Here is a 215,081-nt window from a genome sequence, read left to right on the forward strand (position 1 = left end):
AGCTGGCAGTCAGCCCTGGGTCACCATCAGATTGGGTCACCATCAGCAGCTCTCGCTGCCTAATGGGGCCAGATCACCGCACAAAGATGTTCCGTGGATCACAAACGGGCAGGAAGGCAGGAATAAATTAACGCCTGGAACGGGAGTGTGCTGAAATCCTTTTTTTTTTTTTTTTTTAAAGTACACAGAAAAGCCCCTTCCATATTTTAATTAAAAGCCTTTCAGGAGAGGAGGCAAGGGGCTGCCATTTACAACGGGCTATTGTCAGGCGCACAAAGCAAACGGGGCTGGAGACAAACTGATTTATTAACCTGCGCCTCGCAGCGCTCCCCGGGGCGGGTGAGCCCTCGCTGGAGGGGGGGGTGGCAGCACCGGGGTCCCCCTGCTCTTCCCGGGGTGCTCCAGGGCTATGGGGCAGCCCCCGAGGGGACACAGGGCTGGATTGTGCCACCCCACAGCTCTCCGTCCCTCCAGGTGGCACAGGGTGCAGTCCCTCTCCTGTTCCTTGCGGGTCCCATTGATTTATGGATGATTTGGCCAAACAGAAACATTCCTCCGAAGCCCACAATTTAATTTGCTCACCAAAGACGCCAAGTTAGTTTTATTCCTGATTTATGAGCAGGGCTCCCGTGTTCCCTGGGCATCAGAGCAGGGCGGTGATTTATGGGGGCGCAGGGAGAAGATCCCTGCCTGGGACCTGTCCTGGTGCTGTCCAACAGCAGCTCCCAGGGGCACCTTGGTGACAAACACGGCATGGAGAGAAACCAGCTCTCCCCACGGCAAAGACCACCCATCCCACCCGGGTTTGCTGACCCATCTATGAGCAAACCTCCCCTTGGCCATGAGGGAGGAATGGAAATGAATTCCCGGGTGGGATCTCCCCTTGCACAGCCTCTGCTCCAACCCCCGGCTAATTACAGCCTCATTAAGCCAGAGGTGAAGCAGCTTCCTGGCACCACCAGCAGCCCCAATCTCATTACAAATCTCACTGACTCCCAGCAATTTCCACTCCCTGATTTTTATGATTTGGGGGATAAGGGGATCTATTTATAGCGCTTGGGTTGCCAGAGCAAGGTTGGAGGCTTTGAGCTGTGTGCCCCCAAGCAGGAGCAGCACCTGGGCACTCATGGCTGGGGTCTCAGAGCATCCATGGAATTTGCTCTTGATGCCACCAGGGTTGGGAATTCAGCTCAGCGTTTTCATCTGGAGTTCCCTGGTTCCAGGCAATGCGTTTGTTGCAGGATCATAAGAAGGTTTTTCCATGGGAAGGATTTGCCCCTTTTCCAGCCAGCTCTGAAGGTGGGGAAGATGCTGGTGCAGGGCTCACAGGAGCATCCAGGCTCTCTCTGACACAAACTGCCTCGACTCCTGCAAATCTTTCTTTGAACTTTGATTTTCTGTTCACTTGCTCTTCTGCCTGAGGCGTTTTGCAATTGTGGGATTGTGAGCGGCTCTGAGCTTCTCTGAGTGGAAGAGATGAGAAGAGCAAGATGATTTCCTGGCTGTTTGTGCTACAGTGTGGGGCCAAGGTCACTTTGGGTGTCTGCCTCACCCTTTAGGACAATTTTCCAGGCCCAGGAGCAGACCTATCCCTGAGACAATTGGAAGCAGCCACAGGGCAGGGTGCAATTTGAAGGGTGTCCCTTTTCTTCGGTGTCTTCTGAACTCAAACTGTGCTTTTTGGTGGAATCCCAAGAGCCCTGCAAAACGCCAGGACCAGCAGCAGGGTGACCCCTGGGGAGTGAGGGGCTGCTTCCTCCCCAGCCTCGTGCAGAGAGAGAGGCTCCAGCACTGCAAGATTTGCTGCAGCAAGGAGAGTTTAAGAGCAGTGAAGGACCACCAGTGAGCACTGCAGGAGCACTCCTGGTTTGCTGTGTCCCTGCTGCCCTCCAGCCCTTCCGAGCACAGGGATTCAGAGGGGACAGGTAAGACAAAGAGAGCAGGGTAGCAATGAACACCCTGCCCTCATCATCTCTGCAGTTTTGGAGGCAAAGCAGCTTGTGACCCCCTGGGAACACTTTGTGACTCCCCTCCATGGGAAGGGGGAGTGTTTGTCCATGTTGGGGTGTGGGGTTGTCACAGCCTGGCAGGAGCCCCCAGTTTCCAGGAGCAGAGATGTGCACATGCCTGCAGGACAGCCCGGGGTATTCCCTGCTCCTCGGCAGGGATATTAAACCTCTGCACTTGCCTGGTCTGCAAATCCCTGCCTGCAAAACGCACCCGAGGGGCAGCTCCGTCCTTCTCTGCTCAAAATTGAGTCGCAGCCAGTGGGGCTGGGGGTCCCTCCAGCACAAACACGGCTCTGCTGGGAGGTACCGCTTCCCCAGGGGTTTGGGAATGAATTCTCCCAGCCCCTTGGATGTTGGCGTGGCCAGCCCAACAGGCTGTGGGGTAACATGGAGTAGAAAATGTGAAGTTTTATTTGTTATTGGTGGGGAAGCAGAGAGGGAATTTCTGGGACAGGTGTCAGTGCCCAGACGCTGCTGAGTGGGCTCCGTTCCTCTGCTGAAGTTGGCTGGATTCTTCAGAGCCATTGAGAAATTTAAAAATACAGCCCTAAACCAGCCTGAGCTCGGGGTATTTGTGAATTTGCGGGGGTTTCTGGCTGTGGAGCGCTGGAACCGTGTTTGCTGTAGCCATTCCCAGCAGGTCAAAGGTGCAGGAAGGGTCAGATTAGGCGGAAAAAAACCCCGAACAAACCTGCAAAAGTTTAACCGGCGGCTTCCCGCGGGCGATTCTTCCAGCTAAAAACCTTAATTTGGCCAGGAAAAAAAAAAAACCCATCACCAGGGGGACTGAAACCCGGGAGGTTGTGTGGGGGGGGCGGTTTGTCCAGGAGCGGCGGGGAGCGATGCTCGGGGGTGGTCCGGGAGGGTTCCCCGTGGCGGGGAGCGGCGGGGCCGGCCCCGCTGGAGGCGGGCGGGGCGGGCGGGCTCCCCCCGCTCCCCCCGATCCCCCCGAGCCCCTCCGCGGCACCGGGCTCCCCCAAGATGGCCGCCGAGGTGGGATCGATGTGTCGATACCGGACACGGTTTGATGCCCGCCGGCTCCAGGTCGGTGGCGGCGGAGGGAGGGAGGGAGGGAGAGAGGGAGGGATGGGGGCGGCCGCCCGGATCACTCCCCCCCCCCCTTCTTCTCCCCGTCCCTCCCTCCCTCCCTCTCCCCCCGCGCCCGCCCCCCTCCCTCCGCCCGCCCTTCCCCATCGATAGGTATCAGAAATTGATCCCCGCCGCCGCCGCCGCTCTTTGTTCGGCGCCGCCCGCCCGGGAGCCTGGAGCAGAGAGCATGGAGCAGCGCTAGCGGCGATGGAGCCGCGATGGAGCCCCGGCCCCCGCCCCGCCGCCCCCGAGGTGACAGCGGGGCCGGGGGGCGGCCGCCGCTCCGCCCCGGCGGGAGGGAGGGAGGGAGGAAGAGGAGGGAGGGAAGTTGCGCGGGATGAAGTTGCGGGGAGCGCGGCCCCGCCAAGTTTCTGGCTGTCCCCGCCCGCCGAGAGGAGCCGCAGGTGCCCGTGGGCTGCCGAGTGTCCCCGGCGCCGCCCGCAGCGGGGGCCGCTCGGTGCCCGCATCCCCCGGCGCTCTCGGGGCGGGCAGAGCAGCGCGGCTGCGGTGATGGATGCGGGGATGGCGGAGCGGGGCTGCCCCGAGCCCCGCCGCCCTCCCATTGTTATCCAGGGCCGGTGTGCGGGGCCGGTGCGGGGGCTCGGCCAGCCCTGAGCCCGGCGGTACCGGGCGGTGCTGCTCGGACCGGGGATGGATGCGGCGGGGGGGCGGCAGCTCCTTTGTGGCTCCGGGCAGGTCACGGCCGCCGTATCCCACCGTGGTACCCTCGGTCTGTGAAATTCCCGGTAAGTCCTTTGTTACCGTGTGCGGGGGAAGGTTGCCAGGGGCTGCTGACAGTTTGTGACCTTAAATACGCACCTTAAATGGGAGGTGGATAATTAACACAATGGCTCTCCCAACATAATGGGATGAAACCCAACCTGGAGCCGCTACAACAACCGAAACGCGCATTTCCATGGATATTAAATGGGTTTATCCCCGTAGGATATTCCGGAGTTTAAAATGCAGCGTGCTTCGGAGGGGAGTAAACAAATTGAAATGCGATTTATGGGGCTCCGGTACTGGATCAACAGTTCCAGCATTTAATACATTTTGGCTTTTAAGCAGATTACGTGCTGCATCTGCGCTACGCGACCCGAAAAGTACCGCAGGTACCGCGGCCGGTGGGTTTGCCATGACTGCTCAGTCCTGGCATTGTGGCCGGGAAGGGATTACGGCTCTAAGCGCTTCGGATACAAAAGCGTTCCTCGCTAAATCGCTCTAATGACTTTTCCTGGGTGCGCGCAGAACCTTTATTTAAAGATAAATATTGGCAGCTACTTTGCCGTGGGTCTGTCGGGGGCGAACTTTGCCGGAGGGAGCGGTGGGCTGGGAGGTGGCGGCTCTCCCTCCTTCCCTCCCCGGCCGCTGCCCGTGCCTGGGTGCGGAGCTGGACCGGGAGCAGCGGGGATTGACTTCTGTCCAGGCAGCAGTTCTGCCGCCTCGCCGGGATCACGTTGGGAAAGGTGACCTTGTGCCAGCTTGGCCTAATGCCCTCCATTAAAAAAAAAACCAAACAAACCCAAAAAATAAAAAAAAAAAAAAAACAAGAGGAGGAAAAAAACCCCCTCCAACCAACCACTAAGGAAGGCAAGCTATCCGTTTATTATTCATCCAAGAGCTTTCTCCCTTTTTATTTTTTTTTTTTAATTATTTATTTATTTTTTCCTTTTTAATGGATGTGTCTGAGCAGCTCTGCTGGCCTGGGGCTGGCCGGGAATGGCAGAGTTTGAGCCTCCCTGATGAATGGTGGGCATATGGAAAACACAGGGATAAATGTGCGACTCGGCAGCGCTCGGATCGAAACGGCGCTGAGCCCTTTTACGGCAGAGAGTGGCGGAAATGAGGAGAGATAAAATTCTATCAAAGATAACACCAGGCGTATTTCACCGGGTTATGAGATTGGTTTATTGTGTACATTAGTAATGCAGTATTTTATTTTTTTTATTTTTTTTTTTACAGCTTTCTTGTGGGTGATAGAGTGGGATTCATACCTTGGTGGGATTTTTTGGGGGGGGGGGTTTAATTTGCTTGGGGTTTATTGCATTCTGCTTGGCACTGTGTGGATTTATGGGATGCTCCTTGCGCTGGATGCTGCTCTAATCCAACCCGTTCTGCGTTAAAACGGCAAAAAAATGGGCGAGAGTTGTGAGCTGCTGATTTGGGGTAATAAATACAACGGCGAGCGAGAGCGATTAGAGCCATCTTTTATAAATGTCTTCACATCTCATTATGCAGATGAGCTCTGGCTACACGGCTCCAAGCCTTTGGTTCTCGTCAAATAAAATGTTCTTGGGTTTATTTCTCGGAATGCAAATGCTCTCTCCGCGTGCCGGAGTTGGGCAGAAACTTCGGCGGCTCCGCCGGATGGTGGAGAGCCGGGAGCCTCGGAGCGTGGTCTGGTTGATGAAATGTTTTTGCTGTTTAAAGTTTAGGGGAGAAGGAAGGGAAAAAAAAAAACAACAACCCAACCAAAAAACCACAACTGTGGATGTGATTAAAATATTATAACCTTATGATATTCTGAAGTGCATAAATTTTACATATCAGCTACAGCGGGAGTTTAGACATCCATTAAATGATATGACAGCTTGACTTATCTAAATGTGCATCATTTAACAATGTGTCAAAATTCTGCTTTATATAGACGACAGCAGTAAATAAGCTATCAGTCCTCTTGGCTGGAGCTTAATTCCTGGAGCTTGGACTAATAAACTTAACTGCATTCTTGTGGAGCAGCAGGATAAACCTGGGGGGAGGCCGAGGTGCTCCTGGGGCTTGGGGGGAGCTTCATCTCAAATGTCCCGGGTGCTCTGCGTTTTTAGGGCTCTTATGGGGAGACTGGTGGGACATTCCTGTTTCCTCCAGCACCCACCACCTTCCATCCCCCTCCCTGCTGGAGGGAGGAGGGATGGTGGCTGTGCTCACTGTGCCCGAGGGAAAGCGGTGGGGGAGGCCAAGGAGGCTCTGGGTGCCCCCATCCCAGAGGGATTTTTGTCTTTCCGAGCTGAAATCTCCGGGTTTGTGTGAGTGCAGCCTGTGCCTGGGGCTGGCTGAGAAGCCCTGTGAGGTTGGGAATGCGGTTTGTGCTTTCCAGTGGCTCCAGCTGCTCCTGGTGCAGCGGGGCGTGGGGAGCAGTGGCTGCGGAATCATCTGGTTCCAACGATTAATCTGAATTTGGGCGCAGCGGCACCGCCGGAGCCGGGCCCTGGGCAGATATTCTGTCTCATGGTTGGCTTGGCTGTTGTCTGATGGTTGTGTGCTCCTCCTGGGAGCTGCCCAGTGACCAGAACTCTTCAGGTGGATTCCCTGCTGTGTCCTGCAGGGCCGTGCTCTGGTGGTGGGGACACAAGCGGCGCTTCTGTGCTTGGCCCAGGAGCTCTGTGTCCTCAGGGATTGAGGGTTGTGGCAGCTGGAAATGCCCCAGGGAGGTCCAGCTGATCTGGTCACCGAAATGTGGCTCCAGCATCAAGTTCAAACCTCGGTCTTGGGAGGACTCGGGTGTCTTGGAATGTCACTGTCATTGAGCACCTGGTGGTGTCCCCTTCCTCTGTGCCCCCACTGCAGCTCCCTGCTTGGGACAGCCTGAGGTGACGATCAAATCCTGCCCCCCAAATCCTGCATTAACACCTGATAGTTCTACTGCTTCCAATTTCTATGTGAAGAGAGGAGGAGACAGGCCGTGTTTCTGGTCCCACCTGCTCTGGGGTCAGTACTGAGCATCAGTAAAGTCAGACTGTGAAGTTCCTGAAGTGAAATCTGATTTTTTTATTTTTTACTTTTTTTTTCCTGTTAATTTTTTTTTTCTGGCTGAATAATTGAGATGCTGCCAGACAAGAAGAGCTGTAGAAAATGAGAGTTTATCTTTAGCACCACAGTTCTCACTTTAGAAACTGGTGACCCCAATTCCAGCCTGGAGAGTGACTTCTTCCCTAATTAATAAATCCATTAATTAATTGTGTGCGTGCTGCAGCCCATTAGAGATGTACACGCTGGCCTCCTGATCCAGTTTAGTGGATTGTCTCTGTGGCCTTGGAAGCAGAGGGAGAGAAAAAGGGATTGTGACCATGAGGCAGAGAGGGGACGAGGATGAAAATATAATTTGATTTTTGTGGGACTTCAGGGATGAGCACAAGCCCCGCCACCTCCTGCTGGGTGTTCCAGCTTGGAGAGGGGTGTGGGGACCGAGCGGGGGGCTCAGGAATGCTGTGCCTGGTGAAATGGGGGTCAGCAGGGAGGGGTGGGTGCCTCTTGTGCCGATGCCCCGCGGGATGGGGAGCAGAGAGCCGCTCCCAGGGCTGCGGCACCGCCTGGAGGGTTTGGCAGGGCTGGGCACGGCTCCTGCGCCGCGGGTGGAGCGGAATGTTAAAGCCTTGGGTGATCTGAATTATTATTTATGACCAGATTAGGAAGCAGTCCTTCAGGAGGCACTTGCTGAACTCAAAAACCTCAGCAGAGCCTGCGGAACTCGCGATGCATCTCCCTCCATATGTTGGCACAGGAGCTGCTCCCTTCAGTTAATTTTTCTTGCTGTCTGCAGAGACCTGGAATAAAAATACAGGCAAATTGTTGTGCGTGCTGGTCCCAGGGCTCCCGTTTTCTCTGCTGAATGGGAAACTGGCTGTTGGCGGAAGAAACATCATCTTTAAATGCAGGAGGCTTTGCTTGCCTATGGGTTTTAGGGGCTCCAGGGGCCCCTCTGCTCCCCCATTTTCCACTCCTGGTTTTGCTGGCTGGAGAAAATGGGTGTATTTGGGTTCCCAGAGGTGGCTGCATGTCCCAGGGGACAGCAGTGGTGCTCCTCCCCTCCTCCCTGGAGGGCTGGCGTAATCGTGGCGCTACATCCCTGGCTGCAGGAATTCCCACATCCCAAATTTCAGGGAATTATCCTGGGAGCTGCCAACAAAACACAGCAAACTGAAATTACAGAGCCATTGTTCGCAGGGAGGGAAGGTGAACAGCAGCATCCTGCTCCTCAGCATGCCTTGGAATGGGATTTATTTAGGATTTGCAAGCCATGGGTGTGTGCTCTCCCCACACCAGACCTCCAGACAAAGCCCACGCTGCAGCTCATGGTGTAGCACATTCCCTCTGGGATTGGAAAAGGCACAGTAGAAACATCCATTCCCCCCCAAAAAAAAGCCTGGGTGAAGTTTCTCAGAACATTTTGTACCATCCTGCTCCTATTACCGAAAGATGTAATTCCCCAACTTGGGAGATAATAAGCAGGTATTGACTTCTGCTGGGGTCATTATCAAGATTTATTCAGTCAATATGGCTCCTTGGGTCAATAAATCTTGAGGCTGATAAAGGAGGAATATATACTTGCAGACTTTATTAAAAAGTTTTCCCCTTTTGTAACACTTTTTTTCCTGTGTTGCAACAGGATCTGTGACTGAGTTTTCTTTAATTACTTTTTTTTTTTTTTTTTTTTTTTTTTTTTTTTTGTGGTGCACATCTTCCTGCAGCTTTTGGTCTGTCTTTCCAAGACAGCACAATTTGGGAAGCAGGATTTGGCCCTGTGCTGGCTCTGGTTTCCTGGAGATCCCTTTTGTGCTGTGATTCCCCCTCTCCTGGCCTGGCTGTGGTGCAGGGTGAGGATCTGGGGGAATGGGACCAATATTCAATATTCCCACCCTTGGTGGCTTTTTAAAGTTGGACACGCCAACACCTCCTCCCACAATGGATTTGGTACCTTTTATTCCTTAACATGGCCTTGCTGTTTAATTATTTTCTTGTCTGTTTTGGTGCAGCACTAAGTGATTTCCCCAAAGCTGCCCCAGCACCCCTGAGCATTGACTTTGCTGTGGTTTAAGCGAGCGTGGAGCCGATTTAATATTTAACTCTCGGCGTGTGCCTGTGCCAGCCGGTCCTCCTGCAACACAGCTTCCCAAAAAAAAGTAAATAACCAATTTGAACCCCGGGTAAATATTCCTCTGGTGGGAGCTGTGCCGTGCGTCAGCCGCTCCGAGCACGCTGCCGTTGCCTTTGGTAACGCTCCTGTGGTTTTACACCAAAGTCAGGACCTCGAGCATCCTTTGTTTTCTTCCGTCGGGATAACATAATAAAGTATTACCTGGCGCTGGCAGCAGGGCTTGTAATGTGTGCTGTAAGCACGGAGCAGAGCCGGGGTTATTGCTCAGCCTGGCTGCAGAGGACATTTATTCCTTATTAATCACGCTGACGGGGAGAGCTGCCTCCGTCTGCGGCTCTGGGAGCGCTGCACAAACATTGCTGCATCCCTGGGAGCTGGGTCATCATTAGCCCTCTTGTCCCCGCAGTTTTTTGGCTGAGGGAGGAGCTGTGGGGGCATGGTTTGGGCTGAAATCCCCCCGTGATGCCCGGCATGGTGGCCGGGATGGGTGAATGGAGGATGGTGCCCGGCAGGAGAAAGGCTGGTGGGGACCCCCGTGCTGTTGCTGTCCCTCGGGATGGTGGGGCTGGACTCCATCCAGGGGGGTTTAGGTTGGAGATCAGGGAAAGGTTCAGCCCCCAGAGGGTGCAGGCACTGCCCAGGCTCCCCAGGGAATGGGCACAGCCCCGAGGCTGCCAGAGCTGCAGGGTGGGATTGTTGGGATTGCCTGTGCAGGGCCAGGGGTTGCACTGGGAGATCCTTTTGGGTCCTTTACAACTCAGGACACTCCACGGTTCTGTGGGGTCACTCTGTCTGAGCGGCTGCTGATGGCACATGGGATGGGATGGGATGGGATGGGATGGGATGGGATGGGGATGGGATGGGATGGGGATGGGGATGGGATGGGGATGGGATGGGATGGGATGGGATGGGATGGGATGGGGATGGGGATGGGATGGGATGGGATGGGATGGGGATGGGATGGGATGGGATGGAGCAGGATGGGATGGGATGGGATGGGATGGAGCGGGATGGGATGGGATGGGATGGGATGGGATGGGATGGGATGGGATGGGATGGAGCGGGATGGGATGGAGCGGGATGGGATGGAGCGGGATGGGATGGGATGGGATGGGATGGGATGGGATGGGATGGGATGGGATGGGATGGGATGGGATGGGATGGGATGGGACGGGATGGGATGGGATGGAGTGGGATGGGATGGAGCGGGATGGGATGGAGCGGGATGGGATGGGACGGGAGGGGATGCTGCAGCCGCGCTGCTCCGGTTCCCCTCCTCTGGCACCAGAGATGGGCTGTGCTGTGTTGATGCCAACCCCTCCAAACTCCTCCTGGCCCCATTCCTGGCAGAGCTGAGGGCTGGCAGGTGCCAGGACTGGCAGGGCTGTGCCCTGGGCACGTGTCCGGGCATCCCGGGCCAGCGGCTCCGCTCGGCACACGCCGCTGAGGCAGCGCCTCCCGCCACCGCACTTTCCTTTCAAATAAAAGCAGCTAATTAACATTATTCTTTAATTATTGCCTTTATCAACAAGGGGTCTGGTTTATACCAGCAGGATAGTTGCTTTCCTTTCCACTACCCAAGCGAATGCTTCAATTCCTGTTGCTTTTGAAATGAATTTGATGTCATCTGCCCATTGTCACTTAATGGGGACACTTGGGTAATGATTGCGCGCTCCAGCCCTGTTAGCAGCACTGCGAGCGCGTAATTTAGCCCCTTAGGCAACGGTACTTTTGAAATCTCTGGATAGTTTTGAACTCTCTGTTCTTAATTAAATATGCAATTTTTCACGGTAACCAGGTTAATTCTTTTGTGTTGTGTTGTAATACTGTTAGGAATTTTCATAGTTCTTATTAAACATTATTCAGGCATTGTGAATTCCATAATTAAAAAAAATGAAAAGAACAAAGCTTGATTCACTTCTTTCTTTTCCCTGGTTAATTTATCAAATGAATTTTGCAAATTTTTCTTTTTCTCCCCAGACAGCGTGCCAAGTGTTTTAAAGGGGAAGGATTTAATTGCTCTGTAGGGATTGGTTGGTTATGAAGGATTTGGCTGTTTGATTAGTAAACCCTATTGGGAATGGTTTAATGCTCCATGATCTTAAAAATTGTCTGATTGTGAGGCTCTCCAAGGATGTTTTCTCTCTTCCTTATGTACGGGAGAGGCTTTGCACAAGTGTGATTATGAGATGGGGAGGAGGGAGCCGAGGTCGGAGCTGGGTTTGCTGGGCTGCCCCGGCCAGGAGGAGGAGGAGGAGGATGGTGAGGCAAACCAGCAGTTGTTCCCATGTTTCCCTGCAGATTGTGGGAATGGATCCCTGGCTGGGGCAGGATGGGGCTGCTCCAGGCTGGATCCATCACTCAGTTCCTCCTCCAAGGCTCGCTGCCTGCTTTACCTTGTAATATAACGGGATTTTATGGAATGTGTGGTTTATTAAGAGGCAAAGCCCTGCTGTGCTGTCTGTGCCTGGATCACTGTGGTATCCCTGGGCACATCCCTGAGTGGGATCCAGGCTGGATATGCACGAGGAGGGATGTGGGGATGCAGCTGCCGGGGGTTTGATCCGGGTACCCCAAAGCAGGGAGATCCCAACTACTCTGACTGTGGAGCCTGGAGATGTCCAGCCAGGAGTCTTTATCCAGCCAGGCTTTTAAAAACGATAAAACCTCTCAGTTTCTACTGGTTTTCTGGTCTTTTTTGGGTCCAGAATTGATGGAGGTGATGTCTGTGCACTGATATTGGGGCTGCAGGGATGGGCTGTGACTCCAGTGTGCCAGGAAGGGCACAGTGCTCCAAAATCCCTGCTGGGGAAGAGCCTGGCCTTCCCTTCCAGAGCATCCAGGACCATCCCTGTGGGCACTGCCAGCCGTGTTCTGTGTTGGTTTTAAAGCCCTTTTCGATTTAATACAGAGAAATAAAGGTCAATATTTAGTGTTTTTAGCCATATGGTGCCATCTGGGCTCCCACTGATGCTGTGGGGTGAAGGATGGTGGGGCCTCACTATTAAATAACAGAACAGCGTGGTGCTGGCACCCAGTGGGATTTTGGGGGGAGCAGGAGGGGTTTTGCCTCCTGCCTGGAGCATCCCCAGGAGGTGCCTCTGTCTGGGAGCTTCAGCCCAGCCAGGATCGATTGTGGCCAGTCTGAGGGGGCTCCCCAGGGGTTATTTGGGCTTTAAGGAGAGGTCAGAGAGTCATTACACTTATAAATATATTACGATTTAAGAGAAGAGCTGTCATTATCTTTGAACTTGGTTTATGTGGCGCCAATTTTTCCCCCGCTCTGATTCCAGCCAGGAGGATCAGGCGGGCTGGGGCAGCACCTGGACAGCCTGGGGGAGGAAAAAAAGGATTCAGCAGTGCCTCAAAAAGCTTTAGAATCTATGCTTAAAACTGCTGCTTTCCCAAAAATTGGAGGGGGATGTCAGCTTGAGGTTTGGGGAACCAAGTGATGCTGTGGTGATGCAGCTGGCAGCGATCCTGGCTTGGAATCTGTGTCGGAGCCGGGGTTTCCCTGCATCATCATCTTTTGGGTGTTTTTGGGGAGGGACAAGTCAGCAGCACAAGTGCCCTGGTGTGACCAGGTGGGAACAAAGAGAAATCCGAGATGCCACCAAGCAGTGGCATCACCCCACGGCGACGCCTCCGTCGCTGCCCTGAGCAGAGCGGGCAGGGATGGCAATGGGGCTTAAAAAGAAGGATTTAAATCAAAATAAATCCCAGTTGCTCCCCCAGTTTTCCTGTTCCTCGTGACTGAGTGGGGCACTGAACAAGCTGGGTTGTGGCTGAAGCAGGGACACAAACATTTTGCTCTGGTGGTCAGACAGGATTGGAGCAGAGACCAGTAGGACTGCAGGGTTCCACTCCCCACAGGGCTGTGCTGATGCCAGAAAGTGACTTAAAAACCAAGAAAAAAACGACAAAAAAAGAAAGAAAGCAAGAAAAAAAGCTAGACATTTGCAAGGAGAAGGCGAGCAGATGCCAGTAATGTATTCCCAGGCATGACACAGAGTGGCAGCGTGTCATGAACCGTGTCCCCAGGGACCCCTGGGTCTGTGATATTGGCTTTAACCCCCACCAGCTCTGGTCGGGGCGTAAATTCATCAGGCTTACGGGTATTGCTCTTGGACTACTGAATAATTTACAGTTGCAGAGCCCAGCCAGGTTCAGGTCATCGGGGTTCATGGGTTAATAACAGGTTTGGTTTTTGTTGTCAGCATCTGCCTTGATAACATATGAAAGAATCCTATTCTGTTGATTAGATTTTGAAATGGATCAATTTTTAATCAGCAGAACATCTGACTCACTCAATAAGAGGAGCGTGGTGGAGACAGGACGAGGGGCTCGTTATTTACAGGATTGTTTGTTTTTACTAATACGCAAATCCTCGCTGGGGCTGGAGCCTCCCCCCGCCTCCCCTCGCCCCGGCTCCCCCAAAATAAATCGCTGGGATTATCTGCAGCCTCGTGCCAGGTATTTGATCCATCCACTGATTGGGTGGGAAATCCATGCTGCTGCTCAGGGCACGCAGAAGCTTTGATTTAACTATCTTGTTATCGATGGAAAACACTCGCCAGTCACCAAATCTTAGAAAATTTTATGTTTTGGGGGTGTTTTGTTCTTCCTGAGCATCCTGCACCCCTAGGACCACCAGGATGAGCTGGGACAGAAGGGAACAAACCCTGGTGGGATGCAGGAATATCCTGGTGAAATTCCTGCCTGTGAATTATTCCGGGGGAATAACTTTTGATTTCATTATTTGAAAGGATCCCCATGTAAAGTTAAATACCAAGTGGGGAACCTGGGAAAAAGCTTTACTTATTTATTTTCTAAATTATTTGGTTTTGATTCTTGGGCACAAAAATCAGAAGTTGATTAATTTAATAACAAAGTTGACTTATTTCATTGCATCTTGATAAACTGCCCGTGTTTCTTTTGGTAAAGACATGTATGAAATAAATATTCATTTTTTAATAATAAATCAGTGGGATTTTAATGGAATCCACCGGGTCAGAATTTTGTCTTGAAGCCAATCAAGCCATCACAGAACTCCCTGAAAATCAGATTCTGTTTTTTTAATAATGGAAAAGGTAGAATAAATGTAATTTTGGGAAGTGTCAGTGGGGTATGATGGCTCTGTGGGGGCTGGCTGGGGACTCTGTCACTGCAGATATCAATGTAGATAAGAACTCATTGGGATGATAATTTCCATGGGTTTTCCCTGGGCCCTTTGGGATTTTAATTTTAAAACTTGTGCCTTCTGGCAGCCTCCTTAACCTAAATAAATATTCTCCCTCGGATCAATTAAGCTCATGGCTGGCGGTGAGGAATTGCTCCTGGCAGATTTTTTGGTTTTCTTCGTATCTTTCTTGAAAGTGTGGCCCCTTCTGAAAAACTCGGTGCATTCCTGAATTTTCAGCTACAGGTTTGTTGTTGATTCCATGAGGTGATGATTTAATCCTTGGGGGAAGCGCGCTGAGACCTCTGGCTGGCGCTGGAGGTGGGGATGTGAACCTGGGGATGGATTTCCTGATCCCTTTGGGTTCTATTCCAGCTCCCAGCTGAGCACCCTCGTGCTCTGTGTTTGCTGACCTTTGGTCCCAGGCGAGGTTTCCTCCGGAGCTTTGCGGTGCCTGGTGTTGTTACACCTCAATAATCCCAAGGGCTCATTCCTACAACCTGGAAATAACTCTGCAGGTAATGGGTGTTTGCTCTCGGCAGCCACAGGTGATGTATCAGCCTCTCCTAAGACCATTAGCACTGTGAGAAGGTTAAATATGCAGATTATATCATCCCTGGCAGGTTTATTTGCAGGAGAGCGATGGGTGTCACAAGTTCAGGACTTCCAAATTAAGTTTATTTTAGCGATGGAAAATGTGCTTCTTCTCTTGAGCATCTGCTGGTTATTTTCTGACAACAGTTGGAAGAAAAACAGCTTTGCAAAGAGTAGAGGGACTCCTGGGCTGGAATTTATAATAAAATTATTTTTATTAAATAATGGGTGCTTAGAAGGTGTTGATGGGGACAATGGGGTTTAGTGCCTGATTTGGGCAGTAGGAGTTGCTCTGGGGACTTGCCCAGTTCTTGGCTCCTCTGGTAACTTATTAACTCCAAAAACTGTCCTTGTGTTTAGCAGCTGAGTAAATGTATTGCTGATGGGTGCCTGGGTTTTAATGTCATTACTCTGGACAGGGTTGACCCAGAACAGCTCCAGGGCTGGTTCTGCTGCCCTGTGGGAGCTGGGTCTGGCACAGTGGGAGCAAAGAGCACAGGAGGGGCTGGAAATGGTTCTTTGCTGCTTCCTTTGCACCTTGAGGCCATGCAAGGGGGTTGCTGCTCTGCAGCTCAGGGCTTTTTCCAGGGTTCCCATCCCTGGAAGTTTTCAAGACCAGATTACAGAGAGCTTGGAGCAAGCTGGGAGAGCAGAAGGTCCCTGTGCTCATGGCAGGGGGAGGAAAGAGATGATGTTCAAGATCCCTCTCAACCCAAACCATTTTTTATTCTATGATTCATTTTGGGTCTCTGGATTTGTACCCCAGCCAGTCCCAGGTGCAGCCCTGTGTGTCTCTCCAAAGCTGCATGGATTTGATTCAGAGTTACCAAGACCTGCAAATCATCCTCTCCTCTTCCCTCCCTGATTTTTTGAGCCATTTAGCCAAGTATGATGCTGCAATAATTTTGGGCACCACAGGCAATTTGGGTTCATTAGGTCTCGCTGTGGGGACCATACAAATTTACCTTTTGCCAGCAGTGGTCTCCTCTGCCCATCCCTTCCCTTCTTGAAGAATCCCCTTCCCAGCAGGATGCACAACCTGAGCCTGGAAGGGTTTCTGCGTTTCGCTCTTTTTTTAGGCTAATAATTAAACCATAATGACAGAGCCCAGCATCTCTTTATTTAAAGAGCAGATGGAGTGTTCTGGATATTAGCAGGGCCCTGGCTCCCACAGTGCCAGCAGCTCCTGGAGCTCGGGGTTGGGATGAGCCCCCCAAGGACTGTGTTATTGGGCGGGCAGCGGGTGGCAGCGCCGTGGGACGCCAAAATTACAAGGGTATCGTTAGGTAGGGGTGAGCTGAGACACTTTTCCCGTCCCTCTTTCCTATCCCATGGCTGAATCCCAGGAAGCTGCTCCAAAAAGCACTTTTGGACCGCTGAGTTGGCACACCTGGCACTCCATGGGCTCAGCTCTCCCTCCACCCCGCCCCGCCAGCGATCCGGGACGCCGCGGATGTTCCGGTTACAAACGGAGCGGGGCATTTCTGGTCACACACATTTGGATGGGTTATCCCAGGCTGCCACTTCCAAAAGCCATGAAAGAAGGGAGTGCAGGCTTTGGCTGCTGAGCTGGCCCAGAGCTCGTTGCTCCCTCCTCACCATCATCGTGTGGAGCCGCAGTGATGATTTCAGAGCTGCCAATGCCATCCTAGAGGGTCCAGACCCATCCCCAGCAAATCCCTGTCTTTCCTCATTTTGTCTTTACCCAGCATCACCATCTAGCCATGGTGCTGTGTATTCCCCACCCCAACTTCTCATTGAAACACTTCCTTTCTTTTTTTTTTTTTTCTTCTCCTAAGCAGCCACAATTGATAATTTAGCTCTGGATAAAGCAACCTTCCAGCTTTTTCTTTCTCAGAGGCCAAAACATTGATGTTGTGTGAAATGGGAGCTTTGAGGAGGCTTTGTATGGAACTTAGCTTCCTGAAAAATTTATTTACTGCGACTGTGATCCGCAGGAGCGAATTGATGTTTATCTATAGTAGTTCTTGCCAGAAAAAAAATGCATAACTGCACTTTCTTGGGAAGCCCTGAAAGGCCTTTTAAATAAGTGTCTAATAGTAGGCTCTCAATAGCAAACAGCCAGCTTGATAGACAGTGTACAGTATATTATTAACTATAAGCAGGCTTAATCTTTTCCTCATGTTTTAGAGAATGCTTTATAACCTTGTGGCCAAAGAATTCATGATCGCCAGGTATTTGAAGCTAAGCAAAAATTATACCGGCTGTAACTGCCGGGAGATCGATAGCGCTGGGAAAGGCGGGAGGCAGCGAGCTCCTGCTGGAGCTGCTGTTCCTGCCCGCTCCTGGCTGTCTCCGTGGGGTTTAGGTGGCACATGTGTGGTGTGGAAGGTTCTTTGGGGAGGGATGCTGGTGAGGAGGGTGTTGTTTGTTTGTTTTCCTCTCAATTGTTGTGTGGGATGGGGGTCTGGGTGTTGCTGGGTGGGATGAAGTTGTGGGATCATTAAGGTTGGGAAAGGTCTCTGAGATCATCAAATCCAGCCAGCACTGTCATGTTCACCACTGAACCATGTCCCCAGGTGCCACCACCTTTCGAATGGCACCAAGGGAGGTGGCTCCACCCCTGCCCTGGGCAGCCTGTTCCAATATCTGACCACCAATATCTGTTCCTGAATACCCAATCTGAACCTCCCCTGGCACAGCTTGAGGCTGTTCCCTCTGGTCCCTTGTTCTCTGGGAGCAGAGCCTGACCTCCCCCAGCTGCAGCCTCCTGTCAGGGAGTTGTGGGGAGCCAAAAGGTCTCCCTGAGCCTCCTTTTTTGGCCCCGTGTTGTGGTGCCCTCCTTGGCTGCCGTGTTCCTCAGCTCCTCCTGCCCACGCTGTTGGATCCTGGGAGCTCTGGCCAGGAGTCAGGGAATCAATAGATGGTTAAGGTGATAAGTGGCTTTGCTAAAAACCAATTTTGCAAGAGGAGTTTGCAAAGAGGTCAGCGGAGAGGATCTGCATCTGCACTCACTCCAGCCTGGAGCTTGACCTGAATTAACCTGGAAAATACCCTCAGTGTGGGACGAGGCTGCTCTCCTCTTGCTTCTGTGAATCCACATGGATCCTATGGGAGGGTGAGCCTGAGGAAAGTCTCCTTCCTCCAGGCAGAGCATTTGGGTGAGGTGAATGTGCCTGAAGGCAACAGAAAATTAAACAAGCAGAGTTTGCTCAGCTGATAACTTCTCGGAGCCGGAGCTGTGCTGGAATTCTGGTGGCAGTATTTACATATGGATGAAGTGCTCCTGCACAGTTCCTCTAAGCAGGCTTTCCTCTAATCTCCACCATGGCTGGATGCTGCTTCCAGCTCTGTTTTCCCTTGAACAAACTCATTTATTGCACCCACTGCTAAGAAGATCCCGTTTTCAGGGCTGCTTTTGGCACGGCTCGGTGACACTGCTGGGACCGTGCTACCTCCTGGCACCAAGCACGAGTGTCACAGCTCTACGTGTCACCGTGTGGACCCCAACTCTTGTGTTAATGGAAGAGCTGGATTTGGGGAGGAATGAGCAAAAATAGGGAGGAACAGATCTTTCGGGATGTTTCAAATCAAAGTGTTTCCAACCACCAACAGGATTTTCTGTGGGCAGAGTATTGGGTTGTTTTTAGACTTTCTGACATTTCTCAGGCTTGACTCATCTTTTCCCACCTGTAAAACCAGGAATATCCCCCAAACTCCATCCTCAAACATTGGACACTTGGGCTGATGGCTGAATAATCCAGCACCGGCATCCCCTCTCCCCTTGGGCAGCAATTCTTTATTTTCCCTGCTTTTTCCCATTTATCAGGTGGAATTCCCCCTTGGCTGGTGACCCCAGAAGGAGCAATGGGGGGCTGCTCATGCCTTGCAGTTGAGCTTTGCTTTCAGCCCATTATTTATTACTCCATCTCTTCCCTGCACAGCTGAAACCACCTTGTTATTTTATTATATTTTATTTTTTTTTAATCATCATGTGGAGGCTGTTTCTGGATGCTGATTGACGGAAACATCTTATCTCCTCTAGTCAAAGTGTCTCCTCTTTGCGTGGTAATGAAAGAGTTTGACACTTTGACACGAGTGTCAAACACTTTCCCGAAGATGCAAACAGTGCAGGCTTTGATCTAGGTGCAAACTGGTTTTATTACAACAAACAGATCCCCCCTTTCATCCAGAAAGGGAGATAAGGGGTTTCAATTGGTGCTAAGTAGCAGCTGCTCTTAAGGGTTTTAAAAATAAAAATAAGAAAGAAATACAATAATGGAATTGTGGAGTTGTTGTGTCATGTTATAAACTAGTCCTGGTGCTGTGCAGTGAAGTAAGGTGGGTGTAAAGTGGGAATGATAAATGGGAGAGAATCCTCCTAAAATAAAACCACAGAAATTTCCTCTTTTGGGAGATGTTTAGATTTGTTTTTCCCCCAGTATTTCCATCTTCAGAAATGCCTTTTCTGGAGAAAATTCATTCTGATTTTCATAAAAGCGATGGGGTTTTGTGAAAAAGAACCACTTCTGCTACTGGTTTGGGGTTTTTTTTTAGGGAAGAATGAGGCAGGCAGCCCTTTTGGGTGCCTTGGGGTTTTGGGCTCTTCACTGGGATGCTGGGTCCTGTCCCATGGTCTCATCCAGGACAGCTCCAGTGGGATCTGCACGTTTCCCCACTTTCCCATGGGATGGGATGTGCCTCTGCCTTCCTCCCCCTCCAGTTTCCACCTGTAATTCATTATAGGTTGATATTTATTATATTATCCCCTGGCCAAGCCTGGAGGTATTTTAAGCCCTGGTGGGAGGCCTGGAGGGAGGAATCCCAAACACACCCCCAGGCTGACAAAATTCTCAGTCATGAGCTTTTCTTTTTCAGTAGATAACTTTAAGTTAGAAATGGATAAAATTCTTTCCTGCCATCACTCCGCAGGCGTGAGGCTGGACCATGCCTGGATTTGGCCCAAGTTTGTCTTAATTAAATGCAGCAGCACCTTCTCTCTATTTTGAGTCTTGAGCTTGGGCACAAATGCCCTGTGAGCAGCTGAAGAGAATTGATGTGATGTATGGAAATTGTTAAGTTACAGCAAATCCTGAGGTTTACGTGGGGATTTTCCCTTCCCTCCCTCCTGTATGGACACGAGTGAGGTCAGCCTGGGAACTGCCTTCAGCCTTCTGGATTGAACTATTTTCTTAGAAAATCTTTTCCCATTGAACATCTTGGGTTAGATGATTGTTGTAGGCCAATTCCAGCTGAGCCATCCCTGTCTCCCATGCCCATCTCCCGTTGTTGCCCCACTCCAGGCACTGGTGCAGCAAGCACAGCCTGGCACTAGGGGTGGGATGTCCCTTATGTCACCATGGGTCCATGTCCCCTGTCCTAAAGGGATTGGGAAGCTCATCCTGGGATCAGGTGCCCTCTGTGTCCATCCCACCCCATCCCTGGAGTGGGTCTACCCTGTCTCCATCGGCTGTCCCTGCGGAATTCCCTCCCTGGGTCGATTTCTGGTGACCCCAGTGAGGAGCTGTCCCTGCTCTGCCCTGCCCTGAGATGTCTCAGCCCAAATCCAAGGGGTGAGGAAACATTGGGGCCATCACGTGTGGGCAGAAGTGCTTCAATTAATGCCTCCTTAATTAGATCAGCAATTCCTGCTCCTTGCCCTCCTCTCTGGCTGCTCCATGCCAAGGGGGCTGGAGCACAGTGAAATCCTCCCCAGAAGATGCTGGATTGGGAACTGACAGAGGATTTGGGGTTTAATTTTAGCCAGGACATGTGGCTCCTTTTTAGATGCTCCTCAAGCCAAGTCGTGGTGTCTTTGTTGTAGTCGAGGAAAGGAAGGAAAAACAAACCCCAAAACTGGAAAGGCAACGCAGTTTAGAGGGAATCTCTCCTTTAATAGGAGGGAGCTATTCCGCATTGCCAGAGATTAAAACTCACATTTCATTTTTATACACTGTGGTTAATCCAATAATGATTCCGTGTTCCAAACGGCAATAATATCTTTCAGCATAGTTAATCAGAAGAGACTTAATGCTGTCACTATTTATTAACCTTTGTTGAAAAGCAAGAAGTTTTCCTACTAATCTGTGATTGTTGCTCTTGTCAGGCTCTGTCAAGTGCAAACCAGATTTGGCATTTGTTCCGGCGGGGAGGATGCTGCCGCCTTCCCTGCTGCATCCAACCCCTGCACAGGGACCTGATCCCTGTGGGGATGCTCTGGGTGTTGGAATCTTTGGATCCAGCCAGCTTGTTCCCCTCTCTGACTCCCTGCAGCTTCCTGAGGGTTTCCAGCCTCATCCTGGTGTTTGGGGTGAAGGGGCAGCTTGTCCCCTCCTCGGAGTTAGGTTTTTGTTTCTGCGTCCAGGCTTCCCCAGCTTGGGGGTGTTTGGGTTAAAAAGGCAGCTGAACCCCTCCTCAGGGTTGTATTTTATCTGCCTGAGCCATGTTTTTACATCCAGGACACCCTATGCCAGGGCATGTGGGGAGATGCTCTCCTGGCCAGCTGGCACTGGAGCAGCCACCTCCATCTCTGATGGTTTGTAGGGGTTAAGTGACATCCAGCAGCTTCCCAAAACCTCTGGGAATGATGGGCAGACCAAGGGGTTGAGGGGGATTTTGTGAGGATCCTGTGGCAGGAGCTGAGGCAGTGGAATTGTCCCTCCCTGTCCTAGTCCCTGGCAGAGGCAGGCGGGATGATGCCCTTGGAATCAGAGCCCTGGGCTGGCATTCCTCAGTGGCTCTGCAGCACCAGGAACTGACGTGATTTTGGGAAGAATGTGGTGTTTGAAGCTCAGTGCTGATAAAAGATCGGAGCATGAAGGAATCTCAGCCCTCGATGTTCTCCTGTTTGGCTCCTGTTGCTGGAATTGGCTTGTAGGAGCACCTGGGATTAATGAGCCAGCTTGGTGCCGCGCAGGAATCGATGCTTCCTGCATTAATTGCGCCGTGTTCGAGCTTCGGCTTTTTATTCTGAGTTATGGAGTTACAGGGAGAGATGTCTCTCTTCAGCACAGCCCTGAATCCCACGGGAAAGGCTCCTTTTCCCAACACCCATCCTGCCAGAGTGAGGGTGGCACTGGCTGGGGAGGGAAAGACAAAAACCAGGACAAAAATAAATTTCAATTCTCTATTTCCTGCCCTTGTAATCAGCCAAATGAGGAGATGGATGGTGATGGTCAGGCTGGAGTGGAAAAGCCACCAGCAGCCACCTGTGGGTGCAGCTCTGGTCTGCACTGGGTGATGGATGGGCAGGAGAGGTCACATCTCCAAAAAAGGCTGGCCTCTCCTTGCAAGTGGGTTTGCAGCAGCTTTCACATTTATTTATGCATTAATTGCCATTTAATTGCAAATTATTTTTATTTACTTGCAATTATTTCTGATTTCTTTAAATGAGCATTCATGTGGATGGAGAGGGAAGTCTCCCAGCCCCTTGGGGCTTTGGGAGCTGTTCTGGAAGAGCAGTTGTTGCTGGTATTTCTTATTTTTAGGGTGGACTGGTATCGAGCACTATTCTGATCCTCTTGATCACTCCAACAGGTGCATTTATTTTACATACAGCCCCAAACAATCCCACTTTGCTAATATCACTGAAGCCTAAACATGGTATTTGTATTTTTAGCAAATAGTTCATTCTGGTATTGATTTACGTGTAATGTGGTCCTTGCATGAATAACTACCATAAATCTGGAAGCATTTATTAACCCAAATAGCTGCAAACTCAGTCAAATCCTGTGTGTGTTGGACACAATTACAGAGCTGAAACTGCAAAGTAAAAGAGCAAAACATAAACCTTATTTTTCTGTGACCAACCCAGAATTTCTGCCAGCTGGTCCATTGATCTGTGATAAGAGGCAAGGGTTAAGATAATTTGCCAAAATTAAAAAGTGGGGAATAAATAACAAATAAACAGGTTTTCTGATGTGGCCTGTCGATATTTGGGATGGTGCCTGGCTCTGCCTTCCCTGCCTAGCTGGAGAAATTAACTTTTGAACTCAGTGGCTCCAATCTTTTTCTCCTGACTCCATCCCTTGTGCTGATGGGCAGCAGGGACAGGCACTTGCTCTTTATCCGATTGATACCGAGCTCAGCAAAGCTGGGCTTTGTGGAGCCAGGGCTTACAAAAAATAGTGGAAATCTTGTTTGGTATTTGTGAAACAGGGATCATATTAAAAAAGCCTCCGAGCCCTGGCTGGTGCCGTGTGCCAGACGTGGAGGGCTGGAGTTTGGAGGGCTGGAGGGTTTCTGGTTCTAAATTTAGCCATTTAAAAGAAGATTACGGACTATGCACTTGGGACTTTTAAAAAGGCTTTCACAATAACTCTTGAAAGCCTGATGCCTTTAATCCTAAACTTTAATTTAAAATAAAGAAATCTTTTCAACTTGCCTCTCTCCCCCCTCCTCCATCCCGCTCTTCCAGGCTGAGGTTCTTCCCAGCTTGCTTATGGAGCAAAGATGTGCTCAGCTCTTTTAATTTCTTATGAAGATATTTATTTTTTAATAGAAAGGAAATCAAGTCAACACTCAAGAGTATACACAGCAGTTTACCACGATAGGAGGAATTAATCAGTCTATAAAGTTCAAAATGTACAAAGAGGGAAGGAAAAAAAAACACCCCGACTGATCAAACACCAGGCTCTTCTCTGAGATGTGGAGATAAAAGACTTTTCCTCCGCCAGCTCCTCCACTATTGGCAGCCAGTGGGATCAAGATTATTTTTTTTTTGTTATGGAAAGCTCGAGATAATTAATGTTGTTGAAAGAGGACCGTTGGGTTGGCGTCTCGCAGGCTGGCCCCCAGTCTGGCATCTCGGGAAGCAGCAGCGAGTGGAGGGAGGGGTGGAAATGTCCCCCACTGAGGGAGCTGCCAGTTTAACGGAGCAATAAATTATATCGAGAGATTAAAAAGAACATTTAGAAGGGGCTGCGGTGCTGCCGTTGCTGTCGAGCCTCTTCCCTGCCCGCGAGGGCCGTGTGCGATCCGGGGCATCCTCGTGGTGTAACTCCTCTGGATCTTCTTCCAGGGCCGAATCCCTGCGGCCTCCCGGGCGCTGGCAGCTGTTGGCAGAGCCGTGAGGAGCTGCTGGGTCTCTCCCGTCTCCCAGAGCTCGTTTGGCCGCGTCCTGTTACGGCGCCGGTGTTAAATGTGCCTGCCCCGAGGGTCGATAGACGGATGGACACCCCGGCCGTGCGAGCAGCTCCTCCGTCACAGCCCTGACAGCGCCAGATCAAGATGCGAGCGGGCAGCTCATACATCGAGCGCTCCTTAAAAAGCGGGATGAATTAATTACCGCCATTAATGACCGGGGAGAGGCTTGAGGAAGGTTCAGCTGGCGGTTTGGAGGCTTGAGCAGGGAGAGAAACTGAGTAAGTGGCACCTCACGGTGCTTCAGTGTTGGTGTTTCTGTTCTAAGTCCGTGGTGATGTGGCCCATGGTCTCCAACCACGTGAGACCAGCCCAGATTTGTAGGGTTGGATGAGTCCCTGCAGATCTGGCAGAGGAAATTCCGACCTAGCAATGAGGGCATTTAGAGACACCTTTTCCCTGATCCTTTGGTCCTGCATCCCCAAACCTCCCTCCAATACCCCAGACCGAGTATCCTCCTGGGATGGTGCACCCATGGGCCGGGATGGTCTGGTCCATGTTCCCCATCCGCATGAGAGCAACCAAAATTTGTAGGATGTGAAAGATCCCTGCAGACCTGCCAGGAACGGACCTGGGGAAAAGATATTTAATTACCCTCACTCCTAATGAATGCAATGCCTGGATCCTGCATCAGCAGACCTTCCTCCAACACCAAGTGTCCTCATGGAATGATGCATGATCCATGGGCTGGGATGATCCTCAAACATCCCAAGTGCACCAGGGCTGCATCAATATCGTTACAACGCCGTGGTCACAGCTGGATTTGCCCCATCCAGATGTTTGCTCAAGGTTGTGGTAATTATGATGATGTTTTAATTGCTCTGAGGGTCTTTTTGCTCTTTACCAGTCCCCTTTTAAGGACCTGAGATGGCACAGCTGATCATTGCATCCTCCTCCACCTTCCCTACCCCAGTTATTTATTATGCAGCATCACCAGGATTGCTCTCAGACAAGACTTGTCAGCTATAAAAGACACTGGCAAATTTTATTAGTTGACAGAAGGGTGGTGGTTTTTTTGTTTTTTTTTCCTCCTGAAAATATTAAGAAGTCATTTTAGTTTAGAAACCTAATTTTAATTTAGTTAGGTTTTAATTTAATTTAGTTTTTAAATTCATTTTCTGGCAGAACTCAATTTTTCAAGCGTAATTTGATGCCGTCAGTGGCCATAATGTTTAATGTCCTCCCTATAAATTGCGAGGATGGCTTTGAGATGATTTACAGGATTCAGGGGGATAAAGCCGTCTCCTGGCCCTGCACGTGGGAGAGGCTGGAGAGAAAATGCTTTTATTGTGGCAGCTGCAGCAGCCAGGGTGTTACCTACAGAAAAATGGGGAAAAGCTCAGTTTTCCTCTCTGCTCAGCACTGCCTGGGGATGGATAGGAAGAGAGATGGCCCTGTGCTGGGTGGGGATGCTCCAGGGATACTCCTGGATCTGTGCTGAGGGGGAATCCTGACTGAGGTGAAGAGTTTGGGATGGCGACATTACCCCCCAAATCCATCTGCTTTCCCAAAAGTGAGCAGAACCATTGCTAGGCATGGATGGAGGGAACTGGGAGGTTGAAATCAGGGCAAACCCTTGGAAAATACAGCATAATTGAGTGAAATTCCCTCCCAATTTCATCCCTCGAAGCGTTGCATTTAATTACTGGATTAGAGAAGTCTTCAGACCATGTATTGAACATTATAAATGGGGATGAGATGATTCTGGGAATGGCTTAATGAAGCAGGGGAGATGGGTGAGGATGTCTGTGTGCACCTTTGGGTCAGGGCCACGTCGATTTGGCAGAGGAGGAGAAACCCTTCGGTGCTTTGGGGAGCATGGCCATGGGGAAGGTTTGATTTTTGCTCCTGGTTTTGGCTCCTGTGTGGCAGCAGTTGGCTCTGGGGGATGTGCTGGCACCTGGGAATTTTTGCCTGGGTGGAATTTGTCTTCATTCATGAAGTGGCCAAGCTGTGTGTTCACAGATCAGGGGAGAGCACTGAGGAATGTCCCAGTGTGGATTTGGGAAGCCAGGGATGCGTCTGCTGAGGGACAGCTGGTTCTGGCCAGGGCTTGGTGCCGCTGTATCTTGTCTCATGATGAACTTTGGGGTTTGCCCTGGTAGGACCTGAGACATGTGGCTACTCCAAACTCGGTGGGAACAGACATGATCCTGGTTCACGCTGGAGGTGCTGCTGTGGGAAATCATGGAAGTTCCGGTCTTCTCCTAAAAAACATCAGTGGGAAGAAGAGGAGGGCTCTGTATTGGCTGTTCAGGCCCCAAATCCATCAGCTCGTGCCAAGCATGTGTTTCACTAAAGACCTGTGCTCCCAGGTCTCTGTGCCGAGCATGGGCCTCCATCCTGCAGGATGCAGATGGAAGGGAAAAGCTCAACCGCATGGAGAGAGGGACCAGAGAGATGCAGGCACCTCCATCCTTGGAGGTTTTCAGAGCTGACAGGCGTGTGGCCTCAGGCAGAGGGTTGTGCAGGAGCCCTCGGGCACTCCCTGACCAGAGCTTGTGCTGAGAGGGATCATTTCCATTGCTGGCTGAGCTCCGGTCCTGTGTCCAACCATGGTGAGCTCCATGGTGGCCATGCCACTGTCCCATTCCACCTGCCAGCCCTGTCCCCCTGTGCCTGGCTCCCTGCAGGGCTGAGGCTTGTGCTCTGTGTCCATTGGATGGATCCAACGTTGGATTCCTCTGGTGAATTTTAACTCAGTCACTGCTGGTGTGTTTTAAGAGATGCCCCAAATATTTCCATGGAAATGGGCTGGAGAAAAGCACCTTAAACAATTGTCCTTGATGGGGACAGGGGATGTGAGCACAGTCATCGTATGAGACACCGGACAATCCCCATGGGAGCTCTCTGCCGTGTCCTGGGCTGTGCCACCACCCTCCTGTGCCACCATCTGCCCGTGCCACCACCCACCACAGCTTCTCCAGGTGTCCCCACGCTGACTTTGAGCTCCTGCCTGGTCCTGGTTCCCCTCACAGAGGGGTCTCACCTGCAAATGCCTCCCCCATGTCCCGTCCTAAGGCTGCTGTGCCAGCACCAAAGGTGAAATCCCAGTGCCCTGCTGAGGTGCCAGTGGCTCCCAGTCCCTCTCAGCGAGATGCCATCGCCGCCCGGCGTCCCCCGGGTTGTCATGGTTACTGAGGCATGGGACCCCTGAGACCCGGCTGGGAATTAATGGCAGCCCAGGATAAAGGATTCCTGTCTGGGCCGAGTTGATGGATTGCATTGATGTGCCATTTGTCATAGCGTAATTGTTCTGGCAAATGTAATACCCACTCGTATAAACATTGTGCTGCTTTGCTAATAAAACTGAAAATAGGAAGAGAAAGGATGATGCAGTGTTATGGTCAGGCAAAGAGACACCGCCTCCGCTCTGCGCTGGCACCGGGGGCTTCTGCTGGACACCTGCCCCGGCCTGCCCTCTCCATCCATGGAAAATGGGCAAAAGTCACTGTGAGATCTTCGTGGGATGGGGGTGTGGCATCGTTTTTCCCATCACTGCTTTTGTTTGGGGGGTCAGACACGTTCTGCACTCCCAAATGGGCAGTGGGGACCCCGAGGGTGCTGAGTCCATCCCTCCCCAGGTGAGAGGTAAATGAAGCTGTGGCACTTTTGGCATCTGAGGGGCTGCTTTCACCTTGAGGGGGTTTATAAATGGAGGGTTTATGGCATGATGGGCACCTGTCCCCAGATGCCACCCCCTGCCCTTGCTTCAGGAGCACCAGGGTCTGACACTGCCAGGAGCAGCTGGTGCCCAAATCCCCAGGTAGTTTTGCTTTCTGATTAATCAACCCCTGGATTAGGAGCCCAGCAGGGATATCAGCTGGAGATGAATTGCTCATCCTCCTGTGAGCAGTTCCTGGTGCTGGAGTCGATGGAGAGGGCTTGGAAAGCCCTTCCTGCCACCCCTGCTCCTCACCCAGGACCCTCGGTCACTGTGAGGATCGTCATCCCTGAGCTTGGCTGGCAGTCAGGTCACAACACTGTGCCCATGTTTTGGAGTTCAGCACCGTCTCACCCATCTTCTCCCATTTTTCTGCCATGACAAGTGATGAGGATGAGGAAGAAGAATAACCCCTTTTCTTGCAGCTCCACAAACCCCACCTAAATCCTGAGGTAGTTCACCGGCATCGTGCTTTATACGCTCATCTCTCCAAATGTTTTGGAAGTTTCTGGTTGACCTGATTCATAGGGAAAAAAAAAAAAAAAAAAAAAGATAAACACCCTTTCTGTGTTTGCAGTCATATGTAATTTTTATCTCTTGACCTTTAAACGTAAGCAGCAGTAAAATGAAGAACTATGGCAGTCATTTAACACCCTGCCTGTACTAACTGGTTTCTGCCTGTGAGCCGTGGTTTTAAATTGGCTAATGCAGAATACTTGCAGAGCTAATAATAATTCAGATTACTTCTGTCAGCTATTCCGGTTTCATGGGTAATTTAGTAGTTGAATAAATTTTTAAAAAAATTCATTCGTTCACATGCACTGTTATGAATCAGTAGATGGTTTACCATTGGCAGCAGTAACTGTAAGAAGATTTAAATTGCTACTGAAAAGGATTTGAGTGAAGGTAATGTTTTATAATGTTCTAAGCCATATGCACTACTTTCAGGCCTCATCAGTTTTACATTGATTCCTAGTGAAGTGTTTAATTGCATCATGAATGCAATATAATTCAGTTCTTTTTGCTAATATGGTATATATCTCAAAGTGATATACAGCACTGACAGTGAAGACTCAGGGTTTTCTTAGGATTTTAAAAGATGCCTCTGTGTGTGTTTGCACGCGTGTGTGCACATCTGTGCTCAGCTGGGAGCGTTTTCCTTGGAATCCTCGGGGCTCTTGGTTGGGTGCTCGGTGCCGGGAGCTGCCAGCTCTCCAGGGGTGTCTGAGTGGGCATCAGCAGGTAGGGATTTCTACATTTGAATCTATTTACCTCATAGAAAGATAAATTTTAAAGTATAGAAGACGCACCTTGGAAGTTCAGCTCTTACAACCTGGCTGCTCTGACGGTGACCGGTGTTCACTGGGCAGCTCAGCTCCGGCCCTGGCACTGGTTTGGTTTTTGGCTCCGGCAGAGCGAGCATCCCCCATCCCTGCTGTAACCCTCATCCACCTGTCTGCATCCTGACTCAGTTTTAATTCCCGAATTTCCATGGCTTTGTGAGGTTAGGAACACCCAGTGCTACCAGGGACATGTCCCTGGGGATGGCTGCTGTTGGCTGCTGCTTTTTCCTTAGGGAATCCTGGATTTTAGACGGAGTTGTCAGGGATGCAGCATCCTTTCACAAGCAGGGATATGCTGCCCTCAGCAGAGACCTCAGCTTGGCCCCATGGGGCTGGGGGAGGTTGGTGAGAGCAGGATCCAGCCCCACATTTGTAATATTCCCACAGAAGGCTCCTCCTTGGCCGTGGTGCTCCCCGTGCGCTGCGGGGGCCGGGATGTGCTCCTGCTTTGCAGCCTAATGCGATATCAAAGTCACTAACATGATTATGCTTATATATCATATTAGGGAAAATGAATACTAATTCAATACAAACTACTAATTCAGTAGAACAGAAAATTGCTGAGAGAATAGAAAATTGCTGAGCGTGCCGAAGCTGGGCATGGCTGGGAGGAGAGGCACTGCCTCGCTCCGTGCTGGAGAGCTTTTCCACAGCGGCTGTGGCACAGTTGGCCAGGGTGACACGGAGCATCCTGGGATGTGTCTGGGCTGGAGAGTGGCTCTGGAGGTGGCTTTGCCATGGAGCTGGGGAGAGAAACCCCCCCTTTGCTTTCTATCTGGGAACTTGTGGCCAGGGATTGGGAGATGTTGGCTGGGATCTGTGTGAGAGCTGATGCAGGAGAGCAGGAAAATGGCTCCAGGTGCTGGTGGGAAAAGGGGGAGTGGAGCTGGCATGGGAGGGTGAACTCCTGATGGAGCTGGTGTTTTGTTTGCTTTTCCTAATGCATAGATCATGATTCATTCCTGGTCTGGTGTTCAGCATGAACTCCCCAAGCTCCAGCGGAACACTCTTGTCTTGGGGACGCTGACTGAGGCTTCCCATGGTCCAGCTTTTCCCCTTGGTGTCAGCTTCGTATTCCCACATCCTCCTCATGACATTTTTGCCCCACATTTGGTATCTCAGATGTGCTCCCCATTCCAGTTTCTGCTGCAAACTGTCCACGGAGTCTCCTGCTCCTCAGGACAGTTCCCAGCACTGTGGGACAATTCCTCCCACTGGCACTGCCATGAGCTGGGGGCTCGGGGGTGTCAGGAGAGTGAGAGGCAGCTGCTGAAGCTGGAACTAATATCAGGCTCTTGGTTTAATTGGCTTCTCCTTCAAATTATTAGTGCCTGTCCAGGTTTTCAGGCCATGATGTTTCCCAGAGCCACGCGGCATTCCCAGGTTGTGGCAGCTGCCTTGGATCTCCATCCCTGGCCAGGACACTCAGTCCTATGGTGAGGGCACCCAAATGTCTCTGATTTACTTCTAAATCAGGAATTTCATTGCAATTTAATGCATCTCCTGTGGGTCCTCTGCACCAAGGGGACAGAGCAGGGTCCTCAGTGCCCAACCCTTCACATCCCACACTGGCACTTTTGGACAGGAGTGCGGCTGGTTCTGGAAATTCCAGGTATTTACCCAGTTCAGAGGGAGCTGTAAGTGGGACACACAATGTCTCTGTACTAATATGGTAGGAGAGTCTTATTGTATTAGCAATTTCCCATCAGATCATGTCATATTAGTATTGTATTGTATTAGTATTTGTTTTCACTAATGTGATGTGAAAGTTGCTAATATGATAAGACTCCTGCATTGTATAGTGAAAACAAATATTAATATGATAGGATGGAAAATAGCTAATAAGAAACCAAGTTGCTAATCTGACGTGATGGATCTCCTAAAGGAATTGGTTGTAGCTTTCCTGTACTTTTCCAGGATCACCTTCAACCCTGCTCGGGGTGGGGGGCGGGAAGGCAGCGGCGCTGCTGTGTGGCCCTGGTGGGTTTCAAAAGGGTGAATCCACCTGGAAAGCAAGAAGGTCTCCTTTGGCCTTCAATCCAGGCTTTCATTAGGCAGAAGAAAAAAAGAATGGCTTGTTTATGGGCAAGCCCCTGTCTGCTGGAAACCCAAGGGTCCTGGGGCAGGTTGATCCCTGGGAAACACAGCAAATATGAATTTAGGGAGCACAGAGCCTCTGACTACCCAGGAGACCACCCCAAGCTGCTCTTAAACCACAGCCTAACTATGACAAGACATAACCACCAGTTTCCTAATTTTATTTTATTTTTTTCCCCCCAGTCACCAGAGCAAAATATCAATTTCTGACACAGAGAACCCAGGGTAGGTGAACCACAGCTAAATAAAAATAAACATTAAACAATTATTGGAATTTAGCTTTATTTAAAAAATCAGCAGGGTTGAGGGAACGAGCCACCTATTAGCGGGGAAAAAAAAAAAAAGCTATTGGGCTTTTTAACAACATGCTGTTTCTTGGCGGAGGCTGGGATTTGGGCTGTGCACAATCATGTTATTGATTAAAGATGATGTAGCAGCAGCACAATTATATCACAGTTTGTGCTCGCCGCGGTGCTACCGTTGGCCTCTCATTTGTCTGTTGGAGATTGGTTTGTTCACCTTGCCCTTCCTGGGTGTTGCTCCTCACTCTCTTGGGTCCCCTGGCGCCAGCGGAGGAGGCTCAGGGCGCTCGGGGACTCGGCGTTGTCTCGGTGGTGAAATTGCTTTTAATTGTTTTTTGTCCCCCGTTAATGGTAATTCCGCTTTCTGTTGACCGTGGCGACGCAAAAATAGGGGAATGTTGGGGTTTTGCAGGAATTGAACAGCCTGGGATGGCTCAAGAGCAGCAACAGGGAAGGTGACCATGCTCATGGCAGTGGGGTTGGAACAAGATGATCTTTAAGGTCCCTCCCAAGCCAAACCATTCCATGATTCCAAGACTTTCACCCTGCACCACAGGGTCTGGTGTTTCCCTGAAATCAGGCCAGATCCAGCCCAGCTGATGCTTGGGGTGCCATAGCAAGCAAAGCCACAGGGAAAGGCTGTTTTCAAGCATTTCCAGAAAGTTCTGTGCTGGAATTAAGAAGCCAGCACAAGAGGACGGAAAGGGGCTGCGTGGAGCGAGCGGGTGGCTGGCGGGGAACGCGCGCCTTCCAATCGGTCTATAATGCAATCAATTCTGTATATCCCCAGTGAAACAGCAACATTTATTTAACGTCTTTTATAGAGCAGCTGAGTTTTATCACAAATCACATTCCATTTCTATTCTTTGGGGACCCCTTGAAGGCTAAAACGCACTTACTTTCCTCCAAGGAAGTTTACCAATTCTTCAATAAAGCCCCATTTGCGTCCGTATGTAAAATTGACACATTTATTGAATATTAAACATTTGCCTGTTGCCTGTGCACTTCTTTCGACTTTATCTGGTGCCCTTAAAAGTCGTTAAGGGAAGGATATATCAAAGTCATAATAAAGGCATATTTATGGCTGGGAAGAGGATGCTGGAATCTGCTGGAGGGGTTGGTGTATCCCGTTCTGTGGCTCCATCCTTGGAGCAGCCCTTTTTTCTCCACTGTTTCTTGGCAGTAATGGCTTGGCTGTGTATTTGCTCTGATTCTCCTAAAGGAATTTCTGTGCTCAGAAGCTGTTGGGTGATGGTCAGGGTCGTGCCAGGTTGCAGGAATACACTTTTCCAGCCCAGAGTCAGTCCAGCTAATTAGCAGGAGGTCCAATAAAACAAGTTTTTTTCTTTTATCACTGTTACTAAGTGCTGCTGTAAATCAATTAAAATGTATTCTAGTAATTCTATTTTTCCTTGGCGACTCTGTTTAAAGAAATACCGAGCCATTAACAGCATTTTCCACGTTTGTTTGTGTGTTTATGGGAGAATATTGAGCTGTTGCTGTTGAGTTTGGTGCTCAGTGATGAGCTCAGGAGCCTGTCCTGTCCCGTGCTCTTCCCACAAGCCATGCCAGGTCTCTGCATCCATTTATTTGGAGAAAGGTACAGGTTTTTTGAAGGTAGTAAGGAGGCAGTTTTCTTTTCCTTGAAGCATGGATATTCATGCCAATGGTTGCTCTAATTATTAATTGGTGAAGACTCAGCCGGGTCCTTTGAGGGCATTCCCTGAGGTGTATATGGGGAGTATTAACTCAGGAGGGTGTGGGAGCAGTGTGTGGTGATCCCACCTAAACAGACCTCTCAGCCCAATCCCTAAAAACATGTCAGCCTTTGTGCAATGGGAAAAACCTGAGTGGCTGGAGGAGAAAATTCGCCAGGAGCAAAAAAATGGGGGATTCACCACTTTATCTGAGCTATCCATTCTCTCTCTCTCTCTCTCTCTCTCACTCCCTGCCTTTTCTCTTCTTAAATCACATTATTTTAAGTACCATGTAGGAATCTGGGCTGCTCTAGGGATAATTTCTCCCGGGCCACTGGCTAATTGAGGATGCCTCGTTAGACCAGGAGGTGGCTGCTGGGTGGTTTCATTGACTCTGGAATGTCAGCAGAGCACAAACGGCCACTTGTTGGTGGCAGCTCAAACACCCACCCTGTCCCATCGGCCTGGAGAGGTGAAGGTGCTCCTAAATCCCATCTGGAGACAAATCCCTGCCATGGGGGATTCACTGTTCAGCTCCATATTTTGGAGAGTCATCCCCAACCCGTCCTTATGGTTGTCGATCAGTCGTGCTCATCAAAAATGAATTTAATAAATTAATATTTTGGTGAGCACCAGGGTGGGACTAAACTATCAGGTTTTTGGGGTTTTTTTTGGAGGGGTTAGATTTACCAGCAGGAATAGGGAACATTAAATAGGAGATTTAGGAGTTGCTCAGTTGTTTTGAAGGATTTCATTTTGTCCCTCCTTTGGAGCAAGGTGACTTGGAATGCAGCTGGCTGCAGGATGGGGTTTGGCTCTCACTTTGCCTTCAGCATCCTCGGATGCTGAATTATAACATTGGGTTAGAAAATTAAGTTCTTAGGGCTGAGACACCTCAAATTATCCCAGATGGAAGAGCAAACCTTCAGAGGAGCCAGCCCATCCTTGCAGTGGAGGCAGATTTTTGGTGCACTTGTCCATATTAATTTATAAGAGAAATAAATAATGAATGTCACCTGAATGGAGCTCCAGTAAACGCAGCTCATCTGGAGTGCACCATAAAAATAATATACAGCTGCCTCTCGGCGGCTGCATGGGAGGAGAAGCCCCTCTGCCAGGATCCTGCTGCTGGCACGGCCCTCATCCCCCTCAGAAACCCCCAAAAGCACCTCCTGGCACAAATAACCTTCCCTGTGCACCGAGAGGCTCTTCTTTATGGGTGAGGGAAAGTGCTTAAAATGCTTAGAGGGAATAAACAGCTTTTAATGAAGTTACATTGCCACATAATGGGTATCATAAAATTGCCTTCATAGTACAGGGTCCCAGGATGGCTTTTATTATCGACTGAGCAGGAATCCTGTCTGTAAAGCTCCGGCAGCTGCAGAGAGGAGAATGCAAAGTCTTCTTAAATTACCTGATTGAAATAACCGGCAAATATTCTGCTTTGCTGCTTTGTTGAAGGCAAAGCTGCCTTTGGGGTGGTCTGTCAGACCTGGTTTGCAGCTTCTGAAGAACACAGGAGTTTCATTGCAGCAAAACAGATGTTCATCTTGTTTCTCTATCGGCTGTTTGATGAGAGATTTATTGCTCTTCTGCTGGGCTGGAGCTCCTCTGCTGTGGAGTCTATTAGGCAGCCCGGGAGCTGGCGGGGAGCCAGGGAAGCCGCGTTTTGATGAAACCCATGAAAAAGGCTCGGCTTGGAAGGCGCCAGTAATAATGCATCGGCTAGACTTGGATCGGGCGATTGATTGCCGTGATTTGATTTATTGATCAATACCCTCAAATTTGGCGTCTGAGAAGCTGAACTAATCTTTAACTGCTGTGAACATCTCTGCCTGGTGGAGAATTAGAGCTGATAAGGAATGTATGAAAGGAATCTGAGCTTATCTTAATCACACAGTGCCCCGGCGCTGCCTGCGCCGAGCGGGAGGGGATGTGTGCAGAACACAATCACCAGGCAGAACAGAGCAGATCTATAAATTGATGGAATTCAAAGCCTCCAGCATCGATTACCATTATAACAAACAGTGGTGCGCTGAATGTCTGATTATTTTTAGACAAAGATTCTGTGCTCTCAGCAGCAATTTTGCTGATGCTGTCACTGTGTCAGATGTCTGTTGTTGATTGCAATTAGATGCGATACAAAAAAAAAAGAAAAATTTAAAACTATCTCTGCCTATAGTTTTATTTCCACTTATTAAATCTCCTCCTTTGTTTGCCTCCTCCTAATGTCTGCAGCTGGATGAAATATTGCATTACCAGAAGAGATCTCGTATATTCAGTTGGGTATAATCACTTTACAGATCATTGGATTATATCTGATATGGTTCAGATAATCCTGGGGAAATGTGGGACATTTACTCTGCCTTGGTTAAATAAATGCGCCCTGGTTTAGGGTTTTCAATGTGAATCTGCATAACATTTGGGTTTCTGAAACAGGGTCTGCAGCCCTCCCAATGATCCAATTCTATTAAAGCACTAATCAATTCCCTGTGACGTCAGTCTGCTTTCCTGCTGGTCCAGCGTGGATTTATCCTGTCCTTTTTAAATGGCTTTTGGAGCTGCCACAGCACGGGCTTTAATGGTTTGAGGAATGGTCACTGGCAGCAGTGGTGGTGGGGAGTGGGCAACGGGGACCAGGCCACATCAGGTGCCATAGTTGGGTGTTCCAGGGTTCTGTGTGCAGGGATCCCAGGAGCATCCATTGCTTTGGTGCTTTCCAGTTTCCCTCCAGTCCTGGTGTGTGGCTGAGTGGCCACATTTGGGACTGATCAGTGTTGTGGGACTGTCTCTACAGGGAAATGTGGCTGGGAAAGAGCAGTTTCCAAATGGCTCTTCCCCATGGGTAAAGCTCTTGGGGAGCCCTTGTGAATCACAAATAAGGGCTGTGAGTCCATACAGGCATCAGGGACTGGCAGTTCCCTGTTGGGCCAGGCTGGGTTTGTCCTGCTGGGAGCTGGGCTCTCTCCCCGCATCCCACACTTGATGCTGGCGCAAGATATTTGGGGAATCTCACATTTTAACTTCAACCCCAGGCAGGGGCCGTGGGCTTTGACACATGGCTGTGCAGTGGCCGTGGCCCTGGCTCTGACCTGGTGGCCAGAGGAGCAGAAGGTCTCCTCTTGAACGTGACCTCATCTTGCGCAGCCACGCGCGGCTCCGGGGCTTGATGGAAAAATGCGGCGCGGCGGCGTAGGAGTTATGTGCTGCTGGCAGCTGGTGTTTTCTTTCTTTGGGAAATCTAATATATTGATTAGCTTTCTTCAGAACAGCATCAATAAAGCGTATAATGGCATGGCTGGTGCCTGCGGCGTCTCCTCCCTTGGTCTGAGCCCCTCTGGAGCCGGGAAGGACCTCGGCTGCTCCGTGCCAGGCTCCGCGTCCCGTCTGCTGCTCCTCCCTTTCCTGGCATCCGGGGGCCCTGCTCTGTCTGGAGAACGTGCTTGGCTGGACACCCTGATCCTCTTATTCTGGGCAGCCTTCCTCCACCTCCTCCTCCTCCTCCTCCTATCCTGCATCTCCCTGTTGCCTCTGCCTCCGGCAGCTTTGGCTCAGTCAGCTCCAGCATGGAGGCACTTGGCCAAACCCTGGGAAATATCTCCAGGATGCACCATGGAGGACGGTTGGGATGTGCCTGTCCTGATCATCCCCCGGCAGCGAATGTCACCAGTGGAGCCACCATCACCCAAAGGGGGGTTGTGTGACTGGTGCTTTTGGGGGATATTGGGTGTCAGGGGAGCTCGTTGCATCCAGGAGCACACGGCTGCTCTGCCTCTGCCATCGTGCTCCTCTTCCCAGCTGTATCCTGGCCCATGGATGGTGGCTCCAGCCCTGTGGTCATGGCTGGGGAAGATGGAAGGACCCATTAAAGTGCCTGAGAGAGTTTAGAGGGTGGTTTATTGTTGTTTTTGCAGTTGTTTTTCTTTAAGCTGATTGACTGCAATAATGAATGGGGCCCAGAAATCAGCCAGAGCGGCAGCTCGAGGCCACCGCTGGATTTAAAGTCCTGGCTGGCTTCAAACATTCTCCACTATTTTAGCCTTCGTTAGTAAAATACATAGAAAACCAGCAGGATTTTATTTAGGGCCCTCCCAAGCCCAGATCTGCCCTGGGATGCTGGTGCTGGAAGGAGCTGGTGCTTGCCAAGAGCTGCTTTATGAACTGTTGGCTTATTTATCGTTCCATGGTTTGCTGGAGAGCGAATCCATCTGGAGCCACCATGCGGTTCCTTGGCATCGTGCTCCAGGTAAAGGCAGCACCTTCACCCTGGATTGATCCCACTTAGGGATCAACTTTTATTTCATTTTCAAGTCTGATCCACTTGTGAAGGGATGGAGCAACATCCTGGCCCCCCAATGCCCCAGGGTGGAGGTGTCCAGGCTGTATCCCTCCAGCCTGGAAGGGTTTTCTCTGCTTCCCAAGCATCTTGCACTGAGCTCATTTCAGAGAGAGATTTTCAGGGCAAATTGACAGCTGATGACTATGGGAAGATGTTTTCCAAAGGAGAAACAATTTACGATAATTAGAAATTTATAAAATGTCTTTAAACATGGTGGTAATGGGGATAAGAAAACACTTGCTGCAGTGTAATCAGTTATTAGCAGCTGATCATTTATCTCGATGGATAGTTGCTGCTGGTACAGGAGACACGTGATAAAAGGACTCTTGATTAACTAATTTGAATATCTTTTGAGAACAAATTCTGAGTTCTCTTTTTTCTCCATTGTAACGGATCCGTACATCTGCGAGATAAACAGGGAATGAATATGGAAATGAATATTATTGTGGGAGTGTAGCCCTCGAACGCTGCTGCCACCGTCCCAGCCCTGGCCTTGGGAAGCTGCCTGGGATGGATCTAATAGGGAAGGCGCCTTAAAGAAGCTGGCTGGGAGGAGCTGAGGCTGTGGGATGCAGGAGAAGCCTGGTGGGGGATTTACCAGGATGTGGGGTCTGGAGGGACAGGACCACGCTTGGCCCTTCCATCAGCCCCTCTTTGGCCTCTGGGAGGAGCAGGATGGCAAAACTCTGGAGCTGCCTGTGAGCACCAGCACAACACCAGAGCATGTGATAGCATCCCTTGATAGATGGGTGTTTTAAACACACAGCCTGTTCCTGCCTCCCCGGGAATGGGAATCTGATGCAGGTGTCAAATCTCTGCCCTCTGCAGGGATCCCATTACGGCTCCTCTGATAACACTCTGTAAACCCCGATTCCATTTTAGATGCTGAAACCTCGCTCTCAGCATCTGTGTCCTGGACCACTGGTGGCCCTGGGATGGGCCCTGGGGTGACCAGTGGCACTGGTGGGGACCGATCTCTGCTCCTTCTGCTGCTCTGCTGTTTGCTGCGTGCCCACGAGTGCCAGGGCACACAGATGTGGCTGGAGCAGTTGGGAAAGCACAACAAGCTTGTATTCCTCTTTTCTGGCACAGCAGGCAAAGGGAGGAGGTGGCTGCTGGTGGGGGTTCAGTGGGATCTGGTCCCAGTCCCTCTTGCTTTCCCGGGCAGCTCCCAGCCCTCCCTGCCAGCCGTCCATGACCTCGCTGCGTTCTGGAGCGGCTCCTGCTGCCTGCGAGTTATTCATCGTCCTCAGCCACTAATGGACTCCATTCAACTGCTTCTCCCTCGTCCTCCCCCCTCTGTGATTCATGTGGTGGCTGGAAGCAGATTCCTTTTGGCAGCGAGAGTCCCAGATATTTTATATTTACGCATCATTTTCTTCCCGGGATCTCAATTTTCCCCTTCTCTCATCTCCCTCTTTCTCCTTTCAGCTCCAACCATGCTCAGATGGGGTCGTGGCTCTGGCTCCATCACCCACCATCCCCTCCCCACATGCTGCTGAGGCTGGGGAGTGCTGGACACATCCCCTCCTGTGGGAATGGGATGCTCAGAGGTGTTGGCATTGCTCCTTCTCAGCTGTATTTACTGCGGCGAGGAGCAAAGTCCACGTAGCTGTGGATGCAGTTTACAGGTAATTAAACTCAGCTTGGTGAGGATTTAAACATTAATATTGATGCTAAAGTTTTTAATAAAATATAGGGAAAGAGAGAAAGAGGTATTGATTCCTATAGGCTTTTTATTTTTTCTTTCCTCTGGCTTCGCTGTCACAGGGAATGTGCTGATGTGTTGGTGAGCATGAAATGAGGGTGTCCTGTGCTGGCACGGGGCTGCAGATGGGGACAGATATGATTCCAGAAGGACAAATTGGGGAAGAACTTAGGAAAATGCATTTGGGATTGATCCATGTGGCGAGACTGACCCAACCTTCCTGGGCATCCTCTGTTGTAGGCACAGGCTTGGGGACAGTGTCCATTCCTTGGGAGCCTCCAAGGTTTCCATGTCTGCTTCTTCATCCTGGGTGTTGCTCCCCGTTGTGGCTGGCTCAGGACACACCCCCTGTGACCAGGCCACTGTCTGTGTGTCTGGGCTCATTCCAGCATCATTCCCATTCCCACCGTAGCCTTTGGGATCCCCAAAATCCCCCAGTCCCGTGGTGCCACCGTGGTCACCCGACCCCTCCGCAGCCGTTCCTGTGCTGCACCAGAGGCCGTTAAAAAGATGCTGACGGCCGTTTTTCACTCCCTGCTTCTCTGTATACACACAGGACCCGGCTTTATCTGCTTTCTCGCCAATATTTTTTTATATAACAGTGAAATATTTATATTGTCCAATAAAAGGCAGTAACTTGCAATCTCGCTCAAATTCATCGGAGACCGGGAGCTTCGTTGTCTGAATTTTCCACCCGGCAGTGACCCCTGGTAATTGGCTCCATACATCTTTGGCATCAGGGATTTACATACAGGGAAGGGGGTGATGGATGGCCGGGGTCACCCCCCTGCCCTGTGGCCTGGCTGGCAGGGGAGGCTGCTGGCTCCCTGTCCCTGGTGTCCTGCCCCACATCCCGTCACGGCACAGCCGGGCGGGTTTTGGTGATGCCAGGGAGGAAAGAGACGAATCCCTCATGATTCAGGCAGCCACTGCTTAAATCCCCACGGTGCTGGGGTGCAAGGCTGGTTTCGTGGGAGTTTGAGGTTTTGCTGGGGCATGAAAATGGAGCAAACTGCAGGTCCTGCAGGCCAGGACCGGCTGCTGATCCTGGGGGAGGCAGCTCCTTCCATCGTAAACCAAATTTGCCCCAAAAGTGCCCATTTTGGGAGCGGGACAGGAGGGTTGGGGACAGGACTGAATCTCCAGCAGCCGGAGCTTGGGGCACAGCTGAGCCCCAGGCAGACACCTCCTGACCTCAGCCAGCAGCACCTCGGCCCCCAATTTATCAAAAAGCAATTAATGGCCACCCCCTGCCCAGGTTTTACAGTGTCTGTCTCTTCTCCCGACTGCAGGGCAGTAATTAGTGTCTGTCTAATGAGGTTTCCATAGTGGGAATACGTCCTCTCACCATATCTCCCCACCAGACAAAGCCTTTGCCACAGTTTATGGTGCCAATCTAATTTTTTTCTCAGCTATTTTCACCATGGAAGAAGCTGGATAAGAACCAGGACATCCCCTGGGCTGTGGAATTTACCAGGCAGCACCCAAGAGGTCTCTTCCCACCGCATCCACCCCATCATTTTTATTCTATTTTATTTTTTTCCCCTGCATTCCACCAAAATTAAAAAGCCATCTATATCTTAAAAACCTTATTTATGAACACTTAAGTGTAAGTAAGTCATCGTTGGACGGCTTCCCTCCCCGCTGATGGATGGAATCTGGCACCGGGGTGGACCGGGAGGGAAATCTGGCAATACAATATGCTGTGCTTGACTATTTTGACACTCGGAGTGCGATGTTTTTTTTACAGTTACTGATGAGCTTATGGCACTGCTCCTTTTGGAGGAGCGAGGAGGAGGCTGGGGCTGAGAATATTGATTAGCCAGCTCCTGATTATCTCAACAACCCTCTCGGCTTGCCTTTTCTTTTGCGGGGAATACAGAATTCTTTCAATTATTCATGCGAACCCCCTCGTCGATACTGCCAGCGCGACACCGAGCAAAGCTGGTCCGGGGGAATTGTATTCCTCAAATTCAAACTCCAGCCCTTCTAAACCCCCTTTTATTTTATTTCCCCCTCCTATTTTTCTTGTTTTTGTCCACCTTTTGTTTTTGTTTTGTTCCAGAAGGAGCTTTGTGTCGTTGCTTCGGCGCTGGCGGGGTGGCGGGGAAAGTGCGGAGTCTCATAAACATTTAATCAAATTCAGTTGGGAATTTAGGAAAAAATGTACCTGAGGTTCAGGAGATTTGCTGTTAGGGAATTAACTCGGCAGGACGGTGGATTTCCCTCCCCAGCAATGAGATTTTTGGGTGCAGTAGATGTGAGTGACTAACAAAAGGGAAGCTAATTGGCCACAAAGGCAAATTTTAGCCCCCTAACCTTGAGGTTTGGGGATTTCTGGCTCTCACCACCTCTACTGGGTGGGCAGAGCTGGGGGAAAAGGTTTTCTCGGGGGGGTGCAGCATCCTGCTGGATGCAGGATCCACCTGGATGCATCCCAGCAGCGCGGGAGGGAATTTTGGGTTTCGAGGCGTTTATAAAAAGCAAACGTTGAGCGTTGGGCGCGGAGCTGCTGGCACCCAGCTCGCAGCCCAGATGGGGGGAGATGGGTTGTTTGTTAGAAAAAAATGAATTAAAAAAAGACGAGAAAGGCGGGGAGGGGAGGGAGAGGAAAAAAAAAGAGCAACTCTAAAATAGCTTTTCTTGGAGGCTGTGTGGGGAGGGGTGTTTCTACCAGCCTGGCTGGGTGGGAGGGAAAACTGGCAGCGTTATAGGGGATGCTCAGAGGAGAGCTGGGCAAAGGGGGCAGGACCTGCCCTCGCCACCCACGGTCCTGGGGATGATCCCAGGCCTTTCTCACCCTCTTGGCTCTTGGAGGGTTGGAATAGGGAGAGCCTGAGAGGGACAGACTGGACAGAGCTTCCAGGCAGGGCAAGGAGCCACCAGTGCTGGGAGGTGCCAGAAGAGGGGTCAAGATGTGTCTGGGTGTGGCCAGGAGATGCCATGGCCAGGAAATGTCTGGATGTGAGCGGGAAGTGCCGTGGTGTGATCAGGAGGGGCTGTGGCACAGCCAGGATCCCTTGAATGAGGTTTCAGTGGGGGATCTGAGGAGGAGCAGAGCCACTGGGATGGGACAACACGGTCCCAGCCCATCATTCTGCCGGGGAGAACTTCTCCATCCTACCCCAGGTGCTCCACATCCACGTGAACCTCGGCTTGGGTCCCCCAGCGCCAGCAAGAGTCTCATGGCACTTTAGGACACCTCTTTTCTCCTTGGTAATTCAGTGTTTTCTTCAGGGGCTGCTTCCCCCGCTCCTCTAATGTGCTTGGATGGAAACCCCTGGAGAGCTGCTGGTATTCCGAGCTCGCCAGCAGCGATGCATTAGGATCTGTCATCTGCTGAGCATTACCTGGTTTTAAATCTGTCTCTTTGGAGCTACGGAGCTGCATAGGAAAATATTAAAGTAAACAATAAGTGGATTTACACAAATGTGACTGATTTCCATATTTTTCATCACTTCATTTTATTACCGGGTTTACAGATATGCTCATTTATTTATAGGGCAATCCAGTATTGATTCATTCCGATGCACTGTGCATAAACACATAAAAGAGAGTGATAACAATAGGAATACATTTTCAGTCTTTTAAATACTGCATTTTTTCCAATAGTCTTCATTAGATCCGCTCCAGGAGTATGAGCAATGTCCTTCGGGAAGCCCAGCCGGCCCCTCCGCCCAAGTGGCTCCGGATTTATGGGGGTGTCAGGGAGAACAGGATGCGATTCCCAGGGCAGCAGCTGCTGCTTCCCCAGCCCTGCCACCTTCCTCCCACCAGGTAGTTTTTCCACAGGAGGTCTGGGGGGATTTTATCCCAAAAGGTGGATTCTGCTCTCCTGAGGTTGGGTTTCTGGGCTGCTTTTTTGCCAGGAGGTGCAGGGTGGGCAACAGTGAGGTGCTGCTGGTCCTGGAGCCAGGCTTAAGCGGGGTTAGAACTCTGTTCTTCCCCCTTTTCCCCTTTTCTCCCTCTTTTTCCTTCCCTCTTTTCCTTCCCTTTTCCCACTTCTTTTTTCCTTTTCATTTTCTCCCTTCATTTTAATCATTCTCTATTTTCCTTCTCTTTTCAATTACTTTTCCTTTTTCTTCATCTTTTTCTTATCTTCTCTCTTTCATCTTTCTGCTTTTTCCTATTTTCTCTTCTCTCTTTTACTTTTCACCCCTCTGTCCCTTGTTTCTTCTTTTTTCACTTTTCCCCCTTTTCCCTTTTTCTCCCTTTCCTCCTTTTTTCCCTTTCCCCCCTCTTTTTTTCCCTCTTTTTTCCTCCTTTTTCTTCCTCTTTTTCAAATTTTTTGAAAACCTGCACCACTCCCATCCCATTATTTCCCCCTCAAACCCCACTTTTCCTCTCTTCCCATGAATATTAACCAGGAAGAGCCTAGTGCTCCATCACCTGCCTCACGGGAAGGAGCCCGTAAACTCAGAGTGATAGATGACAAACATTCCCCCTCTGCTCCTTCCTCTAAATGGGAAGGAAAATAGGGGGAAAAAGATAATTTTTAAATATTAACCCAGAGGGATATGGATAGGCTTGTTGGGCCCTTTCTCTCTCCTATTCCTGAATACATCTCCTGAATATTTAGGCTCTTACATCATTTTTTTTCCCTCGAGGAAGGAGTAGCAGGACCAGGAGAAGAAATTATAACCTCAGAGGATAAACCCTGCTTTTATTTTTTCCCCCCTCTTCAACTAAAGGGCAGCTCCTTTCTCTCCCCAAAAGCAGTTTAATGGCAACAGCTTGAGAGGGACAAAGTTTGAATATCCTTGTGCCGGAGAAAAGAGCAGAGCGAAAGCCCTGCTAATTACAAAAGTTGCTTTATGAAAGATAATTCAAAGCAATAATTTAGCAAACATAATCAAGTAGCGCAGATGGGGATTTTGATGAATAGTTTGCAACATGCAATTAGCAGCTCTTGCAGTTACATATCATTAACCCTCAGAGCACAAAAATTATTTTCTCATTATTAGATGAAAAGGTAAAATTAAGCTGACTAGACAGTAAAGGAACAAACTACAATTAATTACCTTCATTTATTACAGTCATTATTTTAAACTTATTTTTTTTTTACTCTGATAGATAGATGAAAACATCTAAATTAAAAGTTTTGTTCTGCTAAGTGGGAGGTGAAACTTTGTGATGCTCAGGGTACGGGGCCAGCCTGGCTCCATCCCAGCTCCATCCCAAATCCAGGGATCGGTGGGAACCCCCTCATCCCTCCCCATCATCCAAGGATGCAGAGCCTGAGCATCCCTGCCTGTATCCCACACCAACCTGGACCACTGCTCTCAGCCACGCGGGGAATTTTGCCTATTTTTGCAGGAAAATACTTTTCCACGAGGATAATTTTCCAGGAAAATATTTTTCATGGGGAAATAATTATGGGGGGCTTGCAAGAAATCCAGCCTTGCTGAGAATTAACCTGCTCAGGCAGCACCTTCTCCTGGTGATGGTCAGGAATCAAGCTGCTCCTCATTGGGTTGGATGCTGAAAACTTTGATTTCGGGATTTGTGTTGGTGGCAGATGGTTCGGAGCTGCCAACTGTCAGCAAACGCACTAAAAAAATAAATTCAGGGAAAAAAAGAATGGAGGGGGGAAAAAAAAAAAAAAAGATGAAGGAAAGAACCAGCTCGAACAGTCAGTGAAAAAAAAACATGGATTAAGTTATGGTGGGGAGGGTGGATAAGCTTGAAATATTTTCCCTGTTGTTGATGTGGGGGCTCAGCCCAAAAAATCTTGTGGTGCACGGGCAGGAAAGAGCTTGGGCACCTTCTCCCCGAGCCAGCAGGGTCAGGATGATGGGGAAAAAAAGAGGGGAAAAAATAACCTAATGAACTGAATATTCTCTGTCTTTGCTCTCAAGAACTTTGCCGAAACATGGTTGAACTTGTCAGGCAATATTACAACAAAATTAAGAACCAGCAGCAATTTTCTCTCATTCGGGATCCCGCTCTTTATAAAGTAAATTATTAATGCATTTTTTTCCTCCGTTAAGCAGTTATTTGCAGCAGTCTTGGTGTATTTCTCATTAGAAATAACATCATCTAAAGAACTTATATTGATTCTTCTTTCCCCCCCCCTTTTCTTTTTTTTAATCTCCGAATCATGGACGTGAACAACATATTTCTGTGATGTTCCCTTTAACTAGAATTCTCAGGCTTTATTTTTATATTATTGATCTTTTTGACACGAATTGCTTTTTGGCCTTGTGAAAATCTTGGGAGCTGCTCCTGCCTTTGGAGGAGTTTGGGGGGAGGGGGTTGTGCTGTGGGGTCGGGGTGGGAGTGATGGGTTTGGGGGGACGTGCAGTGGGTTTTTGGGGGGGTTGTGATGGGTCTGTGGATGAGTGTGAGGGGTTTGTGTGTGTCTGGGATGGGTCTGTGGGGGTGTGGGATGGAGCTGGGGGTGCACAACGGCTCTGTGCACGCGTGTGGTGGATTTAAGGAGGCACCAAAGGACCCCAATATGTGTCTGGTTCCTCGTGGTGGTCCAACCCCATCACCCAGAGCTCTCCCAGGACAGCGCCTCCTTCCCAATCTCCCCCTCCTTCACCACCCTCTCTCTCCCCCACAACTTCTTTACACATCAGCACAAAAAAAAAATAAAAAACCCACACCCAAGGAAAATAGCGAAGGCTTGAATTAATTTTTTCCATCACTTTTCTTCAACATTTGGGGTCTCTGCTGCCGCTTTCTCCCCCCAACAGCTGTTCCTCCAGGCTGAAAAAAGAGCTCATTTTGTGGTTTACTGCCACCAGTATTTAGATGGAAATAACCCACTACTTATCCTGCACTTGATCTCGTGGATGTAAGAATAAACTCTCCGCCGGTGCGATGCAAATCCCGCGCCTCTGGAGCGGGGATGCTCAGACGCTCCGACCGCGCCGGGAGGAGAACCGGCTGCGCCGGGGGAGTTTTACCATTTTGTCAGTCAATTATAATAATATTTCTGCTTCCAAATGTTTAAAAAGTTGGCTTCGGAAGGTATAATCATGGCACAGAGGCCAGCCTGACAATAGTAATTAATTAGGCTATTACGCATTCTGCAGTGATAATTGCTTTGCTGGAAAGTCACCAGCCATGAAAAGGACCCGGCGCGTAAATGTAATTTATCAGACGGCGGCGATCCTGTGCCGCTGCCGCGGCTCACCTTGAGCCCACGGGTGCTGGGGAGGGAGATGGAAGGGGAAAAAATGGGAATTAGGAGTACCTGGATGTTTAATGCAGAGGCAGAACTCGCTCAGAGCCGGCGCTGAGAGCTCTGCAGGTGGGCAGTGGATTTGTGTCGCTGATGGGCATCGTGGTGATGGGGAGAATGGGGATGATGCCATCCTGATCCCACTGAACCAGGGACACTCAGCTCCTCCATTTTTAGCCACTTTCTCCTCTTTTTAGCGTATTTTCTGATGTTGTCTTCTTGGACGTGGATGCAGGGTTTGGTTCTGCCTCAAGAAAGTGAGGATTTATGTGTTTTAATTATAAGATCTTGATTTTAGGGCTGGTGTGGGCTTTTCCCAGGTATTTATTCAGCTCGGTGTGAGGAATTACAGCAGTTTCAGTGTTGGGTGAGCCATCCCCTCAGAGCTGCTCCAGCAGGAATCTCCCCTGGCATTTGAGTAAATTATCCCCCATCCGGAAAAGATCACTGAAAATGTTAAATATCTTTTTTCTACTGACATTTCCTAGAAGTTTAGTGGGACTCTGGAAGAGCCAAGTAGGTCACCTGGCTCACCATCCTGCCAGTTGCCCACACTGGTGGTGCCCCGGCACCAACATGAGCTGGAATGTGCTGGAGCCCAGCATGGGAGATGCCAGAGGCTCCTTCCCACCCCACAGCAGGGGTGCTCAGACCTCCACAGGGATCGCTGAGGAGAGGGAAAGGTTCCCATTGGAAAATGCTTTGTCTCTACAATGTGACTCGAGGAATGAAATGCAATGAAAACCAGCTTGATTTGGAGTCTGGGCCAGATCTTTGCCCCTGAGGTGGGTTAGGGATGCACAGAGCCCGGCACGGGTGATGGAGAGGGAATGGAGAACATTTGGGCTGCTGGATCCTTGCTCTGCACCCTTTGGTTGAAGCCAGCTCAGGGGAGATGAAGCTCTGGGGCAGGTCCAGGCATCCCCATGGCCCCGTGTCTGCTCCTGCTCCCTTCCTGTGCATTCCAAAGGGTTTGGGAATGGGGACAATGCCACGAGCAGCCCAGCACTGCTGTGTCCCCACATCCCTGAGGATCAGGGCTCACCCCACCGGCAGATTCAGCGGGCACAGCACTGTCCTGCTCCAGCACACGGGCAGTGCCAGCTCCTGGCTGCCTCCTCCCTCCTTTCCCCTCTTCACTATTATTATTTTAAAGCACCCTGAAGCCAAGCATTTTCGCAGAACGCTGAAGAAAAGCCCCCAAATTCCTCCTCTGCTGGAACCGCAGTGCTGAGAAAGTAGGTTTGTGTACGAGCCGCTATAAAAAGCCTGGCTTATACAATTTTAACAATAGAAAAATGATCTTTGTGCTCCAGTGCCTGCGAGCTCCGGAGGAGAAGGCGGCTTGCTCAGGTGGCTGCTGGATTACAAATGAGCCGTTTGCTTTGGGTTGGAATGACAAGCGACGGCAATCCGGGCTGCCGGGGTGAGCCAGGAGCTCTGCTGGCACAGAGGAGGGAAAAACGCTCCTGTGTGGGAACTGCCACCGGACTGAGGCCCAAAGTTCAGGCCTGGTCACATAATTAGCCCATCGGTGGCTTAAGAGTAATTTAATTGATTATTTCCCTGTCACAACAGCGTGTCTGCTGGGTGGGCACCTTTTCCTCCGTCACTGGCTGGTGTGAGTGCCCAGTTTGGCTCTAGCTGGAGGTTTTCCAGCTGGGAATGGGTCACTTCCATCCCTGATGCCTGTGTCCTCATGTCCCTCTGGTGCCCCATCCAGGTGGGGCTGGATGGGAGGGGTTACCAAGGGGACCTGGTGGGCAGCAGCCCCTGCCCCGAGGTGTCACTGTGTCTTGAAAAATAAAAGGGATTAAATGATTAATGCTCATGAATGTTGGATGGGAACACGCAGCAGATGAATGTTGGCTTATTGGGATGGGGCTGGTGTGTCACCAGCACTCCAGTACCCCAACAGCCAAGGGGGACAGGGACAGGAGGACATGTCCCAGTCCTGGTGTGATCATCGCTTCCACCCCCAGCACCATCCTGGGAGGGCGGCTGGGGAAGGCCGTGCGCCCGATCCGGCCCGGCAGGCACAACAACGGGCAGGCTTCTTTATTTCTTATTTAAGCGCCGACATTAAATTATAATTTTCATTTACTCAGAGCACATCAATGATTTAGGGCGATGTGACATGGCAGCGGCGTGAGGAGTTTAGCCAAAGGCAGCGAGCAGCTACGCGGGGCACGGAGCCGTGCCGGGGGGACCCGTGTGCCGGCTTTGGTGGCACCGATCCCGCTAGCTCGGCCTGTTCCTCCCTCCCAAGCCCATCCCTGACCCCTTTATCCCTCTCCCTGCAGGTGATTGCACTTAGTAAGAGAAGCAAGGAGGCTGAGACGGCTTTCCTGAGTGTTTACAAGCAATTGCTCGAAGCTCCAGGTAAGCAGAGCGGTGGCGACCTGGCTGCCTAACGAGTCGTGTGCCAGTGCCCAGAGGAGCCAGCGAGGACCGCGGCGCCATCCCCGGCACGGCTGGCACCGTCCCTGGCACGGCTGGCACCGTCCCCAGCACGGCTGGCGTCGCCGACCGCGGCCGGCGCATGGTGCTCTGGAGATCCCAGCCGAAGAGAGGAGAGGAAGCAGCTTTTGCCATCGCTGTGCTTCAGCCCCTGAGCCAAATGCATCTTGACATTAGGAAAGGAATACATTTGCTCAGCCCGTGTAGTAACACTGCGGCTATTCCCACTTGTCTGTTTGACGGTAAGTTGACCGAAACGGCCGAGCGCCGGCTCACAGCACGAGCCGTGGGGACATCCTTCCTCTGTCACCCACGCCATCCTGGGAGGGGGAAACTGAGGCACGGGGCAGCCCGGAGGTTTGTGTTGGCAGAGCTGGTCCTAGTGAGGGGCTCAGAGCCCCCTCCCGCTGCTCCCCACTTCTGGGGGTTCATGTGCGCCAGGCACGGAGCGGCCCCCGGCACGTCGGGGACTGGGAGCTGCAAACGGCTGAAGATGCGCGGAAAGGCTCCTGCAGGGCCACTAATTCATTTTCCAGACATTTAGGAATAACAAAATGTTTTAATGATTTCTTAGGGGAATTAGGGAGGCATATTTTTGTCCTCATTAAATTTTCTCCTGTGCTACGAGAACCAAATGTCAGCTCGGTTTCCAGAACCCAGTTATCTTCCCTCCCCACCTCCCCACGCTCACCCGCCGGCTCCTCCCGCCTGCACATGGATGCACACACATGCACGCCCCAAAACTGCTTCCCTGTCCTCTCTGCACTCCTCCTTCTCTTCTCCTCTCTCTGTTTTTCCACAGCATCATCTCTTGCTCCCCTCCTGCTCCCCAAATCCTCCCTCCCGCGGTTCGTCCCCGTCTGTTCCGTGTCCACATGTCTCTCGACAGGCGAACTCTTTGTGGAATACTTTCCAAGCACCACATAAGTCCTGATTCGACATTTTTTGCTTTGAATGGCTGCTGTCAACACAAATCTCTGGCAGAGACTGTAACGGAGCCTGATTGCTCAGCAAGTATTTTGATAAGTGAGCTGGCTGTGTGTCTGTAATTACGGGAGAAAACCGTAAATCTTTTGGATATTGTTCACACAGATGTGGCGTGAAGGGAAGGGGGGGAAGCAGTAAAATGTGTTAAAAGCATAATTAATGTCATTGTTGTTGGGGATGATTTGATTTAAGGCTGACTTTGACTCGTGGAGGGATTGGTAGGGTGCTGGTGGATGTGTTTGAGCAGGTTGGGATGGGGTGGCAGAGGAGAGGCCGTGGAGAGGTGACAACGCTAGGAGGTACTGTGGGTGTCCCGTGGGTGCCCCACAGGTGACCTGTGCTCCTCCTGGAGCCAGGCAGCAGCGGCACTGAACGTGGGCTGGGTAGAATGGCCCTCCCACCGGGATTAGCTGGTGATCCCCAGGGATACAGGTGCTCCCTGGAGCTGTGTCTGCTCAGGAGAAGCTGAGGAGCACTCAGAACTGCCCCAATCCCTGTTGGTGAGCACCCAAAGGAGGGCCATGGAGATGGTGAAGGCTCTGGAGGAGGAGGAGGAGCCATGTGAGGAGCAGCTGGGGGTGCTTGGTTTGTTCAGCCTGGAGGAGACTGAGCGGAGCCCTCATCCCAATCCACAGCATCCTCGCGAGGGGCAGTGCAGGGGCAGCTCCGATCTGTGCTCTCTGTGACAGGGACAGGGACCAGGGAATGCCTGGAGCTGTGTCAGGAGGGTTTAGGTTGGAGATCAGGGAAAGGTGCAGCCCCCAGAGGGTGCTGGCATTGCCCAGGCTCCCCAGGGAATGGGCACAGCCCCGAGGCTGCCAGAGCTGCAGGAGCTTTTGGACACCCACGTTGGGACTGCCTGTGCAGGGCCAGGGGTTGGACTCCTGGATCCTTTTGGAGGATATCCGGATATCCTTCCAGCTCAGGATAGTTCAAGATTCTGTGCTCCTGCTGCAGCACAGCCGGTGCCACTAAAGGATGGCCAATGACGCCAGCTAGTGGTGGCACTTATACATGTATTTATTTATAATTAATATATATTTAAAGTGTCCCTCTAGTGGGTGATGGAGTGATAGATCAGGGTGCCAGGGCAGGGACACCCTGTTCCCCAGGGGAGCTGGGGGTGTGGGTGATGCTGCACCACGGCCCCAGAGCGTGCAGTGCCCTCGGGTCCCAGTCAGGCACACGCGTCCCTCACGTCACCGTCACCCGCCTGTTGTCAGGTCTGACCTGTCCCAGTGCAGGATGTGATCCATGGAGCGAGGGACTGCACCCCAATATCCCACATGTAGTGCCAGAGCCGGCCCCACAGCCAGGGATGGCGTTGCCCATGGATGGGCAGTGTGGAATCAGCTCAGTGTAGTTATTCCAGCTGGGAATTTGGCATCTGCTGCCCTGGCTGTCGCAAAGATTTGCTCTTCCCTTCCCAAAGCTCTGCTCCCACCATTCCATCCCAGGCTGGCAGCTCCAAACAGGGAACAGCACACGAGGGCATCACCCCCAGCTGTATCTCACCAGCAGGGCTGCAGCTCAGGGGAAGGAAAATGCTGACCTGTGGAAAATCCTTGGTGCTTTATCGCTCAGACCCATTTTTCCCATATTATTGCTCATCTTGGAGGCAGGAGGAGTTGCTGGTGTGGATCAAACAGGGCCTGGCCCAGCGTTTATCTCTATGGAGACAGCTCACAGGCCAGCACGGAGCCTCCCGCCAGCACCCCCGGGGCTGGGGAGCACAGGGGGGACCCCGGCAGCTCCCGGAGTGCAGGGTTTAATTATCCATGTCCTTATCTGGGTGTTTTTAATGGCTGTGGGAGCATCCGGGCTGGTTGAGGCCGTGCTGCATCGCTGCCATCCCGCACCCTTGGGTGGGGAACCAGCCCGTGGGATGCTGAGCTGAGACACAGCAGGAGCTGAAGGATGCTGTGAGCATCCCAGGAGGGTCCCAGCTGGAGCTGAGTCCCTGTGCCAGTGCCAAAGCTGACAGCGCTCAGCCTCTGGATCCTCATGGCCAGAATCCCGGCACAAACCCCTTGTTCCCTCGTTCACGGGGTTTTGGGGATGTTCAGCAGAATTAAGGGATAAGGTTTCCTGTGCAGGAGGCTGCTCCAGGGGCTTTTGGTCTGGCAGTCACTAATCCCACGGGGATGCTGTGGGGTGGCAGGGCAGCAGTGGGGCAGACAGACCCCAAATCCCGTTTGGAGGAGCACGTGTCTTGGCATTTCTCATTTGCAAGGAGCATCCCTGTGGGCATGGACCAAATCTTCCATCTTTTGGGCAGGTTCACCCCAAAGTTATCTAGTGCTGTGTTTCACCCCCAAATCCCATGACATGGCCTCCTTCATCCCACACCGTTCCATCTCAGCCAGGGAATTGCCCAGCAGCAGAGCTCTCTGTGTCCCGTTCTGAGTGGAGGCAGCCGGTTGCTGGAATTTTTTTCCATGGCTGTTATTATCTTTCACCCTTGGATGCCTGCCACATGTCCCTGCCGTACGGTAGCATGCCCAACTCCATCCCACTTCCCTGTTTGCCTAACTTCTTGACCCTGGAGAATTCAAATCTATTTTCTTTCCTCTTCTTTTCTACCAAAAAAACCCACCCCAACAACAAAAAAAACCCCAAACCCATATTAACCTGGCTCAATAGGAGGCATTTTCTTGAACTTATTAAAAAATCCAGACTTGTAAATTAATTTGTTCATGTTGTACAATGGCAGTGCAGATGGACTCATTAGCATGCACACAACAAATAATTATAGATGAATTTTTAGCTGGCCTGCTTAATGGGCTTGCTGGGTTAATTATGTCAATGTATAATTACATCAGCCCTGGGAGACATAATGGCACACCCCGCTGAGCAGACACTAGCTAATGATGGTGTAATGCTGACAGAGGGAAGACGGACGGCTCCGGATGCACCTGCTTACCTCGGCACAAACCTCCATTGTCTGTGCCCAAACCGGCCCTGCCGGAGCCGCCGGTGCCGCCGGTGCCACCGGCTCGTGCCGGGAGGTGATGGCCCCCAGCCCCCTGCCCGTCCCTCCGTGCCTCGGGGCTGGCAGGGAAAGGCAGGAGGCCAGGGATGTCCCCATGGCTCCTGGGATGGCAGGACTCCAGATATCTCCATGGCTTTGGGAAAGGCAGGATCCCAGGGATGTCCCCATGGCTCCTGGAATGGCAGGACTTGGTGTGTCCCCATGGCTTCTGGAATGGCAGGACTCCAGATATCTCCATGGCTTTGGGAAAGGCAGGACTCAGGGATGTCCCCACAGCTCCAAGAAAGGCAGGACTTGGTGTGTCCCCATGGCTTTGGGAAAGGCAGGACTCTGGATATTCCCATGGCTCCTGGAATGGCAGGACCCAGGATGTCCCCATGGCTGCTAGAAAAGCAGAACTTGGTGTGTCCCCATGGCTCCTAGAAAGGCAGGATTCCGGATATCCCTATGGTTCCTGGAATTGCAGGACTCAGGATATTCCCATGGCTCCTGGAATTGCAGGAGTCAGGGATGTCCCCATGGCTCCTGGAATTGCAGGACTCCAGATATCCCCATGGCTCCTGGAATTGCAGGAGTCAGGGGTGTCCCCATGGCTTTGGGAAAGGCAGGACTCAGGGATGTCCCCATGGCATGGGGAGGTGGGAGAGGGCCTGTGAGGGCCATTCCTGCTGCTCACCGCCCATCCCACGCCCCCAGACGCCGCTCCTGTGCTGGAGGCTGCCCGGAGCCTGGAGGATCGGCTGCAGCAGCTCCAGCGCCTCGAGCCCGAGCCGCCGCCCCTGAAGGATCTCAGCCGGCCCTGGAAGAAGCACCCGGAGCTCGGCAGCACCAAAGGTACGAAAGGGAGGGTGGTGGCAGCGGGGCTGCCCCCTCTGAGCATCCCTGGGATGCGGGGTGTGCCCAGGGCCAGGAGCCGCCCCCTGGCCACCGCTGCTGTCCCCTCCGCAGCCGTGTGACTGTGTCCCCCCGCAGAGCGCAGGGAGGGGAAGCCGCCGGCAGCCGAGCCCCCGCTCCCCGGCCTCGACGGCAAAGCGCCGAGCACAGAAACCTCGCTGCAGAGAAATGAGGCAGACAAGCAAAAGTACGTGAGTGCCGGGAATGGGCTCGTTCTGGGGCGCTGTGGGGACAGGTGGCTCTGTCCCCGCTCCCGCACGGGGGTGTCTGTCCATCCTCCTTCTCCATCCCTTTGCATCCTGCTCAGAAACCTGACAGCGCCTCAGACACTCCCGGTGTCCGTCTGTCTGTCCATCCCCAGTCCCAGGCGGTTCTGGGGAAGCAGCAGGCAAGGGCAGAGCCGGCACAGGCCCCTGCTGTTGTCCCCTTGCGCTGTCTCCCTGGCACGTGGCTTTGCCTGGACAAATGGATTGAATCCAGGGCGCTGGATGAGCCTCATTAGATGACCTTTTAATTTGGAGGCTCCCGGCCTTCTCGGTGCCTTCATTGTTATTCCTTAACACGCTGCACCGGGAAACAAATGAAGAATCTTTAAACCCTAAATTGCAGATCTCTGCGAGTAAGTTCCTGGCAAGTGCAGGTTATAAATAATGCAGAATAACTTTTCCCTGATTGCTTCCCCCTCCTCCAGTTAATTACAGGTGGGGGTGGGCTGCCATAACCCCCTCAGAGGGGTTTCAGCCTCAGGGATCAGGGACCCTTCTCAACACAAAAAGTGAATTTTTTTACACTTTGGGCAATAAACCCCTTAACACTGGGGGGCATCCATAGCATCCTGCTGTCCACTGGTGGGTGTCACTTCAGTGAGTGATGGGGCAGAGGAGGGGATGCTGTCAGGGGTGATTTTGGGGGGCTGTGGGGTTGGCACACGGTGCTCCCGGTACATCCCTGGTGCCCGTCTCTCGCAGGGGCCTGCAGGAAGCTCAGGTCACCTTGGCCGCTCGGCTGGGGGAGGCAGAGGAGAAGATCAAAGTGCTCCACGCAGGTAGTGGGGCTGGGACAGGGGCTGCTGAGCATGGAGGGCCAAGCCCCCACCCCACAGCTCACCCTCCTCTTCCTCTTGCCAGCGCTGAAGGCCACCCAGACAGAGCTGCTGGAGCTGCGCTGTAAATACGACGAGGAAGCGGCGTCCAAGTAAGTTCCCAGCAGGGCTGGGCTGTGCTCAGAGCTGAGCTGAGCCACTTTTGGCAGCACTGGGACATCTCTGTGCTGCTACTTGAGGAACTGAGACACTTCAAGCCACTGCAGGAACATCCTGGGCCGTGGTGTCACGGAAACTGAGGGAAAAACAGAAACTCCCCAACAGCATCTTTTAAGCGTTGGAGAGCCAAGGCATTATTTTATTCTGGCTGGGATGTACAACAGAAATTATTTCATCCATGCTTGCCCGGGTTGTGCAGTGAAAATCATTCAGTCTCACACATGGTTCTTTACCAGACTTTTTATACATAAAAACCCCACAGAAATTCACGTTCTTTGGTCTCAAGTGACACAGTCCTTAGTATTTGATCCCCTATTGGTTATAAATCAATTAGCCTTCGATGTTAATTGGGTGCTCATCCTTTGGTTCTCTTATCAATCTATTCCCAGACCGGGTGTCTCCGACCCACCAGGGGGGAAATGTTTGTTAATATTTGCTTATCCCCTCTTTATCTCCTGGCTACTCCCAATTCTTCCCCACTTCTCTTTTGAAGAAATACTTCAATTCCCCTCCCCCTGGGCAGAGGCAAACAAGACTAAAGTTACAACAAAATTTTGAAAGCTGTATCATTTCCAGCAGCAGGGTCCTTATCCCTAAGCCTCATTCCCACATTCTGGGCTGTGTCTGTGCCTCCACCCCCGCTGACACCTCTCATTTTCTGTCACAGGGCAGACGAAGTCGCCATGATCATGACCAACCTTGAAAAAGCCAACCAGGTGAGCCAGGAGCTGATTTTGCAGGAGCTGGTGGGGTTGGCCCTGCAGAACCCTGGGGTGCTGCATGCACCCCAAGCATCTGTGTGGTCTGGATGTCTGTCCCCAAAACTGAGAAGGGGTTGACAGGCACCAGGATTGGGAATCCCTACGAAGGAGAGCTCAGGTTTCCTCCCACTGGTGGGAGCCCCTGCCCCATGTGTGGGGTCAAGGGTGTGTTTGGGATTCTGCCAGGCTCCATTTGGCTCCTGGAGCTGGCATTTGTCACCTCCAGCCTCTCACGGGTGTTTTAAGGCACAACCCACACTGTTCCTGTGTTAGATTCCAGTGTAATCGCTCTTGGTCCTGTCCATTCCTCTTAATTAGTTTTATTTAATTCTGAAAATGTAGGTACAAATAAATGCATGTGGATAATAAAAGAGGTCTAAAGAACAATTTGTATAAATAAAACCTTCCTTTTGGGTGGAAAAAAAACCCGGTGTCCTGGAGATGGTCTGCAGCCAGTGCCCAAGGACTGGGATCAGGAACCGTGTTAGGACATGGGGACCTTAAATACACGGGGGGAACTTGAATATCTGGGCTGGGCTTATGATGCTGGAGATGAGAGTGGGATGCTCAGGAGAGGCACAGGCTGGGGCAGACCCTGGACCCTGTGTGGGGTGGGATGAGCCGCAGTACCTGCTCTGATTCCTGTTCTGTTCTCCGGCAGCGGGCGGAGGCGGCGCAGAGGGAAGTGGAGAGTTTGCGGGAGCAGCTGGCAGCCGTCAACAGCTCCCTGCGCCTGGCCTGCTGCTCCCCGACGGGCACCACGGGGGTGAGAGCATCCCCGGGGCCAGGAGCACCCCTCGGGGCCAGGAGCATCCTTTGGGGCCAGGAACATCCCTGGGGCCAGGAGCATCCTTTGGGGCCAGGGACATCCCTGGGGCCAGGAGCATCCTTTGGGGCCAGGAACATCCCTGGGGCCAGGAGCATCCTTTGGGGCCAGGGACATCCCTGGGGCCAGGAGCATCCTTTGGGGCCAGGAGCATCCCTCGGGGCCAGGAGCATCCTTTGGGGCCAGGAACATCCCTGGGGCCAGCAGCACCCCACTGCAGCTGGCAGCATCTGCCACAGCCAGGAGCATCCCATTGCACTTGGGAGCACCCCACTGATGCAGGAGCAGCTTGCTGTGTTTGGAAGCACCCACTGTGTTGGGGAGCAAGCCCAAAATGCCCAAGGAGTGTTCCCACGCTGAGGTGGAGGTGGTGGCTGTGCCATTCAGCCTCCCATGGAGAAGGGGACATGCACCCCCACAGCACCGAAATGCACCTGGGAGACCTTTAAGGGCAGAAGGAAGGTCTTGTCCCTCCCCAGGGCTCTGTCACCAGGATCCCTTGGGCTCATCTATGCTATGGGGACATGTCCCATGGGGAGGGTGGCCCTTGTCCCCACGTGGGGCAGGCGGGAGCTGACAGTGTCCCCTCTCCCAGCAGGACAAAGTGAACTATTCCATGTGCTCAGGGTCGAGGTTGGAGGCAGCTCTGGCTGCCAAGGACCGGGAGATCCTGCGGCTCCTGAAGGACGTCCAGCACCTCCAGAGCTCGCTGCAGGAGCTGGAGGAGTCCTCTGCCAACCAGATAGCCGAGCTGGAGGGGCAGCTGGCCGCCAAGAACGAGGCCATCGAGGTGCGCCCGCGGGGGCTTGGGGCGTGCCGGGGGCGGGGGCCGGGTGTCCACCAGGACCCGGCTGCAAAACCTCCCCTCCTTTGCTCCACAGAAGCTGGAGGAGAAGCTGCAGGCTCAGGCAGACTACGAGGAGATCAAAACGGAGCTGAGGTATGGCTTGAGCGGCGCCCATGGCCGCACTGCCGGTATCCCCGCTGGCCAGGTGCCACCGTGACACTCGCCTTGTCTCCCTGCCAGCATCCTGAAGGCGATGAAGGTGGCCTCTGCCGGCTGCAGCCTCCCCCAGGCAAGTGCCACGGCGCGTCCCGAGGCGCTGGCTGGGCTGTGCCAGCCCTGCCGACGGTGCCTCCGCCGCCTGTCCCCATCTCGGCTTGGCTCCTTGCAGAGCATCTCGAAGGCGGAGGAGGCCCTGCTGCTGGGGAAGGAGGCTTTTTACCCCTCCCAGAAGTACCTGCTGGAGAAGCCCAGCCTGCTGGCCAGCACTGGTAGGGACCCTGGATTCTGCAGCATCCCCCACTGGGAATATCCATGGGAATGTGGGTGGCGGGGATGGATCCTGCCCTAGCTGTGGTGGGGTGAGGGAAGGACAGGGATGTCGCCTGGGGAAACTGAGGCAGGAGCTGTTTGGCTGCAGGGCTGTGCCGGAGCCGTGGCCAGGGGGACTCTAGTGTGTCTCCCTCTCTCTCCTTCATCTCTAGAGGAGGATCACTCCGAAGACGAGTCGGGGAAGGATCCACTGGGCATGGAGCAACCGTACCCATCCCCTCACCACGCCCCTGCCGATGACCCCTCGTCCCCCACGCCCCTCCCGCCGCTGCCTGGCCCCGGCATGGCCCCTGACGGTCCCCGGACTTTCTCTCTGTCCCCCTTCCCGGGGGGCGAGCGGCTTTCAGGGGACCCCAAGGCCCCCCACCTCCCGCTGCCCAGCTACAAGAGCGAGAGCAGTGGCGGGGGACCGCCCTTCCCCTCCTCCTTCTTCGGGGCCAAAAGCAGCACCGTGCACCCCGTGCCGGCCGCCAGTGCCACCAGCCCGCCCGGAGAGCCCTCCGAGGGCAGCGCCGGCAGCTCCGCCGAGGAGGAGCAGCTGGACACGGCCGAAATCGCCTTCCAGGTGAAGGAGCAGCTGCTGAAGCACAACATCGGGCAGAGGGTCTTCGGGCACTACGTGCTGGGGCTGTCGCAGGGCTCCGTCAGCGAGATCCTGGCGCGGCCCAAGCCCTGGCACAAGCTGACGGTGAAGGGCAAGGAGCCGTTCATCAAGATGAAGCAGTTCCTCTCCGATGAGCAGAACGTGCTGGCCCTGAGGACTATCCAGGTGCGCCAGAGAGGTGAGTGGTTGGGGTGGCCCTGGTCCTGCCCCGGGGTGCTGCAAGCGATGCCCCTCCCAGTGCACCCCAGTTCACCCTGGCAGCACCCTGGGGTGCTCCATGCCATGGCAGGGGGGCTCACCAGGCCGTGATGTGCTGGCGAGATGGGCTGGGATGCTGGTCCCACCAGGACTTTTTCCCTGGTGGGATGAGCCCTGGAAAACGGCAGCAATTAACAACAACCCATGGCTGTGGAAGCTGCATCCCCTGATGTGCTTTACTCATTTATTCTGACAAGTGCCATTTAATTATTCATTAGGCTGTTCCGTGCCGTATGAATCAATGTGCTCAGGAATATTTCGTTAAAATAATGAAGTTTTAGTGCTGCAGAATCTCGGTGCAGTGCTGGCACCACCGTGGGATGGTGACTCCCATCTCTGGGGACAGCAGCTGCATCTCAGCAGCAGCAGCTGGTCACTGGAGTCCCTGTGGTGGCACCAGGACTGGACAGTGCACACCCATGGTCCATGCACCTGCTGGTTTCAGCCTGGAGGGCTCTGATTTATCCCCTGGATCTGATCCATCACTGACACTTCTCCTGCACAGCCAGGAGGGCGCAGTACCAGGGATGGGGACATGGTCCCTGTGCCCGTGCCTCCGCTCTTGGTGGGGAGAGGGTGCCCTTGGTTGGTTTGAGCAGGTTGGTGGGAGAAGCTGTGCCAGAGGCAGGAGCTGGCAGCCAGGGCTACCAGGGCTCCCTGTGCTCCGGTAGCGACTAATCGGGAGTGACATTTGTCTTCAAACCGGCATCCCTAAAAATAACCGAACATGAGGAGCAGTAAATACTTCCTGACATACAAGTGGAGCTTGTAAAACCAGCGCCGGTGACAAAGCTGTTATCCTGCCTCTTTGATCAGGTAGCATCACGCCGCGGATCAGGACACCGGAGACTGGCTCCGACGACGCCATCAAAAGCATCCTGGAGCAGGCAAAAAAGGAGATTGAGTCACAGAAGGGAGGTAGGTGCTGCCATGGGGGTGGCTGAGTCCCTGTCCTGCCCGATGGCAGCAGCACCCAAAGTGGTGCCAGTGGCTGGGTGCTCTGTGGCTGCAGGTCTTGTCCCAAAAATGGGCTTTTTTAATGATGTTTCACCCATTAACATCCATGGGGAATTTTAGGGCTCACTGGAAAGAAATACCATGTGGGATGGGAGAGTCCCTGGGCAGCAGAGTTCAGATCTGGGCTCTCAGAAACTTTGGATGCACTCTTTTCCTCCCCCCTGCCCCAAACCAGATGATTAAATGAGTATTCAGGATCCATCTGGCATGAGGAATCATTAAAGCAGCTGCTCTCGCAGTCAATTACAAGAAATGAAATACATTAAAACAGGTAGTCTGCTGAGAAAGCAGAATCCCGGAGAATTAAATTAGATGGGAACGGTGGAAAAACAGACAGGGAAAACAAACATGTTTGTCTATCGCATTGTTGGTAATGGGATTTATTTTGCAATCATCAAAAAAGAAGTTGGCTTTGAGTTGGGCTGTTGAAGCTTTTGCTTTGTGGGTGCTGCTGGTCCAAACCAGATGGGGATAAACCCCTCTTCTCCCACACTTTGAATTGCAGCCACACAATAAACCATGTGTTCCGCTCCTCGGGGCTGCCCTCACCCCTTTTCTCCACAGGGGAGCCCAAAACACCGTCAGCATCGCAGGCAGCGGCCAACGGGGCGGGCGGCAGCAGCTCGGAGGACGCCATCAAGAGCATCCTGGAGCAGGCACGGCGGGAGATGCAGGCGCAGCAGCAGGCGCTGCTGGACATGGAGTCGGGGGCCAGCGGGCGCAGCGGGGACGCGGCACCCGCCGAGCGCTCCACACTGGCCACCGTCAGCCAGAACATCGCCCCGGCCCACGTCAAGCAGGAGGAGGGCAGCGGGGCCAGCCCCGGCCTGCCGCAGACGCCCCTGGCCGTGCTGTCCCCCGCCGCCTTTGTCCAGAGCATCATCCGGAAGGTGAAGTCGGAGATCGGCGACGCCGGCTCCTACTTTGACCAGCACTGGGCGTCGGAGCGGAGCCTGCTCAGCCGGCCCTACACCTCTGTGTCGCCTTCTCTGTCCTCCTCCTCCTCGAGCTACTCCAGCATGGCCAACGGCCGGGGCTGGCAGCGGGGTGAGCCCGGCGAGGGCAGCACCAACGAGGACGAGCTGCAGCCGGCGGACGAGGAGCCCCACCGGCTGTCGGAGATGAAGGCGGAGGGAGCCGGAGCAGAGCCGGCGGCTGGTGGGCGTCTGTCCTACTACCCCACGTACGTGCCACGGACCCTGAAGCCAACGGTGCCACCACTGACGCCGGAGCAGTACGAGATGTACATGTACAGGGAGGTGGACACGCTGGAGCTGACCCGGCAGGTCAAGGAGAAGTTGGCCAAGAATGGCATCTGCCAGAGGATCTTCGGAGAGAAGGTACCAGCCTGGAGAAGGGGGGTCTGGTGTCCTCTCTGCTCCGTGACTCAGAGCCTGGGCCTCATTGATGGTCTTCAGCAGCTCCTTCCAGAGTCTTTCCTGGTCTGTTCCCCCTGGGAGGATTCTGAGGCCTCAGGGTCTGACCCAACCCCAGTCTCCCAGTGGCCACCACTCATCCCACCAGGAATGCCCTGTGCCCTGAGTGGAGCCCTTTGGGGGCCGGCCTCCCACCCCACTGGGTATCCCAGGGGGACCCACCATCAGCACCCATGGCAGGGGACAGAGGGTCCAGACATGCTGTGGGGCAGTGGGTGGCAGTGGGTGGCATCCTGCTCCCCCTCCCCTGACACGGGGGTGGAGGGCAGGCAGCTTCCCAGCTCCGGGGGGAGTGCAGCCCACCTTCGGCAGGTGACACCTGCGTGGTGCCCAGGTGCTGGGACTGTCCCAGGGCAGTGTGAGTGACATGCTGTCGAGACCCAAACCGTGGAGCAAGCTGACGCAGAAGGGTCGGGAGCCTTTCATCCGCATGCAGCTCTGGCTGACGGACCAGCTGGGCCAGGGGATCAGCCAGCAGCCCACACCCTCCCAGGGTAAGTGACATCACTGTCCCCATGGTCCCCATGTGCCATGACTGTCCCCACCACGTCTGTGTTCATTCCCTGCATCCCAGTGAGTTTGTCCTGCTCCCACCCCAGCACTGGGAAGAGATGTCTCTGCCAACTCTAACACCAGCACCCAGACCCTGGGAAGCCCCTTTCATCCCCAACCCACTTCATTTAAAACAAAAATAAAAAGAAAGCCACATCAAAAATCTTGGGCTTTGCACCTGGCATAAAGCAGTAACTGGATTTTTTTTATCATATTGGAGGAATTTTCTCACTTTAATTATTCTTCCACCGACCTCCCGCTTTCCCGTAGCCACTGGAGAAGCTTGGCTTCTCTCTTGGGGTTCCTCTTCTCTAGCATAGGCATCCCCCAAATTCCCCTCCTGCTCCAGCTGGCTCCCTGCACTGTCCCCTCCCGCTGACCCCTCTGTCCTGGTGTCACACAGCCAGCCCTGCGGAACCCCAGCCGTCCCCCTCGCCGCCCCCCAGCCCCGCCGAGCACGAGAAGGGCTGCCAGGAGCCCCTCACCCTGGCCTTGGAGAGCAGCAAGGAAAACCAGCAGCCCGAGAGCCGCTCGGCGCCTGCGCTGGGCGGGAAGACGTATCCCAACAGCCAGGGGCCTGTGGGCATCCAGGAGATCGTGGCCATGTCCCCCGAGCTGGACACCTACTCCATCACCAAGAAGGTCAAGGAGGTCTTGACGGACAACAACTTAGGTGCGGACCCTCTCTCTGCCCAGGATTTTTGGGAGCTGCTGGTGAGACTGCATGGATCCAGCACCCCAATTCCTGTAGATGTGGCCCCCTCCCAGATGTTTTTCTGTGGGTGCTCATGGGAATCCCAGGAGGATGCTGGCTGGGAAACGGGGTGCACCTGCTTTGCAGGGCGACTGCGGCGCCCGTCCCGCTGCTCCACCCCCTCAAACCACCTCTGCTTCTCCTCCCCCAGGCCAGCGGCTGTTTGGGGAGAGCATCCTGGGCCTGACGCAGGGCTCGGTGTCCGATCTCCTCTCCAGGCCCAAGCCGTGGCACAAGCTGAGCCTGAAGGGGAGGGAGCCCTTCGTCCGGATGCAGCTCTGGCTCAACGACCCCCACAACGTGGAGAAGCTGCGCGACATGAAGAAGCTGGAGAAGAAGGGTGAGGGATGGGGTGGCACGGCCCTGCTGGGTGTGGGCTGCTGGCTGAGGGAGGGTCCCGGGCCGGGGGGGTGAGCGGTGCCAGCTGGGTGTCCTCTCCTGCAGCCTACCTGAAGCGCCGCTACGGGCTGATGAGCACTGGCTCGGACAGCGAGTCCCCCAGCGCCCGCTCCGAGTGCGCCAGCCCCAGCGCGCCGCCGCAGGACCTCAGCCTGCTCCAGATCAAGAAGCCGCGGGTGGTGCTGGCACCAGAGGAGAAGGAAGCCCTAAAGAAAGCCTACCAGCTGGAGCCATACCCCTCCCAGCAGACCATCGAGCTGCTCTCCTTCCAGCTCAACCTCAAGACCAACACCGTCATCAACTGGTTCCACAACTACAGGTACGGGCGCTACCGGGCTTTGGGGGTCTGATGGTGCTGAGACACAGAGGGGGTGGCACTGTTCCCCTTCCAGCCTTCCCTGTCACTCTTCCCTAGATGGGAGGTGCAGACCCATTGGAGGTCCCCAGGTGCACCCCAGGCCAGTGGGTGGCCTTGGCTACCTTGCCCAAGTTGTGTTGAGCATCTAAAGAGGTTTCCATGCTCACATCCACCTGCTCACGCCAAAGCAGGAGCTCTGTCAAGTGGGAGGGAATGCCTTACAGAGGCTCCTGGAGCACAGGATCCATCCCCACAGCAGCCCAGCCCTGGGGAGCAGCACAGGTTTCATCCCTAGGTGGGATCGTAGCGGACAATTTTTCCACTGGCTGGAGATGCGTGGTGGCCATGGCACGGTGGTTGTTGCCACCTCTCCACGGTCGTGTCCCGCAGGTCACGGATGCGCCGAGAGATGCTGGTGGAGGGCGCGCAGGACAATGACACGGACCCGGAGCAGAGTGGGGGGACAGCCATCCCCGGGCGCCGGGCCCCCCACAGCCCCGATTCGGACACCGAGGATCACAAACCCGTGTTCGTGGGGGGCGAGCCCCCCTGTGCCGCCGTGCCCGTGAAGGTGAAGGAGGAGCAGGGGGATCCGGGCGGCTGGAGCCGCCGGCGGGACTCTCGCAGCCCGGCCGGAGCGGCCGAAGGGACCAGACCTCCCCAGGAGGAGCGGGGGGCAGCCCCCCACGCCGCCGCCCCCGCCGCCAGCATCCTCCCACGGCGGGGAGGCCGAGCCGGTGCCACCGCCGGGGGACCCCCACCGCCGCCACCGCCGCATCCCGACAGCTCCCAGTCCTCCGCGGGGTCATCCCGTTGCAGCTTGGTGGTCTCCCCGACATCGCCCTCGGCAGCTTCCTCGCCCGGCCTCACCGGCTCAGCCTCACCAGGACCATCCTCCGCCGGGCCGGTCTCGCCGGCGCTTCCGCCAGCTCCTGGCCCCCGGCTCAGCACCAGCGTCCAGCGGCGCCACGAGAAGATGGCCAACCTCAACAACATCATCCACCGCCTGGAGCGGGCTGCCAACCGCGAGGAGGCCCTCGAGTGGGAGTTCTGAGCCCCCCCAACACCCTAAATATATATATACACCCCCACACATATATATATATTTTGATAAATGCAGTGTGCACCGAGAGGTGACGAGTGGCCGGTGCCGCAGAAGAGGAGCGCCCGTGGAAAAGAGGGAACACCCCCTCTATGAAGCCGCCCCCACCCCTCTGGCTTTGTTTTAAATGTGAAAAACTGGGAACAATTTTAGAAAAGAAAAACAAAAAAAACAAAAAATATTTATAGACCTCTTTTAGATATTTTAATAAAAGGATACTTTGGAATTTATTAACAGCTTAAGCTGCTTTGATATTAAAGATAGCTATAAAATCAAGATGATGTAGCAGTCGTGTCATTAAATGTACACTGAAGTCTTGTAGTTTGCCACTGGATGAGATTAAAAACAAATAAACAAAAAAAAAACCCCAACCAAACAAAAAAAAAAAAACCCACAGAAAAGACTTTTTTGAGCAAAGCCATCAAGAAGCACTATGAGACTGACCAAATTTAAGAAACTTTTGCAGTTTCCACCCCTGTCTGTAAGACACTGCATCGCTTCTGCCCCAGCCAGAGACTGCGTCCTAGTCCCTGAAGACTCTAAAGCCCCTGACACCATCGAGTATGTATTTAGTTCTGGTGTTTTATGTTTTTGGAAGCCTTTGTAACACAGAATGTCCCGTGCGGTTGTATATGTTGTAGAAATGTCTGCAATAGCCTTCTGGAACAAGATGTAGCATGGTCCCAGCACCGTCCCTCGCGCTTCCTCCAGCCGGTGGCTCATGCCAGCTCCCAAAGGAAGAGAGAAAATGAGGCAAAAGCAAAGAAAGCAACCTGAGCTTGGGATTTTGGGAGTGGGATGGGAAAATGTACCTGGGTGTGGTGCTTGAGGATGGTGACAGCTCGCTGGGGATGGACATCCGAGGCATCCCGGTTCCCCGTCCATTCAGGAGAGAAAAAGATGAAGCCTCTGAGCTTTGGCCCTGGGGCAGCAGTGCTTAAGGTGAGTGCCCAAAAATCGTGAGCCACACACTCGCAGGCTGAGCCCTGCTCAGGTCTTCTCCAGCATCACAGCCAGCTCTTGGGGCTGAAGCACTTTTTTAGGGAGAGCGCCTGGGCAGGAGGAGAATCCCACTTCCCCAGGTGGTGGATGTCAGTGATGGCAGGATGAGCTTTGGGATGTCACATCACCCTGAACTGGGCACCACTGAGCTTTGGCTTCCCAGGGCTGACCCTGTGCAGACACAGGAGCTCGGCGGTGGCCCCATCCCGGTGTGCTCCTTGTCACCTCCCTGACCCCACCACCTCCAGCCAGCCTCTGCTAACAAAATGCCTTTAAACCGTGTGGAGTGTCCCACGCTGGGCTGCTCTGCCCTGTCCCCTGCCCACACAGCATCAGCCATCGCCCACCAAGGCCCTGCCAGGCTCCCAGGCGATGCAATGACTGATTTTCCACTGTAGACGTTTTTATCAGAATAGAAGGTATTTTTATACTCGGGTGGTAGTGGGTGAGCATTGGGTGAGGGCACGGCTCTCCCTGCCCTGCCCTGACGAGCCCCAGGGTGCCCAGGGCTGCTCTGCCACCGTGCTGTGGAAAGAGGAGGTGTGACCACTGACTGCCTTCTCTGTTGTGTGCTAGAGGGAGCTTTAGTGGAACGGGATTTGAGGAAGCACTTAGGATAATCCTGAGCGCGGCAATCCTGTTGTGTGAAAGCCAGCGGGACACACCGGTCACGTTTTTGTTAGGCTCATGTTCTGTACTTCAAAAGTTTCTATGAGATCGATGAACTTTGTTTAACAATTTTGAAAGGAACAAGTTCTGTAAAGAGCCACTAAATACAGAAGTTGGATACGACTCTGGCCTTGGGGTGTGTTTTATCCAGAGGTGATGGAATGGGAATTCCTCTCACACTTGCCCAGTGCCTGGTGTTGGAAGTCACAACTTTGCTTTGGGATTGTGGCAAGAGCTCTCATTATTCCAGTGACCGGGGGAAAAAAAGAGAGGGTGTTAAATGGGATCAGCCCAGCTCAGAGTGTGATCCTGCCCCATGAAATTCCTGTGCTCATCCCTGCTGCAGGTTCGCTCCCGCCCCTGGGGTAGCTCAGCACCCTCCAGCGCGACTTTCAGCTTGGTTTATCATAAAATCATCGTTTCCTGGAATGGTTTGGGTTAGAAGAGACCTTAAGGATCATCTTATTCCATTGCCCTGCCACGGGCAGGGACACCTCCCACTAGAGCAGGCTGCCCAAAGCCCTGTCCAACCTGGCACCACTCCCCAGCACAGCTCCTGCTCGGAGCCGACCGTCGCTGGGCGAGTCGGCAGCTCCTGACACGAGGCAGGGCTGTTAGTGTCTGATGAATTAATAAATCCATATGTTGCATATCTGTTTAAGCTTGTTTGTCAGCTAACACGTTGAGGAGGACTTATTTCTGATGGGTATCTGAACGTCTGGAGAAGCTGGGCCAGCTGCCATGGAAACCGGAATCTTCCCCTGCGGCGAAGGACGGAGCCGTGTGAACCATCTGGGTGCTCCGGGTGCAGCTGCACCCCGGCTGCCCTCGGCACTGCTCCAAATGCCAAATTCCACAGGGGGACACCGTGCCTGGCCTGGAGCAGGCTCCACGCTCCGCAGGGCTCTCGGCGAGTGGGTGAGCCTGGCTGGCTTCGTGCCTCGGTTTCCCCAAGAAGTGATTGCACAGCCTCTGCCGTGTTGAAGAGAAGCTGGAGACATCCATGCAGGTGGGGATGTGTGGGCAGGACATGGGGATGTGCTGGCCACTTTCACAAGGGCAGAGTCCCCGGTCCCTGCCAAGGAGGGACAGGTGTTTTGTCCTGGTTAAGAGCTGCCCCTGCCAAGGAACCACTCTGGCATGAGGTGTCCTGATGTTTCCAGGGTGGCTCCATCCCATCTCACCCCATCCCTGCAGGCAGATATGGGGCTCCAGGGCACTGCAAGACCCTGGCATTGGCCGTGTCCCCTTCAGGTGACACAGCCCCACAGACATGGTGGGGACAGGAGGAGGACTAAAATAAAGCATTAATTCCCACCTGGACCCTGCTCCTCAGGGGCACAAAAAAGGACAATGGATGGGAGGGAAATTCTGAAACAACTTTTATTGTAGGAAAATCTTGTGCCTGTCCTAAGGGAGCAAAGGGAGCTGGAGCCACCCAGCCCTAAGCCAGGGCACCCTGACTGCTCCCCCCTGCTCCAGGGTGGGTCACCCCACCTCTGGGCCAGCAGCTTGACTGTCCATGGTGGAAATAAGAGAGAAACACAGGCATGAGGCAGCAGCTTGGCACATGAATCATTCCTCACGCTCTGCTGCTGACACACACATTCCCATTTGCCACCACGAGCGATGCTTCCCCTTAGTGAGCTGGCATGGGGATGATGTGCTGTCCCAAAATACCCACCAGCAAGGCAGTGCCCGCAGCTGCTGCATTCCCCCAGGGTCTGACCACCCCCACATTGACCATCCAGGCTGTGAGCAGCAATTGCTCCCAGTGTAACGCCCCGGGCTGGGTGTCACCAGCTCCCCAGAGCGCACAGAGCTGCTGCTGCCGTTAAGGAAGGGCTGCACTCACTGATATTTTAGTTTCAAACCACATCCTGCTGGAGCAGAGGGATCTGGCAGAGCTCGGCCAACCTCAGTGTTGTGCTGGGCCAGGAAGGGAAGTCAGCAGCAGGCTCTCCATTGTGGAACACCCACACGGGCACTCAGGCGGGCGAGGTCCCACCAAAATCCTCCTCCAAACGCTGTCAAGGCGTGATCCCACTTCAAGAGCATCAAGAGGCCCCAGCAGAGCCAGAGCAGTGGTGGATTCCCAGGAGGTCTCAGTCAGTGAGCAGTCTGTAGTTTGCTTGTGCTGACTGTGGCACCCCACCCGCACATGGGGGCACGGCTGGAGGGCACCCTTGTGCTGTCCATTTCACCGTCACAGAGCAGCACTGCTGTCCCTCGGTGCCGAGCCCTCGATGGCAGCACGTGTCCATCACCGCCACCACAGCCAGCTCCGCACATCCCGAGGCGAGGAGGGGACGGGGCCAGCACCAAGGGCGACCACCCTGCCCTGGTTCCCAGCAGCTTCCCAGGGCTCAGCCACCGCTCAGAGCCGGGGGCCACGCTGCCTCTGCTGCCAGTCCTGCCGCAGCCGGGCCACCTCCCGGCCGTACTGCTGGTGGAGCCGGCAGAAGGTGGACGGGCTCTGTGACCCGGTGCTCGCCGCCTCGCCGTTCCCCACCCGCCTGCGCGGCGGCAGCGGCGGCGGCCGCGGGGTCCCCTCCTCACCGTGCCCCCCGCAGCCAGAGCTCTCGGGCAGCCGGGCCGCCCCCAGCACGTTGTTCCACACCGCACAGCCGTTCTCCTTGGGCAGGATGGCGGGCAGAGCCGGCAGCCGCTCCCGGGACTGCTCCAGCCCCGACGGCTTCGGCTTCCAGGGGCCGGGAGGCTCCCGAGAGCCCCCACATCCCCCGGCCAGCCCCCCGCCCATCTCCTGCAGCTGCTTCTCCAGCTCCCGCACCACCAGCCTCATGTAGTCAAAGCTGGCTCGGGACAGCGACTTCACCCACGACTCCATGGCCGCCTGGCTCTCCGCCGCCAGCACGTAGGTGCGGGACTTGGTGCCGCCAAAGCGGATGGCGAAGGCAAAACCTTCGGCTGAATCGCAGAGCTCCACGTTGCAGCCCTCCAGCACGATGACGCCCACGGGCTCCCGGCTGTCCCGCTCCTCGAAGTAGAAGAGCATGTTGCCCTTGAGCACGAACCAGCGGCGGTGATAGGCCGTGTGCCGCTCGCCTCGCTTGTAGAGGAAGCCGGAGTTGTCGGCCGGGGAGTCGCAGGTGGCGTAGAAGGCCAAACTCCGCTCGTTCAGCTTCATGGCTCCGCGCCCTGCGGGGACAGAGGGTGCTCAGAAACCAGCACGGAAATTGCCGTCGGCTTTTTGTTCCTGCCGGCAGCAGCCCCGGGGCCCAGCAAATGGAGATGGTGAATAAACAACCCCGGGATGGTTGGGATAAACCCGCTCCCAGTCGAGGGGCTGGGATGCCGGGTGGGCTGTGGATCCCCCCAGGGACCGCCACCCCCCAGGAGAGTGTTTTGGCACGGAGGAGCCCCAGGCAGGGCTTGTCGCGGTGCCTCGCGTCACCTGGCACAGGTGACCTTCGCGCCGGCGCGCAGGGAGGGTTCTGGCCGGCGCCGTGGATGTGGCTGCCGCTCCAGGGAGCCGTGGCCATGAACCCTGACACCCGGGCAAGGCCACCGCTCCTCCTGTCCCCTAATCGCTGGTGGCCTCGCCGGGCCAGGCTCTCCACCCACCTGGGCTCTACCTGCGGTCTGCGGCGGTCACCGGCATCAACGACACGCGGGTGGCCGCGGTGGCCGTGAGAGCGCTGGATCCGGGCTCGGACGGTGCCAGGGGGCTTTGGGCCACCGCTCCTGCACGGTCACCTTTGTCCTCGGCTCCCACCGGCCCGGCCCCGCGGGCGGAGCGCTGCTCCCCCCCGCCTCCGCCACCGCCCATCCCCGCGGCCGGGAGGGAGGGAGGGAGGAGCTGGAAAAGCGCTCCGGAGCTCGGCCCCGGGGCAGGGAGCTCCTGGCTCGACCCCAAAACCCGCTGCGAGTCACTGCTTCGGGCACCGGGACTGAGAGCCAGGCAGCGGCGGGGAGAGCGAGGGGGGAATGGGGGAGCATTGGAGGGTGCAGGGGATGTGCTCATCCCGGGATGAATGTCTGGGTGTACGCAGGGATGTGCACACGTGTGGGAAACGCAGGAGTTTAGTCCTGAAGGTGGCTGCACAGTGCTGAATTTTCGGTCACATTTTGGAGGCAAAGAATTGGGATTCTGGGAGCATCTGGCAGGGAACGGCAGAGGTTGGTGGATGAGGTGGGAGACACGAGCCCCGCAAGGAGGGTTGGTGGCAGGACGGGGACTGGTCCTGTGTGGGTGGGAGATGCTGCAGGGGGCCAGGCTGCAAGTCCTGGCTGCTCTCCTGACCTTCCAGCCATATCCTTGGGTCACAGCCAAGTGTGGGGTGGTCCCAGTGCAGAGGAACAGAAGAATCTGAGTGGGGACAAGCCTCCAGTCTGATTTCTACTCTTGGTTGGCCTTCCAGGCTCACAGGACCACCTTGGCAGCGTTACTGTCCTCACCATGTCCCAGCAAATACCAGCATCAAGGATTTGTGCTCCTTGTCACCGTCCCTTTCCTCCAGTTTCTTCATTCCCCTGCTCTGCTCCACACCCATGTGTGCATTTTAGCAATCGAGGCATTGGCAACAATTTTAAGGGTCCCCATCCCAGAAATTCTGCTGTCCCTGACCTCTGCCACAGGTTGTGGTCCACTCCCCACCCACAGATGCCCCCGTTTCCCTGCACAGCTGCTCAGGACTTTGCGATTTTCTGCTTGTGTCAGAGGTTTCCAGTTTACCGAGGGCTTTCCCTGTCAGCTGCAGACTTTCACTTTCAGGCTATAAAAAGGGATTCAAACCAGCCCTAAAACCATCTGGGCTTTATCTTCCCTCCTGAGCAGAGCAGCTCTCTGTTCAAGGTCGCTGGTGGGAAGTTTTGGATCTCTGCACCACTTATCTCCCTGCCTTGCTGAGCGATGCCTTTTCACAAGGCGAGATTAGAGCGGGAAGGGCCGTGGGGAGAAGCAATATCTTTATTAGAGCAGCTAGGGTAATTGGAAAAAGGCAGCAGGGCTCCTAGCTCTGCTTTCCTTCCCCGAGACTCCAAAGCCACGTTTTCATCTTGCAGAGGTTGTTCCTCCTCCACAGCTGCTCTGGAAAATCACCCCGATTCCTCAAAAACGCTGACAAAATTCCCCTGTGGAATTTTTGCTTCCCGTTGGGTCTCTCTTGGAACAGTCACGTATTGCTGCACAAGCTCCAGGACTTCCCCTTCTGAGCTGCTCCATATTTTCCCGTTGTCCCCCAGCATCCCCCCAGCAAGAATTCCAGACGCCGTGCCTCAGTTTCCCCCGTTAAATTTTGATGGGAAAGATGGGAAAAACGAACTCCCATGTTGAGCTTGCCCCACAGCAGGGGAGAAGGGAGAAGAAAAGGGTCTGAAAGGAGGTGAGGGGGTGCCAGGAGCATTTCTGGATGTGGGATGCCCTTGGCCTCAGCTTCCTGCTGCTCCCATGACTTGGCGCGATTACACAGCGGCGGGTGCGGGACGGCTCAGGGAGGTGAGCGGGGGCTCGGAGTCACCGCCAGTGATGGGAATCTTGGGGTACCGGGGGGCCTCGGATACCGGGAGCTGTGCGGGTCCCCGCCCAGAATCATCCCCCAGGAGCCCCAATGGATCCCGAGCCGTGCCTTGGCGTTCGAGGCCAACAAGTCCTGACTCTCACGGGCGTGGGGCGGGCGCGGCGCTCCCCGGAGCCTCTCGGGGTGCGGGTCCTGCCCCGCTCCGCTCCCACGCGGGTTTCCCCGTCCCACGCCGTCCCCAGCCGGGCACCGGAGCGCGCTGCCCCCGGGCCCCTCCGCCCCGCTCCGGGACAGGCGGAGCCGGCCGGGGAAGGGCCGGAGGCGGCGGCTGCAGCGCGGGGAAGAGCCGGGAGAGGGCAGAGGGAGCCCGGTCACGGCGGCCGGAGCGCTGCGGGGCTCGGTGGGGACAGCCAGCCTCGGACACTGCCCCCGTCCCGCTCCATCACCACCCTGCCCATCGCCACCCCCTCCAGAACCAGCACAATCACCCCTAAACCACCCGCTCCATCACCGCCTCCATCCCCACTCAGCCCTCGGAAGGGGCACTTAGAAGCCAGGCTAAGATTTTGGGGGGCATTTTCCAGCTGAGCACAGACCCTCAGAGCCAAGAATTTCCAGATGTTGTCACCCCCAGGCCCTCTCCGGGCAGCCTGGGACGGACATTCCCTCAGTGTGGGATGGCAGGGATCACCTGAAACCCATCACATGCCACCGTGAGAAATGCAAACGAGAAATGCAAGTGAGAAATGCCTTTTCCCAACCACCCCACCCATCCTGGAAGAGGAATTAAGGAGGGAAGTGGGAAGGACGGCTGGAAGCCAGTAAAGGGTTTTGTACAGGAGAAGAAAGCAGCAATGGTTAAAAGCTGAGGGCAGTGCAGAGCGGAAGGGAAGCAGCAGCGCCTGAGTGAGTGTGTGTGTGTGAGAGAGAGAGAGAGAGAGAGAGCATCTGCGCAGCTCCACACACACAAACAAAAAAAAAAAAAAAAAAAAAACACCAAAAAAAACCAAAAAGCAGAAGTCGGGAGGTAGTGAATTAGCAGTTGGAAGACTGAGAAAATCCATACAGGAAGCAAAACAAAAGAGAAATCTCAGGCCACTGGGGCTGAGGACGCTGAGAGGGCGCTTCTGACATAGATGAAGTTGATAAAGAAAAGTGCGATCGCTGGGAGCTGGGACAGCCGCCCGCGGGGAAGGGGGGCAGGCACCCGGATCCGCCGGCCGCTCCTCCGTTCTCAGGAAAAGAGCCAGAAGGTGCAATTATGCATAAAGCAACGGCAGCAGGAATTAAAAAGCAGATTTTAAGGTAAGATTTTATCATGTCAGCTGCTCCCAGCCACTTCCTTGTGGGGTTTGGGAAGGGCTGATTGGACGCGGAGTCGCCTGGATCCCTGGCAGTGCCCGAAGGGGCTGTGGGGTTATGGCTCAAATCTGATCCGGGGGGGTTGCTGAGGCTGGAGGAGGGCAGCAGGGCTGTGTCCAAACCGGCTGTGGTCCAGGGGTGGCACAGCACCAGCTGGGAGTTTGCGTTTCAGTCCTTTCTTCGCTGGAAGACGCATTGGGAATGGATGGGGTGAACAAAGTGTATTGAAAGCGCCGCTGAGGATGGACCCCACGGGGAGTGACACACGGATATTGCTCTCTAACAGCTCAGTGTGTCTCAGCCCACTCTCCAAGGGCAAATTCCTGCAGCTGCCACCTTCCCAACAGCCACAAATCCATTGTGTGGTGTCTGTAAAATCCCAGCTGCCGCATCCCTGGGCTTCCTTGGCTGGGTGGGCACCCACGGCTGCTCTGCCGTGACTTTTGCCTGCCCAGTGTGAGTGGCCTCTGCGTGGGGACATGTCCCTCTGCCCCTGGAGCTGCTGCCATTCCAGACAAGGCTTCATAGGAGCTCTTGGCACAACCAAGAGTGGGGGATGTCGATGGGCCAGATGTGACAGTACAGACCTCACTCCAGTCCTGTACTGGAAAAAGGTGCAGTGGAAGTTTATTTTCCCTCAATTTCCTAGGGGAGAGTGGGCGGCTCTGCTCTTAGCTCTGCTCCCCTGGGATGAGATGGCACCAGGATGGCTGAGCCTGATCCGTGTCCACCCACACCAGTCCCCAGTCCTGCTTGGGACCGAGGGACACTGTGACCGCTCTGTCGCGGCTGAAGCCTCGCCCACGGTGTGGGACAACTGCGGGCCCTGTGTCCTGAACCGCTCTGGCTGGACGTGGGCAGCAGCCTGCGGTGCCTTTCGCCACAGGATAATTTGGAAAATTACGAGAAATGGGGTTTGAGACGGCATCTGGCCCACTGCTGCCACCCCAGAGGTCTCTTGGGTCCCAGCCCGGCGAGCTGGGGGAAGACGTGGCCAAGCAGGAACAGGAAAGGGGGGCGCTTTCCTCCCGAGCCTCCGAGAGCCCCACGCTCGGGCTCCCTCCCGACTCCCGGGGGGAGGGCTGCGGCGGACACCCCCAAATCCAGGGAGAAAACATTCTAAAAGTCATAAAAACTAAACAGACACATTTAAAAATTAAAAAATGAATCCACGGCGGGAGCGCGGCCGGGCTGTTTGCGCCGCTGAGCTCCGCGGATGCGATAAGATAAAGGCAGAAGCGGGGAGGGGCGGCGCGGAGCTGCGCGGAGCCGGGCGCACCCGCGGAGCCGCCGGACGGACGGACGGACGGACACGCACACACACACACAGAAGGACAGTCACACGAGCGGACGGACAGACAGACGGACGGACGGGGCGGCCCTTCCGCTCCGCCCCCGCGCAGCCTCCGCCCCCGGCCGCTCCGCTCCGCTTTACATAACCCGGCCGGGGCCGGGGTCCGCGCCCCGCGCCTCCGCCCGGCGGAAATGCGGAGCCGCCTGCCCCGGTTTCCTGCCTGAGCCGAGCCGAGCTGAGCCGTGCTGAGCCGTGCGCCCCGTCCCGCCCGCCCCGTCCCGGGCGCTCCGCCGCTCCATCATGGGCGAGCGGCAGCCGGACGCCTTCTCCTGCAGGTAACCGCGGTGGTACCGGGACGGGCTGGGCTGGGCTGGAGCGGAGCGGAGCGGAGCAGCACGGGCGGCCCCGGGAAGCAGCCGCTACAAAGCGAAAGTAGCGGAGGGAGGAAGCGGCGAGGCGGCCGCTCCTCTTGTGCAGCCCCCGGAGCTTCCCCGGGAGCCCCGGGCTGGATTCTCTCACTCGAGGAACTCCGGTGCCCTCGTTCCGGGGTGGTGAGCCCCTTCCTCCGCCTGCCCTCGGACAGCAGTCCCGTCCCCCTCACTCCGTTTCTGTGCGGCACAGCCTCATCCCTGCCCTTTCCTCGGGCTGCTTTTTTCCAGGGACTGCTCACCCTTAGGGGACCCGTGGTGTCCCAGCTCCCGTTTTCCTCGTGGGCACCTCCCCGTTGTAGGGACTCTGTTCCTCTGTGGGTGTCCCCCTCCTGGGGACCCCCATCCTTCTAGCAGCACAGGACCCCGGAGCACCTCTTCTTCTGGGATCCCTCGACGTCCCCCATTTCCCAGCATCTATATTTTGGAGATCCCAGAGCCGGGGGTGCAGCATGCAGGGATCCAGCCCTGCTCCTCTGCCTCCCCCCGGACCCCTGCAGCCCCTGCCATGGGGGTGACCCTCCTGGGAGGGTGCAGGACCCATGGGGTGATGCCCACCTGCCCCATGTTGTGGGGTCCTGGCTGCCCAAGGGGGCCATGCCTTGCCTCTGCCCCCCGTGGCCACTGCGAGTGCCAGGCAGAGATGTCACCTGGAGCTTGCCAAGCTGCTCCTCTGACTCTCTGCTCCCTGCAGACTTTGTTGGCTCCGTGGCTTGGCAGGGGCTCGGAGCACGAGGCCGATGCACCAGCGGTCAGAATCCTCACAGCCTTCCCATGCCCTGCCAACATTCCCAGTCCTGCCTGTGCCAGAGCCCATCAGGGTGACCCACAGAGATCCTGGACCTGCTGGCTCATGGCAGTGACACGGTCACTGCAGCCCGGGCTGGGATTTACTGTCAAGGAAACCAGGATGGGTGGTTGAGCTGCGATTTCGATATTGTTGTAAATTGATTCAAGATGTGCTGGAGTTGTGGGCTGGTGGCTGAGGGACTTTCTGGGGCTGCAGCCAGAGGAAGAGGTGGCCTGTGGGGGGACCTGGCACTGGCAGCTCCTGCATGTCCTCTCTGCACTTGGATTTGCTGGCAGGAAACAGGATTGGCATTTCAAGGCGTATGGAATTAGTGGCAAGTTTCACTTCGACTTGTTTGGGACCAGAACAATGCTTTGGATTTCTTTTTAACTTGTTTTTAGGGCAGGAGAGACTCATCCCTGTGCAGTCTCCCCTCCCCAGAGCTGCTTCTATTTTCTCTTTTATGTATTTATTGCCTCTGGTAAGATCTGGTTTGGTTTCACCAGAGCCCACAGGGCTGCGGGTCTGCCAGCACTGTGTTGGAGGGGTTGGGGTATGAGTACCAGAGGCTTTTGAGGGATCTTCCATCCTCTGCCAGAGCAAATCCTCCCCACCCACACACCCGTGGGACTGATGGACACCGTGAAGGTGTCGGGACAAATCCCAGTGGGTGACACAAAGTGAAAGTGCAAGCGCTCATCACTGATGGGGTTTGTGGTGCTGGCGGCGCTGCCGCAGCTTGACAAGGAGAAAAGGCCAAATCCAGCAATCCCTGGAGGGGCTGCTGTGGAGAGCCTGGAGAGCCAGGCTGGCTGGGAGCTGAGCTGCTGGCTGCTCCCTGCTGTCCCCAGGGACCCCCGGGCAGCCGCTCCCCCGGGAGCGCTCCCCGCACCCGGTTTCTCCCACGCCTACACCGCAGCGATTCATTTCGGGCAACAAAACAAGCCCTGTCGAAAGAGGCCACCCCGCTGCCGGGCTTTTCCCCGCAGGCAGTGGGTGTAGGAGAGTGTGATGGTGTAAACCAGGCTGCAAGGTGCCAGACGCCACGGGGCGGAGGCAGGCAGAGGGTTTTTGGGGAGCTGGGCTGGCCACAGCTGTTTGTGCCGGTGAGCTGCTGTGGGCCGAGCCAGAGTGGAGTTTGGGTTTGACCTGAGTTTGGGTTTTCTCCATCCTGTCTGTCCTGTTGGGGTGGTCAGGGAAAGCCAAGCAGGTGAATTTCCCTCGGATTTGAGGTGCTGTGACATCACCCACATCCTCAGAGGTCTGTGGTGCTGCTCAGCCCACACAGAGCTGTAAACTAAGACCAGTTTAGGTCTTTAACATAGAAAGTTGTGTGGTGCCAGGAAGTGAAATGAAAGGAGTGTGTCTGTCCTGTGAGAAAGGGGGTGAAGGAGGGCAAAATCTGCCTTCCCACACTGGCTTTTAAACGGATTTCCTACAGCCTGTATGGACATGTGGATTGGGGGAATCTCTCTGTCCTGCTCCTTTCTTGCTTTTTAACTTGCTGGTTTGGTTCAGCCAAAAGAGAGAGAGGGAACTGAGACCCCGTGGGGTTCTCCAGCTGGTGTGGGAACAGCTAGAGTCCCAGAGGGAGTGATGGTGCTGTGCCATCACCCTCCATGAGACCCAGAGAATCCTCACCATCACAGGGAGCTGCTCCAGAGGGAGTAGGAGGGCAGTGCTGGGCAGTTTCTGCTGTGGATTTTGCTGGCACCGGCTTTGGCTGTTTTATAGTGATGCTGTAAATATGTGGGTGTATCCCACACCCCGAGGCTGCAGCCAGACCCTTTCCCCACCTCTCCTCCTGCACCAACCCCTCCTGCCTTCCTGAGTGGCAGCATCTCCGTGCCCACCCCCAAATGGCTGCAGCACCCTCCAATCCAGAGGTGCATCCAGATGTTCTTCCAGCATCCGCCATCTCTGGGGGATCGGGATGCAGAGAGAGGCTGCACCATCCACATCCTGGGGGGATGCCCTGCATCACCCAGCCCTTGCAAACCCACCTGTGGCTGGCTGGATCCCCCAGGGACCTGCATCCCCCTGAGCCCCCCGCCAGGCACCTGCATCCCTCCGGACCCCCCGTGCCAGATGCTGTTCCATTGAAAAGTGCCGTTCATTGTAACCTGGCCTTTTATAGCTGCCTCGGAGCGGCTGCGGGGCCATGCCAAGAAAGGCTGCAGCCGGCTCAGAATAGCTCTTTTCATGGAGGACATCCTGGGAAGGAACAATGTTCCCGCTCTTGGGATTGTGGGAACTTTGTATTTCTGCCACTCAGGAAGCGGGGAGCTGCGGGGCCGGCCAGGGCGTCTCCCAGCCCCTCGCTTCGTCCTCTCCTGAAAATAGTCCTTGGGATGAGTTTTGAATAGTCCTGTGCTTACAAAGGGAGCTGCAAACGCCTCCGGACGCTTCTCCTCCGGTTGGGAACAGTTATTTCTGGGAGAGCCGGCGCATCAATCACATTTCCTATGCACGTCACTGGCGTGGAACTGCGGCGAGTGGGGCCGGTTTCATTTTCAGGTGCTGGTGCTGCACACACGGAGCGAGTGAGGAGGGCTGGGCACAGGGGCACGGCCACGCGGGCTCTGCTCCCTCACACCTCCCCTCGAGGCTGCATTTGTGGTGCAGGGTGACCTTCCCGTGTGGCCACAGCCCCTGGATAGCTGCTCTGTGGTGGGAAGGTGGTGAGTTGGATCCGGCAGCTCCTCCGTGGCGAGGCCAGCTGGCTCTGAATGCTCATCCTCCGGGAGCGGGTGGCAGGATTGAGGCGCTGGCTCCCAGCACTGCCCTGGCACTGCTTGGTGCTGCCGGCTCCTCTGGCTGCAATTAAACAACAAATGCATTTACTGGGACAAATAACCCATTGCCGGATCCAGGCACGGATTCCCGTCCCGCTCGGCGCTGGCACCGCCGCCACAGCAACGCTCAGGTTGGGCAAGAGTTTAAGGGAAGCTCCCGGGGGTGGCTGGGGCTGCAGGGCTGGATCCTGCACAAGCCCCAGCTCGCTGTCCCAGCCCGCATCAAAGCCACCACGGCCGGTCCGTCCCGTCCCGCTCTTCCTCGAGTTCCTGGCCCAGCACCCCAAAACAATCCCAGCACCCCAAAACAACCTCAGCACCCACAAACAGCCCCGAGGTGGGGCGGGCTTGGTGACGTACAGCTCTTCCAGCAGCTGGCAGGGATGGAAGACCCCCATCCCAACTAATCCGTGGTGTGTCCAAGGATGGGCTGGATTCTCCGTTCAGAGCAAATTAAAGTGATCAGAAGTACTTCATCCAACCTGCGGGATGGTCAGGAGATCCTCACGGGAACATAGGAGGAATAAAATGTAAATTCTGCCTTAAAGCCACCGGCTGCTGGATTCCAGCTTTGCGAGCACAACGGGCTGGAGCAGGGAGAAGCATCGCGAACTCACATCCCTGTGGATGTCGCTACTGAAACCTGGGGCTGAGCAGAGGAGCGGGAGGCTGCTGTGGTTAATTCCGGCATGGATTCATCCGGGATAGCTCTTTCCATGTGGGAAGTGCGCCAGGCAGAAGCAGAGAGGCCGGCGTTCTGCCAGCGCTGGGAGGAGGAAGCTCTGGGGAGCGTTTCCCACCGTCGGGTTGGAAAAGCACGTTGCTACTGGAGACGGCCGTCGGCTGCTTCCCACCGCGTGGCGCAGACGAAGCCCGGCTTTTTCCCCCTCCCGAAGCTGCTGCGAAGCGAGCCCGAAATCTTGGAAGGCGAATTCCCTGTCCTGGGAATCTCCCACCTGCCCGAGGAGCCGTTCGCATGAGCGCCTCGCTTCCCTCCGCTTTTTGCGGGAGCATCCCCTGAGCGTGCCGGCGGCGATTCCCGGGTGCCGGGAGGAAGCGGGAGCTCGGCGGAGGATGCTGAGTCACGGGCAGGCTGGCGGTGCTGATAGACGGGGCCCTGCTCGGGGATTCTGCCGGGCTGCTGCGGGCGCATGCCCCGCTTTGCCGGCACGCCGGACGGCCCCGAGCTTTGGGCGGCTCTTCTGAGAAGCTGGGCCCGGCGAGGCTGGCGAAGGACAGATAACATCTCCCCTCGCCTGCAACCTTGGCGGGACGTGCTCGGCAGGGCAGCGGGTGGGCAGAGATAGAGCCTCGCTTCCCGGTGTTATCGCTGCCCCGGCTGCAAACACCATCCCCTGTGCCCGCACGTTCCTCATGGCCAGCTCGCTTCCTCCAGGCCCCTCAGGGCTTTTGGTTTGGTTTGGTTTAATTTTTCCTCCCCTCCCAGCAGCCGGGGTGCTGCTGCTGCTGGAGTTTCTCGGGGAGGCGGCGGTGCCCGGTGCCGGCGCGGCAGGATCCGGGTGGGTTGGCCGATGTTTCCTTCCTGAGCGGAGTGCACGGCCCCGATAAGTGCCCCGGCAGAGCACGAGGTTTTCTCTGGCGAGCAGCGGGGCCGGCCCTGGGGAGCACCACTGCCGGCTCAGCCGGGCACGCCGGGCCGGCTGCTCGCCAGCCACGGCGCCGCCAGATTGGCCTGGCAGAGAAATCTGCTGGGGACAGAGATACGGTGTGGTTTGCCAGAGCCCGGCAGCTCCCCCGGTGCCGCAGGCAGCAGAGCATCCCCCGAGAAACGCGCTTCACCCCGCGCAGTGCCGGCCTCTCCCCAGGCCGCCGGGGCCGGGAGGATCTGCCAGCGAGGCGGCTCCATCCCTGGATTTCTGCAGCTTTTCATGTCGCTTCCTCCCCTCCCGCCCCCGTTCCAGTTTTATCAGCTCCGTTGAAATCGGTCCCTGGAGGGAAACCCATCGGCGCTGCGGAGCCTTGGCAGGAGCCGAGCGGATGTGGCCGGGCCAGGCGTCCCCGCGGGCAGCTGCAGGCAGCTGTGCTGGCAGGAAGCCGCGCAGACGCCCCGCGTCCCCACCGCGCAGGTGGGGAAACTGAGGCACGGCCCTGCCGGGTGGGGCTGGGGGCTCGGGGTCCCCCGTGGCCACTGCTGGTGGCCGCTGGTGGCCACATGGCTGTGCTGCTCCCCGGGAAGCGGCTGCCCACTGGCCTTTTCCAAGGTACCCGTGGGAATGAGGCAGCGTTGAGTGCGACTACGGGGTTCCCTGTAGATCCACGTTGCGGGTGGGAAATGGCCACGCCAGGCAGGGTTTGACGGGGACGGGGACACGGGGGAGGGACCCTGGGGCCGTGCTCACCCCCCGTGTGCTCTGTCTTGCAGCGCGGCCGCCTCGCTGGAGCCTCGGCAATGAATGGGCACTCGCTGCCGGCCGGCACGCCAGCGCATCCCCGGGGCTGGCATGAGTTCTGCGAGCTGCACGCCATCAGCACCGCCAAGGAGCTGGCGCGGCACTACCTGCGCTTCGCCACCGAGCACCCGCACCATGACCTCCTGGCCGCCGAGAACTTCTCGGTGCAGTTCACCGACCTCTTCCAGCAGTATTTCTGCCACGAGGTGAAGGAAGGCATCGCCATGAACCAGCTCCGCATCCTGCCCGCCGGCCCGGCGCGGGATTACCGGGACACGCACCGGCGGCACACCGACGCTTCCCTGGGCACGGTGGCCACCAAAGCCGAGGCGGAGCCCGGTGCCCGCCCCGAGCAGCCCGTCCGTGCCCCCGAGGCTGCTCCCTCCGGGCTGCGCAAGTCGTGGAGCTCGGAGGAGCTGGCGGGGCCGGCGCGGAGACCCTTCTCGCTCAGCCAGCTGCGCAGGAGCTGGCGCAGCCTCTTCCGACGCCGCTCCTCGGATGCGCTCCCCGGGGATGGCGATGGGGAGGCGGCGGAGGCGGCTCTCAAGCCGGGACTGGGGAAGCGCATCCTGCCGTGGGGGCTGTCGAGGGAGCAGCCCCCCGAGGTGCGCAAGGAAGGGCTGCTCAAGTACGGGCTGCTGGATGAGAATTCCCTGGACAGCGGGACGCGCTGGCAGCGCTGCCGCCTGGTGCTGCGGCGAGCGGGGCCGCCCGACGCCGAGGAATTTGTGCTGGAGCTCTTTGACCCACCCAAGGTAAGGATCGGCCGCCTCTTGCCTGTTCCAGCAGTGATGGGGGCTGGAGACGATGCCCAGATGCCAGAGCATCCCACAGGGAGGAGCAGGGACACGGATGGGGTTGTTCTGCCCCTTCTCTGCCACACGAGGCTGGGGCTCGTTTGTTTAATACCTCTGAGAAGGAGACAAAGCCACGCCTGCGGGGTCAAGTGTGGGGAGCGAGAGGTGCTGAGACCGAGGTGTGCTGATTGCTGCAGGCGGGTCAAGGTGTCATTGCATTTCTCCCTGCTGGCATTTCCAGCTGGAAGCAGAACGCCTGCCTGCAGAGCTGAGGATGGAGGCTGCAGCCTCCATCCCACTCATCCCAGCCTCATGGACCCGTTCCACCAAGGTGAGGGGCAGCCCAGTCTGATCAACCCCAATTTCCCCCTCTCCCCTGTGCTGTGGCTTCAGCAGCTTGAGCATCTGCTCGCCCGGGCAAGCTGGGAGAGGAAAGGGAAAATAGGAATGAGGCTCTGTGCCTTTCTGTGCTCCCAGTGGGACCCATAGTTTTGCTTTTTGTGAGGAGTTTTGTGACTGGAAGTTCAGCTCTCGGCTGCTGCAGGGAGCTCCCGTGGTGCTGGGACGTGGCTGGAGTGGAGATGATGCAGGATGTGAGGGAGTGGAGAGTGATGTGGGGGGAGCTGGGGTATTTAATCTGTAAAAAAGACAGTTCCTCCACATGGCAGGACTTGCACAGGCATGATGGGATGAATTCTCTTTTTTTCTTTTTTCATTTTTTTTTTTGTTCTCGTTTAACTTTGATGACAAACTTGTGCTCTGGAAGGAGGAAACCTCCGGTAGAGCTGGAGCCTTGTCCCTGCCTTCAGGGCAGCAGGGTCAGGGAGCAGCTGGCTGAATTCCTGCTATTTCCGTCGAACGACTCCAATATTAAATATTTGAAAAAAGAAACAACATCAAAATTGTGACATCTGAAAGTAAAAGCTGGTTTTGCTCCGTCATGTCAAGGGTTGCAGTTGTTTGTCCCCGTGGGAGTGTGTGTCCCCATGCCGGGGCACAGGGAGGTCAGAGGTGCTCTGGGGCACTTGGAGGCTGCTCCAGCAGCTGGATAGCTCTGCCTTTCTTCCCTCCTCACCCCTTTTCTCCCCCTTTTTTCCCTTTCCCCCCTTTTTCATTCTTTTAATCCTTTTTTTTTCTTTAATAACTTCTTTTAATCCCTTTTTCTTTTATCTTCCTCCTTTTTCTTTTTTCACTTCCCCTTTTCTTTTTTCAATTCCCCCACCTTTTTTTTTATGTTTTTTTTTTATTGCCCCCATCTTTTTCTCCCCATCCCCACCCCTTTTTTTTTCCCCCCCCTTTTCCTTCCTTTTCCTTTCTTTGTTTCCCTCCCCCTTGGGAATCAAGCCCAGCACATTCTTCCTCTCCCCACATTCCCTGCGCAGCTTTCACCCAGGGGTGGGAGACACTTCAAACAAGACCCTGACCGAGTTCCCCCAGTGCTCTGAGCGTTATTCCTTGCAGTCTCCACGGGATGGAGATTTCCTGGTGCTCCAGGAGCCCCGAGCAGGAGGTTTCTCAGCCAGGCCTGCGGAAGTGGGGGATGTTCCTCGCTGGATTTTGCAAGTCTCCGGATTAAATTGCTTCCTGTGCAAATATTCTCAGGGCGGCTCCTTCCTTTCCAATTCTCTGGGCTGGGGCCAGCTCCGGTCTCCTTTACAGCACAATCAATCCAGAGCCTGTCCCAGTGACTGCGGGAGAATTCCAGGGGTGGTGGAAAGTTCCCCCGCGGTTCTGGTGGCTCCCGCTCCCCAAACCCAGCAAGGGGCCAAACCACAGAGCAGTGAGAACAGAAGGGTTTGTTGGGGGGTTGTTTTCCCTTCAAATAACTAAATAACACTCAACAATCCCCTGGGAATGGCTGTGAGGAGCCCCCTCCCCTCCATCCTCCTGCCCTGGGATGCTCCGAGGGCTTTGCCAGTGCCTTTTCCCCTTCTCACGGGTCTGTTCTTGATTTGAGGGTGCTGTTGATCAGCGTAGAAAATGGATGGTTTCAAATAAGCAACTGGAAAATCAGTTCTTGGGATTTTTCATCCTCACCTGATCTCTGGACTGTGAGGTTTGTCACCCTCAGGGTCTGCCTGGAAACACCCTTCCCCTTCCTCCCCTTCCTTCCCCCTTCCTCCCCTTCCTTCCCCCTTCCTTCTCCCTTCCTCCTCTTCCTTCCCCTTTCTTCCCCTTTCCACCCTGTAAATAGTAGGATGTAATTGAAATTTCACCTCAGCCTCAGGGCTTTGCAGCATCAAGCCAAGCCCCCAGATATCCCTGCCCTTGGAATGACCTTGGAGAAGGCAGGTGTGTGCAGAAAGGAGGGAGGGGTCTCCCTGCTTTTGGCAGCTTTTATCTAATTTTTTCCCCCTTTTCTCCTGGTGCTCCAATGAGGCCTCTGAGCTTAATCCCATAAAGTGCCCGGCATCAAAGGGAGAGGGGGCTTTGAAGAGCCCTGATCCCATTTCCTGCTTGGGTGGCTGTGCTGGGTGAAGGGGTCAGGGAGCTGTGCTGGAGAATTGGGCATCCCCTGCCCCAGGCGTGTGCCAGAGGAGATGGGGATTTGGGGAGGGGGAGCAGCTCCCCTTCCCCCGCTCACAGCCACAGCTGCCTTGGTTTTGGCATCGCTCCCTCCTCCCTCCAGCGCTGGAAAAATGATGTTGGGAAGGAAGGATTTGGAGATGATGGGATCTGGAGCTCTCCTGGGTCACTGCCTGGCTGGGTCACAGGGCTGGGGGACAATCCCAGCCTGGGGACATTCCGGAGGGTGCTGGGGTGTGAGGAGGCCAGAGGGAGGTGATGATGCTGTGTGGAACAGGAGCTGGAATCCAGGGATATTGGGATACCTGGAGTGCTTGTGTTTATGGCTGTACATCTGTCTGTGCCACAGCAAAACCTGGGCATGGCCCTGGGATTGCAGCCCATGGGGATTCTCTGATGTCTCTTATGAAGGTGATGCTCACCAATCCTCCCTGATTTTTCCTTGGAGGCATTAAGAGCTTTCTCCTCTCCCACACCATTTAATCCCATATAACCTTCAGGACTGGATACCTCTGAAATCTCTCCACCTTCATAAATTTAAACCAAAGCTGGCAAACCCAGGTTTGTCACTTTTGGGGCTGCCCCATTCCTCAGCTGAGCCCGAGCCCCAAATACCTCTAATGTGGCCAAATCCCAACCTCGGTGAAAGCCGTGATTCGCAGCGGAAATGTCCCGAGCCGTTTCTGTTGACCAGATGTTTTCACAGGAAGGGGAAGGGAAATGGGATTTGCATTTGTGCCGCTTTCTTTATAGCGTTTTAATGAAATCCAGCGCATCCCGTAAATTGATGGCACGCCGGGACTAGCCGGGAAGACTCCTTCCGGAGAAAGCCCTTGGAGCCTCTGCCACAGCTCAAACATCTTTGCTGAAGCCACGGGAGGAGCAGTGTTTTTATCTCTGCTCAGTGTGAGGCTGCTTTGACTTCCTTTTTTTTCTCTTTTTTCTCTCTTTTCTTCCTTTTTTCCCTTTTTTTTTTTTTTTTTGTCTTTTTCTCTCTCTCTTTTTTTTTTTTTTTCTTTTTTTACCCCTTTCACCTGAATCTGGTTTCTGAGAACTGCCACCTCCTGAGCCAGCAGGTTCCTGTCCCTGAATTTTGGTGCTTGGGGCTGTGAGTAGCAGCTGGTCGTGCATGGGATGGGGCACATCCCAGTGTTTTGGTCCCCATTCCCCATCCCTGCTCCTCCTGGAGCTGCTCAAACGTGGCCTGAGTGACTCAGCCAAGGAAGGGCAGTGATGGAGGGGGAGGTTTCCTCCCTGGAACACCTTGAGGAAGGTTTTCCCAGTGATGGGAAGCACCTCAGTGTGCTGGCATCCTTTTCTTGGCATTCCTGGGGACTTCATCCCTCTCTTGGTATCCTTTTCCTGGCATCTCCATTCATGGCATTCTTCTCCTGGCATTCCCAGGGACTGCTTCCCTCTCTTGGCATCTCCAGGGGCTGCATCCTGTCCTGATGCAGCTCCTTGCAGGGGGTTGGACTCGTTGACTTTTCAAGATCCTTTCCAACCCAAACTATTCTGTGCTTCTGTGATCCCTCTCCAAACATCCTTCTCCCAGCATCCCTCTCCTGGCATTCCCAGGGACTGCATCCCTTTTTTGGCATTTCCAGGGGCTCCATCCTGATCCGGTTGGTGTCCCTGCCTATTGCAGAGGGGTTGGATTGGGTGGCCTTTGAAGTTCCCTTCCAACCCAGATTATCCTGTGATTCTGTGATCTTGATCCTCGAGGATCTCATCCCTCTCCTGGCAACCCCAAGGACCACACAAAAAACAGCCAGAGGGGTTTGGGCGTCCTGCAAATCCCTCGGGAGAGGCAAAACCTCCCCTGAAGGCACCTGGAGCTGCCCCCAACCCCTCGGGCAGCCTCTCCCCGGGGCAGGGCGGGCACTCTCCGTTCTTCGAAGGCACCGGGCTTGGGCGGCCTCAGGGCTTTGTGAGATTTTGGTGGTGACTTTTGCTCTCTTCCCCCTCCCCCCTGCCCCCCCCGGCTCTGTTTTTGGGTATCGAGGGGGGGGTGGTGGGAGGGAGGGCGAGGAGACAAAGGTTATTTGTCATTTATTAACCACAACTTTTTCCATCCTTGGTCATGCACGGAAAAAACACTTTTAGCAGCGTAACCACAGCCCCGGCGTTAATTGCTGAAGAGCGGAGTTTCTTATTTTGGAAACTGTTGCTGGGATGGGGCTTGCTGGGGCCTGGCTGCGAGGGGAAGGGTGCAGGATGGACCCCAACCTCTGCCTCGATGAACTCTGGGGTTTAGGGCTTGGAAGGATTCCATCCTTTTTAACCCCATCCTTTAAAATCCGCCCTTCCCGGGGTTGTTTTCCTACACCCTGCTTATCAGAGTGTCACTCACGGGGATGCTGCAGAGCTGCTCGGGGTGGAAAGCACCACGTGCCAGCTGAGAAGTGGGCAAAAAACAGAGATATTGGGCAAACCACAGGAAAAAGGACTGGGAAAGCGCTCAGGGAATGCGTCTCTTCTCCCCTAGAGCTGCCCACAGCTGGAGTGGGAAGAGCTGTGCGTGCTGGGTCCCCACGTGTGAGATGCCTAACGGGGTTTTTTGGGGTGGTTGTCTCTCTTTTTTCCCCCTTTTTCTTCTTTTTTTTTCTCTCTTTTTTTTTTTTGTCTCTCTCTCTCTCTCTCTTTTCACGGCCCAGGATGTGGTTGTTTCGAGGCTGAGAGCTGCTTCTTTCAAAGGTAAATATTTATGAGAGCCTGCGCAGGCAGCTCGGGGTCTGGAAGGATTCAAGGATTCATCCCAGCCGTGGTGGGGGCTCAGCTGGGGTGGACCCTGCTCCTCCCCACCAGGCAGCCAGTCCCAGCTCCAGTGTTTATGATGGGCACTGTGATGTTCAATGTTATTTTGGGATTGTGTTAAAAACCAGCATTTTGGGCAAACTCACTTCCTCCAGCCCCAGGCAAGGGGCAGGAATGAAAATACCCATCCCAGTAGGATTAAATGGTCCCACGTGGGCTTTTGAACATTTTTCCATCATCCTGGGTAAGGCAAAATCCTCGGGATGATAGAAAATCCCAGGACATCCCAGGGGAATCTGTGCTGGACCCCCCCATCCCCCTGGGGCTGAGCTTTGGGGTGATTCAATCCTGGCTGCAGCAGCTCCCACTTGCACACAGACACCTTGTTTACTTTCCATGCTCGTTATTTATTCCAGGAAATTATTAAAGCAGCCCACGCTGGAACCGAATTTGGCATAAAATAAATTTAAAAAAAAATTATATAAAAAAATCAAGGGGTTGGCAAAAGCCGATTGTTTACAGATTCTGCTTATAGCCCCCATCACCCCCAGCCCTGCTGTGAGCCACCGGGCTCGCTGCTTTTGGGGGGCTTTGCAGGGTTTTGAGGGGATTTGCAGCAGTTTGAGGAATTTGGGAATGTTGGCTGATCAGGGAGGTTTATCAATGGACAGAGGAGCCAGCAGCTCCAGGGATGGGTGTGGATTCCTGCCTGGACCCCCCCCAAATCTCACCCCGCGGCTCTCAGATTCATTTAGTAGGAAATCGGCGCTCGGGGGGCGATGGGGTCGGGGCTGTGCTTTCTCCCATCGCCGTTCGCCGGCGCTCGGCAGCCACCGGGAATGGGAACAGAGGGATCTTTGTGGCCCGGCCACCCCCGAGCCAGCGCCGGCACAACGGTGCCTCTTGTCACCGCTGGGCACGGTCCCCTCGGGGACAGCGCTGTCCCCTGCCCGCGGGATGCTCGGAGACAGGCTGTCCTGCAGCTCCTTTGTGCCTCTGCTGTGGGGTTGAGGATGCTGGCGGGGCTTTGGGGTGGGCACGGGGTTTTTTTGGGAGGTAATGGCCAGGGCTGGGGGATGTTGAGCTGGCACAGCAGCGGGAATCGTCTCCGCCGTTCCTGTTTGACAGCCGGGGAAACTCTGAGCTCCTGTTCCCCAAGCCCAGAGCAGAGCCCAGGGCGGTGCTCGATGCTCTCAGGTTTCCAAATGAGCGGTGCCCACCTGCAGAGAGGCAGGAATGTTTTGGGAATGTGTCACCCTGGGGCCACGCGGAGCTGAGCTGAGCTAGGGGGTCCCTACAGAAAGCCCAAATCAGTGGGATTCCAGTCCCTGTCCCAAAAACCAGCATTGGCAGGGGATGTCCAGGGTGGACCTCTCCCCTTGGAGCTGTGATGGAAACACCCGAGGAAGAGCATTGGGATTAACTGTGCTGGCACCTCCCCTGGAGCACCGGGATGAGCTGCAGGAGGACAGAGGGATTTGTCCTCCTGAAGATCCCTGAGGATGGACACCAGGATTAGCCCTGGTGCAGATCCCTGAGGATGGACACCAGGATTAGCCCTGGTGCAGATCCCTGAGGATGGACACCAGGATTAGCCCTGGTGCAGATCCCTGAGGACACGTTTTGGGATTATCCATGGTGCAAAAGTGCTCAAGGATGAGTGTTGGGTTTAACTATGGTGAAACTCCCCAGGGAAACCACCAGGATTTCCTGCCACATAAAATCCCCGAGGGTAAAGTCTGGAATTTCCCGTGGTGCAAACTCCAGAGGATGATGGCTGCTCCAGCAGACACTTTGCCCTCTCCAGCAGGACCTTTGGAGCCCTCGCAGCCCCACAGGGCCCTCTGCCCTGCCCTGGCACCAGGGGATGTTCCCACCCAGCTCACACAGCATTCCCTGGAGAAGATTTGTGTGTATCCATGCTCCTGGAAAACTTCACACCTTCCCCCAGGGCTGCAGGCACAGGATATGGTTTTGTGTCCATCCAGCACAAAACCAGCCAGGCCTGGCACTGCAGCTCCAGCTGAGGTTTGTCCCTTGTGTAAGGGACACAGAGCTCTGTGATTTACAAGAAGTGACAAATCTCACTGCTGGGGACCTCGCACAAGGGCTCAGGCACCTCCCCACGCCCCGTGGGTGACTCGGAGTGGAAGTGACAGCTGGTGTGGGGAAACCCCCAGAGCGTGGAGGGGCCAGGGGCAGCTCCTGGTGCTGTCAAAGGGTTGCTCTGCACAAACTTGGCCTGATGGCTCAGCCACTGCCATCATCACTGTGCCACCGTCATCATCACTGTTATCACTGTGCCACTGCTGTCATCATCATGCCACTGCTGTCATCATCATGCCACTGCCATCGTTCCTGTGCCACCACTCTCATTCTTGGAGAGCCGCCCTCCACCTCACCTGAGTGGAAAAAGCTCCCTCAGTGTCCCCTGAGCATCCAGACAGGACCGGGGAGGGCGTTCCTGGCACAGGTGGGCAAGCTGGGAGGAGCTTTACTATGAAAAGTGCCATAAATCCCAAATATCCTCGTGGGAGATTTGTGATTTCCCCAGCACAGGCAGGGCCAGGTGTGCTGGGAGAGCTCCTGGAGGGACACTGAAGGAGCCAGTGGAGTGGAGAGAGGGGCTGTGCCAGGGCTGGTGCTGGGGTTTGCCAGGAGGAAATGCAGGCGCTCTGCTCCGAGCAGCCCTGACCTTGGCCCGACCTTCACTCGTGCTCCTGGCACGGCTGCAGCGCCGAGCTGGCGTCGGGCTCCTTCCCAGGTCTGGCAAACCCCATTTTCTCCCTGCCCTGCCCTCCCCGGGTCTGTGGCGGCCGTGGGTGCCCTGGTGGCACTGCCTGTGCCATGCTGGCTGTTCCTGTGCCCCTCTGTGGGGGTGTCTGGGGATGTGGGGACACACAGGGGGTGCAGTGGGGTGTCCTCACTGGGAGGGCTCTGGTGGGATGCTCAGGGCAGGGAGCAGGAGGCTCTTCTGTTCTTGGGGGCATTTTCCTCTGTCTTCCAGTTTGCTCCATGTCTCCTGGCACTGGGAACAGCCCTGGCCTGGCTGAAGCTTTGTATTTTTAAACTGTGGAAAGATTCCCTGCAAAAACCAAAAATGCCAGTGTGTTCCAGTAGGTGCTGAGAGCTGGTGCATCTCCTCGGTCTCCATCCTGTGGAATCCTATCATCTCCATAGGTGGCCACATCCTGGTCACATTCCCAGCAGGGCTCAGCCACAGGGAGAGGGAGTTTGGGGCAGCTGGGCCAGATCCCAGCTGATCCCTTTCTCCAGTGCCCTGAGAGCTGGAGAAAGAGCCCTGGCACAGCCCAGGCTGCCCAGGTCTGTGTGCCAGGACTGGGAATGCCACAGCGGGGCAGGGTGGCCGCTCTGTTCTGGGAGTGCAGCTCCATGGGGTGTCACAGCCCAGGTGATTTTGGAGGTGCTCAACCTCCTGCTGGGCTTTCCCCCGTTTGCACAGGATCCGTTTGGGAGCAGTGGGGTGAATCTCCATGTGGGGTATCGGGGCTGAGCTGGAGCAACATCTGTAACATCCCAAACATTCCATCCCATCCCGAGGCTCCTGAGCACACCGAGGCAGGCAGCAGTGGCTTTACCCATCCCTGCGGCGCTGCTGGGGCACCAAGGAGCCCAGGGGTGAACCCTGGCTGTGTTGAGTGTGCACTTTTGGTTACCGAGAACTCCCTTTCCCGGTACCGGCCGCATCGAGCAGGGCATCTTGCGGTCAGGTGCGGCGCCGTGCCTGCGGTAGGCGCTTCTCCGAAGACCAGCCTGGTTTTTTCGGGCACCCTATCTCTGTGCTGCATCATTTCCTTCTCCTTCTCCACGCCGAGACACGCAGGGGGCAACGCCAAACTCCTTTTTCCTGGAATTTCCCGGTTTCCTAAGAAGCCGACCCCCAACGCTGCGGTTGGGATGTTGATAAAAACCCGCTCAGGGTCACGCTGGACGTCACAAGCCCTGTGCGGGCCAGCGGCCAGCACCAGCCATCCCATCGCCTTCTCCACACAGGACTTTGCACAGGGGCACGGTTCCGTTCCAAAGGTGGCAGGGAAAAAAATCAGATTCCTTGGGGATAAAGCGGCGGAGGCTCAGGGCAGCTCGGTGACCGTGATTGCAGCACAGCACAGCTGCAATCACTGTCACCAGCAGGCCCGGGGGGTGCCGGGGCCACCGCGGTGTCACCAGCCCCGTGCATGACGCCGTAACACCCGCTAAGACTTCTAAGAACTTTCTTCTCGGTGCAGCTCGCTGCTGATAAGGGCTGATCCCTCTCTCGCTGCGTTTCCGGCCCCAGAGAACACCGAGTGCTCTGCCCGGGGAGGGAGGGAGGGAGGGAGGGAGGGGGATGGCAAGAGGGAAAAAAAAAAAAAAGCAGAAAAAAGCACAGCTAAAGATGGTGTGGTTGGGTGACCGAAGAAGTGCCCGGTGGGGACGCTCTGAGTGTCCTGCAGGAAGTTGGGGACACGGTGGGGGTGGCTTTGTGGGTTTGCTGTGAGCATCACCAGCTCGGAGCAGAATTTGGGCAGTTTGGTTGGCAAATGCTGCTGTGGGGTGAAGTGTAGAGACACTGTCCCTGTGCGGGGACAGTGGCTGTGGGGCGAGGAGGGCCACTGGAGCCAGCACCCCACGGGATGATAAAGCCACTGCGTGAATCACAGCCAGCCAAAATCTTGTGGCGCAGAGAGGGGATGAGCGTGCCCGTGGTGGCACCGCCAGGGCTGTGCCAGGCTGCGTGGGACGGCTCTGGCCGTGGGGCTGAGCACCGAGGGTTGGCTCCATCACCCAGCAGGGGTGCTCAGGGAATTTTTTGCCCCCCTGGCAGCCCGGCTCCCGTGCCACGTGCCGCAGCCTGCCGGCAGTCAGCAGGGCGGCAGAGGAACCGAAAGCTGCCGCAGGGATATTTCAGCCTCTGTGGAAGTGTTTGCTCAGCACTTTGTCATGTGCCTGTGTCAGTGCCAAACCCGCCGGGGAGCTCTTGGCACGCCACTGACCCTCGCACCCATCAGCAGGATGTTCCCTGCCCGCACCCCGATTTCCCCATGGGTGCCACATCCCTGGAACGCGCTGGGAACCCCCTTCTCTCCCTCCTCTCCTCCACCCATCCCTCCACTGCAGGGTCCTTGGGACCCCTGAGATGGGTCTGGATGTCACTCAGCCCCCCTGGGGTGCCCTGGCAATGCCATCGGGGGTATTCCCTTGCCACAGTGGGGTATTTCCTCACCACACAAGGTGTTTCCTTGCTCCTGGGGTATTTCCCTGCAGAGCCGGGTACCTCCCTGCTGGCTGCTGGACCTGGTGGAGCAGTGGGGTGTGGGGCAGTGTTTTGGGGTGTGGGGCAGTGTTTTGGGGTGTGGGGCAGTGTTTTGGGGTGTGGGGCAGTGTTTTGGGGTGTGGGGCAGTATTTTGGGGTGTGGGGCAGTGTTTTGGGGTGTGGGGCAGTATTTTGGGTTGTGGGGCAGTGTTCTGGGGTGTGGGGCAGTGTTTTGGGTTGTGGGGCAGTGTTTTGGGGTGTGGGACAGTGTTTTGGGGTGTGGGGCAGTATTTTGGATTATGGGGCAGTGTTTTGGGTTGTGGGGCAGTGTTTTGGGGTGTGGGACAATGTTTTGGGGTGTGGGCTCAGCTCAGGCTCTGTGTTTCACCTCACAGGGCTCCAAGCCGAAGCTGCTCGTCGCCTGCTCCGCTGTGCAGGAGGTGCGGAGGTGCACACGCCTCGAGATGCCCGATAACCTCCACACCTTTGTCCTCAAGGTAGGACCTGCTGAGAGGGTCTGCAGCCACCCCTGAGGCCTTTCCCACCCTCTGGGGCACACGTGGCTCCCAAAAGCTCCCGTGCCAAATTTCAGTTCCTCTTCCCATCTGGGGAGGGGATGCACAGGGGGATGTGGGGTGCAGGGTGGGGGATGCGCTGTCCCTGCTTGGGTCCCGAGCGTGGGTGGGTGGGTGGGGGATGCGCTTCTCTCTCTCTCTCTGAAGACCCCATGGCCCTGTCTGATGTCCCCCAGGTCACCAATGCCACCGACATCCTGTTTGAGGCAGGGGATGAGCAGCAGCTCAGCTGCTGGACGGCCGAGATCCGGGAGTGTGTGCGCAGGGGGTAAGCGCCCGCTGGATGTCCCTGAGCCTGGGGATGGGGACAGTGGCTCTGTGTCCCCACTGCCAGCGCTCAGCCTGGCTTCTCCTGTCCCCAGCAGGTCTGACACGGGTGACCCTGAGCTCCTGACGTGCCGACACCCCGACCCTACAGCCGCCAGCCCCACCACCAGCACCGACCCCCTCAGCCAAGGTGAGCTGGGGACACGCAGGGGACCCTGGGGACAGCAGGGGATCAGCACATCCTGCCGTGGCTGGGCTGATCGGCCTTCCCCAAACAGCAGGAGGGGAGGACAGAGAGGGGAAGGGACGGGAGCGATGGGCAGGGGTCCCATTTCCCAGGGACGCTGATCCCTGTGCCTGGCAGGGGCGACGCCGGGGGGCCCGGGGGAGGCGGCGGGGCCGAAGATGGAGCAGTTCCTCTCCTCCTGCCCCTGGTTCCACGGGCCCATCTCCCGGGTGAAGGCGGCTCAGCTGGTGCAGCTGGGGGGGCTGGAGGGCCACGGCGTGTTCCTGGTGCGGCAGAGCGAGACGCGACGCGGCGAGTACGTGCTCACCTTCAACTTCCAGGGCAGAGCGAAGGTACGGGCGGGACAGGGCTGGGATGGGGAGGGGAACCTCGCAGGAAGCCCCTGGGGCAGCTCCTGTCCCAGAGAGAGGTGCTCTCCTGCTCTCTGCCCTCAGTGGTGCCCTTCTCCCAGCGGGCAAAATCCCCAGGGAGCCACAGGCCGGGGATGCAGCACATGGTGCTAAAGCCCTTGGTGTCCCCATCCCAAATATCCCCACGGCGTCCTGCAGGAGGGAGGTGCAGGAAGGGTAACGGGTCCCCGCTGCTCTCCGCAGCACCTGCGGCTGGCGCTGACCGAGCGGGGCCAGTGCCGTGTCCAGCACCTCCGCTTCTCCTCCATCGTGGAGATGCTGCACCACTTCCACCGCTACCCCATCCCGCTGGAGTGCGGCACCGCCTGCGATGTCCGGCTCTCCAGCTACGTGGTGGTCCTGCCCCAGGCACAAGGTGTGCGGGAAGGGGGATGTTCCCGCGGGATCGGGGATGGAGGGTGCCCGGGGCGGGTGTGGATGCCCCGGGGCTGGGCAGAGCTGGGCCCTTTGGAGCGGGGAAGAGGAAGCCTCGGATCAGCGGCACAAAAGGTGACTCCCAAACTCCCGGCTTCCTCTTTTGAGAAAGGAGAAGCTGCTCCCAGCCACGGGCTGCGGGGAGGGGGGGTCATGGGTTGCACCCCACAGCCCCAAAGAGAGGGCGACAGGAGCATCCCCCTGACCAGCATCTCCTCCCTCCTCCCGCAGCTCCTGGCTCCAGCACCACGGTCCCCCTCCCCTTGCCCTTTCCCGGTTGGAACCCCGAGTTCAGCCTCATCCCCACCGGCTCCTCCTGCCCACACGGCCCCGATGAGCCCCCCGGGGGTCCCCCAGCGGAGCAGATCTTCCACCTGGTGCCACCACCGGCCGAGCTGGCTCAGAACCTGCGCCCGGCCAGGGCCACCACGGCCACCACGGCCCGGCCCCGCGACTCGGACTATGAGGTGGAGGCACCGGGCCGGGGCCATGTCCGTGCCATCGATAACCAGTACACGCCGCTCTGACCAGCACGGCGCCGGCACTGGGATGCACTTTCGGGTGGAGAAATCCTGGAGACCTTCTGGGGGATCCATCGAGAGAAAGAATGTACCTGTTTCTTCCTTCTGGTTAGGGATTATTATTGTATTTTTGCAAAGGAAGGGGGTAATTTTTCACTCCTGTACGGGTGTGCTCCCTCTCGTGGGCCTGTTAAAGGGCCTCTTATTGTTATTTTTGTTGTTCTTATCGAAGCTTTTTCATTACTGTTTACACAACGCCGCTCGTGCCTGCGCCGGGCCCGGTGTCCTGCCTGTCCCTGACACGACAGAGCCCAGCCAAGGAACCAGGGGCTTGTGTTACACCCACGGAATTGGAGAAAGTTTAAAAACACAACCAGGATAACAAGAAAAAAAAGGATTATAAATTCATTGCCAAGTTGCTGCTCCAGGCCTCGTCCTCCCGTCCCGGCTGCTGAACCCACCAGCAAAGCCCGACCTGAGCTGAGCTCCCACAAAGGGTGATGAGCAGGGTTTGGGGTTTTTTCTTAGCTAAAGCAAAAACTGGCTTTTTCTTGCTTTTCCTTTTTAACCCAGCACAGCCGTGGCCGCTCCCTGCGCCAGCCAGAGGGATCCTCACCCTGCTGTCCCGGCTGATTGAGACTCAACACTAATTGCTCCATCCTCAGCCATGGCACCAGCCGAGAACTAACACAGAGACTGACACAAACCACTCCTGCTGGTGAGGGAGGGGTTTATCCCGTTCTGTCCTGGTGATGGATGTGTTCTGTCCCGGTGGTGGAGGCTTTTTTATCCCTGTGGTGGATGGGTTTTTATCCCGGTGATGGAAGCGTTTCATCCCAGTGATTTTAGGCACAAATCTTAAAGTCAGTTTTCCCCCTAAAGAACCCCCCTACTCTTGCTTGCCTTTTTCCCCCCCAAAAAACTCTTGTCACCAGGAGCTTGGTGGCATTTAAAGCTCAGCCATCAGGTGATGGGGGTCCCTGGGGACACCTCCTCACCTGGAGGAAAAGCTTGTCCAAATCCCTGGGTCTGGCCATCCCCTGATCCCCAACTGTCCCCAAACTCTGCTGCTGTTCCCGAACCCCTGGGGCTGCTTCACCTGCCTGGGGCAGCCCTGAGAGAGGAAGCAATTCTGAGAAGCTGCCCTTATTTTAGGAAAGAGGAAGGGCTGGAGCCGTTGCGCCACACAGGAGGGGATGTTCACAGCATTCAACTTCCAGATTTCCCAGCACAGCCTTCCCTGGGATTTTGGATGTAAAACTTGCCCTGAGATTGCCTTACTGAAAGCTGTTTTATTTCTGTTTTCCTTGAAATTGCAATACAGGCGGGAGACCTAAGGAGCATTAACATTCAGCAATTCATTTGAAAACCAGAAAATGCAAAAACCATGTTGGGCTGAGTTAGGGAATTCCACAAAAATCCAGCCTCTAGGACAGGCTTTGGTGTGAAGCAGGTTCTGGGTGAGCCCAAAGTGCAAGGAGACAAGGTCAGGAGCTGAAGGGCCAAAATATCCGGGGCCAAACAGCCCAGGAAGCAGCCATGAGAGCAAATCTGGGTTTATAAATCAACGAGGCTGGGAGAAGAGAGAACCATCAGCTGGAAAAACCATTTAGATTTTCCTTTTGTGCCTCCCCTTTGCTTGCTCTTGCTCTCTCCTGGGATTTGTGCATTTAGAGCAGGCAAAGGCTTTTTTTTTTTCCTGTTTTCTCTACACTCGTGCCTGAAACCGGAGCATTAAGAGCAAATTGCACTGGTCCTGCAGCCCCGGAGAGGCTGAGGGAGGAACAAAGCCAGCCCTGTCCTCGCCGGGCTCCTCAGCTGTATCCGCATCCCATTCTCCTCCCTGGAGCAGCACAAAGGCTGCAGCCAGAGGCAGGAGCACATCCCCTTGTGCCAGGCGAGGCAGCTCCCTCCGAGCTCATAAATAACTCCCCGTGCTCCTGCATTTACAGCGATGGGGATGGGAAAGGGGGGACGGCACAGCACGAGCTGTCGTTTCCTTTCCTCGCTTGCTGCCTGCTTCCCAAAGCCTTGGAAAACACAGGGATGTGCTAAATCTCGCTGAGATTCCTGTTTTAATCCTGCTGAGCTCCAGGGAGCTGCGTTCAAAGGGGTTTTCCCCCCAAAAGGCGAGGTGGAATCACCCGAATCTCCCTACATCTGCAAAGAAAGGATGGGCTGGGAAAAGGCAGCGCTATTCACATCCCTCACCAGATGAATCCAGAGAAACCCTTGCCAGATAAATCAGATGCTGCTGGGGTGGGTTGTTTTGGCACGCCAGGACTTTATTGTTCCAGTGCCAGAACTGAAACATGCGTGTGCATGTGGTATTTTTAACCTGCAGTTTAATTACAAGGGGGTTCTCCGCAGTTTAAATGGCAATTGCTGTGCTTGATTAGTAAAATACACGTTGGGTTCATTATCTCCCCGCCAGCCACTTCCCCCATGCAAACAAACTCCAGTGGGGGAGAACTCCTGTTCTCCCCACCACTGAGCAGTGGGAAGAGTCCCTCTGATTATTTCAGAGTTAATTCCATCCCCAAACTCAGCCACAGGCAGCCCAGTCCAGCCCTCCCAGCTCCACCATCTCCTCATTTCAGATCTGCTGCAGCAGGACCTGAGGGGATTTTTGGGCTATTTCCCAAACTCCCAGGGGGGACTGAGTTTGAAATCCCATTTCTCCTAGAAAACATCTGGCTTGTGACACAGGTCAGAGCCTGACTGCTCCAGCCCTAAGATACTCGCTCCTCTGCATCACAGCAGTGGGCAAAGAGCATTAATCCGTTCCACCCTATGGAATAGAAGCATTTGGCAGGATTTTTGCAGCCCCTGTGAGATTTTTATTGGCGTTTATGTATTGAGTTCTGGGAGGAGGGGGCCCTGCGTGGCTCTGTGGAGGTGCAGAAATAAAGCCAGGTTTGTGCCTTGGCGCTGGAGATGGGCAGGTGGAACATGAGTTTGGATCCCACCTAAGGGAGGCAGGAGCCACAGGAGCAGCTCTTGGAGCTGCCCCAGGAGAGGCTGGGGGTGGGGACAGCCCCGTTTCATCCAGGACTCAGGACAGTTTTTAGCAATAAAGGTGTAAACCAGGCAGTGCCTTTGCCCTGTGACAGCAGGGACCTCCTTTAGGGAACAACCCAAGACTTGGGTCCGGTCAGAATTCCTCCCCCTCCTCTTCCTCTTGCTGTTTGCTGACAGCTGCTCCTGCTTGGTGGCCTTTGTGTCCCCAAGGGTGGCAGGTGCTGCAGGAGCTCATGACACGAAGCATTAGCTGATGTCTCCCTCCTTCCCTCCCAAACCCCAGCAGGTACCGAACACTGACACCAGCATTCCTCACCCATCCCTTTGGATTGGAGCTATTCTGGGCTGAAACTTCCAGGAAAAAAAATCCAGGGAGAAGCCAAAGCTTCTCATTCCTCATCTGGAACACCAAACCCCGGTGTCACCCAGCATCCCAAACTTTTAGCTTTGATCCAAACAGCCCCAAAATTCCCCAGCAGCTCCCAGAGGCAGGGATGTGACTGTGTATTCCCTAGGTCAGCCTTCAGCAGGACGATTAAAGCCAACAATTTTGTTGGGAGTGTTTTAATTTGAAAGTTCTACTTTTCACCTGCACAGAAAAGTTCTTCTTGTATAGTAATTTTTTTTTTCTATATATTGTTTCTGTATGTACTGTACAAGTAACTTATTCTTGAATAATGCGATTTTACCGTAATATTAAAAAATAAAAATAAAAATCTGCTCTTAATAAACTGTTTTTAGAACTTGTTTCTCACCTGTGGTCTTCAGTCTGATTCTCTCTGATCGTTTTAGTGGACACGGGATGCTAAAAGGCAGAAATAAATCTCCCTTGGACATGAAAATCCTCTGGTTTGTCCCCACGGGACAGTCAGGACACGGCACCTGGAGCAGAGATAACTTTGTCTCCACATCTTTTTAAGGCATTTTGCCAGGATATTCTCACCCTTCCTCTCCTTCTCCAGCAGCACCACTGACTTTTATACTTTCATCACCTAAAAGGCCTTTCCTGACCCCGTCTGGAGCAGCCCCAGGCTGAGGGATCAGGAACACAGAATCACCTGGATAAAAAACCTTGTTAGAAAACTGTTAAATTTGTGATTTCCCAAACCTTTCCCTTATTCCTGCAATTTCCTTGCAGCAGCAGCAGCACTAAACAGACTCAGGGCAAATCCTGGCTCCAGTTGGGATGGGAGCTGGAGCAGCTGGTAAGGGAAGAGACTCAAAAATCACCACACAAACACCGAGGAGGGTCAGTTTTTAAAACTTTTTTTATTTTTTAATTTTTTTTTTTAAGTTTTTATTTTATATTATCTACAAAGTAAAAGTTTTCTTAACTTAAAAGTTACATCACTGTCTCACGATAGTGATTATCTCATCAAACGTGATTTATAAATAATAACTCATCCGTTTGACGATTAGAATTTTTTTTTTTTTTTTACTGAACCTGTTTCAAGTTTAGTTAGAAGTAAAAGGGATCTCCAAGTCTTGATTTTTAGTGATAATAGCAGCAAGAATCACTCTTGTTACTTCTTTTGCTAGCTGACGAGTTCATAACTTTGAAGGGTCATTAAAAAATAAATAACTTCCAGTTTTCAGCAAGCAGAGTTGGGGCACTTGCAGGACTCAGATACAGTGCATGGAATTATGGAATAGCCCACAAGTTCCTAAATGCCTCTACTCAGTCCGAATCTCTCCCACTGCAAGATGAACTGTTAGCATTCCTAGTGGATGTTACAAGAAATCAAATTTTTTTTTTTTTTTTAAACAAAATAAAATGAAATTCTAGTTTTCTGTGCTTCCAGTTGGCAGAAGCAGTAGAAGGAGGGTATTTGGCCTACAAAAGGTATCCAGCCTTTCAGTTATTCCAGATGAGCCTTACAACTGCTGTTGGTGGTGGGCTTGTACTGTAAAAAAAAAGTTCAAATGTAAATAATAAATTGGCAAGCCACACAACAGTTTGCTAGTAAAGTGGTCACAGGACAACTACTGAGCTCAACTTTCTTTTATTTTTATTTTTTTTTCTTTTTCTTTTATTTTTTTTAGAGAACAAAACAAAGCCCTGCAAATCAAGATGTCCTTGGGATGCTTTTTTTTTTTTCCTTTCCTTTTTCCCTACCTAAGCCCTCAGAAAGCAGCTTTGTTCTGCTCACACATTCCCCAGGAAACATCAGGTAAAACTACATCACTACAGAAGTTCAGAGGCTGTTTGAACTTGAATAATCAAAGAAGCCTAAATAAGGTTAAATTTAAAGCGGAAAGAAGTCACACAACTCCTGCTTTTCCCCCAAAGTAAAAGCTGCAGAATGTTACTCTGAATTAAAGTTTAGATTTCAGCTGTCACTTTACTTTACCAGCAGCCTAGCAGCCCTACCCCCACACAACATTTCACTCCTGTCCTCGAGATTTAATCAAACCTCCGATCATTATAAACTCCACACAGTCCATCCCCCACGGCAAATCCACGGCAACACCTGCAAAACTCAAGTCCCACAGTGCCAGTGTCTCACACTTATCCTTTTCTCTACTCCAGCTAGAGAAAAAAACAAGAATATTCCCTGAATTAGGTACAGCTCACCGGCTAAACCTACGCTCCTCTAGGCTGCCGAAGCGCAGCCGCGAAACACAAGGACATCTTAAGGTTGGTCTGTTTGATATTTTTAAAATTTTATTATTTATATATTTTTTTTTTCCCCAAAATCTGGTTTCTCCCAGTTCTCACTCCTCGACCTGGCTGAGTTAGGGTGCAGGTCTCCCGGGCACACACTCCTCACCTGAAGGGTGGGTCATATAGGGGAAATGTGTTGTTGTCGAGACTGGAATGGGCTGTAGTGCACTTTGAGCGAGGGCGGCTTGGGGACCACCGGGAGGCTGTGTCGTCATTAGCATCATTGGAGCATGGGCAGTTGGGTGAGAAGGAACCATTCCTGACTGTACATGAGCCTGAAACAAAGAGCTCTTTAGTATCATGGTCACAAGGAGGCAGCAACTCCTGGCCACATGACTGGCGAAAGTTCGCTCCGGCTGCAAATCCGGAGCTTTACTCTTCATTTATATATATATATATATTTTATTTTTATTATTTTTCTTTTCTGCTAGGTTAGGGGTTAAGGCAGAGGTTGTAACACAAAAAAAAAAAAAAAAAAAAAAAAACCAACAAAAAGGAAAAATAATAATTAAAAAAAGGGCTCAAGTCCATATTGCCGGCTCTGAGTTGCATTCTCAATTTTAGCCATTTTGCCAGCATTAAACAAGGGGGGTATTAAAAAAAAAAATAACAATTCAGCAACAAATCTTCAAAACATTTGTTAGTCACCTACATCAAAGCACTTCCTAGAGGGTACAGATAGGAACTTCACAGGCACTGGGAGTTTGGCATCCTCTCCCCAGCTCTCTCCTTGCACAACCCCACGTTTTCTCCTGGCTCCCTGCCCTGGGAACCTCCCTGTCTTCTCCAGTGACCTGTGCCCACACAGTGCTCAGCCAAGTCCTCCTGACATGAGTGATTTCATCCCTTCACACTCTCGGGGCAGCTTTGTTCTGCTTCCAGTTCAGCTCATCGCAGTTCTTGTGTAATCTGAGCAATCAGGGCTAAGTCTCAGTGGAAAAGGAGATTAATCCTTCCCATGGCTGATCACCTCTGGCAAACAACTTCAGGAACTTGGTGGGTTCTTTAGCTCAGAGCAGTTCATGTCTCTAGAGGTCATCAACTTATTTTATTTGAAAACCTAGCAAACATTATTTTCTTAAAAGCACAAAGGAACTCAGAGCTCTCAGTGGATTTCTCCTGGGAAAAAAAAAAAGCCCCAAAACCCCATCATTTGTACCTAAGGTTTGCTTTGTCCTTCTACCATATCCCAGAACTGCAGCCTCACAGGTCTCCCATGCCAGTAAAGACAGATAGCAGGTAGTGGCCAGAATTTTATTTCTTAAAGACAAAAAGGGTTACTTGACTCATCACAGACATTCCCCAAACTCTTTGATCAGACTTGCACGTGTTAGTAGCACCCCAGAAGCCTTTAAAGGCAGGAACTGCAATTCAAATCTCACTCTTGCTCTAAAAAAGGTTTAGGAGATCAGGCTGTGGAACAGAAACACCTCCCAGGACTGGCTCCACGTTGACTTTGACAAACATGCTATTGTAGAAGCCATCATTATAAAGCAGCTATTCATAGAGCAGCTGGAGTCAATGCACACAGTGGATAAAATTTTTCTGCTGTGGCTCAAACACTTTGCAAATTGGCAGCTGACAGCACTCTGTAATGAATTTTAAAGTACTGGTTCTCAAGTGAGATATCTACCAGCTCAAGATTCATCTGATAACCTGAAGGGAAATTGGATTGATCCCCTGTGTTGGCCTAACTGAAATTCTTACTACGTGGTATTTCAGAATTGTGTTTAGAAGCTGGGAATGAGGCTGCTAAAAAACTATTAAATCCAGTGATTAGTTTCCCCACGATGGAATAATTACATGCATTTAAAATTTCTGACAGAACTGTAGTTATGCCTTCACTAGAGATTTTTGAGGGAACTACTTCATTGGCAAAGTCAATTAGTTTGGTGTAAATATCACAAATTGCAGCTTTCGTTCTAAAAAAATTGCAGAGGAGACTGCATGAGTTAAAATCAAGGGCAAGGCAGGCTTTGTCTGTGATTGCTAAAAATCCTGCCTGAGCAGTCAGTTCTGACTCAAAGTTGCATCTGATTTGTTTAATTTGGTTTGCTTGGCACACAGAAAGGAAGGCAATGGTCACATCCTGCATCCCTGGCCTGGCCAGGGCACAATTCAGGCACAACTTTACCCTTTCATGGCCTTCAAACAAATGTTTCATCTTTCAAATCACAGCACTGGGCATGCCACTAAGCCAAGACCCCTCTGAGAAGCTCTAAACACAACCCAGGCATTCACAGCAGTGCCTTCACACCAGAGCAGAGCAGGAGTCTTGTTTCTGGCAGAAACCAGAGAAGGGGAGGACATGCCAAGATGTCACAGCAATCATCAGCTTTGGCCATCCTCGCCTTATCCTCCCCCCCCAAAAAAAAGCAGAGAAATCAAAAGCTTAAGAGAATCAAAAAGCTAAAAACTCAACATCAGTAAAACGATTCCTAAAGAACTATTGATTTATTGGCTTAACTGACTGTCCCAGGGACCAAAGCAAAGATTTTATCAGAATTCTGTAAGGGACTGGAAACCTGTCAGATTAACATCCCTAATCACAGTTAGTCACTTTATCCCAAACTATTGTTAACCTGTAAGAGAAGGCAGAAGGCAGACACCAAGTTCTTGGTCTGAAGAAGAAATTGTTCAGGCAAATTACTGATTGAACTGCCCATTCCTTGACAAAGGACACTAAATCCAGGAGATTTAGTAAACATCAGAAAATCTCTGTCACACTGCTTTACACAGAGCTCTTGATTAATCTATCATGTGCTCCCCCTCCCCAAATCCTTTTTCTCAGGGAGCTGACCACAAGAGAGCAGTTAAGAGAAGTGAGTTTTTGATTCTGAAGCAAAGACTGTTGTTTTAGCTTGCCCAACAATCTTTGGGGATCTTCAGCACAAGCAGCTCATTTAGAACCACACACACACACACCACACACACAGAGGCTTCTTTCTGCAAGGATTGTCCTGCAGTCACCTTAACTCTCTCCTCCCTCCCTGCACTGCTTTGTTACTCCCTGGAAATCCTGTTATGTCCTTTTCTGGATGTATTCATGTAAAATTTGTCTACGATGCAGAGCCTGAAACTGCCACCAAAAGCAGCAGCTCAGCCTTTCTGCACTCAGCTCCCACCTCCAACCTTTCTGTATGCCAGCTCTTCCTGGGATCAGGCACCTGACTGAGCAGGGAACCAATCTGACCAAGAAATAGCCTAAAAAGGGGGTAGGGGAGGCACATTTCAGCTGAATCGTGTCCCCAGCCTGGTTTGCTCCACGGCCAAGCAGTTCTGTGAGCAGAGTGGTGGGGCAGGGACAAGGATGGGAGCCAGGAACTGGGAAGAGAGCTCAATTTATTTCAGTAGCAGTGCCAGCTTAAGATGTCTTCATTAAACTACAGTTGCAGATGCACTAGGTGTTGGAAGCTGAGGTCCAAATACACCTTGTCAAATTCTAGATAAAGGCAATGTACAGACAGAAACCTAAATAACAACAACAGGTAAGTCTGTGCTGAGAGGTGACAGATTGGCAATCACTTCAGCAGGCCCGACTGTCCTAACTTTTGTGGCATTAAGACATTTAGTCTTGAAGGTTGTTAAACTGTGTTTACCTGGGGGACATGGGCCATGTGTGGCGGATTGGTATATGCAGGTTGAACATGGGAGGGATGAATGGTGAAGACTGTTTGTTGTGCTGTAGGAAAATTGTTTTGTGGAGACTGCGTGTTGGAGCCTGGCGTCATGGAAGGAGGGGTTGGAGCTAGACCTGCGTGGTAAATCGCCGACTGCTGCTGGGGGTTGGCCAGGTGCAGGGCCTGGGCAGCCTGGTGCTGGTGGTGCTGCAAGAAAACACAGAGATCATTTAGGTTAGGGCTGAGGAATTACACTGATCCTGTTAAGGAGAAAGGAGAGGGAAACTGCTCTCAGTTCCGAACACGTAAATGGCGAATCTTTAGGATCGCCTGTGCTCACGGGGAAACTCTTTATAACCCCACCAGGCTCAGATTCTGCTGGCACACAGAACCCAGACTATCAGGTAAAACCATGGAGAACCTGGAGCTGGGAATGCCTCACAGCTGCAGCCAGTTATTCCCAGGAGGGAATTCAGGAATGCAGCACTATTCCAAGGACCACTTTATTTTCAGTTGCTTTGACAAAATCCAACCGAACACTCCTCAGCATTTATCTGCTATTTCCACTTCACTCATGTGAAAGCACTGACACAATTATGATCCTTCCTTAATCCTTAAACTGCAGCATCCCCCATCCCCTGTGAACAGGGAGAAATGAACAGTCGGACTCTGCTTCTTTTTCCTCTCAGAGAAATCAATATATCAACATCAAGCACCAGTCAGCTGCAAAACCCCTTAAACACAATTAAACACAATTTGGAGCCGCTCAGGGCTGTGTTACCTGCACGGGGCTTGGAGCAGGGTGGCTTCCAGCATGTTGGCTTTGCTGCTGGCCAGTTGGGGTGGCAGAAGGCTGAGGATGCGGAGGATGCGGATGCAGGGTAGCATTAGGGTGGGCATACTGCTGAGCAAGTGAGCCAGTGGAAACTAGGATGAAAAAGAGGAATATTTAACACCAGGTACGGGACATGCACCTCTGTCAAGTCACCATCCTGCACTTGAAGGTTTCACTACAACTCAGTCTGTAAATACACTCCCTCCCCCTTCTAAAAAAATATATATATTTATCTTGCAAATAGCTGATGATCTTACCTTGCTTTTGTGTAGTTTGGTTTGGCAGGAAAGTCTATAAACAACCATAATTAAGACAGTTCATCTACCCTAATTTGACAATGTAACAGATACTACGTAGAGAAAAGCAGTATTTCATCTTTTGTTTTGTCAAACAGACCGGTTTTATGAAGATCAAATTTATAATTTTCATACAATTTAGGACTTCCTGAGATATACTTTTCAAAGGTGTTACGAGTCATTTTTATTTCCACCATCCAAAAAAAATTCTTTGGCCTTATACCTGGCTAACCTCACCATGCTACTCTTCTGGAAATTGCTCACAGAACAGTCAGAGGGAAGCACAAACTCCACCCGAGCGCTCCAGAGTAAATAAACACATCACAGCTGAGAAAACTGAGGCTGCTTGAGCATCAAATTTTTGCTGAAGCCACTTTCTTGTGCTAAAATAACCCATTTTTCCTCTGCCCTCGAGGCCAATCTGTTCTGGATCACCACCATCCTGTGAGTTCCCCGACACTGCCATGGAATTCTTCATTCCTTGAAACAGTAGCAAATAAGGTACAAAATTCCCAAAAAGGAAGAAACTGAACAGCAGGAAACTTTCACCCCAGTGAAGCCACATCTGTTGCTACAGCCGTGCCAGTCTCCAACAACAAACACCAAGGGCTTGGATCCTGCTCTGTCCTGCTTCACACTAAATCCCATTTTTTTGGAACTTTTGAGGGAATCTAAGCAAGTATGGAAAGCCACGATGACAACAAGTCTTCCTTTCAACACAAAGCATGCAATGTGAAAGCAGGACCCTAAAAATGAAGATGTTTCCCCTATTTCTTTTAGGTCTTGTGCAACAATCAACTGTCTGCAGCTACTTCTGTGTGTGACAACACGTGTTAATCCCTCTGGTGTCACAGCCTGAAAGACCAAGGAGAGTTTTGCTGACAAAGTGCTAAAAAAGCAAACAGCCAAAGAAAACCATCAACTCAGTATTTCCTTCGCCTGTTCCTTATTTGTTTTGGTGCTTTTTGGTCATTCTGAAGTTAATTACTGATGAATATCTACCAGGTTATATTGGGTTTTTTTAATGGGGTTGGTATAATATGAGAACTTGATGGCCACTGCACTTTTCCTTCAGTCTGGTTTGCTATAAACCTTACAAATCCAAGTTCTAACATGTCCCAACTCACCAGAATACACAGGGCCAGGAGATTTTTGCCTAACTGAAGTTTTTCGCCCCTCTGCAGGTTCCTCCTTTAGAAAATAACTGCCTGCCACATTTAACTTAATCCCTGGCAAGCTCTATTAAATCTTCACTGAGCAAATGGCCTCGCAGTGATGAGCAGTTTCAGGCTATTAATGCAGATGAACTAAATTCCTGCAGCCTGGAGTTGATCCTAATGTTCTTATCCACGTGTGCAAGCACAGTTGTACACTCTGAGACTTCCTGATTGAGAGGGGTTTCAAAAACACCTCAGTATTTTCTAAGCACATTGTCAAAACCAGCAGGATCTTCTGCCACAGCATTTTGTTATGCTTTAAATTCAAGTATTTTTGGGTTTTTTTTTTTCAGTATCACTACTAAAATGTATTTTGCAGCAGCATCCCTGCCATGCTCCTACTTAGCTTTCAGTCATCTCTCCTCTGAAACACCAAAATTATCAATGGCAACACTGATCATTTTTACAGCACCAAGTTTATGGCCTTCCACAGGAGGAAAATTTCTCAACCTCATTATTATACACCCTCTGAAGAAGGCCAGAAATTATTATCTTTGCCAAAGTAATAGAAATAAATGGAAGGAGGGATTACTTGCTTGCCAAAGGGCACATTAGACCAGCAATCCTCCCAGTGCCTCAGCCACAGAGCTGGCAAGCCTGACTACAAATTAACTCCAACTCCATTCAAGAGGCTTTAAAATGTAGATGAAATTTAATTCTAAGCTGTAAGATACTCAAGGCTTCCCACATCGCTTGTTAAGAGCCCCCAAAATAATGTGGGACTCCCTTAAACCGTTTGTGCAATTCGTCTTTCGGCTCTTTATGGCCAAGAGAATAATAAACTCACTTGTTCTGAAATAGATATTTCTACAATAAAACTTCACAATAAAGAATTTCTCTCTTAAGACACCAGTTAAACCAGGGAATAGCACCCCAAAGAATAGATATGAACCAGGGGGAGGATCAGGTTTTTGTCACAGTGGCAGCTCTTCCAAAACCACCTAATATTTTATCCACATAGCTTTGGATTTGAAGCACTGGACTTTTTTATACCGAAGAATATTTGTTTCTCTAGTTTCTCCTCTCCTTTATTTTGTCTTTAGCAGATCACCCTAATGACCACATTTGTAGAGCTTAAAACCACTCCAGATGCTGCTGCAAATTATGTTTTAATAGTAATATTAAAAGTGCCTTTCAAAAAATGTTGTCTGGGCACTTCTCAAAGTCCTGGCCAGTCCCTGCACACAAACCAAGAACAACTCAGCAGGTCTGAAATGTATTCCCAGTTCTAAACCAGAGTTCAGGCTCCAACTCCAGCACTGTAAATGGTTTTTCATGTTTAGTTAGTGCAAATAATTCCTGCCAAGCCAATGAAATCTCAGAGACCAGCAGAGCTGTCAAAGGAGTCTTGTGAAAATCATGAAAAATTCACCTGCTCAGCCAGAACTAAAACACTTTCCCTGGGCTTTTTTAAAGGAATTTTTGTCTGGTCATCAAAACAGCTCACTACACAAATTAACAGCAAATAAGATAAGACAGGAGGTGAAAAAAAAATTTAAAAAATGACCCATTATCCAACATTTTTCCCCAACTGTCAGTATTTTGGGCATTTTCCAAATGGCCACCTATTATCTGAGAATGTGCCAGGAAAGCTCTAGGAAAGGACACACCTTGCTGCAAGTTACCTCAGCTCATTCCAGCACAAATACTCTGGGGTTCTCACCTTTTATACCTTAAATTCCTCTGCCTGGGCTGACCTGCTTCACTTCTGCATCTTTCTAATCAAATGGTTCTAATGTGAGAGATTTCACTGCGCTGACCTGGCAGGGACACGCGGGGAGGGAAGCGACTCAGTCACGGAATGGGAAAAAAAAACATCACAGGGATTGAATTACTGAATTCAACTCCACAGAACTGCACCCCATTTCTGAGAGCAAACAAGAAGTAGTCAGCCACAGAACCCACAGAAGGAGCTGAAATTAAAAGAAGTCAGAGCAGCAGAAATCAAACAGAACCCTCAGCTACAAGGGAATATGTGCAACCACATGGTGTCATTTCATAATTTTGTCTTTTCCCCGGAATTTCAATGGTGCCAATGGTGGTCAGCGTTGGTCATGGTCCAAAGATGCATTGAAGAGCCTATTTTCAAGAACTGACCAGTGAACAAACTTCAAAACTATTGCCAGAGCCAGTAAGATGGTGAGGATAACTACATTTAAAAGACCTGAATGGTAGGAAGCAAAGAAATAGCAAATGTTTCTTTCATCGTACAAACATTTCAAGAAGTCATTTTACACAGGTAGAGTGGACTTCACTTCAAAGATAATCCAAGAAAGGAACGAGGTTATTGAAGTGATTTCAGTGCACCAAACCAAGAGGCATGAACACAGCACAGGTCAGCAACCCACAGCCCCCGCTCAGGCAGAACCAAAGTGGCACAAGAAACACAGGAAATCTGCTCCAGAGGAGATTTTTGGAGAACAAGTGGTTTTTCTCACATCCCTCTTGCGTGAGCTAATGCAAAAATAAAAACCCAGGAGAGTGCCTGGCATGGGCTGCACGGACTTACAGACAGACACAGCAACAAGTGCCACGGCAGGACAGGAGCAAGAACAGAAACACCCTGAAACTGCAACTCCTCCTTTCCCATGTCCTGGGTGAGAGTTCATCCTGCAAGCACCCTCCTCAAACCTCAGCTTCCTCCAAGAACACCAGCAGACAAAGCAGTGTTTGGCAGTTCTCTGCCTTTCCCTGGATGAGCTGGATCAGGCTGTTGTGTCCAGAGATTCCCAGCCCCTCTCCCAGTGCCCCCAGAGATGCTGGTCACCAGCACAGCCCCAGCTGAGCCAGGGAATGGAACTGACAAAGTTCAACCTGCCAAGGAGCCCTCATCTCATCCCTGTCACGCAATCACCACCACAAGCTGCTCCCACCATTCCTTCAGTGGCAACTCTACAGAAAACTTCCTCCACTTTGGCTGCAGCTCAAGTTATTTCCTCCCAGGGGCTCAAAACTTCAGCCACAGCTTTTTGAAGGGATGAGGCCCAAGTTACTTCTCCTTTCAGGAAGCTGGTAATGGGTCAGGTGTAAAAATCCTGTTTGGCTCACGAAAGGGAGCAAGGCAGCTCCCACAGGTTTAAGCAGAGGCTACAGAATCACAGAGTGCTTTGGGTGGGAAGGGACCTTCAAGATCATCTTGTTCCAGCCCCTGCCATGGGCAGGGACATTTTCCACCAGCCCAGGTGGTTCCAAGCCCTGCCCAGCCTGGCCTTGGACACTCCCAGGGATCCAGGGGCAGCCACAGCTTCTCTGGGCAGCCTGTGCCAGGGCCTCATCACCCTCACAGGGAAGGATTTTTTAGAGCCCACTTCTGGCTGCAGATGAAAAGACTGGGTAGTGAAATCAGAGATTACTCCATATCCAACATAAATTTTTGAAGAATTGACAACTCAGCTTCCTGTGATCATATAAATCTGTTCCAAAGCTCCATTCCCTGCCCACTGAGAGGAACCTTCCTGCGTTTTCCACATCCTGGTTTGGTGCAAGGAAACTTGTTCCATCAACACGTCCCATTCCTTTAACATGTGGTTCTTTAGAAAGTGCTAAAGTGCTTTTCTGTACAATCAAAATGAGTACAAAAAACCCAACTCACTGGCAAAGTAGAAAGAAGGGCCTGTCTCCTTGCTGTATGGTATTTTGGGACATGCTGAATTTGGGAAATAGAAAGGTAAATTAGCCTCTTGCCACGTGCATACTTCCCATCTTCTGGAAAGGTCAGTGTCAGTTTTAATTTTTTGTTTAAATTTCTTTTTGAAGACTCTAGAACCATGCAGATATTTTTATTTACTTAGCTGCTATTAGAGCTAGATATTTCGTTTTACAAATGAGTGGAGATGAAACACAAGTCTGGAGTAAGCTTTCCTTCTTAACTGTGACACTGAGGTCTGCAGTTCTTAATTAAAACAAAAAGAAACTTTATGTCAATTCACGGTCTATTACTGTCCACTGTAACAAGAAGGTTAAAATGCAATTACACTAGAGCAGAAACTGGCCCTTGCTTTTTCAGCTATAGCACTGCCATTCTGAACAGTTCCAAGACAACTTTGGTGACTGGTTCACTCTTAGTCCCTGGAGAATCCTCTGAAGTTTATATTATATCCACCATTGTACTATCAGGGGAATAGAATTTACTCTACTGCTGAGACAGAAATCAGATAAAGTTAGAGACAACACCAGACCAGTAAAACATATGCAGAAGGGAAAAGGGGAAGGGAGAGCAGGGACAGGAATGAGAGCACAAAAACCAGGAAATGCATCTGTGTAAAACCAAGGTCTGGTTTTACACAAGTTCTTAAACACAAAAGTTAAGTTTTTCAGAGGACTCCAATTATCTGGAAACAATTCAGCCACATGGAAAACTAACACAAGTTCACTGTCATGGGAATGGACAGATCCACCCTCGGTAACCAAATTTTCTACCAGCAGCAGAAGCCTGGTCTGGGCTTTGTGTGACACAGGAGCCAAACTGGGACCGTGGCCAGCAAACTCCAGCAGCCCAAGGACAGGGACTGGGAGGCCACCCCGAGCCAGCAGCTGCCAGACAGACACAGAACCTTCTGAACCCAAGGTGCAGCTGAGCAGGGGAAGGACGACACCTCCAGGTCGGCTGTGTGGCAGGTAAAGGTGTCACATTTCAAACTCTCCTGGGCAGGGATGGCTCCGCAGATGAAGCGTCACAGACGTTCTTATCGTCTGAATGGGAATAAAGTTGTTTGGACATTGTCCTTCCCCATTTTGAGGGGAAAACCCCAGTGATCTGAACACTCCTCTGTCCTGTCTTTAGCTGGGGTTACTGGGACCACGCAGCTCTGCTTCTCTTTCTTGGCAACAGCGGGGTTGTGACACTGTGAACTGGCAAGGAAATCCCAGAGGTGCAGGAATATCCCATTAAACAGCATTAGGCAAAAGTACTTTCCTTTAAAATGGAAGAGTGCTTATCACCAAGTGTAGGTCACTGTATGTATTTTGAATTCAGCTATCTCTTCACAAGACAGGAAGGAAAACAACCCCCAAACTTTTGGCAGTGAGGATGGGTCCCTTAAATCGACAGGAATTTTCTCTTGGCTGCCAGGCTGTTACTGTTTGCCACAGAATTTCAACTCGTCCCAAACCATTAGTGAAGGTGGAGTTTCAGACCTTACCAGAAAACATTTCACACCTTAGGAATAGTTTGATAAGCAGTTTCCCCCCCAACCCCCAGGTCTCAGCACAGAAGTTCTTGCAGACATCTTCTCTCTACCACATACACAGGAGAAAAGCTGCGTGAATTTTGCAGGAATAACTCAAAGCAAGCACCAGTACCTTGAAGGGTAAAAGGGCCCCACTGAGTCCTGATATCAGTGCTAAAAATAAGTAATAATATATTTTTTAAAAATTAAATAGCAATTTTAAAGAGCCAAAAGGGAAATAGTTTGAGCAAAATCAAAAGCAGCAGCAGCAGCGGTGGTTGTTTCTCAGCAAGTTGTTATTCTGTACTTTCAAATTATTTTTTTTTAAGAGAGGACCAGAATCAAAGTGCACAGGTATATTTAGTTCAAATGTGGGTAAACTAAAGATTCCCAAAAGACAGAGCATAAGTTATGGATATTTTCTTATAGTCACTCAGTCAGATGTGAACAATTCCAACATGGTGTTCTTTAGCTCCATAAGATTGGTCACCTCCGGCATTCCTGCCTTTTCCCCACACATGGATAAATGGAAGCTGAAGTGGACACGTTACAGCTGGACACACTTTGAGGAAGCACAGTCCATCTGGGCCAGGTCTTCAGGCACTCAGCACATGGAAGACTTGCAAAAATGTTAATTGAGAGGGTGCTGCAGAACATCAGGAGTCATTCCATGTGTCACTGTCACCTTGGAAGGTGAAGGGTACATTGGAGACAGTTCATGTTCACTAAACACGGCTGCACAGGGGCAAGAACACACCCTTAAAAAAAGGTCTGTCACATGGAGTTCATGATCCTCTTGGGTTGAATGGTTTCAGTAACAAAAATTTCAAGCACTCCATCATTTACTGGAAGGTGGGAGAGTATTTAGAAGAGTCACCAAGTAGCTACTTGAAAGAACACAGGAGGACAGGCCATTTCTGTTAAATTAGGTGCTCTTGGGAAAGTAATATTTAATTACATGGCAGGAAATACCAAAGAATTCTCAAGTTTGACCCAACTTAGTTGTTTGCACTGGCAGGTAGTCACATATCTACAACAGACAAGCTGCAAAACCAACACAAAATGAGATCTAACAGTTGTAAGTTAGAATATCAGTGAAAAAAAAAACTATACAGACATCTGATCAAAGCCAAGCAAGGCAACGGGGCTTGTACTTCAACGCTGCAGAACCCACTGATTATAGAAGATAAGGATGGTGCACAATGGGAAATTGCTAGGAAGTCACATGCAACCATTCTGAATCAAATCTCAGATTATCTCATGTTTGGTTTTATTTTAATTAGAATTTGAGAGGAGGGTTTTCACCAATAAAGGTCTGAAAGCCTTTGATCATTCGCTTTATCGGAATTCTATTTAATCTAATGAAAAAGCAAACAGAAGATCTGTTTACATGGACACCTCAAGCACAAGAGTTGAAAAGATCAAAGCAATACAATTAGCAAGGACCTGTGAGAGAAAGATTAATCTCTACAAGTAACTTCCATTTCAGCTTCAGCACAAATGAGCTCAAATGTTCTTCCTCCGAGCGTCAAAATAAGTTATTTTCGTTTCTTAACTCTGTTACCACACCACTGCAGTGATCTGACAGGATGTTTTCATATGGGTAAGACACCTCTTAAAATCAGAATTAATTTCGCACTAAACTCCAGATTCTCTGTAAGTTTTCATGACACATCATGGACTTCCATTAAGTAGCAGTGTAAAACTAAGCACCCGAAAACATACAAAGATGTCTAAAGGTACAGAAAATCTTTTATTAGAATCTAAGTCAATAATATACGTGACCCAATAAAACTTTTCCTCAGATGCTATAACAAGTATTGAAATGCCATGTTTTCAAGAGACCATCTGCTGTTTTGACATTTTATGACAATTTCCAAGCCTTAAACAACCTTGACTCTACCTCTTTCAATAGCATGTTTTGCAGTGAGCTCTTTTTCCTCCAAATTGGGCCTTGATTTATCATACATTTATAATGCTTTAGAAAGTTCTTGCACATTTTACTTTTGTCACAAGGTAACCCACATTTTCAGCACTTCACTGTAAGTGAAAAATGCCCATCTGATAATGCTAGAGACTAATTGTCCAAGTGAGAGCAATACATGAGCTGTTCCATTTACTTATTCTTGACTTACCAAATGAGAAAGGTAAGCAACACATGGTTTATTTTGCTTAAACAGCAGTGTTCATACTGTTAATAATGCCAGTAGTATCATAAAGACAGCATTTCACTAGTTGCCAGAACTAAAGTCAAGTTTGAAACTGAGGTCATAACCTTGCAATAAAACAAGTACTAATTATAATCAAGGAACAAACAAGGGATGATGTATCAAGAGCATCAAGAGAACTTCAACAAACTTCTTTCAGCGGATATTCTTTAGCAGCTCCCAGGTTGAAATCTCATCTTGGTCACTGGCATCCTACCGAAATCAGCACACTTGAGTTTTCATTTGAACCAGCTGGCTCAGTTTTCAATGCTCTGCTCATCATCATCATCATCATCATCTTATGAAATATAAACCACATCTACTGAACGATACCCACGTTTGAAGGCTGAGATTAAATACATCCCCTGCACAAGGTAAGGACTTAAAAAGTTACATATAACACAAAACGTTTCCTACCATACATAGCATGTGTCTGTTCATGCGCACCGTACTGTGTTGCAGAGGAAGATACTAAACCCGGCTGTGCGTGTGCTGGTGGGGCCATCATCCTAGCGTTGCCCTGTATTACAGGGCTATAAACATGAGGATGCTGCAGGCAGAAAAAAGGAAAAAAACCACACAGTTAATTGGGGAATTACTCCAAAGAAACTTTTGTCATCTAAAACAGTCGTGATCGAAAGAGCGGCAGCTTGGCCTTGCTCGAACACAGAGCGAGCTGAGCATTTCAAACTGCTGTGATTGTCCCAGTTGTTTCCAAAATTTAAGGGCTAGAAAATGGCAGAAAACATTGGCATATCCAATTTTTGCCGCTCTATTAATGCACTAAGCTTATACATTTATTCAATTAAATTAGCCTTTGAAGTAAGAGCAGACCACCAAGTACGTTATTTTTAGAACACTTAACCAGGAGATGTGCTGGCCATGACCTAAAGAAACTCTTCAAAGAGCTAAAAAACCATATCAATAATAAATGCCAACTACTAAACTGACCTTAAAATTCGTTAGGACATTAAAATTCATTAGGACCTTAAAATTTGTTACAGGCTTTGAAGCACATTCCAAGATCACCACGTGTGCTCCAGAACACAGAAACTCTTCAGGGTGACTTTAGGACTGGACACAAGGGGGTTTATTGAGCTCTGAACCACTTCATTATTTGTGCTTGAATTGATCAGGAGCGTGGAAAGGACTCTTACCTGAGATTGGTAGTGTGGCACATGCTGCACAAGAGGCTGATTAGGAAACTGTTGGGGGCTATATGCAACATATTGTGTAGAGTAAGCAGGTGGAGTAGCTACAATTGGAGGGCCTGCTGCTGAGGCAGGATGCATCATGGTGCTCTGGTGGTGTTGGTCTTGCCGCTGCTGGGGCATATTTGGTACTGCAAAACAAAGGTTGGCTCATGTTAGAAACACAGAAGAAAAAAATTTGGAGCTTCCTGAAAGGTTCTATATTATAATAATGTTACTGGGACTATGTGGAATATCATCACCCCACACTTTTAACCATGGGTTAGAGCTCTGTCAAAAAGGAACAGTGTGAAGAAGAGTTTCTCTGGGAAACACAAGATTTTCATCACTTTCTTTGGGCTGGATATACACAGCCATAAACCCAGCCCTGCCTTTTTTTGTGAAGGAAGGAAGGCAGAGGGAGAGAAAGACTGACAAGAATCAGAAGAGAAAGGTTATATCAGGATATCTACATTAACCAATTAATCCTGCCCCCTTTAAAAGGCTTTTTCTGTTCCATCAGCTGGAAATCTGAGTCTTTATTTTAAAATGACTTGTGCTTATGGCTGAGGGGAGCACCATAAAGGTCTCCACACAGCCACAACTCGAGGTATTCACTATTCACATCTTTTGAGCTCTGTGCTACCCCTCAGGGCAGCAGAAAGCAAATTTCAGGTCACAGACAACACCGAGGGAGACAAAAACCTATAAGGAGTAGAAATAATTAAGAAGGAAGAAAGATGAAAAGAGCAGAGCAGTGTGGGATCACCTGAGCTCTCCTGGGAAGGTGACCACCCAACTCACTTGGAACAAACTAATTCAGCCTACAAAGCATGGGCATGGGAGCTCCAGGAAAGCTCCAGGAGGGCTCCAGCTTCCTGCAGTCAGGCTGCAACTATTAACTGAACTACCCCAGGCACCTCTAAACTCCTCTGCAGGGGCAATGCCCCAAATCCCTTAGGGAGAGGAGAGGGAAATGTTGAAAACATCAGTAAATTCACTCAATGATTTTATTTATGCTGCAGATCAATAACAGAAAGAAGTAAATACTGGAGGCAAGTTGAACAGTGTAAAGGCACAGAGCTGTAACCAAGGCAGCTCCCTCAAGGCTGTGCTGCACACAGATGGATATGCAGAAAAATATTGGAACTTTAAAAGGAATTTGCAATTGGAGCTGCCTGACCCAGCAAGCCAGCACTCAGCAATGTATTTCTGATTAAAACAGTGTTGCCAACCAGAAGATTTCAGGGGTGAGGCCACAGTGAAGTTACTGTGTTTTAACACAGAAATACATTGCAGGGTTTTGTCTCCCCTAGGTTGATAAAGGCCACTTGTTTGTTTCTAAACAGCAGGAAACAATTTCCTCCTGCAGTGACTGGAGCTGCAGCGCTGGTCCTGCCCTGCAGCACTGGCTGCTGCTGCAGAAGCATTCACTGGGCACAGTTACAGCATTCCCTGGAACAGGAGCACAGGAATAAGAGCAGCACTGAGCATCTCAGCACCCATCGTGCCTCCACAGCCACGGGTGTCACTAAAACACTGAAACTGTCATTGTTAGTCCAGCTGTTCAGTCACTGGGGCAGCAGGAATGAACAAGAACAAGCTGGAGCCAGCTCTTTCTAGAAGAGCAGCAGAGAAAACTCTTCCTGAAGAAACAGTGACTCTGCATGTTGTTATAAAAACCCTCTCTTTTAGCACCGGTTGGGGCACTGCTGCAAACCAGTACAGAATTCCAGCAGAGAGGTTCCCTTTAAGAAAACCTGGAATATTTATGAAATATAGGAGATGATCAGCTCACCCTAAAGCTCCAAGTAACAGAGACATTTTCCTGTTTGTCAAACTGGATTCCAAGCCAAGCAACCCCCATTAGTCAAACCTGGCATGTTTTGGCTGAATTAGTTTATCTAAAAATCCATTAGTATTTCCACTTACTTCCCTTTATTAAAAACAGCATTTAAAATATTGACTGAAACCAAATTACCATGGATTAGAAAACACACAAACATTTGTCATTTAGCCATGCTGCATGCAGACTGAGAACCAAACAGGCAGTATTATTCTCACCTTTACCTGCTCTATATGTCTTGGCTTGGTTCACTGGCATGGGCGTCATGGGAATAGGATACAAAGGCTGAAACAGAAGAAGTTGAAGGTATGATATTCCTTTAAAAACTCAGTGTGTGCTGGGGTGGGGGCCCCACTCAGCTTTGATGTGTTTCCCTCTGTTCTGTTCCATGGTTTAGTGAACTCTGCCTAACCTATGAGATTTTCTTGGATCAGTGACATTGAGTCTGCACGGACACACAACCAAGACCAGATGGTTGGCAACAACCAGCCCAGGAACGCTACTGCTGCTACTGCAGGCACTGGGCTCAACCTGACAGCCCCACAGCAGCTTTCTGGTATAAAGCTGAGTGAGGGGAGGGTTAGGCTGGGTATCAGGGAAAGGTTCTTCCCCCAGAGGGTGCTGGAGCACTGACCAGGCTCCCCAGGGGACAGGAATGGCCCCGAGGCTGCCAGAGCTCCAGGAATGCTTGGGTAATATTCTCAGGGACAGGCTGGGATTGTTGGGGTGCCTGTGCAGGGACAGGAGTTGGGCTGAAGATCCTTGTGGGTCCCTTCCAGCTTGGGATATTCCATGATTCTATAATAATGGAGCTAGATTTGAAATCCCAGTGATCCCTACAACAACCAGAAACCAGGGGGACACAGCTGGAAACAAAGAAAGAGTTGCAGGGAGTGAGGCTATGCTTGGAGGACTGGAAGGAAACCTGCACAGATCCACGATAAATGTGGGCTGCTGGCATTTGCAAGTGTTTGGGATTATTTGAACATCCAGACTGAGGGAGCACTGGGAAAAGTCAGTATTTACACAGCCAAAACTTAACAACAAGGTGATTTATATTTACAAGAGCAACACAAGCTGCACTGTTTCACTGCTTTAACTCAGAGCTCCCAAGCTGTGACGAGCTGATCCTTAAGGTCCTTCCCAACCCAATCCATTCTATGATTCCTAAGTCTGCTCAGCTTCCTGAGGATCTCTGTGAAGTGTTGAGGAGTTTGCAGCACTTTACCTGCACGCCTGGACTCACTGGAACCGGGTACATCATATTTGGTGCAAAACAAACAGGCTGAGTGTACACAGGGGTTGGCTGCTGATGCCCCACCATGGAGGGGCTGGGCTGAGCTTGAGGACGAGGGGAGGTTGGTGTAGTAGAAGGTTTCGGCTATAAACAGAGGTGAGCAATGGATATGGCAGGGTTAGTTTGAGTATCCTCCAAGGAAAAGGTTGGCTTATAAAGATCTACTCAAAGGCACCATTAAACAGCATCAAATCACTTACTTGAGCAAAAGATCGAGGGTTGAACTCTTTAGCATTAGGATTAAGTGTTGATTTTCTAACTTGCCTAAACATAAAGAATAAAAAAATTAAGTTGGGCATTATTTTTTCACAGGAGTATCTGCAATTAATAATTTAAGAAACACCTCACTGCCATCTGTGAGTCAGATTTCTGAGAAGTCAAACACCTCATGGCAGGCAAGAAGCCACTTTCATTGAGGGACTCTTATTACAACTATCCATAAAAGTTTTCCAGTTGATCCCACAGCTCATGTGAGCCATTGAAATAAGCTTTTAGATGTGAACTAGGCATCAACAGGAGCAGAGCTCTGCACTGAGTCAGGAGATGACTTTCAGGGCAGTCCCTTCCCCTGTTGCTCCTCCTGTGTAACAGCACTTAGAGCCAGGATGTATCACCCAGTCATGACTTCTACACAAGGCCTGATGTTAATAAAGATGTGCTTATTACTCACTCAGAAGTGTCCTTCTTCTCCTCTTTATCCTCTTTGTCTTGTTTATTTCCAGGCCCAGATGTCTGTACACCTTGGGAGGTCACCTCGGGCCCTCGCTTTTGCTCAGAGCTGTTACTCATGGAAGGAGAAATACTGGGACTGTTGGGTTTGCTACTGCCACCATTGGAGTTGGTGTTACTGCCAGCTTCTATGATAGATTCTTTAGGGGTGGATTCTGTCTTTTCTTTAACTACATCTCTTGATTTTTCACCTTCTCGGGTTTTGTTTAGCAGCTGATCCACTGCATCTGAAGAGGAACTGGACTGTAACTGAAAAAACCCAAGGGATATATTCAGTAAACTGATACAAAACTCAGGAGAGAACATCTAATGCCATCACATACACAGAGTAAAACACAGTCCCACAAGCCTAAATCATCTGGAAGTGACCTTTTGAAACACCATTTCCATTTCTACTAGGAAAGAAATCCATGGGCACTGACAGTGTTTAAGCTGGCACTGTCTAAGGAGCTATTCAGCCACTCAAGTGACCTGTACGTTGATTAGGGAGTGACAGGAAAGCTTCAAACAATCCTCTGGACTCATCCCCTGAGTGATTTAACAGCACCACTTGAGAAGCTAACCTGATTTAATACACCCTTATAACCAGGAAATAAGTAATATGAATTCATCTTCAATTTTCCTCCGTGAAACTCTTCATTTAATTTTGCAACAGCTCCTCCATATGGAGTGTGAGATAATTATTTGTGCCTAATGATCAAACAGGTTTCAAGTCCTGTCTTCAGTGTACAGTCAATATTCATATTTATGTGCATTAGGCAATTATACAAACAAGAGTCAGTATTGATTTTACAATACCTAACAAGAATTCTTACAGATGTATTTTCACAAATTAAGCAAAAGTATAAAGACCTGTTAACATATGCAGCGTGTTCGATTCATTAAAATAATCTGAGTGCACATGAGAATCATGACTCCATTAACAGAGAGAAACTTACCCTAAAGTCATTCTTAAATTTCTTTAAATCATCAATCTGTTTTCTATGCTCTGAAACAATTGGAGAGACACCTGCCAAATACAAGATCAACGTTGTCCAAGCATTTCTAATACAAGTTTTATACACAGTACTAAGTTTGCAGGAAGATAATGGTTTTGCAGATATAAAAATAAAATCCAGCGTCTTATTTTGGGTTTTAATTTGGTACAATTCCATGACCTACGTGTATGAGCACACAGAAAGCCTCTGTGAAAGCAGAGCATTACATAACTGATTTATCTTTAGTTCTGATGCACCACACCAAGGCAGAAGCCCCGAGGTGCAGGGACTGCAGAACTCTCTGAACACAAAGAACATGCAACAAAACCCCCAACCCAGCCTGTGCCAGCATTTCAAAACACAGCAAGTGAAGGAGAAACACTCATCAAGGTGAGCTTTATGGTTGGACTCATCCTAAAAGTCTCTCCAACGAGAGAATGAATGGATCTGGTTCTCAGTTTAACAACATGAAAAGATCTTTTTTTCCTTTTTGAGAACTGAATGAACAAACAACGCTACAGAGACAAACAAATGTAAGGCATAATAGGAAAAAGCACAGTTAGAAAAGCTCTGCTGACCACGATGCTCAGAAGTATTGTGAGCACAGCTCTAAGCAGAAACATATTCAATCCAAAGGCAGCTAAAAAGCAGCTCTGTGAGCAGGGGAAAGAAAGAAGGGGGGAGAAAAAAGAAAAAAACAAGTGAAATCACACCGTCCACATGAGCATCTCTACACTTGGTGTTGATGGAATGAGTCACAAACAACATTTCAAAGTGACACTTCACAACTGCATGACCAAATTTCACTGGAGAACACCAGACTGCCTCCAAGCCTTCCTTAAAATGCCAACTAAAGCAGCCAGGACAGCAGGTTAAGTGTGCACAATTCCCACATCACTCAGGTACACGAAAGCTTTGGATACAAACCTTTGTTTTCAGGTTTAGAAAAACTAGGAGAAGTCTCACTTGGCTTTATATTCTCCTTGTTTCCAGTTGCAGAATTTTGCCTCTGGTCCTGAAGCCTTGTATCTTTAGCTGGAAAAGAAATTGCTGAAGTTATTCTCTTACACACAGCTCCAACTGACCGAAGAGAGAAGGCAAAAGAGAAACAGGGGAGAGATTTAAACATTTTTAGCTTGAAAAACTTTTTAAATTACAAATTTCCTGCTACCTAGTTGGTGCCTGGAGGATCATCCTCTCTCCCTCCCCATCCTACTGTCAAATTAAAAAAAAACTACATTTAAACTCATCCCTCCCACCATACACAAAACCTTAACCAGGCTGAACCAAGTATAAACTTAGAGCCAATTATTTTCAGCAGTCCAAGCTCTTCATACAGAATACTACAAAGATTGGAGAGTTCTTAGACATTTGACTGTGCTCTTGAATATTGTTTTTTTCCCCATATCTTTTGCAGTGCTCAAAATAGCTCTTTGAAACCAGTGGCCTGCATTTCTTTAACACAGAAAAGAGGCAAAAACTCAGTTTGGAAAAAGAAATCCCCAGTTAAGTCAGACACCTATAAACCCATATTATTTATTTAAATGCACAAGAAACTAAGCATAAAGAACTCAAGAAGCCTCTCTCCAACCTTTGTTTAAAACAGGGAGGAATGGGAACTCACAGTAAAATTTCATGCATCCCAAGTTTTCCCATCATTCAGCAAGCAGCTCTGCCCTTGCCTGGGCACATTCTTTGTCAGGAATTAGGGAAAGGGAGCATTTTAAAGGTACTGAGGGCCACTTACCTTCATTGGAAGGGGTGACTGCTCTGTTGGATGCAGGGCTGGCAGGTGTAGGAGAGGCAGCTGGAACAGGCATGGCAACAGATTCAGTGGGAATAGTACCAGGCTGAGGAGAAGGCAGAGCTGGTCCCATGGGAGTGCTGCTCTGCCTTGGAGACCTAGGCCTGTGTGTTTTAGGGGATAATCTCGGAACTAGAAACAAACAGGAAAAAACAGTTATAGGATGAGCTTCCCCATCTGCTCAGCAGTTTAAGTTTTAAAATGGCTGAAAACATGCTTTGAAACACTTTGTGAGACATTAGATAGTAACTGAAAACCTGTTTACCTTTCAGGCACATCTCCTAGTTCTTTACAATGCAGCATTTCAGATAATGGGGTGATTTCTCTGTAGACTGTCCCCCAAAATTTATCACTGCCCTCCAATCCCACCAAGAATCTGCAAAAAGCTTCCCCAAGTCCCCAGAAGTACAACTACAACAGCTCACATTAACCCAGTTTCAGGCAGAACACAAAAGGTGGTCAGGTCTCCACACAAAGAGATGTAAAACATTTTTTAAGAGGGCTGAAAAAACACATCCATTTTACAGTGTCCTCTTTTGGAGGTTTGCCAGCTGGAAAAAAAACAACACAGCCTATTGAAAAATGAGTGCTTTTAGGTATATTTTTGCCCCTGTGTTAAAGCAGCAAGGAAAGTTGTGTATTCTTTGAACAGTAAGTTGTAGTTCTTGTTTCCTGCTCATCCCACTTGTGCTTTTTGTCATATATTAACTCCCAGTGAGTGAGCAGAAAGGCAGGTAAATGGTTTAACAGTCCTACTTGCATGTTAATAATGTATAAACAGGGAAGGTGAATCACAAATAATGCCACAACAGAAGAGGTGAAGTTTTTTCCACAAGGCAACAAGTCTATGTGGGTCTAATTTAGAACTTCTTTCTGAGAAATGTGTTCCCACTACGCTCCTCTAGAATTCTGCACTTCTAAAAAATACCCAAAAAGTACCTAAAAAGGACCAAACTGTTGCTCTCTTGCCCTCAAGGAAACATCCAGCTCCTGACAGCCCATCAAAACATGGTGTCAACTCAAGAGCTCCAGACTAGACCTGTGGCACAAGACTGAGCTTTAGCTTTTAAATCAAGCATTTAAAAATATATATATAAACTGATTAAGAAAGGAAGACACTATAACTGCTCCTACAGTAGCCAAGAACAACATCACCACTTAAAATCCATGTAAATTTTAAAGGAGAAATACATCCAACTTAACTTGAGTATCATTTAATCTTTTAACACCAACCTCCCTCTACCCAAACACCTCCTTCATTTGTAAACCACAATCCAGCCACGCTGCCATAACCAAACTCAGGGATGCAGTGGCAAATCTCTAACTCCTCCTGACTCCTCCAAGAAATCCCCTAAAAACCAATCCTTTCAACAACTAATTCCCACACTTTTCCTTCCTTTCCCTACACACAGCACCTGACTCCACGGTTAGGACAACATTGCACCAACTCTCACTCAGCTATCTGGGAACATCCTTTTCCCACTCCAACCTTAGCCCAGTATTTGATTATTCAGAGCCTGAATTGCCTGCAAAGGCAGGATTCTGCTGAGCATTCCCATTCTAAGGATCCCCCTGCAAGCCATCTGCAATAAGCCAAGCTTTACCTACCCCCACTGACAACTGATGACCACGTCCCACCTGAAGGGCTGCCTCGTGCCACTGCAGCAGTAGATGCTTCCCCAGGTGCATTATGAGATACAAATTCTAAGCCACTTGAAATTGTACCCCTACCAGTAGAGACTCTGTGACCTCGAGGGTGCCGTTGAGCCTTTGGAGACATCCGTGGAGGCCCTGAGGAAAAAAAGACAACCCCAACACGATAAGTGCTTAATGCTCACCACAGAAAAACCAAACATCTCTTCTTCAAATGGCATTTAATCTTAAAACTCTTAATAAAGCAGCAATAAAATCAAGCAATTGGCACTGATATCCTAAAAAGGCCAAGCCATTGGTCCAGCCAGGCTGCCAACACTCATCACCTCCCCAGGGCAGCTCCTGGGTATTCAGAGGCTTTATCAGCACTGAAACAGGTGTGCATGGCCTGGATTTAAAACATTTCCATCCAAGAATCCACCACTGCCAAGTGCAAGCCAAGCCATAAAGGTCAGTGGTGCAGCTGCCTCTGGATAAGCACAGTTCCAGGCTATCAAAGATTTTTCCAGAAAATAAAGATTTCCCAGCGCTTTTGTCAGGTGGTCGGTGATCCCAACCATTTATAGTCACCACTGGCTGACCAATGCTCTTGGGGAATTTCAGCAGAGCATTCTCTGCAGCGAGGCTGAATTGCCTGCAGCAGGTCACAATTCATTTACAAGTCAGCAAAAACTGCCACTAAACAAGGGATTGTTATCCCAAGGTTCAAGTCATGCATGTTTAACACCAGAAGCCAAAGTCATAAGTGAATACAGGAATTCTGCACAGCCTGTACAGCTGCCACACCATAGTTACGCTCAAATCTAAGCAGCAATACAGTTCTTACATCCTAATAAACGTTTTCTTTACAGGATTAGACTCAAGTGTTGATACTTCAAAAGGAAAATACCCGTGTGTGAACAGAAGCTGGCTGATGGCAGTTCACTTTTAACGTAGGTCAGTAATAGGGTCAAGTTCAGATAATGGCTTTTGGGTTTCAGAAAAACTTCTAAAATACCAAGTACCCCTCCTGGTTACATAAATCTTTAAATGTCAGCCTCTATTTTAACCATGAATCTCCAGTTCACCTCAATGCAAATTTCATACAGGTGAGTATCTTACAGAACACACATTTCCCAGGAATAACCTTGCAGCAGTAGGAATTAAACGTTGCAGTAAGCAGCAGTTCACTGCATGCCTGACAAACCAACCACAAAGTGCTAAAAAATAATTCAATTTGCAGGTGGATTCTCAGTTCCTTACTCCACAATAAATGGACAGCAGGCCAGACAGATGTGGCTACCACCCACTTTTTGGTCAGGAGCATTTCCCAGTGCTCCTGCTCAGTCTGGGGGATCATTCCTCTCTCTCCCACAGCTCCAGTGGAGCCAGCTACAGCACCCACTGCAAGTTTCCAGGGAGCTCAGCATAACCACTTCACATTTTCTAGGTTTGCTACAGTGTTGTGCAGGGTTTAAGTGCACTTCAAATAAAAATGATAAACCACGTTCCTTACTGTACCCTCCCAAGACAAATTTAGTTGGGATAATTCTGCATACAGCCACCAAAGACTCACAGGTCAGCCTTGCTCTGCGTATTATTGACTGCTACGGAGCTGATTTATTTTTATGAATAAAAATTTCCTACAAATTCACCTCTGAAGCAGCTCATCCTACTCCATTCCACAGTTCACTCCTCTGATTACAGCATTTTTATTATCATTCTTGTCATTGGTTGCTTTACAAGAGGAAATTCAATGATTTAGTTATGGTTTTTGTGGAACAACTGTGGTAAAATTGGTATTTGATATGAATTTATAGTTCTAAAAATGCTCTCTAAAGTTATTGGGTCCTGCATGTTGCTGTTGGTTAATTTAAGACACTGAGCAGCGTTTATAAAGCTGAGTTTAATTTCATACCAAACTCGGGAAATTTCACAGCTTTCTTTCGTTTTTGTAAAGCTCTTCAAATCAAACAAACAAAAAAAAAAAAAAAAAAAAACCAACCAAACCACCAACCAAACCAACGAAACAAACAAAAAAATAAAAAAGGTTAATAGAAATAGTCTGATAAACTAAAGTTAAACACAAATTACAGGTTAAGTAATGAAGAGGAAAAAAAAAAACCAACAACAACAACAACAACAACAACAAAACAACCAACGACAACGACAACAAAAAAAAAAAAAACCAAACCAACTCTCGTCAATAATTAAAAAAAAAAAACTCACGGAGGAGTTAAACAAAGACAAAAAAAATAATAAAAAATAAAATTAAAAAAAAAATAAAATTAAAAAAAAAAAAACATGAACAAATCGTGGTATATTGTACCTTCTGAAGACATGCGTTTAGGCATAGTAGAGACAGGAGCTGGAGAACCATGAGCAGAGGGGTGAGACGGGGGCCTGGAGGGCCGCGAGGGGGGCCTGGAGGGCGGCCGTGTAGGGGTGGCTGCCCGAGGTGGAAGAGAGTTGGGACCTGACTGGTAGCGAGAAGGTGGGCGAGAGGAAGGAGATGGGCAAGGCGATGGCCAGGGAACACCTGACAGAACAAATGATATGAAGGAAAGTATAAAAACTAAAGAAAAAAATTATGGGGGGTGGGGGGAAAGGGGTAGGGGAAGGGAAGGGAGGTCAACAGAAAAAAAAAAAAAAAAGTAAAATATGACAAAATGATTTTTTTTTTTTTTTTCTCTTTTTGGTTTTTTTTTTTTTTTTTTTTTTTTCTCCACGGTTTAACCCTTTGGGGATGGATTGAGGTGGTAATTGAGGAGATAAAGTCTCTGCAGGGTTGGGTTTGCCTTGGTTTTGGGTCAAATTGAACTTGTGAATGTCACAGGCTCCCCAAAGGGTTAATTAGGATCTACAAACACTACTAAGGAATAGACAGTAAAGTTTGATCTGTTAGCCTGGCATACCAATGCTCCACAGCACCCAGCACTCCACAAGGTCCTTAACAGCTACCAGAGGTTCTCAAACAGCTGTTCACAAACAGTACTGACCACACAAACTGCTACTTTCAAACCAAATGATGAGCAAATATCCATCTAGGAGCTGGATCTTTACAAAAACCAGCGGTGTTCAGTGTCTGAATCCTGACATTTATGCCTTTATCACTGATCTGAGGTATTAATGGAGGATTTTAATCTAGGATATAGGGCTCATGGTTTCCAAAGCAGAATTAATTGAATTTACAAGCCATTCTGAGTATTTTAGGTCTATGATGATTCAGCAGAGTAATAGGGTGAGAGAAACCACAAATACTACAGACAAATTTCAAGGTTAGCATTGTTTGGGCAAGGCTTAGTTGTCCATCCTTTATACAGCTGACTCTGGCTTTAGAAAGGAAGTCTCACTTACCTTTAGATGCTTCTCAGACTTCCTCTCCAGATAGATCACTTGAGTATTATACATTTTTCATTTATTTACAGAAATTTATTATAATAACATTTTTTTAATTCTACAAATAATGTCTTGAGGACAGGCCACTGCTGAAACCCATCTCCAGAAATGGTGTTTGGCTTCTGGGACACCAATTCCTGCCACGCAGTGCCTATTGATGCCTGGTTAGAAATACTACCCATGTGTCCAGCAGAAAATACTCAAATACCCATTTGGAGGGAAGGCTTTGGATTCCTTTTCTCTAACACTGTTCTTGTTTCCCCTCCCATTTTCATAAAGTCAGCAAGTGGCTTTATTCTTTTCCAGAAAGGAAGGAAAGCTTCCTCCTGCCACTGCCTTTCACCAGGTGTCAGCACTGCTGCTCCTCCACACAGAGCTTTGCAGTGCCAATGCAGTTTTTCATCTTTAAAACCACACAGTGCACCATCATCTAAGACAAAGGTGTTTGAGGAGGAAAATAAATGACATTTCTGCTCTGCAAAGCCACAGACAGTGTGGTGCATTGTAAATTAAGCCCAAATCCAACTCACAACCTCTGTGTTAAATGATGAATGCTAACCTGGTTTATGGAATACACAACCTAATCCCACACCTTTTCAACACAACGAGGTGATTATCTGCAGTGTTACAAGGTACATTCATTCAGATTTCAGATACTTGCCTCCGTTAACTACTCTTTGATCTGCTCCAGAGTTAGGGCTGAATTCTGAAGTGTGGGATCCAGACCTTGAGATTGGCGGGCCTGATCCAGACTGGCCCATCCTCGGTGAGTTTTGTCTTCCACTTCCCCAGGACAGCACATCTCTGTTCCTCTGTCCAGGTGGAATGTATTTATTTTCTCTGAAACACAGCAAGTTTCTATCAGTGTTGAGAACACAACCCAGAGGCAACAAAAAGCACCCCGTTTTCTCTCTTTTTCTCCCATCAAGCCAAGGGGAAAAAATCTAAATAGTATCAGATGTTGACCCAACAGTCACCTCATGAATTGGCTTTTGATAGTGGCCACACAGTCCACTTTATGAGCCTACAGGCACTGAAGGATTTAGCAGTAATGCCTGAAATTCTCCAGGACACACCGAAACCACTGTCCCTTCCTGTAATTTGGGACAAATTCACCACGGTGACAGGTCAGAATGGGGAAGTTTGTTTCACTACAGAGATAATACAGGGCCAGGCAGAGGTGTCCAAGTCAGCCTGAGTGCCAAAACCAGCACAGGATTGTTTACACAAGGTTCCAAACCTAATCAGGCCTGCTGAAAAAGCCCAGTATCAATGAGTAAACTGCTACAGTACCAAAATACCTCCATAATTTAAATAAAAATACTATTCATAGTGTACTCAAGTACCTAGTGTTCACACCATGTCCTTCTCTTTCATTAGCATTTCTCTGAACAGCAGTATATTTTTCTTCTTCTGTCCTTTCATCATTTTCCAAGGCAACCCGAGCTTTGTATTGGGCACTTGATTCAATTTCCTCTGCTAATTGAGTTGCTCTGGCTTCCCGTTTTAAAAACTCTTCTGAATTATCTCTTTCTAATGGCACCCTAAAAAGACAATGGAAAGGAAAAGAATCTCTGAAATGCATTCAAAAGCAGAAAGGAGCTACAAAAATCACACAGTGTTAGCTCTAACCGAGTCAGAGTGAAAAAAATAATCTTGCTTCTAAGCCAGCAGACTTGCTGTCTTCTTTTAAATACAAAATTCCTGGACTGGTATGATATTATGGATGTATTCAGGGTCATTTACCTGCCTAGAGAGCTGAGTTTAGGGTGCAAAACTTTTCCACAGCATTTGTAAAATCCCCAGACCCTAAAGCTCTGCAAAGGCTCCAATTTTTAACATGGTTGAGAAAATCAGGAATAAAAAGCCTCAGACTGCTGTTTACATAGGAAGCTACTCCAAGAACCCAAAATTGAATTTTTTTCAGCTATTTACACGTTGCCAGCAGACACAATCCTAGTGAAATTAGAGAGTGACATCCTTAATTCTCTGATAATTCCAGCCACTGGATTTCAGCTCTCCCAGTTATGAAGAACTGCAGAAAAAATGGATGCAACACTTCAGAGCACAGGACCAGAAATCCCTGACTCATCTGTGAGTGCTCAATCCCATCCATTCCATCTCTCTCTCTATGGCAGGCAATGGAATATTGCAAAAATCATCCCTTAAGAAAGCCACCAAGTCAAAATTCAATATGTGAGCACTGAAACACTGAAAAAACCAAGCAGGGATGGGATCATACCTGGCACCTCCTTCTGCCACCCATTTTTGGGGTTTACCTGCCCTAATTTTTGTGTCAGGTTTATTTTTTAACGCGATTTTTACTTCAGGTTGCAAAAGTTTAATTACTTCAGAATAAACTACATAAAAATATGGAGCAGAGCTGAGGCTTGGCCCATGCTCTGCTGGGCATTATAGAATCACTACTGCCCATATTTTGAATAATATAAAGAAGAAAAACAAAGAAAGTAGGTGGAGATACAAGCCAGGTATAAAATAATTTATGCAAAATTGCTCAAGTGTTGGTGGCAGAACGAGGAAAACAAGTGGCTTTGCCAAATTCCAAGCCAGCACTCAGTTACTGCAGCACAAGTTTTTCCCCCCATTTTTGGCCAGTCAAAACATTTACTGGCCTTATCAAGGGTAACTGCAAAAATATTCAATAAAACCCTTCAGCATAAAGGCCTGGCTCAAGTAAGATTTACAAGAATGCAAACCTGGTCCCAGGCCCCTCTGTTAATAACACAATAAAGGAGAACAGCCAATAATCCTCATTTATTTAAAGTGAGTGCAAAAACTGAAGGATGTATGGCCAACCTAAAGAGGCAGGGAATGATTTCATGTTTTCTAACAAGCCATTAAAGATGAGAGAAAGGGGATGGACAGGATGACATTGTTCAGAACCCTGGTGATGATCAATACATTTGCTGGAACACAAACTTGTACCTTGATGTGGTTTGACAAACTATACCTGCTACTGCTTAGCTCTAGGAAGAGAAAACAATCAAACAGTAAATCCTTTACAATCCTTCAGCTGCACATCTAAGCATTTAACTACACTGCTGCTCATCCCAGAGTTGGAAAATCAGGAAAAGAGCTTCCCAGTTTAGCAGACTGATATGCAAAGCAAGTTGCTTGACTAGGGGGGGGAAAAAAAAAATGGAATTCATTTAAAGCCACCTTCGTGTTTTTAATCTGTTTCCATTAATATCCAGAAAGCAGAAAGATGGAAGACTAAAGTTCAAAAGTACAAAAAGTACTTAGAGCAGTGAAGGGAAGGAAAGAACAGCTTCCCCAGGATTCAAACATAAGCCGATTAGGACACTTTGATTATCACCATGTTACAGGTCCATTTGTACAAAACAGAGGAATCAGATTGTTGAACCAGAGACCTGTAGACAAGTGCACACACACACACACACACACACAAAAAAAATCAAAATATTCACTGCCATTCCTTGATATTCAAAAAAAAACCGAGTTTCTGCTTTGGGGGTTAAAAGAGTGGGGAAATATTGAAGCCATTTCACAATGGCTTGAACATCTGCAGTCCATTTGTGTTGCAGTTGCAGTGAACATTATAGCTGCAGACCCCGGGGAATAAATCACTGCCAGAGTAGCCAGAGCAGCCTTTACACTACTTCTATATTCCAGTTGTTATTATATTAAACTAAAACTTCAGTTTAGAGCTGGACAAGTCTGCTGTACAAGCCATCCCCAGCACACAACCCCCACCCTGGTTATCAGCAGCTTTTCAGCATTCCAGTATCTTCCAGATCAATTGTCTCAATAAAATCAGGATTTAGCCAAACTGCTCTGCTAGGTTAAACAAAAACTATAGGTATAGAAGCTAGACACAGATTAATTCACAGCTTTCCATCCTATTCCTGGAAGTTTCTGCAAGAAACAAGCCTTATTGCATGGCTAAATTCAGAAAACTCTGCAATGGGAATGAGCTGTGCCCATTTAAGGGAATATATAAAGATTTCTACATCTAACTATTCACAGAAAGCTGGCAAGGTTTCTTAAGCACCATTCATTCATTGCTTTTGCAGTTATTCGATTCCACAACTTCAAAAACTATGCAAAATGAGCTGCAGAATATAAAGTTTGTCAAACCAGGGAGAACATTCAATACAAATCTAATAACAAAATATTTTGGAACTTACGTATAAGAAGATAAACTGCTGTCATAAGTTGACACTACACCATAATTTTCTTCATTGTAACGAAACATGTCATTGGGATCCCATCCATTAGACTAGAAGAAAATGATGCTTGTTTTTCAAAAAGACACTGAAAACACATTCCCTTCAAATTAAGGGCTGATGGCAGAAGTTAAACCTTCTGCCCTTTTTCCTGGGCCTATGAATCTGCTGTCCAGATAACAAAGTTATTAATGCCACAGTTCATTTCAGGGAGCTTTGTTCATCAGCTGCACAGATTCTACCTTCAAAATCCTTTTTTTTTTTCTTTGTTTGTTGTGAGTCTTTGCATTGTTTTTATGATTTTTTTTTAAGTACATGCTCACTCTGTACTAGAGGACTACTGGCTAGCAAGACATACATACATTAATATCTTTTTTTGCCTTTTCTAAAAAGTGAAAATTAACACTTCTGCAATTTTTCAAAAGCACTGATGGAATTACCTGAGAGGCACCACAGGCAGAAGACTCCTGTTGATCTGCACAACTCCCCCACTTCAGTAAAATTGCTACCACAGCACTCAAGCACAACAATAAATGGTTTGAGTATTTTATAAAAGCACTGAGAGTATTCCAATAAATCTCAGCTCTACAGTATGGACACCAAAACTGACAGGAGAATTGTTCTACCCAAAGTTAATATGCTCTAATCAGTAATATTATCTCCTTGAGCACACTGCAGGCTGAATACCTGGCTACAAGAATTTCTGCTTGAGGAAAAGCTGACTGCAGTGATATATGAGGACATGGCATTCGAGGCCATATTCTTCATCTAATGATTCATAATCTGAGACTGTCCCTGTGCTTGGGTCAGGCTTCCATCAATTCCCTCCATCTGCAGCCCAGGGACACTTAGCTGAGCACAATATTCCCCATAATTTCCAAGTGCAGTGACAGTCAGACAGGAAGGCTCTGATTAAACATAAATCACTTTGGGGCATTGCTGGATTTGGAGCCCTTAACAAAAGCTGCTCTTTGGGTCCAGGAGTCCAACACAGCTCTTACCACAGCAGCTGCCATTGGTCAGAATTTGCCAAAAGTGCCATTTGAAAGGCAGCTATTCTCAGATCGCTCCAAAGGGCTGTGGCAGCTGCTGGCAAAGACTGAACATCCACCAGCAAAATGCAGGACAGCAATTTTGCTCCTCCAAAGTTTATTACTAGATTGAAATTAAAGAATTATTTCAAGGCATGTCCAGGGAAAAAGCTCATTTTCTACTGATGGCCAGAGATGATAAAAAGCATCACTTACGACATCTGTCTCCAGTGCCTCCAGCTCCTCGGAAGCCGTGTTCTCTCCTCCATCCCATGGTTCCAGATCCTTTTCCTTGTGCTCTCCATTAACTTTAGCACTGATGGCTGAATCAGTAAAAGCATCTGCAACAGAGTGGGGAGGGATGGGACCAGTGAGACCAGTTTGGGTAAGTTGGCACACTGGTTTTTATCTGAGGAACAGCCCAAACACAGCTGAATCACAGGCACAATATCATCATTCCCTTCTCTTGGAGCTGCTAGATGTCAGAAAGGTGCCTATTCCAGACTTAAAGTAACTATGAAAGTACAGAGTAACTTCTCCCATGTCAGAAAATAGAATTAATTCCAGTTATTTCAAGGTATTTTCTACAATAACATGTAGAAAAAGGGAAAAAAAGACAACACAAGGATCTTTATTCCTCTAGACTTGTGTAAAATTCTTTTCCAACCAGCCCACACAACAGTGTGCAAATACCAAAAGAGCAGGAAAGCAACTCCCTAAATGGGAAAAATACAATTTTCCTTTCAAATATTCAAATTTCTTCTATTTACACAACTCCTCACATACCAAGACAGCAATTATCCATCAGCTTGGTGTTCCCATTTCCTGTGACATGAACAGAGGCGTCTCCTCTCCTGCCAGAGTTTTTCCAAGCAACAGCTTATCCAAATCACACAAAAAAATTCAGGAACTCTCTACTTTTTGTTCTCAACAACATAAGAGAATAAATAACCAGTAAGCTTCTTCTATTGTTTGTAAAAATTATAAAAACATCAAAGAATAAAGATCACAAACATTTATTTTGACTTGTTCATGTTTCATTCGAGCCAGATTTAAGAAGGAATAATACCAGAGCATTACAAGTGCTGTGAAAATGTATCTAAAGCCATCCACCAAGGAAGTCAAGCTTCCATACTTGTAAGCAACTGGATCTCAGAACTACATACAGAACTTTAAAAAATCAAATAATCTCGTTATAAGCTCACAAATAAATGAATCAGCTTTAAATAAATAAATCTTCAATCCAGAACTTCCTATCATCATTCTACTGATAAAATAAGAAGCAAACATTTCAGACCTTTAGAAAAGATGAAATCAAACCACCAGGCAGTGCCAGATCAGGAAAAACATGGCCTGAATTAACTTTTGGCAAGATCTAAAAATCTGCCTTAAAAAAAAAAAATAAAATGAACTTTAAAGTTATTATGAAAAGAATTCCCAACATATGAAGTTGGCCACTGATGTAACAGCTTTTACACAATCACTGAAGATGTTTTAAAGAGACTGCTGACACTGCTTATTATTCCTGTTTTACCCAAGCTCACAGTGCAATTCTGCACATATAGTGGATAAAAATTCACTGTGCTTGGTCTCTCTCTAATAACAGCCATGAAATGCTCACACAAACAGCTTTTAAAATATAATTTATTGTAATATATACTGTACCTGTCTTCAGATGTCACCTGAAACTACACAGGAACACAGTGCTACAACTCATAGTTAAGTAGTAGCTAAAGAGCACATTTTTAAGAATTTTTAAGAATGGAAAGTCTACATTTACCTTATCAATATCCCGTGGCTTAACTCATATAAACCAGTATTGCTCCTGCCCTAAACATCATTAATTCCACATTTTATTTCTGCTCAGATTGGGGCATTTTACACCAAATCCAAGTTGAAGGCTGTTTATGTCTTTAAGGAAACTGAAATTTATTTCTGTTTCTCTGGGAGTGGAGGGAGCTCCTCTCCAGTGAGATTAGATAAATATGAATTAGGAGCCTGATGGCAGCACCTGATGAAGGTGATTTGTGTTTCAGAAGGGTGTTTCCTTAATTTCTATTAAATTCCTCCAGGCAAACTCCACACAACTCTGCCATTTTGGATACTGTGAATAAAATACCAGCTTAACAAGACTCATCTACTCAACCCACTAATTTTCTTATTTAAACAGCCACATAAACATTCAGAAGCGCTGTTATTGTAATGATACAGATGGAAAAAACACCCAAGTCAAAACAAAAACTCCACTATCAGCAAGTGCTACAGGTCTGAGTAGGATGTGTGCAGCCACTGCTAAGTTTCCCAGTAAATCCAGTATTTCACAGGGCACAGGAAGCTCCACTGCTCTGCGCTCCTCTCTCATTTTACAATGAAAGTCACAAGTGAGACTGTGCCCATTTAACCTCTACAACTCAGAGAAAATCCAAAGACAGGAGAAATTCAAGCTACAAAGGCACTCCCAGTCAGACAATGTGGTCTCAAGAGCATCCAGGCAAAGTTTAAATGCAGCAGGATGGTACCTCAAGGCACAGATCAGTATTTTCCTGGAACAAACAGCAGGGCAGGCACATGGGAGACCAGAATTAAAAGCCCAGCAAAGCCTCTACCAAAACTAATCAGCAACAAAATTGAGAAAGAATGGAAAAAAATTTAAAAGTGACAGCTTCCAAAACAAAAAAATGTGGCTCTTAAGATGATTAATAAAGTAGAAGGTAAAGCATGAGCTGACTGGCAGAGCAATAACTGACAAGACACTGCACAGGCTCAGCTTCCCCCTTATCTGGTGCCTCTTATCTCTGAGCTGTTGAGCGAGCAATTCACATGACACCTTGACAAGGCCAAATTTTTAATCAATCCCTTTTCTACACGGCAAAACCTGAGGTAAAGATCAAATGGAAACAAGGGGCTGAGGCTGTAACACTCAATTAGCCCCCAATGCCTCTGTATCTGCTTCAGGTGACATTTCCTAAGCAGAGGAGTTGGGTATCAAAGACCTCGTTTTTAAAACCTGGTAAAAAAATGATGAAATCATTGTTCATAAATGGAAAAAAATCCCAAGGAGAACTCTATGCAATGGAAATTCATATTAAGACAAATTAAAAAGGCACATTCTGCGAAAAACTCAGCTGGGGCAAATTCTTCAAGTGTGTGCTACTAAATGAGTTAAAGAACAAAGTGCCAGAACAGAGCAATTAAGAGTCCGGGTTTAATTAATTTCAATGTCTAACATGCTTGTTTTCACAAACAGATTTTGGTGAAGAGCACAAATGTGCAATTAAGTGCCAGTCTGCAGCTGAAATGCCATTAAACCAATCAGTGTTACGTGCCAAAGGTGCTGATGCCACTCACTGAAGCTTTGATCAAGTCAAAGAAAACTGAGATTTTGTCTTAAAGGTTTCAACAGTAAACTCTGATTTGTTTTGTAACTACTTACTACTGATTTGAAACATTAAAACCAGTTACCACTGGCTCTGCAGAGCCAACATTTCCTTCCTTTGTTCATGAGATGCCTTCTGCTATTCCCCTTGCAACACTTTCTCTGGAAGGATGCCACTTTCAGAGCTAATTCAAGGAAAAACTTAAATAGCCAATTCTCTTCTGCCTTTCTTTTCATTGGATTTGTAGGATTTTCCTCAGCATGCCAAAAAACAATAAAAACATTGCAGAAGTCTTTTACTTTACCAGTAAGTTATGATGTTTGAATTGTCTTGTCTTTAAAGAGAAGCCAAGAAGGCAACTCCAAAGCCTTACTGAAATCTGAATCCCATCAAACCAGCTCTGTGGACTGATCAGTGCTCAGGGCTCCAGGAAACACTTCTTGTGTAGAATCAGGAGAAACAGAACCTCCTGCATCAATCAGGAGCCCAAATCACCCAGCAGCAGCAAGATCTCAGCACTCAAAGGTGAAGCAGAAAGATGTGATAATATTAATGTACAGCCAAGGATTTCAGCCTGCACTGAGAGTGGGTTTTTAGCAGCTGATTTCCACTGCACAAAGAGAAATCAGTGTCAGTCCCTCTTTAAAAGCAGACAGAACAGTCTGAAAGGGGGATGATGGGTGTAATACAGCTTCACCTGAGCTTCCCAGTGTATGTTTCATTCATCAGCCTGCCTGTACTGCAGCAAACCACAATTCCACAGAGAGAGACCCTCAGGTGACTCCCTCCCATTCCTCTGGAAGCCAAACAAGAGCCTGCAGGAGCTGCAAGGTCTGTGCAGACTGACAGAGCTGCAAATAAGAGCCCAGCAAGCAGAGACACATCGATTTTTTGAACATTCACAGCCACAACACCCTTCTCTGCACAGACCTACCAATTTTTCTCCCAGCCCTCCCAATTTCCACAATCTGGGCAGACCCCAGGCTCTCTCCATGGGTGTCTCTGAAGGTGCAGTGTCATGCCTGGCACCAACCCACGTGTGCTGCTCCCAGTTCCACCCCCCAGGCCTGCACTGGTGTTCCCTCCCCTGAACTCTCTGGCTGGGTTATCAGCTCCCTGCCCCAAAGCTGCAGGGCTGTGATAGCACTGGCAGCTGCCTGGCAGGCTCTGGCAGAGGCTTTTCACACACAACTCTATTTTCCCTCTTCTGAAAGGAGACTCCATCCCATTCCCTTTCTCCTCAGCTGCTGCTCTTTCCCATTCCTCTTCCAGTCCCTTTTTCATAACCCAGAGAACATCTCTGCTACCCAAACCTGAGGGTGGAGCAGAAGACCCAGACCCACAGCCAGGAGTCCATTTTCCCACATTCCTCCAGCCCAGCCCGGAATAAATGTCAGAATAAAATCCACAGATACTTATACTGAATTGGGAGACCAGGATGCATTAAAATTTTCCAAACAGTATCTTCTGCAGAAATTTATTTAGTTCAGGGGCTCCACAACAGTCTAGAAGCCTCTTAGAGTGTTAGAAACTACACAGAGAGAATCACAGAATATTCTGAGCTGAAAAGGACCACAAGGATCATCAGACTTCAACATCCCCACTCCAGGTCAGCCTCCCAAAGGAGAGCTCATGAAAAGCCCTTTTATTTGACTATGATTTTAAAGCCTTTCCACCAAGTATTTCCAAATTCTCCTCATTTGTCTGTGAAAGCAAAAGACTTCTGAGTGTTAGACAATTTAAAAGTCTCTGTTCCTTGGTAAGTGTAACCAGAGCACCAAGCAGAGACAATTCCCAAAACAAGGAGCACCAAGTCCTCAGGCAGGAGTTCAGAGTCAGCTTCCACTCTAAATCATCCAGCACCACGAAGATCTGGGTTTATTTACAAGAAAAAAAAGGCCAGCAGTTCCTCCATGCACATTCATAAACTTCCAGCCTTTTGAATCCTTGCTTATTTAATTTCTGAGGAAGCAGAAAGCCCCTCATTGCTCTAATTTGGAGGTGTGATCAGAGACTGGGTTACACTTTCAAGTGTCATTTCCAGATAATGTATTTTTGAGACAAAATGGAAAGCAGATTAATTCACCCACTCTGAGTTATCAAGTTCTGCAGCCTTCCAGTTTATCTTGCTCCAAGTCTTTATGGCTTTATTTCAGCTCTCCAGTATTTAAGAGATTTAGACTCAGTCATTCCACCTAATAAAGTGAACTGAGGGACTGCTCAACCTGAAACAGTCATTTTCTTTTAGAAAATGTCCACTGAGCAATTATTCCTAGAAGCAGTAGTATATTCCTTATTCAGTCTGCTGAAAATCTATAAAGATTGGGTGAGGGAGAACCCAGTTTGCATTTACATTAAAGTGATGTTCATACCAAACCCATTACAAAACAGCTCTCATGTAATTTAAATTCCCAGTCCCATCCAGAACCTGGAACTTATCTGCATTTCAATGCTGCATTTGCTCTGACATTATGCATCATCATCTGGGAAAAGCAAAAATTCCTTGAAACAACAAACCTCTCATTCTGTAGCTTTAAATCAGGCAAGAACAAAACACAAGGTGAAGAGAGAAATTCTCATTAAATGTCCTCAGGTCCCTACACATCTCTAAGTCCCTGCTAATGGGAATAAAACCTGTGTTCCAATAACCACTGAGCTGCTGTGACAGCTCTTAATCAACCTGTAAATGTACACAGAGACAATTTCACCCCTTGCCATAAAAACCTGTGGATTTCCTTTTATTCCTTATCCCAGCAAATCAGCAACATTAAACATAAAGACTCTGGAGATTTGCTGCCCAAAAAACCAGAGAAATCTGCAATGGAATAGAACTGACTCAGGAGCACTTAGGTTCCAGAAAAATAATAATGGGCTTTGAGGTCAGACATTAAAAGTATGAAGACTGCCTGCAAAATTGTTTCATTTGAGCAGATTCAATGTCTTCAAGAATTTAAGACTTGTCTGTCACCTCTCTGTATTTTGAAGAGATTTACCTACAGGTCTAAAAGATGTAAAGGAGAAATTAAAACACAAATAGAGAATTTAAAAAAAAAAATCAGCTTTGTTTGCAGTAGTATTTATAGAATATTTCTATGAATGCATGTTTAGACACAGAAGTTACCTCAGTATAGACTCTATATATCTCAACTCTGAGAAATAATCTTTTTCCAAAGAGTTTCTGTATTCAGTGATTCTTGTATAACACTTGACATAGAAATTTAGAAAGACATTTACAAAAAATGTGTCTACCTCCCATAGAATCTATAAAATATTCTGTAAAACCACTAAAGCTTTGCTTTCCAGCCACCAAACCAATTAGTAAAAATTACTATTTTTTTTTTAAATTCATAAATTTCTGATTTCAGGAGGTGCTGAAGTTTTGCATTCTTTAAGAATTACGAATCTAAATATGAACTTCAATATTTGGATCCTAAAGCATCTACTTTGAAAGACCTTGAATTATAATCTTAAAACATTAAAAAAAATTTAAAAATTAAAACAAATATACCTCTTCTGGCATAATTGGTATCCATATCCTTAAAATGCACCATAACAAAGTCTGAAGACTTGAACAAGATACTCTCTAGGATGTCCTCCCGTTTTGGCCCCAAACTGGATTCTGCAGTTTTACGATGAGCAGCATCAACCACTAAATCACACTGTGGGAAATACAAACACAAGGCACTGCTTTACTGCACAGTCATCCCCACCCAAAAATTTCCCATATTTGCAAAAAGTAGGTATTTACAATCTGTTTGTGTAAATCTAGGCATGAACAGTAAAAATAATTCACAGTAAATATTCAAATTTTAATCAAATGTTGGTTATTTGGTATTAGGATTTTTCATGATAGGGAAGAGCCAAACTGTAAAAAATTACCTTAGGACTGTAGGTTTTAAAAACTCCTTCATATATACCACCATTTTTCACCTGTACTTCACATTTGGATCCCTAGAATGGAAGAAAAATGAAAATATAACTCTCTACCAACATGACAAATAACATTACAGTGATTTTCTTAAACATTTGTTCTTTACATAAGTCCAAAGTGTAAAAATACAGCTCAGTTTTTAGCCAAATTTCCTCATTCAGCATCTGCCCATTTATAAATACATTGCTGTGCTCTGCAAATTCAAACAGCTGGGTGTGTATGGACAGTTCTGAAGGGATTTAAGATGCTCACTGGAGAATATTTGGTTCTCTCAAGACTCTTGACCAGTGAAAACACACAAATCAGGTTTTGTGCAAACCCCAAATCTGTGTCTGTGTGGGTACAAATAAGGATAAAAGCTTATCCTGGCCTCAAGCAGATGTGGGACACTCTGTCTCACTTCATTTTGCCATGTCAGGGCTTCCCTTAAAATCTTGGGAGAAAGGTTTCTAATCCCTTCACACAGACTCATTTTATTTATCCAGAACCTCTCTAAAGGCAGGAAATTCAAAATACAACCAGTCCACCTAAGAAATCTGCTGTACCTCTGCAAATTAAGAGTTAAACCTTTCCTAAAAATTCTATGATCCTTTAAAGCTCAGCCTTGGCAAATAGTGTTTAAAGCTTAATATTCGCATCTTTATATTACAATTGGTGGATTAGTTAACAATTCCCTGTCACTATAGGAATATTCTTCCAAATATGAAGACTTACAACAACTGATGTGAGTATGTGAACCATTCTCATGTTTGCATAGATGCCATCAAAGGAAATCTGAAAAACAAGAAAGCCATCATGAACACTGAAGAAATTCCAAAAGCCAGAACACCCAACCCAGGCTTTCATCAGTACACTGAAAAACCACAGAAACCTTGGGCAAAAATCTTACTCAGGCAAGATACATGGAATGTTTATTATTACATATTAATATTAAACATGCCAGGGGAGATTTTCAGAGGGCTCCTGATTTTTCTCTGACCAGTTAAAGATCTAGCACCCTCCCAAACAAGCTAAAAATCCCAGGAGAGCCCCTAATGTGTCTCCATTAAGGAAATTCTCTGGCTGGCTGGGTGCAGCTGATACGAACAGATCTGAGGGATGTCAGCAGGGCTTTGTTTTGAAACAAAAAAAAGCCCTGCTGGTTTAAGAACCATCAAGAGAATAAGGCACTTGCAGTGCTGCAGAAGCAAAAAGGTGTTTTCAGGCCTGCTCAACCTCATCCTTTCATCTCCCAGCCCTGATTACACACATTAACAGGAGCTAAATTGTGGAGTGCTAAGTTGCCACAAACCCTGTCATTAATTTAGTCCAAAGTAACTCAGAGCAGCACCAGGACCTGCAATCCTGGCTGGGAGAGCTGGGCAGGTGTCCCCAGGCTGCTGGAGGACACATTCACCTCAGTGCAGGTGTTTTGTTGCAATATCTTTGGTATCTCTTTGTGTTTGTAAAACAAGAGATGCTAAAGAGAGCTCTTGGGATCTCACCATACTTTGAGTTTTTGAACTGACAACGTATTTTTAATTGTCAGTCACTCTTCTGGGCTGAAACAAATTCAGGGACACTCCTGTGCTCAGCACTCAGTGCACAGCACATACAGACCAAAATTTGGGGATGTTTAGTGTTTGCCTATGACCTTTTCCACCAGTTTTCCTCAAAGCTTCTTTAGTTTTCCTCCAGTGTCTTCGTATCTTCAATAAACATTTATGTAAGCAAACTGCAGCCCTTTTAAATCTTCCTGCTTCTGCTTCATTCCCCAAAAATAGGCATCTTTAAAAACCAGGCCAGCAACAAATTGACAAATATTTGATTAGTGAAGTTCAAAGATTCTCTCTTTCAATTGACATCCATTTATTTAGCTCTGATAAAATGATGTTCTGCAAGTCAAGCCACATCTAGACTCCAATAATACACAGCCATGAGAACAACTAAAGCTGCACATTGGAGCTGCTGAGAATAATTCAGCAATTTTAGAGTAAAGCTAAACAAAGTAGTTATTTTTATTTCATTAAATGCTGCCTTACTGTCATCTGTTTAAGGGAGAAGCCAATGTTAGAATTTTCAGATAGCACTAATTCAAAATGCCTTAAGCTAAGTGTTATTTATATTTACAGCTGTAATTGCAAGAAAATGCAGAATATTTATACTAGTGCAGTCAAAAGTTTAAGTGAACTTTCCCCCCTTTGCCCTCCTAGGAGACTTAAATGAAGGTGAGATGCTACTCTTTAGAAAATTGTATCTCACTCTAAAGTATCCACCCACCATGGTATCCCAAGAAAAAAATGGAGAGAATATTCCAGTATCTGCCATTCTTTTAAGTTGTTTCTTTCTGTTCTGCACTGGCACAAAAAAGAGAAACCAGAAACTTACCGTAGGCTGAGGTGGTCCTTTGCCACTGCTGCGGCCTCTGGAATTAAACACACACATTGGATAAGATTAAAGAACTGCTGAAACTGCTGTATTCCCTACCAAGCAAGAATTCCAAACCCATCTTAATTTAGGGTTGAGAAGAGGGTTGGGAAAACCAGCATTCCCAGAGAGCAGAGCATTACAGGGATCCACTGGGTTTATCTCCAACCTGCTGACCTACCAAGTGCCATCAGCAGGCAGAAGAGAAATTAAAGGACAAAATTAAGAAAATACTAAGCTTATAAAATCAGAGTAAGAATAAAAGAACAATCCTGTGACTAAAGCAAATTCCAAAAGTTTATGGCACACAAAAGCAGGACCCAGATCAGGCTCAAGCTCTACACAGCAGAGGGTCCCTTCCTTGAGCCAGGAGGCTCCAAATGTTGTCACGGTGTCACCCAAACAGGTGACCCTGCCACAGAGGAGCCCTGACTGTGAGGCTCTACCTACACAGCTCACTTCTAAATGCTCTCACAACCCTGCAAACACAATAATGCTGTCCACTGCCCCAAAAACACCAGCTCTTCCTAATGCCAATCTGTCACTGTGTAGCAGTCAGGACCTCTGGGGATGCTCAGAACACCCTGCACACCGAGAAGAGTCAGTCTGTGCCCTCCACCCCAGCCCCAAAGCATCCCTGCAGTTAAAAAAGTCCCCAGCAGCTCCAATTCTTCAACTCCACTGGTGTATTTTAATTCTAAGTGCCTCCCTTGTACTGAGAAGTCCTAGTTTCAAATACTCCTCATAGTGATTTAGATTTGTGTTATGACTTCAGGAGCGCTCACTGTAATGTGAGGCAAAAATAAATCTCCTGTTCTATTAAAAAAAACCCTCAATTTTTAAATAGACTCACCTTACTGACACACAACCATTTCAATAAAGACACCTGAAGAATCATGCCTGGTGTTATCTAAACAACATTGGAATCTAAATCCAACTGGATGGCACAAAACCATGGAATGGCTGGGGTTGGAAAGGACCTTAAAGATCCATCCTCACCCCATGGGCAGGGACACCTTCCCCTAGGCTGCTCAGAGCTCCTGAACACCTTCATTAGATGCCAACTGCATTCAAATGCTTTTAAAAACACCAAGCTGGGGCTGAATACAACCTACCCCCCAAAATAACAGGCCCTTCTAAAAGAGAGCTCCCAGGGTAGTCAAAAAAAACAGAGGAACTTCTCTCAGTGAACAGAAAAACCCTTCAATAAATTCTGCCGAAATAAGCAAAGCCATCAGAGAGCCCTGAAAGGCCTTAATGAGGAAAAAATGAAAAGCCACTAAACTATCACCTGACTAATTTCCAACAAGCTTCTGCAACACAACTGTGGTGTCAGAGCATCACACATGCTGGGGGCATTGCCTGATGGCAGAACTGCAGATTTACCCAGCAGGCAATTTCAGGATATTGCAGAGTGCTAATCTCACCAAAAAAAAAGAGCTCTGATGCAAATATTCTTTATTTAACTACTCATCAGTCTTAACTTTCCATAGGGCAGCTTCACAATACCAGGCTTGCACTGGAGCAAATCTCACCATTTACCAAATCTGACATTTGTTAAATGGCCTCCAAGAGAATTGAAGCCTTGTGAACTTGGAACAGCATTTTTGCATCATATTCAGACCCTCATCTTTCTGAAAGTCATTTCACCAGATGTGGAACCCCCACATAAGAGGCACAGCCCAGTTTGACTTGTCCTTCTACTACAATCAAAAATGTGACCATCATGGTCACCCACAGAACTTGGCCAAAGTCAAACAATTTTACCAGTTCCATCTGCTGCTCTCATAGATTTTAGAAGATCCTCCTTCCTCCATCAGCTATAGATCAAAAGTGAAAGAGTTTTGTGTTTTTGAAAGAGAAACCACTCCCATTTTTACTGCCCAAGTATTCTTAGACCTGAAATAACTAGGTTGCTAGACTGGGCAGAAAGTTTGAAGTATTCCTTCTAAGCATCGACCCGAGAATTCTGGATTTTCCATCTCTTACCACATTTCCAAAATTACTGTTCCTACCCACACTTCTTCAAGAAACAAACTGATTGTGCACATCCACATCAGCAAGAAGTGCCAAACTCTACATCAGCCAAGAACTAAAGCAGAAATTCTCTGATCTATCAGGTCTGTTTATAAATCTCTTGTTTTCCAACTACAACTGCTAATCACAAACCGTTGGGAAAAAAAAAACAAAACCAAAAACCCAACAAAAATCCCACATTCACCAAGATGAAAAAAAAAAAAAAATTTACCATTCTTACCAAGCAACAATTTAACCAAAAATGTATCTTCTGCTAAAACCAAGGCCATCAACTTGAGTTTCATATTCCAATAGGTGAAAACTCAAATTCAAACTATCATTTGATACATCTGAAAAAAATCCCAAAAAGCTCAGGACCTTTACAAAAGCCAAAGGTGGATGGGTTTTGCCAGATGTTTAACATCATTTGGAACAGGAGAGTAACACAAAGAAATGGAGGTGGGGGGAATCTAAGAAATCTCAGTAAGCAATTTGGCGCTGCTACCTAAAACCCCATTTACATTAGGGTAAATATGGCAAAAAAAAATAAAAATTAAAAAAAAAAGTTCATTATGCATTGCAGATCTGTGGTTAAAGGTAAACCTGGGTGAAGACAGGACAGCCTGGCAAAATCCAAGCTGGAAACCATTTGCTTTGGGGTAGCAAAGTCACAAACTCAGGACAAAGTAACGACTGAGCAATTCAACTTAGTGCCAGCTCCTTGGGTCCAGCAGTTACATCCCAAGAGGCAAAGTCTCCATCAAGGCCCAAAAGCTGCACTATAAATGTTTCTTCCCAGCAGCAACTTGCACATTTTTTTCTATTTTTATGAGTATTTCCTCAGCATCCCTCACCTCCCTCTTTAATGTTTACATGCCAAGCAGAGTGTTTGTATAAGCAAAACAAGGTCACGCATTTGTGTTTTCCCAGTTAATGCAAGGGAAACAAAGTCGCTCCTGGATGGGAAAGAAAGTCTCCAGTTTTCTCTCCAGCAGCATCTTCACTTTGAAACTAAGAAATAAATGCAGCCACACTGCAATTAATGTCTGGAGTGAAAATGCAGTGACAAAGACCTGAATTTAAAGAGGGTGAATGGATGTTTCTGGAGCACTGACTGACATTGTTGCAGCTTGGAAAACAAATTTACAGGGTACTCTAAAGAACTTTAGTGCAGAGAGCTGGCAAAGCTTTTCTTCTCAGGGAGGAATCTGAAGTGCAAGGTTTTATTTCAGTGCAGTGTTTGGCTCTATAAAGTCAAATGAATTGAAGATGTCAAATGAAGATTATGCAAGAAGACCTGCAGCTTAATTTTCTGCAGTTTTTTCCCCCAATACTGACACCAGTAATGCCAATTTGTATCTCCACACCAGGTGACAGCCTCTATCCCATTTGGATGTGCAACAACCTGACCCAAGTCTGGCCCAGTGCACATCTGGAACCTGTTGATGGGCTTAGTCATTGAAGAACCTTCACAGGCATTGCCACAAATCGGTTGTTATATTAAAAGTTACTCAAAACCAGGGATGTAACACCACCAAAAGTGCATTTACAGTGCTAAGAAAAGAGACCTGCAGGTTAACCAGTCATTCTGCTCAGCAGTTTAGCACAGTTGCACTAAAACCCACACAAAGATGTCAGAACCAGCTGGAAAATCTCTGACTGGCACGTGTGATCAGACCTCCAGAACAGGCACTGCCCTTAAATTCCAGCACCTTGGCACTCAGCATTCCCCTTTCCCTCCATCTCAACAGGATGGTCACCACCCTAAAGCCTTCAGTTAGGCTCTCAAGAAAGGGATGTCAAGGAAGAAGGAAAATATATGGAGGCAAGAAGTTGGTGTCATTTGCTTCTGAGACTGAACCACAGGGTGGTTTCGGTTTTAGCTTTTTGATAGGAAAAAAGCTATTTTTAAAGGACAGTAACTCGGTGTATTCTTACAGGACTCCTAAGCCCAGTTGGGCAAGCAAGTTACCAAAATGAAAAATCCCTTCTGCCACAATTGTAGCAAGACAAGAAACATCCAAACCCTGACTCTGAGGTGTTTTGCCTTCAGACAAAACGAGGAAAAACTAACAAAAAAAGGATGAAGAGATGGAGGAGGGCTGAGATAGATGCAACTTGCAGCTAGAGGACAGCTAACCCTCTTGTGCTTGCATAACAGCAAAACTCCACTCAAACACAGAAAGTAGATGTTAGATAATGTTCTGATAGCACAGGGAGCAAGTTTGTGAACCAAGTCTACATTTTCCCTAATTACAGCTCGCTGTGCTATTGGCATCTCCCCTGCAGCCCAAGCCCATCTGCCATAGTGCACATTAAACAAACAGCATTTCACTCGGGGCCTCTTTATAACAAAGGTATTAATCATTCTTTTTTATCACAAACACCTTCAAGGATGCCTTCATTTCTGATTTTTTCCCCTTTGTCTAAAAGCAATTAATAGTGTAGTAAAAAAACACTGGAATGCCTTGGTTGTTGACACAGGATTTTACCTTTTCTAACCTGAAATGCAGATGTGTAGCAGGATGAACCCATGGAGACCAAGGCAGTGAGCAGAGTTGACCCTTCCCTCGTGATCAGAGGTAGAAGGACAAGTGCTCAGCCCAATTCTTCCAGTAACAAGCCCACAGCAGAAAATTAGGCCCAGGACAGTTAATTATCAATGAGTTTTCTGCCCAAACTAAGCTTTCAAGAGCAACTTAGCCATGAAAAGTAACATTTTTTTCTCCATGGGAATGTTAGTGCTGTAGGGAAACAAACTGCTGGGCACAAAGCTTGGCATAAACTGGAGATGTTTAAGTTTTTATTGAAGAATATAATGTATCAAATTGATAGCAAGATGCAGGCCACCTGAATTTTCATTTTTCTGAACAGAAAAGCCACTGAGCTTTTCATTCACATGGCCAGATTTACAGCATGAACCATCTTTGAATTTGCACTCCCCAGAAGACCAAGGACAGCTATAGGGGAAGTTCTCTGAAGGTGTTCCATGGGGCTCCAGCAGGCCTGGGACTGATTTTACAGACCATCCATTCAGAAATAACTTGAAAAATTAAGTAAGAAAGAGCATGAACACCTCTGAGGGAACATGTCAGTTGTTCAGCAGCCCCACCAGAACTCCCCAAGGAGTTCTGAAGTGGAATTGGTCCAACAGAACCAGAAAGGCAACACTGGTAGGAGAAATCCAGTGGTTTTATTCTTAAACTTTGGAGAATTTGAAGCTCACATGCCCAAATCTATGGGGGCAAGCGCTTGCCATCAGGCTGAATTCCAAAAAATAAGCTGGAGGTTTTGTTGCCCTTCACGTTAACCTCTACAGTGCCACTGTGTGTTGGCAGGGACAGAGCCCAGTAAATATCATGTCCCACCTAATGCCATATGTAAAAACTATTAAATCGGTGCTCTGAGCTCCTGAGGTATTGTTGTTGTTATTTATTTTGTCCTTTTCAACCCTTCCAAAGCTCTTCCGCTTCCAGTCCCACTGGCTGGGAACAAAGTAAAACCCTATTTCCAGTGATGTCCAACAATGGGACCACTGTAAATTCTGTTTTATTGCCAGTGCACAAAACCGAGTGGGAATAGATGTCCAGTTGAAGAGGAAGATGAATAAAACTCGAAATGAAACTGCTCTGAGTGACTGTGACCTTCAGAACTGTTACCATCCTGCTCTCATCGTTTGTTATGACCCCCCACAGCCCCGGAAAAATTCACAGCACTACAGAGTTTATTATTTGAGGGGAAGGAAGAGGGAAAAAACATGAGTGGATTTTGCGTGGCTAATGATCTGAGAGCAGGAGCAGGATCAGTCTTCCAGAGGCAGCGAGCGTGGGGCGGGGGGGAGGCGAGGAGAGGGCTCAGCCTCTGCAAGATTCCTGCCCCAAAAAATCTGGGAGAAAGCGAGGCCGCGCTTGGAGCCACCATCCAGCGGCGCGGCGCGGCCCGCCTTTCCCGCGAGAATTTTTATTGCGATTTCCATTATTTTTTTGAAAATAAATAAATAAATAAGTAAAATAAAAATAAAACCGCTAAAGAACACACATACACGTATATCGTTAAGAAAAAAAAATAATAACCGTCTCTAGATATTAAAATAAAATTTTTAAAAAATTCCCCCCCACACCATACACACCCCACCTCCCCCCACACCCCCCCCTTCTCCCCACACCCCACCTCGGGTGAGCCGAGGGCGCTGCGCCGCCATCGCGGGGCCGGATCGCCGCCCCCTTCCCCGCCCGGGCCGCCCCCCGGCCCCGCCGCCATCGCTCGCGGCCCTTCCCGCGCCGGCCCCGACACGTGCGGCCCGCGCCCCCCGCTCCCCCCGCTCCCTCCTCAGCAGGCGGGTCACGTCGGCCCGGGGGAAGCGGCGCCCCCCGCCCCGGGCCCCGCGGGGGGCCGAAATGGAGCCTCGGCGCCGTGCCCTCCCCGCGCCTGAAGGGCACCGGCCGCGGCCCGGCCTCGCCCCGGCACTGCGGAACCCCCTCGGCGGGGCCGCGAGCGCCGCGCCCGCCGCCATCGCGGCCCCCGCCCCGGCCCCGCCATGCTGCGGGCCCCGCGCCCCCCCTCCCCGGCCGCTGCCGCCGCCGCCCATGGAGGCCGGTGCGGGGCGAGGGCGGGGGGGGCGGCGGGGGCGGGCGAGCGGCGCCCGCGCCGGGCCCGGGGCCGGAACCGGGGCCGGTCCCGCGGCACTGCGCACCCACCTGCCCATGTTCTGCCTCCCCGCGGCTGACGGGAGGCCGGGGCCGCCGCCGCCGGGGGGCTTGCGGTTGTTGCCGGCGGGCTGCGCCGCCGCCGCCGCTTGCTTGAGGGACATGGCGAGGAGGGAGGGAGAGCGCCGGGGGTCGCGCCGGGCTGGGTGCGCTCGGCCGGTCCGCGCTGCGCTGGCGGGGCCGGGGCGCCGCTGGCTCGGCCGGTTGCTCCCAAACAGTGCGAGCGGGGCGGAGGGAGCGGAGCGCGGCGCGGAGGGATCCGCGGGGGGGGGCGGGCGGCGGCCGGGCCGCGCCGCGGGGCGAGGGCAGCGGCGGGGCCGGGGGGCGCGGCGGCCACACCCGCGGGCTCGGGGCACCCCCGCGGGGCCGGCGGGGTGCGGCGGGGCTGCGGCGGCGGGCGAGGGGCGGGCGGCGGCGCGGACTCTTTACGGGAAGTCGGAGGGCGCGGCGGCGGTGCTGCGGCGGGTGAAGGGGCGGGGAGGGAGGGGGGGACACGTGAGGCGGCGGCGGCGCGGGACGGCGGCAGCGCCCGCCCGGCCCGGCCCTGAGGCCCCGGCGGGGTCGGGGGAGTCCCCTCGCCCGCTCAGCCCCCTCCGCGCCCGCCGGTGACACCGGGCGGGTCGGCCCCGCCGGTCCCCGCGGGCACCGCTCCCCGCGCTGCGGGCCCGCAGGCCGCGGCCTGGTGGGGCCCGGCCGCGCTCGCCCCTCCCCGGGCCCCAGCGAGCGGCAGTGGGAGGGCGGCGGGCTCGGACCGCAGCACATCGTTCAAAAGAAACCAAGCGTCGAGAGACAACGAAATGGAGGAAAAATGGCCGAGCGCCGGCCGGCTGCGAAAGGCCGGTGGAGGACGCGAGGCCCTGCCGAGCTGCGGAGCGGCTGCTGCCCTGATCCGCAGAGATCCCGAGCCGTCGCTGCCAAACACATCCCTGCTCCTGGGGGAAAGCAAGATGGGGCCGGAGGATGGCTGCTTTCCCTGCAGTGCCCCTCCATCTTACAGATTTCGGAGCAGTCAGGGCTTCCCCTCGTAGTAAAGAAATCTAAATTTGCGTTGCGCTGATGGATAAAATATTTAAGCTCAAGATGCCGCTTCTCCCCTCGCTCCGTGCTACCTGCCCACCATCACCAGGCTCCCTGCAGAAATCCAGGGTGCAGTGGCTGTGTGTGGAACCTGCTTGGTGCAGAGTGGGAATTTCACCAAACCAAAACCCATACACAAAAATAAAGCCTGGTCTGTCCTATTAAAAAAAAATAAAAAATAAAAAAAATATTGCACATACAGGATTAGTAAGAGCAGATGCAACTTGAAAACCAAGAGCTAAATTGATTTATAGCCATGGTTACTCGAAATGCTCAGAGTTTAATCTATTCATAGAAATGCTCTAGAAATCCCACAGGATTCCAATGGAATAAAAAGGAGCAGTGCTCTTAGGCAGGCATTATTTATACACCTTGCTCCTAAAGCAACAGCTTTCTCATGCAGTTGGAAGAGTTGTGGGTGGCAGCACACAATGGTAAAAGGATAACAAATACTGAACAGCTTTCTTAAATTAGCATTTTCCTTACATTTTACCTTTTAAACTGATTCTTTTGTTTTACCTCACAGGCCCAAGTAACCTTGTGGTTAACATTTTATGAGCTACATGACAGATCCTACCCAAAATGGGCTCAACATGAAGAATTTTACCAGAAAAAAACCTCTGAACAGAGCTGGTGATTTAAGGAAATTACATTTTTGAATCCTTTCAGTGAACTCACGAGACGCATCACTGTTTCACAGCCACAGAACTGTGTGAGAACGACTGAGGATTTCTGGAGCCCGAGAGTTTCTGTGAGAGACATCAGCACCTGCAGAGCCAAAGGTTACCACTGGCACCAATTTTGGGAGCATTTACTGTAAGAGCAGGAATTTGGTTCACTGTATGTGATGGGATAAATAAATCCCTAAGAGCAGCCAAGAAAAATCCTTTATATATATTTGTGTAAAACCCAATAGCATGAAAAAGCACTTCACTAATATAAGACAATATATAACAATATAGTAGTAGTAATAATAATAATAATAGTTGTAGTAGTAGTAGTATACAATATATACAATAGTAGTATACAATATATACAATAGTATATAAAAATATAAGAAATAGATAGAGCTGTTAAAGAGTGCCCAAAAGAGGCTATGAAGATGTTGAAGGGTCTGTGCAGGGCCAGAAGTTGGACTGGATGATCCTTATGGGTCCCTTCCAATTCAGGTTATTCCATGTTTCTGTGAACCAACCTCTTTAGGCTGCTGTTTATGAGTTCTACAGCTTTTGGTTAGTCCTGAACCTTGAGCAACTCTGAAAAGGAAGTTGTTAATAAAAAGCACAAGGAAGTCTGATAAGAGAGAGAGTATAACCCATCCAGGTCACTTAACATGGGGTTTTTAGAGGCCATCACTTCAATGCTTTTCCAGCTTGAAATGTTCACAGCTCACAGCAGTGGCTGAAGGTTAAGAACCATTAAAGCACCTGCAGCAGTTTGAAGGGGCTGTGGGGCGAAGATGGAGCCCTTGATAGTCAAGAATGTCACAAAATACAGAAACAAATTCCACAGGCAGAGACAGTTTCTAAGACATGATGTGAACACACTAAAGTACATTTTAGGGTGACATTATGTGCTCAGAAAGCAGGGTATGAATAGGCTGGTGTTCACATCCTCAGTAATGACTCAAGAGCAGTTGCAGTTTGACTTGTTTTCTCCTTCAATGTATTCTTTGTTTTGTTAAGCTCTGTTTGGCTTTCGTTGTGCCCTCCCTTTTTTCTTTGTTGAGCATCTTTATAAAAAAGCAGATTAAAAGTAAATATAGGAGTGATCATTTGAAATAGCTCAGCAATGACCACCAGAGAAGCTGCAGGGTGGTTTCCAGTGGCAGCCAGCTTTTCCAGGGATACTGCTCTTCCTGTGTCTGCAGTGAGCTCCCCAAATTCCCAGTGAGATGGGGTTGACTGCTGTTAGGGCACATCATTCCCTCTACTTCTTCCTGAATTTGCTGTTCTTGATAGCCCACCATTCCCAACAGTTATTATTTTATGGCTTGGTTTTATTAATTTCTCAGCCTTTTTTATTTTGCTCTTCCCTACCATTTATAGCTGACGTTCTGGATGTCAATGATGTGACAAAGAACAGCTTAGTGATGGCTTAGCTGGAGAAAAATTCAGGATTCAGTCAAGAAAGAAAGGAAACAATTCCTGATGGAGAATCATGTTCCCTTTTGCCTCTCCTGTCCAGGATCCAGGTTAGAGCTGCTCCTTTCCTGTACTGCTGTTTCCACCCAGATGTGTGACTACATGTGCAGGCTGTATTTGCATGTGGAGATGAATGAGGCTGATAATAGCAGCACTTAGCAGGAAGTGCCGTGTGATGTAACATTTCCTTGATCTAACCTGCTGTTCTTCTTGTGCTCCCTTCCCTCAGCTACCCAGGGTGATCCTCAACAGCATCCAGCGAGGATGCCTGGGTGCACAGGGACAGCAGCATGGGCACAGGGGTTTACTTTGAGCAAAATCAGCTGCTGGGGAAGCTCAGGGAACTGAGCTTTTCCACACACGTTTTCTCTTCCCTGAAGACTTCAGTTTTTCAGTGCCATTATCCCCACCCCTCTTCTCAGAGGGTAAAGCTCTGTGGACAGTGCTGTGAGCACGGGGATCTCCAAACACTTGGAAGGATATTAAGAGAACAAATCAGGTGCTGCGACACACAGGCAGCACTTCCCAGAGAGATACGATGTAGCTCGTCAGCAAAGCTGCTCTCAGTTGTGACTGATGACACACCCCTGGCCCGACCAGAATTGGTACCACAGCAAAACCAAAGCCCAAATTCCAAACCAACCACGTGGGACAGCTGCTGCCACCTCTGCCTTTCCCCCCGACCCTGATCTTCCCATTGCCTCCAGCTCCCAAATTCACAGCTCAGCTGCAAGCAGAGACCAGCTCCCATCAGATGCAGTTTTTGATCTGCACATGCAGTTTTATTGCAATTTCTTCCCAATTCTCAGCCCTGCAGCTCAGTGCAGTCAGGGCATGGATGATGGATGTCCCTGCTGGGCCATGCATCCAGCTGCTTCTCCTGCAACCAAGGGAAGGGAAATGCTGGTGTCTGCAGAGCTCTGGAGGGAGGCACGGAAGTGCCAGAGCTTGTGCACCCATAATCAACACTTGAATGACCCTTGCTCTCAATTTCCACAGGCCTTGGACATGACAAGGGCATTTCCTTCCTCACCCAGCAAAGCTCCAGGATCCATCTGACAAAGCCATGGCTCTGCAGCAATTGTTGGGTCAGAGCTACAAACTGGGAGACACCAACCCTGCCCAGAAAAGCGCCAGGAAATCGTCAACCAGGCTCTTTACGCCTTTAGATTGCACATTTTTAGGAAAGGGAGGGGGGAACCCAGCCTGGCTCCTGCTAAGCAGCAGCAGCACACAAAGCAATCGTTATGCCAAGATTTAGCTGTTAAATCCCTCAAGATCTGGTGCTCACAGAGCATAAACAACCTTTGCCTCCCAGCCTGGCCGAGCCATACCTCCAGGTTTCCCAGCACAGCCACACAGACCCTCCCATACCCATCCTCTCCCCAGCCCTTCACTGAGGCTGCCGTGCCAACAAGAAAGCCAGTTGCCATGGCATTTTTTCCCCCTACAGACAGATGTCCATTAAAAACCAAGTCAGCCTCAGGTTTGCTTCACAGAGCAGCTTTCAGTTATTATTACCAGCCCACAAGGAATTTCCACTGTAGCCCTTCACCTCAGATATTTCAATGCACTTCAGGATTAATCCCTGGGGATTAGAAGGAAACTACTACAGAGCAGGCACAGGTACATTCAAAGGACAAATTTAGGATTATGATTGTGGTTTATGTTTTTGGCAGATGACAACCACATGACTGTGTTTGGAAAGGGTTGAATTTGTTACCTCTGGTGCTCTTTCCCCTGTTCACCGTGCTAAAATCATCAGGCAAACTGGAAATGAGATGTGAAACTTTCCCCTCCTCTGGGATGTCTCACCTGGGGCTCAGATCTGGGATTTGGCTTCAGGAGGAACCTGCCTGTCCTGGACAGGGACATCATCTGAGGCTCCATCCATGGAGAAGGGACTTCCAGCAACCACATGGCTCAAGGAGCGATGTCTTCTTCCTTGGCCACATTTTTATTTAAGAATGGAAAAAAGGATGAATGGATTCCATACTCCCCCTTAGCCCATCCTGGGGGCCAAGGCCCTGTTGGAAAAACAGAGAAGTTTCCCTTGGGAAAAACAGAGGAGCTCCCTACTGCAGTGCTGGCAGTGCATCCCCAGCATCTCTGCAGGGATGGGTTTGGAGGGAACAGTCAGGTATTTTTATTTGGACTCCAACAGTGCTGAATGTGTGAGGATTAGACACTGAAATTTAACTGTACAGTGAAATTAGTTTTCCTTACTTAGCACTGCAGTGCTAGAAATCCTTGGTGATTTCCAGGGAGGGATCTCTCCTCTCACATCTGGCTCTGAACCTGGCACGGCTTCTACACCATTCCTTGTTTAAGCTGTGGCACTTGGGAAGCCTCAACCTTCTGAGATTTTGGAGCCACCATTGCAGCTCAGATCCCTGCATCCAGGCTGGCTCACAGGGAGGTTTCCACTGGAGCCTGGATCTTTGAGGGAGCCAAGTGCCACAATTCCAGCTGCAGGAATGACAGCTCCTCGTGGCTCTGGGAAGCAGCAGGGTCTGAGCACACCCCGGCTGCAGGGTCTCGAGGGAACACTCCCTTCCAGGCTCTCAGTCACTTCCCAAGGCGAGACATTTGGATTTCTCCTCTCGGTTACAGCAAGCACAGCTGCAAATATGATCAAAAATATCTAATCCTCTTAACTGCTTCTGCAGTTTGACTCAATTGCTGCAGAGGAAAATGCTGTGATTGCGGAGTGCTGCCTGCATTCCCACGTAAGCCTCAGCTTTTACACCATTGATCATTCCTCCACATTGATTCTTTGGAAGGAGGAGAAGGTGTTTGGCTCCTTGTGATGAAGCTGAGGGGGTTTTTAAGGAAGGGTCAGAAGCCAGGAGCTCCCAGATCCCAGGGCAGCACCTGGCTCTTGGTGCTCCTTCACTGAACAAGCAGAATCCAGCTGGGATTTCTTCTTCACGGGAAGCCAGAGCACTTTTGAAAGCTCCCAAGGAGGATTGCTTGGGAAAAGTCCTCTTTGCTCCTTGTGCAACCCCTGCACTTGCAGAGGGAAACTCTTGGCACAGCTGTGCTTGGACAAGACCATTTGGCTTCCTCTCCATCAGCACGGGGCCTCCAGCTGCAGCAGCATCCCTGTCTCCTGTGCATAACTGGATAACTCCAGCTCACCCATCTCGCTTGGCCACATCGCCCCCTCAGCCCCTCCAGCCTTCACAGGAGGTTTTCCAGCTGGGACTCCACACAGACCACGGATTCCAGCCAACAGCACCAGGAGTTTCTCCAGCCTAAGTTAATTCTTCTTGGGCTAAGATTCCCAGGAGTGCAGAGGAATTGTTCTGGGAGATCTAGTCCTGGTGTAGATGTTATAAGGATTTATTGTGGGTTTGGTTTAGTTTTACAGAACTCTGACAGATCACGAAGCTGCTTTGGAACTTCACTCACACCTATAAGTGGGGGGTCTCCCAGCACCCCAAAGAGGAGCCCACCCAAGTGGGTTTCCTTCACCTGTTTAAACCCCTCTGCTGTACATGGCAAGAGCCTCTTTTTCCCCAAGGAATGTCCCACATCAGTAGAGACTGATAAATATCCCAAATAACACATAAACGAGGGAAGAGGAGACTGGGAGGCAGAGGCCTGTAAATTGTTGTCAAAACCATCATCTTTGCACCCAGGAGACCAAGGTGTGTCCCACACTGACATTGTTCTCCAAGGCCATTGCCACCACACAGGGACACAGAAAACAGGCAAAGAAACCAGCTCGCTGCAGTCTGTCTCCAGGAAAAATCAGCACAGCCCAGGATCTCAGGCTGGGAACAAAGCATGTGCTTAACACAGCTCATCCTCACCCACTGCCTTCAGGCCCACAAGCCCAGAGAACCTCTCCAACCACCAAATCAGTACATTACTGAACCTGCAAAGACCAAAATCTCAGTTTCCTGGTGAGCTCAGAGCTTAGCTCCCAGCAGCAGCAGCAACAGCAGCAGCAACAGCAGCAGCAGCAACAGCAGCAGCAGCAGCAGCAACAGCAGCAGCAGCAGCAGCAGCAAAGCTTTCCACAGCTTCCCAGCCTCAGCACAGTTCAGGAAACCCTCCCCAAAGAGCCCCCACCTACCCCAGCTTCAGCTCCAGCTCCAGCTCCAGTTCCAGCTTCAGCTCCAGCTCCAGCTCCAGCAAGGCAGCCACCCCCCAGGTGCAGCAGCTTTGGAGGAGCTGTTGGCCCTGAAGAAGCTTCAACAGGGCCCAATTTCCTGGTGGGGAAGTAAACATTGTTCTCCCGGAGGTGTTTGATGTTTTTAACCAGCTTGGGATGGAAGGAGTTTGACTTTCCAGCTCCCTGGGAGAAGGTGGAAGGAAACCATGCGAGTGTGTTGAGGTTTGTTGTCTAACTCAATTAACCAATTACTTCCAGGTCAGGAAAGGGCAAAGCTATAACTGTTCTTGCTGCTATAAATAATGTTTGCTCAGGGGTGGTGCAGGGGCAGGAAGCTGTAGGTGTGGGGCTTTCACTTGGAATGAAAGCAAATATCTCCAATTGCTTCCTGCTCCCAGCAAACCTGTCCCTATTTTACTGTTGCTCCTCAGATTCTGGGGTGAACCCAAGCACAATTCTTGCCTTGGGAAATGTGTACAGGAATTCAGGCTGGGGGAGGAAGACACAAATATCCCTCCTGTGCTACAAAACATACCCTAAACAATGCTGGTTGTCCTGGTGTGGGATCTCCTTTGGAGCAGCTGGATGAGTTTGCCTTTAAAACACAATTATTAGACCAAAATGCCCATTTATGTAAAAAAAAAAACAGAACAGGGGGAGGAGGTTTTGGGGAAATGGATGTGAATTTCTCAGAGCTCAAACGAGAACAGACAAGTCAGTTGGTGCAGATCAAGGCAGGAATTTTCCAGTGGGCCATAGGGAATTTGGCTTCAGGGGAAAGGTAAAGAGAGTCGGGAGCAGGTGGTGGGACAGCAGAGTAGCCCCTGCAGAGTGGCTGTGGGGGCTCCAGCTCGGACAGACGGACACCTGTGGATCTTTGCCTCGAGGGGACTTTGTGTTCAGTCTGCTCAAGGCACTGTGCAAGGTTTTCCTTGGGCACAAGCCAGAGATGTCACCTCACCCAGGACTTTGGCTCCTCTGCAGAGTGGTGGCATGGAGGGGATTAATTGTTATTAAGGGACAGGTTCTCCCCAGGGGACAAAAAATGAATGAGACCCTGGAACCAGAAACAGCAATATCGGATGTGTCACCCCAAACTGCCACCCCAGCTTTGCCATGGCTCAGGTGGAACATTCTTGTCATGGAGCAGTGACAGTCCAACCCTGGGCCCCAGCTGCCCAAAACTTCCCTCCCAAGCAGGGGAGCAGAGCTCTCTGTCCCTGCCTTTCCCTCAGCCCGTGGAGCCGCCTCTCCCTGCGCTCACTTGGGAGCAGCTGCTGGAGTGAATCATCACAGCATCCTCCAGACTCTGCCAAGCTCCGTGCGGCTGCTGGCTGGGACCCCGCTCCAGCTGGGCTTCTCCCTGGCCCCTGCCACCCCACAGCCTGTGCTGCAGCCCCTGCTGCATCCCCTGCCACCCCACAGCCTCTGCTGCAGCCCCTGCTGCATCCCCTGCCACCCCCCAGCCTGTGCTGCAGCCCCTGCTGCATCCCCTGCCACCCCCCAGCCTCTGCTGCAGCCCCTGCTGCATCCCCTGCCACCCCACAGCCTGTGCTGCAGCCCCTGCTGACCTCCTCTCTCAGGCAGCTGGGTGCTGTCCCCACGCCGTCCCACACCTCCTGCTCACCGTCCTGTCCCTGCTCACAGAATCACTTTGGTCTTCTGCTCCCTCCCTGCCAGGAGGTGAAGCAGGGAACTTTTCCGGAGGGAGCAGCAGGATCCAGTGAAGTTCCCAGCACGTGCTGGCCACCAGCCGTGCTTTGGGGAGAGTAGGTCTCTCATTTCTTGCTCCTGCAGGAATATGTCTTCGTCATTCCACAGAGCCCACGTGGCAAGTGCCAAGGCAGGCTGTGTCCTACAGCTCCCTGGAGACCACACAGCAGAGCCAGCAAACCCCTGTGCTGTTCAGCTGGAGAAAGGTGTGTTCCCTTCAGCATTTCAAAATAAAAAAGTCTATTTCAAGGGTTGTAACCACAGCAGGAGCTCTGCCAATCTCAGCTGTCCAGTGCTGGCGAGTTTCAGGCCGCTGCAGCCTCCTGCTGTGGGGACAGTGAGTCACAGCCAGGGCTGACCTGCTGCTCCACTTGCTGATGTCAAAACTTGACCACAGGCTGAGGTCCCAGTGCCAAAGCTTTTCCAGGCACTTGTGGGTTCGGATGAGGGGTAAGGGAAAGTCACAGACCAGCCCGAGCTGGAACCTTTCCTTTCACCACAAGCCCCATTTCCTTGGGAAATCCATGGGAAGTCTCCCAAGGGAGGGAGCCTGGGGGAGCCTGATGATCTACAGCAGTGAATAAACACCCAGACAGACACTGCCGGTTCTCTGCTCACCTGGGATGGTTTAAAGAGAAGCTGGAGGGCTCTCAAGGACTGAGAGTTATTTGGTTTAATGCAAAGCATTCTACAGTTCTTGTTTTTTCTACACAAGCTGCCCAGAGATGACTGCCCAACCTTATCTGCTCCTATCAGCTTAGCTGAGCCAAACTTTACCAGCCCACAGAAGACCAAGAGCTCATTAGGACAGCTTTGCCTTTGAGTTCAGAAAAACTATCAGAATTCCAAAATAACCTCCTCCCTCCCCTCCAGTGGAATACACACACAGAAAGAACTGCACGCTGGTTTAATTTTCCATCACATTTTTTGAAAATGAATTCCAAGATAGAGTACAGCATCTTTAGTGTTCTACACAAAGCAAGCCTTCAGCAAAAGGTCAGAGGATCTTAATGGTGTAAAAATATATCTTAAATAAAATAGTTTCTCTAGGAGAGCAAGCCGTGCTGTACATCTCGAGGTCCTTAGAGTCATTTACAGAAGGCAGAGGCCTGGTACTACAATCCACACACCGGAAAAGTGAGTGTATATTCCTGCTACAAAGTCAGAAAAGGTCCAAGTTCCAGGTGGTGGGGGCAGATCTCCAAACCCAAGTAGGGGATGCCCAGAGTGCACTAACAGCCCTGTAATTCCAGTGAGGAAGTTCAACTCTCTCTGTCCATGCAGGCAGGAAGTGGATGGGAACCACCCGCCTTCCTGGGGTCATTCCAGGGACTGGGACTTGTCCCTTTCAATGGGCCAAAAAAAGAACAACTTCTACCAATAAAGGACTGGCTGTTTCATGCCCGTGTTCCAGGCTGGACCTGCTCAGCCAGAGCTATTTCAGTGTTCCAAACTAAGGTCATGATTGTTCCAACAAGGACAAGGATTATCCCATGGCCTGAAAAGACAACTGAGGACTCCCCTGCCATGTTTAACAAAAGATCAGCCTTTAAATGCTCTGATTCTGAGCACAACAGCAACCAGGACAGTCGCTTCTCCAGGGGAAAACTTTCCACCCCAGAGCATCGAGTCTTAGATTCTAAGTGAAAACCAACAAAAAACCCCAAACCAAATCAGATTTGTGCACAAAATTCCCTTCCAGGACCTGAGTCCCTTTGGGGCAAGTCACACGGAAGCTTTGCCAGCTGAGGTTGTGGATAGTGCCACGTTTTGGTGAGCACAGGAACTGGAACCAAGAGCTGCAGCTCCTGGTGAGGATCTGGTGGAGGCTCCACTGCAGACCCGGCACCGGCAGCTCCAGGAATATGGGAAGAGTTTGGAAAAGGCTGTGCTTGTCCCTCTCCTCACCTGGCTCTGAGGAGAACAGCTCTGGAGCTTTCACCAACACTCCCAGTGCAGCTCAGGGAGGGGACACACACGCACCCCACTCCAGGAGCATCGGAATGCTGAGAATGTGTTCCCCAACTCACAGATGACTCCACTTAATTTGTAGAAATACCTATAAAAGAACCACATTAAACAGCATCCAGAACACAAAACTTCCACCCTTTCTGCCCCACAGGCAGCACAGCAAGCACTGGCCTCTCAAAGGCCATTTTAAAATGAAGAGAGATCAGAGCAAAGTCCCTTAAAGCCTTTAAATTCCCAGACCATTGGCCTTTAGGACTTGCCTGGTTTCTTACATCACTAAGATGGTTTATTTTCCACACCTCACTCCTTTTTCTTTCCAAACTACAGTTCTACTCCTGCACAGGCAGTTCTGCAGTGTCAGGACTGCACATACAAAAAGGAGATGTATATAACCTAATTTACACTGTTTATTAAATAACTTCTTAATTGAGAGTACTTTTAATCCAGGAGAAGAACTGGAGAAGCCTTACACACCGGGCTGAGCCTACTCTACAGCATCCCTGCAGGGAATGGGATGTTGGACATGGACACACCCCCCCACCCCAAAACACTCTCCAAGAAAGTCAAATGCATGACAGGAGGGGCTCTGAAAAGGAGGGAAGGCAAAATGGTCACCAAGATCTGCCTAAAAACAGCTAAATAGTGCAGTGAAATGCTTTTAAATACCACAGACACCTCCACTGACTGGCAGCCAGTTTTATGAGCAGCTCTGGAGACAATTTCTAGCTGAGCTTTAGTGAGCTGGGTGTTTCCAGCTCGAGTCCCGAGGTGAGCCTGGCCTGCTGCTGCCACGGCCAGTTCCAGAGTGGGAGCAGAGAATTCCCGTTCTCATTTCCCTCTCTTGCCACGGCCTCTCCTGGAGGAAGGTTTGCCCGTGCCTGCCGTGGAGGAGCTGGCAGAAGATGCCACTGCAATGTTGATCTGTCCTTCCTGAATCTCCTGGCGGGTCTCAGCTGGGAGGTGGTTGATTTTCTGTTGTGTCTCCAGGTAGAACATGACATCCCTCAGCTGCTCCTGGATCTCGGAGATCTGCAGGTCCTTCTGCTCGCAGGTTTCCTTTAACAGCCTCTCCTCCTCCTTCAGTTTGTTCTGCAGCAAGGCCTGGTTTGCTCGCAAGCACTTGTTCAGTTCCTGCTCCTCCTTCAGCTCGTTGGAGAGCTTTGCCACTTTGTTGTTCAGCTGGGAACACCTTGTGGAGAGAAGCAGGAGTCAGGACAGCAGTACTGCCCACCCAGACCAAACACCACCTCAGCCTTTTCACTGGGTAACTGACCCCCAGCCCACCAAAACACCTGGATTTTGGTTTCCCTGAAAAAATGGACAAGGGGAGGCAATACAAGAAGACTCTGAAATCACCCCCAGTTCAAGCAATTCCAGCTCATGCCAAATGCCAACAGCACAGGCAACAGGCAGGGTGTGCCTGGGAGAATGAACTGACCTTGGACGCGCACCTGCAGCCTTTGGAATGGCTGCCAAAAAGGGCACTGGGATTACCAGGGACCCCGAGAGAGCTGAGGGCAGTCAGGGGCCTCCTGCCATACTCCAAGACCCTCAAAATACCACTTCACTGGGAAGGAAGATGCACCCACAAGGGTATCAGCCTTGTGATTCACAGACAGGGCTTCCTGCTCCCAACAACTCTGCTTTTGCCCTGGCAGTTTGCTGGCACCCTCCTCTGCCTGCTTCCCACTCGGGAAGGGGATCAGTGCCTGTGCTCCCTGCTCCAGCCAGGACTGCTGGACAGGCCGTGGGCTGGGAGGAACAGGGACACAGTCCCACCCAAGGATTGCATGGATCCACAATTCCCAGGCTTGACATCTTTCCTTCAGGCACTTGCCAAGATCTGTATTTTCCTCTGTGCTGGGTGATGTCTCTGCTGAGCTGCCTTTCATCCCTTTGGATGCACCCACCAAGGGCAGAACAGGCTGGCATCTCCCTCAGAGCAGGGAGAGGAAGGATTCCTGAATGCTAAACATGCAGAGCATGGAAAGGGAGCTCAGGGCCCCAAAGCTGTGCTCACTCAGACACTTCCCATTTGTGAACACCTACAGAAATCAGAGCTTTTTTTAAAGCAAGCCATGTTCTCGGTATTGCAGCTTAAACAGCTCAAAATTGCCCAGGAATAGCAGGGTTTTTTTCTTTTTGGATGTCAGTGCACGGTGTTTTAATGGCTGCATGGAACTAAACCTGGCAGCGGTACCCACTTCCTCTCCACTGACTGCTTTTCTTTGAGCAAGTCATTGAGCCGCTGTTCCAGACTGTCACACTTCTCAATGGTCTCTTTAAATTTGGTCTTCATGTTGTTAATCTGTAAAAACAAACACAGGGACATTTCCAACAGCTCAAAGTCCGCTGCCCTTTCGTCAGGACATTCAGTTTTGCAGAGCTGTTTCTAGACTTTGACCAATTCCTCTCCCCAGGTAAGGAAAGCTCGGAGCCAAGGCTTTGTTGTGGTGAGGACCCCCCGTGTTACCCTCAGATCCCAGACAAGGAGCCACGTTGCCGTGGAAGCTGCTCCCACAGAACAGCAACTCCGGCTGCAGATTCGTGCCAGGCACTGCCAAAAGCTGCAGCAGCTCCTTAACTTCTTCCTGCCTGCATCCAGCATTCCTTTGGCCACTCTCTCGTGGTTCTGGATCCATCAGCAAACTCAGATTTTCACCTCAAGGCATTACAAGGCTGGGTTTTTGCTCATTTTAAATTAAACCTCAGAGAATGAGTGTGAAGATGAACAGGGGCTGACTCAGCAGTGCTGTCATAAGGCACTGACCCACTGACACCAATATCTCCCTCCCACAAACACAAACATCCCCTGGCCATGGCCTTCCTCTTCCCTCTCCTGCCCCATATTCCAGTTGCTGCTCCAGGAGAAAGCCAAGCTCTGCTTCTCCAGGTGTCAAACCTCCAGCATGAGACCTACAGGAAATTTAGGAATTCTTGTTTCCATTCTGTTGGTGCCTCCAGCACACTCACATGCCGTGGGGCAGGAATTTAATGGAAAATGCTTTCCTGGAAGAGCAGTCTGGACAAATGTGTCAGCATATGTGGATGCAAAGCAGGTTTGAAGCCTTTCATTCTTGATCAGGGAATGTTTGTGCAGCTGATGGTTAATGTGGGGAAGTAGCCTGAGCATTGATAATGGAATACACTGCATGGTGGCACCGATCCAGACAAGACTTACATGGAGCAAGTGCCATGGATAAAATTATTGGGATCTTTAAATGTGAAACCACGTTTGGAGCAGCGATCAGAGTGGTTTCATTTTCAAGCTGCTTTGAGGATTGTGTCTCCTGGCCAGTTGCAAGGCAGTTTTTGATATGTATTTTCCTTTTATACGGCTCTCCATAAGATTCCTGGGACTGGTCTTTAGGACAAGGTCAATGACCACCATTTCAACAGTCACAATTTCTATTTTTACTTAACTGCAGACATTTAAATGGTTAATTAGAAGTCCTGAAGAGAGTTGAGGACTTAATTCTAAATCCTGATTCACTTTAAACCTGGTTGAAAGGATCTATGCAAAGTGAAAAAGCAGTAGAATATCCTCCCTGGATTTTTCCTGGTGACATTTTGAAGCAGTCCTGCCTGCAGGATGCTTTATAGGAGGAGACTCTGAACTTTTCCCAAAGGGTGATGAGGAGAGAGAGGGGATCAAAAAGAAAGGGCAAATCAATATGCATTTGGAGCAGAGAGACAGTTCCACCTTCTGCAGCCGAGCAAATTAAAGTCATATTGTCTCTGCTCCACCAACATTCCCTGGAGATCCGTGTCGGAGAGACGGATGGCTCCGGGATCCTGCAGCACCACGCGCTGCCTTCCACCACTGCTGCATTTCCCCAGCAGCACATTTAAATCAAGCTGCAATCTCTGTGGCAATCTACCTGCTTCTGCACCACTGAGCAGCAAATTGCTCCCTGGGAGCAGCCAGATAAGGGACAGATCCATCTCGGAGCCAATTTTCCCAGCTGGGAGCGGAGCAGGCTGCGCGAGGCTGCGGCAGGCGGCACCCAGGCGCACCAAGAGATCCAGCAGCTCCTTCTTCTCCCATTTACCAGGGCCAGGAGCCTTCCCACAGGCCCAGGGCAGAGCTCACCTCTTCAGCTGTGTCCTTCTCGATCCGGACTATCTTGTTTTCCCAATAGATGCGCTGGGATTCCAGCTGGCTCGTCAGCAAATAGGAATACTACAAACACAGAGACACAGAGCAGTCAGGATGGCCCTGCTGGTTAAGGAGTCCTAAGGGTTCCAATCAGATGAAATCAGGAGGCTCTGGACACACATCCCAGCTGCAGATCCAGCTGATGGCTTTCACTAGTTTGATTTCCCAATCAAATAATTTTGTGGGTTTTTTTTTTTTAATTAAGGAAAGCCTTCACAGCACAACAGGGATCAATCAAGTAAAAGTGTCAAGTCAGGAACTTTTTAAGGAGGAGACAGATTTTTCATGGGAATGGCAATAAATGTCTACAGGAAAATGAAGCATCACCCATCCTTGTCCTGAAAGTCTGAGATTCCAAAGGCTGAGGGGAAGAGTTCCCATCTACAACCCAAACTGTAGTGCAGTAGGATCAGTGCACATATCCAGCTTTCCTGTAAGATTTCTGGGAAGGCACCCTCAGCTTCCTGTAACTATTCCAAATTACTCTTCTCCAACACATATGGCCCATTCCAATATCATTTTGGTATCTGAACAAGGATCTATGCTCTACATCTCATATTTTCCCTTTTGGTTCTGCAAATGAGTCATGAGAAGGTTGAAAAAGGTGATTACTCGTTTTCATCAGGCTAATAAGCATCAAATTAGGCATTCACTAGAGAATTAAACATGCACAGAGCCTTGATCACCCTCAGTAATTTCCGAGTGCCAAAACACTCTGCCAAATTCATTCACTCTTGAATCTTTCAATCTCATAAGAAAGAGAGATCTTACAGGCTTTAAGCAACTGCCTCACAAAGAAAAAAAGGGTTAAAATTAGCTGGTTTAGCATCTAAGTGTTATTCAGAAAATTCAGTGAAAAGCAACCAAATATTTATGTGAGCAATGAGCTCCTCCAGTCTGGTCTCTGTGGGCTGTTCCTCCTCACAAACCCTCGTGTCTAATGCGGCTGAAATCGTGCTGCAGTGGCTGCTCAGTGAAGCAGGGATTTCAAGCTCCTCTCCTTTAGTTAGGAGAGGAGAAGCTGGGCAACAGGTACAAAAAATAAATAAATCATTATCTGTTCAAGAGAAGGGAACAGAACAGAATCAGACTGTCAGCTCTCTGTGCTCGCCAAGGTGAGCACACAGCTGTGGATTCCTTCATCCTCATTCAGTCTGGGAGCTAAAGTACCCAAATTGAGCTTCACACAGACCCTGGCTCTGAATCCAAGCCACAGATCCACTAGGAAGGGTCTGGGGAGTGACTCAGACCCACTTCTCCCCCCAGTGCCCCCTGTTTGCAGCAGCACAAAGCAGCTCCTCTTCAATCACCAGTGACCACAGGACGACACTGCAGCCAGCTCACGCTGCGCTGCATCGGCTCTGCAGAGCCAGGGAGAGGCTTCAAAAAAATTAAAAAAAAAAAAAAAAGAGGAAAAAAAAAAAGCAGTAAACCCATCCTGCTCCTGCCTGGAGACAATTCCCTCCAGGCTGGGAGCAGATCTGCTGCCTCAGCTGATGGGATTGAACCGTGGTCATGGCAGGGTTGGAAACACTTCCACAATGCGGAGTCCCACAAGTGAAAACACTTACCTCTAATTGTAAGGCATCAATTTTCTCCTCCTGGCACATATCCCCCTCACACTCGTACTGAACTAGCTTGCCATCAGTTTTGCTTGCCACCAGCCGATGGACATAGTTGTCTGGGGAGAGAAAATCCAACCATGGGCACTCAGACCTGAAGAACCCAAATCATGGAGCACAATTAAACCACCCAGACCCTGCCCCTTGGTGAGGCACAAAGCCAACACCTCATGGATTTGTTCTTTAGCAGATTCCTCCCATGGGTGTAAATATGGGGTATTTATTACAACAGCCAGGGCAAATTGATGGAAAAGGAGCAACAAACATTCCAGGGATGCTGTGGGACCGCCTCAGTCTGTGACAGTCACCTTCTCCCTCCTCCAGCCCCAGGAAGCTGCTGTTAGAGCAGAGATGGCTGCTCCCCAAAGCCAGGGATTAGCCCAGACACAACCTCCTCCATCCCCAGCAGAGTGTGCCTCAGCCCTGTCCCTGGGGGTGCCCGAGGTGCGTGCAGGCTCACCCCCGGCGTAGTCCCAGACGCGGTGGTTGGTGAGCTGCATGGCGTACGTGTGCTGCGTCTCCTCAAAGTGCTTGTAGGCGTGGCGGCTCACGTAGCGCCCGCAGCCGATGTGCCCGCAGATCAGACAGATCCACAGGTTCTGCAACACAAAGGGCAGCTCTGGGGGGCAGCTCTGGGGGGCAGCTCTGGGGGGCAGCTCTGGGGGGCAGCAGCACCACCCCCACTCCAGTCACACCCTCAGGAACGAGCGGTGTTCGCGTTCCCACGCCCCCTCCTCAGCTGGAAGGCTGGAGAGAAGGGGGTCCCTGGCCACCAAAGGCAGTTACACCCCTGCAGGAGCTGGAGAAATCCCATCCAGATGGGAGAGGGGCCTTGGCTAAGGAATGAGGGGTCTCAGCAAGCTCTGGAGGGCACAGACTGGAAGGACTATCACCATCAGGCTGGTTTAGTTCCCTGCTGTCACACCAATCTTAGAATCACAGAGGTTCATCAGAACAGGAAACCTGTGAGGTAACATCCCTTCCCAGCACTGATGCAACTCTACAGGAAAGCTGATACCCCACTGGCTGGTAAAACCAGCCCAAAATCGGCACAAGAATTAAGCCCTAAAGCAACCCAAGCAGCTGTGCAGTCAGATCTAGGCCAGATGTCACCTTCCACCCACCTACTTACTTCTTGAACTCCACACTCAAAGCACTTGTTCTCTTCCACGGGCTCTGGAGTCTGGCAGTACCTGCACACAGGGCACCTGGAGGGCAACAAAAATGTCATGAGACACAGGGAGCAACATCTTCCCATTCCAGCCATTGAAAAGAGAGCCAGAGAGCTCCAGGGAAATGTCTTGTGCAACAGGATCACCCATCAGCTCACACTTTTACCCCACCTGAATTAATTCCACACAAAGTTACTGGTTTTAAGAACAAAGAACAGTTCTCCCAAAGCCATTTCAGCTGGATCTGGTTTTGCTGCAGTCCAAGGGGTTTACACAGAAGCTACACACTGAGGAAGGGCACTGGAACTGCACACTGCTGGGGACAGCCAAGTGACACTCTGCAAACACCCCTCAGTCCTGAAAACAACCCTGAGGAGATGCTTCAATCCCACCCCAACCCTGAGGATTCAACCTCAGCTTTCTCAGGAAAAACATCCCAGAAAGAATCAGTAGTAGGAATGTCTTTTGGATCTACCAAGGATCCAGATATTCCATCTCTTTCAGAACACCCTCAGTGCTGCCACAAAGACAGAACACCCCAGACCAGAAGGCAGCTGTGCCCAGCCCTGGAGCAGCAGCAGCTCAGGAATGGAATAACTGAGGCTGCCAGGACTGTTTATGTATTCTTCATTAGCTGCTGGGTAAGCCCCAGAAATCTTCCAGGGAAGAGACAACTGGGCTACAGTCAGTTCCTATTCAAATTCAGGCACCTGCAGCCTCTGTGGTGCCTGAGCCAGGAGAACAGGGGTTTTCCTTTCTCATTTCTTTAGACTGGGAGCATAAGTTCTGCTGAGATGGTATATTCCATATTTGAGGGCTATTTGGGATCTCACTCCTGTGCTGGCTATGCTCCACTGCCCCAAATTTCCACTGTCTTGGATTTATGGAGCAAAGCAGCCCATCAGCCTGCACAGCCCCAAATCTGATTAATCTCACTGAGTTCTGTTCCTCTGGCTCAGGAGTGATAGATCACAGACAGCTACAATCTTCCTCACATTCCATCAGAGAATCCAGGAATTGGGATAGCATGGATGGAGCAGCCACAGGGAGGATCTGCAGCCTGTGTCTGCAGTGTCTGTGCCTGCCTGAGGTGCAGCAAACCAGCAAAGTGTCCAGAGGAATGGCAAACACACCCAGCTGACAGCAGCACTTGGGGGCTCCAGGCACTCTGCAATCCCACTCCACAGGGATTTGGGAAGCTGGGAGCACCAAGAGGAAAGGGTCAGTGGCAGCAAGAACAGCTGCTTTAAGGATGGACACAGCTCCAAGCCCCAGCCTGCCCAGTGCCATGGAGGGTCTCCCTGTGCCAGGGACACGACTTCCCATCACTCACCTGGAACAACAGGAGCCTCACCTGCCTGATCTACTGAGCCATCTCGTCATCATCCCTTCTTCCCCCGATTTCCCCTTCCCAGTGTGCCCCTGCACATCTGCTATTCCTTCCTCACCTGCTCTTCCTCCCCTCCCAGCATCCAGGTAGGAGAGAAGGCCACAAGGCCCCTCAGCTCCAGGCAGGAGCAGATCCATCTGCAATGCCAAGCTGCCAAGGCTGAGTGAAGCAGGGCTGTGTGTGCAGCCAGGCCTGTTTAGCCCAGCACTTATCTACTAGAGTATTTTGAAATAATCAGCATTTCTCTACAACTCCCTCCCTGCCTCAGCAGCGAGGCCCCTGGGAATCACTCTTCAATTACTTTTGGCGGGGAGACTTCTCTCTGGGAGCCCCTTAATGGGAAAAACTGAGCATTAGGACTTGCAGTAATTCCTGCCCCCACAGTGACGAGCAGAGCTTTGTCAGCACAACCCCCACCACTCCAAGCAGGGCCTCAGAGGTGGAAATAAAGCCCAGGCTCTCACGTGGTGTCCTCCCAGCGCTGCAGGCACTGGCTGTGGAAGCTGTGGTTGCACAGTGTGGTGAGGATCCCGTTCACGGACTCATCCATCCTCTCCAGGCACACGGTGCACTTGGGCAGCTCTGTCAGGTCCATCACGGGCAGGCTGGCCCCCTGCAAGCACCAAATAAAGGGAAACTGCTCAGCACCTTCCCCTCACCAGCAATTAACTCCAACTTCCCATCACTGCTGGCACCAGGCTTCAAACCCATGACAGAGGGATGCTGTGAGGATGCTTGGGAATTTCTTGCAAAGATAAGAAAGCGATCCCCAAAATTCAAAGGGTCACAGCCAGGGCTCAGTGAAGGGGCTGCATCTGCAACCAGCCCCCACTGTGCTCTGTGGATTCCCTAAATGACAACCCAGGGCAGGTTTAGGTCACAGCTGAGGCACAAAGTCCATGGAGTCATCACACAAACTCTTCCAAGGACCACTGGAATGGGAAATGGAGTTGGGGACAAAGTATTAAGGTATTTTTGCTGTTTATTCTCCAAATAATCCTGTTAAAACCTTCTGAAGTGCAGGGGGAAAAAACCAAACCAAACTTACATCTTCTGACTTGAAGACTTCAGCCCTTTCCACATACACGAGCTGGCAAACATCCTCCTCGATGGAGTTGAACTGCCGGCCATTGCAGGCCATGTAGAAACTGTCTGCATCAGCCTGGGCACAGAGTAGGGCAAATTGGTTAAAAACAGAAAAATCCCAGCTGAGCCAACCAAGGGAGAGGAGGAGAAACCTCCCATATCCTCCCTTCTTCCCTGAAACACCAGAGGAGGGATTTCAGCCAGCTCCAGGCACTGCATTTTGGCATCACCTCTGGAAGACACAAGTGAAGTTCAGGGCAGTGACACCACGCTGACATTGGAGCATTCAGCAGGAATGGGGGATTCCCCTTCAGCACCTTTTACCCTTTGCTGGAAATTTCAGTGCATTTGCAAAGCAAATTTGGTCTCTGCAAAAATGTAAGAGGGCCACGTTGCAGGTTGGTGTCAGGGACAGGAGCAGCAGTTTAACTGTGGGAGAGAATCCAGTCACCGCTCACAGTCCAGGCACCTTCCAGGGCAAAAGAGGCAGAACCGACCCAAATCCATCACCTCTTTTCCCTCAGGAGCTCCCCAAACCCTTTCTCCACAACCATCACACTGGACTGAGGCAATCAGCTGAATGCCACATTCCCATTCTCCTGGTGATTCCAGGCAGGAGCATGAAGAACCTGGAGATTTGTTTTGCTACCTGCAGGCACAGTCATTAGGGGTCAACAGAGCTTCAGGGGATTGCCTGACAAACAGGAATTTCAGGGTGAATTGAGCAAAAGTTTAGGGATTTGCTGCAAGGCTGTTTAGCACTATTTTCCTGAGTAATTTAATGCAACAAGAGATATAAAACCATCTTTGTAACTACTGCAAATAGCACAAAAGTCACAAATCCTCCATCTGCACAAAGGGCTTGGGGAAATCTCTCAGGCAGAATTCACAGCTGAGGGAAACCTCTCCCTGAACCCCAAAACAAATCATGTGCAGCTGGGAGAAGAGAACGTCCAAGTGAAAGAGTCCACGTAGGAACCTGAAGGGAGAATTTTAAGCTGCCCAGTCCAAGGAGCCTGAAGGAGCAAACTGTATTATCTGGGAATCAATTCACCCCCAGGCTCTCAGACTGGGGGGCTCTGTGCTTTCCACACTGGCAGTGGCTGTGAGACCCCCCCAGCTCCTCAGAAAAGCAGGAAAAGTCTTTCTTAAAACAAAGGGAGCTCCCCTGGCTGGGTCTTTTCTGTGCACCACAGCACAAGACTCTGAACAAGCTGAGAGGCAGCAGAGAACTCTGTAAATGGACTAATTTTTAAAAAATATCCTGCCTAAAGAACAGGACAGCCAGAACATGGCATCCACTGCTTCCAGGTGTGGAACTAACCTCAGCAGCCCTGGGAATTCTCTGGGAAGGAGGACAGGGCAGTTTCTCCATGGGTAAGTACAACCCTGGCTCAGGGCTGCCCAGTGAAGCCACTCAACCCTCCTGAAGAGTGACACTGTGTGACATTCCTGCAGCCAAGGGAACGCTGGAAGTATCTTACCTGGGAGCTGAACTTGATGAGCACCATATACTGGTTTGGGGTGGAGTCTCGGATGATCTTCATGTGCTCGATCACTTCGTAGAAGGAGGCCACAAACTTCATGAGGTCATGGCTGGTCATGGTGGCGGGGACAGTGAGGATGCAGAGCATGGCACTGCGCCGCACATCCTCCTTCAGGGACGTCATCTTGCTGGGGACACAGCAGGGACACAGCTGGACACACAGCTGGACACACAGTCACAGCAATTCTGCTGTCAAACTTTAACCCTCTTTTGTCACCAGTGAGGAGGAGGAAGGGGCTGTGGTGAGTGACCACAAACAGGCATCCTTAAGCCAAGGATTAACCTGGGCAGCTCCAAGAACAGTGGGATTGCCAGGAATAGTTTGATACCTGTTTTTCTACATAAACAGCTGAAAGTTGGCAAGCCCCAGCTGTTCAGCACTATTCCTAGAACAACTGAGCAGTGTTGGTTACTGTTCCAAATGCCCTTTTGGTGGCTCCTGGTGGCTTTCAGGAAGACCTGAAATGGGAGTTCTCACACAGTTATAGGGGAGTAGTGTGGAACTGTAACCCCTGGAATACAGGATGAGACCTCCTCACACAGCTCCCAAGGCTTGTCACCAAGGCCCCAGAGATCAGGATTTAATTGTGGGATCCTTTGGAAAGCTGCTTTCAAATGTCTTTTTTTTTCAGAATCTGTGTTTGTCTTACACTCTCACAAGCTCTCAACTCCCTCAGTGTCACACAGAGCTGTCACAGGTGTCACCCACAGCTGGGGCTGTCACAGGTGTCACCCACAGCCCCAAGCTGCACCATTAACACCAGTCACCCTCTGCATTCCCAGGAGTGAGTCACCCTTCCTGTTTGTCCCCACTCAGGAGCCACAGCCCCGGAGTGGTCACACCACACTCCTATTCTCACCCAAGTTAACATCAGTGAGGAATTCTTACTTTGTTTTGTACAGGTGCATAATTCCATGAACGATTTCAACCGAGGGGTTCCCACTGAAGAAGGAAATCTGATCTGGGAGCTGTTTGGAAGGCGAGTCTGGAGCAGCCTCACAATCCTTGCTTTGATCCTCCTGTTTAGTTTTGTCCTCAGCTGATGCAGCCTCCGAGGATTTTCTTCCTTCCATGGCAGCTTTTGCTTCATCTTTCACAAAGGCAAAGTTTCCCCATTACTGAGGGGAAGGGACCACAAGGCTCACCCAGTGCAGCTCCTGTTCCTGCACAGACACCCCAGCGATCCCACCCTGTGCATCCCAAACACTCCTGGAGCTCTGGCAGCCTTCCCCATTCCCTGGGGAGTCTGGGCAGTGCCAGCACCCTCTGGAGAAACTGAAATTTCCCTGAAATCCAGTTTAAACCCCCCTGGCACAGCTCCAGCCGTTCCCTGGGTGCTGTCCCTGCTCCCAGAGATGGGAGCTGCCCCTCTCAGGAGCCGGGGATTGGGATGAGGCCAGCGGGAATAACCGGCTCTGCCGCCCGCATCCCAGCGCACATCCCTCAACCTCCCCGCTTCCTTTCCAAACTGCGGGGCCGACCCCGGACCCGCAAACCCCACAACCCCCGGGCCCCCCGGCCCTGCCCGGCCGGTGACAGCACCGGGACACTCTCCCCACCACCGGGCCGCCCCCGCCGTCCCCAAACCGCCCCCGGCCGGTACCTGCCCGCGGCTGGATGGTCTCGATGATCACGTCGGTCATCTCCCTGCGGCCCAGGTGCTGGTGCAGGATGGCCGCCCGCTCCCCGGGGCCCTTCCCCTCCAGGCAGGCGGGCACGGCGGCGGGGGCCGCGCCGGTGCTCTCCGCTGCCATGTCCGGAGCTGCGGGGACAAAGCACGCGTCGGGACGGAGCGCCGGGTGCGGAGCCCCGGGACCGGCAGCACCGGGACGGCCCCTGCCGGCAGCTGCGCGGTGCGGAGCGGGTCCGGCCGCGCTACCCCGCGCCCCGCCCGTGCCCGCGGCGGGGGGAACCCACCGGCCGCGCTGTAGGCGAAGCCCGCGGGCAGCGGGGAGGTCCCGGCCAGCTCCAGCCGGATCACGACCAGGGACACGCTCATGGGCTCCGCGGGGCCGCCGCCGCCGACCGGGACCGGCGCCGCTTCCGCCTCCCGCACCTTTACCCTCTGACCCCGTGACGTCACGGCGCGGTGACGTAGCGGGCGGCGCGGTGGCAGCGGCGGCAGCGCGCGGGGGGCTGCGAGGGGCGGCCGCTGCTTCTCGCGAGAGTTGGAGGTACGTTCTCGCGAGAACGGGAGCCTTGCCCGCTACCGGGGCTGTGAGGGGTCTCTGAGGGGAGAGAGCCCCGCGATCACCGAGTGCCGCCCCCGACCCATCCCCGCCCTGTCACCAGCACAGAGCACCCAGTGCCACCGCCGGGCCTTCCTTGGACACCTCCAGGGATGGCGGCTCCACCAGCTCCCCGGGCAGTTCCAATCCCTGACCTCCCTTTCCATGAAGGAATTCCTCCTGATGTCCAACCTGAGCCCCCCTGGTACAGCTTGAGGCTGTTTCGCCTTGTTGTGTCCCTTGTTCCCCGAGAGCATCACATGGCTGCAATCACTGATGATGATCTGTAATTAATGTGTGTTATTAATGAGCGATCCCACTGTCCCCAGCACTTGAAGGGATGTGGGCCCTGTGTAAAGCCCCATTTAGGGTCCCTGTTTTGGCTGGGACACTTCAGTGGCTGCCAGAGTGGAGTTACCATCCCTGCAAGTGTTCAGAGCAGGAGCAGAGGTTTGGCCCTGGGGTTTGGTGGATTTGGGGAGGCTGGGCTTAATGATCTTGGAGGTCTTCTCCAACATGAACAATTCCATGATTCTCTGTGCATAAATAAACATTTTCCCCGGTAATTCTACAGTTCTGCTCCAGGCTCTCTCCTGGTTGAGGTGTGAGTTTCCTTGGCCCCTCCTGTGGTTCCCAGCATGTACCTGAGGAGTGCCCAGAACCTTCTGTGTGCCGGGATCCGGCGGCTCCTGCTGATCCAGCAGCAACCCAGAGGCTTCTCTTACAAAGCCGTGATCTTTGAGGAGAGTGGGGTGCTGCTCCCAGCCCCTCACAGGACAGCCACAGGTGTGTATATCCCTCATCCCACAGAATATAGAATGTCCTGAGCTGGGAGGGACCCACAAGGATCATCAGTCCAGCTCCTGGCCCTGCACAGACACCCCAACAATCCTTACTCTGCCCCTGGGAGTGGTGTCCAAACGCTCCTCATGGCTGTGATTCCCTGGGCAGCCTGGGCAGTGCCCAGCACCCTCTGGGGGAAGAACCTTTCCCTGATATTTCATCCTGAGCCCTGGCACAGCTCCAGCCATTCCCTTGATTTGGTCCCTGGTCACCAGAGCTCCTGTTCTTCCTGTGCATGGAGGGAAGATGGATTTCAGGTGTCTCTGGTTCTGGTGAGAAACCCAAGAACTTGTGATGGTGAGACCTGTTGTGCTATCAAAAGCCACAGAAGTAACAGTGACCACCCTGAACCCCCCTGGTAACAAAACTGCCCTGTAGTGCCACCACCTGATACCACCCAAGGCTGGTGCAGGCCTTCAGCAGCTTTAGGAATTCTCCACACTGAAAACAGGGATGAGGTGCTGCAGTTCCCGGAATGCCCAAACTCTTCTCTGTGTGCTGGGCCAATCACCCCAGTCCAGCACATCATTCTCACAGAGCTGGGCCATGGATTGACCTCAGAGGGATTCCAAGCTGATTTCCCAGTTCTGCTGATGATCTTTCCTGCCTTTCCTACTGTTGTCCATGCAGACTGGGAGGCGCAGAGCTGCATTCCAGCCGGCACCATCCAGCAAGCTGTGCTGTCTGGAGGGGAGAACAGCCTCTCTCTCCAGTATTCCAGAGGAGAGCTGACAGCTGTGGAGTTCCTGCAGGAATTGGGACAGCAGTGCTTTGAGATTGTAAGCCAATTCCCCCCTGCTCTCCTTGTCCTTCTTAACTGCATGAAAACAGGTCCAGTGAGGAAAGAAGAGCTTTAAAAGAAATTCTTTGGTTGAAGAGTCTGGATTTCCCATGTAGGAAGCACTGCTGTCAGAGCAGGGCACATTTTCACCATTATCCTGGTGCCTGGGCAGGGCAGGCGGATGAATTTGCCTTAATTTCCTACTGGAATAAAGTCCTTTTTAAGCATCTCAGTCTAAAATGCAGATTCCTCTCCTGCCTGCTGAGCTGTCAGTGTCTGTCTCTAACCTGCCTTGATCCCATGCCAGGCACAGGCCCAGGGAATTCTCTTTCCCCAAATCAGCCCTTTATCTCTGCTGTAGAACTAGGAATGTGAGAACATTTGTTTATTTGGGCAAAGCAATTTAGCTGAGAGATTCCCTGCCTGCCTCCTGCTGCCAGAGGAAGCAGGACAGCAAGGTTAGACGCTCAGGCAACCTACCTACCCAACCACTCTTATTTTCACCCAATTTCTGGCCCATTATCACTCTGGGGTTTCTCTGTTTCTCAGGCAAATGTCCGTGTTCCAGTGCACTCCTTTCTCTGGGATTTAATCCGAAATGAGATGATAAAACAGCTCCCCATAATGGCAGAAGCAGCTCAGTGTATCCGGGCAGAAGGGCTCAAGACAGCTCTGCTGAGCCACAACTTGTGCCTGGGGGATGGAGAGAGGTTCCTGCCCCTGGACCAGCAGCACTTTGATGTGGTAAGTCTGGATGGATCCCAAATGGGGCTCAGTTCCTCCACCTGAGAAAGCAGCAACTGGAATTCTTTAAGTGCAGGTAGCAGATGAGCTGCAGCACAGTTTGGTTGACATCAGTGGAACAGTCTGGGGAAAAAAAAATATCTCCTGACACAATTCCTTGTAGGCATTTGGAGAGGGGCTGAGTGACATTTGCAGATCCACTGCAAAGTGCCCACACAACCACGAGTCTCTGTGTAACAGGCACAGGCAGCGATGGAGATAAAGGACTTGGAAGCTGGGACACCAGAAAGAAATGTTATTATTCACTGCCCTGCCTGCTTTAAAAAATGAACAATCAAAAAAAAGCTTTAAAAGAGTAAAGACTCTTCAAAGATTCTGTACACCCCCTGTACTACAAAAAACCCACTGCCCCAATGTGCTGACCTGTGTGAGACGAGGAGATTTTCCAGAGCCTTTGGAAGGTGCTGCCATCCAAGGCTTCCTTGGGCAGCCCTGAACAACTGGGGACACCCAGTGAGTGTCCCACACTGGGACATCTCATTGGATATCTTCCATCCAAGGACTGGCTGATCCTGTTTGGCTGATTTGAGCTGAGGAGCCATGGCCAAAGCAGCCGGCCTGTCAACCACAGCCTGCCCAGCTCCATGCCTTCATTTCTCATGTTAATTAAACCAGTCTCTTTCCCACCCTCCCAGCTCCATTTCCAGCACTGCCCAGATGTTTGTGGTCACAGCAGGCTCATGCATAATCCATCTGTTGTTGCTGTAGATGGTTGAATCACACCGGGAAGGGATGCCCAGGCCAGATCCTGGGATCTACAAGCTGTGCTTGGAGCGCCTGGCTGTGCAGCCCCAGGAGTCCATCCTGCTGGACAGCAGCAGCCACAACCTGAAGGCAGCAGCCCAGCTTGGCATGAAAACAGTGAAGGTACAAAGTGACACAGCCAGAGTGGGATTTGGGGATGGGTTTGGGGTCCAGAAGCTGTTTGGTTTGAGCAGCTCAGCATTTTCAAGTGGCAGTGGCCGACTGTTGCCAAGCCTTTTGTTCCAGGTGTGCTTGTCCCTGCAGGATGTGGTGGGGCTAAAGCAGGGATTAGTGGCAAAGTCTGCTCTGGGCTGTTTCATTCATGGCTCCAAACCCTGTGTAACCTCAGGGAAGTCCCTTCTCCTTCCTGTTCCTCTATTCCCTACTGGAGAAACAGCCCCATCTGTATGATGTGAGGCAACCCCATCTATATGGGTGAGACAACCACACCAGAAAATGAGCCCAAATTAATGAATTCCCAGAAATCCTGAGGCCTCATGGATGAGTCAGCTGGGGACTGCCAGGTTACCCCCAGGCTTTGGGGTCGGTGAGCACAGGGGTTTTACTTCAGGGACCATTGGGGAGAGGACAAGAGTGGGACTGGTGGGAAGAGTGACCTCCACTCTCCTGGACTGCAGGCAGGGAACTCCAGCTCTTATCCCAGCCCAAGCTCACGGTGCCTGTGCCACCATCACAGGTCTCTCCAGGGCAGAGTGAAGGTGGGAAGCTCTGTGTTGGCAGGGAATGACCCATGAATTCCTGTGTGTCAGTGCATCAGTGCTGATGGACCCAACAGATAAATGCATCCCAACCATGCAGGGCTCTCTCTTTCCCAGGAAATTTTGTCTTCTAGCTGTCACCCAGTGCTGTTCTCTCCCTTCTGGTTTCAGGTTGATGATCCAGAAGCAGCACTCCAAGAGCTGGAAGCTCATCTGGGATTTCCTTTGCGAGGGTTTGTTCCCTACACTCGTTCAGTGAGACCAGGCAGGGAAATCCCAAAGGATCGTCTGCAGAAGTACCTTGAAGATGTTCTTGGTGCCCACCCAACAGGTATTGAAGTGGGTTTGGCCCTTCCATCAGAAAACCTGGATATTCTGGAGCTATTGGCTTTTTCCATATGACATAGGGATTGAAAAATGATATTAAGGAAAGGCTTGTAATCTCCAAGCAAACAGCACAGCCATTCCAGTTTCAGTGATCCATCACTTTCCTGGAAATAAGAAACAACATTTTAGGACTTCATCCTTTTTGGGAGGGGTTGAGCACAAGTTGCCAAAGAGATACCAGAATTATTCCTGTCCTGTGAGGCATCTCTGAGCTACTGCCATGTTCCCCAGGGGTTTGGGACACTGAGATCTCAGCCCCAGGTGTGGGAAGGGGATGGAAAACCTGGAGAAGTGCTGACCCTCTGCTCCCAACTCCCAGCCCCACTGGAGTTACGGCAGTTTGACCATGGAGACTCCACCAGGAGCTATTTGGTGAAGTTTGGAGGTCGTTTGCTGGTGCTGAAGAAGGAGGAGGAGCCTCCCGATGGCCCCTCAGGCCCTTCTGTGCTGAGGGAATACAGGTGAGAGGGGTCCTGCTGCAGTTTGCTGTGCCTGAGGAGCTGCCTCAGCACCAGAGGAGCAGGACATGTGGATCATTTATGAGCTCCCCTTGTTTTCCAGAGTGTGGGATAGGTCTGGGGGCTCCGGGCCATGGGAAGATGTGGGTGTGCTCCTTTCACCTCCCCCCAGCCACATTATTTTAGTGTATTTGAAACTGAGCACAGTGATGTGGTGTGTCTGCCTCCAACACTGCAGTTCCAGGACTGATTCCCTTGCTCCTCTCTCCCTCCCTGGCAGGGTCCTGAAGGCTCTGGCTGAGGCTGGTGTTCCTGTGCCCGCTGTGCTTGCTCTCTGCGAGGACAGAAGGTAATCCTGTCCCTCAGCTTTCACTCTGTGCTTGACAACTGCAGCCCAGTTCTCCCAAAGATGAGGAGAGAAGGAACCAGAGCTCACAAAGTGCTCTGCTCTAATGAACATTTGTGCAGTGTGGAGCTGGAGGAGCCTCTAGAAGTTCAAAGGACAGACTCACTTTTATTCAGCTTGGTTTAGGTGTGTCCCATTTTAGCAATTAAACCAAAACTCTCTTTGAAAAGCAGCTATAAAGCAATATTGCAGGGCTTCCCGCTGACTCAGAGTGCTCAGGTTTGCAATAAAGAAAGGATTTTTCCAAGTGCCAGACCTCAGACAGCAAAGCCAGCAGCAAATCTGTGACAGGACCCCCCTCAGGCCTGCAGCCTGCTCAGATCTCTGCAGGCTTAGACAGATGCAGACACTGCAGCCACTCCACGTGTCCTCACTGCTCCTGCTGTTTGTGAGCAGCCCAGCCCAGCTCACACCCACTGCAGGGAGCAGGGGAACAGCTGCTGCTGGAGCCTGGCTCCAAGCTCATCTTCCTGGGGCTGCAGGGACCAGGGCTGAGCACACCACAGCCACAGGCAGCCTGAGCTGGGCTCCAGTGAGCGCCCAGGTGCTGCTGGGGCTGCTCTTCACCTCCCTGTGCAGTGAGTCCTGTGCAAGGTACAGGTGAGATTTGAGGGGTAGCAGCAGGATTGAGCTCAGCCCCACTGGTCCCAATTTGCTTCCCCAGCATCCTTGGCACTCCCTTCTACCTGCTGGAGCACTGTGCTGGCCACATCCCCCGCGCCGTGTCCCTGCCCGCGGTGCCGCCGCGCCGGCGCGGGGCCTGCTACAGAGCCATGGCACACGTCCTGGCCAGGATCCACAGCCTGGACCTCGGAGCAGCCAAGCTGCAGGACCTCGGGGAGCACGGTGAGAGGAGCCTCTGGATCCTTTCTTCTCCCGTGTGTCGGCATTTCAAGGGATAGGCAGGATGGACCAAACTGGGGGCAGGTGGGAAAGTGAAGATGAGCAGTCCAGAGTCTGAATCCTCAGCTGTGGTGGGAGGGCGTGAAGAGCTCTTCAAATCCAGGTTTCCCATGAGTTCCCAAAGTTCTCCAATCTCCCAGAGCTTCCTGCCATGTTTGTTGCCATCTCAGCCCACTGTGGGTACAGGAGTAACTTCTTTGCTGCCGTCTCTGACCAAACCTCCCCAGCATCCCCTCCAATCCCTCTGCAGAGACAGCTCAGCTTCCTGGAGCTGGTGGAGAAGTTACATTTTTGCCCAGAATTGGATTATTTCCACCTGAATATTAAATCCAGTGCCCAGTTAAGAATGTGTGAGACCCCTGGAAATCGCAATTAAATTCTTGGAGCTTAAACCAGGGTTCTGGACTGAGATCTGCTTGGCTGTTTCACTTCTTCTGTGTCCCTTTTCAAGCCTCTTTGTGCTTTTCCCTGGGAGCTTCCATTCCTCTGTTCCAGGAAATTACATCCAGCAGCAGTTTGAGACCTGGACAAAGCAGTACCGAGCTGTGGAAACTCAGGTTATCCCAGCGATGGAGAGGCTCATCCAGTGGCTGCCTCTGCATTTTCCTGAATCCCAGAAGACAACAGTGGTGCACGGTGATTTCAGGTACTGCCCTGGAGCACACCCCAGGCAGGAAACAGGGACTGAGTGTAAAATGACCCACAAACCCCAAAAGGTGCTGACTGGGCTGGGGCAGCAGCTTCAGGGCAGCCCAAAAGCTGGGTTTTGGGTCAGGGTCAGCATCCCCAGAGAAGGAGAGTCAGTTTCTTCATCCAGCAGCTGCAAATGCTGGTCTAACACTGGAGGATCATCAGTTCTTCCTGCAATACTCAGGAGTCAGCCCTGGTGCTTCTTGCCAGTGGTACTGGGTGCTGGAAGAGTTTGGGTGGTGACATCTGCCAGTGTTCCAGGGGAAGCCCTGCAGGAGTGGGGTGGCTGGGACAGAGGGCAGGGACGCTGTGGTGCTTCTGTGCTGCTACAGCTCAGCTGGATCCTGCCAGGGCTGTGGGGCTGCAGTGCCAGCTCTGGACCAAGGCTCCTTCCCCGAGGTTGCAGGAGCTCTCTGCACCCTGGCAGGATCACTGTCTGCTCTGGTTGCTCCCCAGTGGGCTCCTGGCTCTCCTGGGGCTCACACTGGTGAGGGCTGTGCATGATCTACAGCACATGGCAGGAGCTCTGTGCCTTTGAAATGACCAGGAGATCCCCTGGACCAAGACTTGCCTGCTCCACTTTCTGGTTACCCTGTCTGGTAGCATCTGCTGCTGATCTGAGGCTCTGACTAACTCAGTTTCATTCTCCAAAGCAGTTTAGTCCATTATTAACCAAGCAATTCAATATTGAGTAACCTCCATCCTCTGCTTGCAGAAATTAATGTTTCACTTTGTGTTGCCTTCCAAAGGACTTGACAATTTTTGAAGAGGGTGAAGAGCACTGAAAGCACCTACTGCTGCTGAGCACTGGGATTTTTCCCTCCTCTGGAGACTTTTCTGATCTCTTTTTCCCTCTGATACAGGATGGACCACCTGGTCTTTCATCCAGACAGGCCAGAAGTCCTTGCTGTGCTGGGCTGGAAGTTTGCCACTCTAGGAGACCCCATGTGTGATTTGGCGAATAACTGTATGAGCTTCTTCCTGCCAGCCCACTTTGGTGCTCGCAGAGGTACAGAGGGGGCACAGGCACCTTTGGCACAGGCAGAGGAACCAGAGTTCAGAACAGATCAGCTCCTGCCCAAGCAGCTCATCTGGCAGTGGGGCTCAGTGCAGCTGGAAAGGGCTCTGGGTTTGCATTATTTTCCCTCTCCCTCCAGCTGGGAAGCTGGGCAACTCTTTTGGGTGGGAAAGTTGTGGAGCAGATCAGGAGTGGTTTGTGCACTAAGTTAGAAAGAGAAATACAGGGTTAAACGGAGAGGCTCCATCATTTAGGAGGGATCTCAGTCAGTCACAGTTTCACCCTAACCAGGAGAACTGCCCCATGTGCATTTTGGGGCAGGGGCTGGTGCCAAACCCCAGAGTTCCACAGGGAGCCAGCACTGCAGCTGTGCAGGTGTCTCCATGGAAGTGCCTGGCTGTGCCACAGGGCTCACACCATCCCTAGGGAGCTCTCAGCTGCTCTGTCAGCTGACTCACTGTTACCTCTTCCCACCTTCCAGGCTTGAGCAAGTGTGACTTGGGGCACCTGGGAATTCCCACGGCAGAGGAGTATTCCCAGATGTACTGTGTCCACATGGGAATGGAGCGCCCGGAGAACTGGAATTTCTACCTGGCCTTTGCCTTTTTCCGCCTGGCTGCGATGCTGCAGGGACGTCAGGGTGGCTCCCTGGCAGGTGAGGAGCCCAGCCAGGCCATGGGCACAGAGCTGCTCCAGCACAGGCCTGTTCCTGCTTGCTCCTTGTGCTGTGGGGTCTCCCCTTAGCTGGGAGAACCGAGCAGAGACCAAGGCTGGGAGCCCAGAGCTGTGTCCTACAGATGGAGCTCTCAGACCTCCCAGCTCAGCAGCAGCCATTGCCAAGGCACTCCCAGGGAGGTGGTGAGAGCCCTCTCGGAGCCTTTATCAGAATGAAACCTGATGTTACTTTCACATCCCTTAGAGAGGAGTTTCCCCAAGTCCTGCTGGGCTGGCCCGGAGGAGGGCACGTGATGCTGTTTGGGATGTGACTACATAACACAGGCTCTTCCAAACAGGTGTCCTGTTCTCTTGTCCCCAGGGAGGCCAGCTCCAGGTGACAGCAGCCCCAAGGACACAGAGTTTGTGGCCGAGCTGGCTTGGGATTTTGCCATTAAAGAAGGATTCCGTGTGTTTGAGAACCTCCCCCCTACAAAGCTGCTCGCACGACATTCCAGCACCCGGGCTGGGCGGTTCCTGAGCAGGAGTTACAGCACCTGGGCACGGCCTGGGGCAGCTCCTGTGCCACCCCTGCTCACTCCCCCCAGCCCGTGGGGGATGGCCCAGGGTCTCTGCTGCAAGATGGAAAATGTGGGCATCCAACGGGGCTTTCCAAGTTCCCATTCCAGAGGGACTCCACGTTCTCTGCCAGAACTGCAGGTGAGACATCTGTGCTGAAGCTGCTTTGCTGCACCTGCCCCAGGGTGGGGACTGTGGCCTCCAAGTGTCCTGGCTCTCCTGATCGAGTCAGACATTTGGCACTCCTGGAGTCCAGTGGCTTGGAGGAAAAGGGCTGGGTTCATGTGGCTGTAACAGAGTTCGTATCCTGGGAAACTGATTTTGGAATCTGGCACTCCCTTCCAAGAGGAGCAGATTAACACCAGCCCAACTGTGGTCACTCCCACTGCCATCCATGCAGTTCCAGTGGCTGTTCCTTGCCTTTCCCTGTCCAGGGAAGCCTCACTCCTTTCTCCCTCTGGGAAAGGCTGTTAATTCCCCTCACTGTGTCCCTCTGGCGCTCCCGTGGGAGGTCCCTCAGATGGGGCAGGGAGCTGCTGGCACCTCCCTGGCTTCCATTCACAGTGAGTGGATGCAAACAGTCCCACCCTTGGGCTGCTACCAAGATTACATTCTTAATTCTTCTAGTGACATTATCAAATTCTAGTGGGTTGCTTAACCTCCTTTCAGCTGCCAGAAAAATATCCAGGTGCCCTTCCAAAGTGTTTCCTTGTGCTCTGGCAGAAACCAGCAAACACCAGTGCGTCAGAACACTTGGCAGCAGATCCACTGAGAAGGTGGAAAGGGCAGGGAAGCAGCAGCTGTGGGGAATTTGGAGGTGCTGAGATGAGCAGATCTCCTTGCCCTTCCTCGAAACATTCATCTTTGCCAAGTCTCCAAACATTAGGATTGCCACACTCTCTCTACTCCATGCCTTGGGCTTGTGGAGATGCTGCTCCTGGTGTGTCCCAGCACAGAGCCCCCTCATCCCTGTCACCTCCACGTCCATCCCACTGCTCTTTCCCTTGGCATCATCCCTGCACCGTCAGCCTTTGCTGTGTTGTGAAAGCTGGGGGAGGAGTTTTGCTCCCTGCAACAGCAAGATAATGCAGAGGACTGTTACACAGCCAAATATTCCCAGCCTGGAACTGCCACAGTGCTCCAGAGCTGGGCAAGGGCAAGGGCAAGGCTGGCCTGTGCCAGCTGGCACTGCCAGGGAGAGGTTCATCCCTGTGAGCTTGGCAGTCAGATGCCCTTGGCTGAGGAATTCCTGGCTGAGCAGGGCAGGATCTCAGCTGATCCAGCCTCATCCCACACTGGGAGCCAGCAGACTTCACACACTCATCCCAAAGGTTGCCTGTCCTTGCAGTTCTCTGGGGAGATCCTCTCCAGAGGAGCAGAGGGAAGCTCAGTTTGTCCTTCAGAGCCATGGCTGGCTGTCAGAGGGGGCAGCACCAGGGGCACCAGAACATCTGAATCTGATGTGTCTCCTCCTCTTCCCCCAGGCAGAGAGTGCCAGCCCAAGGCAGTGGTGCTGGTGGCTGGTGGGATCAGGGCACCAAGGAGAGCAGAGCCTTGGGGCTCGAGCCTTCCCTGACCCAAAAAGAGCAACACTGGGCCCCTCAATTCTGGGGCCTCCCCTGCAGTCTGGGGTCTGTGAGCATGAGGGGTGATTTGTCCCGTGTGCTGTGGGATCCCCAGCCAGGCTGTTTCCCCAGCACTGGGTCCCCAGGGTGTTTGGAAGGTTCTGGGACATTGCTGCCATCCTGCCCAGGTCCTGCAGCCCTCTGTGTGCCCACATGGGCTCTGCTCTCACTCTCCCACAGGTCCCTGGAGCAAAACATCTCCACAATGCAGATCCCAGCCCAGCATTTCCCTTGGACCTGAGCTCCACGTCCGGCTGAGGGTCCTGAGGGGTTCACAGAACTCCCCAAAGCAGAGCTGAGCCAGGAGCTGCAGCGCTGGGAAACCTCAGATGGGGACCCAAACCAGCCACTGTGGCACGGGAGAGGCTGTGCCAAGGGCAGCCTGTGAGCTGTGAGTTCAGTGGTGGTTGGTGTTATCTGTGCTCAGTGCTTTTATTGCCTGGCTCAATACGGGGCAAAGACCGTCCTGGGATGGTGAGGCTGCAGGAAATCAGAACTGCAGCAGGGACACTTGGGAGTGACCTGGCTGGGGGTGCAAGGCTTGGTTTTGGGAATAAAGAGAATGGACCAGCATGTCTGTCCTCCTTCAGCACATCTCTTCAGCATAACCTCCAGCAACTTGGAGATGCTGGAAGAATCTTTGGGGGTGGAAGGAATTGAATCCAGTCCTTGACGTGTCTGGATTCAGGGAAGACTCCAGAGCTGAGGCAGTGCCTGCCCCGTGGAGCTGGGACAAACTGGGAGGACTCCATGGTCCCGTGAGTGTGGTGGGGTCTCTTTGGGGACCCTGGAGGATGCAGACTGGATCAGTGGGAGCTCTCAAAGCTTCACAGAGGCCAGAGCAAGGGGAGAACTGTGGCAAACACCATGAGCAATTTCTATGTTGTATTAATTAAGTATTAAAGCAATGGGTACGGTTCTTTGGATTCTCCTGCTCCTCCAGGCTGGTGCAGCCTCACAGCCCACCAGCCCAGGGTGGCCACCAGCCCTCAGGGGCACAAGGGCTGCTGCAAAGAGCCCTGCGAGCCGTGCTGGCTCTCAGCACAAGGACCATCAGGCTGTAGGGAAGCTGGTAACCTGAGCCTCGGATTCTCCCAAGCTCCAGGGTGAAATTCCACCTCACCCTCAGGCGTTTGGCTCTGCTGTGGAAGGGGGAGGGAGCTGAGCCTGCCCAGCCCAGATATTTGGGATGGTTTCCCAGCAGACACTTGACTCCCGCACCTCTCACCTCCTCCAGGCAGGCTCAGGGGGCTGAGCCGGGTGTGCCCTGAAGGTTTTTGGTGCCGCTGGATCTGCCTCCATGCCCCAGGGGAGGGAAGGGGCTGCTCGAGAGAAACAAAAGCTTTATTTCACATAGCGCTGATGCGTTGTCCATGCCGGGATCAGCAGAGGACAGACAGGACACGCATGGGAGCTTAGCCCCGAGCTGGAGCTCAGCTCAGCTCCGTGCCCTGGGGATTCCTTGAGCCGCTCCTCTGGGATGCGCTGGGCACATCTCTGCGGGTAGAACAGCTCTGGCATCTCGCACGGGTGGTTCAACACACGCAGGGCTGGCACAGGACGGAGAACACGGCGGAACAAGAGCTCCTTGCGAGCGCCACTTTCCAAAGGGCTGCGCCCGAGCCGCTGTCCGGGATCCGTCACCCTCAAGGGATGCGGGCGGACAAGGATGAGGGAGGCTGAGATCCAGCACAAGAGGATTTCTTTTCAGCTGATCCGGGAAACACGCGGCCTAATCCGTGTCCTGCTGGATAACCTCGGGCGGGCGTTCTGCCTTCTTCTGTTCCTCCTGCACAAGTGGGCTGATGCTCCATTCTGCTGAGAGAATCGCCTGGAAAGTGAAAATGCAACAACCTCCAGCAAAACTTTGAGCGACCTGGGTTGTCCAGGACAGCGGGTGAAACTATTCCTGAACTCACATATTCTACAATTTTCCCGTCCCCTTTAATAAACCAGAGCCATTCCTGTCGCCCTTCACGGACTCCTGACACGGGGTAAAACCACTGGTTTGTTGTTTTTTTTTTTTCAGAGGTTAAAAATCTCTTTGTATTTTTGGTCTGTGGCTTCCTTAGTGATGGTGATGATAACCCGAGCACACACCTCTGTTCCCTGCACTTGGACACGCTGAAGTTGCACAAGGCATCTAAAACTAACCAGAAAAAAAAGCCCTTTAGCCATTGTTGGGAGCGATTTCACAAAGCCTTTCATTTGCATTCACCGAGAAACTCCCTGTTGTGAAAGCACTTCCCTGGCTTTGTTCCACTGCCCCTGCACACGGGGGAGGGGATTTTTGGGTGCCTGGGTGGACGGTAATGGTGGCACATCCGTGGAACCGGGAGTCCAGGTCCCCAAATTCTCCCTCATCACCTTCCCGCATAAGTAACCAGCTCAGCGGAGATATTTCTGGGATTTTTTTTCCCCTCTCTTTTTTCCTAGTTGTTGCCTGCATTGGGCACGAAGTTCCCTGGGGAGAGACGAGACCGGGACAGGGACCGGGACAGGGACAGGGATCGGGACAGGGACAGGGGACAGGGACAGGGGACAGGGACCAAGACCGGGACAGGGGACAGGGACCAAGACCGGGACAGGGACGGGGACCAGGACAGGGGCAGTCAGTGCTGGACACGGACGAGGTACCAAACCAAGCCTGATTTGAAGTGAGCTGAGCTGTGCCGAGCCCAGCCGAGCTGACCCGAACGGGACCGTGCTGAGCCGAGCTGAGCCAAACTACTGCTCGAACCGAGCTGGATCGAGCTTATTCCATCCGAACCGAGGCCGCCAAGCTGGTTCTGCGGGGCACCGAGCCGAGCTGGGCGGTGCCGAGCGGTGCCGGGCGGGGCGGGGGGCGGAGCGGGGCTGGCCCGAGCTGCGGGGCCCGGCCCGGCCCGGCCCGGCCCGGCGGAGCTCAGCATGCTGCGGGCGGTGCTGCGCGGCTCCCGGCTCTGCCCGGCCCTGCTCCGGGCTCCCTTCTCGGCCGCCGCCGCCTCCCCCATCCCGGCGCCCAACCCGCGCCCCGACATCGCCTTTAACAAGGTAGGGCCGTGCTGGGAGCCCGGGGGGTTCGGGGTGCCGTGTCCGCCCGTGCGGGGCTGGGCCGGCCCGGAGCAGCCGCGGATTTGGGCCCGAAGCCTTGGAAAGAAGCAGCGCTGGGTGCAGAGGGCACAGGGCGTGTGTCCCATCGCCACCCGGCTCTGTCCCCTTCCCCTCGGTGGGTTCAGCGACCCCGCACGGGTGCGAACAACCTGAGGAAGAAACTCTGGGAAAAGGCACGGGAAGGGAGGGCAAGGTGCTTGGCTGGATATCTCCAGAGACCGGACCCTTGCTCCAGGAAAATCCTGTGGGATCACCTGTGCGAGGTGATGCTGCAGGGCGGCGTTCCAAGGCACCCGGCCGCTCCTTCCCCGCTGGCCGTGGCCGGGCTCTGGGAGGTTGTCTGAGCGTTCTGCAGGTTCTTGGCACCACGATCTTTGTACTCCCATTCCCTTGCCATGAACCTGAAAAAAAAAAAAAAATACCCTTAGAAAGAATGAGTTGGTAAAAAGCTGCTGTTAGCACCTGGTTCTGGTGCACAGGGAGCCTAAAATTGGTTAATCTGGGAAATGATAGAATCATTTAGGTTGGAAAAGACCCTTAAGATTCATAAGACTGTAAGAAATGCTGTAAAAGCTCTGGTGCTGTGGGCAAAATCAACTCACTGTATTGTCTGTGCCTAAAGCATTTTCCCACTCTTCAGTCTCCTGAGTTTTCCAGTGTCCCTGCTCCAGCCAGGTTTCCAGCTTTTGCAAGGACCTACCAAGATGGAAACCTCTTCCAATTCACTTGCTGTTTGCTGAGCTGTGAATTCTTTTTTTTCCTTGGGGCTATGTTGTGTGCTTTTAGGCTAAAATATCTCCTTCATATCACTGCAGGTTTGGAGCCCACACAAGTCAAGTTAAGCCCTTTTAATTAACCAGGCTCCTCAGATGCCATCAAAGAACCAAAGCTCCTCCTGATTTCCCTGGGATCTGGCTTGAAGGCTCAGCCCTGCTTGGCTTTTTTCTTGCAGATTTTCATAAATAACGAATGGCACGATGCAGTCAGCAAGAAAACCTTCCCTTCCATCAACCCAGCCACGGGAGAAGTCATCTGCCAGGTGGCTGAGGGCGATAAGGTAAATGTTGTTGGGATGAGATGGGTTTGTTCTCCATGGGGGCAGGTCCAGAGGGGTTTTGCAGGGGAAGACTCCGTGTTTGCAGCGGTGTTTGATCTATGCCAACACCACATCAAGTGCTGTTTGTGTCCTTCCTTGACTACTGCTTTTAACAAAAAGAAATGGTGAGGAGTAAAGTCATGTAATCATCACCTGCCTTATGCAAGGCCCTCCTGGGAGCCTGTGGCAGAGCTGAGGTGGTGTTTCCCAGCAATTTTGGGTTTTTCCTACAGTCTGGAAACTCGTGTGTGTTCCCCAGGGGAGGAGTGAGTGAGGGAAATCCTTTGTTGTTTGCTTCTCTGTGGCAGCTTGGCTTGTCCTGGCGAGACCATTGCAGCAAGCCAGGACAGAGAACCAAGTAGGAACCAGCAAATGCCCTGACACAACAAAATCCTGGATCAGAGGCAGCTGATCAAGGAAAAAAAATCTCTTTTAGACTGGATTCTGAAAAGGTGCCAAAAGTAGATTTCCAGAGCTTTTTCCATGCCTCGTGTTAGGATGCAAATATTAACCCAGCAGGTGACATTGCAGAGATAACCTGATGAAATTTGCTCTCTGTGTAGCTGAAATAACAGAGGGTGAGCACAGGCAGAGGTTGTGGCTGCACAGCTGTCGCACCCACCTGCTCCACTGCCATTCCTGCTCCTTCCTCCCCACGGATGCAGCCTGGCTGGGAAAGCTGTGTCCTCTCGGTGCTTGGTGCTCACGGGGAAAGTGGCCCAGGGCTGTACCTGTGTGCTCCCCTGCCCTAGGGTTTAGGAGAGCCTTGCAGGGCGGCTGCCAAGGCTGCAGGTTCTTCCCCCAAAAGCCTGGCAGGAGCAGCCTCTTGTGCTGTCTGGCTGCAGGCTGTTTTCTCCTGGAGAGCTTTCGGTGTTTGCAGAGAGGGAGTGGGGGCTGGTTACTCCTTTCTCAGCCTTGGCCTGGGCTCCCCCGCAGGCAGATGTGGACAAGGCGGTGAAGGCAGCCAAGGCAGCGTTCCAGCTGGGCTCTCCCTGGAGGAGGATGGATGCATCTCACCGGGGGAAGCTGCTGAACCGTCTGGCTGACCTGATCGAGAGGGACCGCGCCTACCTGGCCGTGAGTGCAGGGACTGGGAATCACCGGGGGTTGTGTCCTTTGGGTGGGCTGGGGGCTTGGGACAGACTCACAAAGGGTGGGGAAGAGCTTTTGGGAAGCTGAGAGCAAAATGGCAACGTGCAGGACAGATCCAGGCTGCAAAGTGAGAACTGACTCAAGGCTGTACATGTCACTTCCCCCCGGCTCCTCAGGAATCCTCGCTGTGTTTTGCAGGCTCTGGAAACTCTGGATAATGGCAAACCCTACGCCATCTCCTACCTGGTGGATTTGGACATGGTGGTCAAATGTCTCAGGTGGGTTTGGAGGCCACAGCTGGTCCATGGTTCAGCTTCTTCCAGATTCAGGTGCTGTGGGATCTGGATCTGACTGATGGTTTCTTGTCAGACACTTTGGGGTTGCTTTTTGCTGTAATGACTTCCCCGAGTCACACAAGTGGTGGTGACCTGTTACAGCACAGAAATTGCAATGGGAGAGACAAATATCTCAATTTACTGTCCATTCTTTAAATCATCTATTTGGAAATACCTATACTGAGCTATGTCTGAAGTGACTAAAAGAGGAAGCCTCTCTTATTTTCTCTTGGCAGCAGACTTGTTATTTTAATTCCAGTGACCAAATTGTTATTGTTTGCAGATACTTTGCAGGCTGGTCGGATAAATTCCATGGCAAAACCATCCCCTTAGACGGAGACTTCTTCTGCTACACGAGACATGAGCCAGTGGGAGTCTGTGGACAAATCATCCCGGTGAGGAAAATGCAACAGCGGTTCCTGCAGTGTTGTAAGAATTCAGTGTTGCAGTGTAAGGTCCCCTCTGCTGCCAACCACTGCTTCCTCCCTGGGGTGAACAACACTGGGAGGGCTCTTGCTTCACTCTGGGAGTGCAGAACTGCCTGTTGATTTCACGGGCTCAGAGTGAGGTTTACTTTGTATCTGATGATTTTAAAAAAACCAAATTGGCTTTAAGCCCATTTATAGGAATTACCTGACTCAGAGCCACAATTGAGTTAAAACCACTACCCAGAATTAACCCTAAAATTTTATGTGACGAGAAAAAAAACCAAGACTCTCCCCTAAGTGCTGATTTGGGTGGAACTCACTGGTTAATTACTGACTAATCAGAAACTTTCAAGTTCACAGCAGCAAATCCCTCCTTGTTTTTCAGTGGAACTTCCCGCTGTTGATGCAAGCATGGAAACTGGGGCCTGCCCTGGCCACTGGGAATGTGGTTGTGATGAAGGTGGCAGAGCAAACCCCCCTGAGTGCTCTCTACGTGGCCAATCTGATCAAAGAGGTGAGGACAAGGCCAGGGTTCCATCACTGCTGGAGACAGGAGCAGGGAAGGGCTGTCTGCAGGAAGGCTGGGTTGGCCTGGGTCTCTCAGCAGCTGATTTAGCAAAAAACTCCCTTGTTCATATAGAAGTGTGTGCAGATGATGTAAATCTTGGTTAGGGAAGGACTCTTTGAGGTTTGATGAGATAATGAGCTTTGGGGTGGTCAGAAAGTGAACACAGATCTGTATTTATCTGTGTATTATTTATCTTCAAATTGTGCTTGGGATGTGGGGTGGGGAGAGGAATTGTCCTGGTTATTACAAACAGCATTAAAACAAAGCCCTGGGAAATCAAAGGAGAAATCAAAGGAGAAATCAAAGGAGTAAAGGGTTGTTGCTGGTGGGAGGTCTCCTGAGTGTCACTTGGTTTGTGAAAGGAATAATGTTGCTGTGTCCTGCTGGGAATTGCCAGGCTGGATTCCCCCCGGGCGTGGTGAACATCATCCCTGGCTATGGCCCCACGGCAGGAGCTGCCATCTCCTCACACATGGACATTGACAAAGTGGCCTTCACCGGCTCCACGGAGGTAAGGGAGCACCTGAACCCTCAGCCCTTGGGGCCCTGGAATATCTCATAGCTGGATAAAACACTGGAGGTGCTTTGCCTTCTACCACACCTCATTTAAACTGATTCCAGGGTGTGAGGTGTATGTTTGCATTACCTAAGACTCTTTTGCTCTGATTTGATTCTTTAGAATATTTCCTCTTGTTTCCCTTGAGCTGCTTCTTCTTGGAGGTGAAAGTCTGGGCAGACCTGAAGCCCTGACAGTGAGGGGATTAACATTAAATGCTGACTGAGATGTGAACCCAGAGCCCTCTTGCTGATGTGGGAGTTAATTCCAACACCTGCTCCGCTCTCGCTGCAGGTTGGACACCTGATCCAAAAGGCTGCAGCAGAGAGTAACCTCAAGAGGGTGACCCTGGAGCTTGGAGGGAAGAGCCCAAATATCATCATGTCTGATGCAGACAGTGAGTAGCTGCTGGGCAATGTTTGATCTCTGCTTTTTGCCTTGGCTTCTTCCAGGCAGAGCTGGAGGGGAGAGGAAGAGGAAGGGAAGTTTTCCTGTGTGAGGCTCTAGCCCTGGCAGCACCACTCCGTGCCTCCTGCTGTAGCTGCTGCTGCATTTGTGTATCAGCACTTCTCCACTCCCACTTCTTTTCCCAGTGCTGGGTAGTTCAGATATCAACAAAAAAATAATTGTTTCAGTAACTTCCTCCAGTCCTTGCTCCAGTTTTGTTTTCAATTCTCCTGGAGCACACTGCTCATTTCTTCTCCTGTGAAGTGCTGCTTCCCTCATCCCTTGCATATAAACTCATTTTTGGCCTTGATGAGCCAACACAGGCTTTTACATGATAGTTAACTAAGGAAGAAATTTGTCCTTAATACTGGATAACTTCCAGGTTAGATATTTTTCTCTAGTCTGGGGTGCTTTAATAAAGAATTAAGTCTGTAACTCCTGCCCTACCAACCAACCCATGGCAAATGCTGACAACTGAAGGGACTTTGTATCCTCAGCAGTCTCTGTGATAACTGTCCTAAAGAAGTCACAGGCTCTGGTTGGCTTTATTTGCTCATTTGTTTTCTCTCCCTTTTCCTAGTGGACTGGGCTGTGGATCAAGCCCACTTTGCCCTGTTCTTCAACCAAGGGCAGTGCTGCTGTGCTGGGTCCAGGACCTACGTGCAGGAGGACATTTACAACGAGTTTGTGGAGAGGAGCGTGGAGAAGGCCAAGGCCAGGGTGGTTGGGAACCCCTTTGACTTCAAAACTGAGCAGGGCCCTCAGGTAAGAGCAGGAAATGCCCTGAGCTGTTACCTGATGAAACAGTCCCACTCTTGAGTCACTGTGTGGATCAGAATGGGAGTACCCTTGAATTTATTGATTAACCTAATTTGAGCTGTGCCCATTATCACTGGTGCAGGAGGGAGGAGTTAACTAACCCTTGGGATGATTCCAAAACTTGATGCTGGCATTTAAAAATGATCATCTCCCTTTGGAGATTGCCTGGGAGGCTGTTGAAATAAGAAATTGCAAGAGCACAGCGGGTGGGAGCGGAATCTTTTTCCAGGTGGAGCTGATGTGTGTCCCCTCCTGGCTCTTAGGTGGATGAGGAGCAGTTCAAGAAGATCCTGGGCTACATCAGCACTGGGCAGCGGGAGGGAGCCAAGCTGCTGTGTGGTGGCAACCCTGCTGCAGACAGGGGCTACTTCATCCAGCCCACTGTCTTTGGGGATGTGCAGGACAACATGACCATTGCCAGGGAGGAGGTGAGTCCCTTCCCACCTCGTGCTGCTTTGTCCTCTCGTGATGCAAAAACCCCCAGCTTTACAAGCACTGGATGTTCATGACCTGTGAAATTCGAGGTTTCTCGGTGTTCCATCATCTTCCATTCTGGTTATACCCTGGGCCCTTTGTAGTGGGGGAGGTGGCGCTGAATTTCATGTCCCGTGGGACTGGCAGCGCTCACACAGCCCCACATCACCCTGTGATCCCTTCACGCGGATTCTCCCACGCTCCGCTTGGATTTTGCAGATCTTTGGGCCGGTCATGCAGATCCTGAAATTCAAAACCATCGAGGAGGTCATTGAGAGAGCCAACGACTCCAAGTACGGCCTGGCAGCCGCGGTGTTCACCAAGGACCTGGACAAAGCCAACTTTGTGTCGCAGAGCCTGCGGGCTGGGACGGTCTGGTGAGCCTGCCACAGCTGCTGGGAGCTCCCCTGGCTCCTGCCCTGGCTCCCTGGGCTTGTTCTTTGCTGGCCCATCTCTCCTTTGGGTTGAATTTTAAATGCACTTTGCTGAGTGTCATGTCAGACCTTCGGGTGTCGTGGGAAATGGGTAAAGTTTAGGTGGATTTTTTTTATATATTTAGGCTGGAGCATCTCTCCTATGGGAATGGTTATCTGGGAGTGTTCACCTGGAGAAGAGGAGGCTCCCAGGAGAGCTCAGAGCCCCTTCCAGGGCCTAAAGGAGCTTCAAGAGCGCTGGAGAGGGAGTTGGGATGAGGGATGAGACACAGGGAATGGCTTCCCAGTGCCAGAGGGCAGGGAGGGATAGGATATTGGGAATCCTTCCCTGGGAGGATGTGAGGCCCTGGCACAGGGTGTCCCGAGAAGCTGTGGCTGCTCCTGGATCCCTGGGAGTCACAGCTGAGGGTGGCACACTGGGATATCATTGGTGTGGCTGGATTCCGTGAGGTTCTGTGTCCTGCCTGATAAATTCCAGCGTTGATTCCTCCTGTGGGCTGAGGGAAGGGACAAATGCAGGAGTCCCTCCCAGAAATTGTGTCCAGAACAGCTCAGGTGTGCTGCCAAAGGGCTCTTCCCTGAGCTGCAGGTGTTCCATCCTCGTTTTCCATTCCAGGATAAACTGCTACGATGTGTTTGGTGCCCAGGCTCCCTTTGGTGGCTACAAAGCCTCTGGGAACGGCCGGGAGCTGGGGGAGTACGGCCTGGAGGCTTATGTGGAGGTGAAAAACGTGAGTAGCCCTGGATCCAACCCTCTGGAGCAGCTCCAAATCATCTTTGTGCCGCTGCTGTGGGCTGGGCTGAGAGCTGAAACAAAACTGGGGCAAAACTGTGACCCAAACCTTGAGCTCCCCCCTTTTCCTCCAGCTTTCCCAGTCTCCAAACCTGTCCCTGACTGGGATACACTGGGTTTTCTCCTGCCTCTCACCCTTCCAGTGAATACCCCTGAAAAATCCAGAAAAACAAAACAAAACTAAACTTGTAACTTTTCTTTTTTTTTCCCCCCTAGGTGACAATCAAAATTCCACAGAAAAACTCCTAAAGGATAAGCAACTTTCTCCACGAATTTCAAAATAATTATGCAGCTTCATGACATACAAAGGAAAGCTCAACACACAAAATTTAGTATGCAAAAACATGTAACTCTGCATTAAGAGGTATTTTTTTAGATGTTTAAAAGAGCTTTTGTTAAAAGAAACAAACCTACTCGGCTTTATCTTTTTAAAATACCAAATACAGTTGGCTGAGCACTAACAAGGTGGGTGGTTACTTTGGGTACTTTTTGGGTATTATGTGGATGCAATCACCCACAGGAGAGGGGTGTGATCTTTACATCTCTGCCTGATAAATACATTTATTTTCCCCAAGAAATCATATAAACGCTTGTTTAGTCTAGGAGGATTTATATAATAGAAAGTAACAATGATGTGTTGGCTTACAGAATTAGGTCTGTAACCCTTGTCCTAGAAACTGTTTCTCTTCTGTGAGCAAAGTGAGCTGAGTTAATTTCATTTTCATTGAGTGAACTTTTCATGAAAAATGTGAGGAAAAAGTGGGGTTTTTTTGTTCCATCCTGCTCGTTGTAGCCACTCCAAATAAACATTTATTGTCTCAGTGCAGTCAACCCTACTTTTGTTGGAAGTTTGTGCCAATGAGCCTAAGTGCACCCAAATTCCTGCCTCCATTATTTTGAAGGATTTTCTCTGTCTTTCTGCCCTGCTCGCTGTCTTTGTGTTGCCTTCGTGTTACAGCTGGTCCCTGGCCCCAGCGCGGCTGGGGGTGTGAGAGGGGGTCTGAGTTTGAGTGAGGGCGGTGGGGCTGTTCTGGGCTCCACGCCATGGTGTGATTTTGGGGGAGGCCGGTCCGTGCCCGGTCGGGGGGCACAGAGCGGCTCCTGAGGCTCCTTCTCGCCGCTTCCCCTCACGGCCCCAAGGGCGGCCATTACCCCTCAGGCGCGCGGGCACCCGAGATCTCGCGAGACTGAGTTACCCGGCCCTCAAACCAGCGGGAGCCCCGAGATCTCGCGAGATCTCCGGGACCGGACGGGAGACAATTCCCCTCGCAATCTCGCGAGACTTCTCCTTGCTCGGCCCTCCCGCGTGCCCGGCAGGGGGCGGGGCCACAGCGCTTCGCTCCGCCCCCCGAGCCCCGGCGAGTCAAACGTCATCAGAAGGCGCCGCCCTCCTCGAAAGCCCGGCGGGGGCTTTGCCGACGCCGTCGCGGTTTTAGAGCTGCCGCCACCCGCCTGCAAACCGCGCCAGCGCCGTGGCGGCGGCTCCCAAAATCCCGCGGCGGGCGCGGGGCGGGCGCGGCGATCCCGTTCCATCCTCCCGTGGGGGCCGCGGCGGCGGCAGCGGGGCTGCGGCAGCACGCGGCGGCCGGCGGGGCTGCCCGGCGCGGGGTGCCGGCGATGTCCGGGTCCCGGGCGGCTCCTCCCGGTTGAGCGGCGGCTCCGCGCGGGCCCCGCGCCCTCCCCGCGCCGCGGGGTCCGGCAGCCGCGGCCCGCCCGGCCGGGCATGAGGCGGAGCGGCGGCGGCACAAAGGCTCCTCCGGGGCTGCGCGTTGCCTGACGCGGCCCAGCGCCCCCGGGCCCCGCCGTGGCGGGACGATGTCGCAGGATCACGACATGGACAAGACGATCAAGGTTGGCGGGAGCCGCCGGGGAGGGCGGGAGCGGCCGGGTCACGGTGCCCGTGGGGCCGATTTTGGGGTTTTTTAGCGCAGCAGAGGCTCGCTGTGCGCAGGGGGCGAGCGGAGGCTCCACAGACCGAGCACCCCGACTGCCCAAACTTTTTACTCGTTCTGCCTTTTAGCAAGCAAAGGAATTAGTGCTCATTGGCTGCGAGTTGTATAGTTCTCTTATTAATTAGCGTTCTATTGGTTAATGAGTCTCTCATTTGCCGTGTTAATTAGTTAATTATCTCCTTCTCGCCTTTGGGTCGGGGGCGGTTCCTGGCTCGGTGTCTCCGAGTTGGTCACAATCTGTCCCTGCTGGGATTCCCTTTTACCCACTGCAGCTGATTTCAACACAGATGCAAAGTTGGGTTGTTTTAATTTCTTCCTTATCTTGGGGGTTCTGCCCAATGTCCTCATGGACCATAAGCTCTGCATTTCTTTTGTCCAAATCCTTCTTCCCAAGCTTTGTTCACCTTTCCCAGATCTGAGGTCACTGAAATACATCAAACCCTAAACCTTAACAAGATAATTCTACCACCAAGTAATTTGGTTTTCTCACAGCTGGACATCGCTCTAAGCTTTTTCATGGATGAAATATTTTTGTTCATCAGGCTTGAAAGCTACAAAATCAAACCCCAAAGAACAGCCTTTCTTAAGGAGATTTTCCCCACATTCTCCAGCAGTCAGAACCCTGTTTCTGACCCTGTTTCTGAACTCCTTTCTCATTCCTGCCACTTTTCCCTTCTGATTCTTGGGATGGCAGGCAGCCTTTCCCAGGGCTCCTGTTCAGGTGCTGCCATGAAAAAACAGCTCTGGAGTGTGGGATTTGTGTGTTTGGAGCTGAGCACATCCAGGGCTCGGGGTGTGAGCTCAGGATCCCTCTGTGCCCTGGCTGGCTGGTTTTCCTGGGGAATTCCCTGCTGGGATAAAGGGATGTAAACCAATGTTTTCAAGCTTCTCTGGAGGTTCTTTGCCTTGTGCAGTTGATAAATCTTGGAAAAAATTGGGTTAGAAGAGCTTTAAAACTCATCCCATTCCACCCCCTCCGTGGGCACGGACACCTTCCACCATCCCAGGTTGTTCCAAGCCTTTTCCAACCTGGCCTTGATCATTTCCACATTGAAAATTTGTGGGGTTTGCACTAAAAAAGCGCAGAGGAGAAGGAAATCTAATGAGGTTGTAATTAACCCCTGAGATCAAGTGTCAGAACTGTTCCCTGTGGTTTTTCTTGCCACGCTCCAGGGAAGGAGCCATCCTGAAAGCTTGGGGAAAAAAAGAGGATTTGAGTAATTCTGTGTTATTTCATGAGAAGGGAAAGGTCCACATCAGAACTCTTGGGGTTTAAAGCTGAAAAGCTGAAGTTGTGGAAGTGTTGGGGCAGTTCTGTGCTCCTGCTCCTCCCAGTCTGGAGGGGTTCAACCAAAACTCCCTGGGTGAATCCCTGGAATTCTGGGAACAGCCTGAATCTAACTCATAATTCAGTGCTTTTATACTTTATGCAGATTTTTTTGCTTCTCAAACCCTTGGTTTAGGTCAGGTTTGGTTGTTGTCAGGTTCAAGGTCTGGGATTCAGGACAGGGATCCATGTTTGGGAATGGGGGAGAAGTTGAAGGAGCAGGAGATGGAATTCCCCAGGATGTGACGTTTCTCTGGCTGGATCCATGGAGTTTGTCCAAGCAGCAGCCTGCACTTCTTCAGGTCACCCTATGACACCCCAAACTCCTGATTTCAACCCTTTTTCTCATCAATATCATGGAATCATGGAATCAGTGAGGTGGGAAAAACCCTCTCAGAGCAACAGCTCAGAAGGGGCTGAGCAGTCCCGATGTGTGAGAGCAGCTTGGTGGAATCCAGGCTGGGAGAACTCTGGGAATGCTGGTTTTCCAGGCTCTGAGCATCCCAGACTGCTGGGATAGTGCCCAAAATGTTGGCTGAGGCTTGGTGAGAGGGAATTTCGCTGCTGGAGAGATCCCAGCTCCACGTGGGTGTAAAACTTCGCTGTAATTCCAGATATTTCATATCATTATCCCATTTTCCTGCTGAAAATTAATGTAAGGAGCCATCAGAAGTTTCAGGTTCCTGGAAGTTTGGAGCTGCTGCAGGGCTGGTGATTCCCAGATGTGCCCAGGAATTCCATACCCATGCAATCCCTGCTGAAATACTTGGATATTTTCAAACACATTGGTGCTTTTGAAGCATTTCCAGCTGTTTAAAATCAAAATCATGGAATCCTTAAGGTTGGAAAAGACCCTCCAAGGTGATGGAGTCCAAGCTTTCCCTGGCAATGTTGGGAATTCCTGGTGCTGAAGTTCCCATTCCTTCCCATTCCTGAGCTGGAAAGTGGATATCAGAGCTCCCAATCCCTGGATTTGGTGTCATTTGTATTTCTTGACCTCTCAATTATTAATTTTAACTCCTTGAGTTGTAAAGCTGCTTTGGGATGAAGATTGGGATTCAAATTTAAAAAGTGCAGGAAGTAAAATTGTTGCCTTTTTCTATAAAACAATGGCAAATACACAGAATAGGAAATAGAAATTAAATGCTCATTAATGCCCTCCTAAAATTGTGTTTTCACCCCACCCCTGCTGCTTTCAGTTCTCTGCAGCTGAATATAAGGAAAATTAAATCAGCTTTTCCCTAACAGGCTCCTGACAAGTGAAATTTATCTGAGTTGAATTGATACGAAGTTTCTTGGAGCTCCTCCTGAAAACCACAAATTTCTGTGATGCACTGAGATTTCTGCCCCTTCCTTTTAAACCTTTCATGAAACCCTCAGGGGTGGCCTCTTCCATGCATTTCCAGTGTATTTGGGAATTATTTTTCCTTAAGCTTCGCCAGTGATGCTGTTGCAGCAGCTCCTTTTGCTGTGATTTATCCTGAGCAGAGGCAGGAATTTAATAAAGGAACAAAAGCCCAGCTCAGGGCATCAATCAAAGCCCTGAGCACTGGATTTACAACCTGCCTTGGGATGTGGTTAAGCCTGAGAGCACCCAAGCTGTGGCTTAATAAAACCCGGCCCTATTTGTGTGGATTTGGACAAAAGGAGCCTGGTTTATTATCAGAAAAATCTAAAATTATTCAAGCAGAGTTTAATTTACAGTGTGATGGTTCCAAATGTTTGAAACCTGCAATTTTTTGCTTTCTGTCAGCAAAAAAAAAAGCATTTTGGTGCTGAGATGGGCTCCTTGTTCTGCTGTGATTGTTCATTTGTAGGTAGGAAGCTGGAACTGAGTCAGGGAGAGATGCCCTTGTTACACTTTGGGTATTAAAAGCACAAAATCACATTTACTGCTCTCAATAACCATGTTTTGAAATTCCACCTGCACAGAAGCAACCTTAATCAGGTAAATCATGACACGAGCATTGATACTTATTTATGTTTATATTTAATTTCCCTCAGGAAAGCAAACTCTCCAGCAGGCACTTTTACACTCAGATCTGCTGAGCTGAGTGGTTTTGGGAAAGGCTGTAGTAATTTTATTTATTATGTGTTTATTGACTGTGTTTTCCCTCCTGCTGCTCCTTCCTGAACAGGAAACCTCCATTTTAGAGGAATACAACATTAACTGGACTCAGAAGCTGGGAGCTGGGATCAGTGGGCCTGTTAGGTAAGGGAACACTCTGGGATTATCCCTGACCTGTGGAGGAGTCAGTGAGTATTTTCCTAAGTAGAATACACACAAAATTATAAACAACAAATGCCTCTGCCCCTCTGTGGGTCATGCAGGAGGGGTTTTGCCTTTTTTGGGGAATTTGGGAAGGAAAACTTCTCTTCCCTTCCCTGTCCTGGTGTGTTCCCACAGCCAGGCAGGAAGAGGAGCTGTTATGGAATAATGACAACAGAAATTCCTCCTGCAGCCCCCTGTCCTTGGCTCCTGGTGCCCCAGCACTGCCCCTTTCCTGCTTTCCTGGTTGTTTTTCCAGCTCTTCCCTCTTCTTGCCACTGGCTTTGCATCCCAGCCCTGCTCCTCATGGATTTCAAATCCCTGGATTTTTTGCTGGGAAGGAAAACACTTCAGCAAGGCCTCTCCCTTCAGGGAATGTGAATTTGTGCTGGAAAACCACTGTGCTGCTGCTCCTGGGTGCTCCCTTTGTCTTTGCCATCATTTATCTTCCTGTCTGGGTTCTCCTCATCCTTTTTGTGTTGCTTCATTAAAACACACGTTTGGTGCTTTATTCTCTGGGCTGCCTGTTCAGACATGGGCCCTTTCCTCAATTGTTAAATGGGGGGAAAAAGAGAAAAAAAAAAATCAGCCAGAAAGAGAATTTCCTTCCCAAACCACTTGATCTATTCCAAACACTTTATTTATTCCAGTATCACTGGGGATGTTCAGGTGTGCTTTGGGTTATTTCCATCCAGAATCTCTCTTGAGGCTGAATTTAGGGTGAGAGCTGGGATGTTCCCTGTGTATCCCAAATTGGGGGATTCCCATGTGGAGAGCAAACTCAGAGCTACAAATCAATTGCTTCAGGTGTCTCTTTTTAACCTCCTTGCTGACTGAATGATTTTGTTGCTGTAATACCAGAGTCTGCATGAAAAAGTCCTCCCAAGAACGCTTTGCACTGAAAATCCTCCTCGATCGTCCAAAAGCTCGAAATGAGGTACAGTTCCTGCTTTTCTCTCCATAAAACCCTTCAGTTGTTGGGATGTTTTAAAATTAAAAACCCCACCACCAAACCCCCATTTGCTGGCTGTGCTTCCAGAGATTTATTTATAATTAATTTGAGCTGTATTTTAAAGCCGTTCTTCTCCCTGTGATGGAACAGAAGCAGTTTGGGAGGGAATGTTGTTTCCATACGTCTCACTCTTGGATGTCACTGCTCCAGGAATGCTTCAAGTTGTTCTGGAAATGGATTTTTCCATGTGCCAGGAGCCTAAAGCAGCTCCTGACACTGCTTGGGAGTTCCTGAGGTGCCAAACTGTCAGCCTTTGGAATGATGGGCACTCCTCCAAACTGTCGGGAATTTAAAGAAGGATTAATTGTCCTCGAGGTTTAGGCAACTTCCATTTTTTGTTACTGAGCAAATTCTCCTTTAAAATTCCCATAAAAATCATCTGTGTACAAGAAGCACTGAGCCTTGGCTTGTTTGAGCAGCCTAGGGAGCTTTAAAGTGGGGAAAATTCCTGAATGTTGGGACAGGGGGTGATGTTCCAGGTGCTGGAGCTCTTAGCCATGAAAGAAGCCAGATTATGGAATTTGAGGGTTTATTCATTCATTTCCACTTCCACTTGCATCTATACCGCTACTTTAAAGCTGGTTCTGTCTCTAAATTTATGTAAAGAATCAAAGATGGAGCTTTTCCCCGAGCTCTGTGTGTGATTCCATAATCTGTCAGCAGCCTGGGGTTGTTTTTATGGCAAGGTGAGCAGTGCTCAGCAGGGCTCTGTGCCCGTCCCTGTGTGCAGTAACAGCTCTTCCCTTCTCTTCAAGGTACGTCTGCACATGATGTGTGCAACACATCCCAATATTGTTCAAATTATTGAAGTTTATGCTAACAGTGTGCAGTTCCCACATGAATCCAGCCCCAGGTAAGATTACATAGGGTGATTCATTCCCACCGCTTGCTTTCCATGTTTAGCCCAAGGTATAGTGGAGTTTGCTTTTTTTTTGTTTTGTTTTGGTTTGGTTTTAATCACAAAATTATTATTTAAAGGGGGTCCCAGGTGTAATAATTATCCTGCAGACCAAGCAGCTCTTGTTTTTTTTCCCCTGACTTTTGTGTGTTTAAATTATTTTGCTTCCTTCACTCCCTGTTTTGAATGCATCTCCGTTTTTTTAGGTTTTCCATTGATTCAGTCTGCATTGTGTGAAAGAGTTGTTTCTAAAAATATGAAATTCAGCCCTGAAAACTCTCAATGCATTGTCCTGCTTAAAATGAACACAGGAAAACATGGAGCAGAGTGATTTTTTTGTGTATTATTATATTAGGATAAAAAGATTGTCTTCTGATAGGATCTTAGTGGAGGAAAATCATCAGAGCTGGGAGAATGAAAGAGCTGAGACCTGAATTAGGCTCTGGTGTAGCTGATTTTGCTGTGTGGTGGGAACTGGGAATTAATTCCTGGAGGATCTGGCAGCCCTGATCTCCACCTTCCTATTTTTTATCCTTCATAATTATAACAACAAAGCTGTAAATTAAAATAACGGGGGATCCAGACTCAAAAGCATCCACGTGCTGTGTAATCCTTGAGGGCAGAGTTATCCCATGGATCCCACACGGCTTCCAGCTCCATCCTGAATGGAGCTGGATGTGTCCAGGTCGAGTTTGTTGCAGCTGGATGTGGGAGCCCATCAGGAGGAGCAAACTGGAGATTCCTGGCTGCCAATGACTGGGAGCCAGAAAATCCTGCGGATTTTTAGACACCAAGGCAAAACGACAGGAGCAAAACGGCCCCGAGAGCAGCGTAGGGAAAGCGGTGTTTGTGTGAAATATGCATTCTTAGCTTAGCAATTCTGTTCTTTTTGATGATTTTTTAACGTAACAACATGAAATGCTTTTGAACAGGGCTCGGCTCCTAATTGTAATGGAGATGATGGAAGGGGGAGAGCTCTTCCACAGAATCAGCCAGCACCGGCACTTTACTGAGAAGCAAGCGAGCCAAGTAACAAAGCAGGCAAGTCACCCCCTGTCCCAGCAAATCCATCATGCTCTGGCTAAAGTAGGGACAATTCCTGGGGCTGGAAGGGTGGGAAAAAAGGATTAAATAAAAGAATCCTCAGTTCTGATCCGATGATCATTGCCTGCTTTGTTATAAGTGACAATGCCAAAGCTTTACTAGGAATAAAGGATTGAAGGTGTGGGCTTGTTCTCTGGGTCTGCTGTGCTTAACATTGCTTTTCTACACCTGCTCTAGAGATCACTTCCAAGAGAACTCTGTCATTCCTCTGGTCCTAAAAGCGTTGCCTCCAGCAGGACTCCTGAGCTGCAGAATCTCTGTGACACCCTTGGCATTTCTCTCCTCTGGGCCAGGGGTTTTCAGGCTGGGTTCTGGGCTTGGGCTTACGGAATTCCTGGAAGATACCAAAGAATGTGTTTGTCTCTTCTGATTTTGTGGCTGTTTGTTGCAATGTCATTTTTCCTTCACCGTTTCTCTCCCAGCTCGCTCCTGAGTGCTGTGTTTTATAACCTCCACGGTGGTTTCTGCAGGGGGTTTTGGTGTCCATCAGGTTTTTTGTTGCTGGTGGGACTCTCAGAAGGATCTCTGTGGAATTCAGTGCTGGGATCCCCAGGTCCCCTCAGCCCTGGGGCAAAAAAAAAATCACTTTTGTGCTCTGACTTGTTTCTAATGAAATGCTAATTGTGCTGGTACTTTCTGGTCTCATCCAACAAAGAAATGAGGTGGAAGTACAGAATTATTCTTGACAGTTTGTTTGATTCTGACATGGTGGGGAAATCTTGTAAAACTTTACCAGAAGTCAAGACTTCGATTTGAGTTCTGTGTGTACACTTGGGTTATTCATGTCTCAAGTAACTCCTTGCTTTATTGTTTATAGAAATTGAGTCTGAAATGTGAAAGTCTCTCTAAAATTCTTTTCTCTAGTGGTTCTTTATCATTGTCTTGTACCCAGGAATGGTTAAAACTTGTCGCAACACTGCCTGATTTTTTTCTCTGGGAATGTGTTTGTATTTATTGCTGAGCTAAATTAGCAGTGAAGTGCTCTTGTGACAGTAATTTGGAGTTTTTGAAGGACTCTAAACTTGGGTAGGATCTTACAGAATCCAGCAGGGATACTTCCAAATAAGGGTTGTGAGGCTGTGCCTCACTTCTGTCCCAGGAATGCTGTTTAAATATTTATACTTGACTTTTTAAATGAATTGCACTTGGAAATGTGCAGTCCCTGGAGCTTTCCTGCCTGGATTGCAGGTTCTTAAAGCATCTTTGAAAGAATCCAGGGATGCATTTCTGTGGGATATCCAGAGAATGATTAAAGTGCAGGTGGTACCATCCAAAATGAAAGAATAAAACTGCCTGAGTGTTGAATCTCCAGGCAGGAACAAGTGCAGTGAATTATTCCCTGGAATCCTGAAGCAAGAACTCACTGCTGGGTGTTCAGCAGGGTGGAATTTCTGGGCAGGGGCAGAGCCCTGGAGCCCTGGCACAGCAGGGAAGGGGCTCTGGCACCACCTGCTTCCCCTTGCGGGGCTCTCGATGCTTTGGATTCTCAAATTGAGGAGCCCAGGCCAAGCTGGCTTTTGTTTTCTGTGGGATTCATGTCCCAGTTGTCACTTCACTGCACCACTGCCCAGCAGGGTCAGGCTCATCCTAACTCACAACTCCACCCAAGTGGAGTGAAAATGTTTGGGGTTGGAAATGTCCTTTGTAAAGCTGAAATAAATGTCCAGGCTGCAGGAGGAGGTCGGTGATTGTAGCTGATTTATTGTGCCCTTTTCCAGATAGCTTTGGCTTTGCAGCATTGCCACTCACTAAACATTGCACACAGAGACCTCAAGCCTGAGAATCTCCTCTTCAAGGATAACTCTCTGGTAAGATGAACATTTGGAATTCTTTTGCTGCTGAATTCTGTAAAATGGCTCAAGGGTGACTCTCAGAGTAGTGGTAAAAGAACATGAATGTTTTGGTGAAAAATAAAAACTGAATCACCTGGATGGACTTGGTGCTTTTCCATCCCCTGATCTCCTTGCTGCTGCTGTTAAGCAGGAGTCAGATTCTCCACCTGAACACAGAATCCAACTCTGCCCCCTCATCAGGATGTTCTGACCCTCTGCCTAGAGGTGCTTTGATAGATCCCAACAGTTTTTTGTCTCTCCTGCTCACAACCAGCCTGGGTGTGCAGTGACCCCCCCCTGCTTTCCCAATCCCTGAGGGGGCTGTTCCTGGCCCAGAGCACCCAGAAAAGCAAAACCTCTCTTTTGAAAGGTCAGTTTGTGACCTTTCCGCTGCCTGGTGGAGTGTGAGGGTATAAATACAATGAGGTGAATGTTTGGAAAAGGTGAGATGAGGACAGGGGGGAGAATTATGTGTTAGAGAAGCTGATTTAATGAGATTTGTCTAATGAAGCCTCTTCTCCTTGTTTTAGGACGCACCTGTTAAATTGTGTGACTTTGGGTTTGCCAAAGTAGACCAAGGTGACTTGATGACACCCCAGTTCACTCCCTATTATGTAGCACCTCAGGTAACAACCAGTTCCTGCTCTGGGCTGAAGGGATCATTTACTGCCTGAGCCTCCATATCCACATCATTTTGACCCCCTTTGCTGTACTGGGAAGGGCTCTGAGTGCAGGAATCACTCCAGTCTGGAGCTGGAGTACCACAGGGATCTGTTGATAAGGCAAATTTCCCAGACTCTGCTCAGCACTGATGGTGACAATTGGCTTTTAGCTGTATTAAAGCAGCTGGTTTGGAGAAATCCCTCCTTTGCCACCCCCCTTCCAGCTCAAGCTCATTCAGGATTCCATTAGAGAGGACTTTGCTGGAACAAAAGAGCTCTGAGGAGATGGTTGGTACCTGGGCACCTTGGCCTGGCCCCCCTGTCATTAAACACAGTCTATAATTCCACACAGGCTGCTCTTTGTAGTGCTGCTTTCCCTCCTCTCTCCTGTCCTTTGTGTTGGAGTCCTGGAGAAAATGAAAAGCAGCTGCAGATGGAGATTTAATTGCAGTGCTGGGCAGCCTTTAATCACTGGGAAGGGCAATTCAGAGATCAGAGCATGTCCTAAAAATTCCTTCTGGGCTGGAGCCTGCAACCCAAACCCACAGACTGGATCAGCAAGGGACACATTTGGTGGGATTTGTTCTGGGAGAGGCAAAAAGGGGCAGCTCTGGAGCTTGGGTTACCCTCCAGACACATTTCAGGTTCTGGTTCCAAGCATGGAGGAGTTGGAGCTTTAATTCAGGCAGAACTGGAGATTTCAGTGCCCTGAAATATTATATTTTTTAGTATTTTCCCCATGTAGAAAGCTCCAGTCTTTCTTAGGGAGAAAAATCGGAGTTTGGTAATCTTCAGTAGCTGGAATAAATTTCCTGAATAGAAAATCATCAGGAGTCTTTGGCATAGGCTTTGCTGGTTGTGTTACCTGTTCATGAGATGGAATTTTCCTTGTTTGTTTTTATTTCCCCTCTCACCAGGTATTGGAGGCACAAAGAAGACATCAGAAAGAAAAGTCTGGTATTATCCCCACCTCTCCAACCCCTTACACTTACAACAAGGTGAGCTGGGAATAGAAGTCTTCCCCACCTTACTGGTGCTTCTGATAAATAATAAAATGCACACTTAGTGCAAACCTAATTAATGATCCTCTAATGAAGGAAAAATACACAAATGCTCTTAAGGAGCACTAAATATGAACGAGGTTTTGGTGACAGTAGAATGACTCTGCTGGAGTGAGGCCAAGAGGGAAGTTCTTTCACCTCTGTTTGAAGGGAATCTCTTTCCTGCTGCCAGAGTTTCTGGATGTGCAGAGCATTCCTTGGTCAGGCAGCAGTGCCAGAAACTGCTCTGTACCTGGATCTTCTGGAAAACAACCAAGAATTTATTGTGTAGCTGCTGGAATCTTGGCAAAATGGAGGTAGAAAATGTCCTGAAAGGTAATAATCTTTTTGGCCATTCCAAAACATTTTCCTCATTACCATCACTGTCTCCTGCTGGCTGAGCAGTGCTTGAACCACTGAGTGTTCTGGGTGTGTCGATTTTAACTCAAGTGGTCTGGTTTGTGACCCCAGTGGAAGGATCTGCCCTGATTCCAGCTTTAAGGGATGGTTGTTTATTCCACCACGTGCCTTGAGCAGATATTTGATGTGCAGTGTTAGCATTTAGTAGCCTCACAGAGAGAGTTAAAGCAAATATTAATTAGTCTGCATTACAAATCTGCCTTCTTCAAGGCTCTGACTGCCTCTGCATCCTGAAGAGCCAGGTTGGTGATTGTAGCAGACACTTCTCTTTCTGAACTCCTTAGAATGTGCCAGTAGTGTTTCAATATGGAGTTTCTTCTTCCCTCTCTTGTCCCTTGATTTGGGATTTCCAAGGTGGGAGTGATTTCCTTTTCACGTTTCAAGTGAAGAATTGTCCTGTGCAGGCTTGGTGGCACTGGGTGAAGGGGAAGGTGGTGCTGAGAGAAGGGCCTTGTCCTCGAGTGTGATTCTGCAAAAGCAGCACCTGGCACTCACCTGGCTCCCCAGAACAGACACTGAGAGGCTTCCAGGTGCTCTGTCCTTCCATGGCAATCCAGTCCTGCTCCTGGCTCCTTCCTCTCCCTGCCTGTCACCACAGACAGCTCTGATTTAATATCCCTGCTGGTTCCTTTGTTGGATGGTTGTTGTGTTTTCAGTCTCCCATTGTAAACAACTGGATTCTTTTGTGGGATTGGGGGAGTAGGATTGGGGTATCTCCAGAAATGCAGTTATTCTCACACCTCTGCAGCCCTGGCTGCTCCCAGACAATTCCCAACCACCTGGAAGTTGTTCAGCTTGGGGCATGGAGCTGTTAACAGCAGCCAGATTTATCCACCAAGGTGGATCTGGAGGAGGAGCTGAGCTGGTTCAGTTCCCTTAGGGAATCCCACAGAACTTTTATCATAATTCCCCACTGTCTGCTGCAAACTGCTCCCCAGAGTGACCCTTCCCTTGCTTGCAGAGCTGTGACCTGTGGTCCCTGGGGGTCATTATCTACGTGATGCTGTGTGGATACCCCCCCTTTTACTCCAAGCACCACAGCCGGACGATTCCCAAGGACATGAGGAAAAAGATCATGACAGGAAGCTTCGAATTCCCAGAGGAAGAGTGGAGCCAGATCTCGGAAATGGCAAAAGACATTGTGAGAAAGTGAGTCTGGGGGGGAAACTCTTGTGTTGCTCTGTGCTTGTGTTAAGGAATTGGAAAAGCACCTGGAAGTGCCTTATCCCAAGAGTTTTTCCAGCAGTGAGGGGATTGTCTGCAGCTCATCCAGCTGACAAATTCTCCGTTACATTCGGCATAAACCAACAAGAAATGTTTTTCTTTCTCTGCCCAAGTGTTTAATTTTGATGTCTCTTTTGTTGGGGTGAATTGTGTATTTAGTCTTTAAGGGGAGTGGGAGCACTGAAGGGTTTCAGGGTAACACAACTGGCACGGATTTCCTGGGATGATGTTTAAATTCCTGTGAAAATCAAGTGCCTTTAATGTGATGTGATAAATCTGTCCCCTAAAGCCCCGTGCACATCACACACCCCCTAAAAAGAGTCAGGCAGGAGGATGGAGAGGGAGATTAAGATCTGTCATGAAGTGCCAGACTCAGATAAGGTTTTGCATGGATGTTTTATTCCAAATGCTAATGGAGTCTGTTTTCCATGCAGGGCACATCCCTCAGCTGGGAGTGTTTGAAAGACTTGGTCTGTTTGGGAGCAAGAACGTGGCACTGATTAGGGCTTGACCTCACTTATTTTTGAAGAAGTGACAGGGACTTACTGCCTTTGCATCACCAGAGGAACTGAGAGAACAAAAGCAATATAAATAGGAAAAAAAAATCAGTTGGGGAAGTAATTCAAAAGTGTCATTGGCTCTTCAGATGTACTGTAAATTCTCCAAGGGCTCACATTGTTTGGAGAGGGTGCTGGGACCTTTTTAGAGCTGTGCAGGAGAACCTCCAACCTTTCACCAAATTAACTTTCTTTTATACCAAGGTCAGCTCTTTATTCTCCCACAGAAACTCCACAGGCAAAAGGTTTCATTGTCTTTTAAAATTCCCATGAAACTCAGCTCTCGGGATGTTGTCACGTGAATCCAGGCTGATTTCTGACCTCGAGCTTTATGAGGGTTTGATAATGGGTTAGGATTTGGAAGATGCATGGAAAAGGAATGCATGTGTGTGGTATCAAAAGTGAACTCAACCTGGTTGGCAGCAAGTGGGATTTCTGAGCTCCCCCATGGTGCTGCTGACATTTTGTACAAGTTATTTCTGCTTTCTTGGTACATTAAACAGTTGTGCTCTGCAGCCAAGAAGCTGATCTGGAGTTGTCTAAGGAAGTGTGACAAGCTCTTGGAGTCATTGCGATGACTTGTCAGCACTCTGTGGGAAATCTTGCTTTTTTTTATTTACTTGTGCTCATCATGAGAACACAAATTTATCTGCAAATCCTCTTTCCAGGGTTTCATGCTAGAAAAAAATTGATTTAATGGAGTTTTCAGCAATCTCAGAATAAAGCTGTTTTTTATTTTGAGGAGCTGGGAGCAAAGTGTTGATTACTTGAGGACTTCGTAGGGGGGAGAAAAGCTGAGGAGTGGCATGCTGAGAGCAGTGAGTCCTGTAAGGTTTCCATGGCCAGAGTCCTTGGAATGACTGTAACCTGTTCTGGGGATGAGCTCTGGGAGAGCATTTCCAGAGACTGCCAGTCTGGATCATTTCCAGTTCCTCTGGAAGGTGATTTTCCACCTGGGAGCAGCAGCTGAGGAATTCAGGAGCACAGGGGTATCCCAGGAATGCCTTTAGCACCTTCCTTTGCCCTGAGTTCTGGATTGCCCTGGGTGAGCTGTGACAGCATCAAACTACAACAAGGTCAGAGAACTGGGACAGATTTTGGTCTCATTTTGGGGCAGTTTGAGCTCTTGGAGAAGCTTCTTATTTTGACCTTTAAAATGCTTAAATGCTCTGTAAATCAACAAACCCATTCTTAGGGATTTATTCTTTCCTCCCCAGGCTGCTGAAGGTGAAACCTGAGGAACGCCTGACCATTGAGGGGGTGTTGGACCATCCCTGGCTCAATTCCACTGAGGCCCTGGACAACATCCTGCCCTCTGCCCAGCTGATGATGGACAAGGTCTGAACAGCAGTTATTTGGTCAGGAACGTTGCACAGGAGCAGGAGAGCTCTGGGATGGGTGAAAGGGATTTTTTTGATGTGGGGTTATGCAGATAAGGAGCTTTAGGAGAGAAAATGGAAACGGGAATGAAAATGGAAATAAAATGTGAAATTTGGGCTTGAAGTAGATGCTCCCAGATTGGTGGTAACAAGCTGCCACTTGCTGATGGTAGAAAGCAGAGCCTGAGGGATCTTCCTTAGGTCTTCCCTCTTTTTGCCATGTTTTATCCCAACTAAAGCAATGACCTCACTAATTAAAGTCCTTGGTTTCCTTTAATTTCTGCTCAAAGAGGATTTCAGTCAATCTTGTGAACATGAGAAGGTGATCCTTTGTCCTGTTTCTCCCTGGGATGTTTTCTCACTGATTTTAGTTTTAGCCATGCCTTGCTTCATGCAAGCTTGATTTTTCTTGCGCATCTCCAAAATAAATCGGATTTTGGTGCCTCTTTTTTTTTGCCCATGGCAAACTGTCCATGTGCCCCTTTTGTCTTTCCAGGCCATGGTGGCAGGGATCCAGCAGGCTCATGCAGAACAACTTGCAAACATGAGAATCCAGGACCTCAAAGTGAGCCTGAAGCCCCTTCACTCCGTGAACAACCCCATCCTGCGCAAGCGGAAACTCCTGGGGTAACTCCAGACCTGGGTTTGAAGGGACAGCGTGGAGCCAGCTGGGGTGGCTGGAAAATGGCTTTGGGAATGGCACAGGCTCAGTTTTGATGGTTTAACACACTTCTGGTGTTGCCCAGACAAGTAGTAGTGGCACAGTGTGGTTTTTCTGCCAAGATGTGCCAGTGAGGGCAGGAAGGAGGTTGGACACTGTTCCTGCATTGAACAGATTCCTTATGGGATGTGTAAGATAAGGCAAACTGGGAGAAAGAATTCCAAGATATTTTTTCTCATCCTAACATTTATTTGCTGAAGAAGTCGGGTAAACTCTCTCTCTCTTTGTTTGAGTTAATCTGAAAAATAGACTCATGCACTTTAGGATTACCCTTATTTGAAGTAATTTAAAGGAATATTTCTTTTTCTCCATACTTCAAATGATCTCATAATATAGGACAAGAATTATAATTAATGCTGAACCTGTCTACCAATTTCCCAGGGAGGGAAGGAGCTGTGTTATACTGGAGCAGTTACACAACGAGTAACGAGCTTGAGCTGCACCCAAATTCTAATTATTTCCTCCTTGTTCTTGTGCAGCACCAAGCCAAAGGATGGTGTTTACATCCATGACCCCGAGAATGGAAGCAATGATTCCAACGTGGCTCTGGAGAAGCTGAGAGATGTGATTGCTCAGTGCATTCTACCACAGGCTGGTAAAGGTTGCCACTTTAAAGAATGTTTTAATCCTAAACGTGCAAGACCCCGACTTTGGGTGTGTCAGTGGTGAGGAAGGAAGAACAAAACTCCTGGGCAGCCTCTGAGCTGGGGTTTGGGTTTGTGTGGAATTTTAGTGACACGCAGAGCTGTTAAGAGAACTTTCAAATGGGAATATTTGGTTTAAAGGCCATGTCCTGGTTTGTGTGGGGTCAGCAGGAATAACTGCCCAGTTTGCTAAGCCCTGAGTGAGGCATGAGGCCAAACCTCCTGTGTCCCTTTGTCATCCCAAACAGGAGAGAATGAAGATGAGAAACTGAATGAAGTGATGCAGGAGGCCTGGAAATACAACAGGGAGTGCAAATTGCTGCGAGATACCCTGCAGAGCTTCAGCTGGAATGGTGAGAATTCCTGCTCTCCCACAGGGAATGTGGAGAAGAGGGAAGCACAGACTCCCTGCTGTGGAAATAACACCAAATTTATTCCATTATGGGCTGATTTAGGTTTTGACACTGTTTTATCCCTCCTGCCAGAACTGGTGTTCCCAAAATGGGGTTGGAAGTGTTGCTTTGAAATTTCAATTTGAAAGTCAGGGTTGAGTTTTCAGAAGCACCAGGAATGTAACAGCACAAATGGATCATGATAGAAAAGGGGGAATTTTAAACTGCCAGAGGGAATAGATGGGATATATGCAAAAAACCCTTCCCTGTGAGGGTGAGGAGGCCCTGGACAAGGTGCCCAGAGAAGCTGTGGCTGCCCCATCCCTGGAAGTGTCCAAGGAGGGGTTGGAACAACATGGGATAGTGGAAGGTGTCCCTGCCCAGGGAGTGGAACCAGATGACTTTTAAGGTCCTTTCCAACCATTCCAAGATCCTTTTAGGAACCTCTTCAGCTGCGCTGAGCTGCTTTCCATCCAGCTGTTTATTCCCTCTTTCTGCTGGAGGCTGCTGCTCCCTGTCAGCACAGCAGCTCTGCAGCTCGGCTTGGGTGGGAGCAGAATTAAACCAGGACCTTGGGAATGCTCAGGTGGCTCCTGGACAGAAGAGGCTGGCAGAGGTGTCAGCCCCCAGGAGCAGGTGCTGATGGACATAAGGGACCAGGAGCATCAGCCAGCTTCTGTTCTGTTTGCTTGGCTTTAACTGACATTTTTAACAGCTCAATTTTTCCAACAGAACTATGGTCTGTAATTCCTTTTGGATCCTGTGCTGCTGCTGCCCTGTGTGAAGCATGGTTTAATTCCAGCTAGGATTGCTTCCCTCCTTGTGCCCAGCTCCAGCTGATTCCCTGTTTTTTCCCTTCCAGGCAGAGGATTCACAGACAAAGTGGATCGACTAAAACTGGCAGAAATTGTCAAACAAGTGATTGAAGAGCAGACAAACTCCCATGACTCTCAATAGCTGGAGCTTCTTAATCTTATTTTTTTTACCATTTAAGATTTATTCTTTAACTGTAAAAAGTATTTTTATGTAAATTAATAAATCATAATTATTTCATTAAATTTCCATACTGCTTGAAAATGCTGTATAGTTGTAGATAGAAAAAAAAAATCATTGGTACTGTAATATTTTTTTAAAACTCAGTTCCTCGAGGTATATATGATCACTTATGTACTGTTAATCATGAGCCCCCCAAATGGGGTGGATTTTATTGTTAAAAACCATTCTTTTTCTTAATAACCAGTTGCAGAAGCTGCCTTTCACCTGCCACATCCAGCCCCTGCAGTGACTGTATGCGAAGGAGAGCCACAGTTTCTCAAGCCCCTGCTCAGTGAGTACTTGAAGCAAGTGCTGTGAAATGCAAGCTCACAGCTCCCCTTGGCACCTAAATTCCAGGTCTTTAGGTAGAGAAAAATCAATTAAATATCCTTCAGTTTGGCTTGGTGCCTTGCCCAGGCACCTGAGGCCATGTGCTTGCTGAAATTTTCAGTTCTGAGCAGTGACTCTCTTTTTTTTGTTGTCTTCCCCATCTCCCTCAGATCTTCTTTAAGGCTTAACCTTCTCTCTTTCTTCCTCATCTTCCTCAGAGCTTTTTTAAGGCTGAATCAACCATTCAGCACAAAACTTTCCTTTTTTTCACCTTGTCCAACAGTAGAACAGAAGAATGTTCAACTTCTTATGCACAAGTTATTTTAATTTCCATGGTGGGATCTTCTATGGACCGAGACCAGCCTGGGGTTTGTTTGTTTGGGATCCACCCCGCTATTCCCATTCTTTCTTTCCTAGAAGATCCAAGGCTTGGGTTCTGACCTGTCCTCTTGTTTGGCAGAGCTGCTCCCAGGCAGGCTCCCAGTGCTCTGGGGAACCCCTGGGATTTGTCTCTGGAGCCCAAATGCCCGTCTCTGATGCCTTCGAGCTCCTTCTTGGGGGAGCCACAACTGCAGGGCTGCTCCTTGGCTGCCTCCCCAGGGCAGGTTCTTACTCTAGTCTGGAACATTGGCTCCAAAAGCTGCTTTTTTAAATCCTGATACAGCAAACCAATGGCAAGAATCTGTACATAGTTCTAGTTTTCTACCTTTTCTGCTTCTCTTTCTTTCGAGATCGGGCAGAGGCTTTTTATAGAGCTATTTTGGTACCAAATCCGTGCAGACATCGGGTGAGTTTGGTCTGCAGACTGAAGTGCCAACCCAGGGCCATCAGTGACCACTCCTGAACGTTGTTGTCTTTCACAGCTCATCCATTTTTGGGTGTACATTGACAAACCTGAGCCATCAGTCTCCCAATTCTCTCTTAAAAAAGTCCAGCCTTGTTCTTTTTTTTGTCTCTTTTTCTATACCAAAACTTCCTTGCAGCTTTAGCTGGATGGCAAAGCAGTGTCTGACTCTTTCTATACAATTTTCTAAACAGTGACTTGTTTTTTCTACATGAAGGAGATGCTTTGTTTCCCATTCTCTGTCAGCTTTCCTTAATCCTGTGGACAGTTTTCCAATGCCTGATGTATTGCAGGGTGAGAACAGTCCCTGCTCATCCATCCTCTGATGGGGGCAGGGAATGTTTGTGTGAGCTGGAATTGTACCTCTGACACTACCTGGAATATTAGTGCACTGACCTGTTGAAAACTGAAGAGAATTAACAAAAATTGAGAGTTTTTGTCATTTTTTTGGCTGTACCACCAAGCACTGTTACGTGTATTTCTGTCCTTGCTCTAATTCTAAGTCATGTCTTGAAATGGTTTCCTTTTGAACTTGAAATCCATATTTTTTTTCTGGGAAATCGAACCTTTCAAGTGTGGCAAATAGAGATGGAAACAGGGAAATCACCTTTGTTTGAATGGCAGAGCAAAAAATCCCCTCCAAAAGCACTTTGTGACTCTGTCCTCCCAGGAGGAAAATCCTCAGGCAGTTTTTTGGGAGTCAGAATTTGTTGGATGTGCAGTCAGGGGGGAAGGTGGGATCTGATGTGTGTTAGAGGATTCCTCCTTTTCTTCATCCCTTAAGTGCTGCTGATCCTGAGGTGGGAACATTTGTACAAATTTCCAAGGGATTTTACCACAAGGAGCTGCTTTTGATGGATTTGATCTACATTTTCTTGTCTGTGATAAATAAGAAGGGCCTGATCTGAAGCAGAGGGAGGAGGGACAGATTAGGAAAACAAAATTTGAAGACTTAAGGTCAAATGGTTTTGTTTCTTTGAGAAAGTTGATTTTTTTACTTCTGGAAAAATTCTGTTTTACATTTCAAAGTTCAATAACTTTAATGAATTCATTTACATATTTGAAAGTAGCATTTGACTTTCTCATTCCTGTGTTTAGTTTATTTTTCAGTTGCAGAAAGTGCAAGACACCTTGTCTTGATTCTCTGAGGTTTGACTTGGTAACAAATCTACTGATTCTTTATAGCAGACTGTGAATATTGTAAATATCTTGAGCTGGAAGTGTGGGATCAAAGAATAATTTCTTTGTATAAACACTAAAAATATGTGGGAAAGCTCTGGAGGTTGTTGGTTTTGGTTTTGTTTTTTTTTTTAGAATTTTATTTAAATAGTGAAGAAAAATCTCTGAAATCATTTGACCTTTTCAAAATTTTCTGTATAACTGGCTTCTCCTGTGACTTGATTATTTGAAGCTTTTCTATATGTATTAAAATTAGGGAGAACCTGTTTAATGAAAGAGATTTTGATTGGAAATAGCAACTGTCAAAGTTTTGCTGTCATTACTTCTAGATTTTTCTTTTGGAAACCCGAGTCTGTCCCCATGTTTAACTCCTGTGTGTTAAAATGTTCTCATTTCTCCTTCTCAGTGTTCCTTGTTAGTTCCTTTTGGATCAGTATTACATTGTAAATATTACCCATCCTGTATATAAATGATTTTACTAAACTCAAAAGTTCCTGGCTGCTTTTGTTTGGTCCCCAAATCCCTGTAGGAGAGGAGGAAGGAGCAGGAGGGAAGAGCAGCAGGATTCTCCTGCCACCCTGCTTTTCCCTGGAAGTGTCCAGGAGGCGTGGATGCAGCACTTGGGTGTGTGGTTGGTGGTGAACACAGTGGTGCTGGGTTAAGTTTTAGCTCTTAGAAGGCTTTTCCAGCCTTAGAGATTCCATTATTCCATTATTCTGCCCCCCCTCAGCCCCCCCATCCATGGGAATAAGCACTTGAATGAGGCTTTGAGATGAAAAGATGACTGACAGGAGAGGCTGGATAAATCCCTAGGAAATCCTGGGCTCTGCTTGGCAACATAACCCAAAATTGCCTTTTTTAGGCCCAGCTTTCCATCAGATGGCAGCAGCTCCTGCCCAGTGCTCCCAGTTAATCCCTGGGGGCAGTCAGGGAAGGGAGGGGTGACTGGAAACAGGAACCAGAGATGATGATCCTTGCAGGTGGTTGAAGTGGGAGCCCTGCTGGGACCGGGGGACACTGGGTGGTGAGAAATGGATCTGCCCCTGATAGCCCCGTGCTTTTCCAGGGAGCAGGCAGTGCTTCCCCTCACCCTTCAGGCCACAGGCTCGGGCTGGCACTTGGACCCCTCCTGCCTCTGGAAACAGGTTTGTTGTTCTCGAGCAGGGCTTGACTTGGTGACAGGAACCAGACACACCTTTGTCCCGGGAGCATTTCAGGACACAAGATGGAACAGGTGTGAAGGCTCCTTCTAAGAGAATTTCCCTCTGCTTGGTGCCTTTGAGGAGTTCAGAGTTGGGTGGAGAGTGACCCTCGGAGCATCCAGACTAGGAAAAGGACTGAGGGAACAAGTTCCTGGGAGCACTTCAAGCGGCCAAGCCAGCTGTGAGTGCCCATGGAATGGCTCTTTCCAGCAAGAAAACCCCTCAAACAAACACTGAGTGGGTGCTGAGCTGTCTGAGGGGCCCTGGGACTGTGCCAGCACCCACTGCCAGCTCTGATGGTCCATTAGTAATC

At 50.5% G+C, this 215,081-nt stretch overlaps 8 protein-coding genes and 1 long non-coding RNA gene across 46 annotated transcripts; 5 read left to right on the top strand and 4 right to left on the bottom strand.

Moving 5' to 3' along the window:
- The first annotated feature begins 2,973 nt into the window (after positions 1-2,973).
- CUX2 (cut like homeobox 2) lies at positions 2,974-65,981 on the top strand. Of its 15 annotated transcripts, none has more exons than XM_058851381.1 (22): positions 2,974-3,053; positions 48,494-48,572; positions 48,828-48,892; positions 52,526-52,820; positions 53,326-53,463; positions 53,602-53,710; positions 54,492-54,568; positions 54,651-54,717; positions 55,452-55,500; positions 56,207-56,311; positions 56,967-57,161; positions 57,253-57,311; positions 57,399-57,447; positions 57,547-57,646; positions 57,860-58,489; positions 59,386-59,487; positions 60,151-60,926; positions 61,357-61,516; positions 61,978-62,247; positions 62,480-62,668; positions 62,773-63,046; positions 63,476-65,981. In XM_058851381.1, exons 1-22 carry the CDS (start codon positions 2,991-2,993, stop codon positions 64,137-64,139), a joined length of 4,515 nt encoding a protein of 1,504 aa, XP_058707364.1. In that variant the 5' UTR covers positions 2,974-2,990; the 3' UTR covers positions 64,140-65,981. The 15 variants fall into 15 exon arrangements, 14 of the variants coding, with proteins under 14 accessions (XP_058707364.1, XP_058707365.1, XP_058707361.1 ...); XM_058851382.1 differs by having other exon boundaries at positions 56,970-57,161; XM_058851378.1 differs by having other exon boundaries at positions 57,399-57,646.
- Positions 65,982-66,127: 146 nt separating this feature from the next.
- Positions 66,128-69,618, bottom strand: PHETA1 (PH domain containing endocytic trafficking adaptor 1). 2 transcript variants are annotated; one of them, XM_058851415.1, is made up of 2 exons: positions 69,444-69,618; positions 66,128-69,017 (listed from the first exon to the last, which is right to left on the bottom strand). In XM_058851415.1, the coding sequence occupies exon 2, from the start codon at positions 69,004-69,006 to the stop codon at positions 68,236-68,238; it is 771 nt and encodes a 256-aa protein (XP_058707398.1). In that variant the 5' UTR covers positions 69,007-69,017; positions 69,444-69,618; the 3' UTR covers positions 66,128-68,235. The 2 variants fall into 2 exon arrangements, with proteins under 2 accessions (XP_058707398.1, XP_058707400.1); XM_058851417.1 differs by having other exon boundaries at positions 69,455-69,613.
- Positions 69,619-72,443: 2,825 nt separating this feature from the next.
- On the top strand, positions 72,444-95,098 carry SH2B3 (SH2B adaptor protein 3). 8 transcript variants are annotated; one of them, XM_058851412.1, is made up of 8 exons: positions 73,969-74,329; positions 80,391-81,173; positions 92,151-92,252; positions 92,507-92,598; positions 92,693-92,787; positions 92,962-93,176; positions 93,438-93,609; positions 93,900-94,327. In XM_058851412.1, exons 2-8 carry the CDS (start codon positions 80,418-80,420, stop codon positions 94,193-94,195), a joined length of 1,728 nt encoding a protein of 575 aa, XP_058707395.1. In that variant the 5' UTR covers positions 73,969-74,329; positions 80,391-80,417; the 3' UTR covers positions 94,196-94,327. The 8 variants fall into 8 exon arrangements, with proteins under 8 accessions (XP_058707391.1, XP_058707395.1, XP_058707396.1 ...); XM_058851413.1 differs by having other exon boundaries at positions 92,696-92,787; XM_058851408.1 differs by lacking the exons at positions 73,969-74,329; positions 93,438-93,609 and adding an exon at positions 72,444-72,643 and having other exon boundaries at positions 93,900-95,098.
- A 3,362-nt stretch (positions 95,099-98,460) lies between these two features.
- Positions 98,461-148,022, bottom strand: ATXN2 (ataxin 2). Of its 12 annotated transcripts, none has more exons than XM_058851397.1 (24): positions 147,759-148,020; positions 141,007-141,043; positions 139,354-139,413; positions 138,588-138,659; positions 138,217-138,367; positions 131,548-131,672; positions 130,262-130,353; positions 127,439-127,636; positions 126,754-126,932; positions 125,023-125,232; positions 122,670-122,852; positions 121,005-121,193; positions 120,185-120,292; positions 119,219-119,289; positions 118,222-118,529; positions 117,752-117,815; positions 117,483-117,635; positions 116,479-116,539; positions 114,376-114,560; positions 113,636-113,768; positions 104,277-104,422; positions 103,475-103,702; positions 99,982-100,150; positions 98,461-99,114 (listed from the first exon to the last, which is right to left on the bottom strand). In XM_058851397.1, the coding sequence occupies exons 1-24, from the start codon at positions 147,869-147,871 to the stop codon at positions 99,086-99,088; spliced, it is 3,264 nt and encodes a 1,087-aa protein (XP_058707380.1). In that variant the 5' UTR covers positions 147,872-148,020; the 3' UTR covers positions 98,461-99,085. The 12 variants fall into 12 exon arrangements, with proteins under 12 accessions (XP_058707380.1, XP_058707379.1, XP_058707381.1 ...); XM_058851396.1 differs by having other exon boundaries at positions 116,473-116,539; XM_058851398.1 differs by having other exon boundaries at positions 98,461-100,150; positions 113,666-113,768; positions 116,473-116,539; positions 147,759-148,022.
- A 9,549-nt stretch (positions 148,023-157,571) lies between these two features.
- On the bottom strand, positions 157,572-171,851 carry BRAP (BRCA1 associated protein). The gene is made up of 12 exons (XM_058851946.1): positions 171,689-171,851; positions 171,375-171,533; positions 170,660-170,861; positions 169,709-169,898; positions 168,187-168,300; positions 167,603-167,751; positions 165,709-165,784; positions 165,037-165,175; positions 164,526-164,635; positions 162,889-162,978; positions 161,000-161,103; positions 157,572-159,984 (listed from the first exon to the last, which is right to left on the bottom strand). The coding sequence occupies exons 1-12, from the start codon at positions 171,768-171,770 to the stop codon at positions 159,624-159,626; spliced, it is 1,776 nt and encodes a 591-aa protein (XP_058707929.1). The 5' UTR covers positions 171,771-171,851; the 3' UTR covers positions 157,572-159,623.
- On the top strand, positions 171,850-183,184 carry ACAD10 (acyl-CoA dehydrogenase family member 10). 2 transcript variants are annotated; one of them, XM_058851944.1, is made up of 14 exons: positions 171,850-171,945; positions 172,585-172,785; positions 173,473-173,621; positions 174,173-174,367; positions 175,136-175,294; positions 176,062-176,221; positions 176,597-176,738; positions 177,016-177,084; positions 177,806-177,987; positions 178,540-178,690; positions 179,598-179,743; positions 180,234-180,407; positions 180,789-181,126; positions 182,791-183,184. In XM_058851944.1, exons 2-14 carry the CDS (start codon positions 172,638-172,640, stop codon positions 182,866-182,868), a joined length of 2,091 nt encoding a protein of 696 aa, XP_058707927.1. In that variant the 5' UTR covers positions 171,850-171,945; positions 172,585-172,637; the 3' UTR covers positions 182,869-183,184. The 2 variants fall into 2 exon arrangements, with proteins under 2 accessions (XP_058707927.1, XP_058707928.1); XM_058851945.1 differs by having other exon boundaries at positions 171,882-171,945; positions 172,574-172,785.
- A 622-nt stretch (positions 183,185-183,806) lies between these two features.
- On the bottom strand, positions 183,807-186,649 carry LOC131585626 (uncharacterized). Of its 2 annotated transcripts, XR_009278998.1 has the most exons (4): positions 186,306-186,649; positions 185,958-186,104; positions 184,711-184,753; positions 183,807-184,441 (listed from the first exon to the last, which is right to left on the bottom strand). It is a non-coding gene; the product is annotated as an uncharacterized LOC131585626 (long non-coding RNA). The 2 variants fall into 2 exon arrangements; XR_009278997.1 differs by lacking the exon at positions 184,711-184,753 and having other exon boundaries at positions 183,821-184,441.
- Positions 185,463-193,576, top strand: ALDH2 (aldehyde dehydrogenase 2 family member). The gene is made up of 13 exons (XM_058851947.1): positions 185,463-185,643; positions 186,656-186,760; positions 187,736-187,876; positions 188,090-188,169; positions 188,510-188,621; positions 189,040-189,168; positions 189,620-189,733; positions 190,073-190,175; positions 190,806-190,990; positions 191,308-191,472; positions 191,738-191,895; positions 192,569-192,683; positions 192,962-193,576. The coding sequence occupies exons 1-13, from the start codon at positions 185,521-185,523 to the stop codon at positions 192,992-192,994; spliced, it is 1,563 nt and encodes a 520-aa protein (XP_058707930.1). The 5' UTR covers positions 185,463-185,520; the 3' UTR covers positions 192,995-193,576.
- A 770-nt stretch (positions 193,577-194,346) lies between these two features.
- On the top strand, positions 194,347-211,236 carry MAPKAPK5 (MAPK activated protein kinase 5). Of its 3 annotated transcripts, none has more exons than XM_058851263.1 (14): positions 194,347-194,596; positions 198,163-198,236; positions 199,155-199,230; positions 200,061-200,158; positions 201,136-201,248; positions 203,030-203,115; positions 203,670-203,765; positions 204,719-204,799; positions 206,223-206,410; positions 208,260-208,380; positions 208,918-209,048; positions 209,622-209,743; positions 210,035-210,139; positions 211,041-211,236. In XM_058851263.1, the coding sequence occupies exons 1-14, from the start codon at positions 194,561-194,563 to the stop codon at positions 211,133-211,135; spliced, it is 1,422 nt and encodes a 473-aa protein (XP_058707246.1). In that variant the 5' UTR covers positions 194,347-194,560; the 3' UTR covers positions 211,136-211,236. The 3 variants fall into 3 exon arrangements, with proteins under 3 accessions (XP_058707246.1, XP_058707247.1, XP_058707248.1); XM_058851264.1 differs by having other exon boundaries at positions 194,348-194,596; positions 209,622-209,737; XM_058851265.1 differs by lacking the exons at positions 194,347-194,596; positions 200,061-200,158 and having other exon boundaries at positions 198,183-198,236.
- The last annotated feature ends 3,845 nt before the right edge of the window (positions 211,237-215,081 follow it).

Source organism: Poecile atricapillus, chromosome 16 (genome assembly GCF_030490865.1).
Source record: "Poecile atricapillus isolate bPoeAtr1 chromosome 16, bPoeAtr1.hap1, whole genome shotgun sequence".
Lineage (NCBI taxonomy): Eukaryota > Metazoa > Chordata > Aves > Passeriformes > Paridae > Poecile > Poecile atricapillus.

Bases quoted from the DNA above. Each gene is read 5' to 3' on its own strand.
- CUX2 (XM_058851378.1), top strand. From the start codon at position 2,991: ATGGCCGCCGAGGTGGGATCGATGTGTCGATACCGGACACGGTTTGAT. The intron at 48,573-48,827 runs GTAAGCAGAGCG...TCTTGACATTAG, and splicing joins GCAATTGCTCGAAGCTCCAG to GAAAGGAATACATTTGCTCA. The intron at 54,569-54,650 runs GTAGTGGGGCTG...TCCTCTTGCCAG, and splicing joins GATCAAAGTGCTCCACGCAG to CGCTGAAGGCCACCCAGACA.
- PHETA1 (XM_058851415.1), bottom strand. From the start codon at position 69,006: ATGAAGCTGAACGAGCGGAGTTTGGCCTTCTACGCCACCTGCGACTCC.
- SH2B3 (XM_058851408.1), top strand. From the start codon at position 80,418: ATGAATGGGCACTCGCTGCCGGCCGGCACGCCAGCGCATCCCCGGGGC. The intron at 92,253-92,506 runs GTAGGACCTGCT...GATGTCCCCCAG, and splicing joins TCCACACCTTTGTCCTCAAG to GTCACCAATGCCACCGACAT. The intron at 93,177-93,899 runs GTACGGGCGGGA...CTCCTCCCGCAG, and splicing joins ACTTCCAGGGCAGAGCGAAG to CTCCTGGCTCCAGCACCACG.
- ATXN2 (XM_058851393.1), bottom strand. From the start codon at position 147,871: ATGTCCCTCAAGCAAGCGGCGGCGGCGGCGCAGCCCGCCGGCAACAAC. The intron at 138,660-139,353 runs GTAAGTCTTCAT...CTTCCATTCTAG, and splicing joins ACATACTCACATCAGTTGTT to GGATCCAAATGTGAAGTACA. The intron at 126,933-127,438 runs GTACTTGAGTAC...GCTGTGTTTCAG, and splicing joins GGACATGGTGTGAACACTAG to AGAAAATAAATACATTCCAC.
- BRAP (XM_058851946.1), bottom strand. From the start codon at position 171,770: ATGAGCGTGTCCCTGGTCGTGATCCGGCTGGAGCTGGCCGGGACCTCC. The intron at 169,899-170,659 runs GTAAGAATTCCT...CTGTGTCCCCAG, and splicing joins ATGCACCTGTACAAAACAAA to CAAGATGACGTCCCTGAAGG. The intron at 164,636-165,036 runs GTGAGCCTGCAC...TTCTCTCCCCAG, and splicing joins CGTCTGGGACTACGCCGGGG to ACAACTATGTCCATCGGCTG.
- ACAD10 (XM_058851944.1), top strand. From the start codon at position 172,638: ATGTACCTGAGGAGTGCCCAGAACCTTCTGTGTGCCGGGATCCGGCGG. The intron at 179,744-180,233 runs GTACAGAGGGGG...CCCACCTTCCAG, and splicing joins CCACTTTGGTGCTCGCAGAG to GCTTGAGCAAGTGTGACTTG. The intron at 181,127-182,790 runs GTGAGACATCTG...ACTCTCCCACAG, and splicing joins GTTCTCTGCCAGAACTGCAG to GTCCCTGGAGCAAAACATCT.
- ALDH2 (XM_058851947.1), top strand. From the start codon at position 185,521: ATGCTGCGGGCGGTGCTGCGCGGCTCCCGGCTCTGCCCGGCCCTGCTC. The intron at 190,176-190,805 runs GTGAGTAGCTGC...CCCTTTTCCTAG, and splicing joins CATCATGTCTGATGCAGACA to TGGACTGGGCTGTGGATCAA. The intron at 191,473-191,737 runs GTGAGTCCCTTC...TGGATTTTGCAG, and splicing joins TGACCATTGCCAGGGAGGAG to ATCTTTGGGCCGGTCATGCA.
- MAPKAPK5 (XM_058851263.1), top strand. From the start codon at position 194,561: ATGTCGCAGGATCACGACATGGACAAGACGATCAAG. The intron at 203,116-203,669 runs GTAAGATGAACA...TCCTTGTTTTAG, and splicing joins TCTTCAAGGATAACTCTCTG to GACGCACCTGTTAAATTGTG. The intron at 208,381-208,917 runs GTCTGAACAGCA...TTGTCTTTCCAG, and splicing joins CCCAGCTGATGATGGACAAG to GCCATGGTGGCAGGGATCCA.